This window comes from Macaca mulatta, chromosome 1 (genome assembly GCF_049350105.2).
Source record: "Macaca mulatta isolate MMU2019108-1 chromosome 1, T2T-MMU8v2.0, whole genome shotgun sequence".
Taxonomy (NCBI): domain Eukaryota; kingdom Metazoa; phylum Chordata; class Mammalia; order Primates; family Cercopithecidae; genus Macaca; species Macaca mulatta.
This window is the reverse complement of record NC_133406.1, coordinates 187,280,618-187,555,658: the sequence shown is the minus strand read 5'-3', so window position 1 is coordinate 187,555,658 and position 275,041 is coordinate 187,280,618. Positions and strand designations below refer to the sequence as shown.

Sequence of the window (275,041 nt, the reverse complement as noted above, 5' to 3'; positions counted from 1 at the left end):
CTGAGAAGAAAAAGACTTCAAGAAAAGAGTTTCAACAAAATGTCTGATTTCTCTGTAGTTTGGATTCGCTGCTTCATTCTGTCCTCACTTATCCCACATAACAAGAGATACCTGAAATAGGCTTTAGGATAAACCTCAAAAACAAAAAGGAAAAACAAAAACTGGTTCTCAGGGTAGGAATATGTTCATATAGGATGTAATTTGTGTGCATGATAGAAAAGTACTTAGTGATAAAATAGTTTGATTTTTTTTTCCCCTTCTGGTATTATGGTTTGGGGGAAGGAGATTAAGTTTTAATTTGAGTTAAAACTGCCGTTACTAGTTGTGCTGCTTGAAGAGATCAAGTCTCAGTTGCCTGATTGATAAAGTGGAGATACTAATATTGGCCTCCTAGGATTATGAGACGCTAGAGAGATAACACGTAAAGTACCTACAGCAGTTGCTAGTTGAGGGTAGTCATTCAGTACATGTGAGTTCCTTTGCTCTTCTCACCATTAGCAGCACCACTTGCTCCTGGGATATGTGATTCCTGGGATATGTGATAATGATGTTTGTAGTGTTATGTCCCACTTCTGGAGTCTTTCATTTGTTCATTTAACAGGTATTTATTGAGTGCCTACCATATATAGAAGGTACAATCTCACCGGAGATACTAGTCAGCTCTTTTTCTCAAGGTGCTTACATGGGGAAGACAGTCAAAGAGACAATTATTATTGACTATGAAGTGCCCAGCAGGAAATGGTTAGGGTGCTGTGATAAGCAGTCATAGTGAGGGACCTTGATAAAGTAGTTAAAAGAGATGTCTTCGAGGAAGTAATTTTTAAGCTGAGATCTGAAGGTTAAGAAGGAGCAAACCATGCAAAGAACATTGCATGAAAGGGTAGAAACAGGCTTGACTTGTTCCAAAAACTGCGAGGGGGCCAGTCTGAGTGGAATAGTGAGCAGGAAGGACAGGCCGGAGATCAGATTGGATAGATACACAGAAGCTAGTTTCATTGGGATTTGTTCATTATGGTAAGGCTTTTTTTGTATTTCATTCTTAGTGAAGTCAGGAGCTGTTGACAATATAGCTTTACAGGTGTTTATTTCTTAGGCTACATATTCGTCTTGCCATCATATCCTAGGTCTGGAACCCAGACTAATGGAGTAGCCACTACCTGGAACATCATGACCATCATGGCAGATGAAGAGAAAAAGGTGAAGTGCATGTTGGCTCTTAAAGCTTCTGCCTGAAGTGATACATACCACTTCTGCTCCCATCTCCTTGACCAAAGAAAGTCACATGCCCCACCTAACTTCAGAAACTTAACATGTACCAGAAGGAGAAATTAGAGTTGGAATATAGGTGAAGAGAAATGATGACCACCAGAGGACTGCAAACGGGAATGAAATAATTTAACAGTGTAGCTGGTGTGTGGAGAATGTACTGGTGGCAGAGGGCTGGAGAATGGATGTTGGGGTACAAGAAGATGGCGTCCTGGACTAGGGTGTCAGCAGTAGAGATAGATGTGCAAAAACAGGCAGAAGTAGAGCTGACAGAACTTGGTAACTGAATGTCGGGGGCCAGGGGAAGGGGGCGGTGACAAGAATGACTTCTAGTGACGGGCCAGCCGAATGGTGGATCGTGACTGGACTGGCAGTGAGACAAGCAGGTTTCAGGGGGAGTAGTTGAAATAAGCTCTGCTTTTGAAATTTTAACTTGGAGATGCCTGGGAGATTTGCAAATAGAGATATTGAGGAGACAGTTGGATTTGACAAACTTAGAGGTGAGGTCAGCTTGGAGATACACACTTGGAAGTCATGAATATATGGGTTGAATTTAAAGCTACAGGAATGGATATTACCTGGGTTGGGGAAAAGGAAGGTTGGGGTAATCCTTGAGGAACTTCAGCTTTTTGAGGTCTAGTAGAGGAGGGCAAGGGGCCAGAGAGGTAGAGGGAGAACTCCCAAGAAGACAGTATGGCCAAAATGGGAATGGCCAACTATGTCACTTGACCCCAATAGAGAGGTCAGGTAGGATGATCTCTGAAAAGTGTCTACTTGGTTAAATTTGGTGACACGAAAGTCACTGGTGACCACTGCAAAATCAGTTTCAAAACAAAAAAACCAGTAGAGCAGTAGGGATAAAACTATATTGGAATTGGTTTCATAAAGTTCTACGAAAAATAGGAACAGAAGAGTTCCATTTGGTAGTGATATGCTCAGTTTCCAAGTGACAAATATAGAGCAAGCACATTAGCTAACTCAGGTCTAAGCTGCGTCATCTTGCACACGCTGTTCCCTGCGCCCACCCTCACCATTCTGTCCCTCCCCACTCTTGCCCCCCACCACACAGTTCACTTGGCAAATTCTCTTCATCCTTCAAGACTTACTTAGGTACCTTTGCTTTCAGGAAGCTGTCCCCATTTGTTACCCTGTAGAGCAAATCATTCCTTCCTGGTCATTTGTTTCTGTCTCCCAGCCAGTAGAGAGGTTCTTAAAGGAAAGGACTGCCTCTCATGCATCCATTTTGAGATCTCCAGCATAGTCTTGGCTGACTGTTGTTAAATGAATGAAGGAGATAGGCGAATAACAATTTTATATTCACAGAGGGACCTTTTCTGAGGATGAGAGCCTAGTCACAGAATTGCATTCTCCATTACAAAGACTTTTTGTAGCCCTGATGATGAAAGAGAACATTAGGCCGGGTGCGGTGGCTCAAACCTGTAATCCCAGCACTTTGGGAGGCCGAGACGGGCGGATCACGAGTTCAGGAGATCGAGACCATCCTGGCTAACACGGTGAAACCCCGTCTCTACTAAAATACAAAAAAAATTAGCCGGGCGAGGTGGTGGGCGCCTGTACTCCCAGCTACTCGGGAGGCTGAGGCAGGAGAATGGCGTGAACCCGGGAGGCGGGGCTTGCAGTGAGCTGAGATCTGGCCACTGCACTCCAGTCTGGGCAACAGAACTAGACTCCGTCTCAAAAAAAAAAAAAAAAAAAAAGAGAACATTAAACATTTTTCCCTTAGCCTAACTTTTCCTAATTTTTCTTTGAAAATATTTGCAGCTTCCCATAACAATCTTTCAATTTCAGACTGAAACAATTGGAAGTAGTAAGAAAAATCTGTTTATTAATGGTCTTACTATGTTTTTAAAAACTAAGTGGCAGCTGGGCGCTGTGGCTCACGCCTGTAATCCCAGCACTTTGGGAGCCCGAGGTGGGCGGATCATATGAGGACAGGAATTCAAGACCAGCGTAGCCAACATGGTGAAACCCCGTCTTAATTAAAAATTTAAAAATTAGCCGGGTGTGGTGGCACACACCTGTAATCCCAGCTACTCGGGAGGCTGAGGCATGAGAATCTCTTGAGCCGGGAGATTGCTGCCACTGCACTCCAGCCTGGGCAACAAGAGTGAGACCCTGTCTTAAATAAATAAATAAAAAGTTGCCTGGTGGGTTCTTTCTGCATTAAAATTGTTAGTCTTGTTGCTGTGCTTTTTCAGATGAATTCACACTCTCAGATTTCTACAATTTTTGTTGGATGTGTAAAGGAAAAATAATGGAAAGCATTACTAGCATGTTAAGTCCATGTAGAGGTGGGAGTATGACAAAGGAGTCACAGAGGAATTTCAGGTCAAAAAGTCCTGTCTCTGCCTCCTGGAAGCTAAGTTAGGGTAAGGCATTTAAGCCTCACCAGCATTTAGTTTTCGTTTCTTCCTCTGCAAAGGAGGGACACTGTTGAATTTTTTTTTTTTTTTTTTTTTTTTTACAGTCACTCTCATTAGACTGTATACATCTTGAATGCAGTAATTCTGTTACTCATCTCTGTGTCTCTAGTATTAATGCAGTGTCCACCAGAGTAGCATCAATAACTGTTTCTCGGACAAATAAGGGTTAGAAAATGATCATTAATGTTAATTTTAAATTATAAAATACTTTGTGAAAGGTTCAATCACATATAAATATAAGTTCCCTCTGTTTTCCCCATATATGTCATCTTAGGAAAAAAATATGAAATTAAATCCTACAATTAACAGCTTTATCTTCTGAAACTTTAGCAGTCTCAGGAAATGGTACATTTGGCCAGGCTTACTGGCTCACGCCTGTAATCCCAGCACTCTGGGAGGCCGAGGCAGGTAGATAGTGAGGTCAGGACATCGAGACCATCCAGGCTAACATTATGAAACCCTGTCTCTACTAAAAATACAAAACATTCGCCAGGTATGGTGGCACGTGCCTGTAGTCCCAGCTACTCAGGAGGCTGAGGCAGGAGAATCGCTTGTACCCAGAAGGTGGAGGTTGCAGTGAGCCGAGATCGCGCCACTGCACTCCAACTTGGGCGACAAAGCGAGACTCTGTCTCAAAAAAAAGAAAAGAAAAGAAAGAAAGAAAATAGTACATTTAGAACAGCCTGGTATAATGAGAAAACTTTGGGGCCCATCAGATGTGGGTTTTGGTTCTACCTGTGGCACTTACACAACTTTGGGACCACCTTGAGCTAATAATAAGGAAAGACTCTGAGACTGTTTCTTCGTCTGTGAAAAGGGACTCATAATGTCTGCCTTCCTGGTTGTTAGGAAGATGAGCAATTGTAGCTGTAATATGTCAAGCACATAGTAGGTTCTGACTAGATGCTGCAAAATGTTATTTAAGGAATTTTTGTAACATGAAATTTATTCATTGGAACATTTTGTGATAATTTTTTTTTTTTTTTTTTTTTTTTGAGACGGAGTCTCGCTCTGTCACCAGGCTGGAGTGCAGTGGCGTGATCACTGCTCACTGCAACCTCCACCTCCCTGGTTCAAGCAATTCCCCTGCCTCAGCCTCCCAAGTAGCTGGGACTACAGGCATGCAACACCACACTCAGCTAATTTTTTGTATTTTTTTTTTAGTAGAGATGGGGTTTCAGCATGTTGGCCAGGATGGTCTCGATCTCCTGATCTTGTGATCTTCCCGCCTTCTGCCTCCCCAAAGTGCTGGGATTACAGGCGTGAGCCACCACGCCCGGCCAGTGATAATCTTTTGAGTTCACATAATCAGCTGGCTTCAGAATGAGGACAATTTGCTTTTATTAACTGTTTACATCCTTATGTTTTCCTCAAGAAACATTAAAATTTAATGGTCTCTATACTTAAGTGAATGGATATAGAATTATTTAGTTTGACTTTCAGAAGGTTTGCATTTTAGCCAAAGATTAAATTCTAGCTGCCCATGCCATGATTACTTTTTGAACAGAAAGAAGTCACTTGATGTTATTGACTAGCAAAAAAAATGGTTATCAGCCAGATTGTACCTCTGGGCAAATTACCCTGTGGGAGTAAGCTTGTTTAGAGACCACACTGATATGAATTAGGAATGTTGGGTATGGTACTAAACAGCTAATGAGGGGCCTGAAATATTTACGAGCTATTAGGAACCACAGCCACGTCTGGCCAAATTTTAGAGTTTTTCTAATAGAGAGTTACAAAATCTTCTGGAACAGTCTCATATTATATCTATCTGGAGACTGCTGCAAACAAACAGCTCTTTAGTTCTTGGTAAGAACAAAGAATATTGGACCAGATTTCTGGCCCTTAAGAAATGTGGAGTCTGATTCCATTTGGCTGGAAGTTTAATTTGGTATGGAATTTTAGCCAGACTTCTAGGGGAAATAATTTTTTAAAAATGTAACCAAAATTTATTGCAAAAAGTCATGTGCATTTGGTCTATTCTATTCGTGCTCATTTAAATATTTTGTAAATATTCACAGTACTGTTACCAGCAGCATGTAGTAAGTGCTTGACCTTTTTGTTTCTGAATTTATGGCCATAAACTTTTATGTAGAATTGGGGGAAATTGATTGTAGTCTGCTGTTTATTTAAATTTCAAGTAGTTGTCTAACCAACTACCAGTGATGTTTTTTCTCTCTCTGGAAGTTGTGTGATTCACCTTTTAGAATATGGCACCTTCTGTTGTGTACAGAGCACTCTGTTCAAGATTAGACACTTTATTAGAACAGAAATAGAAAATAATTAGACATGAAGACACAGTGCAGGAACAACTGACTATGCAGGTTGAAAGAAACCTTAAGCTTGGCAAAATGATACCAAGACGCAGGGTGTGATATCAGTTCACGAATATTCAAGAGATGGAAAGACCAAAGAGGGAGAAGAATTATTTTGCTTAGTTATTAGAAGTAAGGGAAAGAAATATAGAAAGATAAATTTCAGACTGAATACCATTGAATTTCCAGACAATAAAAATCGGTCATGAGTGGACTAGAAGCTCCAACCACAGAGTTGTTCCTAGACCCAGATGGCAAAAACGGGGCATTTCATTGTGGGAGATGTACCTTAATAGTGGCTGAAAGATCATCTGAACAGGAGAAAGTGGTATTTCATTGACAGCTGCTCTTGAAGATTTTTCCTTTTGCAGTTGATCAAAATCTTTTTTTCTTCTATATGCTAGAGAGAAGACTTGAGATCTTTTTGCTTACTTGTTTATACCCTGACTGGTTCATAACTTACTTTGGAAGAAACATGACATACCTTTGGAAGAAACAGTCTTCAAAAGAAATGAGAATTCAAAAGCTTCAAGTTTTTGTAGTATGAAAGCAGTCTGAGTTTGTTTTTTGTCTTTTTTTCCATCCACTTTTATTTAGCTTAAGGTAATAGCTAGTTGGCTGGCTGCAGTGTGGGAGACAACTCTCGCTGGAGTTGGAACCTGAAGACTGAGTTTGAATTCTGACCCAAGCACTCATTAGCTGGGTCACCTGAGCAAGTTGCATATCCTCCCTGAGCATCCCTTTTCCAAAATAAGGGGGCAATAATACCATCATGTTTGCCGTGAAGATCAAGTGAAATGGTGTGTGGGCAAGTGTGTACCAGTTTTAGTTATTCATGTTTGTTTTATTTTCTATTGTTGCTGAAACAAATGATCACAAAGTAGTGATCACAAATTTATTATCTCACAGTTCTGTAGCCTAGAAGTCTGGTTGGGTTTGACTGGTTTCTTTGCTCTGGGTCTCACAAGGCTGAAGTCAAGGTGTTGCTGCCCTGGGCTCCTATCTGGAGGCTCCAGGTTAGAAGATGGCTCTGCTCCCATGTTCATTCAGATGCTGGCAGAATTCAGTTTCATGCTGCTGCAGGACTGAAGTCCCTGTACTCTTCCTGGCAGCCTCAGGGTGTTTCACCTTCTAGAGGCTACCTTATTCCCTAGCTCATGACCCCCTTCATCTTTAAAGCTAGTCAAGTCCTTTTCATGTTTCAAATGTCTCTGACCTCCCCTTCTGCTTCATCTCCTCTCTCTCCAGCTAGAGAAAGTTCTCTGTTTTTTAGGGCTCATGTGATTAGGCCCACCAGGATAATCCAGAATAAACTCCCTATTTTGAAGTCCATGACGTTAGTTACATCTGCAAAGTCCCTTTCATCATGTAACATAATTCAAAGGTTTTAGGGATTAAGGTGTGGATATATTTGGGGCGGGGTAGGGAGGTATTCTGCCTATCACAGTGGTATTTTACAGTGAGAGAGGAGAGCTTACAGAACATGAGATTCTTGCCCTGGAGGACTCACAATCCAGTGGGAGAAAGAGGAAAAACAGCAAGAAAGTTCCAATAATAAAGAGTCTGTATGAGATGTTATAGGAGTCCAGGAGACTCCTTGTGTACTTGACTTGGACTGAAGTTTTTTTCATTATTTTCTTCTTGTTCCCTGATGAGTCTTGCCTTTCATCAAGGTCCTTCAGATGGAATTCATATACCCCAAACACCACCATGTAATTGGATTCCTTAAATGTCCAGAAAATCAAGCTGCTGCCATAGCTATTTGGGACTCTACTGCTTAATAAGGTCTTCAGCCCTCAGCTCAAAGTAGGAGGAATTATTTTCTTCTCTGATGATGAGGCATAACAAGAGCTCATTGTTCCTCATCTCCTGTTTCCCATCATCAAACCCCACTGAGAGCCTTCTAGAACGTTCTTTACTCCTAGCTCTCTCTACCGTATCTATGTATGTCTTTCCTCCCTTCTCTTTGGAGTGTTCTTGTTTCTTATTGTTTTGATTTAGAAAGCACTTGTCCTGGGCAGTGCAGAGGTTACTGTTTAATTCTTGCCACTTGCCATTTCTATTTTAATAATGTTTCCTGGCTATTTGGTCAGGTCTGGGTGATAGTTTTGTAGTAATAGCTATCATTTACTGAACACTTACCATGTGCCAGGTACTATGTAAAGTTCTATACTTGCATTTTCCAATTTAGACATACTGTGAGGTGTAGGTACTATTTTTATATTCATTTGAACCTAGCTAGGATTTGAACCCAGCTCCAAGCTTAAAGTTGTACTTGACACTGTGTACTTCAGTAATATCAAACAGGAGCTGAAATTGAGGGGCAGCATGAAGGAACTGAAGCAGCACAAGTAGATTCAGGGAACCTCAATTTCAAACTCTGCCTTTACAATCCTTCTGAAAGAGGATTTGCTTCTAGAGCACCAAGATTGCCTCCATTGTTACACCAGAGGCACTCAAAATGATTCCTCCTGCAGCTTGTGTCCATAGTAGCAGCCAACCACAAAGCACACGTGGGCATTGGCTCAGCATTCCACAGAAGAGCCTATTTCTCTGGGAGGTGGTGGGGACTGGATGTGTGATGTGCCGTGTAGCTGGCCCCTGAAACACCCTGGCCTTAGCAGTTAAAGGTATAGAGAATATCTTCCTCACAGGGTTAGGATGATTTAAATGTTTTAAGGATTTAGGATGCTGCCTGTCACTTATTGGGCACCCAATATGTGCTGGCTCTCATTGTCCTAAAAATTTTAGTTCATAAGTATTCAAGCTAGTAGAATGCTGTCCTTTTAGCTCTACTTGAATCTAGGCTCAATGTTCAGGAGAAGACACGAGATGCATCTCTGTGTTGGTCCAGGTCCAATTCTGTGAATCATACCAACTCTTGTAAGTTTGAGCTCTGAAAGGACTGGAATTTGAGGCCAAAGAAGGCAAAATATTTTCCCTCCCCATTCTTGCTAAGTGCTTGAGTTATTGGTGTAATGGAAACAGACAGTCCTGGGTTCAAATCCGGGCTCTACATTTGCCTGCTCAAGTTACCTGCCTGTTTCCATCATGGGAAGAATTTGGGCTGTGGAGAAGGGTAAACCTGGGTTCAAAACCCCAGCTCTGCCAGTGAATGGGCATTTTACTCAGTCAAGTATCCTTTCTGAGGCCATCTCTTTTCTATAAAGTGGAGCAGCAGCAGTTCTTCCTTTGCAGAGTTGTGAAGCAGAGCATCATGCATGTGGTATAAGCAGGGCATCATGCATGTGGTATAAGCAGGACGTCATGCATGTGGTATAAGCAGAGCGTCATGCATATGGTATAAGCAGAGCGTCATGCATATGGTATAAGCAGGGTGTCATGCATGTGGTATAAGCAGGGCGTCATGCATGTGGTATAAGCGGGCGTCATGCATGTGGTATAAGCAGAGGCTGCCATGGGGGTGCCAGCCAGTGAAAGGTCTGGAGCTGCTTTACAGGGGCCATTCATTCATTCATTCATTCAGGGTAAGGTTGAGCAAGAGGTCCCACGTGTGACTTATGTATCCTTCTCCCTCTCCAGTGGGAGGGCAGCCAGGTGAGGCAGGTGTGGGTGCCCTGCCCACAGGCCAGAGCAGGTAAGGGGAAGAGGCTTGCTACACAGTGGAGGTGCCAAGTACCACCTAAGCCCAGCCCCATTGCCTGTTCCACCGCTGAAGCCCCTGGCGCCAAACAGTGTTGCTTCAGCTGGTAGTAGTTAATGCTCCTTTACTTGGAAACATTTGCAGCTCCTGGGAGCAATATGGTGGCGTGAGGTCTCACTGTTCACCCGCCCTGTTTCTCTGTGACTGGGATCTGCATGCCCCCGACTCCGGCCCAGTTTACCATTCTTCAAGGCTCACCAGGCTGTGGGCCCAGGGCCAACAGGGATGGGAGTGGAGGGTGGGGTGGAGCGTGGGGAACTTTTCCGGGAAGAGGCCCAGCAGGGTCTTGGCTGACGGCCCCATTAGCCACGGCACAGGACCCCAGGGTGGGAGAGTGAACGGAAAGGTACTCGTGCCTGGAGCGGTTGCAACATCCTCTGTAATGAGGCAGATACAGCTCAGAGGCACTGGCTCGAAGGACCCCTCTTCCCAGCCCTCCTTTCAGGTGTGGGGCCTAAAGGGGGTCCAGTTCCAGTGCGGAAGGCTGGGAACTAGGAAGCGTCGTGGACTAGACAGCCCGCCTTCCCGGTCTCCCGGGTAGGGGTTCGGGGGGCGTGGTGCGGCGGCCGGGGCTAAGAGGGGTCGGTGAGACTGCTCTGCCTCCCCGCAAAGTGGGGCCAGGCCAAGTCCCGCGCGGGTAGGGGGCAGGCCTTCTCCTGCCCGCGCCTGGGGGGACCCTACGCCTGTGTCCGAAGGAGGCCGGCGTCCAGCAGATGCTCGCGGGGGGGTGGGGAGTGGGGGAGGGGGGCGGGAGAGAGGCGGGGAGGAGAAAACCCACAACAAAACTTGCGTCGCGGAGCGCCCTGCTTGACTTGAATGGAAGGAGCCCGAGCCCGCGGAGCGCAGCTGAGCCTGGGGGAGCGCGTTCGGCCGGCTGGGCGCGGCTCGGCGCCGGGGCGCAGCAGGTACAGGGCTCTGGCGGCCAGGGTGGGCCGGGGGTCCAGGGGCTGAGCCCGGGCAGCGCACTCAGACTTCCCCGCCTCTCCGGATGGCTCCAGCAGCTGCCTGGGGCGGAGCCGCCGCATCTCACCCCCTCTGTAGGACCCTGCACTGAGGGCACGGCCGGAGATCTCCTCCTCTGGAGTGCGACCCCTGCGCAGTCAGGACCCAGGCAGGGGCCTTCTCCTCTCTGAGCAGAGGCAGGTCCCCGTCCCCAGGCCCCTCCCGCTGCGCACATCTGGAAAGAATCTGAGGGCGGATGGGGGCGGGGGCTGGAGTGGGAGGACTCCGGCGGGCGACAGGGAATGTGGGGGGCAGGTGGAACTGTGTAGGGGCGGGGACCCCTGTCAGGAGAGCCTGGGCCCGGAGTAGCCCGCGTCTTTCCACGTTGACTCATCAGGCCCCCTAGCGAGTCCAACCTCCACCTCTTTACAGATAGAGAAACTGAGGCCCGGAGAGGGGCAGAGATCTGGCCTCCAGGGCGCGTCGGCCGCCGGGTGGGTCCCCTCCGGGGCTCGGCTTCCCCGGCCACTGTGCCGCCACAGCTTAGTGCCAACCACTGGCGGCCTGGAGTCCGTCTGTCTGTCTACTCGGCTGCTTCCCAGCCGGTACAACTGGACGGAGGAGGGGGTGGGGGTCCGCGAAGCGCTAGGAGCGAGGTCCGCGCCTTTCTGCGAATGCAGCGGAAGCCCCAGGTTCCAGGTCTCCGAGCCACAGCCCGGCCTGGGGCGGGGGATGAGATCGTGGCGTTGGAATACCTGACGTGCCGTCAGGTGGAAGAGGAGGTGGTGGCGGGGCGGCGAGGCTCCTGGCAGCCTCGGGGGCTGGGGTTAGGAGAGGGAGCAGCCTCGGGGGCTGGGGTTAGGAGAGGGAGCAGGGTTAGGAGAGGAGCAGGCGCGGCAGCAAGAGGCGAGCACCCTGGCCCGGGTGCGCGCGGCACTGACTGACCTGGTCCGGGAGGCGCGGAGGATGCGCCCCCAGCGCTTGGGGTGAATTACTGACCTGTCTGCCCTTGGATTACCGGCTGGCCAGGGAAGGGGAAGCTGTGGTCTGCTCCGCTCCAAGAGGCGCCACTGGTGTGAACCGGGAGAGCCCCTGGGTGGTCCCGTCCCCTATCCCTCCTTTGTATAGAAACCTTCCACAGTGGGAAGGCAGCGGTGAGGCAGGAGGGCTCATGGTGAGCAAGGAGGCTGGCTGGTCTGCAGGTGCACAGCATTCCGAGGTAGGTCACTCAGAAGAGCCTGGGGACTGCCCTGGGAAAGACCCGTGGGGACTGGTCTGGGGGTTCTGCTCCCTCATGTCCACTCTTAGGGCCCAGGACCCAGTCTACTCTAGCCTCGAGTGCAAGTTAAGAAGTGTCAGAGTCACACGACTGTGTTTCGTGTCATCTGTGAGCGCACACTTTATCTCTTCTGCCTGAGTCTAGGGTAAGGGATTACTAATGGTGGCACTTTTAGGCTTGGTGTAGTCATACATGAAAGTGCTGATCGTGTCCTGCTTGGAACCCTTAATGAGTCCCTGTCACCAACACTAGCATGGTTGTGGAGGCCCTTGGCCACCTAGGCCTCCCACCCTGTTGACCCTTCCTTAAACACACATCCCTCTCCTCTAGCCCCGCCCCTGCCTTTTGATCACACCCTGCCTCTGCTTAGAGGGCTGTTTCTCCCACTTTGTCCACTTGGAGAACTCCTGCTCAGTCTTCAAGGCCAACTCAAGCCTCTGGGCAGGAGTCAGAAGACCCACATTTTACTCTTGGCCTTGGCTTTCACACACTAATTTGCAAACTGGGGGAGTCAGAGCAGATCATATTGCAGATCTCAAGATCCTTTCCAACTCTGCCTTTCACAAAGTCATTCATTCAGCAAACATTTCCCCAGCATCCACTCCAGGCTTGGGGAGACAGGGCAGGCTCAGCTGAGACTTGAAGGATAAAGCCGGCCAAGGTTGCTGTGGAAGCACCCAGAAACACCCTAACCCAGCCAAGGCGGCAGGAGAGGCCTCCCTGAGCGGGAGCATTTGAGCAGGAGCTTTTTAGGGATGGGCAACAATGCCAGCCCTTTTTGCTTGAGCTCCAAATCTGCAGAATGGGAAGACAAACATGTTGTCCCAGGATTTCTATTAGAGTCAATAAGATGCAGCTGTTTGGGGCCCAGCACCGAGCAGGTGGGCAGTCGATTTGTAAGGAATTTGAGTATAGAAGGAAGGTAGTGCTGGGGGCTGAGGATCTGCCTCTTGATTTGGGTCTCCCTTTCCCTTCCTTCTTCTAGTCCTACCTTAACCTCACACTTTGGGCCTTGAGGTTTGGTTCCCTGGTGGGGGTTGGAGGAGACGGTGGGTCCCACTTACTTTCTCAGTAACAGTAACCCCTGCTATGTCACACCTACTTGGTGCCAGCGGTGACAGGCTGAGCCTGCTATTTCATTTAATTCTCACAAGTAGCTCCCAACTCCATTTCTTAGACTAGTAAACTGAAGCTCGGAGCGGTAAAGTGACTCATCCAGGCTTACACAGCAGTCAGAATTGGAACCCATGCCCTTCTGTCTCTAAAGCTCTCCACATGAGAAACACTGCTGGCTGAGCTGCCCCTCTGTCCAGGGGTCTGAGTTCTTCCTCACCAGGTGGACTTCAAACTCCTGGAGACCAGGGAGCTCCCCTGCTCTTCCCCACACACCTCCCACACGGCTGGATACACAGAAGGGGCCTTAGGGGGCTTATCTTGCTCCATTCTTAGAAGAGCAAGGCGGGGTACAGTGGCTCACGCCTATAATCCCAGCACTTTGGGAGGCCGAGGCAGGAGGCCAGAAGTTCAAGAACAGGCTGGGCAACATAGTGAGACCCCATTTCTAAAAATAAAAAATTAGCCAGGTGCCAGGTGTGGTGGCACATGCCTATAATTTCAGCTACTCGGGAGGCTGAGGTGGGAGGATCACTTGAGCCCAGGAGCCCAAGGCTGCGTTAGCTGTGATTGTGCTACTGCAGTCCAGCCTGGGTAACAGAGTGAGACTCTGTCTCAAAAAAAAAAAACAAAAACAAAAAAACAAAAAACCACAAGCAGGAAAATTTAGATGCAGATGGGTCAGTGGTATGGCCAAGGTCACACAGCAAGTAGGGCTGGACCTGCCCAGGACCTCACAGCCCTGAGAGTGGCTGGCCAAGCTGGAGGGACCACTCTCCATGCCCTGTCTGTCCTTCCTACCTCTCCCTCCATTCCTGCAGTCCAGCACCTCTCTCTCTGCCAGGGTCAGGCCCCCTTAGCCCTCACCCATCCCAATTGCACAGCCTCACGTCCACCCTGTGTCACGCTCCTGCCCTTCAGTGGTCCTCATCTTCCAATGATAAGGCTCACACTCCCTAACCTGGCCTTCACATCTCTCCTTCGTGGCCTGGGCTTGTTGTGGCAACTGTGCCCGTTTGTATCACTCCCAGTCCCTATCCCCCACCAGACACCCCACAGGCACTTGGCTAATTTGTACCCCGCCTTGCTCTTCTAAGAATGGAGCAAGATAAGCCCCCTAAGGCCCCTTCTGTGTATCCAGCCGTGTGGGAGGTGTGTGGGGAAGAGCAGGGGAGCTCCCTGGTCTCCAGGAGTTTGAAGTCCACCTGGTGAGGAAGAACTCAGACCCCTGGACAGAGGGGCAGCTCAGCCAGCCGTGAGTGTTTCTCATGTGGAGAGCTTTAGAGACAGAAGGGCATGGGTTCCAACTCTGACTGCTGTGTAAGCCTGGATGAGTCACTTTACCGCTCCGAGCCTCTGTTTACTAGTCTAAGAAATGGAGTTGGGAGCTACTTGTGAGAATTAAATGAAATAGCAGTCTCGTGAGTGTGAACTGTCTTGCCTCTGGGCCTTTGCACACACTGACCCCCTTGCCTGTATGACCCTTTCCCTTTTGCCTGGTAGTCATCCCTTAGAATGGGATTATAATACTCAGCTTATGCATAAAGCTGCAGACCAGCACTGTCCAGTAGAAATATAATGTGAGCCATAAATGCAAGTCACATATGCAATGCAACATTTTCTAGAGGGGCCATTTTTTTTTTCTTTTTTGAGACAGGGTCTCACTCTGTTACCCAAGCTAGAGTGCGGGGGTGTGATCACGGCTCACTGCAGCCTCAACCTCCTGGGCTCAGGTGATCTTCCTGCCTCAGCCTCCTGAGTAGCTGAGACTACAGGTGCATGCCACCTCACCTGGCTAATTTTTTGTATTTTTTGGAGAGACGAGGTTTCACCATCTTGCCCAGGCTGGTCTCAAACTCCTGGGCTCAAGTGATCTACCTGTCTCAGCCTCCCAAAGTGCTGGGATTTCAGGCATGACCCACCTTGTCTAGCCAGAAGCCACATTTTAAAAAGTAAAATGAAACTGGTAACATTTATTTCACCTGTTCAAAATATTATCATGTAATCAATATAACAATAAATGGGATTTGATGTCATTAATATTAATATTAATGAGGCATCCTACATTATTTTTTGTACTACGTCTTTGAAATCCACGGACACCACATTTTACACTTGCATCTCTATGTGGACCAGCCACATTTCAAGTACCCAGTAGCCACGTGTGGCCAGTGGCTAATGGAGTGGCCAGTGCAGCTGTGGCTCTCTGAAGGGCAGAAGCCACGCTGAGTCTTCTGTCTGGGTCCCCTGCTCCCCGTCATGCTTGGCCTAGGGGAGAGCAGCGTAGCATTGTTGATGTGATGTGGGCTGGGAGCTCAGCTTTGCCACTTAACAGCTGTTCACTGGCTGACCCCACTGGGCCTCAGCTCCCTGAGTTGTAAAGTGGTGATGATAACATTTTCAGTATGGTGCACAATGTTAATATAAATTCAATATTTTTATGGATACAGTTTACAGATTTTTACAGACACCAAACAGAAGGCGAGGAGGCAGAACAGCCTGCCTGGTGCGTGTACAGGATATGTGAGACCAGAGTTCCTTCCCCTGGATTCTTCTCCTTGGCCTTCTGCCCTGATTGAATTTGGGGCCTGGGCCTGTGCCCACACTGCCGCTCTCAGAACACCAGACTGCAGTGGGGTCAGATGGGCAAGGGGCTGCCTGCCGGCTGTTGAGCTGGCTGTGGAGTTTATAATGTGCTGCGGGAATGATGGTCTGTAGACCGGTGTTGGGGCAGGGGGCAGGGGCAGCAGGGGTGTGGCGGAGCCAGCATAGGGCTGGGCTGCTGTGGGTGCCACTTGCTGCTACCGACTGATCCCTGGAGCCTGGAAGCTGCAGGTGTGCCGGGCTCCCTGGTTCTTTGCTGGGCCGGTGGCTGAGACCTGAGTCTCCATAAACCATGTGGATCTGTAGGGTCAAGCAAGCCTGGCTGCCACCCCTCCTGTCTCCTCTAGGACCTCCTACTCCTTGGGACCCCTTTTATGCTGCCCCGCCCACCCCCAGTCTGGGTGGGGAGTGGTTGTTGGTACCAAGGTCTGCTGCCCCCTGCAGATGGAGGACAAGGATCTTTTCCACCTCACCTGTGTCCCAGTGCCCAGTACAGGCCCAGGCACCATGGGCCCTTACTTCAGATAACTGGCTGAGCCACCAAGTGAGGCAAAGTGGTATCTGAAATCCCACAGCCACCACAGGGCAGCAGGAACTCAGAGGCAGCTACAATGTCTGCAACATCTTCTGGGAGGAGGTGGGCCTGGGATTGGGTCAGAAAGCACACACGAAGGGCCAGGCGAAGTGACTCATGCCTGTAATCTCAGCATTTTGGGAGGATCACTTGAGGTCATGAGTTTGAGACCACCTGGGCAACATAGAGAGACCCCATCTCTACATAAAATTTAAAAATTTGGCTGGCATGGTGGTATACCCCTGTAGTCCCAGTTGCTTGAGAGGCTGAGGCTGGAGGATCATTTCAGCCCAGCAGCTCAGGTTACAGTGAGCTATGATTGCACCACTGCACTCCAGCCTAGGTGACAGAGTGAGGTCTTGTCTTAAAAAAAAAAAAGCCCAGCAAGATCTACAAGATCTAGACAAGGGAAGGAAAAGGAGCAGGAGCAGAGGATTCTGGAGTGAGCAGTGGTGTGGCAGGGGTGCAGACCATGCGCATGGAACAGACAATTAGTGAGTGGCAGGAAAAGCTAACGTTTATTGAGCACTTACTATGTGCAGTACATGCATTTCACTGACCCCTCATGGTCTTCCCACAAGGATAGTGTTGTTATCATACCCAAGGATGGGGGAGAAAGCTGAGGTTTAGACAATTATAGTCACATAAGAGCCAGAGCTGAGGCCAGAGCAAAGGTTGCAGCTGTGGCCGCTAGCTCCAGACATTAACATCATTGTCAAGCTCCCCCGTTTACAAAACCCTCCTAGGCCCAGGGTCTTGCCAGACCCTTCTAGCTGCTTTATGGTCATGGTTTCTGATCTGGTGGTAGGGAGAGAGGCTCAGCCTGAGCCAGGACTTGTGGCCACTCAGCTCAGGAGTGAATGTCCCTCGTGCTGGAGGCATCCCCAGCAGGTCCTTGCCGCCGTCCCTGCTGCTCACTTAGTGCCGCATGTTCCTATGCGTGATTGCTGCAGTGGTGACAGCAGCTCCTCATCACCTAATAGCATCACCTTATCACCTCATCACCTAAAAGCCAGGTGCTTTGCGTCTTATCTTACTCCACAGAAGCTGTGTGTTTAGATGTATTATCTGCATTGTACAGACAAGGAAACTGAGGCTCAGCAAGTCAGAGGTGGGACTCAAACTGGGATTTGTGGGACCTGAGAGTCAGTGAACCTGAGCTACCAGCATGTCTTATCACAGCCCAGAGATGTCTGAGTCCCTGTAAAGAGAACCCAGGAACCCACCAGGAGCCAAGCCTACGCCACGGGACTGCTGGGACAATGACATCTTCCAGCACCTTCCTCTGTGGGCCTGAGATCATCCCCTGTGCCCCGTCCTTGCTGGACCCGGGGGCCATGCCTGGGAGTGGTCTCTGGCAGGTGGCAGTGGTCACTGAGCACATCAAGCCCTGGTGAGGGCAGCTGAGGGGATACACATCAGGAATGGGACTTGGGAGGCCATGAGGGCAGCAGCAGCTGTAGTCACTGATGTTTTCTCTGTGCCTGGCTCTGGGCTTGACCTATGTCCAGACACAGAGAGTTGCTCACAGCTCTCTGTGGGAAGAACACACCTTTGCTATTCAAAACCCAACCCAGCTAATGCTAAGCTCTGGGTGAACGCAGTCACGGGGAGCCCCAGGGCATCACAGTGTCCTGCTGCTCCTCCTCTTCCCATGTTCATAGCACTGAAGTTGGTTCCTAGAAAAGAAAATGCTGATTGCACAAGAGAGAGGAAGGGCATTCTAGGCAGAAGGAACAGCATGTGCAAAGGCCTGGAGGGAGGAGCTATCCCATAGTCCTGTAGAACTGGGGGCAGGCCTGGAGGGAGGAGCTATCCCATAGTCCTGCAGAACTGGGGGCAGGCCTGGAGGGAGGAGCTATCCCATAGTCCTGTAGAACTGGGGGCAGTTAAGGGGACAGTTGGAAGAGAGTCAGGACCAAGTCAGGAGGACCTGAGAATGGCAAGCTGGAGAGCCGGGACGCACCTTGCCGGTGCTGGCTTACCATGGCCTGTGGCTGCTGGAGGAGGCACGGGGTCTTCCCACACCACCAGTGCCAGGATAGCAAGGGCTCAGCACAGTCCAGCTCGTGTCTCAGCTTCCCCTTCTAGGAAATAGGGGTACAGACTCCTTAGGGTCAAGCCTGCTGCATGAAGGCTGCAGAAGGTTTTGCAGACCTGCCAGAGGACAGGGCTTTACCTGGTCCCCGGCCTCTGGAGGGCAGCCTGGTGGGGGTTGGGCAGGTGCGGAGGGTGGCAGTCAGTCATCGGCTGGGCTCTGAAGACGGCCCAGAGTGGGCCCTGCTTTGTGCTCAGGAGGGCCCCGTCATGACTTTCAAGGGCCCCAATTGTGTCCACTGTATCTCACAGGTTCCGTCAGCCCTGGCGCCCAGGCGCATCTGACTCGGCACCCCCTGCAGGCACCATGGCCCAGAGCCGGGCGCTGCTGCTCCTGCTGCTGCTGCCGCCACAGCTGCACCTGGGACCTGTGCTTGCCATGAGAGCCCCAGGATTTGGTCGAAGCGGCGGCCACAGCCTGAGCCCTGAAGAGAACGAATTTGCGGAGGAGGAGCCCGTGCTGGTCCTGAGCCCTGAGGAGCCTGGGCCTGGCCCAGCCGCGATCAGCTGTCCCCGAGACTGTGCCTGTTCCCAGGAGGGCGTCGTGGACTGTGGCGGCATCGACCTGCGTGAGTTCCCGGGGGACCTGCCTGAACACACCAGCCACCTGTCTCTGCAGGTGAGGTCCGCGTTGCACCCGTGGTCACGGGGCTGCCCACACACCCTTGGCTCCCATCCCAGAACCCCGACGTTCCCAGCAACCTGTTCACCAGAACCTCCAGTATGTGCGGCTCTCCACTCCCAACCACAGGGTCAGATTCCTGGGGCCCTGGCTGCACCAGGTGACACCCCTCCTGATGTCCCAGTCACGGAGCACTGTGTTAGTACAATAAAACCCCCTTTGCTCACTTAGCGTCCGGGCTGGGCCAAGTGGAGCCAGGCTCTGTCTGAAAATGGACGCAGACTTGCCTAGCAGCTGACCCTCTGAATGCACAGCCACCGTTACAAGGCCAGGAAACCCCAGAGCAATGTAGACCTGACAGAATACTGTGGGGCCTCCTAGGATGGAGTGCTGTCTCCAGCCAAGGGGCAGGCTAGAATTTGGAACCTTGAGAGGTGGGACACAGTGTCCAGACTGGGAGCACCGTGGAGTGCAGGCGCACCCATCCTCGCCTTGTGTGACCCAGCAGCCCTTGGGAGATGGAGGGGCTGCGGCACCCATTCCCAGAGGCGATCAGGCCAGGTGCGGGAGAGTGACTTGCCTTCCGTCATCCACACTGGTGGGTCTGAGCTGGCAGCTGTGGTAGCCCAAGGCCAGGGCAGCCACTGAGAGAAAGGGCCATGCTGAGCACAGCTCTTACTGTCGCTTTCTTTGCTCTTTCATCCACACACCAGCTCTCTCAAGCGCCTGCACTGGGCCTGTGGTCCTGTGTGGGGGCTGCGCATGGAGGCAGGGCTCGGGGTTCCCTGCCCTTTGGGTGCTTATAGTCAGTGGGCGAGGCAGAGACTTAAACAGATAGAGGCACCAGATGGAAATGGAAGGACAGTGTGTGGGGCCCAGAGCAGCCTCCTAATCCAGCCCCAACCCAATCCAGGAAGGCTTCTGGAGGAGGTGGTACCTGCCCCAGCTTTCCATGTGTTCCAAGGGGAAAGGGGGACTGCAGGGCCAAGGAGGGGAAGGAAAAGTGGTTTCTGACTTGGGGAGCAGCTGTGGCTGCCTGTCACGAAGTGGGAAGGCTCCAGGAGCAGGTCTGGAGGAGATAGCATGTCGAGTTTGAACTGCCCATAGATGTCCGTGTGTGGGCTCCCTGAAGGCAGGACCCACACAACTGTTGTGGTCACTGCTGTGCCCCAGAGCCCATATCCAGACCTGGCCCAGAGCTGGCACTGGGGGTCTGCTGCCATGGGGGAGAATTCCAAGGGAGGCACCCAGCAGGTGGACTGGATTCTAGGACTGGAGCTACGGGTGACGAATGGAGTCCAGGGCACACCCCACTAGGCTGATGCTGCCTCCTCGCAACCCCCTACCCCCTAGAACAACCAGCTGGAAAAGATCTACCCTGAGGAGCTCTCCCGGCTGCACCGGCTGGAGACGCTGAACCTGCAGAACAACCGCCTGACTTCCCGAGGTGAGGGGCTGCCCAGAGCCCAGGGTCAGGGACACTGAGTGGGGCCTTGGGGGCCTGAACAATGCTGGGTGCCCGGGGGAGAGCTTGGCCCTGTGGATCTTGGGGTGTGGATGGAAGAGAGCAGGCCCGGGCCGGGCTAGCAGTTGAGCTGCATGAGAACCAGCTCCACACGGGCAAGGGGCTCCCTCTTCTTGCCTGAATACCACACGGGTATTTTTCTTCTTCTTCTTCTTCTTCTTTTTTTTGACATAGTCACTTACTTTAATAACAATACATATACCATGTTATCACCATGGAATGTAAATTCCGGTTAGACAAGAGAATTTCACAAGTGTAATAACATTCTGTACATGAAAGTTTGTGTATACTGTCTGGCCAAACCAGCATGCTCATAAGTCATTCATCAATTCCATTACAAGTCATTTGTTTAGTTAAATGTTTATAATTCTTAAGGAGAAAATAAGCAACACACACATTTTTAAAGTGTTCACTTACCTTTGCATGAGTTAAAATACATGATTCTATTTCAAGATGACATTTCAAAATGATTCTAATACAACAGCAGCAAAAATATAATTCTGCAATTACAAAAGAACTAAACTAGAATCCATAAGTTATTTTCATGTTTACAATTGTGATTCTTTAATAAATATTATTACTGTGCAATTCTATCGCAAGCTTTCTAAATTTGGTTTAAACACACACATAGGTAATATCAGTTGTGGGAGGCTTTACAAGTTATATTCCATGCACTTTTGGACAGAGTTCTAAAAGAGCCAGCCAGTCCACAAGACAGATAGAAAAAAGGTAAATTAACTGGGGAAAATAGGACCCTTATATAACATCCAAAACATGAGATTCTGTAGCAAACTGGGAATACATCAGGGTTACCTGGACAACCCCGGTGCCCTCCCATCCTTGTGTCTCCAACCCTTTCTACTCCTTGCACTTGAGACTCAAAGGTCTGCCTGCCTCCTTGACATTTCCCCTAGACGTCCCTGTCTTCTTTACAACTAATTTCATCTGAACAGTTTAAGAAAGTGGACATCATCAAGTGCATTCAGGTGACGTGTTTCAAGATGTCTAACTAGGCCAGGTGTGGTGGCTCACGCCTGTAATCCCAGCACTTTGGGAGGCCAAGGCAGGTGGAACACCTGAGGTCAGGAGGTCGAGACCAGCCTGGCCAACATGGTGAAACCCTGTTTCTATTAAAAATACAAAAAATTATCCTGGCGTGCTGACGAGTGCTTACTCAGCAGCCTCCGAGCTACTCAGGAGGCTGAGGCAGGAAAATCATTTGAACCCAGGAGGTGGAGGGTGCAGTGAGCTGAGATCTTGCTGTTGCACTCCAGTCTGGGCAATAAAAGCGAGGCTCCATCTCAAAAAAAAAAAAAAAAAGAAAGAAAGAAAAAAGCTGTCTAACTAAAACAAGCTCCTCCAACAAGACCAAGAGAGCCTCTCTCCTTCTAAAGCTTAGGATTTGCCCAGAATTCCTGATACATGGACTAGCCCATACCAACAGTCATGGCTCCTACAACAAAGCCTTGGGCTGCCACATGCATGTGGATCAGATGAAGGGACATTTTCATATTTCCCCTGCTCTTCAGTTTGTGTAATCCTTATGCAACAATGGCTGCAAAGTCTGCCATTCCAATGGGACACATGGTGCCTCTAGCTTTCTGAAGAAGTTTGGATCCCTGATCTTCATTATGTGAAAACTGGGAAACCTCTGTGTCTGTTGACATAGTGATTGCTTGAAGAATCTCTCTAGAGTGAGAAAACCTCTTACACGCCAACCAGCTTCTGATCCCTCCTGTGCGCCCCAGTCGGGTGTTTCTAAGACCTGGGGGATGCACAGGAGAGAGGCTTCAGAGAAGCTGAGCTTCTGGAACCTTGTCGCAGGTTCTTCGGTTCCGAGGGCCTTTAGGACCCAAGAGTTGTAGAGTCCTCATATTTTAAAAAGATTTTGTTTTTCCTGATCATGAAAATAACATCTGATTGGGATAGAAACTTTGTAAAATAAAATGGAAAGAGAAAATTTCTCCTAATTTTGCCACTTGGAATTAACTACTATTGACATTTTGGTGTATTTGTTTCCATTTTTTAAAAGGCAGCTTTCTTGAAGTATCATTTATATACCATAAGATTTACCCAATTCCAAGGTACAATTGGCTGAGTTGTAGTTAGTGGGGCAGCCATCACCACAGTCCGGTGGTCTTTTTTCCTTTGTGTTTTAAACTCGTGGCTGAACACATGCTATGATATCACAGCCTGCTCTGCGTCTCTTAGCCGTCAGCTCGGCCGCCTCTCTCGCGTTGCTAAAGCCTCTCGTTGACCGTCATCTTACACAGCGGCAGCAGGGTGTTCCGTGGAGAGACATGCCAGTTTATATAACTGTTCCCTCTTGTTAGATAGTGGGTGAGGTCCAGCATCTGGGGGTCTTGGAGCCAGGAAACAAGGGTCAGAGGCCAGCCTGGCAGGGCTCCCGGCAGCAGCCGAGTCCTGACTCATCTGCCAGATGGAGCTGGGGTGAGCCAGGTGGTGAGGAGGCCCAGAGCCGCAGCCCCACCCTGTGTGGAGCCATTCCCGGCCCAGCCCACCTGCCTGTGGACGGGGCTCTGACCTTCTGGGGCTCTCCCAGAGGGGAGCACTTCTTCCTGGCAGAAAAGGGTCAGGCTGGGTGCTCTGCTGCTGGCCTGACCTCTCAGGGCTCATCCCCGCTCAGAGTGAGGAGTCAGTCCCTCAGTAGACAGTAACTGCCTGCTCCTCTGAGCCTGGGCTCATGTGAGCAAGGAGAAAGAACAGGGCTGGGCGGGCCCCGCCAACTGCTTGGGAGGGGATCTGAGCTGCCTTTGCCTCCCCAGTCCTGGCAGGTGGCTGGTGGAGGAGGGTGGGTGCTTGCTATGCTTCCCTGTAGCGTCTCCTTCATCCAGGGCTCTGACCGATGCCTGTCCTTTGAAGGGCTCCCAGAGAAGGCGTTTGAGCATCTGACCAACCTCAATTACCTGTACTTGGCCAATAACAAGGTGAGGGGCTCGAGGCAGGGTGGGGGGTATGCTGCCCTGTCCTCCAGGCACTGTCTTCCCTGAGTTCCATGAACTTTCACCAGGGCCTTTCTGGACTGGCTGCTGGGTCCCTGTTGCTGCTCAGACATGGCCCCGGGTTGGAGGTGGGGAAGACATGGACCCCATGCCTATAACTCAGGGCATCAGAGTGTGTCAGGTCATGAAGACAGAAGCCAAGGCCCACAGGAGTGTAGAGGGGGAAGAGCTTGTCCCCACTGGGGAAGTCATACCTGGAGGGCTTCCTGGAGGAGATGGCATTTGAGCAGGGGCATGGAGGGTAATAGGATTCTAGGCAGGGGCCCCAGGGTAGGGGGGGCACTGCAGTACAAGGAACGTCATGAGTGAAGGCACAAAGGTATTCATGTTCCAAATATTTGGTATGCTCCAGAGCGCTGTCCCAGCCCCTCCTCTCTCTCCACTCTCTGGAGGTTACCTGTGCCCTCCCAGACTCCGTCTCCCATCTGCATCATGGCCATGTCCAGTGGCTGTCTCCAACCCTTTCTACTCCTTGGACTTGAGACTCAGAGATCTGCCTGCCTCCTTGACATTTCCCAGTGGAAGGAAGCTACAGCTTCCCGCCCATAGTCCCCAGACCCAGTCCTCCTCTGTCTTCCCAGCTTTGTAAGGGGCATCTCCAACCACCTACGACCCCACTGGTCCAAGCCACAAATGGTGCCTCTGGGCCCTGAGCTTCCTCACCATGTCTAATCCCATTGAGGTCCTCAGCTCTTACCGCACTGACCCCCATTCCTCACCTGGACACTTGCCTCCTCACTTGCCCCCGATTCTTGGAGCAGCCAGAGCAACCTTAAAGTCACACCTATCACTTCTCGGCCTTTTGGCTAAGATCAGGTATAAAAGTCACACCCGCCTCTACCTCTTATCCACTCGGGATGAACCCAGGAGGACGGGCAGGGCAGGGGACAAGTCCTGAGGGCCTTGAATGCCAAGCTGAGTGCTGAGGAGATCCAGAGAGGTTTGGGTTTTGTTTCTGCAGGGGGTGGGACAGGTTTCAATTTGAGAAAGATGGCCTGGTTGCAGGGAGACACAGTGAAGGGGACCCGGTGGTGAGCAGACAGTGGGACCCACAGCTGGCCTCTGCTCCTCCATTGCTCTTTCGGCCCCAACTCTTCCCTTCCCAGCTGACCTTGGCACCCCGCTTCCTGCCAAACGCCCTGATCAGTGTGGACTTTGCTGCCAACTATCTCACCAAGATCTATGGGCTCACCTTTGGCCAGAAGCCAAACTTGAGGTCAGAGGTCGGGGGTGGTCTGGGCTTGGGCTGGGGCAAGGGGAGGGGCTGAGGCGGAGGCGGCCATCCTGTGTGAGGCAGAGACAGGCCTGGAAGGAGGCCCTGTGCTCAGGGCTGTGGTGAAGGGACACCCAGGGGCCCTAACAGAGGAGGACAACTTGGGCCAGGAGGCGAGGACAGAGAGTGTGGTCTACAGGAATTGTGGGGAACCAGTGAGGATATCCCCACTTTCCCAACCCTGGGGGGAGGGGAGCATCTTTCAACAGGCAGAACTGCCCTTCACTGAGCTGCACTAGGAGGAGCGACCGCCCCGCGGCATAGGTGTGAGAGAGAGCAGGGTGGTGCTGGCGGGGTGGGGGGCTGCTGGGGAGCCGCCCCCAGGACAGTTTGGGGGCTGGACAACCCCAGTGCCCTTCCGTCCCTGCGTCTGCCGTCTCACTGACTCTCTCCATCTGTCTGAGGACCCCAGGGCCACTGTGCATGGCCCCATCCCACAGATGGAGGTGCAAGAGAGCCCACACAGCAAAACTGAGCTGTGTCTGTCACAGATGACCCTTGTTCCTTATCTTCCCTCCTTCTAGTATGTTGGCTCCACGAAGGCAGGGTCTGTCTCATTGGTCGTGTCCACTGTTATGCCCTCAGTCTAGAACAGCTCTGGCATCTTGTATATCTATTTATTTATATACCTCATATATGTATATGTATATATCTATATTTAATATATTACATAATATATTCACTATATTTGCTGAATGGATGAGGGTCACCTCCTCTGAGACAGACCCTATGCTGGCACTAGGGCCAAAGAGGCAGGCAGAGATAGGCCCTGTGTTTAGGAAGTCCTAGGAACTCAGAGCCAGGCTGCATGGGGTTGACAGGCAGGGATGAATGGGCCGCAAGTCAGGCAAGGACTCCAGGGCTGAAAGGGTCAGGGGTCCACTGAGACCTTGAAAGGTGTGGGGGAGCCTCTGCCAGGGGTCAGGAAATCCTATTTCTCCCACTAGCTTATGGGACCACCTGTGGTGGGGCACGGCCTCCTTCTGGTCCTTAGTTCCGTTGGCTGTGTAGGCAACATCTGAGGTCCTTCTGACTCTCTACTCTTGAGTTTGGATGGAAGGAGAGCAGCCTGGGCAAGGGTTTGGAGGCTCACCAGGTGAGCTGGCACAGGGCCTAGGGAGCCCAGCTGGGTGAGGACCTGTGCCTTGACCCGCAGGTCTGTGTACCTGCACAACAACAAGCTGGCGGACGCCGGGCTGCCGGACAACATGTTCAACGGCTCCAGCAACGTCGAGGTCCTCATCCTGTCCAGCAACTTCCTGCGCCACGTGCCCAAGCACCTGCCGCCTGCCCTGTACAAGCTGCACCTCAAGGTGGGCAGGGGAGAAGTAAGGAGGGGCACAGCAGACCCCACAGCCAGGGCACTGGGGCGGGGGCCTGCAGGGGAAGAGCTCAGGCCCACATGGGCACAGGTGCCCACATGGGTCCCTTCCTGGTGGCTTCCCAGACTCCTCTCCACACCTCATCCCGAGGCCCTGACCTTGCCCTCAGTCCTCCTCACACTCTCCTCCCTTCCCTTCATCCCCCAGAACAACAAGCTGGAGAAGATTCCCCCAGGGGCCTTCAGCGAGCTGAGCAGCCTGCGCGAGCTGTACCTGCAGAACAACTACCTGACTGACGAGGGTCTGGACAATGAGACCTTCTGGTGAGTCCTTGTCTCACCAGGTCCTTGGCGTGACCACGGGGCCCGGGAAGCTCCTTCAGGCCAACCACCCAGCCCAGCCCCTCACACACGTCCCCCTGCCCACCTTCCCTGGAGAAGGAACTTTAAGCCTTGTGCCTCTGTTGACATTTCTGTCCCTGGGAACAAGAACTATGCAGAAGTAAGGCCTTCCGAGATTCCAGTGAGATAAAGAAGCATTGGCAGAGGCTGGCTTCTTGGTACGAAATATAGACTTGGGCATTCTTGTTGAAGGCAAATACATTTTCATTTTTATAAGGGATCAAGGTAGCCATAAAAGGCTATCAAAAGGTTAAACAGTGGTCTTCAAGTAAGCTCCTGTGTGTCAGAAAATGCCGGATCCTTCCTACACCAGAATATCATTGAGTCAACCCCAGGAGCGAGGACTGAGGGCCCACAGTCAGTGAGCGGCAGAGCTGGGAGGAGCTAGTGGCAATTCCCCAGCCGCTTCTCTTGGGAATCGTGGTGGAAACGAGCACAATGTGGGCTCCTGCCAACCGTCTTAATTCCCTCCCTGCCCCAGGAAGCTCTCCAGCCTGGAGTACCTGGATCTGTCCAGCAACAACCTGTCTCGGGTCCCAGCTGGGCTGCCGCGCAGCCTGGTGCTGCTGCACTTGGAGAAGAACGCAATCCGGAGCGTGGACGCGGATGTGCTGACCCCCATCCGCAGCCTGGAGTACCTGCTGCTGCACAGCAACCAGCTGCAGGCGCAGGGCATCCACCCGCGGGCCTTCCAGGGCCTCAAGCGGCTGCACACGGTGCACCTGTACAACAACGCGCTGGAGCGCGTGCCCAGCGGCCTGCCTCGCCGCGTGCGCACCCTCATGATCCTGCACAACCAGATCACAGGCATCGGCCGCGAAGACTTTGCCACCACCTACTTCCTGGAGGAGCTCAACCTCAGCTACAACCGCATCACCAGCCCGCAGATGCACCGCGACGCCTTCCGCAAGCTGCGCCTGCTGCGCTCGCTGGACCTGTCGGGCAACCGGCTGCACACGCTGCCACCTGGGCTGCCTCGAAATGTCCATGTGCTGAAGGTCAAGCGCAATGAGCTGGCTGCCCTGGCACGAGGGGCACTGGCGGGCATGGCCCAGCTGCGTGAGCTGTACCTCACCAGCAACCGACTGCGCAGCCGGGCCCTGGGCCCCCGCGCCTGGGTGGACCTTGCCCATCTGCAGGTAAGCGGAAGGGAGGATGCTGGGCCATGTCCATGGAGGGGGGTACTGGCATGGCTGCCCTGAGCCCACCTGTCTGAAGGGTGAGGAGAAGGGCTGGGTGGTAAGGGAGGTTCCGCTGGTATGGCCAGACTGAGCTCATTCACCTTCAGGTATCTGTGGGGATGCTGGCTAGGGCGAAGCTAGGCCTTAGGGGAGGCAGGAGGTGGGGTCAGGCAGAGGGTGTGGCTGGCGTGCTAGGGTGAGCCCAGCCCACCTGCAGGTACAAGAGTGAGGGGCAGAGTACAGCTGCTATGGCCAAGCTGAGCTCACCACCTGCAGATACAGGTTTGAGAAGGGCTGTGGAGGCAAGGAGGGTCATGGCTGTAGGTAGGGGCCCCAGGCTCAGGGGCACCAGGGGCCAGTTTAGGTGGTATGTATGGGAGAGTCAAGCTCACCCCTTTGCAGGCACAGGAGTAGGTGTGTGGAGAAGTCTGGGCCTTGGGATGGGAGGTAGAGGGGCCAGCTTGAGCTGTGGGCCCACCTCACCAGTCTGCAGAGGGCTGGAGGTGGGGATCTACTCATGCTTTCTGGGGCTGGCCAGTCGATGTGGCTGCTGTGACCACATGGTCAGAATTAGGCAGGGATGCCTGGGCACATAGTTCACTTTGGTAACAAAACCCCCAACTCAACCAGTGTGGGTGAAAGAGAAATCCACTCTGTACGCTGGCTCATGCCTGAATCTCAGCAGTTAGAGAGGCCGAGGCAGGAGGATCACTTGAGCCCAAGAGTTCAAGGCCTGCCCGGGCAACATAGTGAGACCTGGTCTCTACAAAAAAATAAATTAAAAAAAAAATTAGCCCGGTGCAGTGGCATGCACCTGTATTCCCACTTACCCTGGGAGGCTGAGGTGGGAGGATCACTTGAGCCTAGGGAAAATAGAGCTGGCAGTGACCTATGATCGCACTACTGCACTCAATCCTGGACGACAGAGCGAGACCCTGTCTCAAATTAAAAAAAAAAAAAAAAAAAGGAAACTCATCAGAGAACCTGGGCGGGAAGGTGGGGTGCTTCCAGGTTAGGGGCCGCCCAGTGGCTTCAGCAGCTCCCTGTGGGAACCCACTTCCCTGACTGTCCTCCCCTGGATGCCAGGCATGTGATGATCGGAGAACGGCCTGGGGCCTGGCTGTTGTGCTGGGGTCACTGTGGGTCTTACGCCCTTGCTCCTGGCCTCTGTACATGTGGCCCCTGAGGTCCATAAATGAGCAGTCCCACCCGAGCACCTGCCACGGCCCCATCCAGGGCCAGTGGGGCGAGATTCAGAGTCTGGAGGAGCCCTGGGCTCTGCCCATTTGAGATCTTTGGGAATGACAAAGTCTAATGGGAATGACAAGTGTGTCAGGAGGTAGGACTGTGACACCCAAACGTCTTGGCTGTGAGTTTATGTGGGAAGGCACAAGAAGCTGGGTAGGACATTCATCAATTAGAATACTGGTTTGGAGTCAGGCACACCCAGCTACAGCCTTTTACGGGTTATGTGATCTTGGAAAGATCACTGAACCTCTCTGAGCCTCTATTTCCCAATCTGGTAAGTGGGGATAGTTATAGACACCCCCTCCTCCACACAGGGTTGTTGTTAGATTTAGATAGGCTGGGGACTTGGTGGGAGTTTTGTAAGCTGTTAAGTGCTTTGCACAGGTGGGAGTCCCTGACTCCCTTGGTCGCCCCTGCAGCTGCTGGACATCGCCGGGAATCAGCTCACAGAGATCCCCGAGGGGCTCCCCGAGTCACTTGAGTACCTATACCTGCAGAACAACAAGATTAGTGCGGTGCCCGCCAATGCCTTCGACTCCACACCCAACCTCAAGGGGATCTTTCTCAGGTAGGAGGCCACTCGAGGCCCTGTACACACCCCCGTGGGGTCTGCCCCAGCTCCAGCGGGACAGCTGATTCACGTGGGAACAGCTTGGCTCCACTGCTGACTGTGTAACCACAGCTCAGCTCTCAAGGGTGGGGACAGTCTGGCCAGGCCTGATGTGGTTCCTAGGTTTGTCAAAGGGCTTTGGAAGCGTTAGAAACCAGTGCTCACGGGTGTTGTGAATGTTACTGTGGCAGAAAGGATGCCGGACAGCGTCTTCCTGGTTTGCAGCTGAGAGCGCTGAGGCCCTGAGAGCGCAGGTGACTGCTGTGTCTGCAGTCATCCAGGCTAGGCCCGGGCCTCACACTCAGGGATAGATGTTCAGGTCCTCCCTGGGTTCTGGGGCTAAGAGATGGAGATTTGGAATGATTCAAGGGATGCAGCTCCCTGAGGATATGAGGGGCTTCCATCCAGCAGAGCCAGGATGGTTCTTCCCAGCACTTCCCATAATCCCTGACCCCAAATCAGAGAGAAGGAGACAGGGCAGAGAAGAGCAGTGTGTGCTCCCAGGAGCTTAGTTGCCCAGAAGGCCCAGGGCTTGATGACATCAGGATGGCTTGACATGTGCCTCAGGCATCTGCAGGGGAGCTGAAGCACAGAGAGTGAGGAGCCTGAGATCAGAGCCACAGCCTCCACCTTCCCACCCCTGAGTGTGGCCCTGGCCCGGCTCAGCGCTGGCCTTGCCTGTGTGCCACTCCACATCAGGCACTGTGGTGACCCCTGGCTACCGCGGCCCAGGAGCCTCAGGCCTTGGGGTTAATGCCAGGGATGGCATAGAGACAGCCCCCAAAGATGTGGCTTCCAAAATAACAGTGAGACTGTGTGCAGAGACAGACCCCTCACTTTGCAGAGACTGGCCCAGTGCCAGTCCCACCCCAAGCTGCGGCTGCCCTGACCAGCCTGTACCTTCCATCATGCACCGTGCTCTCAGGCCCTGGCCTTTCCCGCCTGCTGCACCACTTTCCAGGAGGGCCGTTCCCTCCCCTGTTACCTTCTGGAGAGGCCAGTTCGGGGAAGGGAGGGTTCCTTGGGGGTTGGGCTCCTGGCACTGACTCCGCCTTGACGCTCCCACAGGTTTAACAAGCTGGCTGTGGGCTCCGTGGTGGACAGCGCCTTCCGGAGGCTGAAGCACCTGCAGGTCTTGGACATTGAAGGCAACTTTGAGTTTGGTGACGTTTCCAAGGACCGTGGCCACTTGGGGAAGGAAAAGGAGGAGGAGGAAGAGGAGGAGGAGGAAGAGGAAGAGGAAACAAGATAGTGACAAGGTGACCCAGATGTGACCTAGGTATGTGGCCTGTGTGGGGCAGCACACACTTCTGGTCACTGCTCTTTCCCCTTCCTGATCCCGATATAGGGGTCTTTCCGTCCATTCTTCACCCTCCGGCCTCTGCTTCATCTGCCCATTTAGCAAATTTATAAGAGCACTTGGGATGTACCAGGCCCTGAGTGAAAGATTGACGCCTACGGGAGGCCCACACCTTCCAGAAGATTCTCACCCAGGGTGTGGGTGCTGTCAAGGGAGTGCCCGGGGGGCACTGAACATGTGGGTCTGGGCTCAGGAGTGAGGTCTGGTCTGGAGAGAGGGCTCCAGGCATTGTCAGCCTTGAAACAATCACTGAAGCTGCAGGGAGCTGGGGAAGCTTGCCGTGAAAGAGTGAGTGAGGCGGGCAGGCAACGTGGGAGAGGAGACTGAGACAGAGAAGTTAGGAAAAGAGGTAGGAAAACCCCAGACTGCCATGGCCAGAGGGCGTTTGCACATGTATGTAACACAGTGCACATGCACACAAATGCACACGGATGCACCAACACACATACATTCATGTGCACGCACGTCTCAACATGTACTCACATCCACAAACCATGCACAGGCAGAATACACACACCACACTCATGCACACAGACACACATACACGCTTGTACTCCATGACATACTTGCAGGCCTAGACTATGTACATACTTGCACACACATGTGTACATGCATGTGAGTACATGCACACAAAACACCCATACGTACCCACACACGCAGGCCCTTACATACACACCTGCCTGCCCACACGTACACATGATGCGTGCATGCACAGGCCTGTCTAGAAGTGGGGGTCTTGGCTGTGTCAGTGCTGCTGAGGGGTTGAGGGGGCTGAGCATTGTGGAGTGCCCACTGGATTTTTCCACCTGGAGGTTGTCTGTGACTTTGTAGCCACAGGGGAAGCTGGGGTGCGGAGAGTGGCTGGAAAGGAAGTGGGTCCAGGCACTGCAGACAAGCCTTTTGAGAAGTTTGGCTGTGAGAGATGAGAGAGGGCAGAGGTGGGAATGGGGTGTGAGGTTCAGGAAGCGCTCATTTTCTGAGCCTCACAGGAAGCAAAGGCCTCTCGAGGGAAGCCCTGTGTAAGGGGCTCTGGGAAGATGCCCCAACGCACACGTGCATCTTCCACACGCATCCTCTTAATGGAAGGGGCCGGCTTGGGTGCTGGTGGGAAGAGACTGGCCTGGAGGGGGAGTTACCGATGTAGGAAAGAGCTGACTGTGAGGGCCCCCGTGGGAATGATAGAAGTTGCTGGCTTTAGCAGGAGGGACAGAGGGCAGGGTGGCTGCTGTCACAGGTAGGTTGGTAGCTTGGTGGCCGGATGTGAAGCCATGTCAGCCGGATGCCTCCAGTCTTCCGTTTTCTCTGTGCAGCAGGGAGGTGCTCCGCAGACCACAGGTATGGAGAAGACGGACAGGTGGATCCACCCACAGCTGGGTTTTCAGCCAAGAGTTCAGGACAGGAGGGCAAGGAACAAGGGAGTGTGTTGGCTGGAGGCTGGCTGCAGGCGTGGGTCCCGGGATCAGGCTGGGTAAGGAAGGAGGTGCAGACAGGAGGGCTGGTGGGCAGGGACTCAGAGAAGGATGTTGGAGAGGAGCCAGGAACGATGGTGTGGTCTGAGGAGAGAGGAGAGGTGGTGACGAGTGAGCCAGGCTGGGGGTCACAGGGCCAGGGCGTAGCTGTGGGAGGGGCTGCTGGGCCACTGTTGAGTGTTGACTGAAGTAGGGCCTGGGGCAAAGAGGAACCAGAGGGGGCTGTTGAGGGCCACTTGGGTGGGTGACAGAGGGAGCCGGGAGAGGGGCGCAAGTTGATGGCGAGAGAAGAGTGTACACAGGGGTGGGTATCCACACGTGTGGAGGGACTGGCAAGAGGCTGAGCTTGGGGGTCACCTTCCTCAGCTCCCAGAGCCCGGGAGTATGAAGGTGGAGCCGTTCTCTGAGGCATTGTCCTCACACAGAGTTGGGGTTGGCGACAAGATGACGGGCCATTCAGTGAGGACACCACAGCCCTCATGAGAGGGGCTATGGAGTCCTGGGGTGGGTGAGAATCTGCCCCATCTCAGGTCAATGGAGTGGGGCTCTGGGAGAGGCCCCGGGGAGTGGCTGGTGGGACCCAAGGGCCTTGTGGCATGAGCGCCCCACTGGTTTTGGGCTCCCAGGGCCCACGCTCCCTCCCTCCTCACAGTAGCCTGGCCTGTCCAAAGCCCCTCCAGCAGGGCTCCCACAGCAGGCCCCCCTCAGGCTGCTTGGGGTGGCGGGTTTGCCCTGAGCTAGCCCCTGACTCTCTCACTTGTTCTGCAGGACGATGAACTGCCGGACTCCTTTCTGCAGCACACGCCGGTGCGCTGAGCCCCCTACTCGGCTGTGCTCACACAGACACACCCAGCTGGACACACGGGCATCCCACATGACACAGGCCGACAGTCTCATATCCCCACCCCTTCCCGCAGCATGTCCCACGACCAGACACGTGCACACACGTCACACCCTCACACACCCAGCTCAGCCACACACAGCCCGTTACACACTGCCCTCCAAACCACCACAGTCTCTGCCACACACCCACTACCACTGCCACACCCTCTGAATCATGCAGGGAAGGGTCTGCCCCTGCCCTAGCACACACAGGCACCCACTCCCTCCCCCTGCTGACATGTGTATGTGTGTGTACACACCACGCACACACATGCACAAGTCATATGCAAACAGCCCTCCAAAGCCTATGCCACAGACAGCTCTTGCCCCAGCCAGAATCAGCCACAGCAGCTCGCCGTCTGCCCTGTCCATCTGTCCGTCCGTTCCCTGGAGAAGACACAAGGGTATCTCCATGCTCTGTGGCCAGGTGCCTGCCACCCTCTGGAACTCACAAGAGCTGGCTTTTATTCCTTTCGCACCCTTTGGGGACAGGAGCCTTCAGGACTGCTGGCCTGGCCTGGCCCATCCTGCTCCTCCAGGTGCTGGGCAGTCACTCTGCTAAGAGTCCTTCCCTGCCACGCCCTGGCAGGACACAGGCACTTTTCCAATGGGTAAGCCCAGCGGAGGCAGGACGGGAGAGCCCCTTGGGTGCTGCTGGGCCTTGGAGCAGGAGTGAAGCAGAGGCGATGGGGCTGGGCTGAGCCAGGGAGGAAGGGCCCAGCTGCACCTAGGAGACACCTTTATTCTTCAGGCCCGTGGGGGAAGTTCCGGATGGCTTTATTTTTTATTCTTTTCTAAGGAAAAAAATGATAAAAATCTCAAAGCTGATTTTTCTTGTTATAGAAAAACTAATATAAAAGCATTATCCCTATCCCTGCAGCCTGTGGCTATGTCTGTGCGTGCTTCCTGCCAGGTGCTGGGCTGGTGCCAGGTGGAGGGGGCAGGATACAAGCCCCTCAGCGCCCCGGCCAGACCAGCAGGCATCAGTGGAAAGTTCAGTTCTTGGGGCCCGCAGAGTAGCTGCACGGGCAGGCATCCCGGGAGAAGAGGGCATAGCCCCCGGTGATGGGGCCTGGAGGTGTGTGCAGATGGCCCACTTGGGAATAGTAGGTGAGGCCTGAACCAGCACACACAGCCTATGAGCTCACTGTGCATTCCCAGAGGTGGAGCATCCAAGCAAAGGACCTCCTGGGCTTTGGGCCTGTTAAGGGCTCACCTGGAGGGTCACGGGTCATCTTCACTGAGGGGGCGTTACCAGTGGGTTCTGTCCCTTAGAGGAGAGCAGGGGACTGGAGGCAGGCCTGGGAGCTGGAGCAGGGCTGACGTGGGGGCCCAGGTCTCTGCAGACCTTACCAGGAAAGAGCTAACAGATGCACCCAGTGTGCTCCCCACCCCGGGGGGGGGGGGCAGAGCTGGGAATGGGAGAGGAAGCCACTGGGAGGTGGTACCCAGCTCTGAGCTAAGAAGAACCTCTGATGGGCAGAGCTGCCCCACGGTGGATTGAGATGCCCGGGAAGTGGTGACCTCCCTGCTGCTGGAGGTGTGTGAGGATGCGCCTACCAAGTCCACTAAAGAGCAGACTCCTGCCTTGTGCTGGGACAGACTCGATTGCTCAAGGAGTCTCAGAGATGTGACACCGAGAAGGGGCTGGTAAGCCTGTCCGCATGAAGGTGGAATGACTCATTGTATGACATCTGACCTCTCCCAGGTGAGGAGGCCTCAGTGAAGGAAGGATGCTCTCATGGAGGCCTACAGCCCCCAGCCCTGCAGTGGGAGGAGGTGTCCTGGGGTCATGCTCTTCCCAGACTCCTCAGACTCTGCCCCTGGGAGGAGGGCGGAAGGAGTTCAGGAGTGGGGCGCTGGGAGCAGGTGCCCTCCTGACGCTAGTGAACTGGGGGAGGCCTGTCCCCTCCCTGGGCCTCAGTGTCTTCATGGGCATCATGGTGCAAGCCCCTCCAGACCCAGGAGCTGTATCTTCTCCCCAGGGCGTATCTGGAACAGGCTGTGTGGCCAGGACCCTTCTGCGTGCCCTGCAGGCCTCCTGGAGGCAGCCTGGGGTGGGAGAATGAGGGAGACCATCTGGAAATGTCCCTGGGCACGCCCCTCTCTAAAGCAAAGCACTCACCACAAGGAGCCAGACTGGGAAGGAAATGTGTTTCTTCTTTGGGGACCGATCTCAAGGCCCTGCCGGCAGAGCAGAGTCTAGACCACTGCAGAGAGGTCTGTCCACACTGGACAACGCCCAGCTGCCCTGTGGTTATTGGGACAGGCTCCTGGGTAGGCTAGCTTGTACTCTGTCTTCTGCATGTGACAGCTCAGACAGGACTGTCCTTACTGCAGCCACCAGGACAGGCTCCTCTGCACTCTGGCTGCCCACACACTGGCAGCCTGGACAGACCTGTCTATACTCCAGTTACCTGGACAAGCCTGTTAGATTCTGGCCACCTGCATAGGCCTGTCCATATCCTGGCTGCCCAGACAGGCCCGTCTGCACTCTGGCTGCCTGTATTAATAGCCCAGTAGCTAATATCATATTCGCTGGCTAGCATAAGGTGTTGAAGCCCACAAGAAGTAAAAAACAAAATAACTTTATTTAGTCAACACTGAATTTGCAAACACGGAAAGGAATAGAAAACCTGACTCCACTTGGATGCACAGGCCTTTGGGGAGTTCTGACACCACGGCTCCATCGGCAGGTCCACCAGAGCATCCTGGCTGCACCTCCCTCCCGGAGTCCTGGTTTGCCTACCTATCCTGTGGGAGGTTGACTTGGATGTGTCACGGGGGCCTTTCAACTCTAGTAAAGACATCTATCTCCACATCCAAGGAGCTTTGCAAGAGACACGTGGTGGGACAGGAGACTGGACGCACTGTGGCCTGGGGAAGGCAGTAGGGCTCGGCCCTGGGCTGCTCCCCTTGGGGATAGCTATGTGGCTGAGGCCACCTGTTATGGGGTGGGGCCTGGGTCTGGACACAGCTACAGGATGCCCTGTCCTCCAAGAGGAGAGGTGGGGCTTGAAAGATTTGAGTTAGTGTCTTGACCTTAACGTGAGACCTTGGACAAGTGTTTTCAGCTCTCAGGGCCTCAGCTCTGTCATCCAGAAAGTGGGGCCGGATAACCCCTGCCAGCTGCCCTCACCGGGCGCACACGGGGGAAACTGTCATGGCGGGGCCTCGGGCAATGCCGGGCCCATCACTCCCTGGTTGGGGCTCCCCCATGCGGCCTTTCCCTTCTCTGAGATCCATTTTCTGTCAAGCGGGGTGAATTCCAACCTCTCAAGGGTGAGAAGAATGTGTGATCCTGGCCACTGCCGGCTGCTCAGGAGGGTTGGAGAGTTGAGTTCCTGCCTCAGGACTCTGCCCCTGGAGGCCTCGCCTGCCCCTGCAGCTCCGCAGGCTCAGACATTGGTCTCCAGCTCACTGATCTGGATGGTGCAGTGGTCCAGACTCACAGCGGGCGGCTCCTCGTCCTGCTCCACTTGAACGGGGATGTGGTGGGGGCAGGTGGGGCCCAGGGTGAGCTCGGAGGCCTCGGCCACACTCTTCACACAGCCATTCTGCTGGGCTGCCACAATCTCCTGGAGGCTCACTGGCTTGGTCTCGCAGGGCAGCAGTTTCTGGTGAAGGGAAACAGGCCTTGGTAGCGGCAGGAGGGAACAAGGTTAGACACTAGGGAGGACTGAGGGCCAGTGGGGCAGAATGAGCTCAGGGCTAGGAACCACAAGATGGATTTTCCTGCAGACATGCTGTGTGACCTTGGCAGGTCACGGCCTCCCTGGGCTCCTGTTCCCAAGCTGTCCTGCCTCCCACTAGAGCTGCCTTAGTAGAGGAGGGGACTTAATCCACAGGGTCCAGCTGGGGAATCAGTGGCTCCCCTGCCTGACCTCAGCTTTTTCCCCATGATGCGGGTACAGCCTTCTCCATTTGCCTGTAGAAGGAGCCTGAAGCCCACACAGCCTGCACAAACCTACCAATGCTCACATCGTGGCTAAACTGGACAGACCATCCCTACACTAGAGTGTAAGTTCCATGAGAGCGGGGAATTTTATCATATTTTGTTCCACTGTTCCTCCTGTGTCTGTATCAGCGCCAGCCACAGCGGGTGCTCAATACATAGATGTTAGAGGAATTAGTCACCCTGTAACAGAGGAGGAGACCGAGGCCCAGAGGCATGGAGGGAGGGATTGGCTGGAGGCTGCCCAGCTGGTTGGTGGAAGATCTGGTGCCCTGCCCACCCCGCCTGGCTCCACCCTTCTGGCAGCCTCTGGACCTCACTGCGCTCACCTCAGTGCCTGTGTCCCGAGCAAAATCCTTCCGACATATGTGGGCCATGATCCCCGCTGCCAGCGCATCACCCAGCACGTTAATCATGGTGCGGAAACGGTCCCTGGTGAGCCAAGGTGGGTGATGAGTGGTGGGCACTTGAAGGGGAGCTGGAAGAGGGCAGTGCTCAACCCACCACAGCACAGCACAGCCGGTGACCAGCTGTCGTGCAGAGCCTGCAGCCAGATGGCTTCCTGGCTCCTCCCAAGCCCACCCTTTGGCATCATTGAAGCAGTTTCTTGGCATGTGGCTGTGGGTTCAGCAGGTCCCCATGCTTAGAAGTGTCAGGCTTGGTTTAATCCTCTGCTGTTTCTGTCTTGAAATTCTTTTTAAGTTTTTTTGCTGTTTGTTTTTTGAGACAGAGTCTTACTCTGTCACTCAGGCCGGAGTGCAGTGGCGCCATCTCGGCTCACTGAAACCTCCATCTCCCGGGTTCAGGCAATTCTTTTGCCTCAGCCACCCGAGTAGCTGGGATTACAGACACATGTCACCACTCCCAGATAATTTTTTTTTCTAATTTTTAGTAGAGATGGGGATCTTGCTATGTTGCCCAGGCTGGTCTTGAATTCCTGGGCTCAAGGAATCCTCCTGCCTTGGCCTCTCAAAGTGCTGGGACATATAGGCGTGAGTCATCATACCTGGCCTTTACAGTTTTTGAACTGGGTTCCACATTTTCATTTTTGAACACTGGACTCCGCAAACTATGCAGCCAGGCCTGTGCTGATGAGTAGCACACTCCCATGGTGCCAAGCAGGGCAGTCCCCAGCCTTCTACCCTGGGGAAGGGACTCAGCCCCTCACCCTGATCCCTGCTGACCCTGAAGTCAGCCTCTCCCAAAGCGCTAGAGCTGGAGATAAAGTCCACTCACAGAGCCCAGTCAACGGCAATGATGAGGGTGATGTCATCGGTGGGCAGTCCCACGGAGGTGAGCACGATGACCATGGTGACGAGGCCGGCCTGGGGGATGCCGGCTGCTCCAATGCTGGCTGCAGTGGCTGTGATACTGCAGGGGGTGGGAAGGGGAAGAGGAGCAGCAGGAGGGGCGGGATGCATTGTCAGGGTCTGGCTCCAAGGAAGAGGTTGAGTGTCAGGGCTTCTGGGACAGCCATTTGGGGTGGGGGGTGGGTAGGAATGCCACGCCAGGAAGCTCCCAGGGACAAGTCCCTCCTCACAGTCCTGCAGCCCCATGGACCCCCATTCCTGGCCTCAGGAGAACCCCTGGGGAATGTGCAAACACCTGTGTCTGGAGCTGTGTCTCTGTGGGTTCCAGGAAGCTATATTGCTATGGAGCTGCCCAGGGACTCATTGACCACCACGTGGCTCTGCCTGCCTCCCTCTGGGGCCTGGCCTCCAGGGTCAGACCTGTGTGCTTGGCTGGCCTGTGAGGCCTCCGTCAGCCTCAGCCCCACCCCAGCTCCCCTTCCTCGGCTCCTGCCGCACCGGCTTCCTCTCCGAGGTCCTGAATCCTGTGCCTGGCCTCTGCTTGCCCTGTGCCCACCAGCAATGCCCTCCCTCCCAGCCTGTCCTCCAGGCTCGGAGCTCCCAGCCCTGGCCCTCTGCCTGCCATGCCCCGAGCCCAGGTTTGCTTGTCTCAGAGACCCCTCAGGCCTCGGAGCCTGGGAATCCTCAAGGCCGCCAGCCCCCGCCCCATCCACACAGGTGCGGTGTCAGGGTGCACCTGATGGTGATGATCTGGCCAAAGTCCAGCTCGTAGTTGTTGACCTGGGCGATGAAGATGGCGGCCACGGCCTCATAGAGCGCAGTGCCGTCCATGTTGATGGTGGCACCCACGGGCAGCACGAAGCGCGCGATGCGCCGGTCAATGTGGTTGTTCTCCAGCAGGCACTTGAAGGTGATGGGCAGTGTGGCTGAGCTACGGTTAGAGGGGCCGGTGTCTGCCCAGCACCCTCTTCCAGGATGGCCAGGGCCTCCGTTGGGAAGCTCACCCCACCCTAGGCAGCCACCCCGCCAGGAGTGTTTGTGCTCCTGCGGCGCTGCTGCGGCAGGAGGGAAGGACCGCGGGCACTGCAGTGCTCTCACTTGGTTCTTCCTATGAGGGAGGTGTTTGGGTGCATTTTACAGATGAGGAAGCTGACGCCCAGAGGGCGGGGCTGACTCATGTCACACTGCTGTGCGGAGGGATATGGAAGTCTGAGCAGCAGGGCCCTGGGCCAGGCTGCCTGGGCTTAGATTCCAGCCTCCTGTCAAGTGGCCCTGGCGAGTTCCTGAACCTTGTGCCTTAGCATCTTTGTCCCCAAAAGACCGGGGTCACAGAGCTACTAGGAGGATTAAACGACTACAGGCTTGGACAGGACCTGGCCCGTTGTACCCACTCAGTCAATGGTGACCATGGCTATTATTGTTACTATGTTTGTCATGAGAGTTCCTAGTGGCAGTGCTGGGACTAAAACACAGTCCGGTGTGGCCCCCGAGTCTTCCTCTCTCCTGGGCCTCTGCCTGGAAGTCCGGTTCTACTCGTCAGAGCCTCTCAGGAGCTCCAGACCTGTTGGGCTCGAGGCTGCGGTTCCTGCTGGCAGGAGATGGCCAGGGGGCTGCTGGCTCTGGCAGGCTTGGCCCCTGGCATGGGAACCAGCATGTTTGGGGCTTTGTCCTGCCCCCTGACCCCCTATCCTCAGGAGGGTGTTCCTGGCAATGGCTCCTGGGCTTTTCTTCACTGGGATCTGCTCCTCCTGAGTCCTGCAGGAGGTGCGTCTGCTGCCAAGGGTGGGCGTCATATGACTGCTGTGCACAGAGGCCTGCAGGGCATTTTACAGATGGGGAAGCTGAGGCCCAAGTGAGGGCTGGAGGGAAGAGTGAGGACTTCAGTGCCAGAAAGATGTGGGTTAAGTTCCTGTGACTCCCTTAATGTGGAGCTCAGACACTTGCCATGGGGAGAGCCACCCTGCCTTCACGGCACTAAATGCTCCATGAGGGACCACTTCCTTCCTGCCCCCTCTACCGACGACGTGGTTTGCACAACTCTGAATTCCCGAGGTCTCTGCACTGGGCTGCGGTTTGGGATCCTTGAGGCCAAGTGCTGGCTCACCTGGCCCAGCCTGGCAAGGAGGAGCTCAACCTCCACAGCAAACCCGTGAGCTGGAAGCTGGAATCTCCCCCAGTTCGTGCATGAGGAAAGCAATGCCCAGGCACAGCGAGTGTGTGACAGAGCCATGGCTCAAGTCCCTGAGGTCTAGCAACACTGCCAAGGTTGTGACAGGGCACCCAGCCGGGACATCCCAGCAGCAGTGGACAGGCCGAGCTCCTAGAGCAACGCAGGGCCCGACTGCAGGAGAAGCACCTTGTGGGGCAAAAGCCAGCATTGCTGATGTGATTTCCCACAGAATCCACTGCATTGTCTGTCTGCCCTGGCTCGGAAGCTGCCCCCATGGGGACTCAGTGAGCTTGAGGACTGGGGCCGTCGGGGAGGGGGAGGCCTCGACAGAGGCCGAAAGATCGACCCTCCCACCCCGCGTCGGTCTTGTTACCCTAGCACCAGCCATCCCCGCGTTTGTGAGGTGGGCCACACTGGTGCTTTGGTGGTTCTGTGGCTATGAACAGATGATGACTGGCCAGACGGACAGGACTCAGCCCCTCCCAGCTCCCCACCGTCCTGTCCGTCCCCGGGGCTACCTGGAGGAGGTGGCCAGCGCGATGAGCAGGGCCTGCAGGATGCCGCGGATGAAGACGATGGGGTTCTTCTTGGTGATGAAGAAGTAGAGCAGGGGCAGGATGAAGAGCCCGTGGAGCACCAGCCCGCACACAACGGTGACCGAGTAGAAGCCCAGCTTCTTGCCGACGGCCCTGGGGTCATCCATCTCCAGGATCTTGCCAGCGATGAGGAACACAATGCCGAAGGGGAAATACCTGGGGGCGGGGCAGCCAGGCTCAGGAACCAGGCGGGCAGACACACCCCGGCCCCAGCCCCACATCGCTGCGCCGCCTTCTCCCTGAGCCTCCTTGGGCTCCTGCGAGGACAGAGCGAGACTGTGCCAAGGTGCCCGGCCCAGGCTCAGCATATGGCGTCCTTCATGCCGTTCCCTCCACCGCCCCAGCCCCGGACAACCTCTGCCACTCCTTCCCCCGCCCTGCCTTCGGGAGGCCCCCATTTCAGGCCCAACACCACCAGAGCCTACACAGTGCGCCTGCGCAGGCCGACCTCTGCGTTCCCCACTGAGCTCCTGAACTCTGAACTCTGGACCAAGGAATAGCAGCTGGTTCTCACTGCCAGCTTTCCTTTCTGCAGAAGCTGAGCTGGTAAGTCTCCACGTGATGGAGAAACAGCCCAGGAGAGCAACAGAGCCAGGCCGAGCTCTTAGACCAGGCTGGAAGGGGCAGGGGGCCCAGGGCCGGAGCCAGGCCTGGCTGGGGCTGGGGGACCCATGGAAACACATGTAGCTCTGGAGGCCCCGGCCCGGGGCTGAGCCTGGGCACAGCTTTCTGCTCACTTTAGGGGAGAAGAGGGTGGGGTCATGTCTTCCCTCCATCCACCCAGGGCTGGCGGGGGTGAGGTGGGTAAATGAGGAGGCTTACCACACAGCCACTGCCACAATCTTCATGACCGACTCATTGAGGCACTGGCAGAAGCTGACCAGGGGGGCCCCGCTCTCACCCATGCGGCCCAGCATGATGCCTGCGGGTCACAGACACAAGAGCATGTCACGGATGCCCCATGCGGGGGTGCAGCCACACTGTGGTAAAGCAGGGACAGACCCACAGGCCCACATGGGTCTCAGCATGGCTGGCTTCCCAGCAGCCTTGATGCTCCAACACTCCCCCACTCTCCCTCTCTCCCTCTCTCCTCCTCCACTACACCATCGACCCCACAGTGCTCTCACGTCTTCCTCCTCTCTCACCTTCCTCCACAAAGTGGCCAATGTTATCTCCTCAAGATAAAAATGCTCCCTGCCAAGCGCACCCCTGGCTTTGCTGTGCACTTAGGCCATGACAAGCTCCCCACTGCCTCACCCAGCTTGATGCCTCAGCCCCACTCCAGTGGGCCCTGCCTGCCCCTCCCTCCTTCTCCTGCCCATCTCACTGTGCCCTGGCACCACTGGCCTTCTTTAAGTTTCTGGAAGGAGGGAGTCCAGCTCTTCACTGCCTCAGGGCCTTTGCACAGGCTGTTTACAATGCCCCAGGCACTGGCTGCCCGCTCTCCAAACAGCTTGGAAGCCATCCCCACTCCCCTTTGCAAACGCCCACTTATTCTTCAGTATCTCACCTCTTAGGGCCTATTACAACATAACTGTCTGGGTTTTTCCCCATCTCCTCTGCGAGGTTAGCTCAGCGAGAGCAAGAACTGCATCTCCTTAGCTGGAGCATGTTAGATGCACAGTGATCAATGGTGAGTGAGGACTAAAAGCCCTCCCTGATGCTCCTGGTACCTCCCCCGGCATTCCAGGCCTTCCTCCCCAGCTCGCACACACCAGGAAAGGGTGGTGTGGGAACAGCTCTGTGGGGTGATCTCCATCAGGCCAGTCCTGAAACACGGACTGAGTGGCTGCCCTGCCTCCTGGTGAGACCGACGAGGGGAGCAGGGCACCCTGTGCAGCTGCCCTCATGAGGCCCACTGTCATGGTGCTGGGGCTCAGCCAGGGAGGCAGGGTGGGATTCAAACCATGGCCTGTGGGACACCAGAGAAGGGCTCTTTCCCTGTCCTGAGAAGCCTGAGCCACACAGTCCTTGGAGCAGCTAGCCTGTGGTAATGGGGTGAGGTGGGGGCCCTGCCAGGGTGGGTAGGAGAGGCTGGAGTTGGAGGTGACCCTGGGCCTACCCCTGTCCACCTGTCTTCCTGCCGCCTGGCTGATGTGGAGCCAGATTCCCCTGCTGGCTCCACCCTCCCCAGGCTCCTGCCCCTCCTCAGGCCGATTTGGATTTTCCCAGGGGCATCCAAGGACTGGCTGCTGGGAACCAGTGTGCATGGAACCCTGATGTGATGAGGCGGCTCCCTCACGGCAGGGCCAGCGGGACCTTAGCACCAGCCACATCCCAGGGATAGGGTGGGGAAAGGAGGCTGGGTTGAGGGAACCAAAGAAAGCCCTGCTCGGAGCCACTGTACAAGTGTGCTCACTCATACACGTGGGCAGACACTGGTATCTGCACCAACAGGCACAGGCACTGGCACATGTGGGCATTGACAGGCACAGGCACTGGCACATGTGGGCATTGACAGGCACAGGCACACACAGAAGCAGGTGCACACAGACACAGGCACAGAAAGACCAGGCACACGCTGATGCAGGGACGCAGGGATGCAGCTGCACACACACGTGAGCACAGGCAGATGTGGGCACACACAGGCATGAGCACACACAGACACAGGTGCACATAGACACAGGCACACATAAGCCAGGTGCACGCTGATGAGGGAACACAGGGATGCAGGTGCACACGCACAGACACAGGCACAGACAGGCCAGGCACACGCTGATGCGGGGACACAGAGACACACGTGCACACAGACACAGGCACTGGCAGATGTGGGCACATGAAGGCATGAGCACACACAGACTAAGCCACACACTGCTTTGGTACACTCACACACCCCACCTTGGTACACTCACACCACCTTGGTGCACTCACACACTCCGCCTCGTTACACTCACCCTGTCTCAGTACACTCACCCTGCCTCAATACACTCAGACACCCCGCCTCGTTACACACAACCTGCCTCGGTACACTCACACAACCTGCCTCGGTACACTCACACACCCCGGCTCAATACACTCACACACCCTGCCTCGGTACACACACACAACTCACCTCGGTACACTCAACTGCCTCAGTACACTCACACACCCCACCTCGTTACACTCACACACCCCACCTGGGTACATTTACCCCAACTCGGTACACTCACACTGCCTCAGTACACTCACGCCGCCTCGGTACACTCACACAACCTGCTTCGGTACACTCACACAACCCGCCTCAGTACACTCACACAAACTGCCTTGGTACAGTCACACTGCCTCAGTACATCCACACACATTGCCTCGGTACACTCACACAACTCGCCTCGGTACACTCAACCACCTCTGTACATTCACACTGCCTCGGTACACTCACACACCCCCACCTTGTTACACTCACACACCCCACCTCGGTACGTTCACCCTGCCTTGGTACACTCACACACACTGCCTTGGTATACCCACATGCTCCACGTCGGTACTTTCACACACCTAGCCTCAATACACTCACACACCCTGCCTCGGTACACTCACAAACCACACATCCATACACTCACACACACTGACTCAGTACACTCACACTCTCTCAGTACACTCATCCCGTCTCAGTACACTCACATCCCGCTTAGGTACACTCACACACCTTGCCTTGGTACACTCACACACCCCGCCTCAGTACACTCACATAACTCTCCTCAGTACACTCAACTGCCTCGTGTATGAGCCTTGGTATACTCATACACCTTGCTTCATTACAATTGCACACACTGTCTTGGTACACTCACACACTCCACCTCGGTACACTCACACAAGTCACCTTGGTACACTCACATAACTCTCCTCAGTACACTCAACTGCCTCGGCATAGTCACACACATCACCTTGGTTCACTCAGACACCCCCGCCTTGGTACACACACACACCTTTCCTCGGTACACCCACACACCCCGCCTCGGTACACTTACACTGCCTTGGTACACTCACACACTGCCTTGTTACACTCACACTGCCTCATCAAGACTCACACACCTCGCCTCAGTACACTCACTTCTCTGTGATACATGCATACAGACTGCCTTGTTACACTCACACCACCTTGGTACACCCACACAACCCACCTCGGTACACTCACACACCCCACCTCAATACAATCACCCCTGCCTCGGTACACTCACACTGCCTCGGTACACTCACACTGCCTTGGTACACTCACACAAACCACCTCAGTACACTCACACATTCCGCCTCAGTACATTCACACAACTTGCCTTGGTACACTCACACAACTCTCCTCAGTACACTTAGCTGCCTCAATACACTCTCACACCCCACTTCGTTACACGCACACACCCCACCTCATTACACTCACACACCCCACCTCGGTACATTCACACACAACACCATGGTGCAATCACATACCCCGCCTAGGTACACTCACACACTCTGCATAGGTACACTCACACACACCACCTTAGTACACTCACACTGCCTTGGTACACTTACACAACCTGATTTGCTTTGGTACACTCACATTGCCTAGGTACACTCACACACCCCTGCTTTGGTACACTCACCCTGCCATGGTACACTCACACACCTTGCCTCAGTACATGCACACTGCCTTGGTACACTCACACAACCTGACTCAGTACACTCACACAACCCTCCTCAGTACTCACACACCCCACATTGGTACTTTCACATGCCTTGCCTCAATATACTCACACACCCCACCTCAGGACACTCACAAACCGTACCTCTGTACACTCACACACACTGACTCAGTACACTCACAGTCTCAGTACACACACACCCCATCTCAGTACACTCACACCACCTTGGTACACTCACACATCCCGCCTAGGTGCACTCACACATACCACCTTGGTACACTCACACACTCGCCTTGGTACACTCACACACACCACCTCGGTATACTCACACGCCCTGCCTTTGTACACACACACACACCCCACCTCGGTACACTCACCCCACCTCAGTACACACAACATGCCTTGGTACACTCACACACCCTGTCTCGGTACACTCACACACCCCATCTCAGTACACTCACACACCCGTCTCAGTACACTCACACCACCTTGGTACACTCACACATCCCACCTAGGTACACTCACACACACTGCCTTGGTACACTCACAAACTCACCTCGGTACACTCACACACACCACCTCGGTATACTCACATGCCCTGCCTTTGTACACACACACACCCCACCTCGGTCCACTCACCCCACCTCAGTACACTCACACAGCATGCCTCAGTAAACTCACACACCCCATCTCGGTACACTCACACATCCCACCTTGATATACTCACCTCACCTTGGTACATTCACATGCCACACCTTGGTACACTCACACTACCTTGGTACACTCACACTGCCTCAATACACTCAAACACCCTGCCTCAGTACACTCACACATTCCACTTTGGTACACTCACAAAACCCACCTTGGTACACTCACACTGCTCACCTTGTTACACTCACCCACCCCTCCTCTGTACACTCACATCACTTTGGTACACTCACACACTCCACCTCCTTACACTCACACCACCTCAGGACACTCACACATGCCACCTCAGTACACTCATCCCACCTCAATACACTCACACACCCTGCTTCATTACACTCACATTGCCTCAGTACACTCATACAACTTTCCTCAGTACTCTCACACACCCTGCCTCGGTACGCTCACACACAATGCCTTGGTACACTCACATGACCTGCCTTTGTACACTCACACAGCCCACCTCGGTACACTCACTCCACCTTGGTACACTCACACAGCATGCCTTGGTAAACTCACACACCCTATCTTGGTACACTCACACATCCCGCCTTGGTACGCTCACCCCACCTTGGTACATTCACACACCACACCTCAGTACACTCATAGTGCCTTGTTACACTCACACCACCTCAGTACACTCAAACACCCTGCCTTGGTACACTCACACATTCCACTTTGGTACACTCACAAAACCTACCTCGGTACACTCACACTGCCTGCCTTGGTACACACACCCACCCCGCCTCTGTACACTCACACCGCTTTGGTACACTCACACACTCCACCTCGTTACACTCACACCACCTTGGTACACACACACACTGCCTCAGTACACTCACGCCACCTCGATACACTCATACACCCCACTTCGTTACACTCACATTGCCTCAGTACACTCACACAACTTTCCTTGGTACACTCACACAACCTATCTCGGTTCATGCACACACCACACCTCGGTACATACACACACACCGCCTTAGTACACTCACAATGCCTCAGTACACTCACACCGCCTTGGTACACTCACCCTGCCTCGGTACACTCACACTCCCCATCTCGCTACACTCACACACATCGTCTTGGTACACTCACACCTCCTCTGTTGTACACTCACTTCGTCTTGGTACACTCATACCTCCTCTGTATACTCACACACACTGCCTCATTACTCACACACCCCAATTTGGTACACTCACACACCCTGCCTTGGTACACTCCCACAACCCGCTTCAATACACTCATACACTCTGCCTCGGTACACTCACACACCCAGCCTTGGTACACTCACACATTTTGCTTTAGTACACTCACACACCCTGCCTTGGTACACTCAGTTTGCCTTGGTACACTCACCATGCCTCAGTACACTCACACACTACATCTCGGTACACTCACACCCTGCCTCTGTACACTCACATGCACTGCCTCAATACACACACACGCCCCACCTCGGTACACACACACGCCCCACCTCGGTACACTCACATGCCCCGCCTCAGTATACTCACCCCACCTCAGTACACGCACACTGCCTCAGGCTCACACACCCCGTCTCGGTACACACACACGCCGCTTGTACACTCACAAAACCTGCCTTGCTACATTCACACACCCTGCCTTGGTACACTCACACACCCCACCTCGGTACACTCACACTGCCTTGGTACACTCACACACACTGCCTTATTACACTCACACACCTTGCCTCGGTACCCTCACACTGCCTTGGCACACTTACACACTCTGCCTCGTTATACTCACACACCCTGCCTTGGTACACTCATACAGTCACACTGCCTTGGTACACTCACACACTCCACCTCGTTACACTTACACCGCCTCAGTACACTCACATATCCCACCTCGGTACACTCATCCCGCCTTGATGCACTTACACATCACCCTTTGCTACACTCAAACTGCCTTAGAACACTCAGACACCCTGCCTCAGTACACTCACATGGCCCACCTCAGTACACTCACACACCCCACCTCGGTACACACATACACACTGCTTCGGTACACTCACACATACTGCCTCAGTACGCTCACACACACCACCTCAGTACACTGACTCTGCTTTGGTACACTCATACCGCCTCAGTACACTCACATAACTGGCCTTGGTACACTCACACATACCGCCTTGGTATACTCACATTGCCTTGGTACACTCACACAACTTTCTTCGGTACAGTCACACAACCTGCCTCAGTACACTCAAACACCCTGCCTCAGTACACTCACACACCCTGCCTTGGTACCCTCACACCACCTTGGTACACTTACACACTCCACCTCATTACACTCACATACACTGCCTCGGTACACCTACACCACCTTGATACACTCACTCTGCCTCATTACATTCACACTGCCTTGGTACACTCACACACCCTGCCTCGGTACACTTACCCAACCTCGATGCACTCACACACCACCTCTCATTACACTCACACTGCCTCGAAACACATCCCCTGCCTTGGTACACTCACACAACCTGCCTCAGTACACTCACACACCCCTACTCACCCCTCCCTCGATGCACTCACACACCTCGCCTCGGTACACTCAACTGCCTCGGTACACTCACTCACACCACCTTGGTATACTCACACACCTCGCCTTGATACACTCACACACCCCGCCATTATACCCTCACTTTGCCTTGGTACACTGACACATACCACCTCAGTACACTCATAACCATTGTCTCTGTATACTCACACTGCCCCAGTACACTCACACCACCTTGGTACACTCATACACCTTGCCTCGGTACACTAACACCACCTCGGTACACTCACACACTCCACCTTGGTACACTCACACACATTGCCTCGGTACACTCACACACCCCTACTCACCCCTCCCTCGATGCACTCACACACCTCGCCTCGGTACACTCAACTGCCTCGGTACACTCACTCACACCACCTTGGTATACTCACACACCTCGCCTTGATACACTCACACACCCCGCCATTATACCCTCACTTTGCCTTGGTACACTGACACATACCACCTCAGTACACTCATAACCATTGCCTCTGTATACTTACACTGCCCCAGTACACTCACACCACCTTGGTACACTCATACACCTTGCCTCGGTACACTAACACCACCTCGGTACACTCACACACTCCACCTTGGTACACTCACACACATTGCCTCGGTACACTCAACCGCCTTGGTACACTCACACACACCACCTCGGTACACTCACACACCTCCTCGTTACACTCACACACCTCACCTTGGCATACACCCTGTCTCAGTACACACACACACTGCCACAGTACACTTACCCTACCTCAGTACACTCACATATCCTGCCTCAGTACACTCACACACACCACCTCGGTACACTCGCACCACCTTGGTACACTCACACACCCCAACTCAGTACACTCAGAAACCATGCCTCTGTACATTCACACACCTCACCACCTCGTTATACTCACACCATCTCAGTACATTCACACACCCCGTCTGAGTACACTCACACACCTTGTCTCGGTACACTCACACTGCCTTGATACACACACATCCTGCCTCGGTACACTCACACACCCCTGCCTTGGTACACTCACATACACCACCTCAGCACACTCATACACCCCACCTCAGAACACTCATACATCCACACACACCCACACACACCACCTTGTACACTCACACACACTGCCTCAGTATACTCACACAACCCACCTTGGTATACTCACACAACCTGCCTTGCTACACTCACACACACTTCCTCGGTATGCTCACACACCTGACCTTGGTACACTCACACACACCACCTTGGAACACATACACACCCCGCCTGGGTACACTCACACGCCCGCCACAGTACACTCACACTCTTTGTCTTGGTACACTCACACACCCCGCCTCGGTACCCTCATATGCCCCACCTTGGTACACTCACACAAATGTTCATGGATGCACGGACAGTTACACATGCGCAGTGAACACTCAGTAAGTTAAGTACAGGGGTCTCCTGTTCTTTTGCTCTGCCAGTAGATGCCCTTTTCTTGTGCTCCTGGCCCTGAGAAAGGCTGCGTTTGGGGACTGCTTGTCAGATGTGCTGAAAGGCACTTTCAGACGTTGTCGTTTCACACACTTGGCTCACTGAGGCCCTGGCCCCTCTTCACGCCTGGCATTTTGGCCCAGATGAGAAGAGCTCCATTACCCATTGTCATCCAGCCACCCACCCATCTCCCCACCAGGTCTGCTGAGTGCCTGCTCTGGCCATGGCAGCAGTGGGCTCTGGGGTGGATGGCGAGAAGCCCATCTGCCTGCGCGGGGCTGGTAGTGGCTGTGCAGACAGCAAGCAATGGCATCCTCACAATCTAGTCTAGTGCTTACGGAATAACCAGGCAGTGTAGCCTGGGGCACTTGGCCTAGTCTGGGGAGGGCTCTCCTGAGGGCATGGCGCTTGTGGGGAGCACCCTGAAGATAAAAAACGTGGAGGGGGAGTGGCAAAAGCAGTCGGGCTGAGGGAGGCAGTGGCTGTGAGTGGCGGGGCTGTGCTGAGAGGAGAACACGGGCCAGTCTCACAGGGCTCTTCAGCTGGCACTAGGGTTTGAGTCCCTTTCCAGGGCAATGGGCAGAGCACGATCAGACTTGTGACCTCCTGAATAGGAGACACCAGCAGGGACAGCCCTGAAAGCTTTCTAGGCAGCTTTCACCGGAACCAGGCAAGAGACCACACGGCCTTGACCCAGGCAGTGATGCCGAGTAGAGGGAAACACGTGGCTTGGAGGGGACCTTGGGGGCAGACCCGACAGGATGCAAAAGTGGGGGCCAAGGCAGAGGATGAGGTAGAAAGTCACTCCCGGAGTTTTTGCATGAATGAGGAGGACGGTGAGGTCTTTTCCTTGACAAGAAAACCCAGTGGAGGAGTCGGGGATGGCAGGCAGGACATCTCCACAGGCTTTTTGGGGTCTGAAGCTTGTATAATTTGGGACCCCTCTTTAAGAAAAATAACACAAAATTTAAAAACCAAGGTGCGGGCCTCCAAGTAGCTTGCATAGGCGAGGGACTTGGCATCCCAGAGGAGGGCAGCAAAGGGAAGGGTGTGGCAGGGATGCCAGCTGTGGGCCTAAGAAATGGCCCAGACAGGCCTGAGCGGGAGGTGCCAGGGAGAAGCCTCTGGGGTGGGGTGGGGAGGTGCGGGATTTAAATAAACAGGGCTGATCAATGTTTACAGTTTTTCACAGTAAACCTCTCTAGCATTCTCCCCAGACCTCAGTAAGAGGTGGAGGAGCAGGCTGCTGGGAGGGGCTGGGGGCCCGGCTCCATGGCACCACTCGGCAAGTGGGCAGCACGTACCCATGGTGGCGGAGAAGAAGACGATGCCCAGCACGTTCATGCCATCACTGGTGCCCGGCTCCGACTTGTAAATGACCTCAGGCGGTGGGGTCAGGTCCAGGGCGAAGTTCTGCACACGAGAGCCATTCTCCTCCTGGACCCCGTAGATGAGGATTCGCCGAGGAGGGGCCTCCTCTGGTGCCACCTTGGGGGACTTGACAACTGGGGTGGTCTTGGTGCGGTACTGGTGGGTGACACCCCACCCAGAGAGAAGTCAGGGCCAAGGGTTGTTATTAATATTAACGACAAGAATAATAGCATCTTGAAGGCACATTTGTATCCACTCCTATCCTATTTGATTGACAGTAACCCTGTGAAGCAGGCAGAGCAGGGATTGCTATTGATATTTTATCCAAAGAGAGCTGCAACTCCTTCCTCTACAACCACACCACCCAGCCACGCTGCCTCCTGCCTTCATTCCTCTTCTCCCTTCTACACCTCATCACCCCATCTGAGTCCCTCTTAACTGCCCACCCAGCCCCTTATCCACCCAGGTAACCCTTCCTCCGCCCATCTGTCCCCTCCCAATCATCCAATATCCATCCACCTGGTGGCCCACTGGCCCTGCCGCCCACCAGGTGGAAACTTGGACCTTCTCTTTGAAGAAGCATAGCCTGCCCCAAGCCTTGTTGATGAGATGAAGCCCATGCACGAGAAAATGACCCTCCTGAGCCACGTACCTTTCCCTCTCTGCCCCCAGAGCATTCATGGGTCTCACTCCCTCATCCCTCAGGTACTGGGAGCCCAACAAGGGAGCTTCCTCTCCCCTCAGACATCACTGCATCGATAAGACCAACCACCCAGGAAACATATGAGACCTGAAGTCTCTGCTTCCTTTTCCTCCTCTGTAAAATGGATCATGATAGCATCTACCACATGAGATGAAATGAGACGATGTATATAAAGTGCTTACAACAGTTCCTGGCACATGTTAAGCCCCATGGAAGCATTACTGCTACCATTATCATCATCATCATCATCATCATTATCATCATCATCATCATCATCCTGTTGAACACTCTGTGCTGGTTGCTGGAGATACACAATGAACCTGACATGATTTCTGCCTTGGGGAGGGAGTGACTAATTGGCTGAAAGAGATAGACAGCTTCACGAAGAAGGGGACATTTGACTTGAGTCCTGAAGGGTGGGTAGGAGTTTGCCAAAAGAAAAAGGGCATTCCAGATAGTTACAAAGTAGAGCAACATTGTTTCTCTTTATCTCTCATACCCTCAATGATTCCCAGTCACAATAGAAACTCCCTAGCTTAGGATTTGGTCCCCTTCACAATCTGGTTTATTTCATACATGTCAGGAGAGACGCAGCGACTTGCCGAAGCTTTCACAGCTCCCTATTCAGAAGCCTCCTCTCTACCCCTCAGCCACTTCCTTGTGTCCCCAGGCTCAACGTAGGGCCCAGCCCAGGAAAGGGGTTCAGGAAACTCTGGATTTAACCAACAGCTGACAATTTAGAAAGGGAAACAGAATTGGAAATTATTCAAAGGGCAGGCAAAGACTGATGCACAAGGACATTCACCACAATTTCAACAAAGGAAAAACTTTGAAAACAACCTAAGGGAACACTGAAAGGGGGAATGGGAAATAAATGGCAGCCTAGCCTTATTAAAGGCCATTATAGTACCACTAAACAGTATACTTTTAAGAAATATTTCATATCCGGGCAAAATGCTCATGATATAATGGAAGTGAAAAACAGCAAGATGAAAACTGTATATGCACTATGATTATAATATTATTTAAAAATATATAGAGGAAAAAGACTAGAAATACACCGTCTGCTACCAGGGACTATGTACTAGAACTACAGATGATTTTTATTTTCTACTTTATATTGTTTAGTATTTTCCTAATTTTCTACAGTGAACATCATTATTATTCTCATTGGGGGGAAATGATTACTTTAAAAGGAAAGAGAAGACAGGCTAAGAAGATAGGCCTGGGTTTACCTACTGGCTTTGTTATTTACTAGTGGTATAACCTTGGGCAAATCACTGAATCCTCGGAGCCTCAGTTTCCTCATCAGGAAGTGGGGCTAGTGCCGAGTTACTGTGAGGATGGGCGAGAGGGTGTATGTGTAAGCAGAGCAGGCACTCAGTGAAGGCTTCTCTCCACCCCCACACGTTTTCATCATGAAAAATGGAACCCAGGACAGGGATGTGGCCATGGGGGGCTCTAAGGATCCCCAACGTGCCCTCCCCTCTAGCATCCCACCTCCAGGAGACAGCGTGACTGACCAGCACACCTGTCACGTCCCAACCATGCCACTAGCCCTGCTGCCTGCCCTCCTGCCGGCTGCCCCTTCCCTCCCCTCCACCGCCCATGGACTCACTCACCTGTTTGAATGTGGCTTCTACTAGGTTGGCTGGGAACATGTTCCTGGGAAGAGAATCAGCAATTGAAAAATTCCAGAGCCCAGGACAGGAGGGCCCTGGGGGTCGTGTCCTTGGGGTAATCTGAACATCTCCCTTGGTGGTCAGGCCTTCCTCAGGCCAGCCTCCTCTGAGGTCTCATCCCCTACATCATGGACACTCCACACCACCAGCACCTGCCGCCCCCAGACTGTGCCACATACTTTCCAGAGCCAGGCATTTGTCTACACTGTTCCCTCCGCCTGGAATGCCCTGCCTGCCTCTCTTGTCTGGTGAACTCCTCAAATCTACCACAGATCAAGCACCTCTTCCTCTGTCCAGCCCTCCCTGACTGCCCCACAAGACCCTGTGGCCCTTCTGTGTGTGGGTCACTGCCACTCCGCCACACCACCGTGCGGTCGCTGGCTCACCTGTCTGCCTCCCCCACATAGGGGCCGCCTTGCAGGTGGGACTTGGTTGTTCATGTCCTATCTGTGGGGCCCAACACGGGACCTCTCACACAGGGGGGCTCGTTATTCTTAGTAACATATTTTGTTATAAAGCTAAAGGTGGAGGAGTCTTTCCTACCAGATAAAAAAACTGTAAAGATATAACTGTCAAAACCGTGATACTGACACAGCAGTCAATGGAATAGTCCGTGTAAGGGAAGCTGTAGCCCAGAAACAGAACCTAGCACATCTAAGTGTTTCATACTTGATAAAAGTTGTTTCACAAATCAGTGAGGAAATGAAGGATTCTTTATAGAATACTGTGTAGCTGACCAACTGTTTGGAAAAATAGATGTCAGATCCTTACACCAAAATGAATTCCAAATGATTTAAAGAAATAAATAATTCCTTGAAAAATGAAACCAGCTGGGCATGGTGGTTCACGCCTGTAATCCCAGCACTTTGGGAGGCCAAGGCAGGCAAATCACCTGAGGTCAGGAGTTTGAGACCAGCCTGGCCAATATGGCGAAACCCCATCTCTACTAAAACATACAATAATTAGCTGAGTGTGATGGTGCTTGCTGTAGTCTCAGCTACTCAAGAGGCTGAGGCAGGAGAATTGCTTGAACCCGGGAGGTGGAGGTCGCAGGGAGCTGAGCTTACACCACTGCATTCCAGCCTGGGGACAGAGTGAGACTCTGTCAAAAAAAGAAAGAAAGAAAGAAAAAGAAACCATAAAAAGCTAAAAGAAATACAGGTTGAGATCTTATCAGGTCTCAGTATAGGAAATGACTCTCTAAGAACAAAATGAGCAATAAATCAATAGATTTTACTACACGAAAATAAAGAAATCCTGAAGCGCAACATAGCATCCTGGATTGGATCCTGCAACAGAGAAAAAGGACATTCGTGGAAAAACCGATGAAATCCAAACGAGATCCGTAACTTAGTTAATAGTGTTGAACCAATTTAATTTCTTAGTTTTGACAAATGTACCCTCGTTATGTAAGCCGCTAACATCAGGGGAGGCCGGGTGAAGGGCGTGTGGGATCTCTCTGTACGGTCTACAACTTTTCCGTAAACCTAAAACTAGGCTAAAATGCAAAGCTGAATGCTTGAGAAGCTCTCCAAGACATATTGCAATACAGCTAAAACCACAAAGCAAGTGACGAACTGGAGAGACTGCGTGACCAAGCACGACCATCTTAAATCTACTAAGAGCTTTTACAAATCTTGGCCTGGTTTCTACCTTCACTAGCTCCTCTCATCAGAATATCAGCTCCCTGGAGGGCGGAAACTCTGTGTTTGTTCACTGCTGTGTCTCCAGCCCCGGGAAGAGTTCCCAGCACATACCAAGCACTCGGTAAATATTTGCTGCGTAAACCAATAGACCACAAAAATCCGACAGGAAAATGATGGAAAGATACGACCAGGCAATTCGTGTTACAAAAGAAGGAAAGTCAATGGCCAAAAACGCTTTTTAAAATGTTTAGTTTCATCAACAAATTCAAGATATTTCCACCTGTCAAACTGACAAAGTATTTTTAAAACGACAGTGCACGGTGTGGGAGGTTTGGTGAGAGATGGGCACCCTCACGTGGTCCTGGCAGCAGCCTTTCTCTAAAAGCATTTATATCTTTGTCTTCACAGTCCCCTTCTAGGACTGTGTCCTGTGAGAAATGCCACCTCTGAGGTTAGCATCTGCTAAGAGGTTTCCGTTGCGTGCCTGCTCTTCCTCCAACCTGCGGCCCCACACTCACACTGCCTCCACCTGGGTTGCCTCCTACTCACTCTTGTCCTCAGTTCCTCTCTTCCCATCTTTCAAGACTCAGCTCACACACACATGGAGAACATGTGGAAGGTCATAAGAAGCCAAATGGAACTTGTACCTGTATAGACATTTATTTACAACTTCCTTTACAGTTACAATCATTTTAAATGTGGGCCCTGGCAGGATTAGCTAGTTGCCTACACAGTCTCCATTCTCCCATCCTTCCTTAATAGAAGTCCTGTTATATTGTGGGGACCAAATGGGACTGCCATCAAACCCTGATTCTCTTGCTAATGGGGTGGCCATCAAGAAGTGAGTGAAAGTTGTTGGGTGGTGATTCCTGGAAAACTCTTAAGGAGGTGCCCATTCAGCCAGGACCCTTTGGTCCATTCCTCCAACTTTCTTCTTTTATGCCTTGAACACGGAGATAATAGCTAAAGTTTGAGCAACCTTCGTGGACCATGAGACTCAGATGAAAGCCAGGTGCTAAGCATGGCACAGCACACGGGTGGGCGGGGCATGGGACCCTGGCGACTGCCAGCTGCCCACCTCCCATTTCTGGACTGCTCTTCAGGAGCAAATGCAAGCTTTTACCTTACTTAAGCCTCTGCTGATCTGGCAGCCAAAAGCAAGTCCTGACTAGTGTGTTCTCATACTAATAACCAATGAATTTATCCTGCAGATTTTAATCAAGAATTATACCTTTGATTATTAAATGGGGAAATGTACATTTTCTTTTGGCTTTGAGCCTTCACGGGAAGACTTTTCTGCTTGTCCCATGAGGTCTGTGCTCCTGGTGGCAGCTACATAAAACACAGAACGTGCCTGGGGACATTAATAGCCATGCCTATCAAATATCCACACACTCTGCCCTGTGCCTCTCTGCACGTTTTCCAGGCAGAGCCAGAGTCCATCTCTCAGCTCCCCTCTTCCCCTGCTACTTGCAAATTCTCACCGAGATGCTTCCAAACCCACCCCTAATAACATGTCCCCAGACCAAGTCCTAAAGGTGGGAATTGTTCCTTCCCAAGCACAGCTCCTGGAAGCTTCTTCCAATCCCTGAGAGGGTAGTTGGGAGCTATAAATAGAGCCCAGTCATTACTTAATCTCTGTGGTGTTTTAATAAGATTGGAAAAAAAAAAAAAAAAAAAGAGAGAAGGGGCCAGCCCTGCTTAGTGCTCTGCTTGGGTTTCTGTTTTGCGCGCTGCACTGGGAGCAGGCGCCAGCGTTCTGGAGCCCCCGCTGGAGCCCTGGAAAATGAATTCCTGTCTTGGCGGGTCATCCAGGGACATGGTCCGTTGTGTTCCTCTGGAATCATCTTTGAGACATAGATGCAGATCTTTGCCCCTGAGGTGTGCCTTATGTCCCCACACAGTGGGCTCCCACTTTTCATTTGTCCCACTTGCCCTGGTTCTCAGTTCTCTGCCTGGTCATCTGTGTTTCTGTTCAGTCTTCAGTGCCTGGTAGACACCTGCTGTGGGCCCGGGCAAGGGTCAGGAGGCCCCTGGTCCCTCACTGCCAGTGTCCCCATCTCCTTCACAGCCTCTCAGAGCATCAGGAGTCACCGTCAGTGCACCCATTTGTCCGTCTGTCCTGAGATGGTGGGCAGCCCTGGGGTGGGGGCGTGAGGGGCACTTGTACTTGCTCCCCAGCTCCCAGCACAATGTCTTCACCCAGAGCAGCAGCTGAATGGAACAGGGGGGCTGAATGGAACGGAAGTGACTGTGCCCCTCCCAGGGCACCCCATCCATGCCTCTGCTCACCTGTCCACTCCACCCTGCTCTAATCCATCCTTCCCAAACCCACCAGCTTCCCATTCCGAAAGCCTAACAGCCAGCCCCTCAACCTGGGCTTCCTGTCTTCAAGGTTGGACTCTGCCCAGCCCTCTCAACCTCATCTCCCAGAACCCTCCTCCAGAAGCTTCGGTTCATGCCCTGTAGCCTCTTCACTGGCTCATAGGCCTTTGTGTTTCAGAACCACAGAGCTAGATGGAAGCTTGAAAATCACTGGGGAAACTGAGGCCTGGAGCGGGGAACTGGCCTGCCCAGGGTCACACAGTGACTTATTATTGTCAGAGTGGAGATGAGGCCACAGGTCTCCTAGGTTCTGGTTTCCTGTCCCAGGACGCCTGTGTTCTCTCCCTGCAGTCCCACTCTCTGACCAAGAAACTGTGAGAGCGTAGGCCCAACACCCAGCTTTGCAGAACAACTTGCCTCAGGGTTGAGAGCGGGTGGGGTAGCGCTGGGGGGAAGGGGGTGCGGTTCTAAGCAGCAGGATCAATTTTCTGTTCTAAGCAGCAGGATCCATTTTCACCACGTGAAAAGCAACCCAAGAGCAGGAAACACTCTGGAACATTTGACTGTGGCATGTGTGTTTGATCCGAGCCCCACAGCCCCTGAGCAGGGGCAGGCAGTGGTGAGGCAGGCAGCACCGACACCTCCTTCCACCACGTGGAGAAGCCGTTCTGAATCATTAAGATCCAAGAAACCATGAATCACCACATCCTAGAAATAACAGATCTTAGAAACGAGGTTTCTTGAAGTTCCTCTTTCCTCGGTTTCCAGGATATCCACTCTCCCAGTTCTCCTTCTGTCTCTCTGCTTGCCGCTGCTCTGTCTGCTGTGCAAAGCCCACAGTGCAGCCGTGAGCCAAGGCCCCTCCTAGGCCTCTGCACCTGCTTGCTGGGCACGTTCTCCCTGGACCATTCCAGCTCCTCCTGGGGGTCAGACCCCAACGCCACTGATGACCTGAAACCCACATGTGCATTCAGCAAACTCTGTGCACCCACTCGGTGCCAGGTGCTGTTCTAGACTCCAGGATACAGCAGGGAACAGAGGTTAAAGAGCCAGGCTTCACAGGGCATGTTACATTCCAGTGGAGGTGGGAAGAAAAGAAACACATCGATGTGATCATGTTGGGTACTAAGAAAGGCTATGAGGAAAGGTGACGCAAGAGAAGACAACAGAGAGACAGAGCCTCAGAGGCCCCAGGAGAGGCGACACCCAGGAGAGATGTAAATGGAGTGAGGGAAGGAGCTGCATGCTTTCTGCTGGGAGGGCCATCCAGAGAGGCGGCAATGGCACCCAGATGGGAAGGACAGCGAGGCAGGTGGGGCTGGAGCCAGGGCAGGGAAGGGGAGAGTCGGGGCAGAGGTCAGAGGCTGACGTGTGTCAGCAAGTGCCTGTAAGCCGCAGTGCAGGCTACGATTTTGTTGCCATGTGCTGGGTTGAGAGCAGGTTTTGAAAAGGATGCCTGTAGCTGCAGTGCTGAGAACAGACCACAGGAAGCAGAGAGGAAGCGGAGGCCAGGCCGGACACCGGAGGGGCGGCAATGGCGGGAGTGGCAGGGGAGGTGGAAGGGCCATGGCTTGGGATTTCATTTTCAAGGTAAAATTTGCTGAGGAACTGGCTGCAGGGTATGAGAGAATGAGAGATGTCAGACCAAGATGGGCAGGGCGAGAAAAGGGCAGATTTATGAAAAAATCAAGAGTTGAACTTGGGCCTGTTAATTTTGAGATGCCTCTAGACACTTTATGTGAGAATCTGGAACTCAGGTGAGAGGTTTCCAGGCCGGAGACTGAATTCGGAAGTGCCAGAGTCCAGAAGGTGTTCAAAGCACTGGTACTGGATGAAGTCTCGCTGGCCAAGTAAGCACTCACAGAACAGACCCTGCCTGGATCTCTTTCTGGCTCCAGACTCTATAGGTGACAGCCACGCGATAGGAACAACATGGCAAGCATTTCATGATCCTTAGTTCATCACACACTCTAAAGGGTAAAAGAGAAGCTGAAGATTTTCCTGGAGTAATGAAGGCAGTGGTAGACTGATTGCATTGATGGCCTTGGTTTGTAGACTCCATTTCCCTTGTAACATTGTGGTCCCTTCCCACCTTGACTCTGGACTTGGCCACCTGACTTGCTTTGGCCAAGAGGATATTAGTGGACTTGCTGAAAGCAGAGGATTGAGAAACATTTGCATGTTTTGATTTCCTCTCTTGCTCCTCCACCTTTGTTATTAAAAAAAATGCCTGGGCTAGCTCTCTCCTGGAATCCTGTCACCACCATGAAATAAATCTAGGCTGGCCTGCTGGAGTACAAAGACCACAAAGAGTGCAGCTGAATCATCTCAGCCAAGATTCCCCTAGACCAACTGTTCCCCAGTTGAGCCACCAGCTGCCTGCAGACATGTGAGTGAGCTCAGTCCAAATCAGCAGAACTTTCCAGCTGACCTGTAGACTTGTGGCTGTCGTTTTAAGCTGATAAATGTTGGGTTGGTTTGTTATGCAGCAGTAACTAGCTGATACAGGGAATGAGAGTTTCTTTAGAGAGCGGGTGGGAGCCTGTGTATGGGCATCTATCCCCACGGGGGAGGAAAGGAATGCTTCTCCACAACCTCAAGCCAAGAGAACTGTTCAGAGACCTTGGCTTGAGTCTCTTAGGATTTGAGGAATGTAGGGGCTGGTGCCTGACTCATGTCCAAAGGTCCTGGGAAAGGCCAGCACTTCCAATAGGGCTGTGTATGCTTCCCATGGGCCAGATATGACCCAACAGGGTCACCCAGGGGGTGAGGTGACCCCAGTAGAGGAGTCAACCAGAGCCCCAGTCTAGGGAGGACATTGTAAGTAGCCAGATGGAATAGACTGCCTGAGTCCAGGGGACAGCAGGTGAGAGATGCAAGAGAGAGAAGAGGCTCCAGAGAACCCGCAGAAGTACTCTTGGAGAGACATGACCAGGGAGCACCTGCTCCAGCTCACCCCACTCCCAGTCTGGGCAACCCGTCCTGGCCAACTCCCTCACCTCTCACCAGGGAGCAGGCAGAGCAGGAAAGAGAAACGAACTCACCACGACCTTCTTCACACTGCAGCTTTCCCAGTCTGAGTCAGATCCAAAAGACTAGGACAGGGTTAAACTGCATGAGTTTGGGGTGTTAATGTTAGGCCTAGACTTCTTAGATCTGAAATTGATCGGAAAGTGAGAAGTCCTAGAAGGAGTTCCCTGAGCGGGTTTAGTGGGGTAGCCTGTGGAGCCCAGCAGACCATTCCTGGGTGGGGCTTCCCAGGCTCCATCCCAGTCCCTGCTCTCTCACCACCTGTCCTGCAAGAGTCCCTCTGCCACTAGGGTTGCACCTAACACCTCTCCCTGGTGATTTCCAAACCTCTGTCTCCAGCTTAGACTCCTCCATGAGAGTCACAACCACTGGCCAACCATCAGTGGACACCTACCCCAGGATGCCTGCTCCTGCTGCAGACCATCCATCACTTGGTGACCACACCACCATCCACCTGGATGCATGGGCCAGAAACCTTCATGCTGGGTGATCAGCAGACCTCACCTCTGTCTCACCCGCCTCCTGCTGAGGGTCCCTCCTGAGCAGCCCTGCCATCTGCCTCTTTTTCCATCCCCAGTGCCACCACTTGGCTCTGTCCCTGGCTCTGCCTTCCCCTCCAACCTCTCCCACAACTCTGACCCCTGGTCAGAGTGAATCTTCTGAATTGGATCATGTCACTCCTTTGTGTAAAACCCATTTCCTGTGGCCTTTAGGATAAAACTTAACTTTTGGCCTGGTTCACGGTGCCCTTTGAGGTCCGTCCCCACCTGGATTCTCCCGCAGGAGTTTCTGCCCGCCTCTCACCCCTTCTGCTCTGTCACACTGATTGTGTGATGCCTTCTCCCCCACACGGTTCCCTGCAGCTCAGGACCTTTGCACAGCTGTCGCCCCCGGGCCTGCCCTCCCTGCCTCCCCATCTTCCCCTCCCTTAGAAGGGCGGTGGCTTCCTGCTCTCAGCGGCAGCCCCAGCTTCCCCATTGCAGCCCCAGGCCCCCACGTTGTCCCTGTCTGCTCCAGGGTCTGGAAAAGTCATGGCACCTTTTTGAGCCCCATTTCCTCATCTGTGAAAAGAGGACCAATAAAGAAAGGGAGGGGCCAACAACTGCCAGCCTCCCATCCTACAGGCTGGGCATCAGCAAATGCTCACAGACGCCTGCTCTGCACCCAGCCACAGGCAGAGAGGGGCAGACCCTGTCTTGCCTGCAAGGTGCTTCCAGCCTGGTGGGGCAGACGCTGCAGCATGATCTCCGTGGGCAGCCCGGAGCTCAACCCCCTAGGGTGATCACGGCCTCCGTGATCACCCCCATCCCTACACCCCGTCCTGGCCTCTGGGGACCCTGGCAGGGCAGGCTTGGGCCTGGCGTTCCCGAGCGGGGTGTGGGTGGCAATGGTTACCGGATGAGGTCCAGCAGGGCATCGGCTGAGCTCATGATGGGCTTCCCACTCTGCTCCGTGGTCTCCTTCTGGGCCGCGCCGCCTGGGTGGATGATGGAGACCATGAAGATGCCCACGATGACAGCCATGAAGGTGGTCCACAGGTAGTACGCCACGGTAAGGACGCCCAGGCGGCTGGAGGTCTTGGCATCCAGGGAGGCAAGTCCGGACATCAAGCTGGGAGGGCAAGGGGGTCAGGGGCTGTGGTGGGGAGGCCAGGGCCTGGCTGGGCACTCATTGCTCACTCGGCCCCTCCTGGCTATGCCCAACTGCCTCACAGTGCTCCAGGAAACCCCGTTCCTTCAACAATCCAGTCCTGTGCTCCTTCCAGCCTCTCTTTCTGCTCTGCCTTCTGCCCCGTGCCCTGGGGTGCAGGCCCCGCGCCTTGAGACCTCTGCACCTGCCGTTTCCCATGCTTGATGTCCTCTTAGAAGCTTCCTTCACTCTCCTAACGCCTGCCCACCAGGCAGGATCAAGCTCGGGCTACCTCTGAGGTCTACCTGCCTCTCCCCCAAAGTGAGGAGCCCATTCCAGGACTCCTACAGCCGCTGGTTGCTCCATCAGGACCCTGCCTGTCTGTCTGTGAAAGGAGGGACGGGTCTGACTTCCCTGTGGGTCCTGAGAGGACGGCACTGCAGGCGGTTCCTGCAGGCCCCTGGACCAGCTAATGAGGGAGTGAGTGAGAGCGCTGGGCTGGGGACTGGTGACCCGGGTCCTAGTCCCAGCTCTGCCAACTGGCTGTGTGGCCTCAGCAAGCAAGTCACTCCCCCATCTTTGGGCCTTAAGATCTCCATCTGTAAAATGAGGCCATCTTGGGTTTGTGCCTGGGCCCAGGTTCCCTGTCATAGGTGGCTGTGTTGAGAGGGCTGTGGGTCTCTCTCCTCTCGGCTCCTCTCCACCCCCAGCCACCCTGGCCTGGGTCTCTGCCTGCCAGTGCAGGTCAGCCCCGAAGTCCTGGAGCCCCGGAGCCCCAGAGCGACTCTTCTTGCAGCTGTTGTGGGGGTGTGGGATGGTGGGGGGCGGGGGGACGTGAGAGATTAATTAAGGAAATGCTTGTGCTTTGCTTTGTTGCCAAAAGGATTTTTCCCCAAAGCCCTTTCATTCTTTCAGATAAAGAAGTATTTGTCTGGTTTTAATCATGTAAACAAGAGCAGATAATCCCCAGCCACGCTCCTCTTATCATTAGATTCGGTGCAGCAGCATCCAGCCCCGGGCTGAGCGTGAACACCGGCCCCCTCCTGCAGCGGGAGCCACTGCCTGTGAGGGCCCTGCCCTGCCTGCTCGCTGGCACAATGGCTTACTCTTCTGGTAAGACAGAGTTTGAGCGTCCCCTCCTCCAGGAAGCCTTCTCTGACCACCAAGCTGAGTGAAGCCTCCTTCTCTGGTTCCACAGTCCTTGTGCCTCCCACTGTCCCTGTCCCCACCTCACTGAACTGTGAACTGTTTACCGGAAGCGCCTCCAGGGTTGTCCAGGTTCTGATTGAATGCTGGGTCTGCAGTTTGGAAGCAGACCTGCTGAGTGAAGGAGTGAATGAATGAATGAATGAATGAGTGTTTACAATCTCTGCTCATCCTCATCTGCCAGGATGCCATATGTTAGTGATGGGCTTAGGGTGGGTCTTAGACATAAATCCTGAAGGGCTCATAATGGGATTGTGCAGCCAGAGGAAATGGGGGCTGCCCTGCAATCATTATCCAAGAGAGATTATCCCAGTCAGGGTCGGCGCATCAACCCCAGGGCCAAACAGTCCTCCCACCATGACAGAACCCCCACAGTGGGGTCCAGCTGCCTCAGGCCACAGGGAAGCCATGTCCCCGAGAGCAGGCCCTGCCTGAGGTCATACAGGAGAGCAGTGCCCGGCTGGGCCAGAACTCAGGGCCAGACCCAGGCCTGTCCTCCTTCATTCATATGTGTTCAAACCTTTCTCACATGCCCACTGTGTGCCATGCCCTGTGCCCACAGGAAGAAATCAGAACCTGTCCTTGACCTCAAGGAGCTCCTAGTCTGCCAGGGAAAGGGGAGGGAGATGGAAAGGGACACTGGGCCACAAGTGCACTCAAATGGCCCCTGGACTATGTGGGAGCATCAGAACCACAAAGGAAGGGGGGACAAGGAAATGCTGTCTTTATTCAGAGAAGAGGGAATCACTTCAAGCTAGGGAGGTCAAGAAGGGCTCCCTGGAGGAGGTGGCATTTGAGCTGGCTCTTGGAAATGGGAGAGGATTTGGAGATGGGGCAGACATGCCCAGCAGTGAGACAGCAGAAGGCAGAAGGGAGGCTGGAAAGTGTGAGACACCGTGCTGTTCGATGTGGCCTGAGCTTAGGTAATGTCTGAGGATTGGTGACAGATTGGTGATAGAAGGGATAGAGAAGATAGGCTGAGCTCAGGAATAGGGTGGCCTTGTGGCATTTAGCACAACTCAGGCGGCAGAATTTGCTGAATGTCTAGAACGGAGAACTAACAATTCTTTAGATTTGAGAAGATCAAAGTAAACATGGTGTACTGGGAGGGTCACTGAAGTAGTATTTGTAAGATCAAAAACCCGACCTAAGAACTCACCGATGCAGATTAGATAGAAAGGGATGGCACAGCAACCATCAGGAGGGGTCATGTCCCTGGAAGGATGATCCTAAATCAACGCTAAGTGGAAAAGCAAGTTACCAGATCGTTTGCATCTCTGCAGTGAGCCCTGGAACCTCCTGGGATGGAGGACCCCCTCTGGATTTGCGGTCTAGGCACATAGACATGTCTGAGGGATTGCATGGAGTGGGGCGCAGGTGAGGACTGGATTTCAGAAAAGGATAAAAGCCCCTCAGAAGGCCCCTCCGGGGAAGAAGAAGCCTAACACAGGGGTGGCGCCAACTCAGGGACAGAATGAGATGTGGGAGGGAGTGTAAGTTCTAGACAGAGCGAGAGGGACCCCTGACTGCACCCTGGGGCCCCCATTGGCTCTGGACAGGAGAGCACCCATGGACGAAATGGAGAGAATCCTGGGACCCAAGTCGTTCTGTGCTGGAGCCTCCCTCCCTCCCCACATATGGCGGAAGGGAGAGGTGAACAGCCGCGGGAACTGCTGGTGACAACTGGCAGCATAGGTCAGCCTCCCCCAGAGTGCCAGGGCCATGGCAGGTGAGGGCAGAGGCCAAGAAGAACGGGGGCTGGGCATGCAGAGGGCCTAGCTTCCACAGCCCTCACAGGCACAGAAAGGAGGTGTAAGGCCCTGCCCTTTGGCTTTTTGAGGAGTTCCTCCCTGCTGAGGCTCCTCAAGGTCCCAGGCTTCAGGACCAAGCTGTTAAAGGTGACTTTTCTGAGAACTTGCAGCTGGTGCCCAGTGGTGGTGGGAGACCAGGTCGCACGGACGGGCACGGAAACAAGCTAACTCTATAGGAAATGTAACCGTTATCTTTGGGTGTTATAAATAATTTTCATTTTGTTTTGAATAGTCCTTCACATTCTCTATTCTTTCTAGATTGAGCCCGTCTTCTTGTGTGATGGAGAAGACACCTCCCGGAGGACCCAGCAGCCTCAGAAGCCATCATCTCTCTGGGACTTTACTGTTCCCCAGACACCTGAACACCCAGCTCACTGGATCCTTCAACAACCTTCCGAGTGAGGCGCTGTGGAGTTCCACTGCGAGCCACATTTGTAATTTAGAATTTTCTAGTAGTCACATTAAAAAGTGAAAAGAAACAGGTGAAACTAGTTTTTTGGTGAAATTAAGTTTAATACATCATTTAACCTCGTTTATCCCAAATATTATCATTTCAATGTGTCATCAATATAAAAATTTTTAGGCCAGGAGCGGTGGCTCACGCCTATAATCCCAACACTTTGGGAGGCCTAGGTGGGTGGATCACCTAAGGTCAGGAGTTCAGGACCAGCCTGACCCACATGGTGAAATCCCATATCTACTAAAAATACAAAATTAGCTGGGTGTGGTGGCGCATGCCTGTAATCCTAGCTACTCGGGAGGCTGAGGCAGGAGAATCGTTTGAACCCGGGAGGCAGAGGTTGCAGTGAGCCGAGGCTGTGCTGTCGCACTCCAGCCTGAGCAACGAGAATGAAACTCCGTTTAAAAAAAAAAATTATACTACTTCAGGTTTTAAATTTTAACTTAAATTAATTAAATAAAATTAAAAGTTCAGTTCCTCAGTTGCACTGCCCGCATTTTGGGTCTCAGTAGCCTCCTCTGACTCATGGCTGTTGTATTGGACAGCCCAATACAATAGTTCTGAGTTACAGACGTGGAAAATGGAGCACAGGGAGGTGGAGGCAACTGGTGAGGCCCCCCAGTTGGTGAACCATAGCGTCAAGATTGGAACAGGGATTTCTGGTTCAGGACCTTGTGGCGTTCCCCCTCCCACAGTGCCTCTCTGTGGTACAGATCTGGTTTTACTCTGGTGGTGGGGGAAAAGATCTGGTTTGGGCTATGATTTTATTTTTTATTAATTCTTTGAGACAGGGTTTCACTCTGTTGCCTAGGCTGGGGCTCAGTGGCACGATCACGGCTCACTGCAGCCTTGACCTCCTAGGCTCAAACGATTCTCCCACCTCAGCCTCCCAAGTAACTGGGACTATAGGCACTCAACACCATGCCTGGCTAATTTTTTAAAATTTTTAGTAGAGATGGGGTCTCTTGATGATGCCCAATCTGGTCTTGAACTCCTGAGTCCAAATGATCTTCCTGTCTTGACCTCCCAAAGTGCTGGGATTACAGGTGTGAGCCACCCAGCCCAGCCAACTATGATTTTAATGTGATTCAGCCCATGTAAAGCCTTTTTAGTTCAATCTCAGCGTTCACAGCCTGCCTGTGGTAATGAGCCTCAGATTTGTGGTGGGGAGTTTCCCATTGTTGGAGGCATCCAAGTGGATCCTTGATGGCCACCTGTTGAGATACTGGATGGAGGCTTCCAGATAGAGTGGGGGGTTCCATGAGGATGACTTCAAACATTCCTTGTGGCTCTGTGATTTATGGTGAGGGGAGAATAGGCAACCACCTCTCTCCCACTCCAGGCTTGGCTGGGTGCTCCTGGGAGCACCTGAGGTGTTTGAGGGCCCCAGGGAAGAGCCTCTGGGAGTCTGGAGGCCTGGAACTCCCTCCTAAACCATCTGGCCACCACTCAGAGCCCAGGGATTGTGGATCAAGAGATTGCAGTGATTAGAGACATTAACCGGCAGAGGCAGTGGGGAGGCCCAGCCTGTCTCAATCTGGTAATTGTTCCCCTTGCAGGGGTGGGGGAAGGGAGGCGGTGGCTGCCAGGCTCCCCATGGAGGGAGAAAAAGGCCGCTGACTGACCCTCCCCTGGTTCTCCCAACCCCCAAGGTGGGACTCCTGACCCCATCTCACACTGGGAGGTGCTGAGCAGCTCTGCCATTTGCCAAGAGCTGGTTGCAAAGGTGAGGGATTAGAAACCACGCCCCAGGAAGTCGAAGTCGAAGTCGCACCTCCCTGCAGAGAGAGCCAAGAGAGCCTGCAGGCTGCCGGCTGCAGGGTGCCTCTCCCCCAGTTTTAAGTCCTCCAGTGACTCCCCATTGCCCTCCGCAACCATCCCAGCTCCTTCCCTGCCCTGGGTCCAGTGTGGCTGGGCCATTCTCCTCCTCGTCCACTCTGCTCCTGGAAGTACCTTTGCACCGGATTTTCCTCTCGCCTGGAACTCTCCATCATCCACCATCCCTTCCCTGACCCCAGCCCAATGTCCCCAACCCTGGGTCAGCTTAGACATCACTGCCTCTGGGAAGCCTTCCCTGACTGCAGTCATCTCACCCACTTCCCCAGGGCAACCTGTGCTTCCCAGTTTGTTACGGACCACCCTGCCAGTGGGCTCAACCCGAATCCCCAGGGCCTGACCCAGTGCCTGGCACAGGACGGGCTGGCAGGGAGTGCCGGGAGCCCAGTCCCCACCTGCTTCTCCTTTCCTGTCCTCTAGACGCAGCTCAGCTCTGAAGTCTCCACTTAGGCACCACCGCCCTCTGAAGGCCTCGCTGAACCCTTAGGCAAGACAAGGAAGCTCTCGTGAGTAAGCATCCCTCACTCGCTGGGAGACCTTGGGCATTTAACTGAGCCTTGGTGTGCCTCTGTTTCCACTGAGGATGAATGGGGATGATGCTGGTTTGCTGTGAGGTCGAACCTTGGTTTGGAGTGGCGCCTGGCATGTGATAAGTATGCACTGCATTTCAATTGTTAGAATTTCCTCTGTCGTCTGTGGCCACCTGCCCCAGCAGACTGGAACTCCTCCAACTGTGTACCTAGTTTGGCTCTAGGTCCTCAGAACCCAAGGTGTGGCACAGGCCTGGGTGCGGGGTTGCTGATGTGTGTGATGCTAAACCAGGGTGACATTCTAGATCAGACTTGAAAAGGACGGCTTGTGTGCCCTGGTGACTGAGCAGCCATTGAAGGTTTCCTGAAAACAGATCACCAGTACCAGCCTTGGTCCCCCTGATGGGCTTAGGGGAATGCCCGTGGCGTTGTGTGTCTGTGTGACATCGAGACAGTTAGCACCAGAAATCTGGGAAGAGATGGGAGCTTGGTGAAGGGACAAGGAGCCAAATGACTGTCCTGGGCAGTAGAAATGGGTGTCTAGAGGTGAGCCTCAGGACTCTGCTTTTGGCCCTCTCCTTTCTGGTCATTTTAATCAATGGCTTGGCCAAGGCCCCCGACAGCATGTGGAGCAGATTTGTAGAGGACAGGAAGCTGGGAGGAACAGCTAATGTGTTGGATGAGGGAGTTGGGAATCCAAGCAGACCCCAGCAGGCTGGGACCATGGGCCAATTCTGACACAATGAGCCTGAACACAGACATGTGTTGGGCCACACTTGGCTTCCACAGCTTGGAGTGCACAAACACCGGGGTGGGAGGGGGAGGCCGAGCCGTGGCTGCACACGTTGGGAGGGGACTTTGGGTTTTGCTTGCTGCCAGCTAGTGAGTCACCTGGGACGTGGGGCTGCCAAAGGGCTGGTGGGCCCCCCGCCTGTGGCTTCAGAAGCCCGGGGGCTGGTGGAGGCTGCTGCAGACCTGCCTTGACTCACTGGGAAAGGGACGGGGTGGGGTGTGTGTGTCCTGTAGAGGGCAGCTGGGGTAGGTAGCAGGTGACAGAGGCACGTGCCTGGTTGGGGGGAGCAGCTGGGGGGCTGGAGGGCAGGTGCTATGTGGTCCAGAGCACAGCAGACCTGGGAATGCTGGGGACGACGGGAAAAGCCCTAGGGCTCTCAGCTCAGCGCCAGGAATAACTTTCGGCAGAGCTGTCCTGCTCTGGCAGGAACTACCTTGAAAAGTGGTGACCTCCCAGTCACTGGAGGTGTGCAAGCAACTTGCTAAAGTCACACAGTAAGTGGGTTCAAGCCCTACTCTGCTAGCATGACAGCATCCAGTCACAACCTCCTGGCACTGGGAAGACCTGAGGGACAGTGAGGAGCCCCAAGCCCTGCAGCCAAGTCCTTGGGCTCTGGCCTCGGCTGACCCAGCCGCAGAGGCTCTCCCCAGCTGGCCCTGGGACGCAGCTGCAGGAAGTCCACCAGACAGGCCGCAGGAAGGAGGCTTTGGGGGTTTGTGGGCAAGAGGGGTCCCTTCAGTCCACCTGAGCATCATGGCTTACTCTTCCTTTCCCCTGAGCAGAAGGCAGGCCCAGCAGCTGACAGCCAGTACCATGCCCATTAGCGCCAGCTCCAAGTCATGCTTCCCAGACGGCTCTGCCAAAGCCCCACGCTCAAGCCGACTCCTCCTGAGGTCTGAGGCAGCATGCCCAGACTCCCACTTAGCTAAAGTCTGGGCCATCTGGTCTCAGCACCCCCTCCCAAGGGCAGAAATTCCTCCACCACCTCTGCTTGCATATCTCAGAGGACAGAGAACTCACTACCTTCTGAGTCAGCCCCTCCACTATGAGCTGGTGATGCTTATTAGGAAGTCCTTCCTGGTGTCACAGTGAAATCTGCCTCCGGGGAAGAGCATTGGGCCACATTGGGCCCAGCCAGCCCTCTGGAGCCACATGGACCAAACCTCTTTGCCTCCACCTTGATTTCCATGGAGGGAAGGTGGGAGAGAGGGCGGGGCTCAGAGCATGGGCAGTGGGTGCTGCTACCCTGGCATGCCCTGCTGTCCTCTGAAGGTCCCTCCTTCCCAGGCCTGGGTGCCAAGAGGGCGCTCCACTGGGACCTGTGCAAATGACAGTCTTGAACTGGATCAAAAGCAAAAGCTGGAGGAGCCACAGCTGCAGCCCTCAGAGCTCACCGTCAGACTTCCAGCCATTCTCAACCATTCCCCACCAAGAAGGCTGCATTCCCTAAAGTAATCAGGGCCAGGGCCAGTTTCCAACTCCACGTGAGCTGAACCTCTCACCCCTTCCTTGCCCATGTGGCAAAGACCGTCAGGAGTCAGGGAAATTCAGGTCTCCTGCCTCCTCTCCCTGCACCAGCAGGGTCCCTGGAGTCCGCCCCGCACAGGGCGCGGGCGGGGCCATCCTGTGGGCCTCTCTCCAGCGCGGTGGTTCTCCACAGAGAAGGGCGGCAGCACAATAAAACCTCGCCCACCTCCCCAGGTTCTGAGATATGTGCTCACCCTGCCCGGTGTTGAACATTTGCTCTGGGTGCTGTGGGGCTCAGAAGTGAACGAGGTGGGTCTGTGTTCTTCATGGCACTCTGGCCAGCAGGTGGGGAGACCTGCAGCAGAGCAACACCAACCCGGGGGTGGGGGTGGCTGTGACTGAGCGGCCAGAGCAGGGCCAGCCCCCCGGGCATCGGGCTGGGCCTCCCAGAGGAGGGCACAGCTGGACGGAGCCTCGAAGGCCAAGCAGGAATTCTCTAACTGGAAGGGAGTGAGAGCGTGGAAGTCTGTGGTGCAGGATACAGCCTGGGAGTTTTTCGGAGTCACCAGGCTAGAGGTCTGACCCCACCCGCAGCCCGCAGCGGGCCACGTTTCCCCTCTTGATGAGTAAGGCAAATCATCTGACTGGGCAGGAGGGCCAAATGCAGGTCCCAGGGCTCACACCAGAAGGTTCCGTGGAGCTCGCCGAACTGTGGCTGCCCCGTGACTCGGGGGGCAGCGTCTGAAGCGCAGGCTGTGCCGGTTTGGCCCTCTGGCCACCCGCTCCTCTGCCTCCTCCCGCTCACGGCCTGTCCTGGGGAGTCCGGGCAGCCCCCTGCACACTGGCTCCCAAACCAGACTTTGACGGCTGCTTGGCCCAGGCCCATTTCCAATAAGTTAGAATGTGGGTGTTGGGGAATTTTCTGCCAAACTAGAGTTCCTCAGGAAGGGGAGAAGGGAGTGTTGAGTTTCTTTGGCCAAACATGATTTCCTAATTCTAAGAAAAATCAGTTTAAAGTCCTTACAAGAAATAGGAAGGAAAACAATACATACACAATACAACACACACACACACACACAACACAGCTTCACAGACAAACCCACACCCACACTTGGCTGTCTTTGCTGTGATGTGGAGCTCACAGAACACTCTACCATGCGCAGCCCTAGTGAATCACAAACACATGGATTCAGTTTCCCCTGAACGACGCCTGGTTTAAGAAACTGAAGAATGAGGGGAGAGAAGGGTTTGGCAAAAAGCAAGCGGAGAATTGGAGGCTCTAGCTGGATCCAGATGCTGGTCTGACCTACCCCTAATTCCTTGTGTCAAGCTTGTCTGAGGATGTGTGAAAACAAGGCTCAGTTGACTTCCCAAGGTTAGGTGCAAACTCTAGCCTCAGTGGAATGGGGCCATAAAGGGCCACACACACACACACACACACGCACACACAAACACACACGCACGCAAAAACACACACACAGCACCTGCTGGGACCTGCTTTGTAAATTAGCAGACAGCACTGTGCCTATTTTATGGCTGAGTCTAAGAGGGTGAACTCAAGATGAACCCACAGTTCTGGGGCAGAGCAGCTCCCCCAAGAGTCTAGCGGCCTCCCAAGTGTCTTGTGACAGGAAAGGCGCTTTGCAAACTCTGTGCCTCCCGAGTGGGACAGTGAAACAGGATCACCAAGGTGAAGGTGCAGCGTGGAAATTCTTATGGCATCATGTTGGGGGAAAACCAAAGCAAGCAGGCTACAGATTTATTTTTGGGGAAGATACTTTTTGGGTTACACTGTAAGTTGAAAGCAAAAAGGATTGGGGTAGTGACAAGTGGCCTGCTGTGGGGAGAATGGGAAAGTAAGGCCCCCAGGCCCTAAAGGCTTGACTTTTCTAAATAAAGATGTAGTTGGCATGACGTTAGTGAACTGTGGCAGCACATGGAAGAGAGCTGAGGAGGGCAAACCCATGGGAAGACAGGACCTGCACATGGGCAAACCCCAGTGCAGGTCCTGTCTAGACGATTCGTTCCTATACTAATGTAATGTGAGGCAGAATTTTCTAATTTTTGTCCAAGGCTTCTCTGTTCGTGGGTGGACAGAGCAAGTTCCCCTGCAGGCAATTTTATTTTGCAAAGAATCTTTGAGCAGCAAATGTCGGATGAGAAGGCAGCACTGTCCGGGGAAGGGAGGTGCTGTTGTGGTTTGATGGAAACCCCCTCCTTGAGAATTTGACATCTGCAGAGTTATGGAAAACTGTGCCCATTTGCACCAGAGGATCAGGGCCTTCTGAGAGGAAAAAGACTAAGACCTGAGCCCTGGTTCCCTGTGATTTGAAGTTAGCACCAGGGTTCGCTAGAGTCCCCCCAGCCGAGATGGCCTGGCACTCAAGGCCCCCAAAATGAACCCAGTAGGAGGGAAATGGGAATTGGGGCTCAACTCCCAGGGAACTGATCTCAGGACATGACTGAGGCTGCTTTAGGAACAATTATCGAGCACTTTGGGGTGACTTGGGGTGACCTAGGGGTCTGGAGGCATCTGTGGCCTGAGCAGCGTTGTGCACGTGCAAGGGGCAGTGTGCAGACTTCCACCAGACCACGAAGGACCTGCGTTCCACAGGGCCACCACGTGGAGGGAACCAGAGCAGCAGAGCTGGTGGCAGGACCCCATGTTCCGGCTCTGTTTACACCAGAAGCTTCCACTGAATGAAATAAGCTGACTGTGGCCATGGAGTGGAGGCCTCCAGAGGGAGACACTGGGCTTCCTGCTTGTATAGGGGAGTAGGACCATATTCAGTGTATTCAGTTTCAATAAAGCAAAAACCAAGTATAATTAATTTTGCCCTTGGAAATCTCTTAAGTTGCCCATAGAGTCTAGGAGGTATAGTTTTGTGTACATTCATTCAAGACAGTTTTCCTTCCAGCCTTGCAGTGGGTTGCTGTTTCTTTAAGCAAACACCAGATGAGACCGTCCGCATACACTTAGAGGCCTGATCTAAAACACCGCCCCTCTGCAGGCCCTGGAAACTCCCTGGCTTCAGGGAGGTGCTCACTGTGTGGCAGGTTCTTGGGCACTGAGGCCAGTGGAGGCAATTCAGGCCCTCCTCTCTCGTGGCCCTCACCTGGGGCAGAGCCCTTGGAAGGAGGAGTCTCTTGTCTCATTTAAATGATTTTCTCCCTTTTTCAGAGCACATGTAATTGAATTCACTTAAGTTAAATGCACACATGATGGGACTCCACTATAAGGCGGGGGTGGTGGGGAGGGCTGAAATAAACTGAAAATGGCAAACCTGGGGTTACACTGGGTTATACAATTAAATAATTAAATGGCCCCACTAGCAAGCAGATTTAACCAGTGGGTTCCCTGCATGGTGAGCCCATAGAGAGCCTCTAGCCAGACCCTGCAGATGACTGTCCTCGCTGGCAGGTGTCTTGATCTCTGGGAATGAATAAATGGGTATTTGTCATATTTGATTGCCCCTTATTAGCATCGGGGGACAGACCCAACCCGCTCTGGGGCCCAGACAGTTGGGCTTCTGATCCCATCAGCCAAGGACCTCACCCTGCATCTGGTGAATTCACCAGAAAGAATAAGAACAAACTTTATGGAGAAGAAATCGCAGTGGCAGAATTAGCAATGTGGAGAGGATGATTTCTTCTCTGTTATCCAAAATGTTTGTAATTTGCTTATCTAATTTTTTTTTTTTATGAGACAAGGTCTTGCTTTGCTGCCCAGACTGGAGTACAATGGCATTAACATGGCTCACTGCAGCCTCAACCTTCTGGGCTCAAGCAATCCTCCCACCTCAGCCTCCCAAGTAGCCAGGACTACAGGTGCCCACCATCATGCCTGGCTGATTTTAAAAGCTTTTTTTTTTTTTTTTTTTTTTTTTTTTGTAGAGATGGGGTCTGTCTCACTATGTTGCCAGGGCTTTATCTAATTTTTTAAAACATGAAAACATCTTTAAAGGTCAGCTCCTAACTGTCTTCCAGGGCCCATTCAAATGCTGGTGGTGAGGCTTTCCCTGAACTCTGCTGCTGCTGCCCTCCGCCACTTCTTACTCATTGAAAATGTATTGATCAGGCACCGGCAGTAGCAGGCCCTGTACGGGGCAATGAGAAATCAGATGAAAGGGAGAGAGTTATATTCTTCAGAATTACTTTTACAGTAAGGGAGCAGTCCTTGTTCAGAAGAAATTTCTTGATGAGCTACTTGGACAGAAGCTGAGCAGAGGCTCCACCCAACCCAAGCCGGCTCCAGGGAGAGAGGTGAGCAGAAGTGACTTCCGAAAGACATCCAGCTGCTCTGGGGACAGAGGAAGAGAGAAGGAAGGATCCAGGAGAGAGAAGGAAGTGGACACGCACTCAGGTGACCCTGACGACCTGAGCCCTGGTGTATCCTCCTCCCCCAGTGTGGCAGTGCCTGTGACTTCTATGAGAACATGACAAGGTGGTGGGATGTCTCCCTGTGGTTATGTGGTAGAAGACTTTGACTCAGAAGACTGGCGAGGACAGGGCTTCCCGCTGGCCTCGATGACCTATAGTGCTACGCTGTGAGCCGCCTGTGGAGACGGCTTGGGCAGGGAGCTGTAGGCAGCCTCTAGGACCTGAGTGGCTCCACAGCACAGCTGTCAATGCTGGGCCCTCAGGCAGCAGCCACGGGGAATCACTTCTGTCCATACCTGAGGGAGCACGGAGGCAGATTCTCCCTGGTTGGGCCTCCGGATGAGAACAGAGCCAGAGGACACCTCGATTGCAGCCTGAGACTCTGAGTTAAGGACTCAGCCAAGCCTGCCCAGACTGCTGACCTAGGGACTGAGGCAACCATGAAGTATGTTTATGTCACTAAGTTTGTGATAATTTGTTACACAGCAATGGTAACAAATACACAGATATACACACAGAGGACCAGGAGACAGCTGAAGGTACTACTTGGAGCAAGGAATGCTCATGTGAATGGGAAGTTGATGAAGGCTGCTTGGTTGTAGGAGTGAAGGGCAGAGAAAAGCAAGAGGCAGTAAGAATAGGAATTGGGCCAGGTGCGGTGGCTCACGCCTGTAATCCCAGCACTTTGAAAGGCCAAGGCAGGAGGATTCCTCGAGCCCAGGAATTCGAGACCAGCCTTGGCAACATAGTGAGATCCCCATCTCTACCCAAAATTTAAAAAAATTAGCTGGGCATGGTGGCGTGTGCCTGTAGTCCTAGCTCCTTGGGAGGCTAAGTCGGGAGGATCGATTGAGGCCAGGAGTTCAAAGTTACAGTGAGCCGTGGTCATGCCACTGCACTTCAGCCTGAGGACAGAGCGAGACCCTGTCTCAATTTAAAAAAAAAAAAAAGAAAAAGAATAGGAATTCATGACAGAGAAGGAGGCTTTGACTGCCATGGCACAAGAAATGGCTCTGGGCGCCAGGTGAGTGCATCATGGAGAGGCGCGGGACCTGGCCAGTGCCCCCATGGAGGCCCTGTGGGTGTGCAGGTATGCACGACTCCAGTGAAGCAGGGCATGCTGCACGGTCTGTACTGGTGTTGAGGGAGCACCCGGGTGTGCTTCAGTCAAGGGTGGCTTTCCAGGTCAGGGGACAGGTGAGCTGCCGCTGCTAATTAGAACCATGAAGATGGAAGAGGCCATCCAAGGGGCTTCCTGCTGAGAGCAGGGACAGAGGTGGCCACGGGCTGGGGGAGCATTCATGACACATCTGAGGAGCCTGGTGATGCTTTAATAAGTTATAAAAACATGGGACATCTGCCAGGCATGGTGGCTCATGTATGTAATCCTAGCACTTTGGGAGGCCGAGGTGGGTGGATCACCTGAGGTCAGGAGTTTGAGACCAGCCTGGCCAACGTGGTGAAACCCCGTCTCTACTAAGAAATCAAAAATTTGCCAGTCGTGGTGGTGCGTGCCTGTAATCCCAGCTACTTGGGCGGCTGAGGCAGGAGAATTGCTTGAACCTGGGAGGCGGAGACTGCAGTGAGCTGAGATCACACCACTGCACTCCAGCCTAGGCAACACAGTGAGACTCTGTCTCAAAAAAAAAAAAAAAAAAAGAAAAAGAAAAGGAAAAAGAAGAAAGAAAAACATGGGACATCCATAATGTACCAGGAGCCATGCTGGGTCTTCACGTACATTCTCTTATTTACTTTTCATAATAGCCCTGTGAGGGAGGTATTATTCCCACTTTATAGATAAGGACACTGAGGCTCAGATGCTAAAAGGCTTGTTTACGTCTGCACGTCTAGAGAGTGACTCCAAAGCCCTGTTCCTGCCCTGTAGCCTTTGCAGATTTCAGCCACCCTCGCCCATGCTGCCTGCTCCCCTGCCACATTGTGACAGATGAAGCCACCACTGGTCAAGCGTGGGCTGCACTCAGCTGGACTGAAGCCCACCTGTCTGAGGAGGGACTTGGGCCAGAGGCTGGGCCGGAGAAATTCTAGAAAAAAGGAGCCCACAGCTGGAAGATGCCAGATTATGGGAAGAGTGACTGAACTTGGCTCCAACCCTCCTGGCCCCATTGCCCTCCCACTGGGCCTCCCTTCTCCAGAGCAAGGTGTGTCTATGACCCCTCCATCGCAGCCCAGGGGCCTTTCAGCCCTCACGTCCACCCTTGCAGTCACCCACACTTCTTTACACCTCACCACCTCCCTTTGCTTGTTGTTTAGCTCTCCAGCCTCTGAACGAATCTGTCACGCTGAGTACCTGGCAGAGGTCAGTGTGAAAGACAGAGGAGTCAATGACCTGATCCCCTCCTGGGATCTCAGACAAAAACAAAGATGCACACGACCCTGCCCACAGAGCAGGCCACGCCACCGGCCTGACCCCTCAACAGGGGCACTTCTTGTTCAGTGAGATGAGTGCCTCTCCCACATAGGGATGCTAGTTTGTTTGCTCACATAGACGTCACTAGTGGACTAAAAAATGCCTGTCCCCCATTGTGTGGCATGCCAGCTGCGACCGCGAGGTCACTGAGCTAACGACACTCAGCTCATGTAGGTCACACACAGCGTCAGCCTTGGAGACAGGTCATCATCTATTTTACCAACCAGCGGGGAGGTGAAAGGACTTCCCACACAGAACCTTGAGACAGGTCTTGAATACAGAGTGAGACTTTAAATGAAAAGAGGGTGTGCATGGCAGGGGCTGGGCAGGAACAGGAGTGTGGAGACAGACCCCTGTGGCATGCTGCGGGACTAATGGGTGACCAGCCTCGTTCCAGGGCTTGGTGTGGGGAAAGGGTGGTTGTTTGTCCTGGAGAGAAGGTGGGAACAGATGTCATGGGAGCCAGGCTTTGAGGCCCAGACCTGCAGGTGGTTAGAACTGGAAGCTGGTGAGCCCAAATGTAACCCCTGCCCTCCCGCCACTGCCCTGTAGCCAGGTCACACTGCAGAAAACCTTGCCTTCCTGGGTCACCGCGTGGAGCCCCTGGGGATGGGAGTACCACAGCCTCCTGCTGGGCTCCTCTGACCCCAGGACAATCAGGAGGTTTAAAATCCTCAGAACACTTTTGGAGCTCTGAAAGCAAACCTCTGCTTGGACCCTTTGGGGTTCTGGTTCAGTCAGCTCAGGGTCAGGCCTGACATCTGAATTTTTCAAAGCGGCTCTGGTGATTTTGCCCTGCGCTGAGTAACAACCTCACACAAGAGTGGCTGTTCCTCAAAGGCAGGGACACCCAGCCCTGGGCTGGCCAAGAGCAAGAGCTCAGGGGACAGTGTGGATGGACTCCTGGCCAGCATGGATAATAGGCCAGTTTGAGGCCAAAGGAGAGAGAGTTCAGGAATGAGGGGTTTTAGGGCTCAGAAATGCGTCATATTTCCCCCATGAAGGTTTAATTCTCCCTTCATAGGAAAATGTTAAAGCAGTTCCATTTCTCAGTGACACGGTTGCTCTGCACCAGTCCAAACTCTATAACAAACAAATGAAATGTATGAACACGTCCTGGCTTTTCTCAACTTAATACCACATGCATTTCCAGCCAAGAGAACACTGAGTCTGGTGGAGGGAGACCAGGCATTTGAGAGCCAGAAAGTGGAGAGCTGGACGGGCCTTTGTTGCTGGGTAAAGAAGCCCAGGGTTGGGGCCTCACCTCAGATCGCATGATCGCTTGTGGAGGAGGCAGGTTGAGGACCCAGGCCTCTGACTTCTGAACAGGATTTTTGTGTTTTGTTTTGAGTGCCTTGTCCAAGGCCACACAGGTAATACATAGCAAGGCCAGGCTGTGTGATTCCAGGGTCCACACAACGGCCTCTAAGGTGCTTCTGTTCTGAGAGAGAGGCAACGCCCAGGCAGTTAGGACAGTCAGCAGGAAAGGGCAAACAGAGCTGCTGCCAAGGGTCCTAGCTTCCTCTACCAGTGCACTTATTTAGCTGTTCAGTGATTGTCTATGTTCCTGTCAGTCTTCCCAGCAGTCTGTGAACACCATAAGATAGTCTCTCCAGAGACAGACAATCTCTCCATCATCTCTGTGTCTGTAGCACCCAGCACAGGGCCAAGTGTCCAGAAAGCACAATGCATGATTGCTGGATCCATTCATTAATTCACTTGATCAGTATTAATAAGCACCTACTATGTGCCTGGCACTTGGCTAGGTGCTGACAACACAGAGTTAAATCTAGGCAGAGTAGCCTCGTTAACTTTGCAAAGCTGACAGCCCAATGGGAGATAAAGAAACTAATCAACAAGTGAATGCATGTAGAATGACAATATATGATACAGGAACAGGGTACAGTGAGGGAGAGCCAGGGTGGCGTGAAGGGGATAGTGGGGACAGCCTTCCTAAGAAGATGATGTGCAAGTTGAGATGGAAAAAAAGAGGAGGAAGAAGAGGTATAAGATGTTGGGGAAGCGTGTTCCAGAGGAAGGAACAGCATGTGTGGGGGCCCTGAGGTGGTAAGGGCTTGGTCTGCTTAGGGAACTCGAGGCTGGTGGGGACTGGAGTGTGTGACACGGAATGAGGTGGGATGGGCAGGGCAGATCACGCAGGGCCTCCTAGACCAGGTTAATGGTCTGCAGATTGAGTCTACATGTCATGGAAGCCGTTGAAGGTAAATGAGGGGCACGGCCCAATCTACTTTTCTCGAGATCCTTCTAGCCACTGGGTGGAATGGATGGGAGGGGACAAGAAGTGAGGCGAGGAGACCAGTGAGGTGACAGTGGAGTCCGGATGTGAGAAGAGAGTGCCTTGGCCTGTAGGGTGGGGAGGAAGCTCCATTCTTCGACTGAGTAGGCAGAATCCGCTGGAGCTGCAGATGGGGCTGTGGGGTTGAGAGAAAGGGGATAGCCAACGACAGGCCTGATGGAAGACCTGGGTGATGGAGCTGCCATTTGCGGACAAGAAGAAAACAGGAAAAGGAGGCAGTTTGCTGGGTAAAACTTCAAGTTGGTGACATTAAACTTGAAGTGTGGCTGGGCACGGTGGCTCATGCCTATAATCCCAGCACTTTGGGAGGCTGAGGCAGGTGGATTGCTGGAGCTCAGGAGTTTGAGACTAGCCTGGGCAACATGGTGAGGCCCAGCCTCTACAAAAAATACAAAAAAGTCACCAGGTGTGGTGATGCGCGCCTGTGGTCCCAGTTACTTGGGGGGCTGAGGTGGGAGGATCACTTGAACCCAGGAAACCAAGGCTGCAGTAAGCTGAGATTGTGTCACTGCACTCTAGCCTGGGCGACAGAGCAAGATCCTGTCTCAAACAAAACAAAACTTGAAATGTTTGTGAAACATCCAAGTGGAGATGTCAAATAGGCAGTTGGCTAATGAAGCGTGGAGCTCAGAGGAGAGGTCTGGGAAGATCTCCATCTGGGGGCATTGGGCTTGTAGGTGGTACATTAAAGCTATGAAATTAGATGAGAAAAGGCTGGAGAAACTGAACATTTGGAGATTGAGTAGAAGGAGAGAGGCCAGGATGGATGGGCAGAAAGCAGGCAAAAAGTTAGGAGAGTGTGAGTCCACAGGGAAGGGCATTTCATGAGGGCAAGAGTAATCAGCTGCACCCGTGGCTGTGGAGAGGCCATGTGGAGGAACCGGACGTGTCGTACAGATTCAGCAATATACAGGACTGCTGACCCTGACAGATGCACTGGCTCAGTGAATGACTCCAAAGATGTAGCAAGAGGAGACAGTCACTAGAGTGAGTTGAGGAGTCAGGGAAGGCTTCCTGAGGGAGGTAGCATTTCAGCAGAGCCTTGAAGGCTGAGTCCTGAGAGATTTAAATGCTGCTTGCAAAGGCCTCTGTGCAGAAAATACAAAGCGCCCTTGGCCTGGGGATTATCTCCACTTCACAAAGGGGAGAGGGCCGAGGAGCTGGCTCACTGCTCAGCAGCAGGGAGGCCGGGAGGCAGAGCCCATGCAGAGGCTCATCCTCTTTCCTGTCTGCAGAGGAGTCCTGGAAGATGAAGATTTCTCATGGCCTCAGAGCAAAGGTTCTTAGACACCAACTGGAGCAGCCACTCGTTATACATCTGGAAAACTCAAAGCCTGGACAGGGATAAGGTTGCTCAAGGTCACCCTAGCACATCAGTGAAAGGGACCAAGTGATCTCCTATGATTTCTGTGGCCCGCACCCTACTGGGTGAGGTCTGAATTCTTCAGCCTGGTGTTCAAGGTCTTTCATGACTGGGGAAGAGCTCACCCTCCAAATTCATCTCCCACTGTCCCTCTCTTGTCCCAAGTCCCAACCTTCTGAGTGCTCAGATACACAAGCATATAGTCTTCATGAAAACCCTTCAAAGTAGGTGGTGTTGTTCCCATTTTACAGATGAGGAAACTGAGGCGTAGAGAGGTGAGATAATGTGTCCAAAGTTACACAGCCGAGCCAGGATATGATCACTGGAATATCATCAGAGTTAGTTCTCTTTTCTCCAGGCCTTGCTGCGTCACCATGAACAGCCCCTCCTCTGGGAAGTCATCCCTCAATTCCCTGGCCTTGAGTTATCTTGGAGTCACGTCATGTCCTTTGACTCCAAATCACCTGTTCTGCCCACGAAAAATTCTACTGGATGGAACCAACAACTGGGGCCACTAAATGACTCAGAAGCCAGCAGCCCACAGCACCACCCATAAAGGCTCTGAAGTCACACTCCTCCCACGGCCTGTGGTTGCTGTTCAGCCACCCACAGCAGGAGCAGGGCAGCAACAGAAGCCATCCTCTCCCCTCCTGGTTCCAGACCGCCTGGCCGAAACTCCGCTCTCACCTGGAGACCACCAGTGGAAGGATCATCATCTTCAGCATCCTCATCAGGAGCTCTCCAGGGAACTGGAAGTAACTAATTTCCTGAAAACACAGTAAGAACTGGGGTTATAGCAAGAGATGTAGACTGCACAGTGGTTCCATTCTTCACAGTCTTTGAAGCACTATCCCGTCTGACTCCCCTGTCTAGCACATGGCAGCAGAGTCCATGGAGAAAGAAATGGCTTTGGAGCCACAGAACTGGGTTCCAATCCTGGTAAACACCCCCCCCCCCACCACCACCACCAATCCACCACAAGCTGTGTGGCCTTAAGCATCTTCTGTGACCACTCTGAGTTTTTGTGTTTTTCTCGTCTATAACATGAGGGTAATAACTACAGTAGTCCCTACTTATTCTCAGGGAACGTGTTCCGAGACTGCCAGTGGATGCCTGAAACCACAGAGACTGAACCTATGGATTTTTTTTGCCTATATGTACATACCTACGATAAAATGTAATTCATAAATCAGACACAGTAAGAGATTAACAGTAACTAATAATCAAATGGAGCGATTAGAAGATACTGTAATAAAAGTTATGTGAATGTGGTCTCTCTTAAAATTGCTTACAGTACTGTTCTCACCCATTTTCAGACCACTGGTAACTGAAATCATAGAAAGTGAAACAGTGGATAAGGGGGGACTACTCTGCCTCACTGGGTCATTGGGGGACTTAAACGGGAGAATGCATGCAAGCACTTAGCACAGCGCCTGGATGACAGTAAATGTTCGATAATCCTGTGAATAACAGCTCTCCTCCCATCTGCACCACGCATCTGGCCTAGCCATGGAATAAAATCTCTCTCGTGTAACAGATGGCAAGTGATGAGAGGACAGAGCCGAGTACTGCTCACGCGTTCATTCAACCCGCATCACGCCAGGCATCATGGTGAGCACCCCAACATGAACTAGGCAGGGTTCCTGCCCCGAGAAATCCCCAGCCTAGCTGGTGAGGAGACCCACTCCTAAGCAGACCATGGCCTTCTTGCAAGTCAGTTTCTCCATCTGTTTTGGGTCCATTCTCTAGCGCTTCTCCCCGAAAATGCTGAGAGAGAGGATCAGATTGAACGGGTGCGACACCATGCAGTAGAAACAGCCCCCTTTAGCAGAGTTCTTAGGCCTGACTCCTTCCTAGGCCGCTGGCTCCAGCCTGTCCACGGATCTTTGACTAAGGAGCCAATTCCTTGCCCAATAAGCTGTCGCCCAAGTAACAGTCACGTGACCAGGACCTGCTACCTGAAGCAGAAGGGCTGCTAAGCCCAGTTGAATCTGACTTTCAGATAACAACATGTAATTCATTCTTATACTTAAAAAAAAAAAAAAATTGCTGTTTATCTGAAACTCCAGTTTATCTGGGTGTGCTGTTTTTAAAAAATTTTTTAACTTAATTCAGTTTTGCTACTCTGGCAACTCTGGCATGGGGCCACTTTCTTCAGAGGGTGAGGTTGTGGGTGAGGCAGGCAAATGGACTTTCAAACATCATCCAAGTTAAATTGTTGTACTTGCAACTTTTTTTTTTTTTTTTAACCAAAGCCAAACATACTTGGTTAATGATCTGATGCTTTAAAAACCTCCAAATCATCGAATGTTGGTGCTGTGAGGGGACTCTTGAGATCTTCTAGCCCAGCCCACTCATGTGATAGATGAGGAAGCTGAACCGCAAAAGGGAGGTGACGGGCCCACCCAATGTTAACCGCAGCACAGGACCAGGAATCAGGCCTCCTAGTCCTGTACTGCTACCATTTCCAATGCACCAGAAAATCTGCTTTTTAAAGAAATATACCCATCATGACTCTCCCTCTCTCTCTTTCTCTCTCTCTCTCTCTCTCTATATATATATACATATATATATTTTAAGACAGAGTCTTGCTCTGTTGCCAGGCTGGAGTGCAGTGCAGTGGTGCCATCTTGGCTCACTGCAACCTCTGCCTCCCAGGTTCAAGCAATTCCCCTGCCTCAGCCTCCCAAGTAGCTGGGACTACATGTGCCACCATGCCCGGCTAATTTTTTGTATTTTAGTAGAGACGGGGTTTCACCATGTTGACCAGGATGGTCTCAATCTCCTGACCTTGTGATCCGCCCTCCTCAGCCTCCCAAAGTGCTAGGATTACAGGCGTGAGCCACACACCCTGCCAACGATATATTTTTAATTAACTTTAGTCCACATATATATATATATATTTTTTTCTTTTATATTTTGACACAGGGCCTCGTTCTGTCACCCAGGCAGGAGTGCAGTGGTGCGATCTTGGCTCACTGCAACCTCCACCTCCTGGGCTCAAGCAATCTTCACACCTCAGGCTCCCGAGTAGCTGAGACCACAGATGTGTGCCACCAAGCCCAGCTAATTTTTGTATTCTTTGTAGAGACAGGGTCTCACTACGTTGCCGAGACTGGTCTCAAACTCCTGGACTCAAGCAGTCCTCCCAGCTCAGCCTCCCAAAGTGCTGGGATTATAGGCGTGAGCCACTGCGCCTGGCACCCGCATGTATTCTTTACATTAAAAGTGCTCTAATAGTCAGGCTCGGTGGCTCATGCCTGTAATCCCAGCACTCTGAGACGCCAAGGTAGGTGGATCACTTGAGGTTAAGAGTTTGAGACCAGCCCAGCCAACATGGCAAAACCCCATCTCTACTAAAAATACAAAAATTAGTTGGGCATGGTGGTGTGTGTCTGTAGTCCCAGCTACTCAGGAGGCTGAGGCACAAGATTCGCTTGAACCCGGGAGGCAGGGGTTGCAGTGAGCTGAGATCGCGCCACTGCACTCCAGCCTGGGCGACAGAGGGACACTCTATCTTAAAAAAATAAAAATAAGGGCCGGGCGCGGTGGCTCAAGCCTGTAATCCCAGCACTTTGGGAGGCCGAGACGGGCGGATCACAAGGTCAGGAGATCGAGACCATCCTGGCTAACACGGTGAAACCCCGTCTCTACTAAAAAATACAAAAAAACCTAGCTGGGCGAGGTGGCGGGCGTCTGTAGTCCCAGCTACTAGGGAGGCTGAGGCAGGAGAATGGCGTGAACCCGGGAGGCGGAGCTTGCAGTGAGCTGAGATCCGGCCACTGCACTCCAGTCTGGGCGACAAAGCGAGACTCTGTCTCAACAACAACAAAAAAAAAAATAAATAAAAATAAAAATAAATAAATAAATAAATAAAACAGTGCTCTACTGATAAAAAGACAGCTTTTTCCTTATCTCTCTCTATCCCTATCTCACAACTTACCAGTAGTGAACACGCTCAATTCTTCTAGCTGTTTCCCATAGTATCAGTATTTCTAGATAATATGGTCATAATGCTATTTCTTGATTCGTCATTTTGACATCTATCAACTTCCCTGCCATGAGTGATGAAAACTTAGTTCTTACTCCCTTTCTCTCCACCTATTTCACCATTATATTTATATCAATTTTTAGGTAAATCAATAGTCAAGATTTACAATGTTTTGATCGTCAAACAGTGCTTACCGTTGAGCCAAGTAATGTACTACAACCATGCCTTCTTGCTTGTAGCCTACAGTTAATTGACTGATTTTTATTTGTCTTGCTTTCTGTGAATCACCCACTAATTTCTTCCAAACATTTTAACATGTCTACTAAACTACCTAACGATAGTATTTTCTGCTCTCTCAAGCAGATAGTATTTTCTGCTCTCTCTTTTATCCTGCCTGGGACCTTGGTCCGTGAGCTCTCCACCTTCCTGCTCCAGTTTGGACTGACTGCTCTCTAGGCCCAGTGCTTGTCATGGTTCCCTTCTTGATTGTCATTCTGGGACTTATCCTTTAGAGGGCCCCCTGTTTCTGGGATCCCTTGTCTTCTTGGTTTACTTCCTTGTTTTGCTGAAACATCTCCTTTGGTAGCTTTCTGAGTAATAGTGGGTGGGAGATAAACTTTTCTGAGTCCTTACATGAGTAAAAATGCCTTTATTCTACCTTTACCTCTGATAATAGCATATGTGAGATACTTCGTTGGAAATAATTTCCCCTCAGGTTTGGAAGATGTTTCTCGTTTGTTTTCTAGCTTCCAGTTTGCTTAAGGTGTTCAAAGCTATTCTGATTTCCTGTTCCTTAAATGATGTTGGTTTTATTCCACCAGAACCATCCAAAGATCATCTGTTTATCTCCACTTTTTGGTAATTTCATGGTGATGGGCCATAGTATGGGGTTTTCTTTCTTTTTTAAACAAAATTGACAGTGCTATGCTTACCTTTCACTTCTGAGAAACTGCTTAGATTCTCTGCAAACTGTTTCTCCTCTATTTTTCTTCTGTTAGCTCTCTCTCTAAAAGTGTCATTAGGTAGCCGGACATTGAACATTCTAATTTTCTTATGTTTTCTTTTCTATTTTCATTTCTTTTTGTTCCAGTTTCTGGGAGATTTCTACAACTTTATCCCAGTTATTGACATTAATGGGTTTTTTTTTGGAGATGGGGGTCTCACGCCATGTTTCCCAGGCTGGTCTTGAACTCCTGGGCTCAGGCAATCCACCCGCCTTGGCCTCCCAAAGTGCTAGGATTACAGGTGTGAGCCACCAGGTCTAGCCAAAGTTTTTCTATTAATATATAATATTTTTACATATTTATGGGGTACAGTTGGTATATTGTTACATACACTGTATAATGTTCAAATCAGGGTATTCAGGGTCTCCAACACTTTGAGTATTTATCCTTTCTGTGTATTGGGCAGCTACTCACATTTTTATCTTAGTTCTTCTATTTTTAATTTCCCCAGATTCTTTTTTGTTCTCTGATTGTTCCTTCTTTTTGCATCCCCTCTGTTGTACGGTAACTGTATCTTCACTGCGGAAAGCTTAAGAGGAGATTTACAAAGCTTCCTTCTCCTCCCCGCCTTGTCTCTGATTCATTAGAGACCCCCTTTTCTCTTTGTTTTCTCATTAGAGACCCCCTTTTCTCTTCGTTTACTCTGTTTCACGTTAGCAGTCTCCTCACGTTGCTGGTGGCGTGGCTTTCAGCTCATATGTAAGTTTGAAGCGCTGAACTTCTGCGTATATGAGTGGGGCTTGTCAACTGACGGCCGTCAGGGCAGGGCGACAGGTGCTGATCTGGCTTTTTCACTGGGGCTGTGTGGGATGGTAGAGGAGTCTCCTTTATAGCAGAATTTAGAGATCTTTTCTCTGAGGCTTCAGTGAGAGAAGTCTCTTCCTGCCTTTGCCTGAGGAATGACATGGTGCCTAAGCTCAGCTGACAGCGATCTGAAACTGTGCTGGGGACCCCATTCAGATGAAAATGTCTGCTAATTAGTTTGAAGTAGGTACCTCAGCATGGCCCTCTCCCCAACACACACAGGGGTGGCCCAATACCCCCAAGTCCAGCTTCTCTGGTTCTTCGGGGCAGGCAGTGGGGTGGAGATGGGTGGATGAGTTCCCCAACTGAACTGGAAGGTCCCTAGGGGTCTAACTGCTCTGGTTACAAAATTCCAAACCATGCCCGGGCTTTCAACCCCAGCCTCACCCTGCCTAGTGCAGCATCTTGCTCTTTTATGTCCTGGAGTCTACAAGGCAAACTGGCTTGGTATCGACTTCCACAGACTGACTAAGATTCCAGCTTTCTGTGAACAAGGTCATAAGCTCCACCCACCTCCGTATTGTCTAATTTGTTGTAGCCTCTCGATTTCTTTTCTCAACTGTCTCCTTTTATATTCCCTTTATTCTTGGTGGTTTTATCTTTTAAAAATCCCATTACTAAAATGTTAGTGGAATTCTAGGAAGGAGGGAAAAAAATGGATACAACTGTAATTTACCATGGTTTAACTGAAGTCTCAAAATGCTCAGTATTTTTAAATGAGATACTCATATCCCAAGACAAAATCCTGTGATTTTGTAAATTCTTTTCAAAAATAGAACATTCTACCATTTTCCAAATTGTTTATGATTTTTGCCTGTTGCATAAGCTTACAAAACAAGAAGGGTTTAGTTTCTGAGTCACAGGCAAAGAGATCAAACAGAGAAATCCCAGATTTCAAAGTAAGATGCTGAGAAAGCCAGTTCCTGCCGAATAATTGTTCTAAGCCTCTACATCCTTCCTTCAATTTATCTGGCAGGTTAATCCAGACCGGAATACATTTGCATTTCCAAACAGATGGGAAAGGCAGCTTTGGCAAAGGAGGCCCCAGATGAGTTTGGCTTTTAATAATAGGCATTCCAATTTGTTTTCACAAAATAATCTTCCTGCAGGAGATATATTTTTGTTGCTGAGGAAAATTAAAGAGAACAGATTGCAGATTTTTTGTTCCATTGCCAGTTTAATGCAGCAAATAGTTGAGCGTTCTCTCTGTGCCTGACACAGGGCTAGGCTCAGGTTTTGGTTAAAAACAAACAAACAAACCCATATGTTGTTCAGCAGTGTGCAGCTTGGTGGGAGAAAGAGACACCCACATAGCCAGCTCTGAAGCCAGGTGGCCAGCAGTGGGGTTACAGTTACTTTTCATCAGCTATGGGAGATGAGATGGTTCCTGATGTAGACAGGACTTTAACAGGTAGATAAGGGAGAGAGGGGGAGTAACATGTAGTAAGCACCTACTGTATGCTGGGCACTAATGAATCCTTGGTTTATTCCTCATAACAATTCCAGTAGACATATACTGCCCCATATCCCATTTTACAGATAAGGAAACTGAGGCCCAGGGAGGAGAGAGGATATTGCCCAGCCATTTGCCAGCAGAGTCAAAGTTCAGGGTTTCTCTGCCTCCAGAGTCCACACCTCTTTCTAAATAACTGCTCGAGGCTTAACAGGGTCACCATAGTCGTGGCTCAGTTCTCCAGGAGTGGGTGTTTTCCTTTTAATGGAAGACAAAGTCTCATGCCTGACGCCAGTTGTAGAGACAGCGTTAGACCTTAGTGAGCAGGGAAGAGGACTTTCTGGGAATAGGGACTCTTCCAGGAGCCCATTGACAAAGGCTGTCTCCTTGACCACACTTTAGATAGTCTCCTCTGAGCCCTCTTTTCCACTGGGCTTTGTCCTTGGGCCTTGTCTTTGGCCTGCATAGTCCAACTGTAGCAAAAGTCCTGCCGAGTCAGTTTAGTGAGGATCCTGATACTGGATCAGATTCCCCATCCCAGATCAATGTCTGGTCACCCTGGCCTGCCTTCAGCAAGAATCCCCCTACCCTGATGTCTCCTGCAGCCATTTGCCGTCCCCGACCCCCTCCCTCTGTTCACTGGCTGTAAATCTCCAGCCGGCTTTGTTGTCTTTGTGGTTGGGTCCCATCTCTCTCCCCAGGAGGTCTTGACACCTACCCCCACCACAATAGTCCTGCATACAACCTTCCTTACCAGTTTCACAAGTGGCAGAGGATTTTTTCTTTAACACCATGGGAATGTCCCTCCCTCTTCTGTAAGAGATGGGGGCTGACAGGGAAAGGGGCTCTTTCCCAGGCAAAGCAGCTTCCCCATGGCAGTTACACAGGCTGGAAACCTGGGACCTGGCTCTCCTTCCTGTCCCCCAGCCCACATCCCATCAGCCCCCACATCCTGAAGCTTCTCCTTTTGAAAACAGTTCTCACGTCTATCCCTTTTATCTGCACTACCAGGTCTCCCTCAAGCTGCCCCTTACTTGGCCCCCTGCCTGCCTTGATACCATCCCCTCTCCACTCAGCACCTGAGGGGTCTCCCAAGCTCCAACTGGCCTGTCGCTCTTCTGCCCAAAAGCATCTCATGGTTGTTGCAAGCCCACGCATGGCAATGGGACTTATGGGCCAGCTGGCCTCTGTGCTCCGGCCCCTGCACCTGGCACCTGCTGTCACCTCTGCCTAGAGCGCCCTTCCTGGATCTCTTGTCATTTGAGCAGCCTTTAGGTGTTCTCTGGTGCCTGTTTGAACTCACACAAGACCCCCCTCTTTCCCCGCCACAACTCTTGGCCCTGTGTTTGTCGTCGTGAGGCACCCTTGCCTCTTCTCACCTGGTGGTGCTAGGTTTGTAATCACTCCCCAGCCACGTGACTGGTTCCTCCCTCTAGTCCTGCAAAGTGTTTATCACACCCATGTTACTGATGAGAAAACTGGGACCCAGAGGAGCAAAGGGACTCACACACTGTCATGGCACCAGGGAGCTGTGACACGAGAATGTGACCCCAGATCCCTCAGGCCCACACACCCCTCCTGGACGGGGACCCCGAGATGCTCCGGGTGGCTGACCTGTGGTGAGAGGTGCCGGGTCCTCAGGAAGAAGCCGAGGAGGCAGCCCACAATGACAGACAGCACAGACAGGATGAGTAGTCCATTCCGCCTGCACACGTCCCTCCCCCGCGCCAAGATGGCATGCAGCACCATGGCAAGCCTGGCCTGCTGGCAAGGGGCACAGCACCATTCCATGCACAAGAGGCCGGCCGGGGGCACAGGGTCTGGGCTGAGGGCTCTAGCCCCTCAGTAGGCAGGTGGTCAGAGTTGCTTAACACCAGTCGCCAGCCCCACGGCCAGGCCTGTGTGGCCGCCCTAGAGGGAAGCCACAATCCTATTACCAGCTGCATCATTAGGAGCTGGGAGCAGATTAGGGCCTGGGAAATTAGAGCAGACCACGTGGTCTGGGAGTTCAGCCCTCAAAGCCAAGCGTTCCTTTTAAACAGTTGAGTGGACCAGGTACTGGGAGGAACAAGAGGAACATTCGCTTGCTTGGTTTGATCTTTACCCCGCTTCCTTCCAGAAAGAATCGAAAACAAGACAGTAAGACATCAGTTATCCTCTACATTAATTAAGCATTTGCTGTGCCCCAGGTGCCATTCTAGAAGAAAGTTACATGTACTGGCATATTTAATCCTAACACCAATCCCAAGAAATAAGTACTATCAATATCACCATTTTACAGATAAAGAAACTGAGGTGAGTGAGTGCATGTGCTGTGGGCCAGGCCTGTGCTGGCTGCCTTACCTCTGCTAATCATAGGGAATCGTCCCAAAGACCCCAGGGTTTCCACCTTCATTTTTCAGAAAGGGAGGCTGAGACCCCAGGAGCCAGTCCCTTGGCCATGGTCACAGAGATCAGAAGTCGGGGCCAGGCCAGTCTGTTTCCACCACATGAGCAGGCAGGTAGGTTCAAGGGTGCTTGGCAGTATTGCGGGGAATGTAGATTCGAGTCCAGGGGACCTGAGTTCAAAGGTGGGCTGTGCCACTCACCGGGAAACAGAACATAGATGCTTCAGGGCTGTTTCAAGCCTGGTGCTGGGCACCCTGCAGGCTCTCTGGACCTATTATTTTTTACAGATGACAGAGCCCAAGAGACTTGCATTCAGGTCCCAGCTCTGCCACTTACTAGCTGTGTGACCTCAGACAAGCATTTCATCTCACTGTGCCTCAGTTTCTCCATCTACTTTGTTAGAGATGATAACAGCATCTACTTTGTTAGAGCTGGTACAAGATTCCACCCAGAGGGTATTTGGAAGCGCAGTGTGAACCCTGGCGTGCTGAACAGGGGAACAGACTCTTAGGGTCATTATCACACTTAGTGCTTTGGAGAAAGAGTGTCTTTTTGCTATTTCTTGTGGCCTGGCCTGCCCTGTCCTGTAAAGCCAGGGGGAATTAACCCTCGTCTATTTCACCAGAGATTTGTAATCTCATTAGGGGCAGTCAGGCGGCAGGCGGCAGGGAGAGGGAAGTGCAGTCTGCAGTGAGGGTGGGAGGTAAAGAGTGGGGTGCGCACAGGGGCTTCCTCCTCCTGACATAGGAGACAGGGGCAGAGGATGAAGAGGACAGGGCCAAGCAGGGCGTGGGGGAGAGGCGGTGAGAGGGCACTGGGGCACAGGCTCTGAAGCCATGGACGGAGCTCCCAACTGGGAAGATTCTGATTCCAATTTAATCAGCTCTGTGACCTTGCCGTCTCTGAATCTCAGTCTTGCCTTTTTTAGAATGAGAGAAATGGGCCCAGGTACGTTCGTCTAAGGAACTTCATTTCAACAAACCAATCTTCCAAAGCCCCTGCTCTTTGCAGTAGCTTGGGGGTGGGGGGTGGGGGTGAATACAAGTCTGAGAGGTTTTTTTCTCTGACTTTTACTCTTAAAACCAAAAGTTTCTTGCTACACCTTCAACTCCAACAAATGCCTCACTTTCCAAATAATCAGGTGGTTAGTTACTTCCTAGAAGAGAAAATAAACGTTTGGATTTGTGTTTTGCTCAACTCCCGGGCTCAAACAATCCTCCCATCTTGGCCTCCTAAAGTGTCGGGACTGCAGGCATGAGCCACCACACCCAGCCCAGACCTGGCCTTTACCTGTGCCATGATATAGGTGAGTCTTGCTTTCTACTCTGGCTCCATGACTCCGATTCCCAGGACATCCCCCACAGCCATCACTGACTCCTCTCTCCCACATGCTGACACTACCACTACCTGCCTACCAGACTACAACCTTTCTTTCCACTGTTCCTACAGTCTTCAACAGGAGAATTCCAACTCATTCTCGCAAATGTTCTTATAGTACCATTTAGTGCCACACCTCCTGGGTACTAGGAACACAGCAGTGAATCAAACAGTACCTGCCCTGCCCTCAGGGAGCTTATAAGAAAGTGGAGAGACCCCAAGAAATGACTAATTCACACTAAAATGTAAGTGACTGATAATGAGTTTACTAAGAATATTTGCAAATCAAATCAAGTCTCCTGGGTCAGAACCCTATAATAACTTACCATTGATAAAGAATCAACTGCCTTTTACAATGTCACTAGATGTGCAAAACGATTTTTCCATAATTACATAAAAAGGAAGTTTGGGAAATGCTGGATGAAACAAAAAGTTAAGCAGGTTATTTCCTCTGAGACAGCTCAAAGTCAGATTGCTAGAGTTAAAACAGCTCTACCATCAGCTAGCTGTGTAACCTTGGGAACATTTCTTAACTTCCCTGTAAAATGGGGATAATGCAACAGTACCTAGATCATAGGGTTGTGATGTGGGTCATACAGTGCTGCATGCACCATGGTTACAGCATGGCCCGGTGCCTTGCAGATAGCCCCAGGTAGTTACTGTGAAAGCATTTGCAGCAGCAGCCGTGTCACAGGAAGTCTCCACGTGGAGAACAGAGAATCCCACCCCTCCTTTGGAGCAGAGAACTCCCTGGGCCTGGTGTTTGGAGGACAAGCCTGGGAAACCCCAGCCTCCAGCATCGAGTCTGTGCTCCCCTGCAAGGCACTTTCACCCTCTTCCTCACCTCTTCAGCATTACCTACTACTCCTTCCGTCACCCCTCCAGCTCCTATGCCACCAAACCACTGCAGGGTCCTGGAATGCTGCATCCTGTCTCAGGCTTCCGCACCTTCGCCCGTACTATTTCCTCGGCCTAGAATGTCCTTCCTTGTCACTAAAGTCACAGGTTAAATCCCCCTCTTCTTCGAAGCCTTCCCTGATTACCCTAGATATAATACCCTCTCTTTTTCTCACTCTAACTCAGGCCCTGCACAGTCGCCAGCTGAAGATTCACCTAGCTCCCTTTTAAGTGGCTCTGACAAGGAAATAAGAATCTATGAAAATCAAATCAAATCTCTGTTTGTGACCATGTCATTTGAAAACACCTCGATGGAGAATCCTCAAAGTTGGAGGGTATGTTGGCAGGGGCAGGGGCAGGGGGGTGCTAGGAATAGCCTGAGGAGCAAGGAGTTGTCTAATGGGCAGTAGGTGGCCTGAGAGATGCTTCTGGGGAAGCTTGAGCTGCACAGACGGAGGTGCTATGGCGGAGAAGAGACATCGTGGTGGCAAGCATGAGCGCCAAGTCACAGGTGCAGCTGCCTCACCCTGTGGAAGTGGCGTGCAGTTGAGCTGTCCTTCATGGGGCCCTCTGCTCGGGTTATGCTGTGGGGAGAGCAGCAGAGGTTGACTTATTTGCTAACGATTAATGATTAATGATTCGCCAGGGCTACAGGCGGGGCCAACTCAGCCTGGGAAGACGGGGATAGGAAGGCTTCCCAGAGGAGACGAGATGTGGTTTAGTCAGAGGCCTCAATAAGCCAGGGAAGGGGGTGCTTGCTGGTCAAGGGAGAGGGGAGAGGACAGCCTGATTTAGGCCGGAGGTGTGACAGCAGGGCCTCCCAGGGCTAGCAGTGCATCGGCGGGCTGCAGTGGCCATCGGGGCTGGGGCCTCACACCTTCCACCATGTATCAGAATGATTTAGGTCTGGCCAGGTGAGCTCCCATCTGGGTCTGTCGTGACGACAGCTCGGGGTATGTTGGCTGCTTTCCAGAGACATACCAGAGGCGCCTTAATCTCCCTGACACGTCTTCCCAGCTCGCTGGAAGCTGGGCCCTTCTGGGAAGGTTTTCTTTGGGCAACAAATCCAGCTGGGTGTGGATTCCTGCGAGCTTTAGTCACCAAGGGGCTGCCCTGACCTCGCTGAGGGCTAGTCCTTTCCCACATTTGCCTCAGAGGATGGGGGAAAGTGATTCTGTGATGGCAGCGAACCCACACACCTTCCTTCTTCCCTTCCATCCCCCCGTTTAGATCTGTCACTTAATGGAAATGAGGCCTGGGTGCCCATAAGCCCCTCAGCCGCTCTGTGTTGAGCACTGACTGTGTACCAGGCTCTGGCTGGGTACTCTGACACCTTCACCTAGAAGGGCCCTGACCAGAGGGAGCCAGGGAGCCCTTCACATTCACTGGGTCAGTCAAGCCTGGGCGCTCTAAGTCTGTGCAGCACAATTACATAGCATCAGTTACACTAATTAAATTGAAATTAATCAAAATTAAATAGGACCAGGCCCAGAGGTTCATGCCTGTAATCCCAGCACTTTGGGAGGCTGAGGTGGGAGGATGGCTTGAGCCCAGGAGTTTGAGACCAGCCTGGGCAATGTGGAGAGACTCTGCCTATACAAAGAATTTTAAAAATTCACTGGGCATGGTGGTGTGTGCCTGTGGTCTCAGGTGCTTCAGAAGCTGAAGTGGAAGGATCATTTGAAGCCTGGGAATTTGAAGTTGCAGTGAGCTGTGATAGAACTGCACTCTAGTCTGGGCAACAGTGTGAGATCCTGTCTCAAAAAAATATTTATATAGTTTAGAATTCAGTCCCTCAGTTGCACTAACCACATTTCAAGGGCTCAATAGTCGTATGTGGCCAGTAGCTGCCATGTTGGACAGCACAGTTACAGAACGTTTCCATGATCACAGAAAGTTCTACTGAACTATCTACAGTCACCCTGAAGCAAATGCAAAGCTCAGCCCTTTTGCTTGGAAGCTGTGCGACTTTGCCCAAATTAGTGAACCTCTCGGAGCCTCTTTTCTGTGCCTGTAAAAGCCCATGCCCTTTACATTGCATCATACTTCCACTCATTTGCATATAAAAGTTAGGACAAAGTATAAAGTTAAACCCTCCAGCCAGTTCAGATTAGGTTTCCAAATTAGTTAGGACTTTTATTAATAAATACTAGGAAACTAAATCAAGCTGGCTTTGGTAAAAAGGGAATTTATAAGCAGGACTGACTATATAATTTGTGGGGTCCACTGCAAAATAAGAACGTGGGGTTCTTCTTTCAAAAAGCAGGAAAAAAAGTGCATCAAATGTACTAAAATATATAGCTTTGTTTCCTCCACAGTTTCTCTCTCTCAACTTATCATGATGCTTTTTATTTGTGATTTTGTCATTCTTAAGTAAATAAAAATAACAATTTTAAATTACTGGCATTAACTTTACCATTCATCTTTTTTTTTTTTTTTTTGAGACGGAGTCTTACTCTGTCACTCAGGCTGAAGTGCAGTGGCGTGATCTCAGCTCACTGCAACCTCCACCTCCCGAGTTAAAGAGAATCTCCTGCCTCAGACTCCTAAGTAGCTGGAATTACAGGTGCACACCACCACACCCCGCTAATTTTTGTATTTTTAGTAGAGATGGGGTTTTGCCATGTTGGTCAGGCTGGTCTTGAACTCCTGACTTCAAGTGATCCGCCCACCTCGGCCTCCCAAAGTGCTGTGATTACAAGCGTGAGCCACCGTGTCTGGCCCCTGATTTTTACATTCACTGTGCAATGCCAGTTTTAAATGCAAATATAAGAGCATTTAACTCACATGCAGAGTCACCAAAGTTATACAGTTTGTATTTCGCAGCTCATACATGCGTATGTATTTCATTTTTACCAGATGGTGGAAATGCTGCACAAAACTAATCCAACTGTTTTTATTTCACTTCTCAATGCATATCCATTCCTTCCGTCCTCTCTACCTTTGACTCACTGATGAGTAAGGAAGAACGGAAAAGAAAAGAAACTCTGGTGGTCCTCTCATTCCCTTGCTGTCAATGTTATCATTTTCAGTATTTAAGTAGTTGGCTAATGCAGGTGAGTAACACTAGTAAGAAAGGATATCATAAGATTCCTTGGTCGTTTGCATTTTTAGAATGCAATTTTTTGTTCTTCCTGTATTCGAAACAAGTTCTGGTTTGAAGAAAGTGAGGCTTCTCATGAGTGTTAGTGCCTCTGCTTACTTAGTTGTAGACAGAACACGCTTACCTGACATCTATTTGAGTCTTACTGAACTCCCATGTGTTGCCAGTTTACTGGAATTCTGTGCTTATGGGGCATCACACATGCTGTATGAGGATGGAGTGGCAAGGACCAGTGGCAGCATGTGTATTGGACGTGTTTTCTCTGTTTGCATGCATACTCCATTGTCCCATCATACTTTGTTTATAAGACACAAGTTCAAAGATAAAATTATTAAGAATTTAGTGATGGTAACAACAGAGCATTAAACCAAGCACAGGGGCCCTTCTGAGCATGGCAGGGCGTAGAACCATGAAACCGGTCCAATTTATAAGACCAGGTGAGCATGAGTTTCACAGAACCCAAGGACAAGAGCAGAACTGAGCTGCAAAGACCCTCTGAACAAGGTACTTGATTGTTAATGGAATTATCTCTTGCACCAGCTCTCCTTTCTACATATCTGATTTGTCCATTCATTCTTCATTCAACACATATATATTGAGAGGTGGCATAAGGAATTGATTCAGAGCACAAACTCAGGAACCAAATGACTTGATTTGACTCTTAGGTCTTTCACCTACTCCTTTTGGAACTGTAGGAAAGTTACTCTGTGTCCCAAGTTTAGTTTTCTCAAATGGAGTGTGGGGATAATAATATTCTACCTTACAGGGTTATTATAAGGAGCAAATGAATTACATATATGAAGCTTAGGACAGTTGTCTGATCGTAGTAGGCACTATCTATCTATCCATCATCTATCTATCTATCTATCTATCTATCTATCTATCTATCTATCTATCTATCTATCTATCTATCTATGTTACTATTATTATTACTATGTGCCAGGCATATTCTAGACACTTGGAATACTGTAATAAACAGAAATAGACAACAATCCCTGCTTTTATAGAGCCTACATTTGGTGATGACATTTGTGTTACATTATTCTTTCTCTAATGAACCCATCTCCACTACTGCTCTGGTCCACAGGGAGGAAGCATGGCCACCAGCAGCTCTGTTTCACTCCAGTGCCACAGTTCTCAGGGAAGGTTCTGATTGGCCCAGTTTAGACCAATCACCTGCAGCAGTAGGGGCAGGGGGCAGGGTCATATTATTTACAGTTGCTGCTTCTATGGTAACTCTGTAGATGTGTGTGGTAGCAATTAGAAAAGTGGATACATGGGGCAGACACAGCAAAATATCTAGTACATTGTCCCAGGCACTCAGCTCTTGGCATGGCTTGCTTAGTAAAACCTTGGTTTTCTGTTCTTTCTTGTGTAAAATGCCTAACATCTTATCTCCAGTGAGGTTGCTCTAGAACTTAGGGTCAGCGGCTTGAGGTTCCTCGTTGCTTGTCTTCTCTGATGTCTGCCTCGCCCCTTTGTGGCAGCAGGCACCTGGGGCCTCACCCACAGAGCGCACAGAACAGACTGTGGTGCAGGTGATTTCTCACTGCTTCTCAGCCCACCGCTTCTCTCTTGTTTGGGCTCTCACAGCCACCAAAGCTCTTGGGAAGTCAACCTCTCAGAGCTTCAGTTTTCTCAACTCAAAAACTCCTTCCTTCATGAAGCTACAATGAGGCTGCAAGGCCAAAAAAGTACATGGTCAAGACCCCATCTCTAAAAAGAAAAGCGAGCTGTCACTGAACTGTAATTAAATCTCATCTTTACTCCTTAAGTCTAGGGCTTGTTAATGCATTGATTGATTGATGGTGAATGTGGTACTTGAGGAAGACAATTTGGCAACAGTGCTAAGAATCTTTAGCCATTAGCTCTGGAGTCCAGAGGTCAAGGTCAGTGTCTGACTCCTGTTAGGGTGAGTAAGGCTGGCTTTGCCCCTTCCTCCTGACAGCATGCAGACTCTTGGGAGGGGGTTAGGTCAGGGCAATTTCACTCTGGCAGGGGGCCATGTGCTTCCCTTGGCCCCAGCCCCAGACTATAATCAATAAAATCCAGGGAGGCCACTATTAAGAATGTAAATCTTAACCATCTCATGGGCTGATTATTTAAAAGAGGAGTTTTAATTTTGTCTGTTTTGCCTCCCTAAAGTAACCACAATCCCAAATATTCAATTGTGCTTTATCATTCCGTTGTGTTTTATCATTACATTGCTTTTCTTGATAACTTTTAATATATTAGTTTTGCCTATTTTTGAATTTATGTAAACTAAATCACATCGATTTTTTTTTTTTTTTTGAGACAGAATTTTGATATGTTAAGCTGAAATGCAATGGCTATTCACAACGAGATCATAGCATAGTATAGCCTCAAACTCCTGGGCCCTTGCACAGCTAGCTCCTGGGCCCTGCCTCAGCTTCCTGAGTAGCCAAGATTATAGGTGCCCATCATAAAGGCACAGCTACTGAATGTTTTTTTCACTCCAGCCTGTCTCTTGAGATTCATCAATGCAGTTGTTGAGTTGTTGATTCATCAATGTTGTTGAAACAATGTTAATTTTCTTCTCTGCTATATAGAATTCCATGATACGAATGGAATCTTATATGTCATCTACTGTTTATGGACATTTGTGGGTTTTTTCCAATTTTTGACTATCATTTTAACAACGCTGCTATAAACGTTCTTGAATACTAACGTACACGTACAAGAGTTTCTCTAGGATAGATACGTAGCAATGGAATTGCTAGGCAACAGATTATGTAGATGGTCAAAGTTAGTAGGTAATAACTGTTTTCCAAATTAGTTTTACCAACTAATACGTTCATTCACAATACCTGTAAGTTCCCATTGTTCCACATGCTTACTGACATTTGATATTGATTAATTTTTAACTCTTGCCAATCTGTTAGGTGTGAAATGGTGTTCTACTGTGGTTAAAATTTGCCTTTCCCTGATTACCAAGACTGAATATATTGCACTATGTTTATGAGTCATCTGTGCCTCCTCTTTGGTGAAACTGCTGTTCATTTACCTATTTTTAATTGGGTTGTTTATCTTTTCATATATATCATAAATATTCTTTATGTAATCTGCATATTAACTCTCTATTGTTTATATATGTTTTCCTATTTATGACTTATCTATTATGTCTTTAGATAAGCAGAAGTTACAACTTTTAATGTAACTGAATCTTTTTTGTTATGACTTGTCTCTGTCTTGTTTTAAAAACCTCCCCATTCCAGTAAAGTTATTCTTCTGTGTAAATTTCTAAGAGTAGTATACTTTTCCTTTTCTCATACAGGTCATTAACTAACCTGGTTAAAGACTGATGTAAGAGTCTAATATCCTGTTTTCTTTAAGATCTACTAATTGTCCTAGTATCACATATTGAAAAATCTATCCTTACACCTGAAACTAAAATGGCTGCTCTGAAATAAAATCAAGTTCTGTGTATGTCTGGGTCTGTTTCTGGGTTCCCATTGGTTGGTTTGTCTATATCTTTGTCAATACCACTCTGTCTGGATCACTATAAGTTAATGATCATTTTTAATACTTTGCAAGGCAAGTCCTATCTTTGTCTTCTTCAGGAATGTGTTAGTCTTCGCTGGGCATGGTGGTTCACGCCTGTAATCCCAGCACTTTGGGAGGCTGAGGTTGGTGGATTACCTGAGGTCAGGAATTCATTTGAGACCAGCCTGACAAACATGGTGAAACTCTGTCTCAACTAAAAATACAAAAATTAGCAGGGCATGGTGGCGCATGCCTGTAATCCCAGCTACTTGGGAGGCTGAGGCAGGAGAATCACTTAAACCTGGGAGGCGGAGGTTGCAGTGAGCCGAGATGGCGCTACTGCACCACACTCCAGCTTGGGCAACGAGAGCGAAACTCTGCCTAAAAAAAAAAAAAGAGAGAGAAGGAAAGTATTAGTCTTCAATAAAACATTTTAAAGGAAAACTTGTCAAGTTCCAGAAAAAAATTGAGATTTTTATTGTAATTGCATGGAAACGTTTAAATCAATTTGAGAGAATCCACATCTTTATTATATTGACTCTTCCAATTTGTGAACATATCTTTCAATTTATTTAGATCTTGTTTCTATAGTTTTATTTTGCTCCATAAAAGTGTTGAATATCTTTTAAAAGATCTATTCTCATATATCTTATTTTTTATGCTACTAAAATAGTGTTCTGTTTTATTGCATTTTCTGTTTTTTGCTAGTGTATACACATAAAATTGATTATTGCACCTTGATTTTTTTCTTCTCTTTTCTTTTCTTTTTTTTTTTTTTTTGAGACAAAGTCTTACTCTGTTACCCAGGCTGGAGTGCAGTGGCTTGATCTCGGCTCGGTGCAAACTCTGCCTCCTGGGTTCAAGCGATTCTTCTGCCTCAGCCTCCCGAGTAGCTGGGACTACAGGCATGCACCACCATGTCCTGCTAATTTTTGTACTAGTAGTAGAGATGGGGTTTCACCATATTGGCCAGGCTGGTCTTGAACTCCTGACCTCGTGATCCGCCCACATTGGCCTCCCAGAGTGCTGGGATTACAGGTGTGAGCAACCACGCCTTGCCTGCACCTTGATTTTGTATTCTGTTGACTGACTATATTCTCTTAATCTTTGGGGTTTTCTATGTAAATAAGCATATCATCAGCAAACAATAATACCTTTGCTTCTTCCATTTCAATCCTTACACCATATTTTATATATGTATATTATACATATATAAAAATAAATAAAATATAAATATATATATATGTATATATTTTATTTATTTTTTATTTGTTGCTTGCTTGCTTGTTTGTTCACGTTACAGCCCTGGCTGAGTCCTCTAGTACAAAACTGAATAAAAATCATGATGTGAGGCACTCAGGTCTTGGTCTTGATCTTAAGAGGAATGCTTTCAACATTTTACCATTAGCATTGTCATTGCTATAGGGGTTTTTGCCCATGCCCTTTATCAGAATAAGAATGTTCTCTTTTAGTCATACTTTGTTAAAAAGGGGTTTTGCTTTTTGGTTTTTTGATGTTGAATTTTATTTTATTTATTTTTATTTTTTAAGACAGGGTCTCGTTCTGTCACCCAGGCTGGAGTACAATGGCATGATCATAGCTTACTGCAATCTCCAACTCCTGGGCTCAGCTATCCTCCCACCTCATCCTCCCAAGTAGCTGGGACTACAGGCACATGCCACCACGCCTGGCTAATTTTTGTAGAGACGAGTTTCACTATGTTGCCCAGGCTGCTCTTACACTCTTGGCCTCAAGTAATCTACCTACCTTAGCCTCCCAATGTGCTGGGATTATAGGCATGAGCTACCGTGCCCTGCCAGATATCAAATTTTTGACAAATTATTTTTCTCTTTTAATTTATTAATGTGGTGAATTATATTAAATAACTGTAAAACATTGTAACAATCTTGTATAACAGAAATAAACACAACTTGGCCATGATTTCTTCTTAATATTATTATCATTATTTTTATTTAAACGTGATTGCTTTATATTGCACTTTTAAAATTGACAAAAAGTTTTACAATATCTGCATTCCTCTAGTTAATCATCAAAGCTTTATGTAAGACAATGAAAATTTTATTTCATCAATTGGGCATACTAAAAAACAGTGGAAAACTAACAAATCTTATTTTTCCTCTTTCCCCCCTCAATGTTGTCCTCTTCCCTAAATATTCTAGTCCCAGGATTCAATTCCTTTCTTCCCTTGGGACAGCCCAAGGGAAGAATCAGGGGAGAAGGGACGCAAGACCCCAGAGGCATGCCAAAATGTACAACCCCAAGTCAAAGGTGAAATGGCACACTTCATCTCTCAAGCTGCCCAGGAAGCTCTTTCCCGAGTGTACTTTACTTCCTTTCATTCCTGCCCTAAAGCTTTTTAATAAACATTCACTCCTACTCTAAAACTTGCCTCAGTCTCTCCCTCGGCCTTGTGCCCCTCGGCCAAATTCTTTCTTCTGAGGACGCAAGAATTGAGGTTGCTGCACACCTGTACAGATTTGCCGTCACTAACAATTTTAGAAAGAAAAAAAGATGAGCATGGATTAGGAGGGTCTGCATGTGGAAAAAAAATTACAACTAAGATATTTTAGAGAGCCCATCTCTAGTGCAAAATAAAAAATGGGCCCGTCAATCTCAGCACTTTGGGAGGCTGAGGTGGGTGGATCCTGAGGCCTCCCCAGAAACAGATGCTGCCATGCTTCCTGTACAGCCTGCAGAACTGTGAGCCAATTCAACCTCTTTTCCTTGTAAATTACCCAGTCTCAGGTATTTCTTCATAGCAGTGAGAGAACGGCTAATACAGTAGCCATCCCTGGGAGGATGTCGAGGAGGCCCTCATTCTCCTGGAAGTCTTTCCAATTCATATTATCCTCAGACCATAGTTCATCTCTTCCGTAAGCCACAAGTCTGGGCCACCAGGAAACCCAGTACATGTAGCTGTCTGCTTGCCACCGCTCAATTTTTTTATTTTTATGCATTATGTATAACTATGTATGTTTCATAACTTCCCAACATAGGCTTTTTTGTTCCTTTTATAAACAAGCTTTATTGGGGTATGATTTACATACCGTATAATTTACCCATTCAAAGTGTACATTTCAATAGTTTTTAGTAGGTTTACTGAGTTGTGCAATCATCATGACAGTCCAATTTCAGAACACTTCCACATCCCCAAGAGCCCCTCATGCCCACATTTAGTCAATCCCCATTCCCATCCCCAACCCCAGGCAATCACTAATATGCTTTTCATCTCCATAGATTTGCCTCTTCTGGTCATTTTATAAAAATGCAGTCACACAGTCTGTGTTCTTTTTTTTCCCTCATTTTACTCTACATATGTTCTAGGCTCATCCATGTTTGCAGCATGGATCAGTAGTTACTCCATCGTAGCATTGAACGGTAGGCACCACATTGCATGGACGTGCCCCATTTTTTTTTTCTACTCACCAATTGATGGACATTTGTACTCACATTTTGGCTTTTATGAAAATGCTGCTATGAACCTTCATGCAAAAGCTTTTCTGTAGACATATTTCATTTATCTTGAGTAGCTACCCATGAGTCCCATTACTAGGTTGCTTGATATATTTATGTTTACCTTTTTAAGAAACTGCCAAGCTATTTTCCAAAGTGGCAGTACCATTTTACCCTTCTGCCACCAGTGTATGAGGATTCTGATTTCTCCATAACATTGCCCACAGGTATTATTGTCTGTGTTCTTTATTACAGCTGTCCTAATGGGCACAAAGTGGTATCTCATTTTGGTTTTAATTTGTATATTACTGATGACTAATAGTGTTGAGCATCTTTTCATGTGCATATTAACCATTCATATATCTTCTTTGGTGAAGTGTTTACTCAAATCTTTTTCCTATTTTAAAAATTGGGGGCTGGGCGTGGTGGCTCACGCCTGTAATCCCAAGACTTTGGGAGGCCAAGGTGGGTGGCTCACGAGGTCAGGAGATCGAGACCATCCTGGCTAACACGGTGAAACCCCATCTTTAATAAAAATACAAAAAATTAGCTGAGAATGGTGGCACGCGGCTGTAGTCCCAGCTACTCAGACGGTTGAGGCAGGAGAATTGTTTGAACCTGGGCGGCAGAGGTTGCAGTGAGCCGAGATCATGCCACTGCACTCCAGCCTGGGTGATAGAGCAAGACTCCATCTCAAAAAAAAAAAAAAAAAAATTGGGTTGTCTTCTTCTTATTGAGTTGTAGGAGTTCCATATATTCTGGATATGAAAGCTTTTTTATTGTTTGTTTTGTGTTTTTGTTTTTTGGAGACAGGGTCTCACTCTGTCACCCAGGCTGGAATGCCAGTCATGTGATCATAGTTCACTGAGGCCTCAAATCAGTTCCTGGGCTCAAGCAATCCTCCTGCCTCAGCCTTCCAAGTAACTGGGACTACAGGTGCATGCCACCACGCTCGACTAAAAGCCAGGCGCAGTGGCTCACACCTGTAATCCCACACTTTGGAAGTCCGAGACCAGCGAATCACCTGAGGTTAGAGGTTTGAGACCAGCCTGGCCAACATGGTGAAACCCCGTCTCTACTGAAAATGCAAAAATTAGCCAGGTGTGGTGGTAGGCGCCTCTAATCCCAGCTACTCAGGAGGCTGAGGCAGGAAAATCACTTGAACTCGGGAGGGGGAGGTTGTAAGTGAGCCAAGATCATGCCACTGCCCTTCAGACTGGGCAACAGAGCAAGATTCTGTCTCAATAAAATAAAATAAAATAAAATAAAAAACCTTTATCAGGGCCAGGCGCGGTGGCTCACGCCTGTAATCCCAGCACTTCGGGAGGCCGAGACGGGCAGATCACAAGGTCAGGAGATCGAGACCATCCTGGCTAACACGGTGAAACCGTCTCTACTAAAAATACAAAAAATTAGCCGGGTGTGGTAGCGGGCGCCTGTAGTCCCAGCTACTTGGGAGGCTGAGGCAGGAGAACGGCATAAACCCGGGAGGCGGAGCTTGCAGTGAGCAGAGATCGCGCCACTGCACTCCAGCCTGGGTGACAGAGCAAAGACTCCGTCTCAAAAAAAAAAAAAAAAAAAACCTTTATCAGAATTAAGATTTGCAAATATTTATTCCCAGTCTGTGGCTTATCATTCTCATTTACTTAATAGTGACTTTTAAAGTATAAAAGTATGTAATTTTTATTAACTCCAATTTATTGATTTTTTTTATTTATGAATTATACTTTTAATGTCATATTTGAGAACTCTGCTTAATTGGAGGTCAGGAAGAGTTTCTCTTGCACTTTCTTCTAAAAGTTTTATAGTTTTAGCACTTAAATTTAGGTCTACAATCCATTTTGAATTAATTTTTCTGTGTTGTATAAGTTAAGGATCTAATTCACCTTTGTGGTTGGGTGTGATGGCTCACACCTATAATTCTAGCACTTTGGGAGTTGAGGCAGGAAGATGACTTGAGGCCAGGAGTCTGAGACCAGCCTGGGCAACATAGTAAGACCCCCATCTCTACTAAAAAAATTTTGAAATGTAGCCTGGTGTAGTTGTGCATGCTGGCAGTCCTAACTACTCAGGAGGCTGAAGCAGGAGGATCGCTTGAGCCCAAGAGTTCAAGGTCGCAGTGAGCTATGATCATGCTACTGCATTCCAGCGTGGGTGACAGAGTAAAACCTCATCTCAAGCAATAAATCAATCAGCTCATCTTTTTTATGAGGATAACCATTGTTCCAGCACAATTTTTGGAAAACCTTGTGTTATGGTTTGGATATTTGTCCCCTCCAAATCTCATGTTTGAAATGTGATCCCGAATGTTGGAGTTGGAGGTGGGCCTAGTGGGAGCTGTCTGGGTCATGGGGATGGGCACCTCATGAATGGCTTGGTGCCATCCTCCGTCTCAAAAAAAAAAAAATTGACCATTCTGAGAGTGGATTTGTCTTTTTCTATTTGTAGTCCTCTTGAGCTGTAATTTATATACTTTAAGGTCGTGTAATTGAGTTTCATACCTGCTTTCCTTGTGATTTGATCATTTTATCATTATGTAGTGAACCTCTTTATCTCTAACAATACTTTTTCCCTTGAAGTCTATTCTGGGCCAGTTGCCTTGGCTCACGCCTATAATCCTAGCACTTTGGGAGGCCAAGGCAGGAGGATGGCTTGAGCCCAGGAGTTTGAGACGAGCCTGGGCAACATGGCAAAACCCCCTCTCTACAAAAAATACAACAATGAGCTGGGCGTGGTAGTGTGTGACTGTGGTCCCAGCTACTCGGGAGGCTGAGGTAGGAGGATTGCTTCAGCCCAGAAAGTCAAGGCTTCAGTGAGCTGTGCTGTGATCTTGCCACTGTACTCCAGCCCAGAGTGAGATCCTGTCTCAATAAAATAAAATTTAAAATTTAAAAAGTCTGTTCTGCCTGATAGTAGTATCTTTCAGAGAGAAAGTCCAGGGACTGTATACTTGGAAGAGTTGACCTGGTGAGGTAATAAATACTGTCTAAAACCTAGTGTCTCTGCATAGCACCTCTCCTTCCCCTGCCTTCCCAGCGAGGCTCACGTCCTTACATAAATCTGAAGACTTCCTAATTGAGCAGGCAGCATCTTTTTCTTGGAATGCCAGAGAATACTACCAATTTTTAGCAGGTTAGTAAAACTAGTTGATATTTGGTATAAGAAAGCAAAAACGTGACAGAATGGTCTTCCATTCAAAGCCAGGCACATCTAGGAAACTTCTGTATTCAAAAAGAAGTATTTCTATGTACCAGAGGAATGTGAAATGTCTTGGGGCCTGGATCTCCTGTTTAAGGTACTCTGCCTCCACATATGTGGAATGTAAATCATAGAAACTGGTGCCCCTGCCAGCTTCTCCTGCAATTTCACCTGAACGCCGTAGAGAAGTATATACAGCCCATATTCAAAACAGACTCAGAGGCAGTTGGACCTGTCAGGTAAATGCGGGTGAGATCTTCTCCCTGGCCAGACACCCAAGGGAAGGGCACCTCCTCCTCCCTACTGGTTGATGCTCAGTAACTTTCTTGGGCTAGGAGAGGAGACACCTGCATCCTGACAGTAACAGTCTCCTCCAGTGTGGATGAAGGCTGTGGTCTCAACCACGCACCAAGAGAAAACCCACATATTCAGCACCTATTTTGTGGCAAGTCCTTTGACCCCATGAAGAAGGTATTATTGTCATCATTTTATAGATGAGAACACTCAGGCCTAGAAAAACTGGCTTGCCCGTGGGCACTCAGCCAATAAGCAGCAGAGCCAGGATTTGAACCCAGCTCTTTTTACCCTCCTTGTTTGAGGGAAAACCAGAGAACTTGACCTCCGTAGAGAAGAGTTTTTGACCCACATTGCGCAGCTGGGAGAGCTGGTGGGGGCAGGAGAAGGAGGTGTGGCCACCTTGTCTCCTACTCTCCTCTGAACCCTGGTAATTGGCAGAGGGGACATTGAGGTGGCACAGTGGGCTCAGGAGCAATGGAGACCCACATATGAATCCTGCTCCACCATTCTACCAGAGGGCAACATTGGGCAAGCCCCTTAACCTCCCAGGAGCTCAGTTTCCTCATCAGTAACTAGTGGGGCTGGTGCAGATAATTTCTCCTTCACAGGGAAATCACAAGCATGAGGCAGCATCACACATGAAGAACACTGAGCAGTTTCTGGCCTTAGGAGGCTTTCAGGAATTGCAGGCCATTACGGTTACTATGATTGTTCTTCTAGACCTGGGCCCCTACTAGCGATGTGACCATCAGCAAATTCCTTTTCCTTTCTGCACCTTTGTTTCCTCATCCTTCCAATAAGGATTCATGTGACCCCAGCTTCAATGGGATGAGTGTGAAGATCAAATATGTAAAATGTAAATATTAGTTTATTTTCTCTTTTCTTTCTCTATCCCTTTCTAGAAGGTCCAAAGTGTAAAGATTATCTTGGCCTCATAGTGGGTGTCACGGTCAAAGGGGGCTCCCTAGCTGAAGCGGGTGAGGGAACTCTAATGGTAAAGAACTCTGGATGCCCCAGGACCAACAGTGCAGAGAGGCCATGATCTGGACGTGAAAAGGCCCTCAGCCTGAGGCCCTGCCGCAAGGATGTGGCTCCAGGCCCAGGCTTCTGAGAATGAGTTCAGAGAGGGGCTCCAGACCAAGGGACCAGAATGTGCACATACATGGGCACTGAAGGACAAAAAGCGTTTGATTAGGTCACCTTCTCCATGATTCCTTCATTAGTAAGTTGTTCCCAGAAGTATTTTGTGAGCACTGTGGGGACTTGGCCTCTGCCTTCTCAGAGCTTAGCATTGAGCAGCAGATGGAAAATGTACCACCAACCCAGTTACAAATCTGCAAATGGGCTGCCTTCCAGAATTTCACTTGTAAATCAATGTTTGGTTATTAGAATAATTTATTCTTTTGGGGGATAAAAAAGTTATACACTCTTCTGTATATTGGATTCTTGGCTCCATTGTAGAAAAACATTTCTTCCTTTATAGATAATTATTTACAGCTACCTATGATGGGGTTACGGCTCTGCAAATCCATCATAAAGTCAAAGAATGGTTTCATCAAGCCATCCTAGGCTGGGAACTACCTGTATAGTGATATATATTAATATTTATATTGAAAAATTATAGGAGAAAACATGTAGCTCAAAAAAAATACTACTTTATTTGTGCCTGACACAGAGTGGATACTACGTAAATATATGTATACAAATATTACAGATAAAACGAACTTTCTTTCGGTATCTGTTACCTTCTCTAATTTTCAAAGTGGATGCATAAGGTGGATTAAAGGAAGAAAAGGTAGTTGAGGGCCACAGGCAGAGAAGCTGGTTCCCTCCCTCAAGTCCAAGTGGAGGGCTCAGGCCAGAGATTGGAGATGAGGCCAAAGAGGTCTGCTGGACCCTGAAGCAGAATGAGAACATCTGAATGACTTCTGAGCAGGGCAGGGGCCCAGGCATCGTTGCTACCAGTCACGTGGGGTGTGGGAAGCCTGACCTGGGCCAAAGGTCCAGGGCCAGAGAGTATTGTCCTGTGAAGGCAAGAAGGCACCTAGCCCTGGGCCACAGTGGGGTTGTGCACATGCTCACTCAGATTCCACAGGGCAGGGGTCACATAGCTGAGGCCATAAAGCTAGTATGGGGAGAGCCTAGTGTTCCTCCAGCCACCTGACTATTTCCACTGCCTGTGGCTGGTCCACAGGGAATCATGGCATCCTGGTTGCAGGTGCCCACCCAGAGAGGAGTAGAGGGGAAAGGAAAAATGGGTGCCTTTTCCTTGAGGGAAGGGGCCTGGTCATTTGCTTCTGATAGGCCCTGATCAGCCCTGTAATAAATTTTGATTAAGTTACTAAATTCTGATTTTCAAGAACTAAATTCTAGGTAGAAAATAATATTAAAAATTAAAAGTCAAACCAAAATTTAAAAAACTACTTAAGCAGCCAGGCATGGTGGATCATGCCTGTAATCCCAGCACTTTGGGAGGCCAAGGTGGGCGGATCACGAGGTCAGGAGTTTGAGACCAGCCTGACCAACATGGTGAAACCCCGTCTCTACTAAAAATACAAAAATTAGCTGGGTGTGGTGGTGCAAGCCTGTAATCCCAGCTACTTGGGAGGCTCAGGTAGGAGAACTGCTTGAACCTGAGAGGCAGAGGTTGCGGTGAGCCAAGATCATGCCACTGCACTCCAGCCTGGGCAACAGAGTGAGACTCCATCTCAAAAAACAAAACAAAAACTACTTAAGCAGAAGTCAAAAAACAAGAGACAAACTGGGAAAAATTCTTTGCAGCTCATATCACCAAGGATTAATTCCCTTAATATATAAAAAGCTTCTCGAAATAGAGAAATACAAGATTATTAATTACTGTGGTTTGGCTGTGTCCCCACCCAAATCTCATCTTGAATTGTATTATAGTTCCCATAATTCCCATGAGTTGTGGGAGGTAATTTAATCAAGGAGGTGGTCACCCTCATGCTGTTCTCATGACAGTGCGTGAGTTCTCATGAGATCTGATGGTTTTATAAGGGACTTTCCCCCCTTTTGCTTGGCACTTCTCCTTGCTACTGCCTTGTGAAGAAAGACATGTTTGCTTCCTCTTCTGCCATGATTGTAAGTTTCCTGAGGCTTCCCCCGCCATGCTGGACTATGAGTCAATTAAAACTCTTTCCTTTATAAATTACCCAGTCTCAGGTATGTCTTTATTAGCAGCATGACAATGAACTAATACATCAATCTAACAGAAAAAAGAGCAAAAGACACAAAAGGGCAGTTTACAGTCAAAGAAATACAGATGGCTTTAAACATATGCAAAGGTGGGCAACTTCATTCAATAAATATAGATCAAAACTACACTAGGTGGCTTGGCAAGGTGGCTCACACCTGTAATTCCAACACTTTGGGATGCCAAAGTGGTAGGATTGCTTTAATCCAGCAGTTCAAGACCAGCCTGGGTAACAGAGAGAGACTTCATCTTCACAAAAAATAAAATATTAACCGGGCACAGTGACTTGTGCTCACAGTCCCAGCTACTCGGGAGGCTAAGGTGAAAGGATCTCTTGAGCCTGGAATGTCGAGGCTGCAGTGAGCAGTGATCATGCCACTGTGCTCCAGTGGGGACAAAGTGAGACCCTGTCTCAAAAACAAAACAAAACAAGACAAAGTACACTAGGCTACAACTTTTCACCTCACAGATTGGCAAAATCCCAACACACTGTGTCGGTAAGTTTGTGGTGAAACAAAATGCTCTTATTCATTGCAGATGGGAATCCTTAAGGAGCAGCAATTTGACAACATCAATGACATTTCCAAGTTTATTTACCCTTTGATCCTACATCTCCCATCTAGGACTTCATTCTCTGATATGCTCAAGCACAAAATGACACATGTGCAAGGTTAGCAACTGCCATAATAGCAAATAGTAACAGCAAAAGATGGAAATAAGCTACGATCACTCAGTGGGAATTGGTTAGTCTGTGATACATCCACACGATGACATGATAGGAATGTATAGAAAATAATAAACTTTGTACTTAAATGGAAAGATCTCCAGCATACATTAAATAATAAAACTATGGTGCAGGTTAGTAATTGTGTAAGAAAAGAGAAAACAAGAATGAACATCTTTGTTACCAGTATTTAACAAAGAATGAACATCTTTGTTACTGGTACTGGAAAGACACATAAGAAACTAAGAGGAATGTGTGTTTATTAGACGAGCAGCGGTTCTCAAACTTCAGCGTGGATTAGCATCACAGTGGGGGCTTGTTAAAGTGTAAACCACTGGTCCCACTCCTACAGCTTGTGATTCAGTAGGTCTGGAGTGGAGCCCCAAAACCTGCATTTCTTTTCTTTTTTCCTTTTTCTTTCTTTCTTTTTTTTTTTTTTAAAGACAGAATCTTGCTCTGTCACCCAGGCTGGAGTGCAGTGGCGCAATCATAGCCCGATGCAGGCTCAAACTCCTGGGCTTGAGCAATCCTTCCACTCTGGCCTCCCAAAGCTCTGGGATTGCAGGTGTGAACCACCATGGCCTGCCTAAAAATGTGCATTTCTAACAAGTTCCCAGGGGTGCTGACGCTGCCAGTCAGGGAACCAAGTTTGGGTCAGAAAATGGAATGGAGTTAGAGGCTGGAGCAGGTCTTCTCAGGGTGCATCTTTTCTATTTTGATTTGTTTAAAACTTGCAAATCTATTACCTACTCAAAAATAAGATAAATTCAAAAAACATTAAAAATGTTCAATAAAATAAGCTGCTCCTCAGTCATTCGCTAGTTCCTTATTTTATTTTTCTTTATAACAATTAATGTTATACCTAAAATTATGCTTTTTTTTTTACTTTCTCCCCCAACTAGAATAGGGTAAGGACATTGTCTTATATTCCCCTCTATTTCCAACACTAATGTTGTGCCTGACACATAGTAGGTACTCAAGAAATAGCTGTTTGGCCAGGCATGGTGGCTCACACCTGTAACCTTTGGGAGGCCGAGGTGGGCGAATCACCTGAGGTCATGAATTCGAGACCAGCCTGGCCAACATGTATTTTTCTCAACTAAAAATACAAAAATTAGCTGGGCATGGTGGTGCATGCCTGTAATCCCAACTACTCAGGAGGCTGAGGCAGAGGAATCTCTTGAACCCGGGAGGTGGAGGTTGCAGTGAGCAGAGATGGCGTCACTGCACTTCAGTTTCAGCGACAGAGCAAGACTCTGTCTCGAAAAAAGAAAGAGAGAAAGAAAGGAAGGAAGGGAAGGGAGGGGAAGGGAAGGGAAGAAGGAAGGAAGGGCTGTTGAATGAATAAAGTGAATGAATGAATTCTCTCAGTCTTTAGTAGATCAGTGATCTCTGCTGGAGAGCTTTTAAAACATACCCATATCCCCATCAAATCCCCAGTTTTGAGCGAATTGTTTGGGGGTGGGGCCCAGTATTGAGTTGAGGGTGATGGGAGCCCCTGGACTAAACCACAGCTATGTAGAGACTTATGGTTTGGATTATGCGTATAAAGTGAGTGTATTAGTATAGAGACCTTGCTGTGTTTTTGTACATTGCTTTGGGGACTAGTTCTGAGGCTCTTTTTGATCTGGAGACCCTAACATCCTTTCCCTCTCTTTTCTCTTTCAGTTGCCTACAGATCTGGAAGCCTTGCTGAAAAGACACCTTAATGGCCTAGCAGTTCTTTTAGGCAAGGACCAATTCAGATGTTGAATGATGGAACACAAAAACCCGTAGCAGGCATGGTGGCTCACGCTTGTAATCCCAGCAATTTGTGAGGTTGAAGTAGGGGGATTGCTTGAGCTCAGAAGTTTAAGACCAACCTAGGTAACATAGTGAGACCCCATCCCTACAAAAAATCAAAAAATTAGCTGGGAATGGTGGTGCATATCTGTAGTCCCAGCTTCCTGGAAGGCCGAGGCAGGAGGATCTCTTAAGCCCAGGAGGTCAAGCCTGTGGGGAGTTGTGATTTTGCCACTGCATTCCAACTTGGGTGACAGAGCAAGACCTTATCTCAAAAAAAAAAAAAATGCATTGGTGTTGGTGTTAATGGTCTTCCTGTAGGTTTTTCCCATTGTGGAGCAGGGCAGGACAATGAGTCTGGATGCTGGCCCCACTGCATTTTAGTTCTGCAATGAAGTTGTGGGGCCTGTGGGCTCAGGTGACAGTGTGCTGTGATCATGCTGTGTAGTCAGAGTGAAAAAAGATTGGGTTAGGGAGTCACAGAGTCACAGCATCCAGCCCCATTGGCCATTCAGCAATTCTGTGACCTCCCATCTCCGGTCAGTTACCTCATCTGTAAAATGGGGATGCTCATGCCTGTCTCTTAGGGCTACTGGAAGAATCAAATGTTAGTTATTTCTCAGCTTTTCAGTTGAGTTATTGCATCAGCTACGTTCATAGTTTTCCCCCTTGGTTTACTAAGTAATAGTTGTAAAAGTTTTTAACAGGTCACGAATTGGCGGCACCCTTGTTTTGACTGGCACTCGAAGTGACTTACAAAAACTTGACTTAGTTGCCAACTTTTAAAAACTAGGGATCTTATATAAAAATCTGGATTTGTGGCTTCATTGGAAACATCTGCATGACCACAAGTGCTGGAGCTGAGAGTCAGTTGCTTGTTCCTGATCCCAAACCTCATGACTCCTGACCACCTTCTGCCTCCCACCCCTCATCTATCTGGATTCCCTGAGTGGCTTGCTGCTGGAGGTTTTGAATCCCTGGTTTATACCCCTAGTTGATAAAGTGCTTTTACCTGCTTCATCTCATTAGCCTTTTACCTGTGAGGGAGGTGTTAGTATTGTTCCGGTTACAGGAGAAGAAACTAAAGCTGAGATGTTACAGGACCTACTCTGGGTTAGTAATAACAGCAACTGCAATAAATAGTAATTTGTACTAAGTGTTTACCATGTACCAGGCATTAGTCTAAGCACTTTACATGTTTAATTTAATCCTCTCCATCTTATTAGATATTATCATTATTCCTAGTTTACGAATAAGGAAATTGAGGTAGTGACAGGTCAAGTAGATTTCCCAAAGTCACACAGCTGGAAAGCTCAAAATAAACTGAGGACTTCTGGGTCCTAATCCACACTTGTTCAGCGTCCTGCAGTGCAGCCTTTCCCGCCTTTCTCTCTTTCTCTTCTTTAAAATGGGTGAAGCCATGGGCCCAGCTTCAGGTGAGAGATTGTAAGTGTTGTTTGGTGGGAAGGGTGGGCTCGTGTTTTGCAGGATTTGTTCCCTGCTGCCTCCTCAGCACCTACAACAATGCCTGGCATGTGGCAAGAGCACAAGAAAGAGTGAAAGCCAATGGCAACAGGGCAACATCGGCAGCTTTCAGGACCCCAGTGTCTCTAATGATTGGCACACAGGTGAAGACCTACTACGCGGTGTGCAGTGGGTGGGCTCCCAGCTCTTGAGCAGCTCAAGTCCAGGTAAGAAACACTGACAAGTGAAATTCAAATATGGGGTGTGTGTGGATATGAGTCACTTGCCAAAAAGTTACCTTTCCCCTTAAAAATAATCAATGACCCACTGTGATATTAGCATTAAAGGCTAAAAATTGAATCAGGGAGATCAAGGCTGCAGTGAGCTGTGTTTGTACCACTGCACTCCGGCCTGGGTGACAAGACAGAGCAAGACCCTGTCTGAAAAAGGAAAAAAAAAAGAAAGAAAGAAAAAGTCCTCCAAACAAAAACCACTCAGATTTATGATTCACCTTTTTGCTTTAGGAAAACAAATTATTGGCCATAATTCTCAAAATGGAGTTGGAAACTGAGCTGCTAGCACTGGATGACCTCCATCAAGAAACTAGCTACATCTCAGGAACAAGACAGTTTCTGTTCAGCTCAGCCAACCCAAGCTCCTGCCTGGGCTGGGCGTTGGGCTGGGCACTGAGGCTGCATAGCTGCTGAGCTCTGGGCCTGCCTCCAGGAGCTCAGTCTGTGGGATATGTTCTGCACAGAGAGAGCTCGGGACTCTAGACATAGCTCAGAGGGTCAGGGAAGGCTTCCCGGGGGAGGTGTCAGCTGGGCTGAGTTTCTATGAATGAATGTTGTCCAGGTGAATAAGGGAGAGAATGGATAGAAAAAGAGCAAGACAGTAGTGAGACTTATGAGAGATCTGGAAACTTCACAGCTTCTGTGGTTCTCCATGGACTTGCTGTTGTCTGAGTGTCCACACGAGTAAAGGTGGAAGAATGGGCGTGGGCTCTCTGTCCAGGCAGGTGGGGTCCCATCAGGGATAATCAGTGTCTGCCCAGTAATGAAAGTTGTTTTGACACATGCAGGTGGTGCTGCACTCTTGCCTCCAACCACTGCCCATTAGGGGACAGGCTGAGTCAGTTTGTGCCTATCTTGCCCTATCTCCTTCAATGAAGAAAGTAAATACTGCAAGTAATACATGTTCTTTGTCAAAAACTAAGAAAAATGTAAATGAAAATACCCCATAGGCCGGGTGCAGTGGCTCACACCTGTAATGCCAGCACTGTGGGAGGCAAAGGTGGGTGAATCACCTGAGGTCAGGAGTTTGAGACCAGGCCGGCCAACATAGTGAAACCCCATCTCTACTAAAAATACAAAAAAAAATTAACTGAGTGTGGTGGTGGGTGCCTGTAATCCCAGCTACTCAGGAGGCTGAGGCAGGAGAATTGCTTGAACCTGGGAGGTGGAGGTTGCAGTGAGCTGAGATTGCACCATTGCACTCCAACCTGGGCAACAAGAGAAAAACTCCATCTCAGAAAAAAAAAAGAAAAAGAAAGAAAGAAAAAAAGAAAATACCCCATAATCCAACCCCAGGAAATAACTTTTTAGTTCATATTCCCAAATATTTTTTTATGTCTAAATTTTTTGTTTTGGAGAAACATACATATTGGTTTTTTTCTTTTCTGTTGGGGTAAAATACACATTTACAAAAATAGCAAAGTCATGGAACCAACCCAAGTGTCTACCAGTGGTTGATTGGATAAAGAAAATATAGTATATACACTGTGGAATACTATGCAGCCATGAAAAGAATGAAATCATGTCCTTTGTCGCAACATGAATGGAACTGGAGGCCATTATCCTAAGGAACTAACTGAGAAGCAGAAAGTCAAATATTCCATGTTCTCACTTATACATGGGAGCTAAACAATGGGTACACATGGACATACAGATGGAGATAATAGACAGCAGGAACTCCAAAGTGGGGGAGGATTGACAAATTCCCTGTTGTGTACAATGTTCAATATCTGGGCAAAACTCAATATGGTGGGGATTGGGCTTCTAGTGTACCCATCACTAATAAAAATAAAAATAAGAAGCAAATTCACACTACACACATGCAAATATGTGACATGATGGATATGTTAATTAGGTTGATTTAATCATTCTGTAATGTATACATATATCAAAACATTACATTGTACCCTGTAAATATATAAAATCATTGCCAATTTAAAAAATACATTGTGGGCCAGGCATGGTGGCTCATGCCTATAATCCCAGCAGTTTGGGAGGCCGAGGCAGGTGAATCACCTGAGGTCAGGAGTTCAAAACCAGCCTGGTCAACATGGTGAAACCCCGTCTCTACTAAAAAATACAAAAATTAGCGGGACGTGATGGTACATGCCTGTCATTCCTGCTACTCAGGAGGCTAGGCAGGAGAATTGCTTGAACCCAGGAGGCAGAGGTTGCAGTGAGCCGAGATCATGCCATTGCATTCCAGCCTGGGCAACAGAGTGAAACTTCCTCTCTCAAAAAAAAAAAAGGGCCTTGTGAAATTAAAAAAAAAAAACTTTCCCATAAAATTTACAATTTACAATTTTATCCATTTTTAAGCATGCAGTTCTGTGGCACTGAATGCATTCAAATTGTTATGCAACGATCACCATTATCCATCTCCAGAACTTTATTTTTATTTTATTTTTTGAGACAAAGTCTCATTCTGTTGCCCAGGCTAGAGTGCCATGGCACGATCTCGGCCCACTGCAACCTCCGCCTCCCAGGTTCAGGCGATTCTCCTGTCTCAGCCTCCCAGGCAGCTGAGATTACAGGTGTGCACCATCATGCGTGGCAAATTTCTGTATTTTTAGTAGAGATGGGGTTTCACCATGTTGGCCAGGCTGGTTTCAAACTCCTGACCTCAAGTGATCCACCCATCTCAGCCTTCCAAAGTGCTGGGATTACAGGCATGAGCCACCGTGCCTGGCCCAGAACTTTAAAAATATTCTCCAATGGAAACTCTGCATCTATTAAACAATAACTCCCCATTTTCCCTCCTCCCAGCCCCTGGCAACTATCATTCTACTTTCTCTGAATTCCACCACTCTATTTAGCTCATATAAGTAGAATCATAAAATATTTGTCCTTATGTGGCTGGAGGATTTCACTTAGCACAATGTCCTCAAAGTTCCCCCACGTGGTAGCATATATCAGGATTTCCTGCCTTTTAGGCTGCAGTGAATTATGATCACACCACTGCACTCCAGCTTGGGTGACAGAGTGAAAACCTGTCTCTTAATTAAAAAAAAAAAAAAGGCCAGGCATGGTGGTTCACTCCTATAATCCGACCACTTTGGGAGGCCAAGGTAGGAGGATACCTTGAGTCCAAGAGTTCGAGACCAGCCTGGGCAACATGCTGAAACTCCCATCTCTACAAAACCCACAAAAATTATCTGGGTGTGGCGGCATACACCTGTGGTCTCAGCTATTCAGGAGACTGAGGTGGGAGGATAACTTGAGCCTGGGAGGCTGAGGCTGCAGTGAGCTGAGATCACACCACTGCACTCTATCCTGGTTAACAGAATAAGACCTTGTCTAAAAAAAAAAAGAATTTCCTTCCTTTTTAAGTCTGAATAATATTCCACTGTATGTATAGATCACATTTTGCTTACCCATTCACCTCTCAATGGACACTTGGATTGCATCTACATTCTAGCTATTGTATATACCGCTTTTTAACTTAACCTATTACGAACATGTTTTTAGATGAATAATTAAATTTTCCCAACACCTTTTTTAGTGGCTGCTTTATAGTACATTACCCGACTATTCCACAGTTTAGTTGACTAATCCTTGAGGGTTGGAAATTTGGTTTGTTTCTGATTTTTTGCTCTAATATGCAAGGCTGGAATAAATCCCTTATGAACAACATCTTTACATGCCTGGCTGATTATGAGTTTCAGACAAAAGAATGTGCACAGGTTTCAGCCTCCAGCACCCATTGCTGGGCCCTTGTTACAAGCAGCCTGCGCATCCCAGGAGGCCTAAGCCTGAGCTGCCGCACACATCCCCATCCCTGGAGACCAGAGAGCACGGTGATGCCAGGGGTTGCTGTGCCTCCCGGAAGTGAAGAACGTTGCTGCAGCTCCACACTCGTAGGGTAAGTCCATGAGAATAAATCCAGAAGGACCTTCAGGGAGATTCCAATGAACTCCTAGTTATTCTGAATTCTTTGGAAAATGGAATTTTTTGGTTAATTGAACTTTCTGACTGGCTGAATCCGGTCTAAATGCCTTCAAATAGACCCCTCCCTGGCACACCATCATGCTTCTCTTTTGTTTGGTTAGTTTGTTTTAAAGTAGGAGTCTCTCTCTGTCGTCCAGGCTATAGTGTAGTGTCACTATCCCAGCTCAGTGTGGCCTCCAACTCCTGGACTCAAGTGATCATCTTGCCTCAGCCTCCCAAATAGTTGGGACTGCAGGCTTGTGCCACCACACTCAGCTGATTTAAAAGAAAAAAATTTAGTAGAGATGGGGTCTGGCTCTGTTGCCTGGGCTGGCCTGGAATGCCTGGCCTCAAGTGATCCTCCCGCTTCAACCTCCCAAAGCACAGCCCCCCAAAGCACTCCCAGCACCACTCCTGGTCCATAATGCATCTTAAAAATGCAGATGGCATGTTATAATTTCACAGATATTGTTGTGAAATGTCTTGAGTGCCCAGAACAGGGCTAGCCACACAAAAGATGCAGAAGTCGAACAATGCTGGTTGTGGGGTCACATGCAACCTGGGAACTGTTGTTGAACTATTTACTGATCACAAAATTGAGTACCGACTGCTCTCATCCTCCCACCGTGGGGTTCCTTGATTCTCTTGGTTGTTTAGACTGTGGATAAACGGGCTGTTGGTGGTTGCTGGGGAGAAAGGTCAGCAGCAGCAGTGATGAGAAAGCAGCATGCCCATAGGAGGAAGCCTCGGAAGGGGCTCCTGAGAGGCTGCTCTGCCTGCGAGGTTCGGGAAGCGCAGGGTCCTCCAGCTCAGTTATCCATGCAAGGTGGCAGGCACCGCTCCTAAAACACAGAGCAGTCAGTCTTCCTAGAAACTGCAAAAGGCTCTTCTGACTCCACTTTTTTTTTAAGTATTCAAAACATGCTTTTCAAGCCCTGTTTAGCTCTTTTTATAGCTGTGTTTGGACAGACTGAACAGATGAAATTTACTTAACACTTCCAGTGTGGGTCTTTGGTTGATCACTATAGAGCCGATGTTTTGAATAAAATTTTAAATTTGCACATCAGCAAGAATTCTGCAATGAGAATTTATTTTAACATAAAAGGCCAAGACTGTTCTCCTTGCCTCCATCCCTCGGCTTTTCCTCCCCTCCTCCCTCTTCCTCTTGCTCCATCCACAATGGAATTCTCACCATTTTCCCAGAACACCATGCCCTTTCTTAGCTGAGTCTTTGCACGCTCTTGCCATTGCCTGGAGTGCCCTCTAGGTCCATCTAGTGACCCAAATAAGACTTTAAGCCTAAACACAAATGTCCCCTCTTTTGTGACGTCCCCATGGACACACCCCAGTATAAAATCGTTCCCTCCCCTGTGCATGGAATGGCATCTCACCCATCCATGACAGCACTTACCACACTGCGCACCTGCTCACCTGCTCCCCGTCTGTCTCCCCAGAAAGACTGCCGGCTTCTCAAGGGCAGGGACCACGTCTCCTTCACTCACACCTTTGGCTCAAGAACACTAAGATATTTGGACTCTTGAAGTCAGTTTCCTCGCCTGTAAAGTAGGAAAAAAATAACATCACTGATGGAGATAGGGGAGGGCTGAAGGAGCTGTTCTGGGCTTGGTGCACAGCAAATATTCAGTAAACATTCACCATTTTCTGGGATTCGTTATTTTAGAAGTTTACCAGAATCCTCCCTCTCCTCTCCCCCTGCTTACTCCTCCCTCCCCTCCCTCTCCTCCCCTCCCTCTCCTCTCCCCTCCCTCTCCTCTTCCCTCCCTCTCCTCCCCCCTCTCCTCCCCTCCCTCTCCTCCCCCCTCTCCTCCCCTCCCTCTCCTCCCCCCTCTCCTCCCCTCCCTCTCCTCTCCCCTCTCCTCCCCTCCCTCTCCTCTCCCCTCCCCTCCCTCTCCTCCCCCCTCTCCTCCCCTCCCTCTCCTCTCCCCTCTCCTCCCCTCCCCTGTCTTCCTCTCCCCTCTCCTCCTCTCTCTTTCTCTCACACACACACACTCACGTACAATATCACTCACACACACACACTCACACACACACTGTAACACCCACATACACACTCACACCCACATGCGTGCACACACACTTGAGATGACTGACCTGGAGGCCACCGTTTGCCCCAGGGGTAGATGCCAGAAATGAGCCAGCTTGAAACAGATGGCAAATCCTCAGCTCTGAAGGGCAAGCTGCCTGGTCTAGGTCTACAGGTATAAGAAAGATGATATTTCAAGGAGGAAATGAAAAGGCAGAACAAGTTCCCCATCCCCTGTCACTAGGCTCGACTCTGCGCTGGAGACAGGTGGGAGGGTTTGGAGAAGGAGCAAGAGCTCTGGATGTGAGTGTCAAGAGACCTCTACCCTGCCTGGCCAGATAGCTTCAGGGTCGCCTTCCACATTCCCTCTTCACCCTCTCCGCTTGGCTCTCTGTCCCGGGAAGCTGAGCTATAAACACACCAATGGGCCCCTGAGACCCATGCCTCTGGTTGGATTCAGATGATGGGGAACAGTAACAGGACAAAGAAGGCAGGAGGAAAGTGAGGGTGGGTATTTATTACAGGGCTTCCTTCTGCCAAGGTCCCATGGCTCTGGTCATGGCAGCTGCGGGTGGTAACAGAACCTACATTACTAGCTAGCTCAGGGATACTGCACTGGACGTGGATTTCCCTGCACCCTATCCACACCTTCATAAATAATCTCTGTATTTAATTCTCTTTAAACCACACCATTTGAACATACCGTTGGCTCCCTGCCCCTGCCCTTCCATCCCTGGCCGAGGAGACACACGTTAATGTTCCCCTGGACCTTGAGGGGACCCAGGAGTGGAGAGGATTTGCTCCCTGCACACTCTCAGGAGTTTTTCGTGAGTTGCTGCCTTACGGATGTGTCTGACTCTGGGAATGTGAGGAGAATGATAAATGGGATGTCATGGCTCATGTGGGCAAAATATGGCTTGAGATGGTGTGAATTTATAAAGGAAAAAGGTTTTTTTTTTTTTTTTTTTTTTTGGAGGCAGAGTCTCGCTCTATCCTCCAGACTGGAGTGCAGTGGCGCGATCTTGGCTCACTGCAACCTCCACCTCCCAGGTTCAAGCAATTCTCCTGCCTCAGCCTCCTGAGTAGCTGGGATTACAGGCATCTGCCACCAAGTCCGGATGATTTTTGTATTTTTAGTAGAGACAGGGTTTCGCCATGTTGGTCAGGCTGGTCTCAAACTCCTGATCTCGGGTGATCTGCCTGCCTCAGCCTCCCAAAGTGCTGGGATTACAGGTGTGAGCCACAGCGCCCAGCCAGGAAAAAGATTTAATTGACTCAGTTCTGTATTGCTGGGAAGGCCTCAGGAAACTTACAATCATGGCAGAAGGAAAAGGAAAAGCAGGCACCTTCTTCACAGGGTGGCAGGAAGAAGTACCAAGCAAAGGGGGAAAGCCCCTTATAAAACCATCACATCTCGTGAGAAATCACTCACTATCACAAGAACAGCATGGGGGTAACCACCCCCAGATTCAATTACCTCCCGCCAGCTCCCCCCATGACACGTGGGGATTATGGGAACTATAATTCAAGATGAGAATTGGGTGGGGACACAGCCAAACCGTATCAGGTGGTCCCCTGATTTTCCCTATAGTGACTCTGTTGGGGTATAGAGATATCAGAGAGAGAGCGAGCGAGAAAGCACGCTTGCAGATCAGCTGCAGATGAACTGACTGTGTGAGGGATGTGGCTGAATTCTTAGAGTGCTGTGATGGTTAATTTTATATGTCAGCTTGCCTGGCCATGGTGCCTAGATCTTTGGTTAAACATTCTAACATTTTTCTGGATGTTTCTGTCAAAGTGTTTGTGGAAGAGATTAACATTTAAATGGGTGGATTTTGAGTCAACCAGATTGCTTTCCATGACGTGGGCGAGTGTCATCTAATAAGCTGAAGAACAAAGACTGACCTCCTCTGAGCAAGAACAGTGCTGCCAGCAGGCTGACTGTGGGCTCGATCTGTAGCTCTTCCCTGGGTCTCCAGCTGCTGGCTTGTCCTGCAGACTTTTGACTTGCACCTCCACAATCACACGAGCCAATTCCTTAAAATAGACCTCTCTCTTTCTAGGTATAGATACACATCCTGTTGGCTCTGTTTCCCTGCCAAAATGAAAGCCAATCAATTCCAGCAGAATGTGTGGGGCCTCATTCGAATGAATGTTTGTGCCCTCTTGGCAGACATGGCGAATTATTCAAGAGCAGGAAGCCAGTTCAGGATGGAGCAAAGTGTTATCCTTGACTTCTTCCTCCAGCTTCCGTCCCCATCAATCTGTGTAGTGGCCCACCCTTCCCACTTTCCACATTTACTCTCTTTCTCACTGCTACTCCTTAATCCGAGCCATCCATGGAAATCCCCAGCCCATCACACAGGACCCTTGACGGTCTAACTCTCAGCATTCATTCCTCTCATTCCCAGCCTTTACTCTATGCATCAGGCATGCAGACCCTTCCCCGCTACTTGTAGAGCCCATGCTCTGTTATACCTCTGTGTATTTCATTCACCAAAAAATCTCTAATAAGGGCTGACTGTGTACAATCCTGTGCTAAGGGCAGAACACGTGGTCCCAGGTTTCAAGGAGCTCAGAATCTAGGGGAAAGAGAGGCTTGGAAACAGATTAAGTGCAACCATGTCCAGGTTACAGAGGGGAGGAAAGAAGCCCTGGTGAAGGCTCTTTGCAGAGGGAGGGAACATCTTAATTTTATGCATATTCTTCCTTCTGCTGCCTTGCACCTCTGTCCCAGGAACATCTCATCCTGCAGCTGAATACCGCCTCTCTACTCAGTGGTATCTACTGCCACCTCCATGCTCTGTTCAGAGCTAGTTCATTGTTCCCTTCCCAGTGCTCCTTCATATTTTCTATTTACCACTTTCTTCCTTTATTACATCAAGTAATACTACCAAATACCGCTCCTCTAGCATCTGCACTGTGCTGCACATGTGCTTACCCTGCAACCATCTTTGGGGCGGGTACCATCGTATCATCATTGGCTCAGGGTGTAAGTGTCTTGCTTAGTAACTCATGGTTCGTGAAATTAGTCATTTCACAATCTCAAGTTGCTGAGTACTTGTCTGGCACGGAGTAGAGAGCTAATATTTGTCTAATGGAAGTGTGTTTGTGAAATGCTGGGCTGTGTAAGCTGAACAGAATGGAATAAAATCAACTTGAGGGGTTTGCCAGGGAAGACTTTAAAAGCAGAGGGCATTGGTTTCTCTCTTGCCACCACTAATGTTTCTCAGTGTGTGGGGCGAGAGCCAGGAGAGAGAAGTCAGGTAGTCCCATCGTTGGAAAAGGCCACAGCACCTTGCTGCCACCCACTGACAGCAGCATGGAGCTCTGCAGCTCTGGGACTGCCTGTGCAGGGGGCCATCCCTGGTACCATGCCCCTCTCCCTTCTGTGTGCCAGCTGGGCTCTCTCCGTTTCCTGGCCAGAGCTGTCCCTGCTGAATGCCAAACATCTGCGGACAGGGTTTGCAAACAGCTGGCTCAAAGTTCTGAGCTTTTGTGATCTCATCCAAGTGCCTGGCTATGGGGAACAGGTTTATTTTCCTGGGCTACCAGCTCTGGAGTGGTGGAAATTACATTAGACTTAGATTCAGAGGCCTGCATTTGATTCTCAGCCCTGCCACTTTACAGCGAAATAAATGATACTGAACCTCTGTTTCCTTCGCTGTAAAATGGAAATGATGATCATTCCTACATCATAGGGTTGTTAGGGGAGTAAGACAATAGACATGGGGCATGCTTGTAACTGTGTTCTGCTGAAAACATGTGAGAGAGTGGCAATAATTCAAAGAAGCAAGAGTTCCTCAAGTCACAGTCATGCCAAGATATCTAGACAATCCCTTCAGTTTATCTCAGTTCATTATTGAGATGTGAGGTCTACATAGCAAGGAAATTAAGTGTTGCACTGAATGGACCAGATTTAGTTATTCATAGAGGCGGGCGGACACCTTGGGACTAGCACAGATTCTGGAGGCGGACATTCTGGAAATGAATCCCCAAGTGCTGTTTGTGTAATCTAAGCATCATTTCTCTAGTTCTAAAATTGGGGTCATAATCTCCACATTGTACATGCCCTTGGACCCAGCAATCTTGCTCTTGGATTATATCCCAGAAGGCGTGTACGGTGATGTGTAGAAGGATATGCTTCGTGGTGGTGTTTATGGTAGCAGACAGGGGAGATACTGGAGGTTTTCACCACCAGGGAATGGAAAAGTCAACCACAGTAGATGCGCCTGTGGAATTCCAGACAGCAGGCAGAAGCAATGGACTTCTTCCATTCTGTGTAGATGCACACAGAGTAGCACGGAGAATTCTTCAAAACAGTGTTGGGTACGCCTGGCGCGGTGGCTCACACCTGTAATCCCAGCACTTTGGGAGGCCGAGGCCAGCGGATCATGAGGTCAGGAGATCAACACCATCCTGGCTAACACGGTGAAACCCTGTCTCTACTAAAAAAAATACAAAAAAAAAATAATAATAATAATAGCCAGATGTAGTGGCTGGTGCCTGTAGTCCCAGCTACTTGGGAGGCTGAGGCAGGAGAATGGTGTGAACCCAGGTGGCGGAGCTTGCAGTGAGCCAAGATCGTGCCACTGCACTCCAACCTGGGCAACAGAGCAAGGCTCCATCTCAAAACAAGCAAACAAAAAAAAAAGAGTCACCTAATTAGAACAAAAGACACTCCTATCACCCAGAAAATTCCAACAGATTAGGAGTTCTGTGTCAGAAACTGGAGTCAAAGACAAAATATTAGAACAAAAGATGCACCTAGCACTCTTATTGCAAATTACAAGTGTTTTAGGAGCTCTGTATCAGGAACCATGGATGAAGAACAAAAAAAAAATCTTACTATAAATCATAATGTTGGGGGTATAGATTAAAACAAGAAAAGAGAAGAGCATTGCATAGATCAGTGATAATAGTAGACTATTAACCTAGATATAAAACCAACTCAATTTCCTGCAGCAGAAAATGTTTTAAATGCCTATCCTGAGGTGTTGTAAGAATTAGACATAACATTCATAAAGGTTCCTGGTACAGTGCTTGGCCCATGGGAGATGCTGCAGAAATGGAAGCTCCTTTTATCATTCCCTCATTGATCGAATAATGTACCAAGTGCCCACTTTGTGCAGGATGGAGCCATGGGAGAGACAAAGACTGGGTGTCTCTCAGGAACTTGAGCATAGCAGACGGGACAGAATGGCAGCAGGAGGGGAGAACCTTCATCTGAAGCTGCAGAGATGATGCTATCAGACCTCCTCAGCTTCCAAATTGAGGCTGAAAGAAGTGACTTGCTCAAGGTCACACAGCCAGTTAGGGGCTGAGTTAAGGGCAACTGACTAGGTCTCCAGGGCCCTTTTGAGAGCATCACCCAAGTTGGTGTCACTGGTGGGACAACTGAGATTCTTGACTTCACCACACAAAAGAATTTGGGGTTGGGTCCAAAGCAAGAGCAGTCTAAGAAGCTTACTGCAAAGTGAAAGTACACCCTGAGAGGCAGAGCGGGCTGCTCAGAGGCAGAGACAGCCCCCAGTGTCCCAAGGGAATTCCCTTTATGAGCGCTGTACATACATATGCCTGAAATCCGGGTGAGGTCAAGTGCAAAGGCTGACCTGTGGTTGGTGTATGCACTCGGCGTCTACATGCTCTCACATGCATTGCATGTTATCACTAGCACAGAAAATCACCCAGGGGTGTGTTTATTAAAATGAGGAAAAATCACTAAACTAAACCTTGAGACTAGTTGCTCATATGAGACCCTGGAGAAGTCTTTAGCCCACCCCCATAAGCCTGGAATTTGTAGCTAATAGTTTCTTGGGGTTTTAGTGCTGATTAGCTAGAGATTAGGGAAGGTACATCACATCATGAACAAGGGGTTTTTGTTCTCTTTCCCCGGTGGTACTAGGTATCAGAAACTTGCAACCATCTGGCACTCTGCCGGTAGCCTGTAGGACTGCTTACAGGTAGGTGCTGATGCACAAGTGAGGCCTGCTTTGAAAGGAGCCCACGGGGCTTCACACCAGGGGACAAGTCAGTGTGGCCTCCTAACCTTCCTTATCCTGCCTCACCAGTACCTCTGAATCCGAGAGCAGTGGAAGGCTGGTACCTCCTGTCTCACCTTCTGCTCTGACAATCCTCCCTCACACTCCTCTCCAGTTTACCCACTCACCCATGTGCATGTGTGCAATGGAGAAATGAAATTAGGAGATTATTTTAAAAATACAATTTGGTAGCTAAAATCTTTCTGGACAGAGGGTCCATGGCAAAAAAGGGAAAAGGTTCTGAACCCTGGCAGAGATGAAGCTCTAAGGAATAAACCTCCTTGGGATGGTTAATTTTACATGTCAACTTGACTGGGCCATGGGGTGCCCAGATAGTTGGCTTACTTCTGGGTGCATCTGTGAGAGTGCTTTGGGATGACATTGGCATTTGAATTGGTGGCTGAGTAAAGCAGACAACCCTTGCCAATGTGGGTGGCACCATCCAATTTGTTGGGGCCTGAATAGAACAAACAGGCAGAGGAAGGCAGAGTTTGCCCTCTGCCTGGCTGCCTGAGTTGGGACATTTGTCTTCTCCTGCCCTCAGACTGGGATCATAGGCTGCCCTGGTCCTTAGGCCTTCAGACTTGGACTGAGTGACACCACTGCCTCTCCCAGGTCTCCAGCTTACAGATGGCAGGAAGAGGGACTTCCCAGCCTCCACAGTCATGTGAGCCAGTTCCTTATAATAAATCTCTTCATATCTACACATCCTATTGCTTCTGTTTCTCTGGAGAAGCCTGATAATCCGTTCCTGTTCTCCCTTTTCCAGGCCTTCCCAGCTGCTTTAGTGATTCTGGGTCAGTCTTGCAATCAGAAGCAACCCCCACCCTCAGCCCTCAAAATCGGCCATCTCAAATCTTACTAGCCAATGGCACTCCAAGAAGAGGGAGGAGCAGTGTCCCCACAAGCCTCTTCCAGCCTTTATCATCCTTTTACTTGTCCCTAAAATATCCTATTCCCCAAAGATGGCAAGAGTGCCTCCCGAAGAGGAGGAGCAAGGGCGTCTCCAGGGAGCCCCGCTCTCTGAGCTCTGACTGGGGGTGGGGGGAGGAGAGAACTCTGAGTCTGGCTCACGGGGTGCCATGTGTCAGGCAGCAGGTCCTTGTGAAGTCTCCAGAGATGTGAGGAGTTGGTCATAACAGCCCAGGGAAGGAGAGGTGGACATGGCAAAGGGGAGAGACAGGTCCCCAAAGGCTTTGCCGACATCTTGCCAGCCTTGATTCACCAGAGCTATAATGGCCTTTTCCTACTATTGCAGAAAAATGCAAAACTTTCCCCACAGAGTTCAAAATGAGATTGGCAAGGAGCTGAATACCATATTGGTTTTCTGAGATGAGCACAGTCAGCACACTAGCTCCGAGTCAGAAAGGACAAGAGAGGAGGGCGAGACAATTCTCTAGGTGATGGGAACCCTCCCTGTCTGGGGGTTTGGCTCAGCTGTGAGCTGCGTTAATGTGACTGCGGAAGGGAAGCATGGCTCACGCCCAGCCAGCACGGACACTGTCCCAGCGCTGCGCTGAGCCCTCATAGACTGGCTCCATTTACCTCTCAAGCAGCACCCCATGAGCTGAGTGCGGTTCTGTGGCCATGTTACACATAAGGAAATAAGATGCAGAGCTGATGACTTGCCCAAGATCACACTACTGGAAGTGGTAGAATTAGAATTTGAACCCAGATTGCCTTACTCTAGCCCATAACCCTAACCACTAATCAAAACAGCAGCTCAACTGTAGCCGGATCATTAGGAATCTCCCAGCTTACGGCTGAGAAAGCAAGAAAAACGAATCTTTACCATGCAGGACTGGAGTCAAAGTGCATGTCATTCAGTGCACGTTTCTTCTGAAGAATATTTCTTATGGAAATGCATTCTGGGGGGGCACAATGGCTCATGCCTGTTATCCTAGCACTTTGGGAGGCTGAGGTGGGCGGATTGCTTGAGCCCAGAAGTTCGATGCCAGCCTGGGCATATTAGGGAGACCTTGTCTCTACAAAAAATAAAAAAATTAGCCCAGCATGGTGGCATGTGCCTGTGGACCTAGCTACTCAGGAGGCTGAGGCAGGAGGGTCACTTGAGTCTGGGAAGTCGAGGCTGCAGTGAGCCGTGATCATACCACTGCACTCCAGCCTGGGTAACAGAGAGAGACCCCGTCGCCTTCGCTGACAAAAAAAGAGATAAATATATTCTAGGGAAACATCAATCTATCACCGTACTTCCTATATTCTCAGTATTATCTCTTATTTTGTGGGGGGCTGCCTGCTCATTGAACAGTAGAGCATGCCATGAGGTTTCATCACATCCAACATACAACCTCCCTTCCATCCTAACTGATCTTCCTCAGTGTTTCTCAGCACTGTCATAGAACTACCGCTTATGGAATGTATGAATGACATTATTACAAGATATTTAAAGAGATTTAAAAGCATAAAACCTGAATAAAAGCCACCACAATCACTCGGTGTGTGTAAACAACACCCCCATTCAGACAACACTGACTGGAGTGTCGGGTTCTACTTACCGGCTAAAGTGGCGCCACCGTGTGGCAAGAATGTAAACGCTATTTGCGATGGACTTGGATAGGAGGCTTTGAAATTATGTGAGCCTTAATTTCTTTTTATTTAATTGGTGAGAGTTGCATTATTCCAAATTTGTAGGCGTCAAGTCAGACTTTATTAGTATCGTGTATCACACGATTTCTAATTCCTATCATTTAAATTGGGCCGATAGGGACCCCTCCATGCCATGTGGTGAGTCCTGGGATTTGGGCATATGCTGGACATCTGGACATGACAGGGCCCAGGGGAGGAGGTAAAGTGTAGGGAGGCTCCCAGAGGAGGTGACCTGTGAGTCAGATTTTGAGAGTTTTCCAAAGGAATGCACAGAAGTGGACAGCAGAGAAAAGGGAAGACGATGTTCCAGGCACAGAGAACAGAGTAGAGAATGCCAAAAACATCACAGAAGGACACGAGGTATTGGTGAAAGGTTGGGTGTTTAGCTGCTGTTTTGATTGGTGGTTAGGCTCATGGACTAGGGACTAAGACAGTCTGGGTTCAAATTCTAATTCCATCACTTCCCAGTAGTGTGATCTTGGGGTAGTCATCAGCTCTGCATCTTCTTTCCTTATGTCCCGAGAGGGGAGTGGAGGTGGAGCTGGGGCTAGAGAGGAGGGTCAGGGCTGGGTGGAAAATGCCATACATGCCATGAGAAGGAGCCTTTTTCCTGCAGGGGTGGAGGTCACTGAAGGACAGGCAGGTCTGTGTTTAGACAGATTACCAGTAGCAGGGTGGATGTTGGACTAGAAGAGAGAAGAAACCAAAGACAGGGAAACTAGTTAGCAGACTATTGAAGACGTCTCCTATCCTTTCATGTATTCTACAAATACTTACTGAATGCCCACACTGTGCCAGCGACTGTTCTGGGCATTAGAGATCTATAAGACAGCAAAACAAAGACTGCTGCCCTCTGGGAGCCTACACTCTACTAGGGGGAGACAGGCAACAAACACACAAATAATACGATATATAGTGTTTCAGATAATATGAAAAGCAACGGGAAAAAAATAAAGCAGGGAAGGAGGATAGAGAACGTGGGCAGGGGTGCAATTTTGGATAAGGTGATCAGTGAAGGCCCTGGTGAGAAGAGGATTAAAAGGCCTAAAGGGAGTGAAGGAAGAAAGCATTCCAGGTCCCAGGGAAGGCCTTCCAGGCAGAGAGAACAGTGAGGGTAGAGGCTGAGGTCAGAGCGGGTACCTGGTGAGATCTTGGAAAAGCAAGGAGGCCAGCGTGGCTGGAGCAGAATCAAGGCAGGCAAGGTGGGGGCCAGGGGCAACATCAGAGACATGGCGGGTAGGGGGGCAAACTGTGTAGGATGGGGTTGGCAAAGCTTATCTATAGAGGGCCGGACAGTAAACATAATATTTCAAACTTTGTGCACCACGGGATCTCTCTTGCAACTGCTGAACTCTGTAGTGTGCAAACAGCCACAGCCCAAATGTGAAAGAATAAGCATGGCTGTGTTTCAACAAAACTTTACTTACAAAAATGAGTGATGGGTCAGAATGGCCTGCAAATCACAGTTTGCCAACCCCGGTGCAGGACATTAGAGGCACTGAAGTTCCTAGTTTTACTTGAAGCTATCACAGGGTTTTGAGTAAAGAAGGAGCACACTGTAACTGATGTTGTGTTCAGATTGTTCTGGCTGCTGTGTGAGAATAGACTGTATGGGGGCCCAGGGTGGAAGTAGGGAAACCAACTCTATTATTTATTCTCTGAGTGACCTTCAGTTTCCTCTTTTGTAAATTGTGGGGGGTAATAGTGTAATGATACCTAGCTTATGGAACTGTTGTGAAGAGTAAATGAATCAATATATGCAAAGCACATGGGAAGTGCCTGGCACACAGTAAGCACTATATATGGTAGCCATTTTTATTAATGCAGTCATTTCGACAGATACAATGATGGTTTGAACCAGGTTATGCTGGTAGAAGTAATAAAAAGTGATCTGATTCTGGACGTATTTTGAAGGTAGAGCAAACAGAATTTTCGGATGATTTGTATACGGGGTGGAGAGAAAGAGAGAAATTCAGGAAGATTTTAACTTTTTTGTCTGAGTAACTGGAAAATGGAGTTGTTCTTTACCTAGAGGAGAAAAGCTGTGGAAGAATGAGTTTTCAGGGGAGCATGAAGAATTCAGTATTAGACAGTAGGATCTGTAAGCCTCATTCAGAGGAGAGCTCATTGAAAGTTAAGGAGAGGAGAAAGAACCAACAAAGATAATGGAGAGGAGGTGGACAGCAAGGTAGGCAGAAAACCAGAAGGACATGGCATCCTGGAGTTCAAGGGAGGAAGGCATTGCAAGGAGGGAGGTGTGCATCAAATTTTGATAGGTCAGGTAAGCTGAAGATAAGAATCACTGGGTTTAGCAATGTAGAAGATTGGAGCAGTTTTGGTGGAGTGGTGGGTGTGCAAGGCTGAGGGAGCAGATTTAACAGAGAATGGAAATTAAGTGTTTGCAGACAGCAAGTACAAACAGTTGTTGGGGGAAATTGGTTGAAAGGAGAAGATGGGAAATGAGGCCGTAACTGGGGCAAGCCATGAGGTCCAGACAGAGTTGACAAGTGATAAGGGAGCAATAGACATCAAGGGCCTTGGAAGATGGGATGAAGAGTCCAAAGGCATTTCTGATAAAGAGGACCTGGAGACTGTCAAGGGGTGTGGAGTGAGGGAGAAGTCTAGGCTGGCTCCCGGGTTCCTGGTGTGCATAACTGAGGGGGTTGTTGGGAGCAGCATCCCTTCTCTGTGCTTTGGTAGCATCTTGGGCATGCTGCTATTGCTGCATAAATTGCACTGTCATATAATTGTTTATGAATCTGCCTGCTATTTGAGGACCGTGCGACGTTCCATATTTATCCCTGTGCAACTGACACAGAGCGAGTGCTTGGAAGTGAAGCAGCAGCTCCAGGAAGGCCACAGTTTCAGTGGTCTGGTCTTGACAAGACAGCGATTTTTTTCTTCCATGCCCCATGTTAGAGCACATTCCTCCTGTTCTGTATACATCTCTGTAGGGTCCAGTCCTACCTGGCCTGTGGGTTTTTCTCTTCGTGTGCAGAGATGAGAGATCATAGAAATAAAGACACAAGACAGAGATAGAAGAAAAGACAGCTGGGCCCGGGGGACCACTACCACCAAGGCGCGGAGACCGGTAGTGGCCCTGAATGCCTGGCCATGCTGTTATTTATTGTATACAAGGCAAGAGGGCAGGGTAAGGAGTGTGAGTCGTCTCCAATGATGGGTATGGTCGCGCGAGTCACGTGTCCACCAGATAGGGGGGCCCTTCCCTATTTGGCAGCCAAGGCGGAGAGAGGGGACAGTTTACGTCATTATTTCTTCTATGTATTTCTCAGAGAGATCAAAGACTTTAATACTTTCACTATTTCTGCTACTGCTATCTAGAAGGTGGAGCCAGGTGTACAGGGTGGAACATGAAGGTGGACCAGGAGCATGACCGCTGAAGCACAGCATCAGAAGCACAGAAGGAGACATTTAGGCTTCTGGATGGCTGTGGCCAGTCTTGACTGATGTCAGGCCTTCCACAAGAGGTGGTGGAGCAGAGTCTTCTCTGACTTCCCTGGGGAAAGGCAGACTCCTTTCCAAGTCTGCTAAGTAATGAGCGCCTTCCCAGGCACTGGCGTTAGGCCAAGGAGCCTTCTAGTGGCCCTGTCCGGGTGTAACAGAGGGCTCACACTTGTCTTCTGGTCACTTCTCACCGTGTCCCTTCAGCTCCTATCTCTGTATGGCCTGGTTTTTCCTACGTTATAATTGTAGAACAAAGATTATTATAATATTGGAATAAAGAGTAATGCTACAAACTAATGATTAATATTCATATATAATCGTATTTATAATCTATTTCAAGTATAACTATTCTTATTCTATATATTTTCTTTATTATACTGGAACAGCTTGTGCCTTCGGGCTCCTGCCTCGGCACCTGGGTGACTTGCCTCCCACACATCTCCACTGTCCTTCCTTTCCAGAGATGCAGATGGATTCTTATCTAAGATGCCATAACTCAACCATATTTTATAGAGAAGCATGGTTGGCATTCCATCAGGATCCCAGAGCTGAGTATGACAACCAGGGCTACAACCCAACTGTTTCTAGTTGAGTTTCTGGAATCCTGTTGGTGTGGTTGTCTGGAATCTGAGCTGTTGCATCCCTATCCCCATATGACTGACCTTTTAGAAGTTAATCCAGTGGTTCCCTAACATTGGTGTGGCCCACTGAGCCTCCATGCCCAGAATCTTCCCCATGGACGACTCCATTTTCTGCTTTTTAACATAAGCCAGCAATCCAAGCTCTGGCAAGACAAACTTTACACTGATGAAATGACTCAACACCTCTTGGTGCTGATGTAGGGCTATTTTTACATTTCCAACGCTTTATGGACTGTTGTGAGGCCTCAGAAATCCAGGCTCCTTTGAAGTACGTACTCTTAGACAACAGCCCCACCCACAGTCCCCTGTCCTACCTGACAATAAAAAACTGAGACGCATGGGCGAGGCTAAGGGAGAAGCTGGTGAGCAACGGCAACACGAGGCAGTGAAGAGAGGAGACTTGGGAACGTGGCAGTGAAAAAAGTCAGCCTGTGTCTCAGTGATGTGCATGTGAGGGACCCAAACACTTAACTCAGATCACATTCTATGGGAAAGATGAGGATTAAATGAAATGACATAGATATAGTGAAGAGCACAGGGTGGGCAGTTAATAATTTTTAGCTGCCTTTTCTTTTACTATTTGAAATGTGCATTGTAAATTACAAAGTGACAGATGCTAGTTGCTAGGATGAGGCAGGTACCAGTCCAATGGACTAGACCAGTGTTTCTCAAACTCTAATGTACCTAAGAAACAGCTGGGGATCTTGTTGATCTGTGGATTCCGTTTCAGCGGGTCTAGGATGATGGTTGAGATCCTACAGGTCTAACAAGCTCCCAGGTGATTCCAATTCATTGAACTCTTTGAATAGCAAAGGTCTAGAACAGTGGTCTTACCCAGGCTACACATTCAAAAGATCTAGTGAGGTTTATAAAGTATGGGCTTTCTGCTTTTGCATTCCATCTACTGAATCAGAATTTCCAGTGGTGGAGCTCAGGCATTTACAGTTTTAATAGGCAAGCCAGATAACTCTAGTGTTCAGCCAGGACTGAAGACCACTGGCCTAAGGCGCTGTATTCTTTCTAATTCTGCTCTCCAGCTAATTCTGATTCATTCAGTCAGTGATATTTGTTGAGCTTCTATTCTCTGCCAGGCAGTGAATTTGGCAAGGAGAACAAACAAAAAAACCAGCAATGACAGGGCATATGCCAAGTGTTGGGCAGGGGATGCCTTGCATGGGAGCCCAGGACAGCGGGTGTGGTGATTTAGCCAGCTTGATTGGTCACAGGCAAGGAAGGCTTCTCTGTGGGAGGTAAGGGTAGGACTGAGTTTAAAGAAGGAACAGAACCAAGTTAGAACAATAAGAAGAGCCATAAAATAACATAACATGCTGGAAAAGACTTGAGTTCACTCAAGGGAAGGGTAAGTAACTAGGCTGGAGAAGACATTAGGAACAAGATCATGAAGGGTTGCTAAGTTAGGAGTTTGACTTTCATCCTGAATGCTAGGATTTTAAGAAGACTGAATGTTGGAAAATAGCAAACACAAAACAAACATTCAGCCTCAACATTATCATTATTATGTTACTATTATTATTATTACCAGGTTTGTGTTTTAGAAATATTATACTGACAGTAGGATGGAGAATGGGCTACAGGAGACCTAGGCTAGAAACAGGGAAAGTGGTCACAAACTATCATAGTAACCCAGTCAAGGAATGAGACAGATATGAAGGAGGTAGATTTGGCAGGACTTGGAAGACATGGTTCTTGCAATAATTTAAACACTCTCATGTGCACGTAGCAGTTTGCAAAATCCTTTCGTATAACAAACTTGAGAAGGAGTCAGCATAAACATTAGTCCAATGTTACTAATAAAGGAAACTGAGGCTCAGAAATGAACTGACTTATTTACAGTCACATGACAAGCATGTGAGCAATTCTGGTTTATCTGACTCAACACCAGGCATTCCTTTTGCTGTGTTGGGCCGCCTCCTGTAAGGTAGACATTCTATATGAACACTGGGAAGGGTGGGGTAACCCCTCCTGGTTGGCATGTGGGGTGTACTGGTGTGGCCTTAAAGGGACCCTGAGGCCAGGCGCGGTGGCTCATCCCTATAATCCCAGCACTTTGGGAGGCTGAAGTAGATGTATTACCTGGGCTCAGGAGTTTGAGACCAGCCTGGGCAATATGGCAAAAACCTGTCTCTACCAAAAATACAAAAAATTAGCTGGGCGTGGTGGCACACACCTGTGATCCAAGCTCTAGAGGCTGAGGTGGGAGGATGGCTTGAGCCTGGGAGGCGGAGGTTGTGGTGTGCTGAGATTGGGCCACTGCACTCCAGCTTGCATGACAGAGTGAGAACCCCTCCCAAGTAAGTAAATACATTTAAAATAAATAAAGGGACCCTGAGTTCAACAACTCTGTTATCATTAACTCGACATTCCCAGATATGGAAATAGGAGCCAGAGTCTCAACACTGGAATTTTCAGACAGTTTTGAGAAGAACCCATCAAGGGCTCCCAGTTTTTCCCAACACAGTCTTAGAGCTGATAGGTTACGAAAGCAAAGTAGCGATGGAAGTACAGATATTGGAGCAGTCGGCAGGGGTGGGGGAAGTTATCCTAATCCATCCTTGCCTTCATCTCTGTTTCAAAGGCATGTCCCTTTCTCCACTCATTCCCCTCATTTCCCTCTTCTCCATCAATTAATTTCCACCTCTCTCTAATATCTGCCTTCCCCCTGGCTCCGCCTCTCAAGCTTCAAGTTTGCTCCAACCTCACTCATCCTTAAAGGGCCACCTCATCTTAGTCCTGCCATATTCTCAAGCTACTGCCCTGCAGAGTTAATAAACAACTCCACCCACGCTTCACAGAGGAACGGGAAGGTTTAATCTGATTTTTACCTCTGTCGTCTGACAACTGTCTCTGATTATCTCAAGTTCAAAGTTGGCCTTCTGATTACTGTGACTCGCTTTGAGAACTGATAATGGCTTACAAATGGATTCCTTTACCACACTTTGGTTTGTCTGATGTTTCATGGACTGTCTCTGTGTAAACTTAGTTATTTAATGTCTCATACTTTGGGGGATAGTGCATCAGTGAGGAATCTGTTTGGCTACTATTAACTTTGGCTTAAACATACAACATAGACAGAGATGATACACATCAAATAATTTGTCTCACAGGCAAGAAGGCAGGGGAAGGTACTTGTAGGCTAGAGCAGCAGCCGCTTTACACAATCGTCAGTGTTCTAGGCCCCTCTGTCTTTTCACACTGTCACCTTTGACATGTTGGTTTGTGGCCCAAAGGCTGCAAGATGGCAATGCATCACCAAGCATCCTCCAGGTAGGCAGAAGAAAGAAGGGCAAAGGGGAAAACCGGGCCTTGCCAGCCGACTCTGCCACTCTCTATCGAGAAGACAAAAGCTTTCCTGGAGTCCACACCCAGCAGAATTCTGTGCCCATCTCATTTCACACAGCCTCCTACAGCTGGAAGGCAGCTAAGGAGAAGTGTTTTGGATGGGCTGGGTCAGTCAACCAGCAGCATCGTTCATATATCCTCATATATGTGGGGAAGACTTTGCTTATGGTTTAGCTGTGTGAAAAACAAGTTACAGTGACTGGTGTTTCAGATGTCAGGACCTGTGTTAGGTGTAGCATAAATTCTGTCAAGTGAAGACTACCATCTCCCTTTTACAGATAAGGAAGCTGAAGATCAGAGAGGTGGAATAACTTATTGAAGCTCATATAACCTGAAGAAGTATTTTTCTGTTAAAACAAACATAGACATGTTATGACATAAAACCAAAAAATCCTCACTAATTTTAGAGATAAAAATTGGTGGCTGCACAGACATTCCATATGACAAGGGTCCTTAACCCCTGGGCTGCAGACCCCTGTCAGTGGCGTGTTAGGATCTGGGTCGCACAGCAGGAGGTGAGCCATGAGCCAGCATTACTGCCTGAGCTCCGCCTCCTGGTTCAAGCTCCTTGTGAGAATCTAACTAACGCCCGATGACCTGAGGCAAAACAGCTTCATCCCGAAACCACCCCCCCACCCACCATCCCCGTCTATGGAAAAATTGTCCCTCGTGCCAAAAAGGTCGGGGACCACTGCCATAGGGACTATGCCCTTGACCCTCCCAAAGGAGCATTTCCCCTTTCCTCACTCACTGGGGGTACATCGCTGGGAAAGTATGAGAAGCCCCAGGGACTGCCCTCAAGTGGGGATAACAAGATATACACACAAAAAGTGAGCTTCCGCCGCAGGAATTCAGGCCTGATGCAGTCTGTGATGTGAGGATGTCTCAGGAACTGCCATGCAGATGAGTGGGAAATGAAGGTGACTGATGGGAAGTGCCCTGAGGTGACAGGAGGAAGCAGTTCCTGAGGGAGCCACAATGGTCAGGGAGGGCTCGGGGGAATGGCAGATAGAAGGAGGCCTTGAAAGGAAAGTAAGAATTGTACAAGCAAGGAGATAGAAAGGGTAATCCAGGTGATGAGAAAAGTATGCCCACATTTTGGAAGCCAGAAAGAGTTTGTGACACTCCAGGGAGAGTGAAAAGACAGTCTGGCTAGAGAAAATGGGTCTTGAAGGAGAGAAATGATAAATCATCCTGGAAAGGAAGTCTGGGGCCGGTTCCTGAGGGAAGTCCCCGGAGATCCAACATCTTCTTCTGTTCTTTCTACCCACAGGTCAGGAATTACACAGATATTGTTTGCTCTGCAGACCTGAGCTGGCTCTAAAGGGGGCTGATTACACAGCCTTCTTGATCTCAGCCTACGTCCAGATGGATCACAGAATCCTCACCACAAGGGAGCTGGCCAGCCCAACCTGGAAGGTCGGGGCTTTCCTGCCATTGGTGCCTATGGGTTTGGGCTTGCATACTCAGTACAGGATGACACCTAACTGTAATGCCACCTGCTATGCCAACAGAACCATCCAGAAACTCAACCAAGGCAGACTGCTGGGGAAAGGTTCTTGTTGTTTTAAATAACATGTCTTGGCTGAGCACTGGCTCATACCTGTAATCCCAGCACTTTGGGAGGCCGAGGAAGGCAGATCACCTGAGGTCAAGAGTTTAAGACCAGCCAAAATTAGCTGGGTTGGTGGCACACGCCTGTAGTCCCAGCTATTCAGGAGGCTGAGGCACGAGAATCGCTTGAACCTGGGTGGTGGAGGTTGCAGTGAGCCGAGATCACACTACTGCACTCCAGCCTGGGTGATAGACTGAGACTCTCTCTTAATAAAAATAAATAAATAAACAACAAGTCCATCATCAGTTAGTCCCTGACGAAATGGGCTAGGGGACATGAGGAGGGATGGGGACGGGGAAAAAAGGGGCAGATACCTCAGCTCAGATCCTCATCCCCAGCTGGGTTCCCTTCTCCTCCAAGGAGTGCTTTCCAGGAGTGTAGAAAGAGGCGTCTCAGTCAGACAGCCAGGGTCCCTGGAGGCCAGACTTTTTCATCCCCTTTCATATGTGAAGAGGCTGAATAATCATCTTGTCCCCTTGTATTAGCCCATTCTCACATTGCTATAAAGAACTACCTGAGACATGGTAATTTATAAAGAAAAGAGAGAGCCAGACATGGTGGCTCATGCCTATAATCTCAGCACTTTGGGAGGCTGAGGTGGGCAGATCACCTGAGGTCAGGAGTTCGAGACCAGCCTGGCCAACATGGTGAAACCCAGTCTCTACTAAAAACACAAAAATTAGCCAGATGTGGTGACCTGCGCCTGCAATCCCAGCTACTCAGGAGGCTGAGGCAGGAGAATCACTTGAACCTGGGAGGCAGAGGTTGCAGTGAGCCAAGATCACACCACTGCACTCCAGCCTGGGCAAGACAGCGAGACCACATCAAAAACAAAAAAAAAAAAAAAAGAAAGAAAGAAGAAAAGAAAAATTGACTCATGATTCCACAGGCTGTACAGGAAGCATGGCTGAGGAGGCCTCAGGAAACTTACAATCATGGCAAAAGATGAAGGGGAAGCAGGCATATCTCACATGACTGGAGGAGGAAGAAGAGAGAGTGAAGGAGGAGGTGCTAAACACTTTTAAACAACCAGATCTCATGAAAAATTACTCACTATCAAGAGAACAGCAAGGGGGAAATCTGCCCCCATGATCCAAACCATATCATCTGCCTGTATTCTTTGTGTGTGTGTGTGTGTGTGTGTGTGTGTGAGATGGGGTCTCACTCTGCCACTCGGGCTAGAGGAGCATGATCATAGCTCACTCACTGCAGCCTTAAATTTGAGGGATCCTCCTGGGCTCGAGCGATCCTCCTGCCTTAGCCTCCCAAGTAACTAGGACCGTGCCTAGCTAAAATACCAAACTCTTGACTTCAGCTCCATTTGTCATCATTTGTCCATTTCTCCTACAATCTTAAATTTTTTTTGACTGGGGTTTCTATGTGGCTGAATTTGGTGAAGTTTTCACTAACCCAGAACACACACACACACACACACACACACACACACACACACAGCCCCAATAAAGTTCTTTCCTTCAATGAAATTGGCAAAGGGGCATAAAGAAAACTGGAACCTAAGGACCCAGTGAGGAAGCAATGTTTCACTTTCCACTGGAAACTGGTCTTTTACAATAATCCCATCACACCTAGGAGGCTGGACCAGGTTGTTATTTTAGAGTTTTGAAAGTTGCCCTCCCTTTTTCTACCTGGCTACTGGCTTGGGACTTTAGGTGGGTGAGGCCTGCCTCCACAGGAAAAATCCACAGTGAAAATGGTGACAGTTGGAGGGTGCTGGAGTCGAGCTTAGCCTTCCTCAATTCAGAAGACTAAATGCACACAAGAGTGCAGCAGAAGTCAGGAATCTGCTGCCAGACGGGCCAGAGAGGGGCAGGGCCTTCCTGCTCTAGGGCCCTTCCCCAGAAGATGTTAGCTATGGGTGAAGTCTTTACCTCCTCCCCAACCCCTATTCTCCATTGCATCCTTGGAACCAGGAGCCCAGAAACTTGCCAGCTCAGATAACCAGGACCATGTTTGAGATGCATAAATTTGGTCCTCTGGATCCTTCAAAAGTACACTGTATTTGTCACTCCCCGTAGACCTTTCAAGCAATAAGCTCTTCATGCTCTGTCCATTGGTTCTTTTTCTCCAGCAGTTCTGAGCAATAATTCAAAAACAAAACATCAGATTCATTGTAAAGTTAAAAGGAACAGATTTTTTTTCCCCACATACCATGAATTTATCATTGATTGGTTTAGTTAAAATATCTAATGTGTCCACAGGTAAAATTTAAAAGTTCCTTTATGGGGCAGGGAGAGCATTTTTTTTTTAATACTCTGGTTTCACTTTTTTGCATTTAAATACTTTCTCACATACTCAATATTTATAAAAGGGTTAGAGTTCATTTTAGCAAATCCCATTAAATAGGCAGGGCTTTTCAAGGTCTTGCCTGTGAATTTCCTCATTTCAAGCACCGTTTAGTCCAGGTAAGCTGCAATAGAACCTGAGAACTTGGGACTGCCAGGCCAACTCTAGGTACTAGTTCCTGACATTTCTTTAAATATTTGGGTGTTCACATTTGTTCTCTTTGGTCATACTTACTGCACTGGACTTCTTTTTTGTTGAAATGTGAACTCTACTGCTAGCCAGTTAAAGTTCATTGTTTTTCAGAACTTTGATTTTAAAGGTGAATATTACTTTAACCTGGCCATGATGTACTGCTTTTTCGTAGTTAACTCAAAACAAAGCAGAACTCTGGGGATTAGTTCAATACAAACAATGTATTCTTCAGGATCTTTCTCTAAGTAGAGGAATTTTCTTGACCCTTACACAGCAATATATGGTCTTTTTGGACTACCAGCTCATGGTTATTCTTAATGTGGTCCAGACCCCAGGGCCATCCCTAGGAAAAGGAGGCAAAGCACCTCCCCACAGTAGGCCTGTGCCAGACACAGTGGACACACAGTGGAAACAAGGTCCCTGCCCGAAGACCTCAAGATTTATTGTGAGACATGAATTGGTAATTAAATAGCTGATCATTTTAAAAGCCCTAATACAGTTGTGTTTCATGTACATAACTGTAAATGAATGTAAGAAGTGCTGTAAAATCCCAGTGGGAGGGATTCATTCTTGCAGTGAGGAAGATGGATGAGGATTGAGGAAGACTTCATAGAGGTTGTGGGTTTTGAAATAGGGTTTGAAGGATGAGTAAGAGTTTACTAGGCAGAGATGCATGGAAAGAACATTCCAGGCAGCAGAGACAGCTAAAATAAATAAATAAATAAGTCACAGAGTAAGGAAAAGGATGGGAATGAGAAGTGGTTCAGTGTTACTACAGCATAGAGCAATATTGTCCAACCCACAGTTCAGGACAACTTTGAATGAGGCCAACACAAATTAGTAAACTTTCTTAAAATATGAGATACGTTTACAATATTTTTTTCTTTTTTTTTTTTTTTTTTTTTGCTTATTAGCTATCATTAGTGTTAGTGTATTTTATGTGTGGCCCAAGACAATTCTTCTTCCAGTGTGGCTCGGGGAAGCCAAAAGATTAGACACCCCAGCATAGAGTATTTTGGGGTGACATGATGGGAATCGGAGAAGTAGGTGGGGGCCAGAATTCAGAAGGCCTTGGACACCAGCCTAAAGGCTTAGAGTTGCTCCTATTGGCCATGCACACAGCAAAGGTGTTCGAGTCCCTCTTTTGGCTGTTAGATTGAATGGGCTCAATTTTTTGGCCCTCTGTCTCTAGAACAGAGCTGCTGCTTTTCTACTGGGCCCACTATTTCTTCCTGGTCCTCTGATTCCCTTAGCGCTACACAGATCTCGATATTTGCCTCAGGTATCAAGGCTCTGAAAACGATTAGGATTCAGAGCAGACTGCTCTTTTTCAGAAAGAGTTTTATATTCTCCCTCTGGTCTTATACACTACAGGCAAATGGCACTGGTGTTTTGGACTTGGGCCAGTTGGGCCTTTTCTCCCCTCAAGAGAGAAGGATTCAATATTCAGTGTTTCTGAATTTCATGCTTAGTTCTTAAGACATTTCCCATTTGCCCTGAGAAATAAGTGCTGGCAGTAAGCTGCACTGTTTTTTTCTAAACGGGAAATGAGTTAAGCATTTGTGATCACCACTGAATGAGTGCCAGAGCTGGTTAGTGATCTTCCTGTTCAATCTGACGTCACCTAACTAGATAAGAAAGAGCTGAAACTAAAAGTCTGGTCTCCTGACTCCCAATCCAGTACTCTTTCTGGTGTGCTCCAGCTTCTGGCTCTGCTCAGCCAATTATGGAACAGACAGAATGTACTTGGCTGCCCCAAACAGGGCTAAAGGGCAGTTCTGTTCCCAAAATGGAATTCTGTTGTGCTTAAGCCAGGCAGCATAATTGCGTGTCTTTTGGTAACTCCCTGTCTTCTTCTGTAAAATGGGAGTCACTGGGTCCTTAGGTTCCAGTTTTCTTTATGCCCCTTTGCCAATTTCATTGAAGGAAAGAACTTTAATGGGGTTGTGTGTGTCTGTGTGTGTGTGTGTGTGTGTGTGTGTGTTCTGGGTTAGTGAAAACTTCACCAAATTCAGCCACATAGAAACCCTAGTCAAAAAAAATTTAAGATTGTAGGAGAAATGGACAAATGATGAAAAAAATTAATCCTTCAGCTCCTTCTAAGATCAAGGACTGGGGCGTGGTGGGCTGTTCTGCAGCTGTTTTGTGATGGATGAGGGATGATGGATCTATGTTCAAGTAGCGGAATCTTAAAGTCAGGAGTTGGAAGGAATCTTGGAGGTGGTCTGTGGTGACAGGAAGCCTCTTCCAATAGACTGAACATGGAAGACTCCCTAGAGCCGGAGGACAAGGGTTTCCTCTTAGCAATGAGCTTCCTGTTTTTGGAAATGCTCAAGCTGAGAATGGATGTTCAAGCAGAGGATATTCCGCTTGGAAGGGGCGTTCTGCACTGAAGTGGTGGCCAGTGGGAAACGCCAGGTTTCCAGCTCCTGCACAAATCCTTTCTAATATCCATCTACTCAGGTGAGCTGGCAGGGCAGTAGCTGTGCAGTGTTCAGAGTCATTTTATGTCAATGATCTTCACCTCGGTTTACTAACAACAGTAACAACCGTTACCGTTTACTGCTTTCCTATTAAGCACCATGTACTGTGCATAACATGTTATCTTTATTTCATCTCTATAATTTTGGGAGGTACGTTGAATCATTACTATCTATCTACTTCTTAGGTGAGGAAATAGAGGTTTAAAATTTAGTCCACAGTCTCGCAGGGATGGAGCCTGGATCAAATTTTGGGTTATCAGATTCCACACACGTTTCTTAGCTTTTCTTTTTTTTTTTTTCAGCTCCAATTTGTCTTGCTCCAGAAAAGGGGAAGGAGCGGCTGCGGATCTCTGTCTCCGGCCTCCTAGGAAAGGGAAGGGAGACCAGCGGTGCGGAGGCTGGGGCCCCCTTCTGGGTGGGGCCTAGTGGTGGGCGGGGCCTGGCAGTGGGCGGCCCCTGTCCGGAAGGGGCCAGTCCGGGGCGGAGCCGACGGCCTTACAGGGGCCGGAAGTGGCCTGCGGGAGGAGGAGAAGTGGGTTCGGAGTCCTGAAGCAGTGTCCCGGGCCCTAAGGGGCGACGGCGGTCTTGTCTTTAAACTCCAGAACTACCCATTTGCCGCGTTCTCGCCGCCGCAGGCTCCCGGGACGATGGTGCCCCGCCTGCTGCTGCGTGCCTGGCCCCGGGGCCCTGCGGTTGGTCCGGGAGCCCCCAGTCGGCCCCTCAGCGCCGGCTCCGGGCCCGGCCAGTACCTGCAGCGCAGCATCGTGCCCACCATGCACTACCAGGACAGCCTGCCCAGGTGAGCCCGGCCTCCGGGTCCCCGCCGCCCGCTGCCATCCCAGGATCGGCCCCAACCCGACTGCAGTCACTCATGACTCTTCTAGTGAACCCGCTTCGGCCCCCAAGCCCCTACCATGGAGGCTGCCACATCCCCTAATCTGGAAGTCTTGGGACTTTCAGAATCTCCTAGCACAGGAACCTCAGAACCCTCAAATTGTCTTCCAGAACCCCTCGATGCTATCTCATTCTCCATCATGAACCCTTCTCAGATTTCCTCTCCATTAACCTGACTTCCAGCCAGCTAAACTAAGTCCTCTTCTCCCTGAAAAATGCCAGACCTGCATATTTCCAGCACCGCTGTAACCCCTCAACTGTGGTGTCTCCTGAAGTACTTTAATGACTGCCTCACATTCCTGCCCGGAATGTGGGTAGGCTGATTCCTAATACATCGTGGTTACCATTCCTCAACTTCTCCCAGCATCGCCTTCACCCCTGTCACTCAGGACCCTCAGCCCCACCTCCCGTTTCTCCAGTACTCTGTTCTTTCACCCCCCCATCAGCCCCCACAAGCACAGCCCTCAAGTGTTCACCCTTGCCCTCAACTGACCCTCCCCCACGTTTTTAAATCTTTAATCTCCTAAGTCCAGTGTTGATCCGGAAACCTTTCACTCTCTCCAAGCCCTCCTCAACAGGTTCCTTCCCTTAAAATATCCTACCTCATCCACAGTACCCCTTGTAAGTGCAGCTCACCCTCACAGAATTCTAGATACCACCCTCAGTACCCCGTCCACACTCCATCATACTCAGATCCAGGGCCTACCCAAATTTCTCTTCTCCTCCTCACCATGGGCTACCCTGCCTTCGAAACACTTCACCCAGAATCGACTTCCCGTCTGAAAATAGCCCTAGTAAATCCTCTCCCCTTCCCTCCCCCAGTACTTTCTTAAATCCGGCTTCCGATTCTCCCCAGCCTTCGAACTCCACCTTCGCCTGAGCCGCCAGGTCTCCTTCTTCAATATTACATATTTTCTTCACCCTCTAAACCAAACCTAAACTAACTTCTAACTTACTGAGTGAGTAACTCCGTTCCTGGAGCCAAGTTCAAAATTTGTCTCAAAGACCCTTCTCACCTTATTTCTCACCAAACTGTCCTCAGGGATTCCCCATACCCAGGAGCTAGAGGCCAGGCTCCTTCCCTGTGTGTGAAACAAACATTGTGTCACAGGCCTCACCCGAGCTGCTGGGTTGCTGTTTTTCTCCGCATCCGGGACCATTTAACCCAGTGTCATCACTACATACCCCCACCCTCTCAGGAGGATCGAGTGATTCTTGTGAAATTACATTTTATGCAAACATCTAAGACAAATGAAAATGAGATTTTCTACACGTAGCAGGAGGGAGGAAGAAAAAGGGGCTTTGTGCCTGTGGGATAAGCCTGTGTGTATGAGCTGAGCCAGTATGTGGGTGAAAGGTGAGGACGGACGGAACCTGTCTTCACTTGCCAAGTTCAGAGTCACATGGTCACTGACTTTCAGGCAGGCCTGGGCCCCACCCAGGTTTAAGATCAGAGGGATTTTCTGCACTTCAGAATTGGAAAGCTGGGAGGAATATTCAAGATCATTTATTCCAACCCCATCCACAGCACAGTCTGTAGGAATCTGGAGGTACCAATTCAAACTCCAGTTCAAATAGTACCACTAGTCACCCATGCATAACCTTAAGCAGCCAACCTCTCCCAGACCGCCATTACCTTATTTGTAAATTGGGAGTTAGATGAGAGATAAGATTCCTTCTCTCAGATTATAGACTGATAACATGTATAATCTTTCACACTCACTCATTGATGTCATACTTGGTGAAAAGCCCTAACTTTGAGGTCTGGTAGAATGTAGTTTCAGATTCTGGATCTGCAAGTCTTTAGCTATAATTTTGGGCAATTCTGTTAACTTCATTGAGCCAATTTTATTTTGTTTTTTTTTGGAGACAGAGTCTCTCTCTGTTGCCCAGGCTGGAGTGCAGTGGCCCTATCTCGGCTCACTGCAACTTCTGCCTCCCGGGTTCAAAGGATCCTCCTGCCTCAGCCTCCCAAGTAGCTGGGATTACAAGCGTGCACCACCACGTCTGGCTAATTTTTGTATTTTTAGTAGAGATGGAGTTTCACCATGTTGGCCAGGCTGGTCTCAAACTCCTGACCTCAAGTGATCTGCCCTTGGCCTCCCAGGTAGCTGGGACCACAGGCATGCACCATCATGCCTGGCTGATTTCTTGTATTTTTTGTATCTTTTGTAGAGACAGGGTTTCACCATGTTGCACAGGCTGGTCTTGAACTCCTGGACTCAAGCACTCTGCCTGCCTCGGCCTCCCAAAGTGCTGAGATTACAGGTGTGAACCACCATGCCCAGCTTCACTCCAGAAATTTTTAAGTAGGACTTTTTTTTTAATCAAATTGCCATTGTCTCTAATGTAGAATTTTGTTTAAAAGGAAGAAGGTAAACTTTCATGAATATCCTTACTGTAGTAAAACCAAATTTTAAGAAACATATGTAGGTAACTCTGGATTTATGAGGTAGCTGAGATAGTATTTGGAATTTTTCTGAGTAAGTCAGTGAATGTAAGGGGATCTATAGTGTTAAAGTGTTATAGACGGGTACTTAGTGCAGTCTAAGTCATAATGGCAGTAAATGATTTATTTTTGTCATATTGTGGATAAACATGCATTAAAAATAAACTGATGAACCACAGTATATCTTATATTAGGCTTTTAAACTGCTTTATGTATCATGTTTCATTTCCTAAATGACTGATACATTTCAGTATTTTGCATGTCAGTGTTAATTTTTAGTTGGTAGAGGCAACCTAACAAACTCTGTTTGTTTTGCTATTAGGGGATATTTCTTTCAATAAAACAAATGAATTGGAAGAGAAAATACACCTCACTTTACTGTCCATGTGTTTTAATTTCACAATAAGCCAGTAACTTCATCACCATAGCCATCTTTGGGAATCCCTAGCAGAGAGAATGATGAGTAGGCAAATTGCTGTTCCTGTTATTTAAGCACATGGGACTATTTGGTTCTTCCTAATAGCGTTCCTGGTGTCTGGACATGGCTTACTGGTTGATTCCTACCTTTCAGTGACTGTAGCCCCCATATAACTGGCCCTTGGACAGATCTGTGTTTCACTCTTATATAATTATCTGTTGTAAAATGCAGAAGAAAATTTAAAAAATAGAACCTTTTCATTTTATCCTAGGGGAGAAAAATGCAGTTGTTCAAACTAAGGCTAGAATTAAATCAGGGCAATACAGTGTTAGCACAGGTGGTGTCATTTTGACCAGAAAACAGGAATGCTTGGGGCAGCTTCTGCTTCCCCATTTTGAATCTATTATTATTATTTAAGATATTATATTCATATTTTATGTAGAGATTTAGTTGTTATTTTACTTAAAAGTAGAGTTACCATTGATATACTTGGCATTAGTAAACCCACAGATTCTGATTTGTCTGTGGCTTCCAATTATTGGTTTTGGGGGAGGAAATTAATGATCTAGTAATCAGTTCATTAGCTTGTAAAGCTAATTAACCTCTTCCACATACTGTCAGCCTTACACTGACCCTGCTTTCTCCCCAGGCTGCCTATTCCCAAACTTGAAGACACCATTAGGAGATACCTCAGTGCACAGAAGCCTCTCTTGGATGATGGCCAGTTCAGGTAAATACTGAGAACCTTGGGTGAGCATAGTTGGGGTGGTTCAAGACAGGCTGGCAAGTAGTGGTGGACCAAGCTTCAGGGAATGTTTGTGACTTGACTGAGTCTCCAGAAACCCAGAACCTAGTTGTGCCTTTGCAAGTTCAGGAAATAGATTTTCATTCAGGAAGGACTGACTGAGCCCTGAGAGTTCCTCTAAACAGGCTCAAGAGAAGATAGTTTATAAGTCAGAATGCCAAATGTGTACTTCCCCTTAGCAGGTGTACCTGGGAGGCTTGCTGGTCCTGGTCATTTATAGAGAGCATGTACCCTTGGAAGGGAGGTCCACTGAGGAGACCATACAGCAGACCAGAAGTCTGCGTTGTAAGCATGTTTATTGAGTTGGATAGCATGCCTCCAAAATTTATGCCCTTTTCCACGAAATTTAGTATATGATCTTATTTGGAATTAGGATTGTGGCAGATGTAATTAGTTAAGATGAGGTCCTACTGGAGTAGTGTGGGTCCTTAATTAAATATGACTGGTGTTCTTGTAAGAAGAAGGCACAGAGACAGCCATATGAGGACACAGGCAGAGATTGGAGTGATGTGTCAACAAGCCACGGCATGCCAGGGATTGCTGGCAACACCAGAATCTAAGAGAAAGCCATGCAACAGATTCTTCCCCAGTCTTCAGAGAAGATATAGTCCTATTGACACCTGGATTTTGTCCATAAAGCTTCCAGAACTGTGAGAAAATAAATTTCTGTTGTTTTAAGCCACCCAGTTTGTGGTGTTTTGTTATAGCAGTCCTAGGAAGCAAATACAGCATAGAATTGGAAAATAATATCAAATTTTGTCAAAAAGTGGATTGCATTAAGCTCTTGTAGCCTAGTGTAGTACTCTTTTTTCATAATGGAAATTTTTCTGTACAGGTAACTGGCATTGTTGGAATCACAGAACTCTTCACTGGACAGTGATGGAGAAACAGATGAATTATCCATAATCTAGTCCTCTGTTTTCAAGTATTCCTTATTAGTCATTTAAAGTTTCTCTTGATATGGTAATAGCTACCAGTTATTGAGTATTATGTTTTAGGATATTCTGAATCCTTAGCTTTATAAATATTTTTAATCTTGTAAAGTGGTATTACCCATTTTACACATCAAGAAACTGAGACTCAGATCAAGTAACTTATCCAAGATCACACAGTTTGAAAAGCGACAGAGCTAGGATTCAGACTTAACTTCTGTTGACTCCAGAGCTTGTGTCCTTTTCTCTGTGCCAAACTGCCTCCTAGGGTATGAATTATTTTGTGAGATGTTGATGGATTTTCCTAATCATTCATTTTAAGAAGGTAGTCTGGATTATCAATTTTAGATTGATTCCTGTTCTGGTTAGAGGTACTTTCTGATCTCATTCTGGGTTTTAGGGCTATGCTGTTGGGGACCCAAAATTCTATTCTGAGTTCCTTGCCATGAACTTAAAAATCACGTATTCCCTACCATGGTTTGATTTTGTCTTTTCTTGAATGTTTTAGGAAAACAGAACAATTTTGCAAGAATTTTGAAAATGGGATTGGAAAAGAACTGCACGAGCAGCTGGTTGCTCAGGACAAACAGAATAAACATACAAGCTACATTTCAGGTAGGTAGGCTGGGCTGTGGGTATGATTTCTCCCAGAGCCCTCCATAATGAAAAGTAAGGCATATTCTCTCCTGTTTGGGTCTCAGATATTTTTGGTGAGACCAGCAAATGAAGTAACATCTCATCCTCCCTTCCTGAGGTAAATGTTAAGGCTGAGTGTGTTCCTCCTCTACTGAGGTGTTGACTGCAGCCCATGCTCAAGAATGGGCTTCTCTGTAGGTGGGATTGAGGCCGGCCTTCTCTGTAGGTGGGATTGAGGCAGAACCTAATCAATGGTCCTGTCTGAAAAGGATGCAGGATTAAAGTCCTATGTCCTGTATCATTCTGGGTCCTTCACTGTCAGGCAGAACTGTCCTCTCCAGCCTCTTCTCTCACCACCCACCCTGACACACTTCCTGCTGAACTCCTCATTGATCCCTGAACCCTTAGTCTTTTATTCTTCTGTGCCTTTATCCATGCTGTTCCCTCTACCATTTTTTTGCCTGGCAAATTCTTCTTTTAAGATCCAGGGAGGATGGTTTTCTGTGAAACCTCAGTCCTTTTTCCACTCCATTCAGAGTTGGTTGCTTCCACCTCTGTTCCTACAGCACTTCTTTTAGTTTATACATTTACCAAGGTTATACATGCACATAGTTTAAAGAATCAGACAGTTCTATAAGGCTTGTTAGGAAAAAGAGCAACTTCCTTATCATTACCTTATTTCCCACTTCTCACTTTCAGCTCCTAAATCTTTTGTTATATACCTCGTATCTCTAAATTAGATACTTAAATTAGTGCATCTTGATTTTTTCGCTTTAGTCATTAGCTATTGACATCTCATTGTAGAAGATTAGAATTCAGCAGTATTTTACATCCCACCACATATGTGGGATGTGTATACACGTACTTCCTGTCCCCTCATTCACAGCATAGGGATTTGTAATTTTGGATAACTCAGTATCTAGTGTTTATGCTATTATGATCATATAAACATTATTGTCAGCTGACTCATATAGCATATTGGGATGGTTTTTCCTTTCCAGTACAAAGTTTTTGTTTTCTCTGAAGTTAATAATTATTCCATCCTTTCTTTTGTTTAGTTTCCTATGTGCTTACTAATTTACACCCAGACTCTTCACAAGCTATCTGAATCTCCTCTCAATACATGAAAGCAGATTGGACATTCTATCCATTTTGGTCTTCTTGACGAAACTTCTTCCAGAACTTGCGACATGCTGTAGTCTGGATTTGTGAACCTCTTGGCCTACTGTGAAGCTGCTCTCCTGTGCTCTTTCACCATCAGCCGGGACATCTATCATCACTTTCTCATGTTGGGACTCATGTTTCTTGTCTTTCATTTTTTCTTATTTCTTGGCTTTTCTTTTTTTTTTTTTTTTTTTTTTTTTTTTAAATCAAAGCACATATTCCCTTTACTATCTGGAAACAGAACATGGGAAGCAAAAATTTTAAAATGGCCCTTATACTTCATTGATAATTTGGCCGGGTTTGAAATCATTTTTCCACAGAATTTTGGAGCCTTTGCTCCATTGTCTTTTAGCATCCAGTGTTGCTGTTGGTAAATCTAACGTTATTCTGAGACTTAAATCTTTTGACTATTTCTTCTCTCTGCCTTTGGAAGCTTTTTAGAATTTTCTCTTTGTCCCCAGTGTTTTGAAATTTCAGGTAATGTGTTTTAGTGTGAGTCTATTCTTATCCATTTTGTTGGGTCACTCTGTGAGTCCTTTGATTCTGAAATCTCATCCTTCAGGTCTGGGATATTTTCTTGTTTTATTTCTTTGGATTTCTTCCTCTCCATTTTTTTTCTCTGTTTTTTTCTTTGTGGAACTGTTATCATTCAGGTGTAGAATTCCCGGGTCTCATCCTCTAATTTTCTTATCTTTTCTCTCACAGTTTTCATCTCTTACTCTTTTTGTTCCATTGTCTTGGGGGACTTTACTTAATTTTAATCTCTCAACCTGTCTGTTTTTAAAACTCCTGTTTTCCTATTTTTTACTTTCACAAGCTCTTTTTTCTTCTTATGGTATTCTTTTTAAAAATAGTTTATCTCTGAGAATTTTTTTAAAGATCTCGTCTCTCTTCATAGTCTATTGCCTTCAAGTTGCTTTTCTCCTGTTTGCTTTGCCCTTTCTTCAGATGCTTCATAATCCTATGTTGTCTTAGATATGAATGAGATATTAAAAAGCTCTTGGAAGCTATGTGGATGAGGGTGAGGCTTGTCAGTTACAGATTTGCTCTAATATGATTGATATGGTTTGGCTCTATGTCCCCACCCAAATCTCATCTTTGAATTGTAATACCCATGTGTTGAGGGAGGGACCTGGAGGGAGGTGATTGGATCATGGGGGCGGTTTTCCCCATGTTGTTCTCATGATAGTGAGTGGTTTCTCACTAGCTCTGTTAGTTAAAAAGTATTCGGCAGTTCCCCCACTTGTTCTCTTTCTCTCCTGCTGCCACATAAGATGTGCCTTGCTTCCCCTTCACCTTGTGCTGTGATTGTAAGTTTCCTGAGGCCTCCCCAGCCACAAGGAACTGTGAGTCAATTAGACCTCTTTTCTTTATAAATTACCCAGTCTCAGGTAGTTCTTTATAGCAGTGTGAAAATGGACTAATATAGAAAATTGGTACCAGGAGGGGTGCATTGCTACAAAGATACCTGAAAATGTGGAAGCAACTTTGGAACTGGTTAATAGGCAGAGGCTGGAACAGTTTGGAGGGGTCAGAAGAATACAGGAAGATGTCAGACAGTTTGAAACTTCTTAGAGAGTTGTTGAATGGTTTTGACCAAAATGCTGATAGAGATATGGACAATGAAGTCCAGGCTGAGGTGGTCTCAGATGGAGATGAGGGACTTATTGGGAACTAGAGCAAAGGTCACTCCTTACTATGCTTTAGCAGAGAGACTGGTGGCATTTTGTCCCTGTCCTAGAGATCTGCAGAACTTTGAACTTGAGAGAGATGATTTAGGGTGGCAGAAGAAATTTCTAAGCAACAAAGCATTCAAGATGGCTTTTCTGAAAGCATATGGTCGTATGCATTCACAAAGAGATGATCTGAAATTGGAACTTATGTTTAAAAGGGAAGCAGAGCATAAAAGTTTGGAAAATTTGCAGCCTGACCATGCAGTAGAAAAGAAAAACCCATTTTCTGGGGAGAAATTCCAGCCACCAGCTGTAGAAATTTGCATAAGTAATGAGAAACCAAATGTTAATAGCCAAGACAATGGGGAAAATGTCTTGAGGGCATTTCAAAGATCTTTACAGTAGCCCCTCCCAGCATAGGCCCAGAGGCCTAAGAGGGAAAAATGGTTTCCTGGGCCCTGCTGCTCTTTGCAGCCTTGGGACATGGTGCCCTGTGTCCCAGGCACTCTAGCTCCAGCCATGGCTAAAAGGGGCTAAGGCACAGCTCTGGCCATTGCTTCAGAGGGTGCAAGCCCCAAGCATGGGAGGCTTTCTTGTGGTGTTGGGCATGCAGGTGTGCAGAAAACAAGAGTTGAGGTTTGAAAACCTCCTCCTAGATTTCAGAGGCTATATGGAAACACCTGGATGTCCAGGCAGAAGTCTGCTGCAGGGGTGAAGCCCTCATGGAGATCCTTTACTAGGGCAATGCAGATGAGAAATATGAGGTTAGAGCCCCCACACAGAGTTCCCAATGGGGAGCCTAGTGGAACTGTGAGAAGAGGGCCACTGCCCTTCAGACCCCAGAATGGTAGATCCACTGACAGTTTGCACCATGTGCCTGGAAAAGCCACAGGCATCCAACACCAGCCTGTAAAAGCAACCATGGGGGCTGTACTCTGCAGAGCCACAGGGGCAGGGCTGCCAAAGGCCTTGGGAGCCCACCCCTTGTATCAGCATGCCCTGGATGTGAGACATGGAGTCAAAGATCATTTTGGAGCTTTAAGATTTAATGGCTGCCCTTCTGGATTTCAGGCTTGCATGGGGCCTGTAGCCCCTCTGTTTGGGCCAATTTCTCCCTTTTAGAATGGGAGCATTTACCCAATGCCTGTAACCCCATTGTATCTTGAAAATAATTAACTTGTTTTTGATTTTACAGACTCATAGGCAGAAGGAACTTGCCTTGACTCAGATGAGACTTTGTACTTGTAATTTTGAGTTAATGCTGGAGTGAGTTGACTCTGGGGGACTGTTGGGAAGACATGGTTGTTTTGAAATGTTAGAAGTACGTGAGATTTGGGAGAGGCCAGGGCGGAATGATGTAGTTTGGCTCTGTGTCCCCAACCAAATCTGATCTTGAATTGTAATAATCCCCAAGTGTCAAGGGAGGGACTTAGTGGGAGGTGATTGGATCATGGGGCGGTTTCTCCCATGTGTTTCTTGTGATAGTGAGTTCTCATGAGATCTGATGGTTTAGAAGTGTTTGGCAGTTCCTACTCCTCACTTATTCTCTCTCCTGCTGCCATGTAAGATGTGGCTTGCTTCCCCTTCGCCTTTCGCCAGGATTGTAAGTTTCCTAAGGCCTTCCCAGCCATGCAGAATTAAGTCAGTTAAACTTCTCTTCTTTATAAATTACCCAGTCTCAGGTAGTTCTTTATAGCAGTGTGAAAACAGACTAATACAGTGATCCAGCTAAACTGCTTCCCTGGGTTGCCCCTAATGGTAGTGTCATTGGGTTAGATTCCCTAGGGAGGCTTTTCTAGTAAACTGCCAAAAGGTTGCTAGTGTTGTAGAAGGTAGGGTAAGTAAGAGAAGAAGATTTGAGATCCTAACTGTGATTCAGGTCTCCCAGTTTTATTTTATTTATTTTATTAGACAGAGTCTCATTCTGTCACCCAAGCTGGAGTGCAGTGGTGTAATCTCGGCTCACTGCAACCTCTGCCTCCTGGGTTCAAGTGATTCTCCTGCCTCAGCCTTCCGAGTAGCTGGGACTACAGGCATGTGCCACTATGCCTGGCTAATTTTTTGTATTTTTAGTAGAGACAGTGTTTCACCATGTTAACCAGGATAGTCTTGATCTCCTGACTTTGTGATACACCCACCTTGCCCTCCCAAAAGTGCTGGGATTACCAGCGTGAGCCACCACACCCAGCCCCCAGTTTTATTTTTTCCAGAGAGTAAAACTTAAGTCTTCTACCAGAGTGCGGAGGGAATCTCAGGTTGTGGTAGTGGTGATATAATTAAACAGTCCTTCAACCAGATGTATCTAGGTTACCAACTACTGAGCCCTCTGGGGGTTCTGCTGTGCAAATCATATGATTTCTTGGCTTTTTCTCCTGCCAATTTAGGATTGGCTTTCTCCAGTCTGCTTTAGTCATTACCAGTTACATAAGTGCTTTCCAGCTTCTAGTATTTGTTTTCTCATCTCCCATTCTCTTGGCCTGACTGGTTTATGTCTCTTTGAAATTCTTTTGCTAAGTGGGGGTCAGAGGCATGAATTTATGTCTTCTCACATCAAATATATCTTATCCACCAGTACTTTTCTGTCATCATTTTAGTATTATCTCCCATCATTTAGCATTGCATTATGTTTTAATTATTTGCCTCCTTCACCAGAGTTTTTCAGAATCAAAGACCATGTCCTATTCCTCTCTAAATCCCCTGGACCAAGGCCTGGCACAGCACTGATTCTCAAGGGATGGAATGAGTGGATGGACCAACAAATGAGTAGTAGACAAATCTGCATCTATTAATCCTTTTCCCAGTGCTATACATATAAATGTTATTTGCCCGAATGAAAGATGGTCCTTATTTATAGAGTTTATTCATGCTTACTAATCCAAGCAGGAACTTTCCCTGACATATTTTCTGATAAAATATTGCTTTTAGAATTTTTACAGGTAAAACATCTACAAGAACTCAGAGGGCTAGTTTGAGTGATCCATGCACTGATAGTTCTAATAGCCTTTTGAGTACTTTCTAAACAGGGAGTGCACAAATGTACACTGTACACAGGAGGACAATGAAGATGTTCCCCCCTTGTCAGGGGGGGCAGTCAAGTATGATTGTTGCCCCTGAAAGGAGATGAAGCAAGAGAAACCTAAAGAGATGGGGTGGGAATTAACTATTCTGTTCCAACATGAATACAAGTGGAGTGTTACCATATTTTATTCCTTTAAACCAAGAAAGGAAACCAAAGAGGAAGAAAAAGCAATTAATAAACATTAGGAAAATGCAAACCAAATCTGCAGTGCTATACTACTTTACACCTACCAGAATATCTCCATGCAACAAGACATATGATAACAAGTGCTGCTGAGGATGTGGAAAAATTGGAACCCTCATAGACAGCTGGTGGGAATGGTGCAGCCACTTTGGAAAACATCTTGGCAGTTCCTCAAAGGTTAAACAGAGACTTACCATGTGATAGCAATTCCACTCCTGGCTATGTCCATATAAAAACATGTATAAGAATGTTCATAACAACATAATTCTTAATAGCTAGGCACAGTGGCTCACACCTATAATTCTAGCACTTTAAGAGGCTGAGGTGAGAGGATTGCTTGAGGCCAGGAGCTTGAAACCAGCCTAAGCAACATAGTAAGACCCCATCTCTACAAAAAATTAAAAAAATTAGCCAGGCTGGTGGTGTGCATCTGTAGTCCTGGCTACTTGGGAGGGTGAAGTGGGAGGATCACTTGAGCCCAGGGTTCAAGGCTGCAGTGAGCCATGATCACACCACTGCAATCCAGCCTGGACAACAGAAATCCTGTGTGTCTTAAAAGAAAAAAAGGCAATATAATTCATAATACAGTGGAAACAGTTCAAATGTCCATTAACTGATGAGTGGATAAACAAAATATAGTATATCCATATAATGGAATATTATTCAGCCATAAGAAGAAATGAAGAACTTACATGCTACAACATGGATGAATCTTAAAAACATTATTAGGAGGCCAAGGCGGGTGGATCGCCTGAGGTCAGGAGTTTGAGAACAGCCTGCCCAACATGGTGAAACCCCATCTCTACTAAAAATCCAAAAATTAGCTGGGCATGGTGGAGGGTGCTTGTAATCCCAGCTACTCAGGAGACTGAGGCAGAAGAATCACTTCAATCCGGGAGGCGGAGGTTGCAGTGAGCCAATATTGCGGCACTGTACTCCAGCCTGGGTGACAGAATCAAGACTCCATCCCAAAAAAACAAAACAAAAACATTACTATAAGTGATAGAAGCTAGATGCAAAACACCATATATTGTATGACCCCATTTATATGTCTTGAATTATTGCAGAGCAAAAACATTCAGGGAATTCTCCCCGCTGGAGGTTGATGCCATTTCCTTTGCCTATGCTTGAATTTTTTTTCTTCTTCAAATTTTATTTTTAGGAACAGCATTAACATTTTATGTTATTTTTTTCTTTTTATTTTTTAGGACCCTGGTTTGATATGTACCTATCTGCTCGAGACTCCGTTGTTCTGAACTTTAATCCATTTATGGCTTTCAATCCTGACCCAAAATCTGAGTATAACGACCAGCTCACCCGGGCAACCAACATGACTGTTTCTGCCATCCGGTTTCTGAAGACACTCCGGGATGGCCTTCTGGAGCCAGAAGTGTTCCATTTGAACCCTGCAAAAAGTGACACTGACACCTTCAAGAGACTCATACGCTTTGTGCCTTCCTCTCTGTCCTGGTATGGGGCCTACCTAGTCAATGCATATCCCCTGGATATGTCCCAGTATTTTCGGCTTTTCAACTCAACTCGTTTACCCAAACCCAGTCGGGATGAACTCTTCACTGATGACAAGGCCAGACACCTCCTGGTCCTAAGGAAAGGAAATTTTTATATCTTTGATGTCCTGGATCAAGATGGGAACATTGTGAGCCCCTCAGAAATCCAGGCGCATCTGAAGTACATTCTCTCAGACAGCAGCCCCGCCCCCGAGTTTCCTCTGGCATACCTGACCAGTGAGAACCGAGACATCTGGGCAGAGCTCAGGCAGAAGCTGATGAGTAGTGGCAATGAGGAGAGCCTGAGGAAAGTGGACTCGGCTGTGTTCTGCCTCTGCCTAGATGACTTCCCCATTAAGGACCTTGTCCATTTGTCCCACAACATGCTGCATGGGGATGGCACAAACCGCTGGTTTGATAAATCCTTTAACCTCATTATCGCCAAGGATGGCTCTGCTGCCGTCCACTTTGAGCACTCTTGGGGTGATGGTGTGGCAGTGCTCAGATTTTTTAATGAAGTATTTAAAGACAGCACTCAGATCCCTGCCATCACTCCACAGAGCCAGCCAGCCACTGCTGACTCTACTGTCACTGTGCAGAAACTCAACTTCAAGCTGACTGATGCCTTAAAGACTGGCATCACGGCTGCTAAGGAGAAGTTTGATGCCACCATGAAAACCCTCACTATCGACTGCCTCCAGTTTCAGAGGGGAGGCAAAGAATTCCTGAAGAAGCAGAAGCTGAGTCCTGATGCAGTTGCCCAGTTGGCCTTCCAGATGGCCTTCCTGCGGCAGTACGGGCAGACAGTGGCCACCTATGAGTCCTGTAGCACTGCCGCATTCAAGCACGGCCGCACTGAGACCATCCGTCCGGCCTCCATCTATACAAAAAGGTGCTCTGAGGCCTTTGTCAGGGAGCCCTCCAGGTACAGTGCTGGCGAGCTTCAACAGATGATGGCTGAATGTTCCAAGTACCATGGCCAGCTGACCAAAGCAGCAGCAATGGGTGAGGCAGGGGTGGGGAGCATGCCCTTGGGTCTTGTCCTCAGTGCTTGAGTAAGCAAGCCTAAGTCATATTCTACTCCGAATCTGATTTCTACCCCTTCACTAAGTTTAATCCATCGCCAACTCCCCAAATAAATTTTCTTTTCTACCCTAGCAGTCTGAACAGCCACACTAGCCACTAGGGATCAGAATGTTCTTGCCTCCTAAGCAGGCATGGGGGAATGCATGTGACTTTGTGCTCATTTAAGGTCACTCTGAGCTGTGACGTGTCATTCTTTTTCTTTTTTTTGGAGACAGTTTCCCTCCTTCATCCAGGCTGGAGTGCAATGGCATGATCTTGGCTCATTGCAACCTCTGCCCCCAGGTTCAAGTGATTCTCCTGCCTCTGCCTCCCGAGTAGCTGGGATAATAGGCACCCACCACCATGCCTGGCTAATTTTTGTATTTTTGGTAGAGGCGGGGTTTTGCCATTTTGGCCAGGCTGGTCTTGAACTCCTGACCTCAGGTGATCCCCCCGCCTTGGCTTCCCAAAGTGCTAGGATTACAGACATGAGCCACCGCGCCTGGCCCTTTTTGGAGACACAGTCTCATTCTGTCACCCAGGCTGGGGTGCAGTGGTGCAATCATGGCTTACTGCAGCGTCAACTTCCTTGGCTCAAACAATCTTCCTGCCTCAGTCTCCCAAGTAGCTGGGACTACAGGCATGCACCACCATGCCTGGCTAATAATTTTTTTTTTGATGGAATTTGTTGCCCAGGCTGGAATACAATGGCACAGTCTCGGCTCACTGCAACCTCTGCCTCCTGGGTTCAGGTAATTCTCCTGCCTCAGCCTCCTGAGTAGCTGGGACTACAGGCTCACAGCACCATGCCCAATTTTTATATTTTCAGTAGAGATGGGGTTTCACTGTGTTGGCCAGGCTGGTCTTAAACTCCTGACCTCGTGATCCACCTGCCTCGCCCTCCTAAAGTGCTGGGATTACAGGTGTGAGCCACCACTCCGGGCCTAATTTTTAAAATTTTTTGTAGAGATGAGGTCCCACTGCATTGCCCAGGCTGGTCTCAAACTCCTGGGCTCAAGCAATCCTCCTGCCTCGGCCTCCCAAAGCACTAGGATTATAGGTGTGCACCGCTGCACCCAGTCTCCTTTTTCTGTTACTCATTGGTTATCAGACTGACTTTTGAAAATGTAGAATTTCTAAACCTGTGGCCCCACTAACTTCACCTCAGTTGTAGTGTGTCTGCTCTCTGTAAACAGGTCATCTCAGAAACTCTTCCCAGTTGTCATCTGTCATTACCTTTCTTTGATAAAATTCAAGACCTGGAAAGGACCTGGAGGGTCACAGTTGTCCTTTCATGTTGCTATGAAGTGCTGGAAGTGAAGGGAACCTCCCAGACATTCTAGTCTTCTCTTTCTCCATTTTAGAAGGAGAAGACCAAGCCACTGGCCCGGTTACACAGCAAATTAGTAAGACTGAGATTAGAACCCTGGTCAAACAGACTTTCCATTTTGTTCCACTGACTCAATCTTCTCTTTTACACTTGAATCAGACTTACAGTTTTATCGTAGTTTTTGAGTCCATAGCTCTCTTCGTGTACTGTCTTGACTCTTTGACTAAACTGATTTCAAATCTTTAAAATTGTGCTTTCCTTTTAGGCTCATTTTTAGCTCAGCTGTTGACAGCTATTTTTAAATATAACATGACATAATACATTTTCTAAATAATTTGAAATATTCTAGCTTGAGCTGCTCTGAAGGTTAGTCAGCTGGTGGTGGGCATAGAGGTAGACAGAGCCTTCCCCCATTCTCAAGGATGCTGTGATGGGTATTCCTACCATGTGGTAAGTGGGGAGGTGTTCCTGAGGTCCTTTTCTGTCCTTGGACTCTGGTTTTCCATTTTGTTTCTCACAGGTCAGGGCTTTGACCGACATTTGTTTGCTCTGCGGCACCTGGCAGCAGCCAAAGGGATCATCTTGCCTGAGCTCTACCTGGACCCTGCATACGGGCAGATAAACCACAATGTCCTGTCCACGAGCACGCTGAGCAGCCCAGCAGTGAACCTTGGGGGCTTTGCCCCCGTGGTCTCTGATGGCTTTGGTGTTGGATATGCTGTTCATGGCAACTGGATAGGCTGCAATGTCTCTTCCTACCCAGGCCGCAATGCCCGGGAGTTTCTCCAATGTGTGGAGAAGGCCTTAGAAGACATGTTTGATGCCTTAGAAGGCAAATCCATCAAAAGTTAACTTCTTGGAAGATGAAAAGCTACCATCACTTCCTCATCATGAAAACTGGGAGGCTGGGCATGGTGGCGTATGCCTGTAATCCCAGCACTTTGGGAGGCTGAGGTGGGTGGATCACTTGAGGTCAGGAGTTTGAGACCAACCTGGTCAACACGGTGAAACCTCATCTCTACTAAAAATACAAAAACTAGCTGGGCATGGTGGCATGTGCCTATAATCCCAGCTACTTGGGAGGCCGAAGCAGAATTGCTTGAACCCAGGAAGTGGAGGTTGCAGTGAGCTGAGATTGCACCACTGCACTCCGGCCTGGGCAACAGAGCGAGACTCTGTCTCAAAAAAACAAAAAAGAAAAAAAAATTGGGGCCTGTGTAGCCAGTGGGTGCTATTTTGTGAAACTAATCATAAGCTGCCTAGGCAGCCAGCTACAGGCTTGAGCTTTAAAATCATGGTTTTAAAGCTAAACGTGTAATTTCCATGTGGGACTAGATCACAACTAAAGATAACACGAGATTTCAGTTTTAAGGGCATTTAATCAGGAGGAAAGGTTTGGAAAACTAACTCAGGTGTATTTATTGTTTAAGCCAGAAATAAAGTTTAATTTTTGCTTGAAGATAGTTCTTAATTTTTTTTTAACCTAATTCCTAATCGTCACAAAGATCTTTCCAACAGCAAGTTCAGTAAGTTCAGGTAATAGTACGTCACCATTGGCTTCTGGCTCATTGAGTGATGGTGGGATCGCAGTTTCCTCTCTGTAAACTTGCCCTTGACTGGGGAGATACCATCTCCTTAAAAACACTCTTCATATTCCTAAGGAGTGAACTGCTGCTGCACGAATTCTTATTTGCGGAGGGAGTAGCTGCTTCCTTACTTCACCTTCATGCACCAGTGCAGCATGAACAGGGGCTTTATTGATGGGGCTTGGGGAACTGTAATAAAGTCCAGCATGCAGACTGTGAAGGTTTGGTATAGCCGCCAGGAGACAAGGGGCAAAGGAACCAGCCTCTGTGGGCTCTGCTGCTTGGAGTACATTGTCCTTTCTCAGTTTGTAAGGGCAACTGTGCAGGAAGAGGGATCAGCACTTCACAAACTGGTGGGTGACCTCGTAGATTCCCACAGACTCCTGGGCCTTTTCATCATAGTCAGTCCAGTCCTGGGAAACAAAATGGCAATGTGAGCCTCACAAGGCAGAATGCAGCAGTGTGGAGACCAGAGAACTGGGACTTAAAAGGCCCAGCTCAGGCTCTGATGCAAATAATCATGAACATGTATGACCCTGAACAGAGCCAGATAACTCAGGCCTGAATTCTAGCTCTTTCAGTTGTGTGACTGGGCAAATCACTTAACTTCTCTGAGCCTCTTCTCCGAGTCCTGTCTTCTATTAAAAAAAAACAAAGGACAACAATGGAGTTCATATTGAATGTTGAAAGAATCAAATGAAGTAACACATTTAAAAGAACTCAGCAGCTGGGCATGGTGGCTCATGCCTGTAATCCCACACTTTGGGAGGCCAAGGCAGGTGGATCATTTGAGGTCAGGGGTCCGAGACCATCCTGGCCAACAAGGTGAAACCCCATCTCTACTAAAAATACAAAAAATAGCCAGGAATGGTGGTAGGCACCTGTAATCCCAGCTACTTGGGAGGCTGATGCAGGAGGATCACTTGAGCCCAGGAGGCAGAAGTTGCAGTGAGCTGACACTGTGTCACTGCACTCCAGCCTGGGCAACAGAGTGAGACTGTCTCAAAAAATAAAATAAAATAAAACAAAATAAAATAAGAACACTCAGCATAGTGAGTGCCTGGCACATATAAGAGCTCAGTAAATGCTAGCTGCTGTTACTAGGTGCTATGCAAATGAAATGAAGTTTTTGTCCTTCAAGGCGTGAGCACAAGGCTTTTTTATCTGCAGGGTAGTAATACGTCCAGTAATACAGACTCTTTCTTGTTCTTCATGGTAGTTAGGTGCAATAAAGCCGCCACAAACAATGAATTAGGGAATACTGAATGAATACTCCCTGGAGAAATACAAGGTTAGGTTCCTATGAGCCTCTGGTCACATTTTCATCAACCAATCAATAATCTAGCTTTATGTGTTTCTGTTTAAAGATACCTTACTTAATATATATTGTTGATTCATGAACTCACAGCCAGCAGCACTATAGCTCATGCCTGAATAAAGCTTATCTAACACGTATTCTCTCTGTAAGGGGCATCATAGCTTTTCCATATGTAGGAACATTAGAAAGCACTTATAGCACTATACTTGTGGCCATTTCAACAGCAAAATCACTAACAAAAAGCACAAAAATACAAAGTTGGCTTTCCACTGATGAGCCTTGTCCACCAAAAAAATATTTCCCACCAGGTGCCCTATAATACCTCCCAGAGCCCCCAAGTCTCATACCTTCTCCTGTAAATCAATGTCACTGAAGACTGTCCCTGACTCCACACCTTCAGCAGCAAACCCAGCCTGCAGGGGACAAGAAGGTACCAGTTAGTTTTGGCAAAAGGAGGCATTGGGCTATAAGTGAGGGCTGGCCAGGTTGCTGACTCTTCTCACACTTTTGGGATGGAGGACAGAGATGCAGTACAAGCACCTGTCTTGGAATAACTGCCGATCTTCCAGGACCCGGCAGCTGCCTCAGAACTAGAGTGATGGTTTCTCTGAATTACAGTCCTGGACCAGAAGGCAGCAGGTGCAGCATAATCCCTTCCACTACCCCAGGTTTGCTGAAGGCCCCTAGGCATGTCATTTCCCAGGTTGGACCTTAGTTATTTATAAAATGGGGATGAAGTATTTGCTCTTCCACCTCACAGATTTGTTGTGAGGTGAAACATGCACAAATAAAGGGGGATAAGCACCAGCTCAAGTCAGATAGACCTGGGTTGAAACTATAGCTCCATTGCTTACTGTGTGACCCTGAGCAAGTTGCAACATCTCTTCAGTTCCTTACTCATCTGAAGAACAGGATGAATAAATTCATAGGGTTACCATGAGGATCAAATGTGGTAACATGTGAAAATGACAGCATGGGTGCCCAAGCATACAGCAGCCACTTAATAATGGACAATTATTACTACCACTAGAAAGGAGAAATGTCTAGTCCATGGTCTCTGTAGGTAGCAAAGTTCTGGCTGTCACTTCACGCATCCCCTCCCCAAAGACAGAGATTCCACAGAAAGATACACACATACCTGGGGCTGGAAATCAACTGGTTCAAGGCCCCTGCACTCAAACTCCACTATTGTCTTGAAGTTCTCATTGTCTTCAGCCTAGAAAGGAAGTGTGTTGAAGAGGTAGGCCCAAAAGAGCTCTCAAGATGACCTCATGGCTCCTCTCCTTCCCACCAAATGGGCACTTACTGCCCCTGGAGGCCTACCATGAGACCCAGGAACAACTCATCCCCTTCTTAGAGGAAGCCTGCCTTGGGCACCTGCTCCCTATGAGGCTTTCTGTAGACAGCAGACATGGAGGCTGCAGAAGAGTGTGGATGCTGGGGTCAGCCTGCCTGGATGTAAGGTAAGCTCTGTCTCTCTTCCCCTCTGGGCCCAAGATTCCTAAATTGTCAAATACAGCCGAGGAAACCTCTACAATTTTATTGTGAGATTTTGAAATGCATATAAAGTGCCCAGCACAGTGCTCAATAAATGGTAAATAAAATTATCAACACCAAAAATATGAACAAGAATGTTAAGCTCCAAAGTCTCTAGATCATCCAAACAGACCCAGTACACTTAGCCACAGCCTTTTGCTCACTATCTGCCATTAAGTAAGGGAGAGGGCTGACTTACAGCGGTTGAAATGGTTATGTATGTGGAGGGGACACCTCTTGCGGGGTAGATGGCCAGGAAATTCATGCCTACCTGACCTATGGGCTTAGGGGCCACAAGTGCCATGCCCACACATTCAGTCTCATCCTGTCATTCACTGTAAAAATAATTTCCTGCACACTGACTGGATTTTGACCAGGAGGAAAACAGAGCAGAAGCTCTGGGATCTGGAACAGTGAAGAGCCTCGGACTCTGGTACTGGTAAGGCAATTCTCTGTTAGCGCCCTAGTTCGATTCTTATTTGTCTGTATTTTCCACTAGACTATTATGTACTTGAGGGCAAGTCCTCATTTCATTTCTCTTTAACTTCAGGACAAAGCCAAGAATTTGGCACAACTCAAGATACTTTAAATAAATACCAAATAAGGAATAGGTGAATACAAATAACTGGCTTTCTTTAAACAAACAGACCCAAAGCACACACTCCCTCCCTCACCTTTGGGCTAACTTGCTCCATAGTAACATATAACTATCTAATAACACTGATACTATAAAGGATGGGATGCACCAAAGGACTACCCCACCTATGGTTTCAGAGAAAGCTTGCTAGTCCCCTAAAATGAAGACAAGGCAAGTGCTCTCCGTGATGCAAACTGAACAGCTAGATTGTGTCAGAGGTCCCCTGAGATCCCACAGCCCAGCCCTCATAAGAAGACACTGCAAGAGGCAATATACCAAGCACTCAGTGTACAGTGAATAAATGACTGAGGGAAAGAACTAAGTTCATGAGTGAATATCCTATGGCAGGTCACTCTGATGCAGGCATGACTCTAGAACCCAGACCTACTAACTCCAGTTAGGATTTAACCCCACCATCCCTGCCACTACAGCAACAAACTTACATTGTAAGGCTTGATGGTGCTGCTTAATATCTCTGAAATAGAAAAGAGAACACAAAGTTGACTTGAGTCCATGCCCTGGCCCCAGCCAGGTGCCCAGATGTGGCCCTGAAAAAGATCGTGCTGCACAGGTGTCGGCATCTTAGGCTTGACTCCACCCTCAGGTAACATGAGTCTACTTTCAGCCTGGTGCCAGGAAGCTGTGGGCCACCCTGGCAGAACTCAGTATGCACAGCCTGACCTACCGATGGAATTTTCTCTTGCACACAGCTTGCACTTCTGGACCATGGAAGCACTGCCACGGCCCCCCTTCAGTGCCACACTGTCCTGGCAAAAAGCAAACAGAACTTTCAGTCACATATGAATTAGATGTACGGTCCTGAGGAGATTGAGCCCACCATTTATTGTCCACTGAAAGAGACCAAGACCCAGAAAGGGTAACTTACTAGGACAAGACTCCTGGGAAGGCTTCCTGAGGAAAATAAAAAAAGAGCTTCTCCTTGATTTTGAACTCTGCCTCATATCTCAAAGATGTCTGTTGAACCCAGTGCTGATCACACTGACACCTGCCCTCCCAAACCACAAAAAGCAGGGAGCAAAGAACTGGAGAGATGAAGGCCAGTTTCCCCAAATCCCTGCCCAGAAGTGTATGTGTGTTTGTGAGTGTTTATGATGGGGGGGAACAGTTACCATCAGCCGGATGTACTGCCACTTGTCCGAAATCTCACCACAGTTGCCACATTTCATCTTTGGGGGAAAAAGAATGTTAGTAAAGCAAATGGCTCAGCTGGGCAGACACCAAGGAAGGGGTAAGAACAGTGGGAGGTGGGCAGGCTCATGGCCTACCTTCTCGTTGGCAATCTCACTTCATCCCTAACACCAGCACCAGCAAGGACAAAACTAGACCTATCTCTGGGCAAAGGGTAGATAGGTAAGGCTGTTTAATATGCCGGCATGCCCACCCTCCTCTATGAAGTGTTCAGTGTGGCCAGGGATTCAAGGCATCTGTGGTGCAGAAATGGCTTCAATGGGGGTGGGGGGAAATAGGGAGAGATTAGTTAAAAGATACAAAATTACACCTACATGGGAAGAATAAGTTCTAGTGTTCTATAGCACTGTAGGGTGACTATAGCTAACAATAATAGTTTCAAATAGCTAGGATATTAAATGCTCCCAACACAAAGAAACGATACATGTTTGAGATGAATATGCTAACTACCTTGATCTGATCACTATATATTACATATATCGCAACATCACCATATACCCCATAAATATGTACAATTCTTATGTGTCAATTAAGAAAAAAAAAAAAGAGAAATGGCCTCGGCAGGCCCCCCACCCACTCTGCTTGGTTGGCTTTATGGTCCCACAGGCCCTGTATGTCACTGGTGTATTTATCACTCTGTTGTGACTCTATTTTTCTGTCTCCTTCACTCGATTCGGCTTCTTGAAGCCAAAGAACAGATTCTCCCAAGTAAGCCCTGGTATTCAGGCTTCAAAATCCTGGGAAATAAAAGTAGTCCGGAGGCAGCTTCCTGAAGAACAGGGCTTTTGAGAGGTAGAGAAGGATGCTGGGATTTTGACCAGGAGGAAAACAGAGCAGAAGCTCTGGGATCTGGAACAGTGAAGAGCCTCGGACGGCTGGAGAAGGGGAGGCCTCTGTAGACCATGCCGCTAGGGTACCAGCTTTACCAGTGTGGGAGGGAAAAGGAAGGGTGGACTACGCACAAAATTAAACTATTTCACAATAAAGAAAACCAAATCAATAAACGAAAGGCGAACTATTCACCTTATTAAATAATCACAACGTCCCTTCAAGTAGCATTTCGTTTAGTGTCCGTTTACAGACCACGAAACATTTAACACAGGGAAAAACTACAAAATGAAGCTTTCCAAGACTGCCAATTAGAGATAAACCAATACACTTTAATAAAAAGTAAACGTAAAATTCTAACTAGGAAAACCCCGAACACTTAATGTGCCTGGTTAAATATTTTCTCATACTGCCGGAGAGAAGGCTCCGGTTCAGCACTGAGATCAGGACGGGCCGCCACTCCCCGGGCCCCGCCCCAGCCGCACCTTCAGGTACCACCGGAAGTCCTCGCCCACGGGCCGGAGGTTGGTGATGTTCTCCAGCGTGGCTTTGAGTTGCAGCGCGATTTTCTGAGGGGGAGGGCCAGAGTAACTGCATCAGCCGTGCCTGCGCAGCTCCACGCCGGCCCGACCCTCCCGCATTCCCAGCCATGGGTGCCACAGGGAGACATTCCTTCTGCTTCCTGCTCCTTCAGCGCGAACCCACTCGCTTCATCTCCTCCTGGCGCGAGCTCTTGCCTCCCAGACCCTCGCCACCTCCCCTTTGTGTCCCCGCGGCGGGCGGCTCCCCTCACCCCCATGGTGGCCCTCTCCGCCCGGTGCTGGCTGCGGCGGTTGCTTTCCGGCGCGTCGTAAAAGGCGAGTGCCGTCTGCGCACCCTCAGTAGGGCCTGGCGGGGCGGGGCCGCGGGGCCGCGGGGCAGGGAGCTCTGCCTGCGGCTGCTCGCCTGGCCCACAGGCTTTTTGCATCAGGGGATCCGGGGCCAGTGAAGGTCAGCCAGGTTCGCGAGCAACCCGTGCTCAGACCAGCGGAAGCCTGACTCCAGGATTCGGTGGTGCCACAGACAGTGAACGCCGATTTTGTGCCTGCTCTAAGCGAACAAGACAGTTGCTGCCCCTCAGTTCTTTTCAGGCGCTTCACTACTCTGCTTGCCCTCGAACTTCTCAGATCACGTCAGCTCCCTCTGCCCAGGGGAAAAACTACAAAAGGAAGAGTTCCAAGACTACCAAATAAAGATAAACCAATACACTTTAAAAAGCAGAGTGTATTGGTTTATCAGATTTGGGGATGATGCCTTTCTTTAAACTGCCCTTTCCTGTTTCACCCAAGAGACCTGGTTTCTAGGCCCCTCTCCAGAGGTTACCCTGTGTCCACATCCTTTTCATTGTGGTCCCTGCGACTGGACATTCCCCTTCAGGTGGATTTTCTCTGGGAGCCCACCTGGTTTATCCTTCTGTCATACGTTTATTGAACTTTGTTTTATCTGGCCTCCCATCCAGGCTACATTGAGACCATGCAGGAGCTGTGGAGATTAACGTTAAAAGGAACAGCACATTCAAGACTCTTCTAGGAAGTACAGCAAGATAGCCAGATAGAACCCTCCAGTGATGATCCTCCTCCTCTTCCCTGGCAGGAACACCAAACTGAACAACTATCCACACAAGAAAGCACCTTCATGAGGACCAAAACTCAGGTAGCAATCACAGTACCTGGTTTTAACATCACATCGAGATATAAGGCAATGGCCAGGCATGGTGGCTCACACCTGTAATCCCAGTGCTTTGGGAGGCTGAGGCGGGCAGATCACCTGAGGTCAGGAGTTTGAGACCTGGCTGGCCAACATAGTGAAACCCTGTCTCTACTTAAAATACAAAAATTAGCCGAGTATGGTGGTGCACACCTGTAGTCCCAGCTACTCCGGAGGCTAAGGCAAGAGAATTGTTTGAACCCGGGAGGTGGAGGTTGTAGTGAGCCAAGCTCGTGCCATTACACTCCAGCCTGGGCGACAGAGTGAGACTCTATCTCAAAAAAGAAGAAGAAGAAGAAAAAAGGAATAAGGCAGTGAAGAGGGTAGGAAAGACAGTCTTGAATTGCTACCACCACCCCTCCCTCATCCTCTGGCAGCAGCTGGCTGCCTGGCACAGAGAGAGAATATGCTTATGGCACTTTGCATTGGAACCAAGTGCTGCCCTGCCACCGTGGAAAGCAACTCAGGGCAGAATTCAGCAAGTGCCCACAGAGGAAGCACTTAGAGAAACCCTAGCCAGAGGGGAATCATCCATCCCAGTGGTCAGGTTCTGGCGAGCTGCACCACCACTGGCTAAAGTGATCCAGAGTCCTAAATAAATTTGAAAGGCAGTCTAGGCCACAAAGACAGCAGTTCCTGGGCAAGTCCTGGTGCTGTGCTGAGCTCAGAGCTGGTGGAGTTGGGGTGCACACAGCCTAGTGAGATACCAGCTGTGGAGCCAAAGGAGTACTTATGTCACCAGTACCCCAACCCCAGGCAGCACAGCTCACAGCTCCAGGAGAGACTCCTTTCCCTTAGAGGAAAGGAGAGGGGAAAGTAAAGAGGACTTTGTCTTACAGCTTGGATACCATCCCAGCCACTGTAGAATAAAACACCACACAGAGTCCTGAAGCCCCCCTTGCCAGGCTCTATCTCCCAGATATTTCTGGAGCTACTATGGGCCAGAAGGGAACCCGCTGCTTTGAAGGAGAGGACCCACTCCTGGTAGGATTCATCACACGCTGACTAAAGAGCTGTTGGGCCTTGAATAAACATTAGTAACACCCAGTACTATGCTGCCTTCAGGTGTGACCCAGTGCATTCCCAGCAATGGTTGCCATAGGGAGAGACTCCTTCTGCTTAAGGAAAAGAGAAGAAAGAGTAAAAAGGACTTGGTCTTGCAACTTGGGTACCAGCTCAGCTGCAGTAAAATAAAGCACCAAGTAGGTTTCTACAGCCCGGACTCCCTGCCCTAGCTCCTGGATAGCATTTCTAAACCCACCCTGGGCCAGAAGGGAACCTGCCACCCCAAAGGGTAAGACACAAGCCTGGCTGGATTCACCACCTGCTGACTAAAGAGCCTTTGGGCTTTGAATAAACAGCAGCAAAAATCAGGCAATAGTAACCATGGGCCTTGGGCAAGACCCACTACTGTGCTGGCTTCAGGTTTGACACAGCACAGTTCCAGCAGTGGTGGCCACAGGGGTGCTTGTGTCACTCCTCTCCCAACTCCAGGCAGCTCAGCATGGAGAGAGACACCATTTATTTGAAAGTAAGGGAAGAGAACAAGAGACTCTGCCTGGTAATCCAGGGAATTCTCTCAGATCTTACTCAAGACCATCAAGGCAGTACCTCTGCGTCTACAAGAGTCACAGCATCTCTGGGTTTGGGGTGCCCCTTGATGCAGTTACAGCTGCAGTGACCAAATATTTACATCACAACACTCATTTCCCTTTGAGTACTTGGAAAAGCCTTTTGAAGAAGGATGGGTACAAATAAGCCCAAACTGTGAAAATTACAATAAATACCTAATTTTCAATGCTCTGCATTGACCAACACTCACAAACATCAATACCATCCAAGAAAACATGACCTAACCAAATGAACTAAATAAGGCACCAGTGACCAATCCCAGAATGACAGAGATATGTGACCTTTCAGACAGAGAATTCACTGTCACTGAGGAAGTTCAGTGAAATTCAAGATAGCACAGAGAAGGAACTCAGAATCCTGCCAGATAAATTTAACAAAGAGATGGAGATAATTTTCAAAATCAAACAGAAATTCTGGAGCTGATAAATTCAACTGATATACCAAAGAATGCACCAGGGTCTCTCAACGTGAGAACTGATCAAGCAGAAGAAAGAATTAGTGAGCTTGAAGACAGGCTATTTGAAAATACACAGAAGAATTGAAAGAAAAAATAATAAAAAAGGATGAAGCACGCCTACAATAGCCACAAATGGACAAATCTAAGAGTTACTGGTCTTAAAGAGAAGGTAGAGAGAAATTAGGATAGAAAGTTTATTCAAAGGAATAATAACAGAACTTTCCAAACCTACAGAAATATATAAATATTCAAGTACAAGAAAGTTATAGAACACCAAGCAGATTTAACCCAAATAAGACTACCTCATGTCATTTAATAATCAAACTCCCAAAGGTCAAAGATAAAGAAAGGATCCTAAAAGCAGCAAGAAAGAAGAAACAACACACAAAGAAGCTCCAATGCATCTGGCAGCAGGCTTCTCAGTGGAAAGCTTACAGGCCAGGAGAGAGTGGCATGAAATTTAAAGTACTGAAGGAAAAAAAACATTTATCCTAGAATAGTATTTCCAGCAAAAATATCCTTTAGACATGAAGGAAAAATAAAGACTTCCTAGACAAACAAAAGCTGAGGGATTTTGTCAACACACCAGACCTGTCCTTCAAGAAATGCTAAAGAGGGTTCTTCAGTCTGAAAGAAAAGGATGTTAACAAGCAATGAGAAATCATCTGATGGCACAAAATTCATTGGGAATAGTAACTACACAGACAAATGCAAAAGATTTTAACACTATGTGTAAACTACTACTATATCTTGAGTAGCAAGACTAAAAGATGAACCTATCAAAAATAACTTTTCAAAACATAGACAGTATAAGATATAAATAGGGGCCAGGCACGGTGGCTTATGCTCATAATCCCAGCGCTTTGGGAGGCCAAGGCCGGTGGATCGCTTGAGCTCAGGAGTTCAAGACCAGCTGGGGCAACATGGCGAAACCACATTTCTACTAAAAATACAAAAAATTAGTGGGGCATGGTGGCATATGCCTATGGTCCCAGCTTCCTGGGAGCCTGAGGTGGGAGGATCACTTGAGCCTGGGAGGCGGAGGTTGCAGTCAGCCAAGATTGCACCACTAAATTCCAGCCTGGGTGAGATATACATAGATATACATACATAGATAGATATAGATAGAGAGAGAGAGAGAGAGACTGGGCACAGTGGCTCACACCTATAATTCCAGCACTTTGGGAGGCTGAGGTAGGAGGATGGCTTCAGCACAGGAGTTTGAGACCAGTCAGACCCTGTTTTTTTTCTTTTGCTGCTGCTGCTGTTGTTTGTTTTTGAGACAATAAATACCTAATATTGCTCTTGTTGCCCAGGCTGGATTGCAATGGCGTGATCTCGGCTCACCGCAACCTCTGCCTCCCAGATTCAAGCGATTCTCCTGTCTTAGCCTCCTGAATAGCTGAGATTACAGGCATGCACCACCATGCTAGGTTAATTTTGTATTTTTAGGAGAGATGGGGTTTCTCCATGTTGGTCAGGCTGGTCTCAAACTCCTGACGTCAGATGATCCGCCTGCCTCAGCCTCCCAAAGTGCTGGGATTACAGGCATGAGCCACCATGCCTGTTTTTTTTTTTTTTTTTTTTTTTTTTTTTTTTTTTTTGAGACAGTTTCACTCTTGTCACCCAGGCTGGAGTGCAGTGGCAAAATCTCGTCTCACGGCAACCTCCGCCTCCCGGATTCAAGTGATTCTCCTGCCTCAGCCTCCTGAGTAGCTGGGATTACAGGCGTGTGCCACCATACCCGGCTAATCTTTTATTTTTAGTAGAGATGGGGTTTCACCATGTTGGCCAAGATGGTCTCAAACTCCTGACCTCAGGTGATCCATCCGCCTCAGACTCCCAAAGTGCTGGGATTACAGGGTGAGCCACTGCACCTAGCCAAGAATATTTTTCTACACTAAAGTTCTTTTTTGCCTCAGAAAACAAAACAAAAAAGACTTATCACCTGAGGTCCCGTCAGTTCTTTAGAGTGTCGTTTTTTGATGTCTACTTTACTACCAACTTGCTTCATTGCCCCAAGTACCCTTATAGGAGGAGGTGCACTGGAGTCAGGAACCCTGACATCTCAGTGCTGTTCTTAACTTGCCCCATAGTCTTTGAAGGAGTAGAGTGTGGTGGAAAAAGAATGGGTCCAGGAGTCAGGACACTTGGGACCTTGTCCTAGGCTGGCCTGTTTTTAGTGGGGTGAGTTTAGGCTAATCACTTCCCTTCAAATGAGGCTTAGTAAGACCTAGTTCCTTTCAGCAGGTGCAATCTGTTCAACCAGTACTGTGCTTAAGCCACACAATTTAGCAGAAAGAAAAAGTTGTCTACAGGTCTACCTGCTGAACAAATTCCCACACTATCTATACAACTTGGGCTTGGTCCTGAATGGCTGTTGGTATTCTGATTTTAAAATGGATTAATGGAAAACTTTTCTGAGACCAGACATTTTATCCTGTATCATGTAAGAAACCAAAGCATTTTCCCCCACACTGAAATACTTATGAAAACCTAAAATATTTGTATCTATAAAAGTTGATTTTAAAAACTCCAACCACCATACTATTTCATACCTAAATCATCAAACCAGTGTTAAATTTCTTTAATGGTATTAATCCTTTTTTTTTTTTTTTTGACATGGAGTCTCGCTCTGTCACCCAGGCTGGAGTGCAGTGGTACGATCTTGGCTCACTGAAGCCTCTGCCTCCCAGGTCCAAGCAACTTTCCTGACTCAGCTTCCTAAGTGGCTGGGATTACAGGCTCACGCCACCACGCCCAGCTAATGTTTGTGTTTTTAGTAGAGACAGGGTATCACCATGTTAGCCAGGCAGGTCTTGAACTCCTGACCTCAGGCGATCTGCTGGCTTCGGCCTCCCAAAGTGTTGGGATTACAGGTGTAAGCCACCACATCTGGTCTAATTTTACATTTTTTTGAATCATTATCCAAATAGGGTCCAAACATTGTATTACGTGTCTCTTAAGTCTCCTTTATAAGCTCCCATTCCGTTTCCCTTGTAATTTATTGAAGAAACCAGATCATTTGCCATTTCTTCTCAATATGGCTGATTGAAGTCCCACTGTATTTTTAAAACATGTTCCTGTATTCTCTTATTTCCTATAAAATGGTAGTTATATCTAGAGAGTTGATTAGACTTGATTTTGGGGCAATACTTCACATAGAATGTTAGTGTGTTACAAAGTAATTGAGAAGAGTTCACATGTTCAGATCTTTATAAAATAATAAAAATTGGATTTTATCACTTATTTATTAAAGACAATCATTTATAGTTTATAAAAAAATACTGCCCTGATATACACAAAATTTTCTACTCCCACCCACTCCCCCATGTCCACACCAATATTCAGTCTAGATTGGTTTAATCTTGAAGTGTAATCCAATAAGACTGAAGACCAAACACTTCAGGTCCTGGACAAGATAATAAAATACTCGTAAGCCTTCTGGATCCCTAAAATGCAAAAGGAAAAAAAAAAAAGTTTAAAACATTGAGATAAAACTGGCGATTTCTCTATCAAGATGTTCCTTGCAAAGGAACATTAAAACTTTGCATTACGGCATTAAAACTTTGACCAATCAAGTGTCCCTAAAAAAGGAAAAGACTGTATATTAAAATGGTATATTATGAGGTAATTTAAATATGCTGAGTTTTTAATATAGGGAAATGCTTACATTAAGTGAAAAAATATAATTAAAATAATCAACTGTATTTTTTATGCTTTTTAAAAAGTATATATTCTATTAATGCACAGAAAAAAAGACTAAAAAGAAACACTGCAAGATATTAATAAGGGTTGTCTGATTGATAAGATTGTGGATGACTTTCCCCTTTCTACTTTTCTACCTTTCCTGTATTTTCTACAATGAGCATGTATTACTTTCAGAGTTAGGAACACTTTTTTAAAAAGTAGTAGTACTAAGCAGGACCAAGAGGTTGAAGATTACTGTGGCATTACTGGCTAAGAAGGAGGAAGAGTGTCCAAAGGAAGATAATCATGCCCAACATTTGCTAAAAGTGAGCCGTATCTAATCCTGAATCCTCAAAACTTAAGAGCCAAAGAAGTTGCCAAATTCTAAGGATTCTTTGTAGTACATAGGTTCATGCCTCAATTTGATAATCTACCCCACTGACAACATGAATTTTAAAATTTTTATCCCTTTTCAACAAACCAATGCTTTTGTAAAAAATAATAAATTTAAGGCCAGGCATGGTGGCTCACGCCTGTAATTCCAGCACTTTGGGAGGCCGAGGCAGGTAGATCACCTGAGGTTGGGAGTTCGAGACCAGCCTGGCCAACATGGTGAAACCCCGTCTCTACTAAAAATACAAAAAAGTTAGCCAGGTGTGGTGCCAGGTGCCTGTAGTCCAAGCTACTTGGGAGGCTGAGGCAGGAGAATCACTTGAACCCAGGAGGCGGAGGTTGCAGTGAGCTGAGATTGCGCCACTGCACTCCAGCCCAGGCGACAGTGTGAAACTCCATCTCAAAATAATAATAATAAATTTAAAATCAAATGAAAATTTAGATCCTAAAAAATGTCAAGTTTCACTGAAGTCAGATTTTAAGATGTGCCAGTCTGAACAGTCACACTGAGAAAGCTATTCAGACTCGGTAACTCTACAGTTTATCATGAGCACTCTTTAGGCATATTCCATTTTTTGTTCTGGCTGCTCCTATGCATTAATCTGTATGTGTGTGTCAACAAGAAGAATGCAGTAGCAATGGCTGAATGAAACACCAAAAGTAATAGGAGCAAGTTTTCAAAAATAATTTGGGGTCCCTCCCTAACAAGGAGGACAAAGCTGCCCACCTGCATTTTGCATTTGCCCCAGATCTTCCCATAATGGTCCCAATTTGGTTAAGGTTTCTTACCAAACTGCTCCAAAACAGACACAACTGGATGTAAAGATCATGCACACTTACTTGGATTGATTGACATCAATAAGGGAACCAATTTTTGATGTTGTAAAAGAAATGTGTTCATCTCCAATGACGATTTCAAGCTCCTAGAAACATTTTAGAAAATCTAAGTAGAATTGGCTTATTCATCAAACACACAGAAGGATTAATCATTTGCCAAATCACACAGACTTGACTACAGACGGTCACAAAATCAAGGGCAGTTCATTCTGAGCACTGAACTGTGCTGGACACTAGAAACAAGAGATAAATACAGCTCATATTTAAAAGAAGTTGTACCCTCAAGGCTCTAGCATTTCTCAGATTTGGAAAAATCTACGTAGGTCTTTTTTTTTTTTTTTCTTCCTGAGACAGTCTCGTTCTGTTGCCCAGGCTGGAGTGCACTGGCATGATCTCGGGTCACTGCAACCTCTGCCTCCCAGGTTCAAGTGATTCTCCTGCCTCAGCCTCCTGAGTGGCTGGGACTACAGGCGCCTGCCACCACGCCCTGCTAATTTTTTTTGTATTTTTAGTAGAGACGGGGTTTCACCATGTTAGCCAGGATGGATTTTTTTGTATTTTTAATAGAGACAGGGTTTCACCATGTTGGCCAGGCTGGTCTCGAACTCCTGACCTCAGATGATCCGCCTGCCTCGGCCTCCCAAGTGCTGGGATTACAGGCATGAGTCACTGCGCCCAGCCTATGTACTATTTTGTATGCGTTTTCATCATCAACAATGTGGAGTAACATGAATATATCTATGTTTTAAAAATACCGAATGATTGGACTGGGTATGGTGACTCACACCTGTAATCCAAGCACTTTGGGAGGCCAATGCAGGAGAATCACTTGAGCCCAGGAGTTTAAGACCAGTCTGGGCAACTTGGCAAAACCTCATCTCTACAAAAAATACAAAAACTAGCTGGATGTGGTGGTGTGCATCCGTGGTCCCAGCTACTACAGAGGCTGAGGTGGGAGGATCCCTTTACCCCAGGAGGTCAAGGCTGCAGTGAGCCATGATCTCATCACTGTACTCCAGCCTAGGAAACAGAGTGAGACCCCGTCTCCAACAACAACAAACAAAAACAAAAACTAAAGGATCTAACCTATCTAGGCAACTTCCAGACCTTAGGTTTGATCCCCACTTTGTCACTCCCTACCTGTATGATGGTGGGTCTCAATTTCCAAACAGTGACATGAGTACCACAAACCTTCAAAAAGTATCTATGTGTAGCCTGCTGGGTGCTCGGTATTGTTCTCAGTGCTCAGGACAGATAAGTAAAACCAAGCAAACCAAAGATCTCTGCCCTGTGGAATTTATATTCTTGTGAGCCCTACTTACTTTTTCTTCTTTTTGATTCATTTATACTTTTTGTTATAATTCAATCAGAAAATAGAAAAAACTGACATGTTTCCAATACTCAGATTTATAAATTATTGCCATACTTGTGTCAGATTTTTTTTTAAAAGAAATAAAATACTACAAAATTTATGTCTATCTCCCATTCTGTTCTCCCTCCTGTATCCCCTGATTTGTTCCATTCTTGTTTCAGGTTTGGTAGTATGTTTTCACTTACTTCTTTTTAGATACAGGGTCTCACTCTGTCACTGAAGCTGAAGTGCAGTGGTAGGATCATAGCTCACTGTAACCCTGAGCTCCTGGGCTCATGCCATCCTGCACCTTTAGCCTCCCGAATAGCTAAGACTACAGGTATGCGCCACCATGCCCAGTTAATTTTTAGGGTTTTTTTTTTTTTTTTTTTTTTTTTTTGTAGAAAAAAGGTCTCACTGTGCTGCTCAGGCTGGTCTTGAGCTCCTGGCCTCAAGCCATCCTCCCACCTTGGCCTCCCAATTTAGAAAAAAAGTGCTGGGAATGTAGGCATGCGTCACTATGCCTGGCCTAGACGTAGTAGTGTGTTGTAAAATTTTTACAAAAATGGTCATATTATACATACTTTTTGCATTTTTCATTCCACATTGTTTTTGAGATTTATCAATGTTGAGTTACACAGATCTAGCTCATTAGTTTTAAATGCTATAGTATTCCATTTCCCTACTGAAATAAACTTAAGTTCTGAATTTTTGTTCCTATAAACAATGTAGCAAGAATATTCTTCTATACATCTCCTTATACATATGTGAAAATGTCTCCATATAATTCCTAGTATTTTAAATGTTCCCAGATACCACAAAATTACTCCCTAACGCAGTTATACTAATTTTACTCTCACTCTTTTCTCGTATCATTTTTTAAACTCGGCAGATTTTTTCTGTTGTTATTCTAATGGGTCTGAAATGGTATCTCACTGTTGTTCTTTCATTTTACAAATGAAGCTGTAAATCTTTTCACATTTATTAGCCACTTGTTTGATCTTGTAAGTTATTCATAACCTTTCCACATTCTGCCACGGGACTGTCTTTTTATTACTTTCTAATTCTTTATATATTCTGGATAGAAAACTCTTGCCAGTTTTATGTTTTGCAGATACCTTCTTCCAGTCTATGGCTTATCTTTCAACTTTATCTTGCCATCTTTTGTCAAACCTAAGTTGTAAAGAAGTCAAATTTACCAATCTTACCCCTTAAGGAGTTTTAAAAACTCCTTCTCTATCCATAAATAATAAAAGATAGTCTATATTCTGTTTAAAATTTTTGATTTCTATAGCCTAATTTAAAAACATTCCATAAATATATTGTCAGCTGTCCTGGTACAATTTGTTAAATAACTCATTCTTTTCCCATTAATGTGAAAGTCCACCTCTGTAGTACGCTGTTCCAAGTTTCCATATATTCATAAGTTGGTTTCTGGGCTGTCTATGCTGTTCCATTGGTTTAGCTGTCAATTCCCGAGGCAATATCATACTATAAATGGCCACAGTTTTATAAGCAATCTCCAGTATTATTTTGGCTACTCTTGCCTCTGATTTTCCATGAATTTAATGCTTATTCTATTTGATTTTAAGGGGAAAAAACCCTACTGCGATTTTCATTTGAATTAAGAGTGAATTTATAAATTACTTTGTTGAAAACTGACATCTATATGATACTGAATCTTCCCATCCACAAAAACGATACATATTTTTGTCCTTCTATAAAGCCCTTTCAAGTTTTGTACATCTTGTTAATTGCATACCCAAGTTCTTTATTAACTTTTCTTGTAATTATTAATGGGATTGATTTTAATTACAGTACCAATGGCTTATTGCTGGTATAAAGGAATATGCCCTTCCCTCTTCACACAATTGTTGTGATGGTTGAACGAGCTAACAGAAATAAAAATTTTATAAATGGTAAAGCAAAATACATATATATGATATTACTGAGATTCCTTGAACATAAAGTTAACTTTAGTAAGTACTGAAGGTAGGATTTTTTAAAAAAACTCTTCTTGAAGGGTTGGTCCATCATTTTGAGGTTATTAGGCATGAGTTTATATGGGTTTTCATGTTAATTTAACAAATTATTATTGGGCTTTTACTATACATGGGCACTATTTTAGTCACTGGAGATATAGCAGTGAAAAAATTGAAAAGCAAGTAAGACAATTTTAGACAATAAGTGCTACAAAGACAACACATATTGTGATGAAACTGAAAGCAAAAAGAAAACACACACACACACACAAAGACAGCACAACAGATCTTTTTCTTAATGATGGGAAGAGACTTCTTAGATTGAATGGACAGGCAAGATATCACCGAGGAACCGACTTTTGAAGACCTCAATAATAGAGAGAGTCTTGTACAGAGTTAAAGGAAGAATATTTTAGGCAGAATGTGGCAAGTGCCAAGGCCCTGAAGTAAGAACCACCTAGGTATTTCTGAGGAACAGAAATGAAGCTAGTAAGGTTTGAACACCATGACAGACTGGAAGCATGGTAAAAGATAAGGTGGGAGTTTAAATTTTAAGTACAGTGGGAAGCCATTGGAGTTTAAATCAGTGGAATACATAAGCAAATTTACATTTTTAAAGATCACACTGGTCAGGCGCGGCAGCTCACGCCTGTAATCACAGCACTTTGGGAGGGCAAGGTGGGCGGATCACCTGAGGTCAGGAGTTCAAGACCAGCCTGGCCAACATGGTGAAACCCTATCTCTACTAAAAATACAAAAATTAGCTGGGCATGGTGGTGTGTGCCTGTAATCCCAGCTACTCGGGAGGCTGAGGCAGGAGAATCACTTGAACCCAGGAGGTGGAGGTTGCAGTGAGCTGAGATCATGCCACTGCACTCCAGTCTGGGCGACAGAGCGAGACTCCGTCTCGAAAAAAAAAAAAAAATTACATTGGCTTTCAGGATGGAAAAATGGATGGTATGGAACAAGAGGAAAAACAAGGGAACCTATTAGAAGTCCAGAAGTCTGGATTAGGATGGTAGCAGTCAGAGTGAAAATACCTTTTCTGTTAATTCAGTTCAATATGATAGTGGCTTTTATTTTTTAGTTAACAAAACGGTGCTCGGAATGAATATATAATGTATATAAATACACATGAATTTAAATACATATACTGAATTATTTGTATGATTTTCCTTTCATTAGATTGGTGAAATAATCATGTTCTATTTTTCTTTGTATCTCCACAATGCTTTGTCCATAGTAGTTAGTAAATGAGATAGGCAGCAAAAGCTTTAAGTGGAGGAGGGAGTGTGGGGGGTCCTAAGAAGAAATTCAAGGCTGGGTTCTTGGTGGCCAGCAGCACTTGTTCTCTCTGTTCCTTCCTGTGGGATTAATGCTTCCTTAGACCAAGGTGCTGGCAATCTGCTTTCTGCAGGGCTGACCACCACCACCACCACCACCATCACACACACATGCACACAGTTTCACTATCATATGCAGAGCACTAAACCTCATCTTATTTGTAAGATTTCTGCACTACAGGATAATCAATAAAACATACCTGCCGGCCCACTCGGTCAGGAGGAGGCCACAATGCATCATCCTCTTTGGTAATTTCACTGTCATCGATTATTCTCTTCAGTTCCTCCATCACGCTTTTATGTACATAAGCCTGAAAGCAAGTTAAAAGACAAAATGTATGTTGTATCCTTAAGCAGTGCTTTGACTCAGATAGTGATGGAAGATAAAAATAACTGTTCCTGCAGACTTATTTCTGGCATCTTCTTAAGTGGGAAGACATTCATGCTCAACCTCGGCATGATGCAGGTGAGGGACAGGGTCAGAAGTATCTAATAAACTGCACCTCAGTCCCCCATCTAGCTGTTACTACCTCCTGGTACATCCTGTTTACATGGCCCTTCTGCCTGTCCACACAGCCAACTCACAAAGAAACCCAAAATAGATCTGTGAATGCCCCCTGCTATGGTTTGAATTTTTGTGTCTCCTCCAAAATTCATGTTGAAATTAATCCCCAATGCAACGGTGTTAATCGATAGGGCCTTTAAGAGTTGATTGGGCCTTGAGGGCAGAGCCCCCATGGATAGGATTAGTGCCTTAGGAGACAGCTTAAGAGAACTAGCTGGCCCCTTGCTTGTTCTTTCACCATATGAGAACACTGCATTCATCCCTTCTGGAGGATGCAAAAACAAGGCACAGTTGTGGAAGCAGAGACTGGGCCCTCACTAAACACTGAACCTGCCAGTGCCTTGATCTTGGACTTCCCAGCCTCCAAAACTGTGAGAAATATATTTTTATGGCTTAAAAATTACCCAGTCTCAGGTATTCTGTTATAGCAAAACAAAAGAGACAGCAACACCTACATGCCCTGGTTTATTTTTTTTTGAGACGGAGTCTCACTCTGTGGCCCAGGCTGGGGTGCAGTGGTGCAATCTCGACTCACTGCACGCTCTGCCTCCTGAATAGCTGGGACTACAGGCACCCACCACCACGGCTATATTTTTTTGTATTTTCAGTACAGACGGGGTTTCACCGTGTTAGCCAGGATGGTCTCCATCTCCTGACCTCGTGATCCGCCCACCTTGGCCTCCCAAAGTGCTGGGATTACAGGCGTGAGCCACCGCGCCCGGCCAGTTATTCTTAACTAGGTAATACGCTCCTGAGGAGCAAAATGTATTTGAAAAGATATGCCTGTGTAAAAAAATAGTGAGAATGTTGACATGTGTGAATAAGCATGAAACTGATAGCTAAAACAACAGTATGAAAAATATATGCTAAGACATTTTCAAAGGTGGCAGAGTGGTTAAAAGAGTAGCTTTGATGAAGCCTTAATGATGTAGTAGAAATCACAGAGAGGAGAATACAAACTTTACTGGGGAATTCCTTTAATTGGGAATTCCTGCTGTATCTCTTACTAGCAGGGGTAACTCTGAACAAGTCTCATAATTAATATCTGGGCCTTTATTTTCTTATTTGTAAGGGGGCTATAATACCCTCCCCCATCATATGGGCTTATAATCAGGGTTAAATAAGATGCCATGCCTGACATCTAACATGCATTCAATGATATCAACTGCTTTCCCATGCTCCCTTTCCCACTCAGATGCAAATTAAATAGCTCTCCATTGTGTACTATGTGCCAGGGAATATATAGAGCACTTTAAGTATAACACATTTAATTTTATGACAGCACTTGGGAGTGGGAGGTAGCTTTTATTTTCCCTGTTTTTGCAGGTGAAGAAACAGAGATTTAATCAAGTTCAGCCAGGAACTTGCCCACTGTCACATGAGGTAGTAAGCAGCAGACTCAGGGTTCAAACCAAGGTATGTCAATGGTTACCAGTAATTGATTCCACATTGTAAAATAAAAAAATCCCAACTAAAAGATGATTTGGGAAATAATCCAGAAGCTGTCTACAGACATGTGTCTCTCTCCCTGTTCTTTACCTTTCAATACTAGATACAACAAAAACAATGCAAGACAAAAAGCTGAAATGTAGAAAATGAAGGCCTCTCAGAAGGCATACCTCTTTTCTGATCATGACATCATTCTTGTAATTGCTGTTGTTGGCATATCTTAACTTCCCTGTGGGGACAAAAGCCAAATTCAACATATAATAAAAACATGAATAAAGCATCAATACCATACCAAGACTATCGGCAGTTGCCTAAAATGTATCCAACTTGCTCAAAGTGTCTAAGACATTTATTATTTACTCTTAAGGTAGTTCAACAATACTAGTCTTTCAGTTCTTCACTTCAGGCTTAAACAGCCAAATATACAGCTGACACTCAACTACTGCAAAAAGCAGCTCAGGTGAGGTAAAAACACAGGCAGGCTCTTTTCTGACTTTGTCGAATCACATTTTTGCAGGTGAATGTCCTGAAAACAGGCAGAGTAAATGATAACTTACCAGCACATAGGACCTCCTGAGGCTCAAATGAGTTGTGAAAACATTTTGAAAACTGTAGGATGCTGTTTACATATATTATCATGTGACTGTGCCACACTCTATTTCTGTGATGGAAAAGTTGTTGCTTTTATCACTGAGCACATTTGGTACACAAGACCCTTTGTCCATGTGTGCGTCTAACAGGTTAATGTGAATACATGGTGGGGATGAGGAGAAGATAGAAGGAAACAGAAGACATGTAGACTAGAAGACATACATGTGAGATGAGCCCAGTGAATTTATTCCAACGGTCTCTGTGCTGTCTCTCTGCCTCAAGTTTCTTCACATTCAGTTCACTGTCCATATAGTGGACAAGGTGATGTGGTAACAGATCTATCAGATTAGGTTACTCTAATACTTTGATAAAGTCAATGGCTTTCCGCTGCCTTCCTGGTTAAAATCCGGCCGGGCGCGGTGGCTCACGCCTGTAATCCCAGCACTTTGGGAGGCCGAGGCGGGCAGATCACGAGGTCAGGAGATCGAGACCATCCTGGCTAACACGGTGAAACCCCGTCTCTACTAAAAATGTAAAAAATTAGCCAGGCGTGGTGGCGGGCGCCTGTAGTCCCAGCTACCTAGGAGGCTGAGGCAGGAGAATAGCGTGAACCCGGGAGGCGGAGCTTGTAGTGAACCCAGATCGTGCCACTGCACTCCAGCCTGGGCAACTGAGCAAGACTCCATCTCAAAAAAAAAAAAAAAAAAAAAATCCAAACTCCTCAACATGGCATACGGCTAAGCAAAGCCCCTGCCTGCTTTTCCAGCCTCACTCCTGCAATATTCTTCTCTCACACAGCTGGAGTCGAACAACTTGGTTTCTGCCTGAAACATCCCAAGCACTTTTTGGTTTTCAGCCTCTTTGCATGCTGTCTAAAATGCCTTCTTGACTCTTCTTGGTCTCCTAACCAATACCTCACATCCCCTCCTCCCATCATTTTATGTAGGAAGCCTCCTCTGACCCTCAGGCTTGGCTAGGTGCCCCTTCTCTGCTGCAAGTCTCCTCTGTTTCTTTTTACCACAACACCTAATACGCTGTTTGGTCCCTGCTTACAAATCCATCTCCCTCACAGTCGGGGCCTGTCAGATACATCTTTGTGGCCCGCTTAATGGATGTTTTCTGTCATCTTTGATTCCTCTTTCCTTCACCACAGTGCCTCCGCCAAAAAAATCCTATCAACGATCAAAGTCCAGTTGATTCTGCCTCCAACAGTTTCCTAAATCTTTCTCTCCATTTCTACTATCTCTGTAGTCCCAACCGACATCTTTTTTTTTTTTTTTTTTTTGTGACACAGTCTCGCTCTGTCACCCAGACTGGAGTACACTGGCACTATCTCAGCTCACTGCAACCTCCGCCCCAGGTTCAAGCGATTATCCTGTCTCAGCCTCCCGAACAGCTGGGATTACAGGCATCTGCCACCACGTCCGGCTAATTTTTGTATTTTTAGTAGAGGCGGGGTTTCACCATGTTGGCCAGGCTGGTCTCGAACTCCTAACCTCAAGTTATCCGCACACCTCAGCCTCCCAAAGTCCTGGGATTACAGGCGTGAGCCACTGCGACTGGCCCCCAACATCTTTCTTGTCTTGACAACAGTCTCCTAATCAATAGCCCTGTTTTCACTGTTGCCCATTCCGCACCCAATAACCAGAATGCTTTTTCAAGAACAGATCACATTTCTTCTCTGCTTAAAACCTTCCAAGCCCGGCCAGGCGCGGTGGCTCACGCCTGTAATCGCAGCACTTTGGGACACCGAGGCCGGCGGATCGCCCGAGGTCAGAAGTTCGAGACCAGCCTGGCCAACCTGGTGAAACCCTGTCTCTACTAAAAATACAAAATTAGCCGGGCGTGGTGGTGGGTGTCTGTAATACCAGCTACTCGGGAGGCTGAGGCAGGAGAATCGCTTTAACTCGGGAGGCGGAGGTTGCAATGATCCGAAATCGCGCCATAGCATTACAGCCTGGGCAAAAAGAGCGAAACCCGTCTCAAAAAAAAAAATAAATAAAATAAAAAAAGCCTTCCAAGTCCAAACTCTTTACCATGGTCTATAAAGATCTACAAGGTGCGGCTCCTACTACCTATCCGACATCATCTCCTGCCATCTCCCAGCTCACCACTCTTCAATCACACTGACCACCTGAGACATGCCTAAGCTCATTCCCGCCCTGCAGCCTTGACTTCTGGTATTCCCTTTGGGTAGAATGGTCTTCCTTGTGAGCTTCACAAGGCTGGGTCCTTCTTGCTAATTAGGGCTCAGCTGCAATATACCATTAGAGCTCTCTAATGGCCAACCTATCTAAAAGCAGCCCATCCAGCGATTCTACCATATTTTCTGACCACTCACTGCTATCCGGAATCATCTTTTTATGATCTCTCTCCCAGCAGTAAAACACAAGTTCCACGAGAGAGGAAGTTTGTCTATCTTCGCTGTCGTATCCCCAAAGAGTGGAACAGAGCCTGGCACACAGTGGGCGTTCAGCCAACGTTTGTTGTATGGATAAAACGACGCCGTGGAGCAGACACAGTGGCGCTCCTTTCAGATCCGCACTGCACAGGTCTCAGCCCCTTCCTCCTCTAGTTCCCCACAGATTTCCGACCCTCGGCCTCCCCACTCGCCCGCCCCAAGGCCTGGTCCCGCTCCCGGCGGGCGGCAGGCTGCTTTTACCATCCGGTCGGAACTCAAACTCCAGGAACTCGTGGCCGAATTTGCCCTTGTGCCCCACGTAGTAACGCAGATAAAAGTCACTCTCCATGGCTCCCAAAAGACAACCGAGCCTGAACTTCCAACAGCAAGCCGCACTGCTGCGGTCTGCGCCCGACACTGACGTTTGCGGCGGCGCGCGGAAGTGACGTCAGATTACGCCGTCGCGTAATGGAGGGGTTCCTTCTAGCTAACCTATTCGCCCGGAAGTGACAACAAGACTGCCACACCCTCTCACGCCTAGGAGGTAACGAACTTTGTTTAACCCGGAGGCGGGGCCAACCAGCTCCGCTTCTCCACCTGGACGCGGGAGCGAGGTTGAGGTTGGTACCCGCTGGGTTCTCTCCCGGCCTGAGGCCGAGAGCCAGCCGCCTGCCTACCTCTGGGCTTTGAACGCGGGGTCTGGTGACTTCGCTTAAAGATCTCGGACCGAACACCCCGAGCCTTGCCCCCGCCAGGCTCAACCTCAGTTCACAGGACCCCCGACTTGTGTGAGTCGTACACCGCTCTTTACCGTCTCTGGACCTAGGTCATCTCGGCAGTAAAATGGGGTGAAATGACCCGACCTTCCCGGAGGATGCCGCGCACGATGTGTGTGCCTCAAGATGGCTTCCATTGACCTGAACTGTTAAGAAAGCCCTCAGTGACGCCTTCCCTGAATCCACAGTGGAGATTGCCGTTTCCCTGGAACTAGTTCACCCACACTTACCCATTTCGTCCTTTTCCACCTTTTATTTCTATCTTTCTGCCCCACTGATCTCTAGAATAGGTGCTGTGAGAAGTTAGAGTATTTGATCTCCCACTCCCCAGTCATCCCACTTACCGAGCAGTGATTCTCAGCCTGGCTGCACATTGGAATTACCTGGGGAGCCTCTAAAAATACTGATGCCAGGGCTCTACCCCAAGCCAATTAAAATCTCCAGCGCTGGAACTGGGCATTGGTACTCTTTGTAAAGCTCTCAGTTGAGGACCACTGACCAAAGAGACTCTTTTCAGAGCAAAGTTGTCCTCTGTGAAGCCATTCTGGCTCTGGAAAAAATTTACAGTTGAGTAGGGCCAGAGCAATCAAGATCATAATTATTTAATAGGAGCCTGCTCTCACTCGTCTAAGTTCCACACTTAGAGAGAATGAATGGTTCTAGAGACAGTGCTGAGATGACATCATTCTTGGGGCCTGGCAACTAGAACAGTATAAGATTCTGTAAGTCGGGACAGCAGTCTCTGATTCCTACCCCCAGTCTTTTTTTTTTTTTTTTTTTTTGAGACAGAGTTTTGCTCTTGTTGCCCAGGCTAGAGTGCAACGGCTGGTTCTCAGTTCACCGCAACCTCCACCTCCTGGGTTCAAGTGATTCTCCTGCCTTAGCCTCCCAAGTAGCTGAGATTACAGGCACGTGCCACCACATCCAGCTAATTTTTGTATTTTTAGTAGAGACAGGGTTTCACCATGTTGGCCAGGCTGGTCTCAAACTCCCGACCTCAGGCGATCCATCCGCCTCAGCCTTCCAAAGTGCTGGGATTACAGGCATGAGCCACCGTGCATGGCCCCCAGTCTTAACAATGAGTCCTTTTCTCCCTGAAAAAGCATTAGCAGCAGAGTGTAGAGTAGGTGTGGTGGGGGAAAAAAACCATTGGACACTGGTTAAAATCTTTTGTTTTAACAATGACTCATTGTAACCAAAGGTGAACTGACTCAACTTTTTAGACTTCAGAGTTTCCTTCTCTTTAAAATGAGCATAAAAACGTACACCTAGCAGAACTGTTATAAGAAACAATGTCTCGGAAACTGTAAATTGCTATAAAACCATGACATTTTTATTACAAAACACCGCATATTGGTAGTAACAAGGGAACTGTATAAAAGAGAAGGGGGCTAGACACAGTGGCTCACACTTGTAATCCCAGCAGTTTGGGAGGCTGAGGCAGAAGGATCACTTGAGCCCAGAAGTTTGAGACCAGCTTGGGTAACATAGAGAGACTTTGTCTCTACAAAAAATTTAAAAATTAGGTAGGTGTGGTGGTGCACACCTGTAGTCCCAACTACTTGGGAGGCTGAGGTAGGAGGATAATTTGAGCCTGGGAGGTCAAGGCTGCAGCGAACCATGATCATACCACTACACTCCAGCCTGGGTGACGAAGCAAGACCCTATCTAAAAAAAAAAAAAAAAAAAAAAAAAAAAAAAAAAAAGAGAAAAGGGAACCATCAAGCACCTAATAAATGTCAGCTCCTAGGCTGAATGGGATTACCTGTGCTTGTTTTTCGAATCATCACAACAATTTTGAGGTGGTAATTAGAGTTAAGTGTGTAGAGGGATTAAGCAATTGCTACAAGGTTATTTTCCAGGAGTAAAATTATAAAAATCATAAGTGAATCTGGGGATCTTCAGATGTGGCAAATAACAAAAGTGTTGAGAAATTTAAAGGACACACAACTCCAGTCAGGCTGTAAAGTAATCCAGGTTTCTGGATATGAGACGTGGTGTAACTGAAAGAGCATGGTCTGTGTGTGTCTGCCGTGCCTGCATTCAGCATCATTTATTGAGCATCCACTGAGTGTCATGTGCAGAGAGAGAGGATACAATGTTGGGCAAGACAGTTCTTTACAGAGCTTGCAGAGGAGGAAGTTAAGGAGCATACAAGCAATTACAATGTAAGGATAAGATTTCCAGTAAAGGAAGCACAGAGTACTATGGAAGCACATGAGGTGACTCCTAATACAGTGTAGGGTCCTTAGGGAAATGTTCCTGAAGGAAATGTTCCAGACAGAGGCCCAGAACTGTGTGATTAGAATATAGAGCAGTGAGTGATGAGGCTGGAGATGGGGCAGAAGCTGAATCATGAAGGGCTTTATAAACCATATTAAAAGAGTTTGGGCACACCCAAGAATATTGAATTTTAGTGCCAGCAAAGCAGTTGAAGGGCTTTAAACAGGAAAGTGGAAATAAGTGGTGGTGATACATCTATGGCACTTTAGAAAGACACTTTGGCTGCAGTGTTGTGGGTTAGATTGGAAAATGAAAAGACTAGACGTATGACATTCAGATAAGTAGTTAAAGTAATCTATTAGCTGGGCAGGGTGGCATGCGCCTGTAGCCCCAGCTACTCAGGAGGCTGAGACAGGATAATTGCTTGAACCCAAGAGGCGGAGGTTGCAGTGAGCTGAGATCATGCCGTTGTACTCCAGCCTGGGCAACAGAGAAAGAGACCTTGTCAAAAAAAGAAAAAAAGAAAAAAAAAAAAAAAAAGGCAAGCAAAATAATTATCCAGGCATTGTGGCATGTGCCTGTAGTCCCAGCTACTCAGGAGGCTGAGGCAGGAGGATTGCTTTAAGCCCAGGAGTTTAAGGTTGCAGTGAGCTATGATCCTACCACTGTACTCCAGCCTGGGTAACAGAGTGCGACCCTGTCTCTTTTAAAAAAAAAAAAAAAAAAAAAAAAAAAAAAAAGTAAAGGAGATAGAAAAGTGGATGGATTTGAAGTGGAATACCATAATTTAAAGGGTGGGCAAAGGAGACGAAGATGTGGCCAGAGAGATAGGAGAAAAACCACGAATATGGTATCATGGAAGCCAAAATAAGAGTATTCCAAGAAAAGAGTGGCTAACAGTGTTAACTACTGCTTCCAGGTCAAGAAAGATCAAGACTGAAAATGTTTACCAGATTTATAATCGAGGAGGTCCTGGATGACCTTGGCAAAAGCAACCCCAATGGCATAGGAATGAATGGTAGGGCAGAAGTATTGGGATGCAAGTAGGCAAAAATTGTTATAGAGGTACTGAGGTGAGTTATCTAACCTAGTCTTAGAGAGAAGGGAAGGCTTCCTGGAGGAGGCATTACCTAAGTGGAGTACTCAAGAACAAATAGGAATTAGTCATATAGAGGCAGAGAGGGAAAATTTAGGCAGAGAATGCTACGTTACAATTGATCTTAGGGGGCACTAAAAATAACCTTGTGACTTTGGGCAGTTACTTCACCCATTTTCTCATCTATAAAATGGGAGTGGATAGTATTGATAGTATTTACCTCACCGAATTGTTGACAAAGATTGAGATAATGTATGTAGAATACTGGTACACATTAGGGACTCAGTTCACTCCCGCTCATTAAAGTATTACAATGAAACAATACTTAAAGATTTTTTAAAAATGAATTTAATCTCTCTCTAGAAACAGTGCACTGATTTTACAAATGTCCACATTTGGTTTTCAGTTTACCAAGATTATGTTAGTACAGCTAGTGAGATGCAGCACGCCATCTTCAGCCCCCTTGCCTCTGGAAGAGACACCAGACTGCAAAGGGCACCGCGCACAGAAGCTAATGGAACTTGAATGAAAAGACAAAAAGAGCAGAACTGGTTAGTGTGACACAACATTCTAACATGCCTGATTCTTACATCGAATATGGTAACTTGAGGGTTGGTGGGGGAAGACAAACAAGGAAAATCCACTTGGGAACAATTTGATGAAGTTTGCAAACCAGCATTTTACCCCCAAATTAACAACAGCTTGTATGGAAAAAAAAAATGCTATTTTAAAAGTATATGGTTTGGACAGGTATCTGTTTTCTCTTGCAGTTCTTGTAAAAAAGTATCAAAACCTTGGCTTTAAATATATATATATATACACACACACACAAGTGGCTTTTTAAAAATTACTTTTTATAGCACAAAGTGTTTGTAAATGCAGAGGTTTTCTGCTAATTCTTGACTGTGCACATGGTGCATAGCCTGAATGAACAGAGCTTCCTGATTTTTTTTAACTGAAAAATTGAAGCAGTAATTCTTTAACCTTCTAAATTTTCCATACCCTAAAAATACAGTGTGAGAAGACTGTTACTCTATCTTCATGCATTTCGGGAAAAGGAATTATTTACTCTGAAATGTTTAATGCTAACTCATTTATATTTTGTGAAATGATGAGTGTATGGCTGGAGTTTTGGGGGTAGGGTGGAGAGGCTTGCATTCCTGTGCCATTTCCCCATTCCCACCAACGCCTGACTGGACAGTGATTGGTATCCCCTCTCCAGACTCAGTGTCTTCAAAATTTTCAGTTTTCTCTCTCACAGTTGAGAAGATCTAAGAGGCTCTCAACAACATGGCATGCTTCTGTGAAAATCCCACTGCCCTTGTATTAGTCTTCGTTGACCATATAAAAAAATCTTTGACTCAAATATGTGAAAAGCAGTCAGCATTTTCCTTTGGCCACTGGAAAGCTTGAGGCTGAATAACATCAGGTCTGCAAAGTGCTGGCAATGCATCCTAATGAATTTTCCATGATGAATTTAGTGCCTTGTACACAATGATCAAGAGATGCTTCATTGAATCAGAAATTAATCTATTTTATAAAGTACTTACATTGAACCTCTTTCCATACAGCCTCATTTCTTGACCCCTTGAGCCTTTTGTTCCTGTTAGAATGAACTGTGCAGTTCCTAAAGTCCCCATGCTACTTCATACCTCTGTGTTTTAGCTCGGTGTGTCTCTGCCTGAAGCAGCTTGGAATCCCCTTCTTAATTTTAAGACTTAAAGTCACTTCTACGATGACCCTATTCCTCATCTTCTCAGGTAGAAAGACCCCTCTCTCCATTGTGCCATAACAGTGCTCTGAATAGAATCGATGCCTTTTTTGTTTCCACATATATCTTCCTCCACTGCTACTGTGAACTCTGTAAAGTCAGAACATGTGTGACTGACCTTTACATCTGCAGTGCCAGGTGTGTAGTTGGTATCTAATGAGTGGTTTTAGTGAATGAATATACTGCAGTCATACTGAGATAACTGGAGGGATCAATAGGACTTACTGCCATACATTTAAATCCGATCTCATTCTCTTTTTGCCAGTTAATGGGTTACTTCAATCTGTTTTATAAATAATCCGTGCTATCAAAAGTAGGTAAGTAGTTTTCATTTTCTCTGTTTCTAGAAGGCATTTCAGCTAGTGCCTTTGTAATTCCACTGGAGGAGAGGTAGACCATAGTATAGGTAGCAGGTCTGATACAATGTTCAGGCAGCCCAAAATAGTCTTCCTGCAGATGGAAATGGAGGAAAAGCACTGGGACTGGCTTCTGATACATTTTCTGCCCTCTTGGCATTATCTCTGAGCTTCCTTCCAGCTCTATAGTCCAGTGACTCTGTGATCTATGATTGGCTGTAGATACCTATGCACAGGGGGCAAAAGGCAAAAGATATGTAACTACACCTCAAAATGAGGCTGAAAAGCCTCTGCGAATGGGGGAAGGTGGATCTGGCTCCTCAGGTTTCATCTGTTTACTGCTGTCCAACAAATGAGCATTTCACAATTTGTTTCTTGTAAAGGGTTGCTCCCATAGCTGCCTCTTTCAAACTGCAGTTATAGCATATGCAAGAAACATGGATGTCTCCGAGAAAGCTGTGAATTTCATCATCATTTTGAGATCTCAGGCTGTATGTCCAGACCCCATTCATTATTTTTTTCTGTGAATGCCAGGATCTGACCGAAAGTTTAGAAACTATGCCTTATCCACTGTTATCATTTAATTCCTTGGAAAATTCAGTTTCTTTGGAAGAAGGTTACAGGAAAAGTCACTTGTTTTGAGTAAATTTCCATGTTTTTCACTGTCATCATTTTTCTTCAGTCAAAAATAATTTTACTCTCCGTTCTTAAAAGAATGGTAATGTGAGTAAGCTCCATAGGAGTTGGCCACCTGTTCTTAAAATTCTGTTTGTTATTGGTCATTCTAGGTCAACTGCATTTACCCTCTCAATGGAATATTTCAGGACTATCAACACATGCATGTCATGAGGAGATTGCTGGATTATGCAAAACACAGTGCCCAAGCTCCAGAATATAGTTATTTTCTTAGAGTTTAGGAGGCCAAGAGTGATGCAGAGGAAGGTCCTAGGTACAGGATGCTAGAACTCCAGAATGTCTGACTGAAAATTCAAAGGGTATCAAGCTGGTGAGACATCCAACCTTCATTGAGTTGGGGGCATCTGGCAGGTAGGGATGGGAAGGCATTTGGTTAAGTGTGTCAAGTTCCAGGTATGATGAGATTAGATGCATCTCCTCTGCTCCTACTTAAGTCAAACACTTCCATGTTGCACCTTGTCCCTGGTTGTCTACTGGGAGTAAGTGGCAGAACAACAGAGTTAAGAAACTCAAACTCTTTCTCTTTGGATGGGAAAGCCAGTGGGGACTGAATCCTTCTGGGACTATAGGATTATGTTTCCAATGGGAGACCCCACAAATAGAAAAGAGCACTTCTCCCTTCCTCCCGCAAGGCCAGGAAAAGCAAAGAAGGTGTCTATAATGAAGAGCATCTATACATATACCCAGAGTTTTTCCTTTTATTTACAAAGCAGTAAACCAAATTCCTGTGTGAATATAAATATCCAATATACTATAATATTGTGTATGCCATTTCCCCCCTCAAATATGACTTCAGTTTTGGCCAGTTGTTCTGACTTAAGCCAAAAATTAGTTTCATCTATATGAACATATGATGGTAAGTAACCTATTTATTACTTTAAAATGTTTCCCCACATAAAGGAAATGGTAGAGAGTAAGGGGAAAAGAGAAATAAGAGATGTAATAAAACCTATTCCACCATCTTTATTCTCAACCACAGCATGTCCCAGATGTTCAGAGCCTGGGCCAGTCTCTATAGTAAACTTGGGCTGTTCTGGAAATGTCTCCACTTAGCTCTGTAAGGATGGCACCCTTCAGGGTGCTTCAGAGGAAACTTACTGAATTCAACCCAAGTGTCCTGAAAGAAATTGAAGAAGTTACTCAAAGAGCTGAACTTTAAAACAAGGAGTAGCTGAGGGTGAGGCATATTCTATCTTGAGTTTCTGAGCACTCTGGTACCATGGAATATCTCTACACTGACCTTTGCCAAAGCCAAGAAAGCCCCAGTAGGAGTCACAGCAGCCATGTGTGAGCTGAAAGGCTTTTCCTGACTTCCTGGGGTCGCAGGAATGGCCAGAGGTGAAAAGATTGCCTTTTTTACTACATAATTGCACAAACCATGGTATCTGTTTTCTGAGCCAGATTTCCAAAGGCTTTTCTGAAAACTACAAGATATACCCCTTGTGGACTGTGTTAAAATAAATTTATCTTTATGTATTTGAACAGTAGCCATAGATGTGCCTCTTCTCTACAGATTTTTCTGTCACACACATACACATATAAACACACACATATACACACACAGAGTCTGCGTGGTGGGCCAAACATGCCAAAAATAAATACTCTCGCTTCTCTAAATTATTTATAGAACTCATCTGATTTTTAAAATATGTTAATAAATAATCTAAATGGGGGAGGGAGTTGAAGTTTTTTTTTTTTTTTTTTTTACTTATGTTGATGGATAGCCACAAAGCATAATCATCTTATTTACAAAAAACAAACCCCCCAAAACCTAAAAAAGTCCCCCCAGCAACCAAACATCTTCTGTAAATATATTTTTTAAATGATGAGTAAGGTACTGTGCCATTGGCCCCCATTTGGTTATGTGCATCATGTTAGTCAGCAGTAGCCATTCCACGAATTCCTCATGGGTAGTGCAACCAGTTAAAAAGTGTATAAAACATTATACATAGAAAAACTCTCACATCCTTTGGATGTTTGCAGTTCATCATAACTTTGTGGTTACCTTTCCGCAACATAAATTTAAAAAAAAAATCACACACACACATACACTCACACAGACCCATATATAGAAACCCATTCATCCAGTCATACACCATCCAGAGTGTAGTGGGTGGGACTGAATTCCATGAGGCACGAAGTGGGTGATCCCATCCTCAGGGTAGTCCATCATCTTCAAGGCTTAATGCCACTCGCTGGGGAGACAAACCAAAGAATTCATCGTTAGATCCATAAGAGTTACTATTTATTATTGACAAAGTACAGACTTATGTTACTTTAATAGGTATTAGCTCACATAATCTTCAAACTCTCCCAAGAGACAAGATTTATCCTATTTATTTTACAGATGAGAAAACAAACTCAATGAGCTTAAGTAGGGTTTGTTCTGGATCACATAGCAAGTGGCTGAACTAAAATTTGATCCCAGGTCTGTATGAATCCAAAGCTGTAGATTTTTTCATCATTCTGTTTTGTATCTTTGTAAAGAAGAGTTGCTCAGATCTAAATTTTCTCAATCCTCCCTTATAGGATTTTAGGTTTGGTCAATTTCAGTGGGTTAGCTTTGGCAAATGTTAAATTTCAGGCTATGGGGTTACTTGTCTCTAGCATGCTAATCACATTTAGGAAGGTAATATACTGCACCTTCCCAACAGATTAAACAGAATCGGGAGGCAATGCAGGTTAATTAAATTCCATCCCTCTCTCCCTCACCCCTACTTTCTAGTCATTAGGTAGATGCTAGACTCCTGTCTGCCAAAAATGGCTGACCATGAGATGGTGAGCCCACTAACCCCTGAGCCAGTCTATTCCATTGTGGACAACAGATTTAAATTCTTTTCTATATTAATGTGAAATTTGTTTGTTTATATCTTCTGACATTCCCTGATTCCATCTCTCAGACTCAGAGACAGTTCTACATAGGACAACCCTTGAAATTTATAGATGGTGTTTGAATTCCCTTCCCTTCATTCTGAGTGTTTTCTTCTCCAGGATAACATCTAACTTTCCCCATCTAGTCCTGATGTAATCTTGTTTGCCTCTTTTCCATTTCCCAGATACCCTCCTTTGGAAAGACCCTCCCCAGCTTCAGTATTTTTCTTATAGTTATGTGAATTCGGGCCCGCCAGTTTACTTCTCTGAGACTTAGTTTTATCATCTATCAAATGGGAATAGTAATAGGACCTACCTCACAGGGTTGTTGAGGAATCAAATGAGATAATGCATGGAGAGTGTTTAATGTAGTACCTAACAACACATAGGGCCCAGAGTATCCTAGGTCAACGTAACCAGCATAAAATAGAATCAGACTAGTATCTCCCATCTCTGGACATTCTACATATGATAAAAAGTAACTCTACTGCCTTTCAAGTCATCTTTGGGTTATCTGTAGTTTTTTAATGAATGCAATGGCCATCCTCCACTAGTGTAGATAATTGAGACTACCTTATTCTAGTCCAGCCACCCTCCCACTCTCTCCAAGACAGATCTCTAGGCCAAAGATAGGCCCCAGTAGTGATGGTACAGTTACCGGAGAAATCGACAGAGGAGAGACAGGTTGTTGAGAATATTGATTTCCAGAGCTTCAAGGCTATTTACCTCATGATATAAAGGAAAGAGCATGGGCTTTTGTGTATATACAGACTGGAGTTTGAATTCTGGTTCTGCCACTTCCTGGCTATGACCTTAGGCAAGTTATTCAATTTCTATGAGTCTCAGTTTCCTCATCTGCAAAATGGGGCTAATAATATTGGCTTGATAAGGTTATTTTGAAGATTAAATGAGATAATGTATGTAAAACACTGAGAACAGTGTCTGACACACAGTAGGTGCTCAATAAATGTTGATTTCCTCATTCTACTACTCTATTTCTCTGCAACTGGCAGAAGCTTATTACTCAGTCCTTAGACTCATCAGGAGTAACTCCCCCTGAGTCATTTCTTTCTCTGGAAATAATGTCATTTTACATGTGCAGAGTGCTTTGTAAGTCACAAAGTGCTCTCACATGTGCTATCTCACTTGTACTTTATAAACTCAGGAGGCAGGTAGAATGCGGGTTATTATTCTCATTTTACAAATAACAGTGAGCAGAAAGAAGTGACTGAGATCACAGGGCTGTGGAAGGATGGAACTGGGAATTTTCTTACTCCAAGTTCAGTGCTTCTTCCACTGTGCCCCCTCTGATCTTCAAAAATTGGTCAAGCAACTATTTTTTTTGGACTGGCCGAGGTTAAGGATCCTCAAGGCCGTCTGCTAACCCTCCTCATTTGCTCCATCTCATTTCCCATGTCTCCCCTTCATGAACAATTTGCCTCAGCAGCAATTCTGTCTGCTCTGCTCCAAACTTGATCGCTTTCTTCCACATGCCATTCATTGGTCTGTGACTAACCCATTTTTCTTCTTTGCTCCAACACCCAGCTTACAATTTGCAGCCTTCCCAAACCAGAAAGCCTTCTAGGATTGGCTGCGCCTGCCTTGGTTCATGCCCTCACTCACCAGCCCCTCAGACTTAGAGTGGCACTGCCCTACCTTGGACTTGACGACAGGCAGCTCGGAAAGAGGGTTCCTCGGGAGTTGGTGCAGCTGTGACCTTGGTTCCCCCGGCAAGACAAAAAGCTCCTTGAGGGCAGGGGCTGGGTCTTCCAGTTCTCTGGTCTCCCCAAGACAGGGCTCTGCCCACAGTGGGCGATCAAAGCTGCTGATTGCCTGACAGGGGGATGGCACTGTGGATGACCTCTGAGGTCACACTCAGCCCCCTGACTCTGCTGTATAACAGTGACACCTGTTGTGCCACTTCATGGTCCTCATTCCCCCAAAAAGCCATGCTGTGTTGTGCCTTTAAGCCTTTGCACATGCCTCTATCTGGAATGCCATTTCCCTCCTTCTCTCCTGGGAAAACTGCTATTAATCTTTCAAGGACATAGTCCATCTGTCACCTTCTCTGTGAGGCATTCCTTGCCTGATTCTCCAGACAGAATTCATAGCTCCCTTGTTGATGTTTCCATAGCATCTATTCAACAAATATTTGTTGGGAGTCAGCCATACTGTGCTAGACATCAGGAAAACAGATTAATCAGACAGTTCTGCCCTCAAGGATCTTAGGGTTTAGTGAGGAGACCACTGAGTAAAAGACAAGTGGACTACAGTGTGATAGGGGCTGTGAGGCAGAGAGGCCCGGAGGACTGTGGGAGAACAAAGCAAGCCAAGGATAGCTTTCTAGAAGAGGGGACTCCTGAGCTTCCACCACGGCACTCAGCACACAATTATACCACTGTATGTTAGTATCTCTAACTCCCTACCAACTTCTTGGGAGCAAGCACATTCCTTATTGACTTTTGAATACTTGATATCTAATGTGCTTGGCACATAACTGGCATACAGTATTGAAATGAATACATTTGAATTAAATGGCCACAGTTACCCTTCCAGGCCAAAGGTTCTGAAAATTTACTGAGCAGAAAGAGACATTTGGCTTTTTTACTGCCAGGAAAAGCCTCTAGGTACAAGGTGGTCCTGATACCTTTTTACCTTAACCACCTACCCCAGCATTTCTGTGTTCCCCAGGGCCTAGAACAGTGCCTGATACATGGTACGTTCTCGATAAATGTTTCAGGAAGGGAGGAAGGAGGAAGGGAAGGAGGGAGGAAAGGAAGGAAAGAAGGAAAGAAAAAAGACAGGGAGGGAGGGAAGGACAGAAGGAAGGAAGGGAGGGAGGGAAGGACAGAAGGAAGGAAGGGAGGGAAGAAAGGATGGGAAGGAAGAAAGGATGGGAGGAGAAGAAAGGATGGAAGGGAAGATGGTCAGAAGGTAGGAATTCTCCCAGTGAGAAATACTTACTGCAGGATAGACATGGCCAATCTGAGCAGTCCTCCCTATATGGAGCTCATCTTCATCTTCTTCTTCTGTTGTTTTCCTGTAGACTGGGTTGTCAAAATTCATGCTTTTGGTGTTCTTCCGCTTCCAGTTTCTCCAGATCAGGTATCCACTCATGCACAGCAGGGCTATCACCACTGGAGGAAGGACACAGGAGATTGGACCTCCAGCAGGCTCCAGCCCACTGCTCAGACATCAGTGCAAGGCTTGTCACCACTCCACCTTTCCTGCCCCTTGCTCCTCAGGCTCTGTTTCTGCATGTTCTTTTTCTGCTGTTTGAAAGCCCATCTCTCATCCCTTCTTTCCCTTATTAACTATTCATCCTTAAAGATCCTGCTCAAATGTGAAGTCTTCCCCAACTGTGGGCAGAGGCAGTTGCTCTCTCATGTGTGCTCCCAGATCACACACAGTATCTTACTTTATGTATCTGTACTCCCAACTAGATAGCTCTTTCAAGGCAGGGACTGTGTCTTTTTTTTTTTTTTTTTTTTTTTAACTCTTTATGCCCAGTTCCTAGCACTGAGTAGGTGCCTAGTAACGTGCTGAATGAATGAGTGAATTTTACCACACCTTTGCCCTAATGCTGCTGCTTCCCTACATTTCTCTAAGAAAACCATTCTCTCCCAAAACTGGGGGGTGGAGAGTGGGATGGGGCCAGGTACAGTGTTTATTTCCAAAGGTGAGGCTCCACCTGAAGAAGAACATCTCTAGAAGGAGACACAGAGGGCAACATAAGCTGTGATTTAGAATAAATGAATATGTTAATGATTAAAGGAGGAAGCTCTGTCCAACAGAGCTGGGTAAAAATGGAGCAAGTAGCTCGTAAGGTGGTTAGCAGTCACTCAGTATCCCAATGGAGGCTGAATGATCACCTATCTAGGATGGTATAGAAGGGGTTTCCGTTTTAGTAAGATTACAATAATTGATATGCACTAAAGACAGAAACAAGGCAGTTACCACTGGTAATATTTATTGTCCTAGAGATCTAGCTATGCAGTAAGGCCAGAAAAACATTTAAGAGTATAAATATGGGAAAGGAGGCCAGGTACAGTGGCTCACACCTGTAATCCCAACACTTTGGGAGGCTGAGGCAGGCAGATTACTTGAGGCCAGGAGTTCGAGACAGGCCTGGCCAACATGGTGAAAACCCATTTCTACAAAAAATATAAAGTAGCTGGGCATGGTGGTGGGCACCTGTAGTCCCAGCTACTCAGAAGGCTGAGGTGGGAGGATTGCTTGAACCTGGGAGGTCGAGACTGCAGTGAGCCACAGTAGTGCCACTGCACTCCAGCCTGGGCAACAGAGGGAGACCTTATCTCAAAATAAATAAATAAATAAATAAATAAATAAATAAGAGAAAGGAGGAAACCAAACTCTTATTAACAGCTATTTATATTTTTAGGAACTCTGAACCTGGTGAAAAACTATCAGAAATAATCTTAGTTAATCAAGAATCAACATAAAAGATCATTACCTTCTTTTTTAATCAGCAAGAACCAATTGGAAAATGTAACGAAGGCCAGACATGGTGGCTTACACATGTAATACCAACATTTTGGGAGGCTGAGGCAGGAAGATTGCTTGAACCCAGGAGTTCAAGACCAGCCTGGGCAAGATGGTGAGTGAGCCCTGGTCTTTACAAAAAAAAATAATTTAAAAAATTAGCCAGGTGTGGTGGTGCATGCCTGTAGTCCCAGCTACTCTAGTCCCAGCTACTCGGGATGCTGATGTGGGAGAATCCCTTGAGCCCAGGAGTTCAAGGATGCAGTGAACTGTGATTGCACCATTGCACTCCAGCCTGGGCAAGAGTGCAAGATCTTCTTGTCTCTTAAAAAAAAAAAAAAAAAAAAAAAAAAAAAAAAAGAGAAAGAACATGTAATGGAATAAAAATAAATTCATAATAGCCCATCAAAAAGCTATAAAATATAAAATACCTAGGAAAATCTAAGAAGAAATATGCAAGTCCTATGTGATCTATAAAGTTCTGCTGAAGGACATAAAAGAAGACTGAAATAAATAGATATGCCACATTTCTGGCTGGGAAGCTTTAATATAATAAAAATGTATATTCTCCTCACATAAACTCATATATCTAAAGCAATCTTGATAATTTCACCAAAATTTTTATAGAATTGATAAGGTTATTCTGAAGTTCACTTAGAAGAGAAACTGAATAAAAATAACTGAGAAGATGTTGTGAGTGTAACATATCATGAAGTTCTGCTAATAGTATGTAGGAATATATAAATCGGTGGAGGAAGATAAACTGCTTAGACACAAATCAAAGTATGTATGGGATGTAGTTTATAATAAAGATGACAGTGCAAGTCAGGAGAGAAGTATAGATTATTCAATGATGGTTTTGGGGAAACTAGACAGGTATATAGAGAAAAAACAAGTAAATTTCTACCTCATCCCATATTCTAAAATTTAAATTCCAAATAGGTTAATATCTAAGTACTAAAAAAAGTTTAAAGTAGAAAAGAAAAACATCAGAAGATATTTTAATAATTTAGAGTGAGGCAGGCCTTCTTAAGCGAAACACAAAACCCAGAAATCTTAAAAGATTGACAGATCTGATACTTAAAAGTTTTATATTTATGCATGGCAAAAGATACCATAAACAAACTTTAAAACCAAATGTCAGACTGGAAGAAAATATTTGTAGCATGTATTTTAAAGATTTAATATTCATCATGTATAAATATTTCTATAAATAAGAAAAAATAGCCAATAGAAAAATGAGAAAAGACTGTGAGTAGGCAGTTCATAACAGATAAAATATAAGTAAAGGGACTGATAAGCTTATGAAAAGATACTCTACCTCACAGGGACGTGTCAGGGAAATAATACTCATCTTTCATTCCTCAGATTAGCAGAAATTAAAAATATTGATTATTTCAGAGTGAGTTATGTCAGCAAAACAGCATACATCTGCCTCTTTCTATAGGGCAAAGGATGGCAAGAAAGGGGTGCATTTATCTTTCTCCACTCCAGTCAAAATAATCCTGGAATAGTCATCTCACTATCATCTTTCCTGGTGAAGCCTTTCAAGGCCAATTCAAATGCCGTCTTCTCCAGAAGCGCCACTTTTACTCTGGAATTACCTTTCTTTCAACCATCCCTTCACAGGAGTATCATGCCACTGTTACATTGTTCCTCTGTATCTACATCCAAAATGCCCCTATTTTAGCACATTATGACATGTATTAACATCTACCTCAAAGGACTTTATTTTTGCCTGATTAAACACTGAAAGCTCTTAAAGTCTTTATCTTTTTCTTCCCTGGATCCTTGGCACTTGGCATAGTGTCTCACACAGGGGAGAAGTTTTTAAAACATTTGCTGACTAACTCACCATACTGAAGATTCCCAGGATAAAAGGACAAAGTTCCTGTCCTTGAAGTACTCATAGCCAAGTAAGGGAGATAAAGCTCTGAATGGACAATCAGAATGCAAAGATACTGCTAAGAGATGAGACTGCTAAGAGAGGGGTGTACAGGATACTGTGTGGACTTCGGGGTGGAAGAGAATGAATCAGCCCCCTTGATTCTCTGTGAGGGCTTAACCAAGTGTTATATTCTGGCCGTACTCATCTCCTTCTAGCTCTAAAACCACCCCACCCTGACCCTTCCAGGCCATTTCCTACTCCTGGCTTTATTCATGCTGTCTTCACTGCTTGGACTGCTCTTGATCCTCCTTCACTTGGCTGACCCAGCTCAAATATCACTTCCGTTAGGAAACCTCCTCTGCCCTCTTCCCCTCTCCCTCAGCCCAAGCTAAGTGTATCCTCAGCACTGTCTCTGAAGTCAGTGCATGCAGCTTAACCTTAGGACCCACCAGGTCATAACAAACTTACCTGTGTTATGTGGGTCTCTCCAACAAGACTATAAACTTTTATAGGACAGAACCATGTCTTATTCATCTTTAACTGCCTTTCCTCCTGTTATCACAGAGTTTGGCACATAGTAGCTGCTTAATAAATACTTGTTGAAAACCAAACAGAAAGAAAACAAGACAGTATGACCTATTAAAGGAACGGTAAGCAGCTCTATTCATTAATTCAACAAATCCTTGATTTCCTACCATGTGCCAGACATTGCTAGGAGCTGGGGAGAATGGTGAGCAAGATACCAGCCCTATTCCTAGGGATCATACAGTCACACTTCACGTGGCTGGAGTGTAGAGTGTGAATCGAGGGGTGGGGAGATGGGGGATGCACCTGGAAGGTCACCTGGGGCCAGATCCTGAAGAGCCTTGTGTGCTAGGCTAAAAAACAAAATTAAATCAGGACTGGGAGGTGGGCAGGAAGGCTGCAAGGGCAGAACAAGTCAACAGGGCAGGCCAAGTTCTCTACCCTGCCAGCGCTTTTCCCTAGGCCTGAGCAGGGTCTCTCTTTTCAGTGACTGGGAGCCACACTCACCTATGGGCACGATGATCCCAATAACAGCGGCAGTGACTGTGGAGCCCATCTTACTGTCTTCATTCCCATCTGTAAAACACAAACATTTGCAGAATGATGCTCTGTCACTGTGTGTCCAAGCCCCTACTGGCCTCAAGTGGTAAGAACTACCCAACTGCTTCTCATCCTCATTCTAAAATGATGATCCTGGCTGTTGCCTAATAATTCAGTCTTTCCAGATCCTATCACAACTCCTGTGAGGCAAGCAGGACAGAGGTTATCTCCATTTTACAGGCAAGGAAACTGAGTCTTAACTGAGGGGTTTGGGGACTCACAGAAAAGTGGCAGAGCTGGGACTCGAACCCAGGACTCTTGCCCCAAGTCCCATAACCTTTCCACAGCATCATGGTGGTAGGAAGCTGGGGGCTGTGCATGGTAAGGTGAGCACTTAGGTCTTTGTGTTGCTGACGGACTAGGTCATTTGCCTTTTTCCATCAGTATCTGTTGCTTTGCCAGTATTGTTTTTGGTGAGCTGTCTGTCCATCTGCATTATCAGATTATTTTTCATAAGTAATTGAAATGGGACATAGTGTAGTGTAGAGGAACCAAGAGCACAGTCTTCTGTGTCAGACTTCTGGGTTCAAGTCCCAGCTCTACTACTCACTACCCATGTGACCTTGGGCAAATTATTATATATTATAAATACAGCACATGATATTATACTTTTATATCTTTCAAATGGTGATATTACCTACCTCCTAGGGATATGGTAAGGATTAAATGAAATAATTTATCTAAAATGAATATAAAATGCTTGGCACAACTTTGCCTAGTTCTAGGAGTGGGATAGGGGTTGTTGTAGGGTCTAAATTTTAAAAAGATATGTAAAAGCACATTTTAAACTGAAAACTGCTTGAAAAATTTACTGTCTTTTTCAAAAACTATGCCATGCCATCTTTCTCACTCTTACAACCATCTTCATTGTAACATTTGTGAAGCACTTTATAGTTCAGAAAGCATTTTTCCCTTAGATCCTCCTGACAGCTCCCTGTGGTGTGAAAAGGAGCTATCATCTACATTTGCTGCAGGTGAGGAGATGACTGGCCCTGGCAATGGCCCAAGGCCCATCCTCTCTCAGTGTGACTGTTTATCCATGTTACTCCAAGAGAATGTAACAGTTAAGGGGAGAAAAAGGCTGCACTGCTTGCTTCCAGAGCTAACTGTGGAAATGCTGCTGTCCTCCCCTGTCTGGTCCACAGCGAACACTGGACAGTGATATTAAAACCTAGAGCATGAGGAAGCCAGTGAGGAGAAGCTGGTGAGAGGCTCTGCCCTTGGATAAGAGGAACTGGAATTCACACATGCTCCGTCTGCCTCTGCAAACTTCGGAGTAAGTGCTCCACTCCAAAAAGCCAGCTTCCGCTGGCAAAATAGCACCAATTAGGAAGATGCTGCCAAGTAGCTTGGTTTCTGGGCTGTCCATATAGAGGAAAAAATTTAAAAGATAGTTTATCCTTTTAAACGAACTCCCTCTGGCAGGTGACTCAATTAAAAAAGTATTTGCTGATTAATGAGATAGAACATTTCTAGCAGTGACAATTACTGCTCCCAATGATTTAATAAGTGGTGAACTTAATTATTTTCATCCCAGGTCTGGAAAGAGGTATGAGGAGACCATGGTTGTAGATATTACTATCTGGGGACCTTCTGGGAACTGAGATCAGAGCTTTCCAAACACAAGGGACACCTCCTCATATCACACCAGAACTTTGTGAAACATAGACACACACACCCTCGCAGAGTCAGCAACGGCTGTGTATGTGAGCACCTCCGGTACACCGGTTATGCCTTTGTCTATCATGGCAATCTTGTGAAGCAGGTTGTGGAAGGGTGGTTCTTTCCACTTTGGAAGAGAAGCAACTGAGGTTCACAGGGTCTCAGCTTCCTGCCAGACCCTCTGTAAGTTAGGGGCACCTAGGAGTCCTCAATCGCAGGTTGGTACTCTACCTCCCTCTCAGATATGCAGTAACCTCCTCAAAGATATGCAGTATTCAGCACTGGTAGGTTCTCTCATCCTGGCTTCCCTAGGAGCCCTCTCATGTCATGAAAGAATGCAGAACTCATTTCCTTACAGTGCTGGGAGTGGTTGCTGGTTGCAGGACTTAGGGTAGACAGGCTGATGCTGGGAGCCCTGGGGACACTAACTGAGCTTGGGACTGCAGCTGCCAGGTTTGGTGTCTCTGTGCTGTGGTTCTGGTCGGTGGATCTGTGGACGGTGGTCCCAGGGGCTCCTGTGCTGGCAGGTCCTGTCCTCGTGGTAGAGGGTAGCGTCGTAGTTGAGGTAGATTGAGGTGCTGGAGGGGAAATACCATGGAGGTCACTTGGACAGATAATTTTGTTGCCTAAGTTATTGCCTCTGAGTTATACTTAGGAACATATCTTCATGGTGTAGCTCAAATGCCACTTCTGTGAAGCCTTTCCTAATCTCCCCGGTGGGCTATGATCTTTTCTTTAGCTGAATGCTAAGCACTTCATTCAATAAAGATGAGTCATTAAAACATTGCTGTGGAATTAGTTGTAAGACCAGCAATAAAAAGACTGCAGGGAGGGGAAATCAGATAAATCTAGAAGGATTTTACACTCATATTGTTATACCAATAGATTTAAAGTCTTATTCCACTTTAAACAATTGAACCTGTAAATTAGTAATAATGCAGTAGACTTAGGCTCAAATGAAAGGTCTTGGCTATACATCAAGTTTGGGACATGAATCTGTGTATGCAGTTGAAGTATTAACTATTAGTCCCCATCATATTGCAAAAGGGCTTCTGTGTAGTGTTTGTTAAGTTCTAGGTGAGAAATAGGCAAGTACATAGTTATCTGCATGTATCTGAAGCCATGGAGATTAAGGGTTCTTAATTTGAGGCTTTTAAAGGGTTCCAGAAACTCCCTGAAATTGAATTTAAAATATTTTATGTATACATGTATTTTTTCCTTGGGAGTGAGAAAAAGCTTTGGAAGGATCCTGGGGGCATGAGCATTCAAGGAAGGTGAAAAAGAGAAACCCCAAAAAGGCAACAAGTAGCCAGGGAAGATGGAAGAAAACCAGCAGCATACTGTGTCCCAGAAGCCAAGGGAAGATTTCAGCAGGGTAGGGTCTGACACTGCCAGGGGCCATCCGTCCGGGAAGGTCTGCTTACCTCGGTAGCACCTCTTCATGTCTGGACCCAGCCACATTGTGTCAGGACAGGCACACGTGTACTTGGGAGAGTGGCTGGAGATCTGAGGAGCAGGAAGGCACAGGTACTCACAGCCTCCATTAGGCTGGACACTCAGCTTACAGGCATCTGCAGCTAATGGCAGAGAGGGAGACAGCTGGGGCACAGACAGGACATGCCAGGTATTCCTGCCTCCTGAGGATGAGGCCTCTCCCACCTGTCTTGCTCAAAAAGCTTGCCCTACTACTTTTTTTTCATATATTTTTTTCTTTTTCTTTCTTTTTCTTCCCCCAAAGCTTTTGGGGTACATGTTGTTTTTTGTTACATGGATGATTATATAGTGGTGAATTCTGGGACTTTAGTGCACCTATAACCCAAGTTTAGTGTACATTGTACCTAATGTGTAGTTTTTTTCTTTTTTTAATGTCTAGCCCCCCTCCTACCTTCCCCATTTTTAGTCTTAAAGTCCATTATATCACTCTGTATGCCCCGTGTATTCATAGCTTATTTCCTGCTTATAAATGAGAGCATATAGTTTTTGGTTTTCCACTGCTATCATACTTTACTTAGAATAATGGCCTCCAGCTCCATGTAGGTTGCTGCAAAATACATTATTTTGTTCCTTTTTATGGCTGAGTAGTATTCCAAGGTGTATATATGCCACATTTTCTTTATTCACTCATTAGTTGATGGACACTTAGGTTGGTTCTACATCTCTGCGATTGTGAAGCCCTTCTACTTTTTAAATGTTTTTTATTTTTTATTTTTTGAGACAGGGTCTCACTCTGTTGCCTAGGCTAAGTACAGCAGTGCAATCATAGCTCACTGCAGCCTCAAACTCCTGGGCTTAAGAAATCCTCCCACCTCAGCCTCCCCAGTAGCTGGAACTATAGATGCATGCCACCACACACCAGGGTAATTTTTATAGTTTTTGTAGTGATAGAGTCTTGCCTTCTTGCCCAGGCTGGTCCCAAACTCCTGGGCTCAAGTGATCCTCCCGCCTTGGCCTCCCAAAGTGCTGGAATTGCAGGTGTGAGCCACCATGCCCGGCCTCCCTACTACTTTTATTGGGTACTTTCCAGCACCATACCTAGTGTTTTATCCCCACACTCTCATTTAATCCTTGCAACAATTCTGAGAGGTGGGGACGTTACATCCCAGACTGACAGATAAAGACATCTAGGCTCAAAGAGAACAAACTCGTCAAAGCTATCCTCTAGGAATTTTTTTTTTTTTTTTTTTTTAAGATGGGGGTCTTGCTCTGTCACCCAGGCCAGAGTGCAGTAATGCAATCATAGCCCACTGCTGCCTGGAGCTCCTGGGCTCAAGGGATCCTTCTGCCTCAGCCTCTCAGTGTTGGGATTACAGGCATGAGCCACCATGTCTGGACTAGAGATAGAACTTAAATTGAGGTCTGCTGGGCTCCAAAGCCCATAAGCCCGTGGTTTTTGTTTTTCCATGTGCCACATACTATGTCTCTCATTTAAATTTCTAGGTCTAGAATCAGGCACCAATCTTATCTCCTTATACTCCCTTGCTTTCCCACTTTCACCCTGGCAGCCAACACTTCAGTTAGTTAGAATTAGCATATCCTAGTGATAGAGGAGGGGACAACCTACTAGTAGGATTCCTAGATTCTATTCCCAACCAATAAGCTGACTTATTATATGGCCCTTGGATACATTAGCTTATACTACTGCAAGATGGCTCCAAATAGCAAGTTAGATGCAATGTGTCATGGTGAAAGCAGCTTTGGAACCCAACAGACCTGGGTTTAGGTTTCAGTTCTGCCACCTGCTAACATTATTTTACCTCTCTGAGCTTCCATTTCCTCAACTGTTAGAAGAGTAATACCCACACTTTGTAGGATTGGCAAAAACAGGACATTTATGTATTAATTTATACCCAGCCTTATTTCACAAAGAACTTGAGGTAAAATGAGACAAAATATATGATGAAAAAGTACTCTACCAACAAGAGGGATTGTTGTTATTATTTCTGGGGTTGCTGAGTTGTGACCTGAATGTGAACACAGCCTGCCTGGTGAAAGGAGAGGACACAGACAGGGGACCTGGGACCTAGGACCAGAGACAGCTCACCTCTTGGCTGCTTCAGCTCATGGAAGATGACAATGTCATGTGGGTTATTGAGGTTCTCAGCCAGGATGGAGATTTCCAGGCCATTGAGCCGATTTGCACTGAAAATGGCCTCGTTCTCCAGGTCTGTCCAGAACACCTTGTCCTGTGGGGTATAGATGCAGAGAATGGGAGGCCTGGGGTCTAAATCCATGACCTCAGTCTGAGGGGTTGGCCCCAAACCATAGTCACGAGAACTGCCCTGAAATCTCCCCTGATCTGTCCTGTCCATGGATTCACGGTGGGGCTCTCAGTCTCTAATCTGTGATACACCTCTCCTGGTTCCCTTCTATCTTAGAGGATTATTCGGTGATTCTGTGCTTTGAACTGACAGCCACAATATTACTCATTCATGCTGAACTAAGCCTGCTTGCTAGAGCCCAGCAGAAACCCAAGGTTAAATCTCTATAGCATTATCATTACTGGGGCCTGGGACCAAGATTGGAAGGGATGTGTGAGCTATGAGGGTTATGCCCTGCTGGGCTTCCTGTAGCCTCTGGATATCCACATGAGTCCACATGGTTAGTCCATATAAGCCTAGATGTGCATCTGTCAGTAAATCCACATGTACAGGTACAACTGTGCATCCTCATACAAAGATCTAAACACATACCCAATGTTCATCCACACACAAAAAGCTACATTTGCCCCTAAATATGCAGTCTAAATACATCTTAGTATATGTATGTATACACATAGGCACCAGCACTTAGAGGAACACACACCTTTATTCTGATGCATTTATATTTACCCATGCACATACACATACTTTACAAGTACATGCCATGTATATACACAAGCACATACACTTGTGCCCCAATACACCTGTCCTTTAAAGCAGGGGCTGGACTTAGAGGTGGAGCTTTGCCCACAACTTCAGAGCAGTGCTGAGTAACTTTGCTGCAAGCAAATCCTGCCAATGCCCACCACAGATCATCATCCCCTTGCTTTCCCTCCCCTTGGTGGTGGAGTTAGTTTTGGGGAAGAGGTGAATGTGTGAGACCTTGGTTGGTTCTGGCTTCTTCATTTCCAGAGAAGAAAAGTCATTAGGATCATGGCACAGGAGAGTCTTGGCTCCTCGCTTTCCCGGGAGCTTCTTCAGACTAGGATAGTGTCTGATTCACTTCCATGACCCCAGGGTCTGGCAGAGGTCAATAAAAGTGTGCAGAGCTGAACAGCATTTCTCAGGCCATTTCATCCAGTAAATGATTCTAAGGATAGGTATGTTCCTTCTTCCTTTCCTCCCTTTACTGGGTACCTTTTGTATATGGGTTACAGTGCTGGGTGCTGAGGGCATAGAGAGGAAACATACACGCCTAGCAACTCACCTGTGAGAAGTGCTCTGAGAGAGGGGTCTTGGGAAGACAGCATGGGAAAGGCTGCCAGGTGGAGAGTGGGCTGCAGAGCCTTTGTGTGCAGGCAGCTCACAGATTGTATACAAACAAATCAGTTGGTTTCCCTGTTCCTGTTTTCATTTGAACAAGTCTCAGGGACTCATCCTATTTGAACAAGCATTTTCTAGGCTTCAGCTTCCTAGTGGGCCCATGCCTCTCCTTACAGCACTCACCTCAAACACGGCTATCCCAAAAGGGTGGCTCAGGAAGTCAGTGGAGGAGATCAGCATCTTTCTGTTGCCTCCACTGAAATCAATGCTGGACAGTTGGTGTAGCTTGGAGTCTACCCAGTACAAGCGTTGGCTCAGCAGATCTTGGGAAGGAAGCAGGATCAGGTCTTGAACCTGGGACCCCAATGTGGAGCTCTGTTCCTTTGTACCCCTCCCTGCCCACATTTCTAGGCCTCACACTGAGGCCAGCCTAGGGCAACCATCAGGAAACAAAGTCATTGGCACCATGAGAGGACCCAGAAACAAGACTTATGAAGTTCCAGACAGTGATCAGGACAAGGCACTAGAATAGGCCCCCAACCCAGGAAAGGCAAGGCTCACCCAGGGTGATTCCGTTGGGCCATTCAATATTGTCTGACACTAGTGTTTGCCGGTCCACACCGTTGAGCCCAGATTTCTCAATCTTGGCCTGGTTCCCCCAGTCAGACCAATACATGAACCTAAAAGACAAAATAACTCAATTTGGCTTCTTGTTGGGGACATGACTGGGGTAGTCTGAGTCACAAGAGCTCAATAACCCATTGAATAGTTGAGGGTTATGTTTAGTAGGGACTGAGAAGACCTCTAAAGTTCTTTTGAACCATCAAATCTTAGAATTAGAAGGCACTTTAGCCTTCACCTCATTTGAGAACTTGAGGAAAACTGTATTCTCCGAGATTGCACCCAGACTCAGCTAAATAGCCTGTGACCCCATCTCTCCCACTTCTGGCAGTGCTAACTGGAGCCTTAGGGTGTCAGTGTGGGGAAGGCCCTAGTAAACCCTCTCTTTTCTGGTTTCAGAGGACAAAGTGGATGAGCTTCCTAACTCAGGTAACCCTCCCTGCTTCTGTCTCCTCAGGCCTACTAGGGCGGGTAGCAGCCCACTGTTACTAATCCAAGGTAGTAAATTAGACCTTACCCACTCCTTTGTAAATAGTCCCTTTATTAACCCTCCTCCAATTATCTTGAGTATGCAGTGGGTTTCCTGCTGGGACCCTGACAGATCCACAATGGATTGGGGTTGGGCTGGGTGTAACTCTATGATGTGAGGGACAGGATGTGGCAGGTGCAACACAAGGTCTGCATGAGAACAGATAGAGAACAAGGTTGAAGAGAGGGTGAGAGGAGAGGCTCCATATCCATCAGAGTGCCTAGTTCTGTGCTGGGAGCACGTGACCTATGCTTAGTGAATGGCAGCTATCAGTCACTTCCCAAGGCCTCACATAACCTCCCATGTGGTACTCCCCTCACCAGCTGCCCTTGCTCGAAGAAGAGGGTTTTCTTATCCCTGTTTAACAAGGAAACAGCAGTAGAAGCAGATGTTGATTCTGGTAAACTTAACATGATACAACACTAAAAAAACCATCTCAAGATATCCCCACTGAGGGAGAGAGGGAGTCCTGTTCTGTTCAGAATCCCTAACTCCCAAAATTGGAGGCCACAGCAGGGCAGCCTTGGTGGTGAGGGCCCAGAGACCATAGGCAACAGGGGTGGGGATGGAGGTGGGCAGTCTGAAGCAGAACAGACCAGTGATCTTGGTCCTCAAATCTTGCTGGCTGTCCCACAGGGCAGGGAATAGACATGTTTTATGTAACTCCAGAGGCCAATGGAGGAAGTTGTAGGGAGATAGATTTGGGATTATGAGGGGAAAATACCCACTTTCTAATGGGCAGAGCTGCCCCACAGTGAAACAGGCCCTATGGGAAGTAATGAGCTACCTGTCTTTGGAAATATGTGAGCAGCTGCCAGATGCCCACCTACAGCAGCCTGAGGAAAGGCTTCCTCCCCCAGGAGCTTCTATCAGGCCATCTCTAGAGCCCTGCTCTGCTCTGAGACACTCCAATTCTACAATATAATGAGTGGGTGGGAGAGTCCAGGGAGAGCTTTGGTGACCAATGCCCAGAGAACCTTGGTTGGGGATTAACAAGACTTTCTTCCCCATGGCCTGTGTCTGAGTGGGCCAGAGCTTTCTAGAGCCCTCAAGATAGCTCTTGTGACAGACACAAGAGGACTGAGCACCTATGGTGGGAGAATGGGAAGTTAAGTTGAGACACTCACCCTTGAAGGGGGTCAACAGCGATGGCCCGGGGTTCACTGAGGTTACGGCTGAAGAGAGTGCATCGGCGGCCACCATCAACTGTGGCCACTGAGATGGTCTTATTGCCCGAGTCGGTCCAGTAGATGTGCTTGTGGACCCAGTCCACCGCCAGGCCCTCTGGAGAGTGCAGCTGCTCGTCAATGAGGACCTCCTGCTCTTTCGGGTCACTGGCCTTGTCCATGTAGGCACTTAAGAGAAAACAGAGATGACCATGGGGCAGATATTCCACCCATGGGCCTATCTGGAGCTACCTGTGCACCCTTCCCCTCTGTCTCTTCCATCTGGGCCATGGCAATAGATTTTTAGAGGAATGTGGATAATTTCCACTCTACACATTCCCTGGGGTACCAGGCTAGGGGTACAGACTTACATGGGCCACAGTCTCTGGCTTTCTAAGGTGGGGCTGCCCCACAGCTCTGCCCATTAGAGTGAGCCAGATATAATACAATGTGATTATGGAAAGCATTAGAGGCTATGGCAGCAGAGGCATGGAGACTACGTCATCCCAGAGGGTGGGAGAAGGCTTATAGTTGAGTCCTGAAGGACAAGTTCACCAGGAGCACAAATTCACCAGGACAGAAAGCCGTTAGGGAAAAAGAAAGGCTTGTGCAAATGGCCAGGGTGAGTCTGCTCTGGAACAGTGAGACACTTAGGGGAGCTACTTATGTGGGTGTCAGACTGCAAGCAGGTATAGGCGAGAACCCCATCCTGATGGGCTTTGAGTAGCATGCCAAGGAATTAGGATTTATCCCCAGTGGTAACTGGACAGGCCAGAGGACATAGTCCAATAAGCATGTTAGTTCACTATGGCATCTATGGAGTGGGTGGGTTGGAAGGAGAGGGAATGAAGCAGGGAAACTGATTAGGAGGACGTTACAGCATCCAAGTGGGAGATTAAGAGAGTCTGAAGAATGACCGTGCCCATGAGAATGGAGAGAAGGGCTAAGAATACAGTAGACACTCAGGAGGCAACATTAGCAGGACTTTCTTTCCCAAATGCTGTTTCCCCAAAGGTTTTCTTCTTCTTGCTCTCTCTCTGGGTGATTAGTTCCTTAGTGTCCATTGCCATCAATAACTAAGTCTCTAATCCCAACAGCTCTCTTACAATCCAGACTGCAAAGCCAACTAGCTCCCCTTGGATGTCCCATGGACACCTTGAACTCAATATATCCAAAACTGTTCATCCCCATTCCCCTCCCCTCGGCCAACCAGATGATCCAACCCCTGAGCTCTGATCCTCCTCCACTGCTTCACACATCAGAGAACAGCACCACCATTCATGAAACCTCCCAAGCCAAAAACCTGGAACTCCCAAAATTCACTCTGAAGGAGTAAATTTCCTCCTTCAGCCCCAAATCCTGCCTCTTTCAGTTACAACTCTTGGACAGGCATTGTTCTAGTTATGTTTTTGGGTGTGTGTGAACTGAGTGTCTGTGTGTTGCGGGGAGGCAGGAATCTAGTTGTCAGTGAGTGGCACTTGCTATATTTGCTTCCATCCACTCATCCACCCATCTATCCATCATTCTTTCATCAGTGACTCAGTGTCTACCCAGCCCCTGGTCATTGGCACTCCTGCCAAGTGGATCTCAGGACAAAGAAAGGACATGACTGCCTAAAGGGGTCCCAGACATGCAGGGAGGCAGGCTGCTAGCAGCTGAGAAAGTCCTAGGAGAGAACCTCCTCCAGTGTGTGAAGAGCTTCGCCAAGTCAGGTCCACTGACTGTGGCATCAAAGACACAGTGAAAAGCTGGCCTTGGGGTGATGCCATCCGGGAAGGCATGCCAGATCAGATGCCCAGGTGGGTTCAGAGGCCTCCTCTGTACTTTCTCATGATCATCACAAATGGATGTCACTGTGTTGTGACTGGGATCCTCTGGGCAGGGACCAGGTCTAAGTCCCCAGGGTCCAGTACGCAGGGATGTGAGCTGTTTGGAAAGTCCTCCCCAAAGCCAGGATTTCTTCCTTTCTGCCCTGGCCAAACAGTTCCTGTGTCTTGTGCTTCCATATTAGGCCTCCAGAGGTCAGACAAATCCCAAGTGTTTGGGGCTCAAAGCTGCTAACCCAAGGGAGCTCTCAGCCTACTCTAGCCCCAGTAAATTCCCAGAAGTTCCATATCCACTGTGATCCTGCATCTCTTCCCAAGCCCCAACTCTGTCCTGAGGAACTCTAGAGGCAGAGGCCACTACTCCCTTCCTCATCTGTCACTACCCCTTACCCCCATTCTTCAGGCCTTGCTGCAGAGGATGTGGCCGCTCACCTATAGATCTTACGGTAGGAGAGGTCACACCAGTAGATGCGATTGGTGGCAACTTCCACATCTAGTGCCACGACATTCTTGAGCATGGGGATGAGGCGTGAATAGTTCCGCTTCACCAGGTCGATCCTCCGCACCTCATGCCGGTTGGTGAAGATTAGGGATGGGCTCTTGCCAGCTGCCATGCAGGGAGGTTGAAAGAGAAAGAATCAGTGCAAAAGGCAGGGAGCCTGGAGACCAAGACTCTGCCACTGGCTTGCTGGGCGACACACCCATTTTCCTTAAAATAGTAGTGACAATTCCTACTTTACAGGTTGCAGGAGCAGATGAAATAATGAGTATAGAAATCTGAAGATGTAGAGCACCATGCATAGCAGGAGGATTTTTATTCTTTTTATTAGATACAAACTTCTCCAAAATATTTTATGGCTACCCATTTTCTCCTTAGGTCTGCACTGAAAGCCTTCCACAGTGTGACCCCAAGTTCCCTGTGCAGCCTCATTACTTGCCCTTCCAACATAGCTTGATTCCAGCTACCAGATACCATTACCTAGCCATGGATGGGCTTCCTGCCTCAGGGCCTTTGCTCAGGTTGTCCCTTCCACCTACCATGTATTTCTTTCCAGCAACTACCACCTTCTCTGCTTGGGCCCTACTGCTGTGGTTCAAGAAGGAACTACCTGAGCAAGTAAGTGTCTTAGAATGATAACTAGGGGCTGGGCACAGTGGCTCACACCTGTAATCTCAGCACTTTGGGAGGCTGAGGCTGGCACATCACTTGAGGCCAGGAGTTTGAGACTAGCCTGGGCAATATGGCAAAATCCCATCTCTAAGAAAAAAAAAATTAGCTGGGCATGGTGGCACACACCTGTAGTCCCAGCTACTCAGGAGGCTGAAGTGGGAGAATCATTTGAGCCCAGGAGGTCAAGGCTGCAGTGAGCCATGATTGTGCCACGCACTCCAGCCTGGGTGAGAGAGACCCTGTCTCAAAGGAAAAAAAAAGATAACTCAGGATAGAAAGTGTTGGGGACATAGCAAGAGATGAGCTTCAGAGATTGGCAGGGGCCAGATCACAAAGGGTCCTGTGAGCTGGGTGAGTTTGTTCTCTAACCTGAGCCAATGGCAGAGATGGGACATATATGATATACAGCACAGATTATATATATGCAGTAGAGACAACATATAACTGCTCATATATGCACAAAGCCTGTTTTTTTTCTTAGATTTAGGGTTAGATTTTAAGATGATAAACAAGTGACCTAGACTTTCCTGGCTACTCCATATGGGAGGTCACTGTCCCACAGGCCTCTGAGGGCCTAGCACCAGCTCCCATAGGCTGTTTCTAGATGTATTGGGTCACTCTCAGGCACCAACACTGTCTGAGGGGCTGCTCCTAGTAACACCTGCCCCTCAAGCTCCTTGTGCCTCCTTCTCTTGTTTTCCAGCTGACACTTCTGCCAGCCACCAGTCCCTATCACTGTGCATCTTTGCCAAGCTAATGTGCTCCCTGGAGGATGGGACCAGCACAGAGTCATGTAGGGCCTGGGGCTGGTGTGTGACCTGTGTGTAGTGATGGAGACTAATTCAAAGCAGGGTGGGAGTGAGACAGAAGTGTGGTACAAATAGAGAGCATGGAGAATGGGCTGAAGGTGCAGGAAGGGGCAAGGATGAAAGCTGAGTTCCAGGCCAGCTCTGCCACTGACAAGCTGTGATTTCCCTCACACCAAAATGACAGCAATGATACTTCACCTCCCTGAAGGCAGGAGCCAGGTTAAAGGGGCATGTTGGAGTGATTTTAAATGATAGCTGTGACTGTGACAGGAACCCCGTGTGTTTATGATTTGAGATTTTATGTAATTGCACTTGAAATATTCATGTGTGTGGATTTTGTATATGAATGGGTAGTTGCGTGTTGTCTCCAGTGCATGTACATAATCTGTGTCATGTATTAAATGTGTTCTATATGGGGGCAAGAACAGGTTACATGTTATATGTGATATACTAATGTATGTGTTACATATTGTACAGTTTGGGTGGTTTACTTTTTGGGTTTATGGGCTACCTGTCAGTATTATGACTGCTGTATTGTTATAATTTATATGTTGTATATTATATTTAACTTGCATATGAACTGCAGACTCATATATCCAACTGCCTTCTCAATATCTCTATTTGGACACCTAACCAGTTTTCTTAAACTTAACATGTCCAAAACAGCCTAAGATTACTCCAAACCTGCTTCCCTCACTGTCTTTCCCAAGCCTATATGTAGCAATCTTATTGTTTCAGTTGCTGTAACACTTTTTTTTCCAGATTCCACATTCAATTCATAAGCAAATCCTGTTGGCTGGCCTTTGCACTATATCTGCAGTCTGTCCACTTCTCATTATTCCCGTAGTAATAATGTGGGAATAAGGGTTCAGCCACCATCACCTCGCTTCTGGATTATTGCAATGACCTCTTAAGTGGTTTCCCTGCCTCCTCCCTTGTCCTCTACAGTCTGTTCTCAACACTGCAGTCAGAAGGACCTTCTTAAAATGTCACGCCATGTCCCTTCCCTACTCCGAGCCCTCAATGGCTTCCCCCTAGTTGGAGTGAAATCCAGAGTTGGCTCTTACGATGGTCTAGAAGGCCCTTTGGGCTGCCCCAAGCTACCTCTCTGGCTTCATCTCTTCCTAGTTTCCTTGCTCCAACTGTACCAGCTTCCTTGCTCTTCCTTGAACATATTAGGCATGCTCCTGCATTAGGGCTTTTGCAGTTTCTGTCTCTTCAGCCTGAAATGCTTGTTCCTACAGATAACTGCATGGTAGCTCACTCCCCTCACTCCCCACTTTTTGTTTTTTAGAAAAGGTCTCACTCTGTCACCCAGGCTGGAGTGCAGTGGCATCATAACTCACTGCAACCTCAAACTCCTGGGCTCAAGAGATCTTCCTGCCTCAGCCTCCTGAGTAGCTTGGGAATATAGGTGCATGGTACTATACCTGGCTAATGTTTAAATTTTTTTAAGATATGGGGTCTTGCTACATTGCCCAGTATTGAACTCCTGGCCTCAAGTGATCTTCCTGCCTAGGCCTCCCAAAGTGTTGGGATTACAAGCGTGAGCCACCACACCTGCCCCCCCTTCATCTTCTTTACTCAAATACCTTCTCAGTGAGGGCTTCCCTGACCATTCCATTTAAAACTAGAACCCCCTGCTCACCTGGACTTCCCTAGTCCCATTCTCTACTTTCTATTTCTCCTTAGCCCTTATTGCCATCTGCCATGCACTATATTTTATTTATTTACCTGATTTCTAGCCTGGCTCACCCATTAGAGTATAAGTCCCTTGAGGGCAGACAGGGATTTGCATCCATTTTGTTTACTGCTGAATTCCCAGTGTCTACTACAATGTTAGCTGTTCACTATAAACAACTGAATACAATGAATTAATTCTGCTGGCTGAATTGATCAATGTGTAGGTCTGCCCAGGTCGTGCTCTTTGTATAGACTCCCTATGCTGTGTGTGTAGTCTCTGTGTGGTTCAATTTTGTGTCTATATATTCTGCTGTATGAGTGTCATCTCTGTGGGCTGTATTAGGTGGCTCTATACAGTGTCTGTGTGGGTGTTAGTGTGCAGTGCATTGTGTGTGTGATGTACATGTACACTTTTGAGCACTGTACGTGCAACTGTTAGAGTAGGCAGACAGCTGGACATGAGTAGAAGGGGGAGTCCCTGAGAAAAGGGAAGCCTAGAAAATCTCACACCTAGAGACCACCCAAAACATGCATGCTAGATATGAGCAGAGAGGAGGGGAAATACCTGTGCAGAAAGGAACGCCCTTTAAGATGCCCAGTAACTGCTCACTCTGCAGTTCACCCATCAGAATGTAGCTAGCCGTATGCTGAGGAGGAAGGGGAGGGCAAAGGGGAAATTCCTAAGAAATATGCAGGCCTAATAAGATTTGACTGCTATACAACCTTCCTGGGGTGGTGGTAATGAGTGATGCCGCCATTAGGTAGTATTTGTGCCCAGAGCTGGGCATGCACACGAGCTAATACTAAGGGAGGTCCCACAAGCCTGGGTGGAAACTAGGTGAGGAACAGGCAGGGACTGAAAGCAGGAATGGGAAAACTAGACAAAGAAAAAGGCAGAGATTTAGGAGAGAGACAGGAACTTCAAGAAAAAGACCCAATGCAGAACTCTCAGGGCTGCCACCAGTTCATTCTCTTTCAGCAGCCTGCCCCACTCTGCCTCACCTTTCAGAGTGCACTGTCCCTTTAAAGAAACACGGCTATTGCTGCTGTTCCCAGTTGGGTCAGCCCGCTCCTGTCTTGGACTGTACTCTTATCTCCTTAATAAACCTTTGGCTTATGTTACTAATTGTCTCTTGGCTGAATTCTTTCTCCCAAGCTAGACAAGGGACCGAAGATTCCTGTGCTTCTCAGTAACACAAACTGCCTTCTTGTGTGTGCACACATGTACACATCCACTCCTCACATGTGGAAGCATGCTGCTTCCTATATCCCTTTCAGAGCTGCCCCTCTGCCCTTGGGGTGTCCGTACCAGCAGCCTTGCAGTTCTTGGTCAGCAGGTCCATCTCATAGCCAGGGTAGCACTCGCACTTAAAATAGCCCTTGTAATTGACACAGATCTGGCTGCAGGCATCTGGGTCCTTGCATTCATCAATGTCTGTGGGGAGGAGCAGGGGTCAGAACTGGCAGGAGGATCTGCTTCTGCTTGGGGGTGTGGGAGAAGGTCTCACCGCCACAGGTCTTCTGGTCCAGGAGCTGGAAGCCTGCTGGGCACGTGCATTCAAAGCCAATCTTGAGGTCAGTGCAGATGTGTGAACAGCCGCCATTGTTGTGCAGACACTCGTTTAGCCCTGGGGAGGGACATGGACTCCTGAAGGTCCAGGAGCCCAGGAGGAGTGGGGGCAGGGAAGGGGTGGGACCTAGAGCAGAAGCAGAGCCTAGGGCAGTAGGACTCCCACAGAGGCAGGAGGGCTCCACAACCTCACTGAGCCTCAGCCTCATCTACCAGGTGTTCTGGGCAGGAGGTGGCACAGAGAGGGCAGGTCCCTACTCAAGGCCAGACACAGAGACAGGGTAGAGTGGAACCAGAACTCAGGTCCCCGGCCTCCCAGCTGGGGCTCTGTCCACCACCAAGCTGGAGGCAGCTAGGCCTTCCCCAGTGGCCCAAGGTCTTTCCTTTCATAAACATGTTTCTTGCAGTGCCTCCTTCCTTGTGACCTCAGAGTTGAAGGGGCCTGTATGTGTCACATCCAACCCTCAGGATACCCTAAGAATCCCTTCCAAAATGCTCCACTTCAATATCTCCAACCTCAGGGAGCCCACTTCCCTCCTGAGGCAGCCGGCTCCACTGTGGACCAGCACTGCCTGCTGAGGCTTCTGCTTCTGCTCCCAGCTCTGCTGTGTGGGGTTAGCCAGGGTGCACAGGCTCCCTCAGAGCCTCCTTAAAGCACTGATATCTGGTCTCCTGCCATCTGGGTGCCTTTCTCTGGACTCACTCCATCTGTTGATGTCCCTCTCTGGACAGGGCCCAGAGCTAGTTTGCCACCCAGAAGGAACCTGAACAACACAGGATGCCCCCTAATGTGCTTGTGGTTACTTAAGACTCCTGGGCCTTTTTTTTTTACATGGAGCCATTGCTAAATCAATTCTCTCCTATCATGAACTAATATGATGGGATTTTTCAACTCCTCTCCCCTCAGCACATGTCCCTGTTCCTCCATCTTGTCATGGGCCTGGTCCCAGGATTACCACCTGCTCCAAGAGGTGAAGGGATGCCCGGAGATCATCTGTTCTGGCTCCCCATCCTCCACTCCCTCACTACCTTCTGGCAAGGTCTTAGGGGAGGTCAGGGAGTCCAGGACCAATGCTCTCACAGCATATCCTGAGCTTTAGAGTCACAGAAGGTTAATTCCACAAGCCAAGGGGAGGTGCCGCACCCCTCTGCCCCCCAGGCTCATGCACTGCCACTCCAGCCAAGCCAAGCAGTGCTGAGCTAAGCCAGCCATGGCCATGCATGTAGCTGGTCTGAGCTGCCCACCCCAGGCCATGCACAGCTATGGGGTGCCCCCACTTCCAGCCTGAGCCATGCTTAGGGAATAACCCCTTTACCCCTGGGCCTCCTCCTGTTTCCCAGGAATGTTGGCGGAACTGAAAGAACAAGACCACAGCAACCCCATGACTGGGAGACCCATGGATGACTCAGCCAGACCCAGCCCTGGGAAGCCCCAGACCTTTGGAGGTGGGCTGAGCCATGGCAGCTCCCACCTCCAGGAATTTTTCAGTCGCTCGGAGCCCTCCCTGACCTCTCCTTTCCTGTGTTATTCCCTGAGCACCATCCATTCATCTGTCCTCCCACTCACCCACTGCCCCTATCATGCATCCACTCGCCTCCTTCCTCTCCTTTTGCAGGTAGCAGCAACCCAACAATTCTATTTACTGAGCACTTGATGAAGTGGCATGTGTAGGTGGGATGGCCCTGAAAGGGGAAAGGGGAAAGGAGAGAGCTCAAAGTGACTGGCTTCTGATGAAGGAAGGCACAGTGTCCTCCAGGGCTCAGGTAGGTGAGGGGAAGAGAAAGGAGAGCAGGTCTGCCCCTGTAGCCTTTACCCAAATGCCTGCAGGGAAGTCTCCAGTCCTTCTTCATTCTACCTAGCATGGGTGTGATTCCGCTGGGGAGCCAGGAGAGGAGGGGGATGAGGTAGAGTGGTGCAGAGAGGCCAGAGTAGTATTTGCAGCTTCCTTCCATGGAAGGAAGAAGTGGTGTCACTGCACACACCTACATGCACACACCTGCATGCGCACAACTACATGCACACATACCAGCTTATGTGCAGAGCACAGACAGTCCCATGGACTCCATAAATACATTCACACATACTTGGGGTCACACACGTAGATGCATGAATGCAGTTCCCCTGCTTTACTCAGAGAAGAAGACATGGATACAGACACCGGCCTCTCACCAACACAGAGACAGAGGCCACACGCAGACACAAGCTCGTGTGTACATACTCCTTTTTGGTGTGTCATGCAAATGACGGGAGAGAAGAGAGGGTTTAGTAGGATAGTAGTCCCTGGCTACTCCAAGTCTGGGTGTTGGGGGAGCTAGGCTTAGTAGCTCTGGCTTCCCTGTCTCTTTTTCCACAAGTTCCTTCTTCTGGGACTTCTCTTGGCAGGGCCTGGAGGCAGAGGGAGTGTCTGCCTCCTGCCAGCTCAGGTAGAAGCTGAGTCACTTTCATTCAGCTACTCTTCCTTTCACAATCAGTTTTTTAATCTTCAAAACGGGGAGGAAATATGCTTTTCCTGGGAAGCTCCAGAGGATGAACCTCCTCTAAGTGCCCAGGAGGGAGGTGCTGAGGAAACAGTCTGCCAGGAGGCAGGAGAGGGAGGGACTGACCTAGGCTCTGTCCTCCCAGGGCTTCTCTGTCAAATCTCCCTCAAGCCCTGACCTGGGAACAGTAAAAAAAAAAAAAAAAAAAAAAAAAAAAAAAACTCATGAACCTTCCTGGAGTCCACACTGGGTTTCCAGCATGTTCTCTGGGATGCTCACTCTACCTAGAGCCTGGAGCCTCTGTTCTTTCTAGCCTGAAACCCACCCTGACAGCTGTAGCTGACATCAGGGCAGCCGCTTCCATCCAGGTCTCGCTTTAGTCTGGCCTACAAGTCTGGTCTCTCCATCAGGTCCGAACTCCTCAGGGCTTAGGATGATGCCAGCTCCTGCTGCAAGGCCTGCCCTACTCCCACGCAGGTATGGCCTGAGCAGTGGCCCTGGGATGTGCTTCAACTGACTGCCTGCCTGCTGTGCCCACCTCTTCCTCTGCTGGGTCTTCTGCAAGGGGCTAGAAGACCTCAGAGCCCAGGGCCCTGGCTAGGTCAGCAGGGCAGGAACACCGAGGATGAGAGAAAGTTCCAGAAGGTCTCAGAGGTCTGAACGGGGAAGGAATGAGGAGAGGCCAAGTTTGTGAGAGAAAACATAATTTTTTAGTACCTGGGATGGACAAGCTCTTAGCACTTTGTAGAGATGTAGACCAGAGGCCTGGGGGTGAAAAGCCCCATGTGAAGCCATAGGACAGCACATGAGTCCAAAGAGAGGGTCAGAGCAGAAATTGTCAGGGCAGGGGGCACTGGAGGGCCTCGAGCCCAGATACCAGGAGAGGGATGGCAGGAGACTGAGTCCAGCCAGTGGGCATAGACAGGCACTGCACCACACTTTCAGAAGCTCATCTGACCAATCCCGGCAGTCCCTCTGCACATCACACACTTTCCTGCCGTCCACGCGCTCGCCACTCTTACACTGAAATCTGCGGGGACCCTCACAAGGTGACTCTGTTGGGCTGGACAAGAGAGTGGACAGTGCCTGTGAGACCTTGGACAAGAAGGGCTGGGCTGGGCTGGGGCCCACAGGAAGCAAGTAGAGCTCCAGTTCTAACCCCTCACAGGTCTCTGGAGGGTGGCCCAGGATAGACAGGTAAATCCAGGACCTGAGGAAGCTCTGCTCACAGGACAGGATCCCAGGGATGATTAAGAGGCTAAGCCTCATGTAGCTGGGCAGGGCTGTGGGGATCTGCATCTCATCTTGCAGAACTCAGGTCTTGGGAGGGACCAGGCAGCAGCTCTAGAGAGACCTTAGAGGCTGGACTGACCATCTGCTGGGGGGACCTTTGCCCCATGGACCCCAGAGAGGGGAAGTTGCCACACTGCCCAACCTGTTATCCATTCCCCCAGATGACTAGTGAAGGAGGGTCCCTGCTCCTGCAGAGGGCAGGTGGGGGCCAGAAGAACCATCTGAGAATTAAAGGGGGTGCCTGGGGAGCAAGACTCAGCCTCTGCTCAGCCTCGGAACTAGTGAGGGAAGCCACTCAGCAGCTGGGACCTGGACAAGTGGTGGGGGCTGGACTTCCCAAATGCCCTGTCATGTAGCCCTAGGCGTCTTTCAGCTTTGACAAAGTCCTTACAAATCCAATTCTGGTGCCACTAGGACCCCATGGGAAGGGAGCCAGGTGATTTAGGGGCAAGTGGTGCTTTGGGGGAAAATGCTTCTTGGAGACCAAGGGAAAACTCCTCCCAACTCTGCTCTCTGGAGAGTCACCAGAGCCCAGGGCATCCTCACAGAAGATGTGTTCTGTGCCCTGATCACACGCACCCTGTAGGCAGCCAGCTTCATCACTCCCATCCGGACAGTCCTGCTCCTGGTTGCAGCGCTTGATTGCAAGGACACATGTCCCATCCCCACACTGGAACTCGTTCCCATGGCAGGTGCCCAGTGCTGCCAGGAGAGGGCAAGGGGAGAGGATCAGAGTCAGTGTGGTGCTAAGACAGTTTCCCCACCACCCCCATCCCCATGCCATAGCCACCCCTGGCAAAAACCGAACCAGTGGCTGAACTTAGGAGTCCTCAAAGGACACCTGGCCAAGGCACCTCAGTGTACAGATGGGGAGACTGAAGCTCAGAGAGGGGGAAGGCCTTGCCCAGGGTCACACAGCACTCTGGCTGGCAGATTCAGGACTAAACCCAGGTCTCTTGTTTCCCTGTCCCTGCCTCTCTCCAGGGCCACTCCTCAGAACAGACACACGGCCTTCATTTGAGTCTTGGTGCTCATTACTTAATGACTTCATCCATTTGGCAAACCTTCCTGTGCCAGGTGCTGTGCTGGGAGGGGTGGAAGTGGGGGTGGGAGCCCAGAGACTCCTGAGAGCCTCATCATCCTCTAGGAGCTCAGGGTGCAGAGCGGGGCTGAGGAATGCTCAGATGGGGACATAAGTGTGAGATGAGCTGTAAGAGAAGGCTGCTGGAGACCTGCCCGGCAGAGGGACCCAGCCCAGCTGGGAAGGTCAGATGAGTCTAGGCCAGGCCTTGAGGAATGAGCAGGCCTAGCGGGTAAAGAGATGGGAGGAGCTCCTGAGCCTGCCAGGTTTCTGGGTAGAGGGGTTGCAGGATGGGGGTGGGAAGTACAAGTGGCAGGGCTCACAGCAGGGACACAGGTACCAGTGGAGGCTTCTGGAGTTAAACCTGAGCTCCGCAGCCAGGCAGTTGCATGAACTCAAACAAGTCACTTCACTTCTCCCAGCCTCGGTCTCCTCTGTAGTAAACCCAGGTAATGTATTCAGGTAAGGCAATGAAAGGAAGCCTGCACCTGGCGGATCGGGATCGGGTAGCGGATCCGCAATCCCTGGGCGGGGCTGGGCGGTATGGAGGGGGCTTACGGCAGTCGGCCTCGTCGGATTTGTCTTTGCAGTCGCGGTCGCCGTCGCAGCGCCAGCCCAGGTGCACGCACTCGCCGCTGCGGCAGGCGAACTGGGCGGCGGTGGCGCAGGCGGCGGGCGCGGACGTGGCCCCGGGGCCCGGGCGGCCGCAGAGCTCGGCTGCCTCGTCCGAGCGGTCCTCGCAGTCAAACTGGCGGTCGCAGACCCAGCGCTCCGGGATGCAGGCGCCACCGCCATCGCGGCCGCAGCGGAACTCGCGGGGCCCGCAGGCCGGGTCTGCACAGCCGCGCTCATCGCTGCCGTCACCGCAGTCGTCGTCGCCGTCGCACACGAACACGGCGGCCAGGCACGAGCGGTTGCCGCACTGGAACTCGTGCGGGGCGCACACTGCGCGGGACAGAGAGCAGGTCGGCCCGCCGACCCCCTCCCCGGCTGACCTGGGGCCCCGCTGGTCCGGCTACAGGGGTTCCGACCCTCACCCGGGGGCCAGATCAAGTCCCTTTTGGGGGCTGAATGGTGGACGTACAGTTAGGCACAGCGAAGGCGGGCTTCCAACACGGACATGCTAGGTGACAGGCAACACACCTGCCCTTCGTGAGCCCCCCAGGCCTCACTGGGTAAATGAGCATGAGCATGGTGGAACAAGGAGGGGCATTCTGAAACCTTACAGCACTGCCTGTCTTGAAGGACCTTGTGATGGGCCCAGGACATGATCTGTTAAATGACACTGACCCTTCCAGGGACCAGGGTCTGGGGTTGGCTCTTCATAGCATAGCGATGCATAGCATAACCTGCACTGTTCCACCTGAGTCCCTTGGCCTGGTATCCAAGGCGTCTCTTGGGTCAGTACTGTGGCTCCATCACCTCACTCCTGAATGTTCACAGCTCCGGCCATGCTAGACCGTTTGCTGGGCCCAGTGCATAGGCTCCCACCTCCAAGTCTTTGCTCAAGTTGCTCCATCTACTGGGAACCTACTTCTTGCCCACCACTGTCTCTACATTTTGCAATGATGAGTTCTCATCTTCCAAGGGCCCAAATTCCACCTCTTCCGTGACACCCTGGTGTTTCCCTGCTTGGGAAATCTCTGCCTCTGCCCTTGTTTCTGAGCCCCTCAGTCGCGCAGGTGTCTGAGTTTCATGTCCTTTTCCATCTGCCCCATGAATCCACACTGCCTAGGGGCGTCCCTCCTTTGTCCTGAGGGCCTGGTACAGAGCTCCCTGCAGTGAGTGGGTGTGGAGTGGATGGAACTGGTCTGGCCCAGGTATGAGGTGTAATTATGGGATGTGCAGTAAATAAGCGTCATAGCTCTGCCTGGGGCTCTGGGCTTCTCTCTGATAAGCTAGTCTGAGCTCAGCGGCTGGGATGAACTTAGAGACCAGCCAGCCCTATTGCCAGATGGGGAAACTGAGGCCCAGAGAGAGGAGCAGCTTGCCCAGGGTCACACAGTCCATGACAACAAGAGAACCAGAACTCAGGTTTGGGGCTTTTCTTTCCTACTCTGTCTCCTCCTTTTGGCTTTTCTGGTTTTCTCCTCCCTTCCTGGAGTTTTTCCAGCAGTTTTTCAGGGCAGTGACCTCCTCACTTCCCTCCCTCCTGTGTGTCCACACACAGGCCAAGACCTGGCCCTGGGGGGCCCTGGTGAGGCATGGCTGTGGCCAAAGGTGATGTGGTGGTGGCAGCACCAGATCTTTCCACGTGGGGGCGCCCAGAGTCTGTGTTTTCATTTTCTGATGGAAAAATGTGAATTTTCATTGTTATTGAAGATAAAGAGTGATGTCTTCAGTTTCACCAGGTAGGTAGCTCGTGTCATGCGTTTCTGACAGCTCTACCAAGTGTCTGACAGTTGCGTTTTTTTTTCCCCTCTGAGACTTTTGAGACACTGCGGCATTAGCGGAAAAAGCACATGCTGCCAGTGCCACTGCCCCTCAAGATTACACTGACACCTAGATGAGCTCCCTTCCTGCCTGTCCCCACCCAGCTTGTGCATGTGCAGGGAGGGCGGACTCACTGCTTTCTGGGAGTTCCAATGGGAAGTGCTTTTTTTTTTTTAAATTTTCTTTTTTGAGACGGAGTCTCGCTCTGTCACCTAGGCTGGAGTGCAGTGGTATGCTCTCAGCTACTGCCACCCTGCCTCCTGGGTTCAAGTGATTCTCCTGCCTCAGCCTCCCGAGTAGCTGTTACTACAGGCACGTGCCACCATGCTCAGCTAAATTCTTTTTCTGTATTTTTAGTAGAGGTGGAGTTTCACCCTGTTAGCCAGGATAGTCTCAATCTCCTGACCTCATGATCCACCTGCCTCGGCCTCCCGAAGTGCTGGGATTACAGGCATGAGCCACCACGCCCAGCCCTATTTTTAAATTTTACTTGAAGATTTTGATGGCAAGGAAGTGCTCCTTCATACTGAGTTTTCTCTGAGGTTTTGGAGCCAACAGTAACTTTAAGATCCATATTCTCAGGCCTACATAGCCCCAGAGACCCTACTCCTAGCATTCACAAATGGAAGAAGCTCAGAGAGATGAGGGGTGGGAGGACTCTTTCTCCTCTGCCTAGGAGAGTGGGAGCTGTAGCACAGAAGCCCAGTAAGACCTGACACCCCTGTCTCCCATAATTAATGGGGAATGTTCCTATTCCAACATGCCCTAGTTGGAGAAGCTCCCATCCCTTGCAGTAGCGGCCTTCATATTGGAGGAATCATCTGATTATGGGGGTTGGTAAAGAGGAAAGAGGATTCTCATTGGCCAGTGAGTCCCAGCAAAATTATCACAGCTGAGGAAGTGAGCCAGTGCCATCACTGGGACTTTGAAACTACTGTTCCCAGCCAGGATCTCCCTCTATACCCAGATGCTTCCTGCTTCAGACACATCAAATTCCAGACTTAGAATCTTAAAGTGCGACTACTCAGACACCTCTGGAGGAGATGGCATTTTCCCTGGGCCAGGAAAGATGGATAGGATGCAAATATAGAGGCTGGCAGAGGGGACTAGGCAGCAGTGACGGGCAAGTGCCTGGCAAGCCCTCCAGGGTGACCGCCCATATCTCAGCCCAGCCGCACAGCCCAGTAGCGACAGCCAGTCTGTCTCCCCCATTAATCATGTGTTCCCAGAGGGACGACTGTGTAGGATTCACCTCACTGTCCCTTTCAGAGCCTGGCTTCAGGCCTGGCACACAGTAGGTGCCCCTCGAATTGAAAAAGTAAGGCCTGGCCATGCTCCTCACTGGCCCAGGCCCTGCTGGCCTGCTCCCTGGGAAGGAGATAATCCTGTGTTTGAAGCTCAGTGATGTGGAACTGTCCCAGTGGCCGCTTCCATCTGTCCCTGCCGAGGCTGCTGAGAATATCTTCTCTGCCCTGTGACGTTTGTGCTCAAATCTGATATTTCAGCAACAGTCGTCCTTGACACCTCAGGAATCCGTCCCCCTCCCCCCAGCACTGCTGGCACTCTGGCTCAGGCCACCACCATTTCTCCATACAGTACCCTCCCTGGTCCCCCTGCCCTTGCTCGAAGATTGGCAGACTTGTGGGATGGATGAGCAGATGTCAGACATGGCAAAAAAGCTCATGGGCTTTGCTGTCCAGTCCTGAATCTGAATCTTGGTTTCATCACTCAGCCCTGGGTACTTTTCCTCCCTTGTCTGAGCCTCAGTTTCCTCACCTATAAAATGGGGATGATAATGGCTGCTCATGAGGTGCTTGTGAAGATGAAAGAAGACAGTGTCTCCATAGTGTCTAGCCATTACTAATGTCCTGATCATTATCCTTTCCTCTCCACCTACCAAGCCCCACGGGGAACTGGGCCCCTCCCCAGAAGTGGCTGTCACTCCCTGAGGCTGCCTGACCATGCTTGGCAGACCCTGGGGATCTGACCCCAGACTCACAGGTAACACAGCCGGCCTCATCCGCTCCACCCTCGCAGTCCTTCTCCCCGTCGCAGCGCCATGAGGCAGGTACACACTTGTGGCTGGTGGGTCCACAGCTCAGCTTCTCTGCAGGACACACCTGCTTGGCTGTGGAGACAGACGTCCATGCATAGCTTAGCCAAGGGGGACACAGGGCATGGTGCCAACCAGTCCTACCACCCTGTTCCAGCCACCTGGTCCAAGGCCCTAGGAGTCCATCAGGGCTCTCCTGGCCCATGTCTCAGTTTCATCAGCTGAGAAGAAGCCTCTGTCTGTCCCAGGAGTTTCCAAATCCTAAATCTGACCCCACCACTTCTCTACAGAACATCTTTCATGGCCCCCTGGTCCCTGGCCCTCAAGTTTCTCTTTAATCCATTGACTCCTGCCTGCCTCTCCTGGCCACACCTCCCATCCCTCCAAACCTCCACTTTAAGTTCCGGCAACATGGAGCCACCATGCCCTGCACTCGTCTCTGTCATTTCCCAGCTGTGTGCTCTTAGGTGAGATATGTCCCAGCTGGGCCTCAGTTTGCCTTCCAGATCAGTGACTCCATGATTGGAACCTGTAAATTTAGAGGGTTCACCAAGGCCCCAACGGCTCCAATCGGCCCGCCTCTAAGCCCCCTCCCCGAGTGATGGTGCTGAGCCTGCTGCTGAGAACAGCTGCTGCATAGCAGGGCCCAGCGGGACTGCATAGCTATAATTACTGCAGCCGCAATCAGAGGCTGACTCAATCAGGGGCCTGAAGCCCCAGGGTTGAATCTCAATTTGGAAGAAAGAATGAGAACCCTATTCAAGGCTGGGGACAGCTCTTATCATGAGTTTCTGCCGGACCCATGTGACAGGCTCAGCCAAGGCAGATGCATCTCAGACCTCCGTGGTTGGCTCCCTACAGCCTTCCAGAGTGTGCAGGAGGCCCGATTTCTGTGGTCTCTAGGATGTGCCAGGCATGGTGCTAGACGCTTCCATTTAATTTTCACAATAAGCCAGCAGGGTGAGAGGATTATGTGCTGGCCTCCAACATGGAGGTGGAGAACATGGGCTCTGGAATCTGGCTGCCTGGGTTCAAATCCTAGTTCACTCACTCACTGACTATGTGACCTTGGCCAACAATCCTTATCTCTGTGCCAATAAAGTGGGGATAATACTATCCCTCATAGGATTGTTATGATGACTAAGTTAATGTCTGTAAAGCAAGCACCTAGAAGAATACCCAGCCCAGTGCTTACTAAATGTTACCTATTATGATTATCCACACATAACAGATGACTCTGAATTTTGCTTATTCATGGAGTATTTGAGCACTGCTGTGTGACAAACATGGTGGTAAGCACTAAGTTCTGGTCACAGAGCTGGTAAAGAACAGCGTTAGGATTGACTGAAAGTCAGCTGTGTCTGATGCCGGAGACCTGGCACAATCCATTTCCCCCCGGAGGCAGTGGGCTACTCATGCCTCACCCTCCATTTTGCTCTCTGATCTCAGACCAGTTTCTCCTCTTCCTATTTCTATAGCTGGGATGAGAGACCACAAGGGATATAGAAAAGGGCACAGATGAGTTGAGGAGGGGGGCAGGTATCTGCATCAAGGTCCCCAGACACCACTACTGCCATGGGAGAAGAGTACCTTAGGCCTCTGAAAGTGAGGTCCCCAAGGTTATCCCTAGGAATGTTTTCATGAGTACAGGGCAATTCCTTGGGAAGGCAGGATTCCTGGGATTCGTTTTCACAGAAACTTCCCTTGCTCGAGGATTGGCAAACTTGTGGGATGGATGAGCAAAGAACTGTCAGGTTGAGCTCTGGAAAGTACTGGCACTCAAAGGCCTCTTATAAAGGCCACCTTGGGGCTGCAGTGCAGGGTGCTGAAGGGAAACTGGGAGTTGGGAGATGGGGTCCTTCCAGGGTACCTCTATCACCAACACTGCAGGACCCCAGGTAAGCACCTCCCCTCTGGGCCCCACTGGAACACAGGAAGCTGAAGCTGACCAGTGCTTCGCTGGGGGTCCTCTCATCAAAGGATGGGGGATGAGGGAGCTACTGAAAGTGCAGGTTCCTGGCCTCAGCTCATACCGGCTGAATCTAGACTTCTAGGGCAGAGCCTAGGGATCTGCATTTTCGTAACTCCTCACCAAAACCCAGGTGATTCCCATGCACCTCCATTTGGGAACCCCTGGGTTGCAAGCATAAAAGACACGGGATGTTTCATCTCTTTTCAATTCACTACCATAAAAGCGATACAGATGTTCCATATGCTTGCAAGCCCCTAAGACAGCAATGGGAAGGAAGGTCAAAGCAACTACTTATCCCTAAGCCAGGCCTCAGGAAACAGAACCTCTCAAGGAAGTAGGAGGGGACTCCCAGTTTTTGAACACCTACATTGTGTCAGGCTACGGTGTGTCAGGCTACGTTGTGTCAGGCTGCTCTGTGATGAGAATTTTATATGTTTTCATTTCATTCTGTCATGGTCTGATCATCAGTATCCCCTGAAAATCCATGTTGGAACTTAATCCTCAATGTGATAGCATTAAGAGGTGAGGCCTTTAGGAGGTGATTAAGCCATAATGGTACAGCTCTCATTAATGAGATTAGTACCCTTAGAAAAGAGGCCAGGGGGAGCCTCCTTGCCCCTTCCACCATGTGAGGATGAAGCAAGGAGGTGCCGTCTATGAGGAATGGGCCCTCACCAGACACTGAAACTGCCGGTGCCTTGATCTTGGTCTTCCTAGCCTCCAGAACTGTGAGCAATAAATGTCTGTTGTAAGGTAAGCAGGCCCTGTGGGCTGCCAGTGCAAATTCCAGGGGTGCCATTTACAAAGGTCGCCACATAAGTGGCATACCCAGAGTACAGCAGGGCAGCAGTCCTGCAGGTAAGCACTCCATTTTATAGATGAGGAAACTGAGGCTCAGCGAGACCAAGTAACTGGCCCAAAGGTGCACAGCAGGCGAGAGACCGAGCCTGGGTTCCTATGACTAGAGCCTTGCCTGTCCATCAAACCCTACATGCTCCAAAACTATCCCCAAACTCTCCTCCCAAAAGCCCAGGTGACTGAAAGGGCCCTTGGCTGTATGCTTCACCTCCAGGGGCCTGGGTTCTAGAGACCCCAGTGCAGCAAGCAGCTGCTTGAACTTTTAATGAATATTTATATAGTTAATTGCATAACCTTTCAGCAAGGACAATGATTAAACAATCTGTCTGCTTCCTTTCTTTATAATTAATAAGACATTTGCTGTGTCCCTAAATAGACAGCTCTAATTATAGGCTCTCGAGGATTCAGCAGTGCCTGATAACAGCCCTCCACCCTCAAAGAGCCAAGGCTTTTGGAATGCAGGACTTGAGAGACCTCAGAGGTCACATTGATGAACACGCTTGGAGTGGCAGGAGACCAAGGCCCAGAGAGGGGAAGGGACCTGCCTAGGGTCACACAGCTACTGGCAGTTGGGTATTCCAATTCCTGTCTCTCCTGGAACCTCACTGTCTCTCCTGTGTTGTAGCTTTCCCCCAAAGGTAGGACTGGAGCCTGGCTCACAGGGTCCTATGTCAGGCCTCTCCACTCCACAGTCCTGGGAAGTTGGTCTGGGTAATTACTGACACATGGTATCACCCTATGAGTGGATATTATTACCTCTATTTTATGAATGAAGAAAGTAAAGCCCAGAGAGAGTAAGTTGTTTGTTCAAAGTCTAGTGGTGAGAGGCAGATCTGGACTTCCATCCCAGGTCCAAACACACTGCTTAACTTACTGCACCTAATGACTGCACAAGAGAAAAGCAGATCCTGTTGGTCTCCCTGGCACCTCTGGCCTGGAGAGAGGTCACTGGAGGAAGGGGGCTCACTGAGCCTCTGGGCAGGTTCTGCACGATGGCCATCTGATGTCCACTCTCAGGACAACTGAAGCCCAAGGGCTCCCAGCAGCATGATGTAGGAGAAAGAGCCTGAGTTTTAGAGACACACAGACCTGGGCCCAAATTTCATTTACTAATACTAAGGTCCTTAGGCAACTTACTGAACCTCTCTGCACTCTGGCTCCCCTCATCTGAAAATGGGGTTGAATAATCTCCTAGGGTTAGTGGATGGCTTAAATGAGGAAACATGGAAATCCCTACACTCAGAGCCTAGAACAAACTAGGAGCTCAGAAAACACTTGCCCTTGTTTAATTTCATGAAGTGCAAATGCCAATGGCTGGGGAGGGGCCTGGTGTCACCACTGGGGAATGCACATTATGAGTCCACATGGTCCACCACGATGCAGACCCCATCCCAGGATAGCCACTCCCTCTGTGACAGATGCCCCCTGAGGGGACCATATGCCTTTGGCCTGCTCTCCAAGTACCCTAGGTTCTGAGAGGCAGGAATGAAGAATCCCACTGTCTCCCAGACAACAGGAACCCTCCAAAGCTGGCAAGGGGGCTTTTCATGAAACTCTGTATCCTGTAGTGACTCAAGGCATTTAAAGGCATTTAAATTCCCAGAGAATCCTGCCCCAGAAATTCAAATCCATTGGTACTTTCTCCAATTCATAAATTCACAAATTAACAAAAAGGGAAATGTCTGTTAAATTAAAGAATGAAAGTACTTGGCGGCTGCTTATTGAGGGAGCACATCTATAGTGTCAACCCACGTGAGTTTTAGGGGCAGATAACCTCCAAATGGGGACTGCCAGCTCTAAGGGACCAGAGGCTCGGGTGGTGAGAACTGCTAGTGTCACTCAGTACAGCTCCTGCCACAGGAAGCACAGCATGGGGCCACCCAAGGTGCAGGACGAGGAGTAACACCAAGTTCCTTCGGTTGAGGCCAGGCAAAATGCTGCTAGCTGGGTCAGTCTCTAACTTACTGAGTGAGCTCAGAAAATCTCTGGGCCTCCATATTCTGATCTGTAATAGGAAGATAATCCTGGTTAATCATAGAGGCCCCCCTTCCAGGTGGAAAGGTTCTAAGATGCATGAAAAAGCTTCCATATTCAAATAAATAGCATCCAGAACTATAACTCACCTTGAACCATCCTTCCCTCCCCCACCCTCACCCCTCCCAACAGACGCTTGAAGGTGGGTCAGAAGCCATCCCCAATCAAGTGAGCTATAATTAGAGCTGAAATGCTATTGCCACTAGGCAAATGTTCTGGGCTTTTCCATTGTGAGTCCTCGCCACATTTGAAGGTACAGAACCCAGAACCAGAGGGAAACAGCTGGGAGAAACCCCAGCCAGCTAGGGTCAGACAATATAATGGGGGAAAACACAAGAATTGGGACCTTCTCTCAAATCCCTTTCCCGCTCAGTGCAAACCCCTTCACTGACACTGTTTTAATACTATAAGAATCTAACATCTTAATATCTAACAAACTGTTGTGTTGGGGAGAGAGGGCTTGCAGCCAAAATATAATAATACAAATAACACTGCCATTTACTCCAGCAATGACACTTGCATTCTTTCATTTGATTCTCACAATCCCTCTAAGGCAGGTCCATCACCACATTTTACAGATGAATAAACTGAGGCTCAGGATGACTGGGCAGCTTGCCTGAGATCTGACAGGTTAAAAGACCTGAACCCAACTATATCCGATTCCAAACTCACTACACTTTACTGCCTATAATCTTTCTTTTAGGGGTAGGGAATGGGGCTCCATCCTGGGAGCTGGCACGGCCCCAGGAACCTGGTAGGCCGTGGAGGTTGCTATGGCAACACCAATTAAATGGATAGTAGGTTGGCTGCTAGGTTCTCATTCAGTTGGGAAGGAGTGAGCAAGCCTGCTATCAGGTCCTGCTGCCCCAAATTCTGCCTGACCCTGACTGGCGCTCCCACCCTGGCCAGCTTCCTCCAGGCAGTCTTCTGCCTTGCCTCCACCCGACCAATGTAATACAGGAAGTGGGCATCATGGCTCTTGCACCCCAGCTAGCACAAGCGAGGGAGAAAAGGGGTCTCGGAATACTAAGAGTTTAGGAATCTAGGAATGGAGAAGATTCTGGAATCCTGGAATGTTACTGATCAGGACCCAGAGGGAGGTGGGAAGGTATGCAGGGCTTCACGGTGAGTAGCTGGGAGAACCCACAGGAGAGCTGGGCTTCTGTCTCCTGGGGTGCTGCTCTGGCTACTGCTCCCACAGGTGCCTTGTGAAACCTCAGAGAGCTCGAAGAGCCTTTTTTCATAAAAGGGAGACCTGCCATGAATAAGCTGTGTGTCTCTGAAGGAAGTCTATCAACTTCTCTGGGTCTCCAGTTGTCCCTCAACTGTGAAAAGCGGGCCTGGGAGGCAGGAAGAGTGAGGCAGGAGGGCCCCTGCCCAGCCCAGGGGGTGGGAAGGCAGCAGTTGCTGGGATGGGCAAGAGGGAGAAAGACAGAGGGACACATGGGTAGGGCAGGGGGGAGAGATGGCGAGAGGGAGGGTGAGGATAGGAGATGAGCAGGGAAGGGAGGCAGCCCAAGAGGGCAGGGGTGGGTGGGACCCTGAAGGGGACAGAAAGGAAGATGAAAAGGGACATCCACACAAAGAGATAGAGATGGGAGTGTGGAGGCGGGGGGAGAAGGGGAGCCCAGCCCTCAGGTAGCAAGGCAGCCCCCTCTAATAACCACAATGAGGCTCCTCTCCCTTCCCTTTCCGTCCCCAGTGTCGGAGTATCTGCTGGAGTGCGGTACGGATGGAGGAGCTGGCTGACTGCAGTGAAGGAAAAGCCCCCTGTAGCCACAACCCCTCCCCAAGCACACACTCCAGGCTGCACACGACTCTGCCTCTTGTTAGCTGGGCAGCCTTGGGCAAGGGGGAGAACCGACTCCAGCCTCAGTTTCTTTCTCTTTACATGGGGATCCCCCTCCTTCCTTAGGTTGCCAAGAGGATGAAAGTCACAAATGGGCGTGGCGGGGCTTTGTTCCTTCTGAAGCTCAGGACAAAGCACTGGGCTTCCCTCCTGCCTGGGAGCCTCCAGTACAGCATGGAGTTTGGCCACGTGATGGGTGAGGAAAGGATGGGGCCTGTGGCATGGCTGGGGAGGCCAGGAGCAGCTGTACGAGGAAATGAGGGCTCCTTGTCTCGGGTGGGGGCCGCTCTTGCTCTGTTCTCTCTCTCTCTCCCTTTCTCTTTCTCTTATGTGGAGACTGGTAGCTCTGTTGCTAGGAGACAAGGAAACCCAGTTATCACCAGCCACAGCATTAGATGGGACTCCGGTCTCCATTGTCCCCACCTCTGCCTCTGGGGCGACTGTTACCCCTAAAGAGGGGCTCTCGGGTCCCCGCCAGCCCCACCATCCTCCACATGCTTTCGCCTGAGCCTTTTGTCTCGGGCTCACGCTGCTGAAGCTCTGCCTCTGGACTGTGGGGTCCTTCCCCGCCCCCTTCTCATCTCCTTTTTAATTTAACAAATGTCACGGAATGACCTGCCGGGTGTAAGTTTGCTTTGAGGATTAGGGCCTGGAAAATAAATCATGGAGAGACAAAGCCCTGAGTGTAGGGGGCAGGCCTGGGGCTCAGCTCTGGCCTCCACCTCCCCCCGCCTGCCTCTGCCACCACCCAGCTGGTGATGGAGGCAGGAGCTCCAAGGCTCAGCCCACCCAGGATAGAGGAATGGGCCAGGGCCTCAGAGTCTTGGCTGGGTAGCCTTGGGCAAGTCACTCAACCTCTTTGAGCTTCAGTGTTCTCCTTTACAAAACTCAGAAAATGACAGTGTCTGCTTCATGAGGCTGCTGTGGGGATAAAAAGCATTAATGCACACAGAGAGCTTAGCACATGGTAAAGGCTTAAGAAGCGCCAGCTGCCATTGGCACTCCTGGAATTATGGTCGGAGTTCTCAAGAACAGCAGCAGGGAGGCCTGGAGGACACGCTAGGGCTCCTTCTGGGCAGAAGGGCTTGACAAGACTGTTTCTAGCTGCTGCTGCCACAGAAACAGGGTCCAATCCGCAAGAGGGCTGTGAAGAAAGCCCAGACACAGGACAGTAGAAACCAGCAACTAAACACACCTGTTTACCAGGAGCGCCCTGAGGGCGTGGCACAGTGTTCAACTGGTCGCCTCTCCTGAGCCTCACAGCTTCTCAATAAGGAAGATCTGAGGAGGAAACCGAGGCCCACCCCCACCCAGCCTGAGGGGCAGGACTCACTGCAAGTGGCCTCGGACTCATCGGAGCCGTCAGGACACTCCTCCTCGCCATCACACTTCCACCGCTCGTGGATGCAGTGGCCGTTGTCACAGGTGAAGTCACTGTCCGCACAGGTCTTCTTGGCTGCAGGGGAAGGAGGAGAGCGTAGTGAGTCTGGGAGCAGTCAGGAGGGCGGTGGGGCAACCAGGATGTGCTTGGTCTGCAAGCCGGACCACAGGGCTTCCCACAGCCCCACCAGGCCACAGACTGCCTTGCTGACCAAGGGCAGAGGACGGGAGAGACAAGCTTCTTTGTTCCTTAGGCATCTGAACACTGCGTGAAGACAGGTGACATTTTGCTCTGCCCTCCAAGTCCAAGAGCTCAAATCCAGCAAACATGACAAGACTTATCATACCCCTGTCACTCTCCTGCTTCCCTTCAAGGTCTAGTTCCACTGCCACTGCCTCCAGGAAGCCTTCCCTGATAGCCTACAGCAGCTGCCTTAGCTCCTTCAGCCAGTTCTCAGTCTCTTTACCTGCCTGTCCCACTTTCCCCAACTGGACTGGAAGTCAAAGTCCCTTCTGCAGGCACCAGGCAGTTTGTGACCATGAATCCTACACCTAGATGATTCCTTTGTGGCAAGATGAATGAGGTATTTTGTGTTCAGAGCAGTGGAAGGAGGATCTACTGGGCAAGACACCCAAATCAGTCCCTGCCCCCAGGTGTCTACAGCCTGCGGGGTGATCTCCACACTGCTCTGGGGATTTCAATCCCAGTTCCTCCTCCTCCTCCTATCTGTGTGACCTTGAGGATGTTCCTTAACCTCTGAGTGTACATTTTCTTATCTATAGAATAGGGAGAGGAAGACAAAAGGTGGTGAGGAGGAGCAACAAGAAGTTATAATGTATGAAGAACCCGCAGCAGACTCAGGCACATGGCAGATGCTGGAGAAGTGGCGGCTACTGTTGTTTTCAGGGTTTGAGTCTCAATTAGAAGCTGAAGGAATGGGGTTCTGTGCCCACACAGGGGATATAGCAGGCTGAGAGCTCACAGCTGGTAACAGAGCTGAGATAAGAATATGGGTACCATCCCCAGATTGGTTCTTTGCTGCTTTCTGTGTCTTGTCCTAAGAGGAACTAGAGTTTCCAGATCAAGGAGAGGAAAGGAGATGGCTGCCCATGTCACAAGGTGCCCCAGCTTCTTCCCAAGCAGCAGCACAGCACTGGGCGCACCTAGCAGGCCCGGGGGAGAGCAGTTGCCCTGTCAGGCCTTCCATGGTGGAACTGAGGCTGCCTGGGTACCCCTAGTAGCAGGGGGTGTTGGAGACCGGAAGGGGCCTTGAACACTCCACCCCTGACACCCTGCACCCTCCATAGCAGCCCTAGGCCTCTGAATTATTGGGGGCTCATCTGCATCGAACTCACACATGCCCTGTTCCTGCTGGACCAAGCGTCCAGGACCCGCTACAGAACAAGGTGAGGAAGAGAGCACTGGGCAGGGAGTCCGGAGGTCTGGATTCGAGTCACTGCTGTGCTATTTTGCTCTGTACCCTCAAGCACATCATGGCGCTTTTCTGGTTCAGTTTCTTCATCAGGAAAAGGGAGGGTGATCTGGTGAGAGATAAGCTTTCAGGTGTGGTAGTTCCAGATCAGGAGGCCCAGAAATGAAGGCGGCAGGGGGCGGCGGTGGGGGTCTCTTTTCAGCCTAAAAGAGGATACCTCAGCACAGCAGTGACTTACCCCAGGCCTTGGGGCGCTCAGACCACCAAAGTCCCCCCCTGGAATGAGCCTGGGATGGATTTAACATCAGGGGCCATAGCATGCGGCCTCTCCCCAGGGGCTGAGAAGTCCCGTGGCCCCAGCCTGCCCCACTCCCTCATCTTCCCCTCCTCATAGGGGAAGGTGGGTGGCTAGCCCCACCTCAGCTGCAGGTAGGTCCCTACATACCCCATGCTTTTTATACCATCATGCCTTGTCCAAACTGTCTTTAGTCTGAAAGCCCTTTCCCCCACCTCCCGCCTTGTTTCCATTACACACTGGGCTTAAGTATCACCTCTATTCTTGATGTGGGAGCCTCCTGAGCTCCCACAATCCGCTGAGTGTCCTTCTAGGGCAGAGGTTGGCAAACTTTTTCTGTGAAGGGCCAGATAGTAGCTATTTAGGCTTTGAGGGCCAAATGGTCTCTGTCACACCACTCGACCCTGCTACTATGGGGCAGAAGCAGTCAGAGACATTAGATAAATAAGTGAGCATGGTTATGTTTCAATAAAACTTTATTTACAAAAACTGGGGACAGGCGAGGCCTGTGGCCTGTATTTCGATGATCTCTGTTCTAGATCATCACTGATCACGAGTCCAACATGGTTTGCTTTCTTCCCTGTCCCTGCAGCACAGGGACTGTCAAATTCACAAGAATCCAGCTTGGGGTGGTAGGTCTCAGTGGGGGACACTGAGCCAAATGCGAGCACAGCTACCCAGCCTCTGCTCCATACTTGCAGCTCTGGGACTTGCCTTCTCCCGAGGAAGCTACTTCCATGGACCACCTTTATTCAAATCTATCCACAGGCCCTCTGGGTGCTTCTGGGGCTGCAGGCCTGCTCCCCATCCTCCGGGTAGCCTGGCAGGGATTAGGTGAGAGAGACTGGGTCTCTGAATCTGTTCCATGCCTGTCCTCTTCAGTGGAATCTTTGCAGTACATCTGCATTCTAAGATGAATTTTCTTCACACTTTGCTTAGAAGAATGCCTCTGTATGTGCAGAACTAGAAGAAACCTGAGGACTCAGAGTCCACCTTCAGATGTGTGGATTGAGGCCCAGAAAGGGAAAGGGGCTGGCTTAGGGAAATACAGCACGGCAGGGATAAGAACAGCTCTCCTGCCTCTCAGCCCAGGGCCCTGGAGCAGCCCGCCCTGTTTCCTGCACTGAGAGGTCATTGTCAGTGATAGATACGAATACCACCTATTGGTAAATCATAGTCCATAATCATCTTAAAGTAAGTACCAATATGAACCACAGCACCTGGGGAATTTCCTAATGTGAACACCAGTGGTTTTTCCCTCACAAGAAGCTCAGCATCCAAAAAAAAATGTATATCCTAGTTTCTTCTTTTTCTCATTCTAACACTTACTGGGTGCTTCCCCTGTGCCAGTCTCTGCCAGGTGTTTTTACCCAAGAAACCTCATGGCAAGGGGCCTGCTATGTACTCATTTGACGTATGAGGAAATCCAGGCCCAGAGATGTTAAGTTACATGTCCAAGGTCACATATGGGGGGAGCAGGGTCACAATCTGAACCCACAGTCAGATGCCTGCTCATCCCCACCATGGCTCCCCAGATAAACATTCAGCAGTATCAGATGTGGAAGAAAAACCTTACAGTAGGTGAGCAAGCCCTGTGCAAGCTTCAGTTCCACATTCAATGAACCTTACTTCTGTTCTACGTTCTGCACTGAGAACACAGAATCAGCCCAGCCCAGTCTCTGGGAATTAAAAGCAAGTAGGCAAGTCTGGCAAGGATGTCTGGTCAGATGTGCCCAAAACATCAGGGCAGGCTTGAAGAAGGTGATGATGGGGCTCTGTCACTGGGCACAGGACAACCAGATACCCCCCAAAAACCCTGCCCTGCCTGGGATTCTGAAAGCCTGGGGGTGAGCTTGTCCTCCCTCCATGTGCCAAGCCCTGCAGGCACTGGGCAAGGAGACCAGAGCAGCCAAAAACACTACTGCTGTCCCAGAGGGCAGCTTCGAGGTCAGCCCCGGCTGGGAAATGGCAGCTGCAGGGAGAGTGCCCTGTGGTGGTGGTTTTGGGAACAGATTTGTTCACTGGCTGGACCGGCTTGGAGATTTTCCACTCTGGCTCTGGCCTGGCACCTTTTGGCTCTGGCCTGGCACCTTTCACCCAATATCCCAGTGACTCCTCACAGCTATCTTGGTAGCTGTTGTTAATCCCATTGTACAGAAGAGGATATTAAGGCTTAGAGGTGAGGGTGTTAGGTGGCAGAAGTGTGATTTCAACTCTGTGTGGCAGCTGCCAAAGCTTGATCTCTTTCCATTCAGACCCTCGGCCACCTCAGTGTTACCAGGCTAAGAATGAGGACCCGAGAGTCCTCAAATGTACTGAAACACCTCTCAGGTCTCCTGGAATGTGCCCAGAAGTGTGCAGCAGAATAAACCCAGGCCTGGGACGGCTTTTGCTCTGCTAATGGATGGCCAGGAGTGGGGACTAGAGTAAAGCACGCTGGAGGGCCCCACCGGAAGTGGGATCACATGGAAGGATCTGGAGTCAGAGTGGAGACTGACTCCTGGCATAGCCACCTCGGGGTGAACCTGGGCAAGTGGGGATGTGGCTTTCCCATGCAGCTTTGTCACAAGGACAAAAGGCAAAAAGACTCTTCTGGGAGATCCTAGTGAACACCCCGTGTCGGGCCGTTCAGTGCAATGAGCCCAATAGTCCCTCGTGAAGAGACCATATCAGCCCTGCCATGAGATGAGGGCTGTGCTGCCGTTCTAAGGCTGTCAGAGCAAGCCATGCCAGACCCCTACTCTGCTGGCCTTGGCTCTGGTTCCCAGGGTGATTCCGCAGCTGGGCTCATGGCTCCCTGTTTCCAGGGATTTATGTCCCCCCATGCCAGTCTGCCCCTTGGACAATGCCCACCTCTGTGAGTCCCTCAGCCCAGGAGTGATACATAGTCAACCAGGGTCTGCGACATCATAATCTGATGCCATGGCAACAGATGGGCTGCCACAAAGGACTAGGGGATCCTAGGGGCAGTGAGGAGGGGTTGACCCCAGGGTAGAGTGGGGGATAGTGGGAAATCCAGGACAAAGGAAGTGGGAAATGCTATTTATAACAAGAACATGGGCCAAGGAAAGCACCAGACAGTCCTTGGTCTATCAAACTGTGCCCTGCCACTTGTAGGCTGTGTGACCTTACGCAAGTTACACGACTCCTCTGAGCTGCACTTTCTTCGTCTGCACTCAAGGATACCATCCCTGCTTCACGGGACACACAGGGTCATTGTGAGAAGCAAATAAGATAAGGATAGCCCCAAAGCTTTATGAACTGAAAAGCAAAAAGGCGCAAGTTAGAGGTGTGTGAAGTCACAGCCCTGGCCCCAGCTGCTGTGTGTGTAACACTGGGCCCATCCCTCAAACCTTCTGAGCCTGCCTCCTCCTCATTAGGGAATGGAGGTGTGGCGCTGACTAAGTCTTAAGGCCCTCTCCACACTGAGTGTCTGTGATCCTATGAAATTATTAGAATCACTCAGCACCTCCTGGCTTCCCCCACCTCTAGAGACATCCTTCCCATGCTGCTCCCCTCCCACACACATCCTGGAGCCCCAGTGCAGAGACGAGGCTTCAAAATAAAGATCAGTCCGGGCTGCCCAGGGGCACTGCTCCGTGTGGCTTCCTCTTGGCAATCCGAATGTCCTGCCATGTTGGACTCCAGAGTCTTGAGGCCCCCTACGTGGGTCTCCCATGTTACATGCCTGGAAGCCAAGGCCTAGTGAGAAGTGACCGCTCAAGGTCACAGCACATGTCCCTGGGAGGGCTGCACTTGAACCCAGATAATGACTCCCAATCTCACTTTGTGGCCAGCAAGCCAGGCAAGGGCCACCTGACCTGGCCCAGGGGTCAGGGAAGGCTTCCTGGAGCAGGGGCACTGTGTTCAAAGAAGAGGAGTCAGCCAAACTGTGGGAGTGAAGAAAGCAGTGAAGAGCATTCCAGGAAGAAGGATAATGGGGCTTGGGGGCATGGAGGAGTGAGCAGAGTGACCATTAGGGGCTGGGACGAGGTGAGTGGCAAGGGACCTGGAGATCCACCAGGCCAGGGAACAACTTGCCCTGGTGAAGTTGTTCACCAAGTTGTGCACCAAGCTGCCCTGCAGAGGCCTGGCACAGGGGCCTGGCTTTCCTTGAGCTCACCCAGGGACCCATCCAGCCTCTTGCTAAACACAGGACTGCTCTCCAGCAGCCAAAAAACCCCAAGGCTCCAGGCTGCCAGAGCTTCCTTTGGGATTTTGTGAGGCTGTGCAAGACAGAAAATCGGCCCCTAGCAGAGGAGAGGGGTATGAGGCAGGACAGAGCCCAGGGGTGGCCATGCACCAGGATATTTAGGATAGACACTATTTTCCCCCTTGAAGATGCATGATGCCCACCGGTTTATAAAGGCCCTGAGAAGGACTGCAGTGAGGATATCTGATTGTTTCCTCCAGTCTTCCAAGCTTGTTTAACCAAGGAACTCCTTTTTCAGATGCCACATCTGTTTATTCCCCAAGAAACAAGTGGTCCAATGAACCACACCTAGGAAAACACTGCTAGGGCGTAAGCCTCTCATCCTACAAATGATTAGATGAGGTGCAGAGAAGGGAGGGACTGGCCCATGTTCACACAGCAGCCTGGTACTTGTACTTAGCCGTCTGCCTCTGGGCCAGCCCCACTAGGCCATAAAAAATAGAACAAGGTGTTCACAGAGCATAGAGCCCAGAGTGAAGCTGCAGGGACCCCACTGGAGACCCCAATCCTCAGAGCAGAGACATGTCTAGAGAAGGGCCCAGGAAAGGACAGAGAGAATGTATACCTGGCCACCTAGAACAGGAAGATGAGAGAGCTGTCAGCCTTACAGGCTCTGACTGATCTCTGGTTTCTGTAGACAGGTCTTGGGCTCTAGAGAATGTTCTCTGAAGGCAGAGCAGCGACCCCTAAGAAAGATGGATTCCAGCTCAACATCGTTGCTCAGCAACCTGGGCAGTTTCTTTCCCCTCCTAGGGCAGTTGAGAGGTAGAGAGCAAAGGTAAAGCCCCCACACTGGAGAGCTGGATGCAGAGAAGGGACTCGGCTGTGGGCCAGTGGGCCCACAGGCGTGGGCCAGTGCAGGGTGGCTGGCTTTGGCCCTGCAGCCCAGCCCTAAGGCAGCTGGGCCACTTGTACCCGGGTCGGGGAGATGAAAGGGCTGCTCCCACCAACAGTTACCCTTCCATAGAGCTCACCAGGCCCCGGCGTTGCCAGGACGACCGCTTCCAGCAGAATGAAGATCCAGGGTGGGGGCAGGGGGTGTGCCAGCCCACCCCTGGCCTACTAACCTGGCAGGCAGATTTAAATGACAGTCCAGGAAGCTACTATTAAACTGTCACCCCAGTCAACAGGACGACAGACCCGGAGTGTTCTCTGGCTGCAGCAACGACACAACAGTAATGAGAGGGGGAGGAGACCGTGGCCCAGAGCAACCTGTACCCCACCCGGGGACCCTGGCCTGCTGGCTGTCCCACTGCCAGAGCCACCCTCTCAGGCTGTGGCGGGTCCTGGCACGGAGCTGGGGCTCAGCACAGGGCCTGGCAAACTATTTTTAAGCAGAGGAACCCTTTTCCCAAGTGAACCCCCAACATATAAAACAGATTAAAATGGAGCTGCATGGTTGGAAGTGGGGGTGGGGGTGACAGCCACAGCCCATCGCCAGCAGATCTGGGGTCCAGCAGCACTAGATTCAAATCCTAACCCCTCCCTGGACATGTGATGTTCCCAAAGCCCTCAGTTTAAAGATCCCGTGGGTCCATTATAACATTGCAAACAGCTTCCACCTGGCTCTGCTGCTGACACTCTAGGGACCTAAGGTTCTAAGGCTGTAACACTCTGATTTGCACCCTAAGCCCCTGTGACAAGACTCCATGACAGCTACCGCCAGAGTTCGAGATGTAGATAACCTGCGGATGGCAGCCTCTGACGCCTTCCTTGCAAGGAACTGTTTATCTGAGTCCAGAAGTCCACATGCGGACAGTCTCTGACTACTCGAGGCCCGCGGTTCCCAGGAGGCAAACGGTTCCCACAGTCTCCTGACAGTAGGGTACAGGCAGCCAGCACCCATATGTGGTGGGTGGGACACGGTGAGTGGCTTTGTGCTACCCAGCGGGCTCTGGGGCTCGAGCCACCATCATCCATCAGCAGGTGACATCTAAATTCACCCTTTCCCCCACCCTCCCATCCACCTGGGGAGACTGAGAAGCTGCAGGTGCTGAGGAGGAAGGAGACACATGAAGGGCTCGAGCCAAAGGATTCGCCCCATTCGGAATAAAGAGGCTGTGGCAGAAGGAGCACTTTTTGGTGAGGGCGGCTTTGCTTTTAAATCGGGAAGTTTCCCTCAAAATTTTCTGGGTTCTCTCCTCCAACCCATTCCACTAAGGAGTTACACAATTCTAACCAAGCCAGATCCTAAGACCGTAAATCTATTTATTTCCCAAGAAACAAGTGGTCCACCTTTGCCCCAAAACACCAAGGCATGAAAATGAGGTTGTAAGGGTCGGGAGGCCTGAGGAAAGACGAATGGGAGGCAGTGGCAGGACCCCAGCGGTGGAAGGAGTGTCACCCCTTCCCATTCTGGGCCTCAGTCTCCTCATGTGAACACATCTCTAAGGGCCCCCTCCAGATGACCTTCTGAATTTGTGACCCCATGACACGGAGAGGTTGTGGTTCTTGGTGCTGTTGCAAGCTCCTCCAAAGGGCTCACCTGGGGCTTCCCACAGCCAAGCACCTCCTCCAGGCCCCAGTACATCCCAGCTGCTCTCAGATACTGCCGGACCCTGGCCCCACTGTCACCAAGGGAGGCCCAAGCCCTTGCTGGGGTATGTAGGCCTCCCTGTCACCACAGGGAAGAAGAGCGTCTCCGAGGGACAGACCGACAAAGGCGCCTTCCTGTCCCAGTGATTTGTGCATGCAGGAGGTATTGAACGAGTTGTAGCTGAGGGGCCGGGAGGAGGTGGGTGGGATGGGATCAGCAGGGGTCCCTGGCTGGCGCCTGCAAGGTGCTGCTGAGAGCAGGCAGCACGCTGAGAAGATGACCACGTTCCTGCCCTCTCCCAGGCTCCAGCCAGCCCCACCCCGGATTTTGGCACTGGGATTGTGGGTCCCAGAGAAACAGCTAGAAGAAAACTCATGGCATTCTTAAAGTAGAAGCTTCCAGAGGCCAGAAGGCAAGGCCACGAAACCCTTTAGGCCCTCTAGCCAGAGTCATTGCCAGGTTCCCAACCTCACATTCCCCTTCCACTCCTACCCCAGTGGAAATGTGGTCTCCTCTGACCAGGGGACCTTCCTGGCTAACCCTAGCTAGGCCCCCTGGGGCTGATGGATCCATGGCTCTGCCTCCCTTGGGCAGGCTGACCTTGGAGCTTGCCAAGGACCCCTGCATTCCAGGCTCTGTTCTTGCCACCAGCTTCCTAAGGGAAGGAGGGGCAGCTCTTCTGCTTCTTCTTTTGCAGTCGAGGAGAATGTTCTAGATCTCATTCCAGCCCTGCTCTGCCACCAACATGCTGTGTGACATGGGGCAGGCCTCTCTGGGCTCTCAGCCCCCACTAACTGCAAGTCAGAAGCTCAGGGCTCCCAGAGCAGAACTCTGCAGCCAGGGCCAAGGAGGCCAGGCTGTGGGACTCAAGGACCCACGAGGCACAGACACTCCTCTGATGGAGCGAATGATTGAATGATGACCCCTGCCTGTGGGGGTGGGGGGGGTGGGTCCCTCGCTGCTACCCACAGGCAGGCAGAGCACTCGGGCCTCTGATGTCAGCAGTGGGTTGCTGCAGCACCCTCCCTTCTGCCCACTAGGTAGAGACTGCAATCACTAGGAAGCAGCCTTGGCTAAGTGAAAAACGCAAATGCTTTCACCAATTAGGCTGGTAGGAGAAGCATTTCCTAAGATGAGCCCCACTGGCCCATCCTGGTGATAAACGGGCAGCACCTGTTATTGGGAAATCCATCTCCTGGTGCGGGACTGCTGCCTCTCTGGAGTGCTCCTCTGTGCTGGGCTCTGGGCTCCTCACCAGGGAGTGTGGGGCAGGCTGTGCCCAGGAGGCTGGTGTGAGCTCTCTGCCACCCCCAGCCTCATGCTGGTCATCCAGGGAGCCTGTGCCCGCCTGTGTGTCCAGCAGAAGGTCTGCAGGTTAAAGTGTCACTCTGTGACATCGCTGAGGCCTGTGCAGGGAGTCTGCTAGCTTTTCTGGAGAGAGGTTAAGAATATCTCACTGAGAATGGCGTTAGCAATGGGCCGTCTGCCACCCCTGGCCTGGAGGGACTGGCTCTGCTCTGTGGCCTTGATGTAAGTCTCTGGCCGCCTCTGCGCCTTGCTGTCTTCCGTCATGGCATGGTTAGTTGGATGAGATAAGCTCTAAGTTCCTCTCCTTTTTAGACAGGTTTTATCCACCACCAGGCCTAGAGTGAGGCTGACAGAGCGAGGGAACTGTGGCTTGGTCCCCAGCCCCTCACAGTCCACTCCTGTGGCTCCAGGGGCTACAAATCCAGAGCCAGTAGTCACTGTCCTCCCAAAGCCCTCCCCATAATCAAAGAGCCATCTTTCCTTGCCTACTGGCTTCCCATCTCCCCTTGAATATAACCGACTGCCTTAGCAGGACACTCAGGAACACTTCAAGCTGCCCTGCTACTGCTCTGGCCCATCCCTGGCCATCACCTGCCTCCAGTAACCACTCGATGGTTATGGACAAGCCATCAGCCTTCATACCAGGTGCTTTTGCTCATATAGCCCTACCAGGCCGGAAGCCCTTCTTCTACCTCCATGGGCAAAACTCTCCCACCCTTGAAGGGCAGCTCAAGCATCAGCTGTTCATGGTGTCTGATGATGCCCCCATCCAAATCCCCCCACCTCTGACAGAGCAGAAATGAGTGGATTCCAGCCCGGGGCCAGCCAGGGCCCACAACACCAAAGTAGGACGTTAGCAAGCTCGAGTCTCCACGGGGTGCTTATTTTGCTGCTGTATTTTTGGCAAGCCAGCCGCAGGCAGTGCCTACAGGAAGCCCCTTCCAGGCTGTGCCCACCCTGGCCGTCAGTGCTGAGATGAAGATCTGTGGCCCCACTGGCCAGGGGAGACCTCAGGAGCCGTCCACCAGACCAGACTGGACTCAGAAGTCATCTCAGCAGCTCAGTAAGCTGCTCTATGACATGGCTCGGCCACTGTCATAGAACGGGGCTCAGGGAGATGCAAACCCTTCCCAGTCTCACCTAGTGACAGCTGGGCCCTCGGCTGTGAGAAAGGCCTTCGCAGGGCTTCTCTGGGGAGTTCTGCAAAGCCCTGCCTGGGTTCCAGAGCCTCTCAGTGATCTGGGCCTCGGGAGCCCTGGGCACCCCTCCAGGCTGCCCTTGACCTCTGGGGTGACATTGCACACGCCCCTTACCCTCCTGTGCCTCAGCCTCCTCACCTAGACACTAGAGGAGTCAGGTTTTCATGTGTACCATTCAAAGGCCTGCCTGGGTTACCTCACAAGGTGAGAGTGAACGGGACAGAAGGCGGGTGCTAGAGGTGTGGGGTGGGGCTGGGTGGTGTGGGCCAGTGTGGTCAGTGCCCGCTCACAGAGGGGAGACAGGTGTGCTGCTGGCTGATGCAGACAGCAGAGCACGTGGCTCAGAGCAAGGGCTCAATGGAGACAGTGGAAGGGCCCTGAAGCCAGGGGCTACTGAAGACCTTCAGCTCAGAGGTGGGGATCATGGGGGCGCTGGGGAACAAAGAAATTATCTGATTGGGATATACTCCTTGAGCCCAAGAGAAATCTAGCAGACTGGTCCCGGGTCCTTAGCAGGTGTGGAGTTGAGTGACAGGTTTGAGACTCCATCCCCAGTCCCTTGGCCTGGCTCCTCAGGGTCAGCTGTGTGGTAGGATGCCACCACCCACTTTGAGAGATTAGGAAGTAAAGACCTTAAAAGGCATGAATTGGCCAGGCATGGTGGCGCATCCCTGTAATGCCAGCACTTTGGGAGGCCAAGGCAGGCAGATGACTTGAGCCCAGGAGTTCGATACCAGCCTGGGCAACAAAAACAAAAATACAAAAAAACATTAGCTGGGCATGGTGGTACACACCTGTAGTCCCAGCTACTTGAGAGGCTGGGGTGGTCGGGTGGCTTGAGCCCGGGAGGTTGAGGCTGCAGTGAGCCATGATCATGCTATTGCACTCCAGCCTGGGCAACAGAGGGAAACACTGTCTTAAAGAAAAAAAAAAAGGCATTGATTGTCCCAAGGTCATATAGCTTGAGGCAGGACCAGAACCCAGGTTGTTTCATCCCTAATGCTGTGCAAGCAAAGGAAAAAGTGAGAGGTGGACCTTCCTTCAGAGAGTCTATGGCCAAACCGAGCAATGGAGAACCCCAGGTGTAACAGCCACAACCCAGAACAAAAGGAGATGCATCTTGGTTAGACTCCAGGGTGTTGACGTCACTCATCTCCCCTCTCTGGACCCCAGTGCCTCAGCTATAAAACAAGGACGCTGACCTTGGTGGTCTCCAAGCCCGCATCTCCCTTGCCTGTGAGTAAGGTCTGCTGGAGGGAGAGGAGGCAGGCCTGGGGAGGGCTCATTGCCTGGAAGAGAGACATTTTAAGTTGGTCCTCAAAGAAAGGGGTGATGTTGGCTGGCAGTAGTAGGGGCTAAGGAAGCCTGCTCCGAGGAACTATGTTTTTCCAGAAGGAAAAGGTGGATTCTGAAAGCAGATGGAGAAGGCTGCTTCTGGCTTCTCAGTGCATTTGGAGGGAAATGGGGTCCACTCTGAAGCTCTTTAGAGATTCAGGATTGGTTCCAACAGGGAGGTGTGAGCGTGTGGTCCACAACCCCTACCCAACAAGCAGATTCCTGGCCTCGGGCTCATGTTAGGCTGGAACCTAACATGATGTGAGCTTGGAGACCACCAAGGTCGGCGTCCTTGTTTTACAGCCGGGCACTGAGGCCCAGAGAGGGGAGATGAGTGACGTCACCACCCCGGAGTCTAACCAAGACCCATCTCCTTTTGTTCTGGGTTGTGGCTGTTACACCTGGGGTTCTTGTTTCTCAGTTTGGCTATAGACTCTATGATGAATGTCCACCTCTCACTTTTTCCTTTGCTTGCACTGCATTAGGAATGAGATGACCTGGGTTCTGGTCCTGCCTCAAGCCATATGACCTTGGGCCAATCAATGCCTTTTTTTTTTTTTTTTGAGACAGTGTTTCCCTCTGTTGGCCAGGCTGGAGTGCACTGGTATATCAGCTCACTGCAGCCTCAACCTGGCAGGTTCAAGCCATCCTCCCACCCCAGCTTCCCACGTAGCTGGGACCACAGGTGTGCACCACCATGCCCAGCTAATTTTTTTTTTAAATTTTTTAATTTTTGTTGTTGTAGAGACAGAGTTTCGTCATGCTGCTCAGGCACCCTAGGGCCGTACTACAGCAGGTGATCCAGAGTCAGGGCCTGGGAACAACCTGTATGATTATACTTGAGTGACTTAACCTCTTAGAGCCTCAGCTTCCTCATCAATAAAATGGGGCTAACCACCTCAGGGGGTGGGAATTAAGAGAGGTTGTAATGTTGAAATTCATGGTAAATTGCACATCCCCACAAAAGCAGGCAGAGCTCTCGTCAATCATGCAGCTTATTTCTTACCACCACCACTCGCCCACTGCTCCATCTTTCCTGCAGGGACTTTGGGGAGAGCTGGGTTGCCTCCCTGTTGGAATGGGAGAGGGCCGGGGGCAGACAGGCAAGGGGCATGGCTCAGCTGGAAAAGCATTTGGGTCCAGTGAGGTGCTGGGGAGCGGCCAGTCCTCATAGGGCCTGTGGGAGGCTCCAGTGGAGCCAAGGGGGCTGCAGGCAGAATACACCTGGAACCCGGGCCCCGAGGCCATGTGGCCCAGCCCTTGGATTTCATACACGAGAAAAGGGGCCACAGCAGCCTCGAGCTCCCATGGCAACTTCAGCAAAGCAATTCCACTCCTCCCAAGACCCATCAGGAACAGAACTGCCACTGAAGAGACTTAAGGAATCATAAGATAGTCTTTGAATCACAGAACAGAATCTCCTTGTCTCAGAGAGGATCTGAGAATCGTAAAACACAGTTTACAAGTACTCAGGCTTATTCCGCTGAACGTCAGGACCAATGAGTCACAGAATCTTTCCAGTTTTAAATCACACATCTTAGACTCACAAACAGAACAAAACCCCAGAAGCTTCTAATCTAATCCAGGCGCCAGGAGTGGCAAAGGCCTGTCCCTTTCCCCCAACCCCTACCAGTGCAGGAATCCTCTGTTCCCACCGCTGACATATGGCCATTCGCCCTCTTGAATGCTCTCAGCGACAGGGGACTCAGTCAGCCGTGCTGGCTGGAGGCTGAACACGTTCCTTCCTCTTGAACGGGGAGGGAAATAAGCTCTCAACAGGAGATCCCCACTTTGTACAAATGGATTTTTCACCCCTCCTTGTTCTTTGGCTCTGGTCAGAAAGATTCCCAGGGAAGTGGAAAGGAGCCAAGAGCTGCCACGAAATGACTTTACCCAGCAGACAGGCTGGTGATAGGTTTCGGTGGGAAAAAGAAAGGAAAGGGGCGATGAATTCTAACTTGCTGAGCGATAAAGGAAATTAAGGCATAATACCGAGGAGGCAGCAGTTCTATTAACCTGGGTGGAATACCAATTACTCTAGCCTTCTCAACATTGCTCCAAGTGAAGAGAAAACCCCCAAAGAGAGTGTGATTGTGGCCCAGGGCTCATCTGGATTAGACTGTTTGTTTGCCCTGGCACCCTAATGATGGGAATGAGAGAAAATTCCCCGTTTCCTGGGAGACAACCATGCCAAAGTGGGGGAGGACAGGCAGGCCCACGCGCAGCCACTGGACTGCTTGGCAAATGCGCATGGCAGAGGGGGTCCCCAGGCCCACTGCAGAAAGGCTCAGTGAGGGGCCACCAGCAGCCTCCCCTCACCCCGCCCTGTCCAGGGCACCTTCTCTGTCCCATGTTCTGGGAAGGCCAAGCTTTCTGCTGACTCCTGTGCTACCTGGAAAGTCTCAGGTCTCTGCTGCTAGAAGCCAAAATAATCAAGCAGCAGGCCTCCTGTGTGCCAGGGACCTGCTAGATGCTGGCATGCCCTGCAGTTAGGTAAGACCTGCAGAGGTGGCCATGCCTCCGGGCGTTGGTTCTGGCAGGGCCGGGGCTAGGGGCTCTGGTCAGGACCACCCACCCATCTGAGGCCAGCCACAGGGCGAGCAGTATGGGGATAGTTCATGGCCACAAGCCCCAGCTCAGTGCCTCCAGCCAGAGCTGGGCAGAAGGGGGCAGACACAGCTGTGGGAGGCAAGAAGAGGAAAGGAGTGGGGTCATGTGCCCAGCAAACCCTCACTGCCCACTGGCATCCTGGCCCATACCTCAGCCACACCGGCCACTTCTCAGAGCCCCTTACAGAGGGGTGCCCATCAGCCTAGGGGTTCTGAGCTGGCATGGCTCCCCCAATAAGACAGGTCCCACTACAGCTTGAAGAGGAAGCCACTTTTAAACAGCCCTCCCAGTGAGCACTGCCGGCTGCCCAATGATTCCACTCACCTTGGTCTTTCCTGCAAGTGAACCCTCCTCCCAGAACTAAGGTTTGGAAGATCCCAATCTGCTGCCTGACATGGCCATTCTCCCACCAAAACAGGTGAAGGAACGCAGGACTCAAATCACGCCTTTGTCCCTTACTAGCTAAGAGACCTCAGGCAGGCTACTGGACCGCTCTGAGCCCATGTTTCCTCATTTAAAAAAGTGGTGGTAGATCCTGACTCGGAGGGCAGTTGGTTGCTAGATCACATCTATCAGTGCCCGACATAAGGGATGGCACACAGAAAATATGCAGTGACCGAAGTTCCTCCTCCCTTTTTCTCAGCCCTGTGGCAGCCCCACCACCAGGCTTTGTACACATTGAGTCCTGAAGAAGTTTTTGCTGCAATGTGTTTAAAAGGGCATCTGGAGGCCTAGCCTCTGTCAGCCTGGGCCACCTGGTTCTTCTGTGACTTGTTTTCTCCGTGTATAAAGTAGAAGGGCTGTTCCTTGGAGAAAAAGGTCAAGGTGGGTGGAATTATCACCGGGCAGCCAGCTGGGCTCAGTGCAGGCTACTTCAGAAGCCTCGTCCCTGGCTAACACCACAGTGGTTATAACGCCAAGCGGGGCAGCCAAGACTGGCCCACCTGGACACACAGGCAATGAGTGGAGGTCACAGGAGGTCCGGCGGCCACCTGCCCTGCCCCTCCACCCCTGCCCCCACACTAGTCTCTCCTAAGCCCCACAGGGAGCCAGGGGCCTCTAGAATGGCCTCTCCTCCACCCACGTGCACGGGCCCTGGCACAGGAGAGGAGCTGGGGAGGAAGCTGGAAGGTACCCAGCCACCCATTCCAGGGTGAATGGTGAGCCTGCCCAAGCATGAGCTCTTATGAGGCCCAGACTGCTGGGGAACCAGGGTGTCTGAGGCACATGCGTTCCTCACTCTCTGGGAGTTGGGAGTGGAGGACCCTCCTCCCCTTCTCTATTCTATTGGGAAGCTTTCCATGACCCCATGTGGGATCAGAAACCTCTTCTGACCCACAGCTTCATCATCCTGCGTTGGTGTCACTCAACCATCTTTCTCTACCAGACTAGCAGCTCGGTGGAGGCAGGCACTGAGGGAGCACGTGCTGAAGGCATCACATGCAGGCAATCTGGAAGCCTGGGGCTTTTCATCTATACAGAATGTACAGCCCCAGACACAAACCCTGTTTACCCTCCAGCATTCTGCATACATAGGAAAAGCAGTAATCATTGAAGTCTTGCTTCAGCTCCTCCATTCATGCAGGAAGTGGGGCTCTGGTCTGTTCCAGTGCTCTCCAGTTGGGTGGCACTCCCACATCCTTTTCTCCAGGCATGCGAACTAGCTCGTGTCCTCTTTCTCTCGCCAAAGACAGTGTGGTACCAAGGAGAACAGAGCCAGGGGCCAGGAGGCCTAGATTTTGGTCCCAGCTCTACCCCCAAGCTGCTGTGTGGCTTTGGGTAAGCCACTCTCCCTCTCTGGGCCTCAGCGTCAACACCAGTTGGATGAGGGGTTGGGTCCCACTGCTCTCTGGGTCCGTTCCTGCTCTACTTCACTGCCATGAGCCATGTGTCTGGGGCTGGAGCTGGAGGAGAGTGCTCGCACCAGGCAGATAGTTCTGGGGACAGGTTCAGAGTCTGCAAGGCTGGGAGGGCACCTGCCTCTGTCCTGGGTCCCACCTCCTGGCCTGCTCCTCAGGAAACCCTGGGACACATGAACTTGGGCCTCAGCTTTGGCCTTGATCATAGTGTGATGCCATCTCTGGGCCAGGCCTCATCTGTCTACATCACCTCACCTCATCTCGTGGTTTATGAAGTCCTTTGTCTACGTCTCCTCATTTAGTTCTTACAATCACCCCTGAAGTTCAGACAGGGACAGGATGGGCCCAGGTCACACCGCAGTCAGAGGACTATCAGGCCCAGCATTCTCCAGCAGCCCTGATATCTCCTCCATGAAACAGGAAGATTCCTGTTTCATCCTGTTTCAAGATTCCTGCACAGGATGTGCAGTGGGAATCCTGACCTTGCCCCCTGAGCAATATTGAGTAGTGGAGGTGGTACTCTCTCAGAAACCTCTTCGAGCCGCCATGAAAATCCAACAGCATAAAGATGCCAAAGCACAGGTGCCAGCCAGGGCCGCAGCCCGCTGGAACAGAAAGAGCACCATGCAGGGAATCCCAGAGCCCAGGCTCCAGTTTTGGGTTTTCCCATCGTCAAATGAGGGCAAGGATGCCTGCCCCGCTTCACCCACTCAAGGCCAGCTGTGCACTGGCCACACTTACCCCGTCCCACCTTCCGCACAGCTGTCTGTGCCCACCACCTCAGCCAGGAGGAGTCATGAGTGCCTTCCCTATCTGCACACAGCCCAGCCTGGCTCACTGCACCAAAAAGGCAGGCCTGGGCACAGACCACACACACAGAGGTGTGTTCAGACAGATGTGCAGACACTCAGGCACGTGCACATAGCACGGGTACTTGCAGATGGGCACCTGTGCATACAGCAAGGCACATATCGCCACTTGCACACTCAGTTGTGCACCACATACTGAACATACTCAGACACGCATGTCATGCTGGGCACACACTGCAGCACACAGACTGCACACCCACACACGCACAGCTGGCTTCATGTGACGCTCACACACTGCAGACAAATATGCATAGATTTTCTTGCCTCTCCCGTGATAGCCAGATGGCGGGATTCTCCCAGAGGGCTGCCATTTAATGCTCTAATTAATTTTTTTCAATTCTAGGTACCCAAAGCCTAGGTTTGCTCAATTGGGCCAGGCATGACCCAGTCTGAGGCCAAGGCAGGAAGCAGGACCTAGGACGAGGGGGTCCCACTACACCTAGGAGAGGCTTCGCCTTCAGCTGGTGAGTAGATACCTGGCCTAGCAAGGGGCTGGGGTCACGGGCCCAGAATGTGGGTCTGATCCTGGTTCCAACAGTGCTCCTATGACCCATGACAGGGAGAGACCCCTTCCCAGCAGCCCCGGCAGAGCGGTCTGGCGCTGGCTGCACACCTCATGATGCAGGGTGCTCAGTCCCTGCGGAGGCCACTGACTCTCCTATCAGACTGCCCTGCAGCGAGGCTTTCCTGACATGGAGGTGGGCTCGGGGCTGCACATCCAAATCCAAACACACCTTTGCTGATCCCTACTGTGTGCAGGACACGCTTCAAGGCACTGTGGGAGGACAGCGAAGGGAACGGGATGTTCACAGAGCACAGAGCTAGCAGATAGTCAGTGCTGAGACAGTGCTCACCGCATCTCCAGGCAGTCTGCTCTGAGCAGGCCAGAGTTCATCCTCACCCAGTTCTCCCGGGGAGCCCCACCTTGTTCTCTAGGCCATGAGGATCCTGGGGGGTTCAGGCTAGCAGGAACCAAGCATCACTGGCCCTCCAGTTCTCTTCTCTGCCTTTCCCGGGGCACCATCTTTGCTGCTAAATGTTTGGAAAAAGCAGTGATAAATTTACTGCCTCACTTATGAATAATTTGCTGTCAGGAGCTGTGTGTAAGCAGAGGGCTGAATTAACGAGGCTTAATTAACATTAATGTTGTGACGGATCTCAAGTGAGTCGGGAAATCCCCCATCCTCACCGCCCGGACCTTGCCTGCTGATTCCCTGCTCATGTGGGAGGTGAGAGGCCCAGGGAGGGCTCTCAGAGCTGCTGACAGACGTGACTGGGGGCTGACGGCTTGCAGGAGATCAGCACAGGAAGCCAGAGCCTCTGCAACTCCAATTCCAAAGAAGCTCTCCGATTAAGTCCTTCATCCCTTGCCTGGTGCACTGGCTAGCACGTGGACCCTGGAGTGCAAGAGACCAGCGTTTAAATCCTGCTGCTGCCACTCCTATGCTATGTGATCCTGGGTGAGTCTCTCCACCTCTCTGTGCCTCACCATCTCTATCAGTAAAGGGACAGGACAGATCCCCCCTCACAGGGCTGTTAAAGGATCCATGGGCCAGATCACATACAGTGGCTCACGCCTGTAATCCCAGCACTTTGGAAGCCTGAAATGGGCGGATCACGAGGTCAGGAGCTCGAGACCAGCCTTGCCAACGTGATGAAACTCTGTCTCTACTATAAAAACAAAAATTAGCTGGGCATGGTCACAGGCGCCTATAATCCCAGCTACTCGGGAGGCTGAGGCAAGAGAATCACTTGAACCCAGGAGGCAGAGATTGTAGTGAGCCAAGACTGTGCCATTGCACTCCAAGCTGGGCGACAGAGCGAGACTCCATCTTTAAAAAAAAAAAAAAAAGGATTCATGAAGTCATGCATGGAGAGCAGAGGTGCTCCCCACCCCGCTCCCTATAAGCATAAGCATCATTGGTGATGGTGCGCGGGGCTCATCATCTCATTTAATCCTCCCAACCAACAGCCCTTTGAGGTAGGGCCTGCCATGACACCACTGTGCAGAAGAGGAAACCAAGGCACTGAGAGGGGAGGTGGCTCCCCCAGCTCACATGCTGTGTGACGTTGGGGGAAGAGACTCCAGCCACCCACCACAGTCGCTGGCAGGAGCCCCTCGAAGGATCCAGAGAGCCAAGGTGAAGGCAGAGGTCAGGCTGCGGGGCCATGCAGGGGACCAGTGTGCCCTTGGGCAGTGGGCATCCCGTCAGAGAGGCTAGGCCACTGTTTTTCAATGACTAAGGCGTTACTAAGCTGCCCCCCGAGGGCCCAGCCTATGCCAGGCTCCGGGGATAAGATAAAGGTGGTAAAAGCTGTGCCCCTGCTCTCGGGATGGATTCCACCTCCGACTTCTGTCAGCTGTCCCCAGGGCACCCAGCCCAGCCCTGGCATGGGGCAGGCACACCATCATTTATCATCAGTGATCGCCATTATTCATATGAATTGGAGGATGCTTCTGAGCAGAACCAACTTTGAGCAGCAGCAGAAAGGAAGCCCAGCCCCACCCACGTACCCCAACGCCTCACCAGAGATGGGAACCCCCATGCCCCCAGCTGTAACCCTGCACGTCTCGGGTCACTGGACAGGGCAGTGACCTCTCCTGTCAGTTTAGTGGCCCTGAGCTCTGCCCCGGAGCATACCCACACCCCGGCCTCCAGGGGACAGGAAGGGCTCTGGACCCCAGGTCCCCAGGTCTCACCTCTGGGACTACCCAGTTGGAGTTTTGGTGTCAGCGATCCATTTGGGGACAGCATGGGGAGAAGGGAAGAGACAGGGGCTGGGGCAGGGGCAGATTCTACCTCCAGAAAAGCCCTCAGGCCCCTCCTCAGCCTTGCCCCCTCCTGCCAAGCCCCCAGTACCCCCAAGCCCTGCTACAATCCCATGCTCCAGGAGGCCTTCCTCCAGCCCGCCCCAGCCCATCTCCCACCCTCCTGACTCAGACATTCTGTGTCCTGCTAAGCCGTGTGACCTGGAAGAAGTCATTTTTCTCCTCTGTAAATGCGGGATGAGAACTACCCGCCTTACCGGCTGATGTGAATGGAATGAGATGCTGCCTGGGTGAGGGCTCAATATGTGACACCTATGATTACTGACAACCCAGAGGTTAGTGCAGTGGAGACCCAGCCCTGCAGGAGCCTGTGAGGAGCTGGGCTGGCTCAGAGGTCTCTGGTCTTTTCTGGGCTGCTCCCAGGCAGCAGGATCAGCCAGGGTCTCTGTGTGGCCCCTGTGGCAGGCCTGGGAGCCATGGAGCCTCTCAGGAAGAACCAGAAAGAACTTCGTTTCTGAACGTCTTAGAAAGAATTGCTGTATAAAGGAGTGAAGCCTCCATCCCAGGAGGTACGCAAGCAGGGGGATCCATTCATTCGTTCAACAAGCTACAGTGGGCCCCTCCTCTGTGCTGGGCCCTGTGTTGGGCACTGGGAGTTTGGGAAGGAGCATGAAAGCCAGTCCTGCCTGAAGAAAGCCATACTATAAGACACAAGAGATGACAAGGGTGCCAAATCGACCCCGGGTCATGCCTGCCCAGCCCTGCACATGCTTCAGAGCCTGGAGGAAATGCAGGAGGCCCTATGCCATGAAAAGGGGCTTGGGAAGCACCCAGGGCAGCACAGTGAGGGCTGAGCTCCAGCCAGCAGATGCGAGACCCAGGCCCCAGCCTGCTCTGAGCTGCCATGCCCTCTGGTATCCCGGGGACCTCCCTGCCCCGGTCCACCTCCATCACAGCTCAGGGCCAGTCCCCAGGCCCTGCCCACCCCCAACATCCAGTGAGGGGTACGCAGGAGGAATCTGTGGTTTACAGGGAGGGCCCTGCTGGCAGCAGGGTGTGAGGAGGGGGCGAGGGGTAGCTGTCTTTGCCTGAACAGGGGCATGGGCACAGCCAGTTCCAGGCAGGTGGCAGGCTTACCCTTTGCCCACTTTCTTGTCCCCTGGCAGTTTCTGGGGTGTGGGCTCCAAGGAGGCCCAGCAGCCAGACCACCAGCTGCTTCCCCTCCCCACACAAACCCTGGCCACAAAGCGCCCTCCCCCAGCTCTGCCCGCCTGTGGTGACAGCCTCTTGGCACCAGCTCTCCCCTCCCTCCATCTGTCAGGAATCGGTGCAGACAGACTGTGAGAACCACAGAGGAAGGAATGACGCTGCGTGGACCCTCCCTGCCCCCAGCCTCGCCAGCGTGCTCCCCACCCCATCCCGTCTCTCTCTCCCCACTCCTATGTCTCTGCCTTCTCTTCCATCTGTCTCCCTACTGATGAAGACGTTGACAGAGTGGGCGTAGGGAGGGGAAGAGGACCAGCCAACCGGTGACCCCACTCATAACTACCACACACCACGACCACAGTCCGGCCACCCATGTGGCTTCCCTTCTCCCCACCATTAAGGAGTCAGACACTGTGGGACTATGGGCTCAGTGTCCCCATCTGTACAATGGGTGAAGTCATTCCTGCGGGCCCACCTCCCAAGGGCCACCATGAGCCTGGAGGCAGCACGTGGGAAGGGCCTTGTCCACTGCAGAGCTTTGTACAATGCACATGGCCAGCGCCTCCAGCTTCTTTCTATTCATCATGAGAACGGCGATCTCAGTACTGCCCTCCACTTGGGAGGAGTGAGGCCAGCGTGGGACATGGACAGACAGCCACATGCCTGGAAGAACAGAAATGGCAGTGGTAACACAGGCAGGCCTGTGAATGTTATGATTCTCACCACAGTCATACGAGGTGAGCAGGGCAGAGATGGGGAAACAGGCCAGAGAGGGGAGTCACACAGCTGGGCTAGAGGCAGTCTGTGACAGCAGCCAGGTCTCCTGGCCCTATCCACACAGCTACCCACTCGGGATGCTTGGCCCTGCTCTTCCAGACCTTCCAAGAGCCTCTGTTTCTTTCTTGAATTCTCCCAAAAGGTGAGGAAGAAATCAGTCTTTTCTTTTGGCAGGGAGGGTTTGAGACAGGGTCTGGCTCCCTCACCCAGGCCAGAGTGCAGTGCGTGACTACAGCCCACTGCAACCTCAAACTCCTGGGCTCAAGCAATCCTCCTGCTTCAGCCTCCCAAGTAGCTATAGGCATGGACCACGACACCTGGATATATATATATTTTTTCTTTTTTGGAGAGATGGAGTCTCACTATATTGCCCAGGCTGGTCTTGAACTCCCAGCCTTAAGTGATCCTCCCATCTCAGCCTCCCCAAAATTCTGGGATTATAGGTGTGAGCCACTATGCCTGGCCTTTTTCTTTGTTTTCAATTAAGTGAGCCATGCCCAGCTAGCAGAGTCCACAAGGGATGGGGAGGACTTGCTGGGGACCTGAGGGGGCAGTGGCCAGGGCTTGGGGGTGCAGCTGGACTGGTCAAGTGTCCCAGTTTGCTCACAACTGAAGGGGTCCCTGAGATGCAGGATGTTGAGTTTTAAATTGGGATAGTTCTGAGCAGCCGAGGAGGCGTGGTCACTTTATGCATGGTAAGCACATGGCAATGCTGACATGCTGGGCAAATGAAGTGGACGTTTTCGCTGAAGAGAGAGCAAAACCTCTGCTCACCCTGCTCCTGCGAAGCTTGGACCAGGGCTCCAGAGGCCCAGTGGAGAGGAAGTTCTGGTCTAGCTGCAGCCTCAGGGTCATGTGGGGCTGACCCCCCCAGCCACAGCATAGATGTGCCCAAGGTAACAGGGAAGGGTCTTGGGTCCTCATCCCTTTCACAGCGGAGGAAGCTGAGGTTCAGAAAAGGTCACACATTGAGTTAGGGGCTGGTGCTCCTAGGGCGTGACCTGCTTTCCCATCTGTGGATCCTCCCCAGGTCCTGGCAGGGCACCTGGTACAGAACAAACCCTCAGTGAATGTTGGAGCTGGGATCCAAAGGCTCCAGTCCACAGCAGGCACTTCCCAAGGACTCACAGAAAACCATATACAGTCATGCGCAGCAAGAGGGACTGGAAACCTAGCAAAGGGTCGGTGGCACAGGGCACACTCAGAGTCCAGAGGCACCCTCCACCCCTCTTTCCTCTGCCGTCCTCCACAGGTCCCTGTCCCCCTGAGGCTTGTGGTCTGCATCGTGAACCACAGACTCTAAATCAGGCCATCATGGTATCGAGTGTGGGGAAACACAAGGATGGGGGAGCTCAGAGGACACTGACCCACCCAGGGGAGGAAGTACCCTGGAAATGGTGACTCCGGAGGTCAGGTGAGGCTGGACAAGCAGAGGTGGGGCCTTCCAGGCTAGAGACCTGCATGCGAAAGGGCCTGAGGCTTCTTCCGGGGGTGTGGCTGGAGAGGAGACACCTGGGGCTTGGGGTCAGTGCCAGGTGAGACCTGGAGAGGAGACAGGTGCATGTCGGGTCTTGAGGGCTCTGAATGTCAGTTAAGAAGACTTGGTCCTATGAGGGGTGGACGTCCCTGCAGAAGCTGAGCAAGGAAAGGGTGTAGCTTTGCAACTCTCAGAGCACTCAGCTGCAGAGCGAAGATAGGTTTAGAGGAGAGAACAGAAACTAGGTAGGGGCTGCTGCTGAGATCCAGGAAGGGCACGGCAGTGCGGGCGGGGGGAGAGGCCCAGACTGGCAGGTAGGCAGGTAGGCAGGTCGGGACTTTCCTCCTTCCTCTGTTCGAGGTGAGGGCTCAGGGGAAGGAAGGGAGGAGTTGTGATGACTCCCAGGTTCCTGCCCAAGGCCCAGGCAATGCCTGCGCTCTGGACTAGTCCAAGAGGCAGAAGAGGTTCAGCCACAGCCCCCTAGTGCTATGTGCTGTGCCACAGTCATTGCAGGATCTGGGCACTGCCGCCCTGCTATCCAGGAGAGCAAGTTGTCCATAATGATGTCACCTTTGCCTTCAGGCACGGCACTTCTGTCCTCACCCTCCACTTCTCAAAGCCCTGGGAGGTAAGTCACAGGACGCAGCTAACATTTATAGAGCCTGTGAATGTGCAGGCCACCAGGCCCCACGCTGGGGGAGCCAAAGAAGCAGTGGCCCCAGAGAGGATGGTCCTTATCCGAGCCCACACCACAGGTCAGCTGTCACAGGCTGGGCCTCCCTAAGCCTGGGGGCTGTGGCAGGAATGCAGGTAGGAAGGGCCACAGCGCAGGCTTGCAGTGAAGCTGGGGGCAGACTCTGTAAGCAGAGGCCCCATTAACAGAGCTGGGATCAGAGAGGGCAGAAGAGCTGTAGGAGACAGATCTGGGATTGACAGAAGAGCAGGTTTTGTAACAGGAAGAGCAGTCCAGGGGTGGGGAGCTGCTTGGTCAGTGAGTGAGCGCCCAGTCCGCGGACACATTGGACCCCCGACCTCCAGCCCACCAGGCTGCTGAGGAAACTCCTGCATGGGATGGAAGGGGGAGGCTGCTTTGGCTTAATGAAGATGCTGCCCCGGCCCACAGATCACGCATCCATTCACTCAACACCTTCACCAGGGCCTGCTCTGAGCCAGGCTGGGGACAGTGGGCACCAGGGCTGGGTGGAGCAGGCCAGATACACCTCCTCTGTCACCCTACTCCACCCTGATCCGGCAGGTGAGGCCAGAGCCCAGCGGGAGTAGGAGATAGAGGCATGGGTTCCTTCAGCCCTGGCTGACCATGCACCATGTCACAGGCCTGTGTCCTGGCCGCTAAAGGACCAAGTGTCTGTAACTTCCTGGGCATATTTAGGGCACAAGGCCAGGGGCCAGGCAGGGCCAACCACAATGTAATCTCCTTCTGCACCCCACCCCTCCTGAAGGTCCCTAAGGCTCTGGGCTCATTTCCTAATGAGGTCCCTAGAAGGCCTCTCCCTAATTAAACTGGGCCAGCAAGTGACAGCCTGGAGCGGCAGGGGAGAAGGGGAGATAAAGGAGTCTTTCTAGGGGCTCCCTGGCTCCTCCTATTCCACCCCACAGTGCAACAGCCCAGTAAGGATGGGGATTCCTGAAGGACAGATGGGAGAGGGAGGTTCAGAGAAGGAGGTCAAAAGAAGCCCAGGCAATCTTGAATTGAGCACTGCGCGTGCACCATGCACCGCTCTTAGTGTGCCTCACAAGTGAACTCACTGATCAATCCCACAGCCACCTTGAGGGGCGGCTCCATCCTACAGATGAGGCAGGTGCTCAGACAGGTGAAGTCATTTGCTCGGGGCCCCACATCTAGGAAGCAGTGAGGTGTGGACTTGACCCTAGGCGGCCTGGTAGGGTCCTGCTGTTATCCATGTCATGATATATCCTCTCACAGATGAGGTAGGGGCCTGTCCTGGGGACTTGCGCATCTACACCTCCCAGCTGGCTTCGCACCAAGTGGGCCTGGAAGCGGCTGGGGTGGAATTTCCAAAGCTGCCCCAAGTGATGCAAACCACTGATCTAATCCTCAGTCTCTCAGAGCCCCAGAGCAGGAATATACCTAGGTCACATGGCATGTTGGGGACAAGGCCAGGCTGACAGCCTGGAGGGCAGCCAGCCAGGTAGGTCAGTTAGCCAGCAGCAGCAAGGGATCAGGCCTCTGTCACAGAGGGGAGACATCAGCACAGGACCTCCAAGGGTGGGAGAGACCAAGGGCCAGAGGGGAGGGCAAGGCATGGTGGGAGAGGTGGCAGAGAGAACAGGGGCTCAAGCCACATGGGCTGCCAGACCACTCTGCCCTGGTTTGGTCCAATTCAGTGGTGTAAAAAGAACCAACTGCCTCATGGGACTCGCACGCTGAGGGCCAAGGAGGTTTCTGGTACTTTACATAGGCCAGGAATTATTTATTACCCACATTGTACAGAGCGGGAGTCTGGGGTTCCATTCAAGGGGCTTGCCCTAGGGTCTCCCAACCAGGAAGTGGGAGAGCTGCAGCTGGAAGCCAGATCTAGCTGCTGCTGGAGAGACCATGCTGGCCGCTGTACCACTTGGCCCCTACGCTGGAGAAGCAGGCAGAAGAGGCAGGCTGGGAATGGGGAGGGGAGGGGACAGAAGAGCGTCGCATGGGCAGCTGATGTCGAGTCTGTTCTCACTGGCTCATAGGTATTAAAAAGAATCAGCCCCATCAGAGCTTGGCACAAAAATAAGCAGACGGAAAAAGCCTCCGGTAGATGCAGGCTCTAACAAACAGTCGTATGGTTTAGGCCATGTCTCCTGTGTGAGGGGCTGCGGCGGGGTCCCTGGCGCCCCATAGGGTTGGATTTCACAGCTCCTGCCCCCCTGCTTCCAGCCCTGGGCCTCAGAGAAAAGGGTCAGCTCCTTGGAGCACCCCGTACCTGGGGCCTGGCCATGGCAGACTCCTGCCACATGAATCCCTGACTCTTAGGGGAAAACAAAAGAATTCCACAGAATGGGACTAAGAGGGACTGGAGATGCCCCACTCCCAAGGGGCAGAGACCCCACGAGGGGCAAGCATCTGCCAAATAGCCACTTGGCAAGGCGGGAGCCGAGGAGGAAGGCTGCCATTTATAACAAGCAGCCCTCCGGGTGGGGCCAGAGCACACGTGGCCTGGGGAGGAGAGGCTGCTGTGGCAGGGGGCAGGCTGGGAAGAGAGACTGCTGGCGCCTCTCCAGCTACAAATCATTCCCCACCACAACGGCCTGGTGGGGCGGGCGGGGTCTCTGGCTTGGTTTGGGCAGACTTAGTGGGTATGGGAGAAGAGTGTCATCTTGGCCCCATAGCCTCCACGGGTCCAGAATAGTCACCTCCTTCCTGGTACACACCCCCTCCTCTGAAGCACACCCCCAAGCACACGCACATGTGCCCATGCCCATGGCCGAGAAAGGGCTCTGAGAGTGTAAAGAAGGCAGCAGATGGCAGCTCAGGGTCCAGGAAGTGGGGGAGGGAGGGAGGGGAGGAGTGCTGGCTTGAATGTCCCTGGATTCAGGCCACCAGGAAAGTCCACCCTTGGCCTCTAGCTATTCAATCGGGCAGCTTAACCTGGGCCTGATGGGACCTTCCTGCCTCTCATCAGCTGCCAAGTCTCTGTTGTTACCCCCGACCCAATGGGGAACCAAGGCCCTGCATGGCTAACTACCGTGGCAGGCCCGGCTGGCTAACCAGCCCCCCTGGGCCACTCAGGAAGCAGCCACCCTGGGGCCCCAGTGCAGATGGGGTGGAATGAGATGGCTCCAACAGTCCCTCACAGCCCGAGGAGCTGCTGTTCTCTCAGGCAGCCAAGTCCTCCCAACTGGCCAGTTGACCTAAATCTCTCCTGCTGCTATTTCACCGCTGCCCTCTTGTTGTGTCCTTGGTGGAGGAGGAGGAAAGCTGAGGACGGTTCCTTTTACTCAGCCATTCCCTGTGCAGGAATCACAGGCTCAGGAAGGGAAGGCAAATGCTCATTTCTAGGGCCAGGCTCTGGGCAAAGTGCTTTCATCAGCCCGCACACCTCTGGAATATGGGGTCATTTTCCCCCTTTCGGAACGTCTCATGAAGCTGGTGGGCCTCACTCCATTTTTCTCCATCACTGCACTGCATCCGGCCCAATTGTGAGTGCAGGAAGAAGGCAGCAGGGAAAGTCACCCAAGGAAACTGGGCCTCAGGGTGGAGCTCTGGAAGTGGAGCTAAGGAGTCCAGCTGCCCTGTTTCCCTGCCCAGAATCCAACCCACCAAGCCAGCTATACTCCCCGCACTGTCACCAGGTAGTAACGCACAGATCCCCGCCCTAGGCCAGGACTGGCCAGCTCCAGCCCTGAACCCAGCTCCAGGTACAGGAGTCTGCTCCAAGTGCTGGGAGCAGAGCAGGTGGAATAAGGACCAATGAGTGAAGGGAAAATGAAGTTCAGAGAGGGAGAGCCATTCGCCCAAGGTCACACAGCAAGTTAGGGGCATAGATAGAGGAATTAGAATGCTATGGAGGAGATGCCTTCTACCAATATCTGACAAGAATGAAGGAACAGTTTTGTACTCTTCTGCTTTTTATTTTTTTGGTGGGGGTGAAAGCCCCTGGGGCCAGAACACCATTGTCCTCTCTCCTGGCTTTGCTTTCTGTGGCCTGGATATGGCTACTTTGTCCCATGGGACCGGGATGAGGTGGCCCTGTGCTTAGAGAAGAGGGAAGTCCTTCAGCTGTCTGCCTCACTGGAAAGGAGAGCCGTGGGGCCATGGAGGGAGAGGGTTGTGAGATGGGAAAGAGTCTCCCCTCTAGGGAGCAGCATGGCAATGACGAAAATGTACACACTCAGCAGCTCCTTTCCTAAGAACTTATCTTAAGGAAAGGACCAGGCAAACGCACAAGGATGGAGTTCAAGGATGTCCATCCTAGCACTGCATAGAGCAGGGAAAAACATGGAAGAACCAAACACACATCTATCAACGGGAGATAATGTCATTAAATTATGAAAGAGCCACACAATAGAATACTATCTAGCCCTTTAAAACAAGGATGTGGACTACTGTTATTGCCATAGAAAGCCATATGTGAAAACAACTGGCATAACATGGCCTCATTTTTATTAAAAAAAATACATACATTCAAGCCCAAGAGCTCACATGGAGAGAAAAATCTCTAGAAGGCTATGCTGCTTAATAGTGGTACTAGCAAGGGTGGGGACTACCTTCACCCAAGCTGGAGTGCAGTGGTGCAATCTCAGCTCACTGCAACCTTCATCTCCTGTTCTTTATTAACTGTGTTTTTCATTGCCAGTATAAAATTACTTTCAGCTAACCAGAAGTTACTTACCCTGGAAAACTAAATTAGTAAAATCAGTTGAAATGAGTTTTAGCTCCAGAGCTACCAATAACTGGGCAAGTCTCTTATCCTCTCTGAGCCTCATTTTCCTCATCAGAGAATGGGGATCATAATGAACTCCTGCACCGCCTGCCCCGCAGGAGCACACCTGTAAGGCACCAACTGGAAACGCCATTCAAGGATTATGGCAGGTTGAGAGGGGTGGAAACTGAGATGCTCTCCAGAGTGGCTGGGATGAAGTCCCCTGTGGCACCTCAAGGCCAGTGACCAGGGGAGGATGAGGGCCCCATGACCACTCCTGTGGACTCCTAGACAGACTGGCAGACGGCTTTGGGCTGTCTGTCCTGCCACGTGCCACGTTCCAAGGGGCAGGCGTGTGGAGGCCATGAGGTGTCATGGGAACTGTGTGCACCACACGAGCCCCACAGCCCTGGGCTTGCTGGGTGACTCTCAGTTACCTGAGACACTCCATGGCACCTGAGAGTACGCTGTGTTCTATGCCCCCAAAGCAGTTAGGCCCGGCTCTCCCATTGTGGGTACCCAGGCTGGGCCCCACCAGAGATACAGAGGTCAGAGCAGGTATAGTCAGTGAGAAGATCGGTCAGGACTGAGCAGGATTCCCCTGAAGCCCCTCAGCCCCTCCCATGCCACTCCGGCTGCGGGGTGATTACTGGAGTCTATGACATATGGCAGCTTGTGAGAGGAGCTGGGGTGAGCAGGGCTGATAATTAAAACTGCTGCCTGGGTTTTATGCTGGAGGGTGCCCCAGGGGCCGGGCTGCTCAGGAGGGAGCTGGCACACCCACTGGCAGATGCTGGCAAAGAGGGACGCCTGGAAAGGAAGAGAGGCCCCAAGCCACACTTTACTGTCGTCGTGACTGGGATGTGTGAATTCATATCCCCTTTCAGCTGCCTCAGACTTGCAGCCAGACAGGCACGGCCCAGTCCTGCCACTGACCAGTGAGGCCACCCGGGGGACAACTGACTTCATCTCTCAGAGTCTCGGCTCTCTCCTCTGTGAAATGCAGTCATGACACCTCAAGGCACCGGCTGAAGGAGGTCTTGCATGAGAAGTCCCCTCACTAGCTCACTCCCTAACTCTTCTTAGTATTAAGGTGAGTATTTTAGATGACTTCTTGGCAATCCAGAGGTGGGCAAGCAGGGCCCAGTGGGGGCGGTGGTGCACCTGAGGTCCCCAGTCAGGAGCCCAAAGCCCTTCGGTACTGAGTCCACCCCTTAGCCTGAGAGCACGCGGTTCCCGGATCCGGCAGGGAACAGAGAGGGTGGGGATGGGAGGGGGAAGCACATACAGTTCTGACTCCAGTCCTGCTCAGAAATGAGGACACCTGAGTTCTGAGAATGGGTCCCTACTGACAATGGAGCCAATTCGACCATCAGAGCCTTGGTTTCACCTTTCTAAGCCTGGGTGCGAGGAGGCAGCCAGGCCCTGTGTTACTACAGAGTAAAAGACAATCCCTGAGGTCATCTGCATCACTAATATATCATCGGGTCCTCAGTTTCCCCTTCTGTACAGTCAGAAGGAGAATCAACATCTAACAGGCAAAGGCTGAGAGAAGCCTATGGAAACTGGAATGTCATCCCCACAGGAGCTGGAAAAGTGAGGCCTATGTGAGGGCTCTGTGGGGTCTCCAGAGAACAGGGTCTCTCCCCAGTCCCACTCCCCAGGTCACAAACAGGTAGCCCAGGGAGGCATTGCTGAGTCCTGCAGCTGCTCCCTACTTCCTCCCATACCCTCCAAGCACCAGCCTCTGACCCACCAGGGTAGACAGCGCTCAGCGGGGAACAGCTTAAGAAGAGTCTGGGCTCCAGACCAGACAGACCTGGGTCAGATCCTGGCTCCACCACTTAACGGTCATGACATTGGCCAACTCCCGTCTCCTTTCTGAGCCTCAGTTTCATCATCTTCGAAATGAGAATAATGAAAAACTGGCCCTCACAGGGTTGTGAGTAGCGAAGCTAAAGGATGCAAATTGTCCAACATGGTCCCAGGCATGGGATGTAGGCAGCCAATAGCTGTTATTAGCTACTCCCTTGAGGAAATGACCCTGGAGTCCCTAGTGCCCAGCACAAGGCTGGCAGAGCGCACAATGTGGAAAAGGATCTGCAACTGCGGGAAGAACAAGGACACGTTGTGGGAGCTCAGGGCCTGAGGGGCTGGAGGACAGGGGTCTAAAAAGGCATCTCTGGAGGAGGTGGCATCCCTGCCAGGCCTTCAGAACCTGGGTAATCTGGATGTGTGGTCATTTTGGGGGCAGGTGCTACCAATGTTACTTAGGCCTGGGGCTGTAAGGCCTGGCTCCACAACCCTAAGGACACAACCCCACACCCTCCCACAGACCCCAGAGCTGGCCCCCTGGGACAGCATGGGCCTGGGAGTAGACCACTAACCCGGTGCTGGGAGAGCATGCATGCATTTACATCCCTTGAGGGGTGCCTGTTCCATTCGCCCTCTGGGCTCTCGCTCCTCACTCCCCCTGGGGATCTCCCTCTCTCTGGCTTCACCTGCTACCAGCATTTCCCCAAGGAGGAAAGCTGTCAAGTCGGCCACCAGCAGACAACTGGGGAGGAAGAAGCCAACCATCCCTGAGCCCCAAGGCACTCACACAGGGGAACGCTGACCTGGGAGGGCCCAAGGGAAAGTCTTCAGCAAACACTCCCAAGGCCTGCTAGGGCCTGCTGGGCAGTGCCATGGGGGATGCAGGCCCTGCACTCCTCCCTAGGCACAGCCAAGAGGAAAGGAGCAGACAGGACAGAAGCCAGCCTCTAGGACCAGCACACAGCCAGAGGGAAGCCAGCCCTTGCCCCTCCTAGGGCCCTAGGCCTGTTTGACTCATTTCTTCCCCCAGCTCCTTTCCAAGCAGCTTTCTGTCACCTCCACGGTGGCTGGGCAACGCCCTGGCTGAGGCCAGCACCAGCTGCAGGAACCTCAGACTTCTGGCTAAGCAGACAGGGGCAGGGGAAGCAGGGGGTCCGGGGTGGCCTGCGAAGGCCAGAGTCAGGTACCTAGAGACCTCAGTGAAACCCCTCCCACCAAGAACAACCTCACCCACTGCCACTCACCAAACACCTCCTGCTCACCAGGCACGTGACCTCATTTAATCCTCACATTTAATCTCTGTAAAGGAGGGCCTAGTATCACCCTCACAGCCATTCATCCAGGAGGCGACAGCTGGGATGTAAAAACCAGGTGTGTCTGGGTTGTGATTTTGACATGGGTCTCTAAGTCCCTTATCTCAACTCCTGTATCTCAGCCTGGAAGCAATGGGGTGTGAGGGAAGGCTTCCTAGAGGAGGTGACACTTGCACCGAATCTCCTAAGATGATAAAACGAATCTAGCCAGTGAGGGAGCAGGGCGTCCGGCAGACGGAATGGCACACACAAAGGCCTCGAGGTGAGAAGCAGCAGGAAGGTGAGAGTGTGGCAGAAGCTAGTTTGGTGTCACAGGCTCACGGGAAGAGGTGGGAAGAGGTTGCAGGGAAGTGGGTAACAGGAGCAGGTCACAGAGGGCCAAATACGGAGGAGTCTACACTGACTTTATCCTCTGGATAGTTGGGAGCCCCAGGAGGACTCTGGATGGTGGAGTTGCCTGGAATGAAGATGGGGAGGTTCAGAAAGGAGCTGCACTGTCATCAGATGGCTCCATCCATGAAGGAGATGAGGCTGGGTCCAGTGTCAGGAGCACATGTCCAGGACACACACTGAGGGCCAGATGCGGGCTACGGCACAGGCCGGGGGCTGTGGCCGAGCTTTAATTATTTACAAGGCTGTTTCCCAGCAAGACTCAGCACTCCTGCAGCCTGGCCTTGCCCAGCTAATGAACTCTCAGCCATGGGAGACCTCCCTGTGGCCACTCTTTATTAAACCTGGGATGGAGGGGTGATGGGCGCTGGGATAACAAAAGAGCCCACAGAAGCCTGAACAAAGTGAGGTCAGGGAGCACAAAACTGATCTATCTGTCCACCCAGCCTTTCCACGAGAAGCACAGAACTTCCTAGAGGAGGAAGCAAGGTGGACTAGCCTTAAGATGTCATCTCAAGACAGGGAAATGAAGGCCTGGGAAGGACCTACCTAAGGTCACCAGCCAGTACTTGAGACAGTACAGGTTCCATAGCTGGTCACCCGCATTCACACCCCAGCAGTTCTACACCCTTGGGCCAGTTACATAAGCCGTCTGTGCCTTGATGAGATGGGACTAATTCAGGTACTTCATAGTGTTGCCCCACTATTGTCCACCATCGTGCGTGGACAATCTCAGCACGATGCTTGGTCCACAGCAAGTGCTTAGTCAGTGTCATCGGCGCTATGGTTACTGTTGTTGTGACTCTGGGAGTAAAGGCCGGGCCAGAGATGAGAATCTCTGCCTCTGCCCCCAGACACTAGAGAGCAACAGGAAACTGAGGCCAAGGGGCCAGCTGGCCTACGTGACCCAGGTCCGCAGCCAGGAATCCCACCCGACTTCTCCTGGCTGGGCTTCCTTGGGCCTGGCTCTCTGGCTTCCAGCTCCTTCCTCCACTTTGAAGGTTCTTTGAGCTGGGAACTAAAGCCCCAGGAGCTTTTCCCTCTTCCATCCTGCAAGTTCCTGCCGTGACTCCAAAGAGCCAAGTCCCAGTCACTGTGGATGAGGCTCAGGACTTCGAAGACCTCAGTTTGAATTCCAGCTCCAACCCTGAGGAGCTCTGTGACTTTGGGGGAGTCACTTCACCTCTCCAAGTCTATGTCCTGTACAATATAGGAACCATACCACCTGTTTTTAAATGGTAAACTCTGGGGGAATGCTATTAGTTACCATCTTTCAAGGCCTAGTTCAGCTGTCTCCTCCTGCAGGAAGCCTTCCTTGGCCTCCTTAAAAGTCCCCTCCTTCTAGCCTCTTGGCATTCAGGGGCTGCATTCTAGCCCCTTTGGGAATTTGGACTCATTTTGCCTCACGCAGACTCTATCTACAAATTCACCCCCCATTTTGCAGGCCCAGAGATGTACAAAGGTGGGCAGCTCAGGCCCTCTTGCAGGGTGGTGTGCCAAAGACGTGGTTAGGGGTAAGGCACGGAGACTGCTCAGGGAGGAGTAGCTTTTGTTATCCCAGCACCCAGCACCCCTCCATCCCAGGTTTAATAACGAGTTCCTCAGGGAGGAGCCGACAGCTCTCTCTCCTGTGGGGAGAACAGTTCAAAGAAATTCAGTCTGGGCAGGTGGCCTAGAATGTGAGAAACCCTCAGATGGGGAAGAAAGGGCTGAGGAAAGAACATTTTCCAGCACCTGGCCCCAACACGGCCATGGAAGCCCCACTCCATTTCTTCAGTTTCTCTTTGTGGCTACCAGGAGTCCGTTTCTAAAGGCCGTGGAGGTGGGAACACTCACCCATCTGTTCCCTTCTTGCCAGCCCTGTGTGTCTATGTGCACAGCCAGCATTGGAGGGACAGCTGCCCCTGTTTGGCAGATGAGGAAACAAGCTCAGACAAGCCATGTGTGATTGCTACTTGGTACTATCAGCAGCACCACCACCCTTTCCACTCCAAGCTTGATGTCATTCACTTTTGTTTAATAACTCCCTGCCTGTGACTCTACCCCATGCATCTCAGAGCCATGCAGGAGCCCAGCTTGGCCATTGGAGCGCTCTTGGCTCACCTGGGCGTTACTCAGCACCCAGCTACTTCACTCATCCATCTTGTCCAAAGCCTCACATGGAGCTGAAATGCACCAGGCCTAACATTTACAGTCCGTCTTTCCAGCTCCTAGATCACACTCCTGGTGCTTTCCGCACCACATTCCCCACCGCGGCAGACAGTGCCCTGAACTAGAGGCAGGCAGAGATCCTGACCAAGTTCTGTCATCCTGAGCTGTGTGACCTTTCCTAAGTCACTCAACTTCTCTGAGGCGGTATCCTTATCTAGAAAGTAGAATGACAAGAGAATTGCTGCTCTCTGCAGCCATCCTCACAAGGACAGTTGTTATAAAGAGCCAGGGAGATAAGGCATAACCAGCCCAGAAACACAGTTTCTATTCCTTGCCTCGTCCTCACTACTCCCACTCTAAGGAGACCACAGAACAACTCCCAGTGAGGAAATTCACAGCAATATTTTAGCAAGGCACAGCCATTTTCATAACCTCAGCAGCACTGGGAAATGGTGCAGGGTCACGATTAGACTAGGAACTCTGGAGTCAGATGCTTAAGTTCAGGCTCCTACTTAACAACTCCATAGCTGCTAAGCAGGTAACTTAACGGTTCAGTGCCTCAGGTTTTTTGTTTTGTTTTGTTTTTTAATCTCTAAAATAGGACTATTGTGAAGATTAAAGGAGTTTATACAAGATAAGTACTTACTGCAGTGCTTGGCACAGTTAATGGTCAGCACACATTAGTCTCATTACTTCCAATTTCACTTCTGGAACTGGTCCTCAAAACAGTCCCATGAAGTTGCTGGGGCAGGAATTATGTGAACCCAAGTGGTCAGGTGAGGAAACTGAGGCAGGAGATATAGACTCAGGCAGTCTAGTTCTGCCATGCACAAGTCTCAAAGCCAACTTTGGCTTAGGTCTGAAAGTGAACGGGAGGGAGACTGACAAACACAGTAAAAAACCAAAAGGATTCAACAGAGAGGGTGCCTGTCCACCTGTCCCGCTGCCCTTCCTGTGCGGCGTGGGGCTGTGGGCCTGTCCACCTGTTGCCCTCCTCCCTCAGACCCTGTCAGTGCTCCCTGGTTGCCAGGGCTGGCCTGTCTTGGAGGGCGCCCCAGCGCCTGGCACACAGCAGATGCTCGCGAATGATGAATGAATGACTGCCTGGGTCTACGTCTCTAGGAGAGCCCTGTTTTTCTGTTCCTGGAACTACATTTCTTCCACCGTGGCAACTGCCTGCTAATTAGCTCCTGGTCCCACATACACTCTGAAACCCCGTGAACTCTGAGAAGAAACTTCAAAATCAGTCGCGCACGCCCAGCAAAGGCAGCCGGCAGCCGTTTCACGCGTGGCCTCGGGCTTCTCGGGCCCCTTCCGGGAAAAAACTCTCCCTCCTGGTACCCTCCTTCCTGGTGTGCCACATGACTCAGAGCCAGGCAGGGCTAGCAGGAAAGCACGGTCTGCTAACCAGGGTGGCTCAAAAAGGTCTTCACTGTGACTCGGCAGAAAAGCGGCGCCGGAGCCCCGCCTGCACCTACCACCCTGAGGATGTGCGCGGGGGTGTGGCCGGGGCGGGGCCAGGTCAGGGCCCCCGCGCCCAGGGAACCCGAATACCACACATCCGTCTGCTCCGCGATTGGCCGCTCCGGCCACGGGGGCCTATGGGGTGGTCCTCGCCCAGCCAATCAGGGGCCCTGGGGAGCCCATTCATTCACAAAAACTGAGCAGGAATAGGAGCGCAGTGCGGCCCAGAGCTGCGTGGAACTTTGAAACACGCGCGCGTCCCGCGGGGCCGAGGCAGGAGTCCGAGAGGGCAGTGTTTCGGGAATCCAGACTTTGCAGGGACTGCCACGTCCCCGCCCACAGCTTCGGTCTAGCCTCCCCAGCTTGGTGCGCCCTCCTCCCCAGGCCCCACCAGGACACGCCAGCTTTCCTGCCCTCTCCGGGTCGCTAAGAGCCACCCGGCCCCAAGGGAGGCGGCGCCCAGGCGGTTTCCCGGTCGCAGGCTCCAGCGGCAAGGCCCGCGCAGGTGGCAGCGCCGCGGCTGCAGCCAAGTGCGCGCCAAGCATGGTTTCCCCCACCGTTCCTCTTCTCTCCCCGGGTCTGAGCTACCCGGCCCGCCACTCACGGCAGTCGTCCTCGTCGCTGTGGTCTAAGCAGTCATCGTCCTCGTCGCATCTCCACACAGAGGGGATGCAGCGCTCGTTCCGGCACTGGAATTGATCCTTTTCGCACTCCTTGGCCGGTCCTGCGGGGGGAGGGAGCGTGAGCTGGATCAGCGGGCTCGGCCCCGCTCCCCACCATGCGGCCTGGGCCACCCGGAAAGGCCCGCTGGGGAGGAGGAAAGGGGGTGATTATAGAGACCCCGGGACTTCGGGTACACTCCTTCTAAAGGGGGTACGACGGCAGGGGTTCCGTGGATGTCGGGCCTTTCGGTGGCACGGCGAGACCAGGCACCTACTTACAGTGTCACACGACCTGGGTGTACCCTCCATTCAGACCCACTCACCCGCACACGCGACCCATAGTTAGAGATCCGCGCAGACACAGCCCATAGGGAGTCCCCGCACTCGCGCGCCACGCGCATTGGGAGCCGCGGGCACATCACCCTGGCAGGCAGCCCCCTCTCTCCGCCGCGCGCAGGGGTCTGCGGAAACGCATTGTGAAGCGGAGAAGCCGCCTGGCTCCGCTCATTACCGCCGCGGAGCGCGCGTGTCAAATAAACCCCAACGGCGAGAATCACACAGCTCATCATGAACCATGAATGGCCTCCCCTTCGGCAAAGTTCCCCGCTGGCCAAGCCCCCCTGCACCCCTCCCCCAAGAGCCGCTGCCCAGAGGGCAGAGCCCTCAACACGGAGGCCCGCGGGGGCGGAGGGCAGAGGCCAAATTCAGGAATAGCCGCGTCGCGGGGAGCTTGTCCATCCCGGCGCCCCCGATAGCCCCCTGGTTCGGGAAGCTCCCCACTCTGACCCTCCCCCGGCCTCTAGGCCGCGCTTTGTTGGTGGCTAGGGCGGCGCAGAGCCGAGGCAGGAACCGGCCGCACGCACCTTGGCCGCCGAGCAGCGGATCAGCCGCTGCCGCCGCGAGATGCTGAAGCTGCAGCAGCAGCAGCAGCAGCAGCAGCGCCAGCGGCCGGAGCGCGCCCCGCTCGGGGCGGCCCATGGCGGGCCCGGGGCTCCGGCCGCCGCGCCCCGCGCTCCCCGCGCCGCCGCCGCCGCGCCTCAGTCCTCAGAGTCCTTGCCGCGGCGCCGGGGCTGCCGCTGCCCCCGCCGCCGCCGCCGCCGCCGCTGCCGCCCGCCCCGGCTCCTCGGCTGCATTTCAAGCAGGTTCGGTGACGCTCGGCGGCGGGGCGGGCTCAGGCTGGGCGCGCGGCCCCGGCCCTGCGCTGCCGCCGCCGGCGCGCGCACTCCCTCCCGCTGCCGCCTCCGCCCCACGCTCCCCTTGCCGCCGCCTCCTCGCCCTCCTCCTTCCTAGCCTTCGTCCACTCTTCTCTCAGCGGGCGCTCCACGGCCCTGCTCGGGGCTCGCCTGAGTGCTGGGCTCTGTAGACGCAGGGATGGGCCAGGGGAGCCCCTGACCCCGGAGGTAGCAGGTTCAGAGGAGGCAGCAGAGGCTTCCTGGAGGAGGTGACAGGCCGATGAAAGGCTGAGGGATGTCTAGGAGTGAGCCTGGGCGGGAGGGGAAATGATGTTCCAGTGTGAATAGGCCTGTGCAGTGTGCACGTGGGGCGGGGGAGGGAGGGATAGGGGTGGGGTACCAAGATGTGGATGAGCAGGGAGAAACTGGGGGCGCAGGGCTGGACCCCTGCACCGGTCATGGGCTCTGGCTGGGATATTATAAATCCCTGTGGCTGGTTTGGTTTCCGTGCCCATGTGCATCTGTGCGTGTTCCACGCTCATGTGATCATGGGCGGGGACGTGAGGCAGGTGGCTTGGGCCTGGTGCACAGACTATATTCATCGTCGTTAAGTACGCTCCAGGCGCCTAAGCAGAGGGGCAATCAGGGGGGCCCGCAGGGACGACAAGGATTCCTCGCTGTGATGGAGAAAGGCGAGGTCTGGTGGGGCTGGAGGGACGGAGAGGGGGGAGGGGGAGGGCAGGGAAGGGATGCCATCCCTGCCGCTAGGGGCCGCGCACCTAGGCCCCTGCTGTCCGCCCCTGCTGTCCTCTGCGGTAAGAAGGCGCCTCCTCTGGAGGGCTGCAGCCCACCTCACCCACGCTGGGGAGAACGGGTGCGGAGAGCAGAGCTGGGATTCGACTTCAGCCTCAGACTTGTGAGCTGGGTCCAACCCACACAACCTTCTTTAGAGAATGAGATTCCAGGGCATTGGCCACGCAAAACAACTGGCCCGCAGGTGCCAAGAGCCAGTGTTAGGTCCACCCTGCCTCCCCTCTTGCCCCTTCACCTGCCTCACAGACGGGCGGGTGCTATTAGCCCTTGACTTGGAAACCACCCTGTCTCATCAGCAGCCTCCTGAGCCCTAGTCCCCCAAAGGGCAGTCCAGTGGCAATGTCTGTGGCTACCCCACC

General features: G+C 49.5%; 6 protein-coding genes and 1 pseudogene across 41 annotated transcripts; 2 read left to right on the top strand and 5 right to left on the bottom strand.

Moving 5' to 3' along the window:
* Positions 1-9,942: 9,942 nt before the first annotated feature.
* PODN (podocan) lies at positions 9,943-34,085 on the top strand. Of its 7 annotated transcripts, XM_077956587.1 has the most exons (13): positions 10,499-10,594; positions 11,661-11,850; positions 15,474-15,529; positions 18,551-18,917; positions 20,274-20,367; positions 23,329-23,393; positions 24,575-24,684; positions 25,898-26,054; positions 26,271-26,386; positions 26,946-27,603; positions 29,313-29,461; positions 30,572-30,782; positions 33,101-34,085. In XM_077956587.1, the coding sequence occupies exons 1-12, from the start codon at positions 10,506-10,508 to the stop codon at positions 30,753-30,755; spliced, it is 2,235 nt and encodes a 744-aa protein (XP_077812713.1). In that variant the 5' UTR covers positions 10,499-10,505; the 3' UTR covers positions 30,756-30,782; positions 33,101-34,085. The 7 variants fall into 7 exon arrangements, 5 of the variants coding, with proteins under 5 accessions (XP_014995427.2, XP_028689508.2, XP_077812713.1 ...); XM_077956597.1 differs by lacking the exon at positions 11,661-11,850; XM_015139941.3 differs by lacking the exons at positions 10,499-10,594; positions 11,661-11,850; positions 15,474-15,529 and adding an exon at positions 9,943-10,134.
* On the bottom strand, positions 21,834-22,165 carry LOC144338687 (HIG1 domain family member 1A, mitochondrial pseudogene; annotated as a pseudogene).
* Positions 34,086-35,787: 1,702 nt separating the features above from the next.
* On the bottom strand, positions 35,788-90,754 carry SLC1A7 (solute carrier family 1 member 7). Of its 5 annotated transcripts, none has more exons than XR_013401839.1 (11): positions 90,431-90,754; positions 82,252-82,331; positions 62,740-62,955; positions 54,284-54,326; positions 51,892-52,114; positions 42,068-42,167; positions 41,168-41,401; positions 39,216-39,382; positions 38,406-38,540; positions 37,499-37,601; positions 35,788-36,831 (listed from the first exon to the last, which is right to left on the bottom strand). XR_013401839.1 is itself a non-coding variant. In XM_015139967.3 (11 exons), the coding sequence occupies exons 1-11, from the start codon at positions 90,605-90,607 to the stop codon at positions 36,613-36,615; spliced, it is 1,902 nt and encodes a 633-aa protein (XP_014995453.3). In that variant the 5' UTR covers positions 90,608-90,754; the 3' UTR covers positions 35,788-36,612. The 5 variants fall into 5 exon arrangements, 4 of the variants coding, with proteins under 4 accessions (XP_014995453.3, XP_014995438.2, XP_077812658.1 ...); XM_015139967.3 differs by having other exon boundaries at positions 39,216-39,587; XM_015139952.3 differs by having other exon boundaries at positions 39,216-39,410; positions 90,431-90,580.
* Positions 90,755-143,734: 52,980 nt separating this feature from the next.
* On the top strand, positions 143,735-160,805 carry CPT2 (carnitine palmitoyltransferase 2). 3 transcript variants are annotated; one of them, XM_077993700.1, is made up of 5 exons: positions 143,735-144,009; positions 147,621-147,701; positions 149,217-149,323; positions 156,652-157,887; positions 159,867-160,805. In XM_077993700.1, the coding sequence occupies exons 1-5, from the start codon at positions 143,858-143,860 to the stop codon at positions 160,196-160,198; spliced, it is 1,908 nt and encodes a 635-aa protein (XP_077849826.1). In that variant the 5' UTR covers positions 143,735-143,857; the 3' UTR covers positions 160,199-160,805.
* On the bottom strand, positions 160,511-167,312 carry CZIB (CXXC motif containing zinc binding protein). 4 transcript variants are annotated; one of them, NM_001266602.1, is given in 8 exon segments: positions 160,511-161,345; positions 162,598-162,663; positions 163,389-163,466; positions 164,867-164,898; positions 165,109-165,190; positions 165,554-165,610; positions 166,946-167,029; positions 167,254-167,296. In NM_001266602.1, coding segments are annotated over 8 exon segments (483 nt in total). In that variant the 5' UTR covers positions 167,260-167,296; the 3' UTR covers positions 160,511-161,267.
* A 6,215-nt stretch (positions 167,313-173,527) lies between these two features.
* Positions 173,528-185,319, bottom strand: MAGOH (mago homolog, exon junction complex subunit). 2 transcript variants are annotated; one of them, XM_077993744.1, is made up of 5 exons: positions 185,204-185,316; positions 182,076-182,134; positions 180,092-180,202; positions 175,219-175,301; positions 173,528-173,747 (listed from the first exon to the last, which is right to left on the bottom strand). In XM_077993744.1, exons 1-5 carry the CDS (start codon positions 185,244-185,246, stop codon positions 173,648-173,650), a joined length of 396 nt encoding a protein of 131 aa, XP_077849870.1. In that variant the 5' UTR covers positions 185,247-185,316; the 3' UTR covers positions 173,528-173,647. The 2 variants fall into 2 exon arrangements, with proteins under 2 accessions (XP_077849870.1, NP_001244531.1); NM_001257602.1 differs by having other exon boundaries at positions 173,535-173,747; positions 185,159-185,319.
* Positions 185,320-193,523: 8,204 nt separating this feature from the next.
* On the bottom strand, positions 193,524-274,392 carry LRP8 (LDL receptor related protein 8). Of its 20 annotated transcripts, XM_015139976.3 has the most exons (20): positions 273,561-273,875; positions 272,640-272,759; positions 235,585-235,707; positions 227,485-227,613; positions 223,611-223,997; positions 222,551-222,673; positions 219,517-219,555; positions 218,139-218,258; positions 217,940-218,065; positions 213,400-213,574; positions 211,103-211,330; positions 209,387-209,505; positions 209,009-209,148; positions 207,406-207,547; positions 205,289-205,441; positions 204,221-204,442; positions 202,110-202,178; positions 197,651-197,823; positions 196,343-196,519; positions 193,524-194,010 (listed from the first exon to the last, which is right to left on the bottom strand). In XM_015139976.3, the coding sequence occupies exons 1-20, from the start codon at positions 273,673-273,675 to the stop codon at positions 193,972-193,974; spliced, it is 2,919 nt and encodes a 972-aa protein (XP_014995462.1). In that variant the 5' UTR covers positions 273,676-273,875; the 3' UTR covers positions 193,524-193,971. The 20 variants fall into 20 exon arrangements, with proteins under 20 accessions (XP_014995462.1, XP_077812110.1, XP_014995473.1 ...); XM_077955984.1 differs by lacking the exons at positions 219,517-219,555; positions 273,561-273,875 and adding an exon at positions 273,989-274,392 and having other exon boundaries at positions 223,541-223,997; XM_015139987.3 differs by lacking the exon at positions 196,343-196,519.
* Between the last annotated feature and the right edge of the window lie 649 nt (positions 274,393-275,041).

Bases quoted from the DNA above. Each gene is read 5' to 3' on its own strand.
- PODN (XM_077956587.1), top strand. From the start codon at position 10,506: ATGGAAGGAGCCCGAGCCCGCGGAGCGCAGCTGAGCCTGGGGGAGCGC. The intron at 26,387-26,945 runs GTGAGTCCTTGT...TCCCTGCCCCAG, and splicing joins CTGGACAATGAGACCTTCTG to GAAGCTCTCCAGCCTGGAGT. The intron at 29,462-30,571 runs GTAGGAGGCCAC...ACGCTCCCACAG, and splicing joins CTCAAGGGGATCTTTCTCAG to GTTTAACAAGCTGGCTGTGG.
- SLC1A7 (XM_015139967.3), bottom strand. From the start codon at position 90,607: ATGGAATGGTGCTGTGCCCCTTGCCAGCAGGCCAGGCTTGCCATGGTG. The intron at 39,588-41,167 runs GTAGCCCCGGGG...CCTCCCTCATAG, and splicing joins GCGCTGGCCACCTCCTCCAG to GAAGAACCAAGTGAGAGCAC. The intron at 38,541-39,215 runs GTGCACCCTGAC...CACCCCCTGCAG, and splicing joins GGCCAGATCATCACCATCAG to TATCACAGCCACTGCAGCCA.
- CPT2 (XM_077993700.1), top strand. From the start codon at position 143,858: ATGGTGCCCCGCCTGCTGCTGCGTGCCTGGCCCCGGGGCCCTGCGGTT. The intron at 144,010-147,620 runs GTGAGCCCGGCC...CTTTCTCCCCAG, and splicing joins TACCAGGACAGCCTGCCCAG to GCTGCCTATTCCCAAACTTG. The intron at 147,702-149,216 runs GTAAATACTGAG...TGAATGTTTTAG, and splicing joins TTGGATGATGGCCAGTTCAG to GAAAACAGAACAATTTTGCA.
- CZIB (XM_015139452.3), bottom strand. The intron at 162,664-163,388 runs GTATGTGTGTAT...TGTCCCCTGCAG, and splicing joins CAGTTGATTTCCAGCCCCAG to GCTGGGTTTGCTGCTGAAGG. The intron at 161,346-162,597 runs GTATGAGACTTG...TTTGTTTCCCAG, and splicing joins ACATTGATTTACAGGAGAAG to GACTGGACTGACTATGATGA.
- MAGOH (NM_001257602.1), bottom strand. From the start codon at position 185,246: ATGGAGAGTGACTTTTATCTGCGTTACTACGTGGGGCACAAGGGCAAA. The intron at 180,203-182,075 runs GTATGCCTTCTG...ACTTGCTTTCAG, and splicing joins ATGTCATGATCAGAAAAGAG to GCTTATGTACATAAAAGCGT. The intron at 175,302-180,091 runs GTATGTTTTATT...AAATGTTTCTAG, and splicing joins CTGACCGAGTGGGCCGGCAG to GAGCTTGAAATCGTCATTGG.
- LRP8 (XM_015139976.3), bottom strand. From the start codon at position 273,675: ATGGGCCGCCCCGAGCGGGGCGCGCTCCGGCCGCTGGCGCTGCTGCTG. The intron at 209,149-209,386 runs GTGAGCCTTGCC...TTCCTTCCCAAG, and splicing joins GCCCAACGGAATCACCCTGG to ATCTGCTGAGCCAACGCTTG. The intron at 196,520-197,650 runs GTAAGTATTTCT...TCCCCCTGTCAG, and splicing joins TTGGCCATGTCTATCCTGCA to GCAATCAGCAGCTTTGATCG.